The 264,638-nt window shown below is 43.9% G+C and overlaps 2 protein-coding genes, 1 non-coding gene and 1 pseudogene across 5 annotated transcripts; 1 reads left to right on the forward strand and 3 right to left on the reverse strand.

The window, feature by feature from the left end:
• Nucleotides 1–23,927: 23,927 nt before the first annotated feature.
• On the reverse strand, nt 23,928–60,291 carry LOC142440588 (uncharacterized; annotated as a pseudogene).
• RIOX2 (ribosomal oxygenase 2) lies at nt 59,484–94,442 on the forward strand. 3 transcript variants are annotated; one of them, XM_075542435.1, is made up of 10 exons: nt 59,484–59,598; nt 66,505–66,978; nt 71,993–72,112; nt 73,203–73,331; nt 79,218–79,321; nt 82,568–82,670; nt 83,553–83,721; nt 88,886–88,974; nt 90,592–90,678; nt 91,111–94,442. In XM_075542435.1, the coding sequence occupies exons 2-10, from the start codon at nt 66,547–66,549 to the stop codon at nt 91,267–91,269; spliced, it is 1,392 nt and encodes a 463-aa protein (XP_075398550.1). In that variant the 5' UTR covers nt 59,484–59,598; nt 66,505–66,546; the 3' UTR covers nt 91,270–94,442. The 3 variants fall into 3 exon arrangements, with proteins under 3 accessions (XP_075398550.1, XP_075398549.1, XP_075398548.1); XM_075542434.1 differs by having other exon boundaries at nt 59,529–59,598; nt 66,508–66,978; XM_075542433.1 differs by lacking the exon at nt 59,484–59,598 and adding an exon at nt 59,622–59,981 and having other exon boundaries at nt 66,508–66,978.
• Nucleotides 91,515–240,951, reverse strand: CRYBG3 (crystallin beta-gamma domain containing 3). The gene is made up of 23 exons (XM_075542432.1): nt 240,637–240,951; nt 217,065–217,131; nt 191,012–191,436; nt 167,735–172,844; nt 166,768–167,634; nt 165,283–165,327; nt 164,945–165,060; nt 163,670–163,817; nt 151,978–152,114; nt 150,613–150,727; nt 147,130–147,165; nt 144,476–144,612; nt 139,290–139,416; nt 132,684–132,826; nt 132,444–132,570; nt 131,242–131,274; nt 120,663–120,772; nt 118,436–118,562; nt 106,072–106,211; nt 99,204–99,327; nt 95,249–95,407; nt 94,014–94,173; nt 91,515–93,272 (listed from the first exon to the last, which is right to left on the reverse strand). Exons 1-23 carry the CDS (start codon nt 240,783–240,785, stop codon nt 93,184–93,186), a joined length of 8,691 nt encoding a protein of 2,896 aa, XP_075398547.1. The 5' UTR covers nt 240,786–240,951; the 3' UTR covers nt 91,515–93,183.
• Nucleotides 220,791–220,954, reverse strand: LOC142441876 (U1 spliceosomal RNA). The gene has a single exon (XR_012783170.1). It is a non-coding gene; the product is annotated as a U1 spliceosomal RNA (small nuclear RNA).
• Nucleotides 240,952–264,638: the final 23,687 nt, after the last annotated feature.

Raw genomic sequence — 264,638 nt, forward strand, 5'->3', positions numbered from 1 at the left:
TTCCAATAGGACAGAGAGAGGAGCATTTGAAAACATAACGATGGCAATCTCTCTTGCTTAAAACACTGGTTCTTCCACTACACGGAGAAAAAACACAATCCTGCCCAATGCGCTGGGCTCCCCCCTGCGCGTACCACATTCTGACTCCCATGCTGGTGTCCTTCCTTGTCTTCAAACACACCCCCCTTGGCTCTGCCTCAGGACCACTATTTTGCTTCTGGTTTTGTCTTTTGCCTGGAATGCTTGCCCCCAGATTTTATCCAAGTTATTTCCCTCCCTTCATTTAGGGCTTTGTTCAGCGATCTCCCTAAGAAGGCTTGTTAATACCCATAACTGCCATAGGGCTTCTCCCTTGTCATTTCCTATCTTGTTTGCCATCAGACTACTTAACAGGACCTGATATCGCATTGCTTTGATTATTTTATTGTCTGAGTGCCTCTCTAGAATGGGGACAGGTAATCTGTGTGTGTTTTCCACCACTTCTCCAGAACCTAGAGCATGCTTGTTACTTGAAAGTTGCCGTAATAAATATCACCGAATGAATCAGTCTATAAAAGGTATTATTGATCTCGGGCTTTACAATGGGACAGAACTGACTGTAAAAAATCAAATTTTCACTGAAGGGAAACCAAAATAAGACAAGGGAGAAAAAAATGTTTGTGAACTTGAACAGAAATTGGAAACTTGTTCGTTTTTTTTCCATGATGTTTTTGTTTTCCACTGACTACTTTCAGTTCAAAGATAATTTTTAAGTTGTACAGAGCTTTGTGCAATTTACGTTGATATTGACTTACATCTGTCTGTATTACGAATGCCTCTCTGGATCCGGACAGGTGAGGGCACAGTTCATTGGCTCAGTGAGTAACACAGTGCAGCTAGGTGACGGCTACTGCTAGGTGAGGTGGTTCGCATGCCAGTCAGAGTTTGCTGTTTCCATCTGTGCGCAACCTCTCTCTCAAAGCTATGCCTACCAAACATGTAATAAATATTCAGCACCCGAGAACCTAAATACTCAGAAATCTGAAAGAGCTGGTTCTTAACAGACTTTCATATGAACAGTGTGAACTTGATAAATAGAATGTAGGGGTGGAGTCTTACCTTTCAATCAGGTCACAAGATAACACCCACCAGGAGGACTCTGGGAACTTCCTCATTTTCTCCTGGGAGGAGGACCACAGGCACACTCTGCCTCACATGCCTGTTGGCAAGGCACACGGAGCCACACTGATGGCAACCAGAGCCCTGGAGATGCTTCCCCCGCCACTGGACCTACAGGACTTTCCACCCACTGGCTTATGAGTTTCCTGCATTTGGCATCATTGCATGTGCTGCGTGAGTCTGAAGAGGAATTCATGGACTCATATTGGACTTATGGGCTAATATCAAACTTAAGGACTTGTCCTGGACAGGGCTAGGTTTTCTTAATATATAATTACTCTTTGATATAAGGCTCTATCCTATGCATATGCCCGTCTCCCAGGATTTGTTTCTCTAGTCTCCAGTCTATGCAGACTAACACAAACAGAAGCTTGTCAAGTGAGTTCAAATATTTTATAAGTGCATTATTCACATTTTATATACACTTAAATGCAAGAAATAGAAAGGAGTCTATAAAATGTTTAATGAAGAATATCATTACTGATATCAGATTGGTCTTGATTGAAAACAGAGAATTCCAGTAAAATGTTTCCCTGTGCTTTACTGGCTATGTAAATATAGTTATCTGTGGGTAATAGCAAATTATAGGACTTCCAGGGAAACATGGCAGCCAGATAACAAGCACAGGAAGAGCACCTCAAAAATTTCCCCCCAAAATCCCAACAAGAAGTACATTCTGCCTTCCCTGGAAGCCAAAAGACAACTTACAAGCTAATAGGACAAGGTTTCTCAAAGCTGGAATTTTGAAAAAAAAAAAGGCAGAGCAAAGGGAAGAGGCTGCACAGCCACCACAAGCAGTCAGGCAATTCCGACTGGCTTCTAGGGGCAACCTTGTGGCTTCCCCACCAGGAAACACTCCATCCCCAGCACAGACAGGCACATGCCAGTAGCCATAGCAACAGACTTTAACATCTCTTTCCAAACTACACCCCACCTTTTTTTTCTTTTCCTTTGTCTTTCCTCTTTCTTAATGCATTTGTCTTTCTTTTCTTCTTTCTTGTTTTCTTCTTCTTCTCCCTTTTCTGTTTCTTTAATTTAATTCTTCTGAATCTGTATACACGCATATATACATACATGTATATACATATATATAGACATAGATCCTTCTTTTCTTACTTGATCATAAGCTTATATTTCTCTCTCACCATTCATTATCTCTTTGGTTCTCTCTTCCCTCCTGGGTCCTTTCATATGACAGCCATTTTTTTTATGTCTCTTCTTCCCTCCCCTTTTGTCCTCCTGCTACGTCGCAACTCCTACTGGCTAGAACTGGCAGCGTGTGTGGCTTTCGCACTGGGAGGTGACACCACTGACAGGCTTTCCTTCTGCTGGTAATCAGCAGGGAGCCATATTGGAACACTCTTCAACCCCTCCCCTATTGACCCTCTCAGAGCAACCCTTCCCTGCCCCTCTTGCCTCCCCCTTCCAAGCTTCACCTCCTACCTCTACAGCCTACAGGGACCATTCATGGATACTGGACCTTGGAAGCACTAGGCTCAAAGACACCCACCACCTACTCTCTGCAGAGACATCCCTATTGACTCACTGCTGCCACAAGCCCAAAAACTAGGCCACCCGCTGTGGCTGCCATCAAAAGGCAAGTCTCTTTTATTGTTCTTCCTCCCTACACCTGCCCCCCCCCCCCACACACACACACACACGTGCCCAGTCTAGCCCAATCCCACCCAGGCCGAGCTTCCTCTCTCTGTCTTTGTTATTTCTCTTTTTTGCTTTCCTGTAAATCCTCCTATATGCAACTTGCCTCCACAGACTTATCTGCCCCCAAAGAGTGCCTTCTCTTTATTAAATTTTTATTTTCTCTTTCCACCTCCTCTCTTTTCTCTTCCAATTTCTTGTTTTCTTCTTTTACTTTAATTCTACTTCTTTTTCTAAGCAGATATATGTATGTATGTGTGTATGTACATATCTTTATTTTCATGTTTAGTTGTTCACTTATACTATTGTCTTTTCTTACAAACCATTCCATTCTGTTCTTTCTCGCCTTTCCCTTGTGAGACATACTTTCATAATATCTATTCATTTTAATAGTATTTTTATAATATATTTTCATAATTTTTACAAACCTCTTGGTAGTTCATATAGCTTCTTCTTTTCTTTTTGTCCCCCTCTGTCTTTTGGTTTTTTTTCTTCTTTTCCCTTATCTCTCTCCCATTTTCACCATCTCTGTTATGTGTTATCTAATGTCTATTAATCCTCTCCTATGAAGCTTGCCAGAGCCATCTAGCCACACACAACCCAGCAGGCCACATACCACTAATAACTAAACCAGAACGGTCCATCAGCAGCAGACAATCGCAATGAACAAATAAAAAAAAAATCAAGAGAACCAAGCACAAACAAGTAAAACCACCCAACCCAAGGAATCACTCTGAAAAAAGAGGCAATGGAATTGCCATAAACATATTCAGAAAGATGGTGTCTAGGCACCCTCAGTGATGGAGAAATATTCATGAGAAGAATGAAAGAGGTTGAAAAATTAGGAATGCTACACTAAATAAAATTCTAAAAGATAAACAAGATAACAGAATTAAACAATACAACAAAAAAGTAGTAATAGAAAGGAAGAAAAGGAAAAATTGAGTTTTTGAACTTAATGACAATTTTTCCTACTACTTCTGACAAGAGAAAGCAAACAAACAAAAAAAAAGCAAAGGAATTTGAAGAAAAATATATGGGATATGATTAAGAAAAACAATTTATGTCTTGTCGGTATTCCAGAGCTAGAGGTTACAAAAAAATCCCTACAGAGAAAATCTACAAGAACTCAGAAGAGAAATTCATCAACACCATGAAGAGTAGAAAATAACTATTCAAGAAGTTGAGAGAACCTTAGAAAAATATCTCAGCATATCTTAGTTCAACTTTCCCATTCACAGGAAAATGAGAGAATCCTGATTGCAGGTAGGGAAAAATAGAATAGTTACCAATTTTATATGACTTGTAGTGAGAAACTAGAAAAAAGTGTGCTATCGTACCTAATACATCAATAGATAAAAGCAAATACAATAAAATAATTAATAATTTATTATTCATCCCAGTTTTAACAGTAGTCTTGTTTTCACAAATTCCATTAGTTTTTCTTTGTCTGGAAATACTTTTATTTCTTCCTTATAGTTGAGGAATACTTTTGCTGGATATGGGATTCTTAGTTGATGATTTTTTTAATCTCAGAACTTTGTATGTGTGACTTCACTGTTATCTTACCTCTTAACGTGGTTTCAGCTAAGATCTCTGAGATAATTCTTATTGGTTATCCTTTGGGTTGCTATAAGTCAGCACTGACTCGATGGCAGTAAGTTTGGGTTTGTTTTTTTTTTTTTGTTTTATGTTAGTGCACACGCAGTGAATTAGTTAATGTGGCTCTTCTTGTCAAAGTCTCTAACTCCCATCAAATGACCTTTTCTTGTATGGGGCTGGTAAGATGACGGGGGGAAGATACTGATAGAATTCACCTGTGAGTAATTGTGACTGGGATTCCCCGGAATGCCATTCTGGTGTGTATAAAATGAGCCCTCTGAGAAGCAGGAAGAGGGCTCTCAGTACCAGTAAGAGCTGGAGTGAGGTGCATCCTCTGGACGTGAGATCCCTGCCCAGTGAATTTCCTAAAGCCAGAAGATAGCTGTAACATCAGAACAGGGGCCAGAATAGGGAACGGCGGTGGGTTTTACAGACCTACGAGCAAGTAAAGCAGAGCGCTTTAGGTAAGAGGCTGTCTTGTGCAATAGGAAGCCTATGGGCTCTTCATTCAGGGCACTAGGCTTGCTGAACCAGAAACGTTGAGCTCCAGTGCCTTTGCATTGAGCCTTCCCTGGAATGGGACGCCCCGCTGAGCATGTATTAGCAGACCTGAAAGAACTTTGCAACACGCCCTGATAAACAACTTCCCTGGACAGTTCTCCCTGGAATTACCACCTTTTAATGCCCTTATACACTCTTTAGTCATGGAATTTTGTCCGTGGGTTCTGTGAATTTAGAGAAATAGAAAACTAAGCCTTTCTTCTTGTGTGTCTGGGTAAACTCAAACTTTGAACCTTTTGGTTAATACCCAAGTACATAACCAGTTTTCACCACTCATGGACTCTGTTTACAATAAGAAATAATGTATTTGGGGGGTTTGACATAAGTTTTCTCAAGCACTTTCTGAAGTAATCTCTGTAAACTGAAGTTAGGAACAGCCCCCTTCTTGTCCCTCCACCACCCCTCACACCCTACCATCCTTCTCCTGCTATGTATTAAAACTACAAGTGATGTCAGATAGACCCCATACTGCTTCCGCAGCAGTGAAACCATGGCCGGGCCTGGAGGTGTTCCACCCATTACTTCTGAGCCTCAGAACTGCCCTATCTAGAGTCTCTTTAAGCACTCGGGTTGATGGTGCTTTCTATTTTGCCCTCCTCCCAGGTGTCCTACTCTTAGAGTTTGAAGGGAAATTACCAAGCTGCTCTGTAAAAGCCTCCCTCTTTAAGAGGGAGATAGAAATTGACATCGCAGAGAAGCTAAAAGATTTTCTGGATTAAAAGTTATTTCGCTATTTCTATCCAGATGGATTTGTTCCCTTTCTTCCCACTGTTAATCTCTATTGTTTGAGGCTCCAAAGAAAAGTGCTCTTAATTTTAATAATGTTTATTACCTTTTCTTATTAAATAAGTTTCATGCATTTGTTTTGTTCATGGATATCTCCTCAGTGTATAATAGATACTCAGTATCTAATTGCTGACTGAGTCAATGTTAGATCATTTGTAATGAATTCAGAAAAGTTTAAAAGAAAAAGACTGTGTAATGCTACCTCAAAGAGGGAAACACAAATATTATTTTGATATATTTTTCTATTTCTTTTCTTTTTCTCACCCTAGGTAAAAAAATATAACTATATCATGATTTTTTAAATCCCTAGACCTACTGAGTATAATTAACATTTAAGCGAAGGAATGTAAGCAATGAACAATGATAGTTATTGAAGTATAATTATAGATGTGGGTTTGTCATCTGATAAATTGTGAATAAAGCTTTGAAATGTTTAATGCTATTAGAATGTTGCAAAAATAATGTATTTCAGAAGATTAGTATGTGGTTGGTCTCAGTGATGTATGGAAGTTAAAAATGTCCTAAATGTCTAACTTTTCTAAAATAATGTACTATTTTATTCTTCCTAATAACAACTGCCATTCCTCCTCCTAAGTTGTCTCCCTCATGTCTCCAACTCACAGCCATGGAGTCAATTCTGACTCATAGCAACCCTTTAGGACAGGGTAGAACTGCCCCTTTGGGTTTCTGAGACAGTAACTCTTTATGAGAATAGAAAGCCTCATCTTTCTCCCATGGAGTATCTACTGGTTTTGAACTGCTCAGCTCGGGATTAGAAACCCTTTCATAACCACTAGCCTACCAGGGCTTCTCCCCGCACATCCCAGGGTTTCACATTTAGCTGCAATGTGCTAGAGAAATAACCAACTGTAAAGAAAATGGTTGACCTGATTGTAGAGGCAGGCAAGTCCCAAATCCTAGATCAAATACCCACCTGGAGGATTCTTCTTGTGTTAGGTTGTGTTCTCTAGAGAAGCAAAGCCAGCCTCACATACACACACACACGAATGTTTATCCAGAGAGCGTCTCATATAGCCACAGTGTGTGCGAGCCTGCTCTGGCTCATGTCTGTGAGTGTGAGTTAGAGGCTAAGCTTGAGATCTTTCCTAACTCATGCAGCTGCCACAGGCAATGAACCAGGAATCAAGAAGACAAACCAGAAAGCAGGAAGACCAAATGCCCATGGAGACAGAGTCCAGTGAATCCAAGGTCTGCAGGCAATATCGAAAACCATTGGCCACAACCCTTAAGAAAGCATGTAGGATCCAAGCCAGCAAGAAGGAGAGGGGAGCATTCTGCAAAACATCTATTTATATGTATAATATAGTCCACAGCCCCATGGACTCATCGTTAAGCTATGACTTGAGTAAAGTTTTGCACTCTACACTAGTCTTCCCACAGCTACTTGACTACTCACAGAAATCCCATCATGGCACATCATGATAGAAATCTCAACTGTCAAACCTCTGAGAATCCTGGCCCAGCCAAGTCGACACACAACCTATATATCACAATTTTCATTCTCATCAAATTGGACTGTTGACTCACAAGGTTACAGAAACTGATGACTAAAGTAGGGTGATATGCTATCTTAATCTGAATATCAGGTGGAGGCAAACTAGATGCAGGATCAAGAACAAAAGAGTAAACATTTTCAAAGTTGGTCAGCACAGGTCAAGACGACTACCTGAGGTAGTAAATTTATTGTGCTAACCTGGCCGATAAACATAGGTGGGGTTAATTGAAAGATAGAGAGATAAATGACTCAGTGAGCCTTGCCTTTCTAGTTCTCAGGTCTCTTACTTTGTGATGGTTGGACCAGGGTGCAGCTGCCTTAGCCAGTTCCCTGCTTCAATTGGCAAGGCTCACTTCCTGCAAGACATCCCAGAGAAGAAGCCACATGGACCTACCCTGGTGTAGCCCTGGGTGCTGGAGCAGCCGTGTGGAGTCCCCTGCCAGCTCTGAGATGATCACACATTCACTGACTGGGCTTTCCTCCTGCAGTCAGCATCATAGTGTGTGTTTTGTGAGCTGGAGGAGGACTTTGTGGATTGGTGTCTGACATATGGGTTCATGTTGGACTTGTGGGCTTGGGCAGCACTGGGTTGGGATGTTTTTGTGATGTGCACTTAACCTGTATATAAAAGTCTCTCTCTTATACATGAGTTTCTGTGGACGTGTTTCTCTAAAGTACCCAGACTAACACACTACCTAACTCCTGAGCCAGTAGTATTCTTAGAGCACTAAGTGTTGTCTGACTGATGTTTATCATCAGTTGACTCAGCATCAGTCTTCTGAATATACTCAATCAGGAAGTGGCAGGGACTGAGAAGTGAGAGCTTCTTACTTTTTCTTTCTTGGAATTGCCTTCACCACTGCTGTTATAGAAACCCATTCAGTCCAAAATATGAATTTAAAAGAATTTTTTCAGAAGAAGAAAATTTATTACATCCAGATATATGAAGGTACCAGCCAACACAGGTAAGAACTAATGACTTCAGCTAATTTTTTTTCATACAGATAGATATAGTTCATGAAACAAATAAATTATAATTATTTGGTTAATTTGTGGTCTAAATTACAAGTAATATGAATCAGCAGTTGGAAAGGTTTTCAGAGGCACTATAATATTTACTACTATGTGATCAGAATTTTTACAATGTATACTTTTCCTAAGATATAAAAGTTTCAAAGTTTATGAAAGACATTCTTTGAGGCTGGAGCTAGTAATAATAATTATCATCATGGCTCTCATGCTAGAAATTTGCTTAAAGTCAAGACTCCTTGGTTGCCTAGTAAATTTTAAATAGTTGTTAGGGTTAGGGCTAGGGTTAGGGTTAGGGTTAGGGTTGGGAAAAGAAAAAAAATTTTAAATAGTCAAATAATCAAGAATTTTTCTTGAAATTTTGTTTTATATGACTATCCTAAAGGAATATTTCTTAAGGCCATTTTTCAAGAACATATTCATTTTAGAACCCCCTTTTCTTGAACTGATCTCCTTCCACAAGCTGGCTTGACTATAGAAAATATATACATATATGCCTTTAGATATTTATAGCAAGATAAAGGGATTTTTTCAGGGAAGTAAACATGAGTTTTCAGACAGGCAGTTGGATAAACAGAAAAGTCAGATTCAGCAAGAACTGAGTTAAATTTAATCATTCGGCTTTGATCAGAAAGACTTTAGAATTTTTCCTTAATACTATTATTTCCATTAAAAAACAAGCAAGCAAGCAAATAAACAAAAACACTACCTGACTATATTAATCAGCAAATGAGGTCTCCTTGCCTCTCATTCTTTTTGATTTCCATTAAAATTATACACTGCTGATTTACCAAAGGGGTGGGGGGTTGACTCTTACTCTGTCATCGAAGATGTGTCAAGCTGGATTCTCTAGAGAAACAAAACCAGTGACAATTATATGTGTTTGTACCGACAAAGAGATTTATATCAAGAAATAATGCACATAGTTGTGGAAGCTGTGTAGTTCAAGTCCAGACCAGTTTAAATCCGTAGGTCAAATGGCAAACTGTAGGCCTCTCCTGACCCATGTAGCGGAGGGGCCTATGAACCACGAAGCAGGAAGATCACAGGCTCATGGATGCAGAGTTGAATGGGTCCAGTGTTGGCTTACGGAATCCAAGGTCGGCAGTCTGTTGATGGCTCCTGGGGTTGACAAACAATATGACAGGAGGTTGACAAACCAGATGTAGGACACTGATAAAATGGGAGAACGTGTGGCACATGATCTCAAAGTCCCAAATAAATATATACCTACTGGACTAGTTGAGACTGGAGGACCCCATGAGCCGATTGCCCTGAGATACTCTTCAAAGCGTGAACCAAATTAATCCCAGAGGTCACCTTGTAACTAAACTGGGTGGGTCAAATAACATCACCCTTAAGTACAGTGCTCCTTTTAAAGATCACCTGTACGAGACGATGCTGACCAAAATTGCTTTAAAACAAGATGACTATGTCAGGGGGCAGAGAAAGTAGATTAATAGAAAGAGAAAAAGGCAGAGAGAGATCATGAGAACGTTCACACATTGTGAAGAACATAACCAATGTCACTGAATAAATTGTGTGGAAATGATTGCATGGGAACCTAGACTTCTGTATAACCTTTCACCACAGAAAAAAAGATACATTTTAATTGTATATTTTGACCTAGGAATGCATTATGTGGTGCATCTAAGTGCTTGTTATGCCTAGAGCACATATCAGCTGGCTGATGCTCTAGGAGGGAGACCCTCAGAACAACGTAGGGAAAAGATGGATAACACAGTCCTACCAAAAAGGCTTTTCTTGATATCTTGGTCTTTAGCCTGTTCCTGGGGTTACTTGAGGCACCGATTCAGAAAACTGTATTGGATAGACCACATCAACTCTGCTTTCTTAGATATAGTGCTGTACTATATAGTCAGCTATGAAGTTATACCAATTAGTTAATCACCCTAGTTTTAAATATGAGACTAAAGGCATCTATCTAGGCTTGTAATATTTATTCATTTCATACAATTCATTATACATTTGGTGAAATACTACATGTTGATGCCCTTACGTTTGTTAACTCGATAAACAAAACATGCAAGGTAAAGAGGAAAGGTGCCAAACAGCCAGAGGAGACACACCGTCATTCGTTTCAGCTCTGTATTATGTCCCAAATTCCCACGAGCTGTTATGAGTGAATCATGCAAGTCTTGAAAGTGTTAAAAGAGCTAAAAAATGTTGTCAGAGCAATTGCTGTGAGTCTAACAAAACCAGAAAGGGGGTTTTCAAAGATGATCATAATCTGTTCAGAGAAGAGAAGTCCCTCTTTCTAATATATTAAGCACATGGCTATTGTCTAATTGGCCTATCTCTAAAACAGCACTTCTCAACCTGTGGTTCTTGACCCCTTAGTGGATCAAACGACCCTTTCACAGGGGTCACCCAATTCATAACAATAGCAAAATTACAGTTATGAAGTAGCAATGAAAATAATTTTATGGTTGGGGGTCACCACAATATGAGGAACGCTATGAAAGGGTCGCTGCTTTAGGAAGGTTGAGAACCACTGCTCTAGAGGTATGGGATGCTACTTCTACAGTGACAAGATGAGTAAGAATCTATCACACAGCTGATGATACTTGGATAAAAGCGAGGAACAAGGGCTCAGGTAGAAGGCAAACGTTCTGAGAATGATGAGGGCAACAACCTACAAATGTGCTTGACACGATGGATGGATGGATGGATGGATTGTGATAAGAGTTGTGTGAGCCCCCAATAAAATGATTTTGAAAATAAATTAATTTAAATATAATAATAAAATTTTTTAAGTGAGGAATATTGCAAGTGAGAACATCAATCAGAAGCAATATGGAAATATCATAAATAGCTCTTTTAATTTTTTTTGCTAAGGATAATATACTACTTTTCGTTAACATTTAAAGATTCGTATCTAGTTTTGAGTACCTCTTTCATTGTTCTTTTTTGTATTTTTTATTAAACTATTTATTTATTTTAAAACCATTTTATTGGGGGCTGTACAACTCTTATTATAATCCATACATATATTCATTGTGTCAATCATTTTTTAACATTTGTTGCCCTCATCATTCTCAAAACATTTGCTTTCTATTTGAGCCCTTGGTATCAGTTCCTCATTCTTCCCCTCCCACCCCCTCTGATTTTGTCTTATTTCTATCCACACCAATGTCATGGAAGCAGCAGTCAAGAGATCAGAAGATGTATTACATTAGGTAAATCTGCAGCCCAAGACCTCTTTAGAGTACTGAAGAGCAAGGATGTTACTTTGAGGACTCAGGTGCACCTGACCCAAGCCATGGTGTTCTCCATTGCATCGTATGCATGTGAAAGTTGGACACTGAACAGGGAAGAACTTAGAAGAATCGATGAAAGATGGTGCTGGAGCAGAATATTGAAAGTCCCATGGACTGCTAAAAGGACAAACAGATTTGTATTGGCAGAAGCAAGGCCAGAGTGCTCCTTAGAGGCAAGGATGGCAAGACTTCATCTTACATATAGTAGCTATATTGTTCGGAGAGATCAATTTCTGGGAAAGGAATCATGTTTGGTGAAGTGGAAGGGTAGAGAAAAAGAGGAAGGCCCTCAATGAGATGTATCGGCCCAGTGGCTGCATTGATGGGCTCAGATAGAGCAGCGGTTTGGAGGATGGCACAGGACTGTGCAGTGTTTTGTTTTGTTGTGCATAGGGGCACAATGTGTCACAGCCAACATTGTTCTTAATTATTATCTCTATGAAATAAGAAATACCTTGTGGATATACATTTTTATATATGTATATTTATATACTTACCATGGTCTTTAGGGCAGCAAACTGGTTGTTGCATTATTTGAATCCCCCCCCCCCCCCCGTTCCCAGCACAAGAAAAGTCAGAAGTAGGGCAGAGAATGCTCCCAAGACTGCTTCAGTCATCCGTGATCATTCAAACTGTCTGACCACTAACAATATGCACTGAAATAGAAATTAAAATCATAGTGTCCTTCTTAAAGTGCTTTAAGAAAAAAAGTGGGGTCTTGGGGTTTGAGAGTACTTTTGATTCTAGTGGAATTTGGTTGGGTCATGGAGAGCGTGTGTCCTCTGCAGTTGGTACTGCTAAAATGCGAGGACAGTACTCCACTCACAGGTGATCATGTTTAGATCTGAGATGGACAGAGAGCATGAATAGGTCATGGTGCGCTTTTTGTTGTTGTTGTTGAGCTGCTCCTCTTGGCTGTCTCGCCATCCTTTTGAGGAATTCTGTTGGCGTAACGGGATGTGCATTGGGCTGGTACCCACAGGGTCAGTGGTTTGACCAGTTGCTCCGTGGGAGGGGAATGAGGCTGTCTATTCCTGTAAATATTTACAGTCTCAGAAACTTAAAGGGGCCGTTTTACTCTCTCCTATAGGGTTGCTATGAGTCAGAGTTGACTCAAGGGCAGTGAGTTTGATATTTGAGTGAGTCACCCTCCTTGGTCTTCTGCCTTTTGACGTCGACATCACCTTCATCATCTTCTGCTGCTCGTCTGAACATGGTGCCTTTAGTAATCTCCTCTTCCTCATCATCACCTTCTTCTTCTGCATCTTCTTCCTGAGTAAGAGCACCTCAAATTAATCTAGGACTCCTGGCATAAGATACAGTCTTTGCTAAGATCTGAGTCTAAATCTATTTTGCGTCAAAACTAACCACCGTATCAGGAATACAGCCTATCCTCTGTGTAAGTTGCCAGTGTAGCCTTAGAAAGTTGACTAGTTATTAGATGTCAAAGAACAAAAAATCATGCATACCTCCATGATACAATCACTGAGGACAAATGGGTGCATAAGCAAATGTGGTGAAGAAAGCTGATGGTGCCTGGCTATCAAAAGGTAAAGCATCTGGGGCCTTAAAGGCTTGAAGGTAAGCAAGCAGCCATCTAGCTCAGAAGCAACAAAGCCCACATGGAGGAAGCACACCAGCCTGTGCGTTTACGAGGTATTGAAGGGGTCAGGTATAAGGCATCATCAGAACAAAAAAATCTTACCAGAGTGAATGAATTGGGGAGTGCAGAGTGAATACCCAAAGCCCATTTGTCGGCCACTGGAGATCCCCTTGCAGAGGGGTCTAGGGGAGGAGATGAGCCAGTCAAGATGTGATGTAGCACCAATGAAAAACACAACTTTCCTCTAGTTCCTAAATGCTTCTTCCACTCACCCTCTCTACCCACCCACCCCCACCCCTGGCCATCATGATCTGAATTCTACCTTGCAAGTCTGGCTAGACCAGAGGATGTACACTGGTACAGATAGGAACTGGAAACACAGGGAATCCAGGGCGGATGATACCTTCAGGACCAGGAGTATGAGTGGCAATGCTGGGAGGGTAGAGGGAGAGTGGGTTGGAAAGAGGGAGCCGATTATAAGGATCTACATGTGACCTCCTCCCTGGGGAACGGACAACAGAAAAGTGGGGGAAGGGAGATGTTGGAGAGGTCAAGATATGACAAAATAATAATTTATAAATTATCAAGGGCTCATGAGGGAGGGGAGAGTGGGGGAGGAGGGAAAAATGAGGACCTGATGCCAAGGACTTAAGTGGAGAGCAAGTATTTTGAGAATGATGAGGGCAATGAATATACAGATGTGCTTTACACAATTGATGTATGTATGGATTGTGATAAGAGTTGTATGAGCCCCTAATAAAATGATTTTTTTAAAGAAAGTTGACTAGTACCGTGTTTCCTGAAAATAAGACACTGTCTTACATTTATTTTTCCTCAAGAAGACACACTATGGCTTATCTTCAGGGGATGTCTTATTTTTATTAGGCATGGTACAGCCTCCTGCATTTATTTAAATATAGTTAGGTCGTCTTCTTCTGGAACTCCGACCTACGATGCTGAGTCAAACGGCAGCCACAGCTTTCCTTCTTCCCCTGACGACACACAACACCTAGAGCAGAACGTCCTGCTCCGCGCTTCACGGAGGAGACTGACTCTCACTGTCTCTGTCTCCCGCTAGGCCTCAGCTTGCAGCAGGCACGGAAGTCCCGGACCTGACTGGGGAGCCGATCTTGTGGATGGGGCTGCCGCACCTGTCAGGTCCCTTCAGAGACAGCAGCTGCCACAATGGGGCAAGTGAGAAATTTGACCGCTCAGCGCCGGTACGCTGCAGTCACGTCTATCACTAGGTCATATTTTCAGGGGATGGCTTATATTGCAAAAATGCTTACAAATCCTGCTACGGCCTATTTTATGTGTGTGTCTTATTTTCAGGGAAGCAAGGTAAACAACTTCAGAGAACAATGTAATTTTGCTTTGCTTATGGCTTTTGTTTGTTTCTTAAGATGCCAGACTATATGTTTACTCGTTGTAAACTTTAGGATTATGAATGTTCTCGTAAACTCATTGATTGTTTCAAGGTCAAACCAAACCCATTGTCATCATTTGCATGAAAACTCATAGCCTGCTGTAGGCCGAGTAGAACTGCTCCTAGGGATTGCTGAGAATGTGAATCTTCAGGGGACCAGATAGCTTCGTCTTTCTCTAGTGGAGTCGCTGCTAGGTTTGAACCACTAACCTGATTGTTCACAGCCCAATGCCACACCACCAGAGATTCTTGTACCCAGTTTAATGATTAATTTGTAACTTGAGCGTAAAAAACACCCACAAATTTAGAAGCATACGTAATCTCCCACCATTGATGTGCACCCTTACGTAATTCTATAACTATTTACTTAAATGTTACTCACTCACTCACTCAATTTTTACTAAAATTCCTGATACTTTCTTATAAGAATTTCCTGAACTGTCTCTTCCTTTGAACTTAGTTCAGAATCCTCTGGACTCTGTTATCCCTATTTTCAAATTGCTTTGGTTTGAGAGAAATAAAATAAATGAAAGCTCTTTCCTTTCCATTTCAACAAAAAGCCACGATTTTGCTCTCCATTCCAACTCACCTCTTCCTTCTTTGCCTTTATCCTTCTTAGCCTCCCATGCCCCACTGGAACCCAAGGTTCCCTTTAGTAGGTATGTCTTTCCATTTCCCAACCCTTCACAGCCTCTGGCTTTGTACGTCCTTACTGGTGATTCAGGAACTGCTGTTCACACTGTTAGATAGGGTGGGACACACAGGTGATCGGATGCAATGGTTTACCCAGAAAATACGTACTTCCCCCAAACCCATTGCCAACCAGTGGATTCTAATTCATAGTGACCCTAGAGGACAGTGGAGGACTGTCGCAGAGGCTTTCCAAGGCGGAAATCTTTATGGAAGTAGACTGCCTCTCTCTTCCCCGTTCAGGAAATCTTCCTTTGCACTGCATGACTAGTACTGAAATCCAAGTTATCTAAGTTAAGGTCGTTAGAAAAGTTCCCCTCACAAAATGCTGCTAGCTCAAGTACTTTCCTTGATGCAGTCTCGAGGAAATTTTTTCAACTTGCTCTTTCTTAGAAGAAAGAACCTCTGACCTACTTAAGCAGATAGTGTGGGTACCATAATAATTTACTCTGTGCAGGGAGACTTGTGTTTGGAAACAAGAGTGCTGATAGAAATTAGGGGCTCACAGAGGCCCAAGTCAGAATCAGCCACAGCAAAATCTTAGCTCCTGTGGCTTTGAGCTGGTGAGAGGTTTCACATGGAAAGCTATAGCCAGTCCTCATTAAATCACCACACCTGGGTGATTATCCACTTCGTCTAGCATGTTATCTGCCACTGTCACACACGCCAATTTATGGGAACCATTACTGACTCCTTAAGAAGTAGAAGGTGCCAAGCTAAGCACTTATGTAACACGTTACTTTAATGAGAACCCAAGGGTCAATCACATGCCTTCTCGACTGCTTCTCTCTGCTCTGGTTTCGTTTTTCAGCTATAATGTGCAATCTAGAGAGAAGGTTGTTGACCAGGGTTCACCATCATTGTAATGATCACAATTCATTCCAAAAATGGATGCGTCTTTGGTAATGTTCACAAATTAGAATGCGTACTTCAAAGAGTGTTTGAGAGAGAAATTTTTCATATTAACAATTTGTTCCCTTCCTTCCCACCTCCCCCCAATTAAAAACTTACCTCTATAAGCATTTGAACCTGAAATACCTTCAAGGAAAAGCTACCATTGTGAGGGGATGATTAAATTATTTTGACAATATCTTTATATCGAAACATTAGTGCCAGGGCCTCGGGACTTCTGTGGAGACAAGGCAAGCCAGATGGGAGACTAAAGTCTTGTTTCCAGCCCCCCAGATGAGCTGAGAAAGACAGTCGTTAAAGGTTTACGAACATGATTTTTAATCAGGCTCCTTAAACTGATTGCCCAGTATTGTGCACTTTGAAAATGACAGCAATGAAACTGGTTTCTTAGCAAGTTAAGGGCAAATGAAGAACACCAAACTGCTTTCAGTCACCACTGAAAGTTTGTGCTTCTTGCCTTGACATCAGCTCCCTTAGGGTTAAGAAATTGCTATGTAGATTTATGTAAATAATATGCCTATCAGGAGCACTTTTTTTTTTAAATAGACAAGGCTTCAGTATTCTTAAAACACTGCTATCCACCCAGGCTTCTGCTTCCTACAACTTTTCAGGTATCTGAAAGATACTTTGCCTCCTCCATTCTCTTTTCTACAGCTTGAATCTCTGTAACATACTGTCAATCTACTAGAATTAGCCTACTCCGTGCGGTTTTCTCTATCACCTACCTCAGTCTCTTTGGAATTGTATAACTTTTGGTATTGTTTGGAAGCAAATACGTTGGATGTGGATGTCCAAATAACTCGGAGAATTCTCTTATTTACCTGAAAACCAAAAAATTAAGCCAAACCCACTACATCACCTTGATTATGAGTCAGAAAAACCCTGTTTAATGTTTTCAAGACTGTAAATCAGTGGTTCTCAACCTTCCTCACGCCGTGACCCTTTCATCCAGCTCCTCCTGTTGTAGTGACCCCCCCCAACCATAAAATTATCTTCGTGGCTACTTCATAACTGCAATTTTGCTACTGTTATGAATCAGCTGACCCCTGTGAAAGAGCCGTTCAACCTCCAAAGGGGTCACGACCCACAGGTTGAGAACCACTGCTGTAAATCTTTAGAGGCGTAGATACCTCTTCTTTCTCCTGTGGAGTGGGTGATGTTTGAACTGCTGTCTTTGTCTGGGTGGACCAGAGAAACAACTTCATAGACATGCTCATATGTGTATAAGAATGAGCTTTTTATATAAGAGCAATTGAATATTGAGAAAACATCCCAGCCCAGTCCAGATCAAGTCCATAAGTCTGGTATTAGCTCAGATGTCTTATACCAATCTATAAATTGCTCTTCAGACTCAGGAAACACATACAATGACTCTGAGTGCAGGAAGATCACAGGTCAGTGGGTGGGAAGTCTTGTGGATCCAGTGGCATTGTAAGCATCTCAGTGCTGGCAGCGTTCTCCATGTGGCTTCTCCAGGTCCAGGGCTCTCCCTGCAATCAGCATAGATCCATGTGTCTTGTCAGTAGAGAGTCTCTCAGGGAGTGAACTGAGAGAGAGAGAGTCTCTCCCACCTCCAAGGAGGAAATACCAGAGTTCCCAGAACCCTCAGGAGAAGACTATGCCCACACAGAGGCCTCATTGGCTATACAATGATCGACAGACTTGACTCCACCCCTACACTCTTAATCCTCAAATTGGCAAAAGATTATATAACTACCACAGCTGCCAACCCTGAGATAGCAGTCTAATTCTTGCTGGACATCACCAAAAAAATCCTTTTATTTGCCGCACTTGATTAGTAGTAGCCAAAAACTATCTAGTTAGCCAACAGAGGCATCTTGATATTGTCCCATGACTTGAGGAAAACTATAGTTCTGTCTACTTGTTAATAGTCAACAATTGCTTCCTGTGATTATCCTGAAACCAAATTGTTGAATATTGACTAGTTCTTTTTGATACAGTGACTCTGTGTAGTCTTTCCGTTTTCTTTTGGTGCTGCCTGCATCATTCAATATTTTTCCCATAGAATCTTTCAAGATTGCAACTTGAGGCTTGAGTTTTTCTTTCAGACTTTTAGTTTCATATATGATGAGCATGACCTTCACTTTTGGTTTTCTAATTCTAGGTCTTTGCACATTTCATTGTAATATTTGGCTTTGCCTTCTCAAGCTGTCCTTTGAAATTTTCTATTAAGCTCTTTGACTTCATCCTTTCTTCCATTTGCCTTAGCTACTCACTGATGAAGGTCAAGTTTCAGAGACTTTTCTGACATGAAACTTAATCTTTTCTTTCTTTCCTGTGTTTCTAATGAAACTTTTGCTCCCTTCGTGAATGATGTTCTTGTCCTCTCATGGCTCATCAGGTCTTCTGCTACAGTATACAGTGCATCAGATCTGCTCTTGAAATGTTCTAGAAATTCGGGTGGGATAGACTTTAGCGTGCAGTTGGGCTCTTGTGGACTTGTTTTAACTTTCTTCAACTTTAATCTGAACTTAAAGATAAGCAATTTATGGTCTGTTGTACAGTCACCCCCTGGACTGGTTTTAGCTGCTGATATTGAGCTTCTCTATCATCTCTTTCCATAGATGTAGTCAATTAGATTTCTATGTATTGCATCTAGAGTAGTCTGTGCATATTGCCACATTTTGTGTTGTTGAACAATTACTTGGTCTTGGGAGATTCTATCATGCAATTACCAGCTTCATTGAGATCACCAAGAACATATTTCTTGGTTCTTCCTCTTTGTTCCAGCTTTTACATTCCAATGTCCACTAATCACCAATGCATCTTGATTGCATGTTTGAACAATTTCAGACTCAAGACATTGGCAAAATTCTTCAATGTCTTCATCACTAGCTTTTGTGGTTAGTGCATAAACTTGAATAATAGTTATACTGATTGGATTTCCTTGAAGGTGAGTGGACATCATCCCATCACAAACAGCATTGTACTTGATGATTTGTTTTGCAACGTCCTCTTTTGACAATGAATTCATTGCCAATCCTCTTGATTGTGTCATTTCCAACATAATACACCATACAATTTTCTGATTCAAAATGGTCAGTACCTGTCCATTTAAGCTCACTAGGGCATGGGATATCGATCCATTTCATTTTTGACCACTTCCAATTTATCTAGGTAGATTCATAGTCTGCACATTCCAATTTCCTATCATTAGCAGATTTTCGCAGTTGTTTCTCTTTACGCTGAGTCATGCTCCGTCAGCAAATAGAGGTCCTGAGCGTTCCACACCAAAAGGCTTCACCCCCATCATGTCATCATGTTTTACTCCCTGCAAGAGAGCAGTATCTCCTCAATAACACCAGAAGTCCCCTGTAACTCCAGCACTATCTACAACAAAGTTTTACTTTCATTTATTAGACCTTCAGTGTATAATATTTATTATAAACTATGCCTCGATGCTGAGCTTCTCGCCAAGTGATCTATCTTATTCTGATACTGGTTTATTAAAGTCACCTAGTAGGATTGTTGAGTCAGTGATTTATTTTTTGATCTTTTGAATAGTTAGTCTGGTGAATTTCACAGGTCTCTCAGGCATGTATCTATTTGTTATGATTATTTGTCAGGGGAGCCAGCTCCTAACAAATCATCACAGGTCCAGTAGGCTCAATTGTACGGTGATAATAAATAAAGATTATAGTAAAGTCATAGAGAATAAAAGAAATAGAAGAGAGATTAAAATAATGGAGTGAGACACATTTCACGGTCGCATGCTCACCTCAACCCCTCTTGGTGGTCTACGGGGAGATGGGAGACATGAGGGGCAGAAGAGGGAGGGGAAGGAGGACAAGGGAAGAGGGGACAGGGAAGGGAGGACCAGGGAAGAGAGCACCGGGGAATAGAGCCACTGGGGGACAGCGAGCTCTTTATTTCTAACCAAGGTTTATATAACTTTGGGGGGGCGTGCAAGTCCCCTAATTATAGGTAAAGACATACATCACAGGAAGAGGTTGTACTATAGGTAATACAGTAACGAGAGGGGAATAATCTAGGGGTATACATGCAATAGGAAGGGGAGGGATTGGGCCTACACATGTGACAAGATGGGCGGATCCTAGATTCAGGATGGCAGCCTAACTTTGGATGTCACTGAGAAGGTTTGACCTGTTCTCTGAATCTCCATGGAAACAATTACTATCCTTATGAGTAGGGTGTGAGCCCTACCTACAGTGGACCAGACTGATGTCTGACTGCCTTCAGGGAGAATATCTCTAAGCATCTGACCTCCCACCATGTGCTGGCAAACAGCCTCTAATGTTTGGCATGTCTTTGGGGGAGACAAAGCTGTGGCAAAGTCTTTTTATATCCCACACTCACTGGATCCCAGTCTACTGATCCTTTGAGCATTATATAGTGCCCATCCTTGTCTCTTGTTAAGGTTTGCACCTTGAGGTCAATTTTGTCTGAGATTAGGATTGCAACCCTTACTTTTTTCAAAGTTGCCGTTGCCTGGTATATTTTCCACCAGTCTTTTATGTGTATTCTATTTTTGTCTCCGAGCTTAAGATGTGTCCCTTGCAGGCAACAAATTAATGGATTATGCTTTGTGAGTCAATCTGCTAACCTCTGTCTTTTAATGGGTGAGTTCAGACTATTGGTATTCAGAGTTATTACCACCATCTGTTGACTCATTGCTGTCATCTCATACCTTTTTGTGTTGGGTGCTTTCCTATCGCCTTTCAGAAGTGTGTTGTGTTTATGTGGGGGGCTTCACTCTTGCCTTCTTTTCCCACTGAGGCAATATAATCTTGGTCATTGGTTTTAATGCGATGACTTCTGGGTGGAGTTGTACTCTATGGTGGGTTCCTGCTTATGCTTGGTGGATGTTGGTCTTCTGACCAGAGTGATTCGGCAAGGATTTTCCTCAGGGTTGGCTGTCTTATGGCATATTCTTTGAGTTTTATCTTATCCAGAAATACTTTTACCTCACTGTCTATCTTAATTGATAGTTTGGTAGGGTGGAGGATTCTTGGATTGGCACTTTTTTTCTTTAAGCTTCCGGAAGATGTTACTCCACTCTCTCCTCCTCTACATGGTATCTGCTGATAGGTCTGAGCGTATTCTTACCTGAGCACCTCTGTATGTGACCATCTTTTTTTTCTCTTGCTGACCTTAAAATTTGCTCTTTTTCCTAGAAGTTAAATCATTTAACAATTATTTGCTTTGGTGAGTTATTTCTGGGATTTTGTCTAATTAGTGTCCTCTCTGCTACCTGGATGAATGTCTGATTCTCATTCATTAAGGTGGGGAAGTTTGCTTCTAACAGTTCCCTCACTAATTTAGCTGTTGACATCTTCTTTTTTTAAATCATTTTATTGGAGGCTCATACAATGCTTATCACAATACATACATACATACATTGTGTCAAGCAAATTTTACATTTGTTGCCATCCTCATTCTCAAAACATTTTCTTTCTACTTGAGCACTTGGTATCAGCTCCAATTTTTCCCCTCCCTCCCTACCCCCACCCTCTCATGAACCCTTGATAATTTATAAATTATTATTTTTTCATGCCTTACACTGTCCAATGTCTCCCTTTACCCACTTTTCTGTTGTCCTTCCCCCGGGAAGGGGTTATAAGTAGATCCTTGTGATCGGTTCCCTCTTCCTACCCCACCTTCCCTCCTCCCTCCTGGTATCACCACTCTCACCATGGTCCTGAGAGGTTCATCTGTCCTGGATTCCCTGTATTTCCAGTTCCTATCTGTGGTAGTGAACATCCTTTGGTCCAGCCGGATTTGTAAGGTAGAATTAGGATCACAATAGTGGTGTGGAGGAAGCATTAAAGAAGTAGAGGAAAATTACATATTTCATTGGTGCTACAATGCACCCTGACTGGCTCTTCTCTTCCCCATGACCCTTCTGTAAGGGGATGTCCAGTTGCCTACAGATGAGCTTTGGATCCCCACTCCACTTTCCCCCTCATTCACAGTGATATGATTTTTTGTTCTTTGATGCTTGATACCTGATCCTGTTGACACTTCCTGATCATACAGGCTAGCATGCTTCTTCCATGTTGGCTTTGTTCTTACTTGTGTCTTGTTCTGGTAGACCATTTATTTGAATATTGTTCCTCTTAATAGTACCTGTCATTGTTCTGAGGTTTCCTTCTGCCTCTTTGATTATGTTGTTTGACTGTCTTCCCATTTGTTGAAGTCTGTCTGGTTGTCCTTGAGAGCACTGGTATGATTCCCCACCTCTTCTAATCTGTTGGTGAGGACCATGATCTTGTGTTTTGCTTCTGTGACCTCATCCATTAGTTTTTGAATTTCCCTTTGGTGCATGTACTTCATCTCCTCTATCATTGTGTCCTTATTCTGTGTTGCTTCCCTCATAGCCTGTATTACTCCAAGCAACCTTCTGAACATTTGTTTTTGTGGTAGATCTATATCTGATTCTTCTATGAGTGTCATTAGGTTTACGACTTCTTCTGCTGTTGCTTTCTTTTTTTAGTCTTGTTGAGGATGTTGAGGTATGTTGCTCTTTGTGTGTCATTTGGGAAGAATTGGGTGCCTTGTTCCTGGGAGAACAAGGGACCCTGAGTTCTTTCTCTAGGTGACTGGTAACAGTGTTTTCCAGGACTACCTATGGACCTACTATGGTGGTGGTTTGGACTGCTCTGTAGGCAGGGTACTGAGACAACTCAGTGGCTGGTGGCAGTGGGGGCCTCAGAGGCTGAGGCAGGTGACTGTAGGTATGCCACTGGCCCGAGTTTGGGTGAGCCAGCAGTGAGGCCATGGGCCTGGTCTGGATGGTCTGGCCACAATTTGCAGTCTTTTAAAAACTTTCTGTGGAGTCCAAAACTGGTAAAGCCAGTTTTGGGTTTGGGTTGTGGTTATCAGAACCTGTTGGCTTTTCCTGTTTTGTTATGTTAAAATCCCAGGCTGTGCTCTGGAGACTTGAGTTCTGGTGATCTTGTTATGTTAATGTTACGCTAATAGATAGAATTCTGGCACCCCCAGGGATGGGGGACAAGATTAGAAGAGTGGGATTGGAGCCAATTGGATCAGAATTCTCCTCCAGCTGCACTCCTGTGTCACTCCTAGCTCTGTGTGGGGAACTGGGTTCTGACACAGGTAAATATCTTAGCAGCTCTTCAATTGCTGCAAATTAGTGTCTAATTATCTAATATTACCCACACGGGCAGGCGTGGAGCTGGGGAGAGGAGGCAAAGGGGTGGCCAATTTAGTCACTCTGTTTGGGGGGAGGGAGTTGGAGAGTGGAGCTGCAAGCCCTTGACTAAAGGAGCAAGGTGGATAACAGAGAGAACTCTGGTGTGAGGTCTTGTAACTAGTTCTTGGTGGCTCTCCCAGAGCCTGGGATTATGACCCCTTATAGACAGCAGTCTGGGGAAATGATTATATAACTCTTATTAATATGATTGAATTATTGAATTGTATGATATGTGAATTATATGCCAATAAAATATTTTCATTTAGCAAGAGGAGTAGAAAATGTTACATTTTCGCAAATCTCTTCAATGTTTGGTTTAAAGAGCCCTTGTGGTATAGTGAACAGGCATTGGGCTGCTAACTCAGGGTTAGCAGTTCAAGCTTATCAGCAGCTCTTGTAAAGATTTACAGCCCCATAATGTGTGTGTGTGTGTGTGTGTGTGTAGTTGTTTCTTTATTGAGAGGGTTGGGGCGCACCAGCGAAGGTCCATTTTAATCTTCCTGGGCTGGTTTTTAAATTTTTTTCTTTTTCTTAGTGCTGTTGCTCTTGCTAGCAGCCGCCTCCTCGGGTTCACTGCTGGCGGGCTCCCCCTTCGCGGGGAGCTTCTTCTTTTTCTTTGGGATGCTCCCGCCATTTGCTGCCTCCTGAGGGTCACATGCAGGCTCCTCTCTGGGGAGAGGTTTCAGTTTCTTCCTCTTGGGGAGAGGCGTCCCTTCTGGATCACTGCTGACCCACTCCTCCTTCGATCTCTTCTTCTTGGGTTTGGGGACAGCAGAGAGAGCTGGGTCTTCAAATCCATTTTCCTGAGGAGAGTCCTGGGCCCTCTGCGTTTTCTTCTATTTGGGCCTTTCCCCGTTGGTCTCCTGCTCAGGGCCCTCACACTCCTCAGGAGCACTGCTGTTTTCCTGAGACGCAAGGGCAAGGGCAGCCAATCGCTTCTTTTCCCTTTTCAAGCGTTTCTTCTCCCGCTTCTCCAGCTTGCTAGTCATCTCCTCAGCGGCCTCCTCTGCCCGCACCATTGCCTCCTTGATCACGTCCAGATTCTTCCAAGGGACCGCCCCACACCAAGTCTCGTAGAAGGAGAGTCGCTCCTCGACCTGCTCGCAAAGCTTTTCCCCAAGTATACTTGTGGGCACCTCAGAGAAACAATCGATCCGAGAGGCAATGCTGTGTTTGTTTGCCAGGTATCGGGAGATGCGGCCTGTGTTCTTGGCAGCTGCTCGGCCAACGGCAGCTGCTTGGAAGGTGGGGTGGAACATGAGTTCGTACTTAGGCGTGTTTCCCCTAGTCTTCAGGGCTCTGGAAGCTTGGTCCCTTTTGCTGGGCCCTGGAAATCACTCAGACACCAGGGCTGGCCCCATACATTTTAAGCAGTGTTCTTACTTAGTGTTCTTACAGTTACTGGGAGTCAGAATTGACCCAAAGGTAGTCAGTAGGTTTGGTTTGGTTTGGTTTATAAAAGTCAGATGAATTCTCCTACCTCTTGTTCATTTGGTTTAGCACATTAGTTGGAAAATAGGAAGAAATGTGGTCTTACAGACAAATAACTAGAAAGGAGTAATCTTTTAACAGTCTTTTCAGATTATCATGACTAGCTTATTTGGCATTACAGTAAAACATTTTCTTAATGATTGCTTGCAATGTGGAATTCAAAACACATTCATAAACATATTAAACTCTACTATATTAAACCCTGTATTGGGCAGGGTTCTCTAGAGAGACAAACCAGATTGCTAGTAATTATATATAAATATATTTATAAAGATAGATATATAATTCAAGAAATGAACCGTTAAATTATATACAGATAGATAATACAAGAAATTAACAGTTAAATCATAAAGCAATGAGACACTAGCAGTCCTCTAAGGCTTGAGAGCTGCCAGTTGCCAGTCCCCTTCTGTAGAGAGAGCTGGACTATATATATCCAGGCAGCAAACAGCAAGGCAGGTCCCCAACTGTCATCAACTGTCAGTCCCCAGCTCCAGAGACGAACATTCCAATCGTGTGGGCTTAAAGGGACCTCACCTTACAGCGACACAGTCCACAGGCTAGGCATCCCACAGGTAGTGTACCCCTTTAAACTGAGGCACAGAACAAGCAAGGAGAGGTTCGCCGAGCCATTTATCCCTCTGCCCTTCAGTTAATCCTACTTGTGTTTATCGGCCAGTCTGGCACAATAAACTATAGCAAACCCATTGGTCTATTTCGCACTTTAAGGACACTGGTGGTGCTGTAGAATAAGCACTGGGCTACTGAACACACCGTCAGAAGTCCAACCCTCGCTGTTCCCTAGAAGAAAGATGAAGCTGGCTGTTACAACAAGATCTGAAGTCTTAGGAAACCCATGAACGATCACTATGAATCAGAGTAGCCGGCGATGGCAGTGGGTTCAATTATTTGGGGTTTTATTTTGCAGTCTGAACAGATCCTTTCCCCGCACATTGTCCCATTGGAAAATAATTGGTTTGATATGTGATACAGATATTCTAAGTGTTTGTATAACCCATAGAATATTTTTAAAATCATAATTGTTACTATCACCACTAATCTCATCAAAAAGTCTGGAAGCAGTGGGATGCTATCAAGCTCACAGTGATGGACACAAGTTTGACAAAATTCAACGTTGGGTCTTAAAGCTCAAATCTTGTCATTGGCAGCTAATTTCATCATTTGTTTTCCTTGAAGTAACAGGCTGACCTCACTCAATTTTGAGAAAATGCCTACAAAGTACACAAGTGTGAGCAGCCATGGTTTGTCTACCATTTACCCTTTCAAGTGAAAATTGTTTTTTAAAGTGGCTGGTTTCATTCACAACTCAATTTCCTAAATGTTTTTCCTTAAGCTTGTCACTGTAATTCAGCAGTTCTTTAGAGGTCTCTGTATATACTCCTAATTTAATCCCCGAAAATATTAAAAATGCATGTACGCAGGGGGCCACAAATTATTCAAATGAATAATTTTACTGCTTATTTTTTCTTTAATTGTGAGTGCCCAGAGATTAAAAAAATACAGCGACTACCAGGTCTGATTGATGCTAAAACACCATTAGTTTTACCCACCTTTGCTTTTGCACCAGCAATACAAATGTCAGCACAGTGCAAACCATTAACAAAGTCTTTGTATAATATAATTATAAATGAAAGATATATATTTATGAAGATGATATAGGGCTGGCCAATGTTTTTTGTTCTATAGACATAAGGTCACATTCTGAGCACACTGGATGACAACCAGCAATCAACACCAAAATCATTATCAAACTCATTTTCACCATTGCTGTTGACAAGATTCTGACTCAAAGAGATGACTCCAACAGACAGAGTCAAATTGTACCTTAGACTTTCCTAGGCTGAAATATGTACAGAAGCAGATTGCCACATCTTTTCTGATGGGTTCAAACCACTAGCCTTCCAGTTAGCAGCCAAGTTCATAATCACTTCTACCACCAGCACTCTTTGCACCATACAGAATCTCTGAAATGTCTTGAATTCCCGAAGGGGGTTCAAAGACCAAACGAGGGGTCTCGCTTTTCAGAGCCAGTCTTCATTAACCCTCAGATCTTGTTCCATGGCAGCCAGTTTAAGAATGAAGGGGAGCAGAAATCCATCTCCTACTCCAGGAGATCTGATTGAGGGTGGTGTCCTTTAAGGCACCTTGTACGAATTTACACAAAGCTGGAGTATGGGCTTGTGGAGGGCTTGTTTCTGCTAACAGCAATACTTCCCAAATGCAATAATGATCAAAGTGCTCCCCATGTTGAGGCCTCCCAGAATGCCTTTGAAGCAAATCATCTCAGTTTGGACTTGCCTGTGCACCCCTGCTGGGATGCCAAGTGACATAGAGGACATGCAGGTACATTTGAATTTTAGATAGACAACTTCATACTCTAGCGCTGCAATAACACAAAAGCTATAAGTGGAGGTTTTTCAAAAATAGACATCTATTTTCTCACAGTGTCGGAAGATAGAAGTGCACATTTAGGGTGTCAAGTCTAAGAGGAAACGTACTTCCGTTGTCAGCTCAAGAAAAGGTTCTTGGCTCTTCCGCTTCATGCTCCTGGCTCCTTGGAGACCTCCATGTGGCTCGGCATCGATCTTCCCTCAGCTCGGCTCACGGGGCAATTGCTTTTATATCTCCAAAGAGACTGACTCAAAATACAACCCACACTAATATTGTACTATTAGCTTAAGGAAGACATCCTAATCCCTAGTGAGATTTTAACCACAGGCTTAGAGTTCAGGATTTACAGTACATATTGCTGGGGGTGGTGTGGTGGGGGTGAGGGGGGGTGTAATAATGGATTCATCACAATGGCTAATAATATTTCTGTGTTAATATGTCCCAGAATTACACAAGACATACATACACTAAAAACAATCGTATGTTGTTTATCAAAAATCCCAATTTCCCTGGATATCCTAGATTTTTACTTATTAAATCTGCAGTCCTACCTCTGCCTATAGACTTGCTCTAAGCATAGCGGTTAGACCATTCAGTGGTCTAACCATTCAGTGGTTAGACCATTCAGTCCCCTGCCCCTACTGCTTATGTTCCTCTCTGGGCATTCGCTATGACTCTCATGCTGCATGCAGTGCCCCACCTACCTACCTCTGTGGAAGTCGTGACATCTCTCTGTGTCCTGAAGTTTTTACTAGCTGTTCTCCACCTGTGAACCACCACGGTGCTTTGTATTGTTCCTAAGGAGACAAGGGTGGCTTGTCTCCTCTGTTAGTACACGAGCTTCTAATGAATAAAGTTAGCAGTTGCCACCCTTTCCTTTCCTGCAGTGACGAGCCTCGTGCTCTGAGCAGGTTCCACACTCCTAGCAGAGCTGTTCAATTGAGGAATGTTGAGTCCACTAGGGTTTTTCTTTAGTAGCTGTGCAAAGCTACTCACTGGAAGCCGTAAGGGATGATTCCTTTGCTGGTTAATTCCCTTCCACACCTGCCATGTTTCAGATGACTCCCTTCTGTGATAAAGAGCACGGGAGGCTGGAGAGCATAGGAGTATCCACGATGGTGAAGGCATCCTCATAAGAGCGAACAGCCATCAGAACATGGAAAGTATGACGGGTTAAACATACCACTAAATGCCTCCATTTGACTTTGTGTAGAGAGAGTGCGCGTTTTAGACGCCTATTCAAGAAAGTCTAAACTCTGCTGGAGGGAGAAGGAGGAGGGCTGTGCGTTCACCTCTGCTGCCCGGCGGCACCTCCTTCTCTTCTCTCTCCCACTCTTCCTCATCCCTCTGAATAGGGTATGCCTTCCCCTAGACCAGGTGGGTGGGTTGGGTGGTGACCCCCCAACCATAAAATTATTTTCGTTGCTACTTCATAACTATAATTTTGCTACTGTCACGAATTGGGTGACCCTTGTGAAAGGGTTGTTTGACCCCCAAAGGGGTCACGACTCACAAGTTGAGAAACACTGCCTTAGACAGTGTATTAAGTAGTGAGTTCATTCCCCTGAAAACAGATACAACAGAGAAACAATAAAGTTTTCAAGCCTGTAATCGAATTTCCTTCCTTCCCTTTCCCTCTCATCCCTGGCGATTCTCAGTCTGTCTCTTTTTATATGAAAAAAACAAAAACTTTATCTTGTTTTTTCTTGTCGTTTCTTTTCTAGCAATGGCCTCATATAATATCTACTCAGCATAATGTCCTCCAAATCTATCCATGCCATGACGTTTCATCATCCATGTTCCAGAATTATGCTTTAGCAATGCATTGTATTCTATTAAATGTATGTACCAAAAAAAATTTGTCCATCTTCCACTGATGGGAATTTGGGTTATTTCCATCTTTCCATCTTGCTCTTGCGAATAGTGCTGAGATGAACAAGGACATACATACATCTGTTCATGCTATGGCCTTTCATTCCTTAGGAGATACACGTCACTTAAAAAAGAATTAGTGCCAACACAGCTACTGCAGAGATGAACACACTCAATAGTTTCGTAAGTCAGCCGTGTTTATGGTACCATTGTCATACCAAGGGACTTTTCCATCACGTATGGCTGAAAGCTGCCCATGAAAACACAGTGCTTCTTCCCAGACCCAAGAGTTCTTAACCAGGTGCCATCAAGTCAACTCCATCTCTTGCAACCTCATATATGAGCTGCTTTTTAAATATTATATCTTCCAGTCCTTTCTTCAGGGGCTGGGGGGAGGGGAGGCTTGAACCTCCAACTTTTGGGAAGTATTAAGCACATTAACCCTCGGTAACACACAAGGGACTCCAATAGGTCCTTAGGAACCCATTTGTCTGCAGGAGTTAAATATGATTGGGCAACAAGAATTCAGATGAACTGAGCCAAATGGCCAAACTAAATATTTTCTCTTACCCCTCACCAGATTTTATCCTACCTAGGGGTGGCATTATCTGTAGGTGGGTAGAGCCTTTTTAAATCTCAAAACATGACCTTTCTTTGACTAAAAGATCACTTCATATTATTCAAAACCCCTTTACTAGGATGTTAACTTTAATGGGTTTGAGAGCAATACTATTTGTCAAGATTAATGTATTTCTGCGGGGTGATGCAAGACATAATAAGTGGGTTTAATGTAGCTGTAATACTTCTGAGTTCAAGTTCTATTGCCTTGGGAATTTATATATCCATTTCTTACCACTCACTCCCCCTACCTAGTAATCCCGCCTCTCTATTTTCTACTTCTTTTTCTTTTTTATTGCTCACTTTAAACAAGGAAAACCTTAAATTCTGGTTATAAAATAAATAAAGCTATAGTAAATTAGTTAGGCTAAGCATCCCTTTAAAGAAAATGGCTGATGTCTTATTGCTCCCTGGGAAATACAGATAAAGCAATTCCTTTTTATTAGCCCAATAGTCGACAATTTAAAATACATGACAAAACCTTTCTGGCATGTGAACTCGTGTATTTGCTCTAAAACCGTATTAATTTTTGTGCTTCTAAGCCCCATATTGCTGTCTATATGTAAAATAGCATGTTCCACCTTGCATATCTTAGAACAGAATTAAGAGCTGACAAGGTGAAGTCATAAATTGGGATGTTAACTCAGGGTCCCACCCATTTTGCCAGTGAGAACACAAAGACTTTGGGTCTGTTGAAAAGCACCAAGTCCTGACATGATTCACAATTTGTGTCGCTTTTTGTCTCTGCACCACTTCACCTAGAGGGATTGTGCTATTATGTCAAACATAAAAAGAAATCCACCTTCGCAGCTTGAATAAGAGACAACAGTTGAAATGTAAAAAAGCATCTCTTTTATACTAAGAGAGGCCTGGATCTTGCTGTTGACAAAATTCAGGCTAATAATTTAACTACTCTCAGCTCTTATTTCTTCCCTGTAATGTGTGAATAATAATGTTTACCCAGGATTAGAGTGGGCAAACATTAAAACAAAGGAGATGGGTTTATTTAATCATCTTCAGTCACACACCTGTAATGTTAATAAAAAGACGCACGCCCATGTTTTCTGTAGCAAGTGTTTTTTGAGAGTGAAGTTATGCAAACAGCATCCACGGATGTGCAGATTGTCGGTATTGCCATTGCTCAGGGGAAGCCTGGGACCTGGTGCGAAGGTGGTCTGCGCTTAATAAGCTGGAACAGCATTTAGCGTTCTTATCCTGGAGTTCACATCAGGGTGAGGGTGAGATGCTGGGCCCGCCCACGTGGCTGGCATGTAGCCAAGTGGTGTTGGTATTGATCGGCAAATGGAAAACTTTTCTTCTGGAAATGAAGGCCTCTGTAGAGGCCTCATTGCCTTTGAGATTGGGCTCCCATGCAGGAGACCCTCACAGAATGATCAGTGGAAAGATAAAAATATGTTGGTGAAAGCAGTGTGCATGCTGCGTCTGGACATTTGGGCGTAAATCACAGTGTTCCTCCTGCTGTTTGGAACTCTGTCTGTTGATATTAAAATGTTCTCACACGTTATAAAAATCATTAAGGATTCCATTTGCACCTCCCTGGTGGGAAATAAAAGCACTCCAGGCCAGTGTGCATCGCAAGTATTTACAAGACTACACTTTCCCTCCGGGCAGGACTCCTACGACTTCCCTCAGAAAGTCCTGCAGGCAGGGAACGACCCTCCCATGGCCAGCATTTTATTAAGGACATCTCCGAGTCATTTCTTCCACTTGTGGCCCCCAGAACCCAGACCCCCTCAGCTCTGTTGCCAATGCTCAAGAACAAAGAAAGATAATGGAATAGAAAGGAAGGAGCGAGGAAGAAAAAGCAAGAAGACAGGGAGCGGGGAGGAGACACCAAGGGAAGGTGTGAAGGGAGCAGAAAGGGGAAAGAAGGCGAGCCCCTTTCCCGTGAAGGTGAGCCCTCCCATGGGACCCCAAGTGCATCAAACTAGATCGGCATCCTTGGGGTTTTCAATGACTCTGTTTTTTGAAGAAGTCGACCGCAGGCTTTTCTTTTGTGAAGCTGCTGGGTAGATTTCACTTGCCAATCTTTCATTTAATTAAAAATAAAAACAAAAAACCTCAAGCTCACCACCAATGAGTCAATTCTAACTCGGGGTAGGACGGGGAACCCCCTGTGGGTTTCCGAGACTGTAATTTTTACAGGAACGGAAAGCCCTGTCTTTCTCCTCCAGAACACCAGGGCAGGGCAAAAACAGAGAAGGGGGAATGGAGTGGAAAAGGGACTAGTGTTAGCACTGAATGTCTACACAGCTTTGAGGCCCAGTCAGGATTGCTTACACTCTGAACCTCCGCTGGATCTCAACTGAACTGCAGTTTCAATGACAAAAGGCAAAGACACGGGAATGACGAGGGCATTTTAAATATTCCGTTTGAAATCCTAATACAGAGAATAACAATCTTTTAACGCTGCTAAGGATCACTCAAGAAGAAACGAGGTCACCCTGCCACACGAAGGGTTAAAGGTCGACAGGAAGACACACTCAACAGCATATTGTACAATGACAGACGAGGTCAGGGAAAATTAAAAGTACTTTTTCAGAAGAGCTTTAAAAACCAAATACATTTTTTTAAAACTTTGTTGGCATGAAAGGAGCCTTGTTGGCACCATGGGCTGCTAACCAAAGGTCAGCCATTGGAACCCACTAGCCTGGCACTCTGAGGGGAAAGAAGAGGCTTACTGTTCCCAGAACGGTGTTCATCTTTGGAAATCCACAGGGGCAGCTCTCCTGTCCTATGAGTCAGAATTGACTGGAGGGCAGTGAGCTTGGTTTTCCTTTAGCAAGCAGATCGGAGGGTATCTGAGGGCAGGGCGTGAATAAGTCCTGAAAGCTGCGTCTGACTCTGCGAGTCAGTACTATTGAGTCCTTACCTGGAAAAAAGAAAACAGCATGGACAGCCGGCATGAGCACAAGAAAAACAGATGGCAAAAAAAGTTCAGTGAGAGCTTCTAACGTAGGCTCACGAGGTGCACTAGGTTGATAGGCGAGCATTTCTCCCGGTGTGCTAACTCCCAGATCCAAGGTTCAAACCCAGAAGCTATTCCCAGGGAGAAAGACGAGGCTGTCTACTCCCATAAAATTTTACAGACTTGGACACCTTATGCAGGGTCAGAATTGATTTGATGAGGGATGAGTTCAGAATCAGATCGATGACTGGGGATCTTGGGTTCACCGGATTGCTATTGTGGAAATGTGTCAGTGGGTATAATCCATCCCCAGATCCTGAATCCCAGTGGTTGTGTGAGGGAGCCTGCTGTTCTTCTCCAACAGCAGGACTCTGCACCGTGGGACCATGTCCACACTCGTCACAGGCTTGAATGCCTCCATGGGCCAGGTGTGGACTCAAGGCCAAGGACATACACTTGTGGGTTGGCTCCCTCTTCAGGTTCCTGCCAGTCACCGAGTAGACAGCCGTGCATTATCTCATAGCAATGGGAGAATGGAAACAATCCAATCTCTTTTGTCTCTCGGACCACTTTGGGGTGTGAACATGGTTACCCTCATCTATAACCCTATCGGGACACTATAGCAAGTTCTTGTATGGAGCCTATATGCTTCCACAAGATGCAAGTTAACAGGACGGTGACAGTTTCATTGAGCCTTAATTTGGCTTTATCGTGCATGGCTTCCATGGCAGCTTCCCTCACCTCTGCCAGGAGGGGTTTGCTTTGTTTCGTGCAGTTAGTGGGAAGAGTTTCTCTCATTATTCTCCTGGACCCTGATCCGACCCCTTGAGGAGAAGGGGCTGTTGTTATGGCAACAACAGTAATTTGTTGCTGCTGCTGTCGGGTGTCTTCCAGCTGGTTCTGTTCCCTGGCAGCCCTACGGACCAGGGAAAGACACACTGCTGCCAGGTCCCGCACTACTCAGTACAGCTGGAGAGTCATAAGGTTTCTACGGCTAATCCCGCAGGAGTGGGTGGCCAGCTAACATGTACCAAGCGTTTAGCATGCACTGACATCACCCCAGCCTTCCAACGTAGGCCATTTACTTCTCCCATTGACCTATGAGGACGTGGTACTTGATGCTCTTTGTTTAGCACAGGTGACACTGAGGTGTGAGCGTCAGAGGCCTCGGGATTGCTTCCACGCAGTAAATCACATCGTGTGTCTCTGCGCCACGAACCAGGAGTCCCTTTTCTCTTCTTCCCGCTTGGGAGAGGGACGGAGCCTAAACGAAGGCTCTTCTTCTTCACGTGCGCTGGGAAGCTGCATAATTGTAGATTATGGGTGCGTCATAATTATCACGTTTCTCTGCGACAGAGCTTAAGAAATATGGATAGATGGATCTCTACCTGCTTTATTCCACAAAGGACCTGGGCACCAGATCCCTTGGATGACAAGCGCTGGCATCAGCGATTGTTCTTCAGAACACTAGTCAGATTCTTACACTCAGCTGGCCTGTGCCGGAGAATCTAATTCCGCTTAATGGGATGCATTTGTACTCATTTGAGAATGTCTGATTTGTGTATAAGCCCCGTCCTGCTGAAGAGAGCATTGCGCCCTTTACAGAGTGTTCTTCACGTCGGCTTCTCTCACGGCGGCTTCTGGTCGACTCCCTGATGCAAGCCTTGCGGAAATCATTGTCTTTTCTAAATGGAGAAAAGGAGCTAGCTGCATTCTCCCCTCGTGTCGCTCGCCAGTCGAAGCCCTAATAGGGGCTGCTTTGTTTTATGGCCAGAGCTTCCGTTCCGACGGCAGCCCGGTACCTGACCCACAGGCTCACCGTGACTGCTGCGCAGGTGTGAGGGAGCTGGGGGCATTGAGACCAGCAATCAGTCCGCTGGAATAAAGACCGGTCCTGATTTGGTAGACCTGGGAAGGGGGAGGGGCGCTGGAGGTTCTGCGTTTCTAGCAAGTACTTAGGTGGTGCTAATGCTGCTGCGTGGGGATCGCTTGCCCCACCCCTTGAATAGCGATGCTTTAAATAACGCAGGTGAAGTGAAAGGGGACAGCGTTTTTATAAACATGGGAAAAGGGAGACCTGTTGTTGTTTTGAGAGGAGTGACTAACTCAAGACAGAGGCACCGAAGTAAATCATCTCCCCTGAAGCTCTTCCTTTTGCTCCCACGTATCCATGCCCCCCACCTCGCACCTGCTACACAGCTTTCCCGCCATTTGAACTTGTTTCCCACTCGGTTGTGCTGAGCACCGTCTTCTTGGGTACTCTCCACCCGAGAGTGTCTTTTGCGGTCATGAGCATCCTCTTGTAAAGGTACAAGTATCTCAGGAAACGCCCTGCCTGTCCCTGAGAGATGTTTGGAGCAGAAGGAAACCAGCCTGGGATTTGGAGTCAAAAGTAACCACGGGCCCATCCCCACCACTTCTTGGCTCTGTGTTGCAGGTTCTGTCTGCAGAACCCTCCTGTGCTCTGGCATTTATTGACGAGATGCTGTCGTTTCTGCAACATTTATCTCCCAGGGTGGTGGTGAAGATCCAATATGTTAACAAACCGTAAAAGGCCAAACAAGTGTCAAGTTCGTATTGTGATTAAATACCCAGAGCCAGTGGCTGGGTGCCGTGCTGGCTCCCAGTGATCAGGAGGACAGAGTGTAACTGCCTGGAAGATTCCCCGAGGCTGAGATCTTGATGAGTCGACTGCTAGGCCTTTGCTGTTGCTGACGGTAGCGGTTGGACACTGAACCTTTGTGCCCCCAAGACTCCTTCCTAAAAGCCTCAGAGTTGTAGAAGGGATTGTAGGAACAGGACTGTGAAAACAGGAAAGAGGCTTTGGGAGGAATGACATGCAGCTGGGTGGGGAGGGGAGTAAGTGACACAGTTGGATCTGGGAGAGCAGTGTCCTAGAATCTGGGTTCGGACTCCTTTTCGTCTGAGGCTCACCAGGGCCCAGTCTCATCACATTCCTGTCATCCATTTATTGTGGAAAGTATTTGCATTCTCCTTCCCTGAAAGATGTTCTCCTTGTTCACCAGACGCTCTGCCTTTTTCGCATTTCCCGGGGTCTATAGGTTTACAGGCTACTCAAATAAGCCCTCTCTCCTGTAAACCTGATTTAGAGCCTAGCTTTCGAGAGATGGGAAATCCACTCGATGGCTATAGTAATATTACCCTTGTCACTCATAAGGCAGTTTGGGGAATGTAGCTTAACCCTGTTTGGGAGTCAGAGTCTGTTAAAAACAAACAAACAACAACCCTCTGAAATGATACTGGACTAAACTGGAAGTGAGGCCATCATGTCCCTTGACTTAAAGATTTAAGATTCACATTTAAGAAATAGTTTAAGGATCTCTTACACTACTAGGATTCGAGTCCACTACAGGCATGGATATGATGGAAAAACAATTTTTCTATTGAAAGCCTTTGTCGCGACTTCACTTTCAGATGTCAATAGTCAGGGTTTAGGTAATGGTTAGATCGAGACTGTGGCCCAATTCAAGATTCGAATGCCATTATGGCCTTCTTTTGAGCAAGCCATATAAAATATGACTTAGCAATGGAGAAAAGACAAAAACAATCCCACTGAAAAATGTTACAAGACAAGGATGCTCCCTGTCCCCACTTCTATTCAATATCGTTTTGGAGGTTCTGGCTAACAACATAAGACAGTGGAAGGACATCAAAAGGATCCAAATGGGAGAGGAGGAGGTGAAACTATTGCTATTTGCGGATGACATGATCCTATACATTGAAAACCCCAAAAGTTCCTCAGCTGGAGTACTTACAGGTATAGAGGAATATGGAAGAGTGGCAGGATACAAGATCAATAAACAAAAGTCGGTAGGTTTTCTATATGCATCAGACAGGGCCATGGAAGAGGGGATTAATAAGGAAGTACCTTTCATAGTAGCTAAGAACAAACTGAAATACCTAGGAATATATTTAACAACAACAACCTAAAGACCTATAAGCACCTACTACAGGAAACCAAAAGCGACCTCCACAAATGGAAGAACATCCCCTGCTCATGAATGGAAGGTTCAACATAGTAAAGATGACGGACTTACCTAAAGCACTTTACAAGTTCAATGCTATACCAATTCAAACACCATCACCCTTCTTCAAGGAATTGGAAAAACGGACCACCAATTATATGGAGAGGAAAGAAACCCAGAATTAGCAGAGAACTTCTCAAGAAGAAGGACCCCATTGGAGGACTCGCCCTACCTGATTTTAATGCCTACTACACAGCTACAGTGGTCAAAACAGCATGGTACTGGCACAACAATAGACACTAAGACCAGTAGAAATGAATAGAAAGCCCAGGAGTAAAACCATCAGCATATAGACAACTGATCTTCGACAAGGGTCCCAAAACCATCAAGTGGGAAGTGGATGCCCTTTTTGACAAGTGGTGCTGAAAACAATGGATATCCACATGTAGAAAGATGAAGCAAGACCTTTACCTCACCCCATGCACAAGAATACACTCAAGGTGGATCACAGACCTAGTAGTCAAACCCCAAACCATCAGGACCATCAATGAGGGAATTGGGACTAACCTCAGAGCACGGGCCCAGGGAATTCCTAGGCTCACTGCAATAGGGAAGGGTACACACACAGGTGAACTGGAAATTGACAAATGGGATTTAATAAGAATAAAGCACCTGTACACCTTGAAATACTTCACCAAGAGGGGATAAGACAACCCACAGACTGGGGGAGGAATTTTAGTAATGACACATTGGATAAAGGACTCATTACTAAAATATACAACACCATCATGACCTGCAAAAAGAGGAAAACAGTTAACCCCCTAAGGAAGTGGGCAAAAGAACAGAAAAGAACTTTCACTAGGGAGGAGACCCAAATGGCCAATAAGCATATGAGAAAGTGTTCCAGGTCCTTAATCATAAGAGAAATGCAAATCAAAACAACCATGAGATACCACCTAACACCCCTGAGGCTAGCCCAAATCAGCAAATCAGAGAGTAACAAGTGCTGGAGGGGCTGTGGTGAAGTAGGAACCCTCCTCCACTGCTGGTGGTCGTGTAGATTTGTACAGCCACTGTGGAAAGCAATCTGGAGATATTTAAAGAAAATGGAAATTGATCTACCTTATGACTCAGTCATCCCTTTACTGGGCACAAACCCGGAGGAAGCAGCAAATAAAACACGGCCAGTCATACGTGCTCCAATGTTTATTGCAGCACAATTCACAATCACAAAGACCTGGAAACAGTCTAAGTTTCCATCGATAGTTGAGTGGATTAGTGAACTCTGGCACATACACACAATGGAGTACTATGCAGCACTGAAAAGCACAGACGATCACATGGAACACGTCATTTCGTGGGAAAAGTTGGAAGGAATCATGTTAAGCGAGGTAAGCCAAACTCAAAAGGACAGGTATAACTTGAGTCCCCTGAGGTTAGTACAATCTGCACCCAGGAATATAGAATAAAAACCTATCTTGCAATAAATGGGTAGAAGCATAGATAGTTGGGGGGGAGGGCAGACCACACCTAGGGAGGTACATGAGAGTCCAACATAAAGAAGGGGAAGGGGGGTAGGTGAGGGAGAAGCAGGGTGGGGAGAAACTGAGTTGATGGCACGAGGGGAACAGAAGACTAACTCACCCAGGGGGGAGAGTATTGGTTGTGTCCCCAAAGAACTGGAACATGCATACAGACCCCGCCATGACATGCCAAACCAGGAGAGCAATTCACAAAAAAACTGGACCATACTCCGGCCCTAACCAGAATCAGCCCGACCCCCACCAGGGAAGATGAAAATAGATCGTCTGGTGTGGGAAAGGAACTGAGCTACCACAGCACACCCAGAAGGAAGCTGAAGCAAAGGAAGGAGGAGGAATGGAGCAGAGCACACCTGGGCCCACCAAGCTCAGAGGATGATAGCCCGGCTCAAAGGGCCCAATGTATAGAGAGGACCATATAGCCGGTTCCACGGCGAGATGCGACATCCTGCACTGACCCATGGCCCTACACGGGACAGCACCGGAGACACACTGTGGGATGTGCAACTGAGCTGACCCCATCATACTGAGGCAAAACACTGGGGCGTGCAATGGAGCAGTGGAGGAAGCAGAGCAAAGGGATCCCGAGGGAGTATAAAGGATGGACTTTGGGGCCAGAACATGGCACCACATCAGACTCGTCTGGAAAACACTCCTAAAGGCCAACAAACAGACTTTGAACTATTAACAGGCTGTTTGTTTTCTCTTCTTTTAAATTTTGTATGTCAGTGGCTTTTTTGTTTGTTAGCTTGTTGGTGTTACTGCAGTCATTGCCATGTTCTTATGTGCCACTTTGTTTGGTGCTGTCAAAGCCATCCACAATTTTTTGCACATATTACTATATCTGCAGGTCTATCTAGATAAGATAGGCTGGACAAACAATGTGAGAAGAAAATAACGGGACCAACGGTCCCAGAGGGACATGAGAGTGTGGGAGGCAGGGGAAGGGAGGAGGTGTTGGCCAACACAGGACAAGGGAACAATGAGTGGTTCAAAACCAGTGGAGGGAGGGGATGGGAGGACTGGTAGGGAGTGACCAAGGGCAAGGTAACTGAGAGGAATAACTGAAACCAGAATGAAGGCTGAACATGGTAGTGGGACAGGAGGAAAGTGTAAGGAAATAGAGGAAAGGATTAGGAGGCTAAGGGCACACATAGAAGCCTAAATATAGACATGTACATATGTAAATATATTTATGATTATGCTGGAAATAGACCTATGTGCACATATTTATAGTTTAATAGTAGGGTAGCAAGTAGACATTGGGGCTCCGTGTGCACAGTCCCTTAATACAAAAGCACCTTGGTCAGCTAAATGGTCATTCCATGATACCCACCTTTCCGATATGATCGCTGAAGACAAATGTGTGCATAAGCAAACATCATGAAGAAAGCTGATGGTGCCTGGCTATCAAAAGATATAGCATCTCAGGTCTTAAAGGCTTGAAGGCAAACAAGTGGTCATCTAGCTCAGAAGCAACAAAGCATACAGAGAAGAAGCACACAAGCCTATGTGGTCATGAGGTGTTGAAGGGACCAGGAAGCAGACACCAAAGAACAAAAACCATCATTGTGTAATCACCTTCCCCACAGAAACACTGAAGACATAAGTAAGTGTGGTGAAGAAAGCTAATGGTGCCCGGCTATTGAGAGATATAGCGTCTGGGGTCTAAAAGGCTTGAAAGTAACCAAGCGGCCATCTAGCTCAGAAGCAACAAAACCCACATGGAAGCAGCACACCAGCATGTGTGATTATGAAGGGCCGAGGAGACCAGGTTTCACACACCAAATGTGTGTGTGTGGGGGGGACGGGGGGAGGTGAGGAATTATATCATTGTGAATGAGCGAGCATGTGATGGGGACCCAATGCCCATCTGTAGACAACTGGACACTCCTTGCAGAGGGGTAGTGGGGAGGAGATGAGTCACTCAGGGTTCAGTGTAGCAATAATGAAACTCACAATCTTCCTCTTTCTTAAACGCTTCCTCCCCCCAACTATCATGATTCCAATTATACCTTGCAAACCTGGTTAGACCAGAGGATGCACAGAGGTACAGGTAGGAACTGGAAACATGGAATCCAGGACAGATGAACCCATCAGGACCAGTGGTGAGAGTGGCGATACTGGGAGGGAAGGGGGGATAGGAAGGGGGAACCGATCACAAGGATCTATATATAACCTCCTCCCTGGGGGACGGGAAACAGAAAAGTCGATGAAGGGAGACGCCGGGCAGTCTAAGATAAGATAAAATAATAATTTATAAATTATTAAGGGTTCATGAGGGAGAGGGGAGCAGGAAGGGAGAGGTAGAGGAAAAAGGAAAATGAGGAACTGATTCCAGGAACCCAAGAGGAAAGCAAGTTTTGAGAATGATGAGGGCAATGAATGTATAAGTGTGCTTTACACAATTGATGTATGTGTAGATTGTGAAAAGAGTTGTATGAGCCCTAATAAAATGATTTAATAAAAAACATGACTAACACAAAATTGTGTCTTTCCAGGATAACAAAGCCATAAACTAATTCAGAGACCTGTGGTGTCCTGCGAGCTACTTGGAGGAAAGGACAGCACAAGGCAGGGCAGTGACAACGTTAAACGTATAACACACAAAGCAAAAGAATCCCGGGTTTGTGGTGTGGGGTTTCCGGTAGAGTCAGCTCACAGGCAAAGTTCCTCTTCCTGCTACTCTTGACTCCAGATGGAATGGCGTGGCGCTTGGTGACGCAAGGAGTCAATGTCTCGCCTCAAGTAGCTGCAGTTGGCTCTCCTTTCAGGTAGGTAGTTTGGAAACGAAACCAGCTCTCAGAAGTTTGGAAAGAGTTGTGGTTAACTGGCCTGACTTCATGACTCCAGGGCGGAGCAAACGCAGTTTCTGGTCATGTCTTCTTATACGCAAAGTATGTATTTTATGTGCATCATTGCTTTCAGTTGTCCCAATATCTGGCTAACACATGTTTTGTCTTAACTACAGGTTTTTCTTTAAAATCCATTATTTTTCCAAACAAAACAAGTTTTACTGTAAAATAAAACAAGTTTACCCCCCCAAAGATTCTAATCTAATAACAATGAAGTTTTTGAAAATCAGGTCGCTTATATTTTTTCTATTTGGTATTCATAACAGACCTCATGCTGTCTCCTTGATCCATATGCTCTGTCTTTTTCTTCATCTTACCTTCTCTTATTTAAGACTGAATAAATATTCTCCTTAAGGTACATTTTAGACTTGAGGTCTCTTTTGTGTCCTAAAACAAGATGCAATACTTATTGACCACATACATGTGCAAGCATGATCTACTGTGAATTCAGGAGAAAAATGAGACTGCCTGCCCTCATAGATTTACCACCGCTGAATCCCTCAAGAGGGGCTTCATGAATGGCACGGGGTTGATGGCCCTGGGTTGGTTGGCTGGTTTGTTTGCTGGGGTTATGCCATTCTTGCTGTCACTGAATTCACAGTCTAGCAGGCCCAAGAGAGCGGATACCTGTGAATGTGATGCCTACTAAAAAGACGCAGGTACCTCTTGTGTACGGAGTGGTGAGATGACACGAAGGACATCGTACATAAAGAATGAAAAAGATTTTTAAAAAGTAGCTAAAGGAAATGATGAAGTAAAAGAGCTGTACAGAAGATTTTGAAGGGCAGGTGGGGGAGACAAAGGAAAGTATTACAATGAAATGTGTACAGACCTTGAAATGGAAAGTCTAAAAGGAAGCAAACCCTTGGCATTTCTCTGCTTTCTGTATTTTGAACACGGCTTTCCAATTTCTAATTTTTAAAGGATTATCTCTTTCTAGGACACTGTCCAAAACTGAGCTAATAGAATTTACTTAATGCCTTTCTATATTTAACTATAGATTGATTGTTACTATAGTAGTTTTTAAGCTTGATGTGATAGATATATAATCGTTAGTCAATTTGAGGATTTTGAGTGACGTGGTGAAGTCTAGTCTGTCAATCGGATCATAGCCAATGAGGCTTCTATGTGGGCATGGCCTTCTCCTGAGAATTCTGGGAAATCTGGTATTTCCTCCTTGAAGGCAGGAGACACTTCTCTCTCTGCCACTCACTGGGAGACATTGCAGCTGACAAGACACATGGACCCAACCTGATGTAGCCCTGGAAGCTGGAGAAGCCATGCAGAGACCCCTGCCAGCGCTGAGATATTTCCAGTGACACTGGATCCAAAGACTTTCTACCCACTGGCCTGTGATCTTCTACATTCGGTGTCATTGCATGTGTTTTGTCAGTCTGAAGAGGACTTTACAGATTGGTTTCAGACATATGGGCTAATATGAGACTTATGGACTTGATCTGGACTGGACTGGGATGTTTTCTCAATGTTTTTTCAATTGCTCTCATATATAAATCTCTTTCTTATACAGATATGTGTGTCCATGGATTTTATTCTCTAGTCTACCCAGACTAACACACTTAGTCAATCGTAATCGCATTTTGGCTGGTTTTTATTTTCAGGCTTAAGCACAGGTTCTTATGCTAAGTATCTTTAGAAATTTGTATTTATTATTAAACAGAGTGCCATAATTGGATTAACATTTCTCATTTTGTGTATTCAGTTTCTGATTGATGTTCTAAAAGGTTGAATCTACAATCGACCAGACCAAAATTGCACTACACCTTCTTTCAATTCTGGTTCTTCAGACATTGCTATATTTCATCTCCTTTGATCTACAGCATTCAGACTGTCTAATATTTCCCCTGGGTCTACTCACTTCACAGTTTTAGTATGAGTGCATCACGCAATACCGCTGGCAATCGAGGAGAGGGTAGAAGAATGGGCATCTATGGCACCACATAAACAAGCTGCTTTCTCTTGAAGAGCCTTACTGCACAATTGTTAGCCAATCCAACGTAACCCTTGTTAATGTCCGGAAGCCCAGGCATAGCATTCTTCAGTAAGAAAGGTCTATTGGTGAACATCAAAATGTGTGTGGTGCTCAAGGGAATCATGAGAGCATTCAGCCTGCGCTCTGGAGGGTTTAACCCCTTTTCGTCCTCCTCAATGTGGTGGCTTGTGAATTCTATAAGGGCAAAGCTGCTCCTGCTAATGCTGTTTCTACCAGGGAGCAATAACGTTTCTGATTTTGTTCTTATTTCAGGAAGAAACAAACCATAGTTACCTGAAAAATATATGAGTGGCAGACAGCATGTAACTGTCACTTTGTTTGGATTTTCACTTCATTTACTGATCACAATCCACAACAGACTGCCTGGCATGGTTCAGTGAGGAATAAGCTGGATAAATAAGCTGGTGTTTCAGTTCAAGAAGAAGGCAGCCAGCTCTGTAAATCGCCTGACTATAGAAGTGAGTTCCACATTTATTATAATTACTATAGTTTACTGTAATAAATGATACACAAAAATATTAATTATATGTATGTAAATTAGATATCAAATGATAGTTACCGTACTATACTATTGCTCTGGAAAACCCTATGAAAAAAATAAATTTTAGCTTAAGTTTACGTTGTGTCTTCTGATGACAAAAGTATACAATTTGAATATAAAAATTTAAAATATCAATTGGTAAAGAAAAAAGGAATAATTATCTGCCCAGTGTTAAATATTGTCAACATTTTAATATATGTTCTTGTAGTTTGTCTATGCATAACCCATCTTTTCTTTTTTTTTTTTCATAACCCATCTTTTCTAATGGAATTGTTTGTATATATTTCACCTCCTAGCCTGTAGGGCAGCATATGTAGACTACTGTATGTATTAGGAACACCAAACACTCTGCTTCCTGCTGGTAATATAATCATGAAAGAATGGCATGTTTCCTGCATTTATTAAATTTACCTCCCATTGGAGAATGGAAATAAAAAATGTCATTTTGTGACCAGTGTTCTTTTCTGCATGATGAACAATTTTCTATGTCACTTTTTCCCTATTATATATATGCTATGGAATAAGACAATGAACTGACATATCATATCTCTCCCTATGTGATATTTCAGTTATTTCCTCTTATGTACCATTACAATCAGTTACAATTAGCAGCAGAAAGGATATTTGGAAGCAAATTTATTTTAGGAACAGATTCACCTATAGCCATATTCGAAGTTCAGGACTTAATTCCTTTAAGAGTCTCTGTTTACCACAAGAACTTACTCGTGTGTGTGCGTCCAGGTAAATGAAGAGAAGTTTTTATTTTTAGTTGTTTCTTTTTGGTCCCCAAAAGAAGATTCTTCTTATTTATCTGTTGAAGTTTCCTGTATGCAATGGCAAAGGCTGTGTCAGCTTTGCTGGGTCATGATTCCTGGTGGTCTTGCGGTTTTGTCATGATGTCGTTATCTTCCATTTTGTGATGTATGTAGCCATCTAGACAATGTATCTGATGTGATCAATCAGTTGGAAAGCTAGCTTCCTTGAGGGCATGGTTTGCAGCCAATATATATGGATGTTATGGCAAAACGAATGGCAGGCTAATTCACAAAATGCTGAATCTGGCTTATATCATCTGACCTCAGTTCTTGGAACTTGAGCCTGTAGCCTGCTTTATTGCCTGCCGACTTGGGGATCCATCACCTCCTAGCCTGTAGGTCAGCAGCCTGCCATTTGACCTACCTGCCCATCTTGGGTTCATCAGCCCCATGGATTTGGGACTTGCCAGATTCTACAAGAGCATGAGTCCTTTCACTAAGCTAAATTCTCTCTCTCTCTCTCTCTCTCTCTCTCTTGATATGAAGGTGTAGATATAGTATCACACAGGGAAACTATGCTACAAAAAGACCTCTTCAAAATGATAAAAAACCAAGGTATCACTTTGAGGACTAAGGTTCACCCTACCCAAGCCATAATAGTTTCACCTCATAAGCATGCAAGAGCTACACAATGAATAAGAACAAACAAAGAATTGAAGCTTTTGAATGATGGTCTTCTTAAAGAATACTGATCATAGAATGGACTTTCAGAAGAATGAAGAACTCTCTTTTGGAGGAAGTAATAGTCAGAATGCTCCTTAGAAGGGAGGGTGGCTGAATCCACTTTGGGCATGTTATCAAGGGGGACCAATTCTTAGAGAAGAACATTGTGTGTGCTACAGAAGGTCAGTGCAAACAACAAAAGACCCTCCGTGAGATGGATTTACACCGACACAGGGGCTACAACAATGGCTTCAAACACAGGAACATGTATGAGAACGGCACAGGACTGGGCAATGCTTCACTGTGATGTACATAAGGTTACGATGAGTCAGAACCAACTCACCAGCACCTACTGATACCCACACCTCCCTCAGAAAGTCCCTCTCTGCGAGTAGGGTCGGTGAGTTGTATGTGGCCACTGCAATGACATTGAAGGTGCCATAGGAGGGACAGTTGGTATCAGAATTGGTAGAAAGGTTGAAAGGTCGAAACAAGTCTGATTTCTGCTTCATTTGAATCAGCCTTCTGCACACACAGGCTGCTGATGGTGATTTATTTATTCCCCTCGTGAAGTTAGAGGAAGTCAGCTACCTCCACTGCCATGACATTTCCCAGTACAAATAACTTACATTAAAAGTGATCTTATTTATTGAGAACGTCCCTTCCATGTAATTGCCACCACAAGTTTGTGTTTTCTGTGTGAAGAGAGTAACGAGGACTGAAAATATTTGCAGATGTGCTATCTCAAACTTATAACTATGGCCACGTTGGCTTAATTCTTGAAAATGGTTTAGTTTTCATCAGTAAAGGTTATAATTCTTTATAGTGCCCCTCATAAGTCTGTTCAGATTTTCCAAACATATAAAGCATGAAGATTCATGAGGACTCAAACTATACCCAATTAGTATTTAAGGTCAAATTCAAAAGTAATTAAACAACATTCTCAAGTAAGTGGGAGAAGACAGTAAATAAATCACTTTTCAATGGCAATATTTAGCTGGTGCTGCTGTTATTTCCTGGCAGGACATTAAGCGAAGCAGCTGACTGTGGCCCTCCACCTACTGCATCTATGCAATGAGACCATCCGCTCTTTCTAAACACGCTTTGTATCATTCATACTGCCAACACTGCTTAAATCAAAAGTCATCTCATTTCTGGTTCCATTACAATTTGACTCCCCTAGATGGAACAATGAATTTATGCCTTCTCTCTTTTTTAAAGAACTATAAAGGGTAAGGTATTCGTGAAAATTAAGGAAATGAGTTGGTCTGAGCTACTGTAATAGGGAAAATGTTCATTACTGGGAATGTCTCAAAGAAGAAGAAGAAGGTTCATCTCAAACTTAAATGCACTGCTATTCAGTCTCTTCTGCTCATCCCACTGTTATTGAACTCAGTCCAACTCACAGCAATGCAATAAGACCGAGGACTACCGCTTCTATGGGTTTCCCAGGCTGTAAATCTTTGTGAGAGTAAAATGCTTCATTTAGCTCTTTCAGAGAAGCTGTTGGGTTTGAACTGCAGACCTTGCAGTTGGAAACTCAACGTGTAACCCATTAAGCCACCAAGGCTCCTATATTCTGCTTCAGACATGATAGATCTTTACGGGAATAGACAGCCTCATTTTTCTCCCATGAAGTGGCTGGTGGGATTGAACTACTGACATGTCAGTGTTCATAGAGCAGGTAAATAAGTGTGTCTTATTTAATGAGGAAGGTGGACCTTATTCAGGAATGTAGGTGAGCATGGTGGTCCTTTCCCAGATCATGAAACAGTAAAAGTTTGTCCCAACTTTTGGTGTTTTCTAGGAATACAGAGCTCAGACAAAGTTCATCATTGTCTGCACCCTACTCTGGTTTTCCATTTCAATCACTTGCTCTCTTGACAAATGGTGGAGCCAAGTGTCAAACAAGTATTTCTCAGCGTCTCTGACAAACAAGTACAATGGGGTGTGTATGTATTGGTGTTGTGGTTTTAGTTTGTTGTAGGGAACATTGAGCCATGCTCAATTATCCATTAGGTGATCTGAAGGTTGTGGTCTTAGCTTTAATTCCAGGGTCAGTGCACTTCACAAGAGAAACTTATCATCTACAAGAATGCTTCAAAGACTTCTTACAAAATTGTGCTTCTGGCTGGCTACATTGTGTCTTAGGCAATCAAAAGTAGAGAAGTTGTAATGTCCTCAGTGACAGATTGCCTATTGTGAAATAGAAGACTTTCTGAAGTTTGGTAGACAAGACACATAGGTTTATAGGTAACAGGTACAATCCGTTGCCCTCAAGTTTATTCTGACTCATAGTGACCTTATACGACAGTGCAGAGCCACTCCAAATAGTTTCCCCAACTGTCAGCCTCATGGAAGCCAGCCTCATCTTCCCTGTCCCTAAGAGCAGCTGGGGTTTCGAACTGTCAACCTACCAGTGAATAGCAAGCTCTTTAGCTGTGCACCACCAGGGTTCCTCAGGTGACACATAGGTTCCAATATTCTCTACTCCAAAGATGACTCTAATTCCAAGATAGAAGGAAGTACTTCCACCCACATTCATATCTACTCTTCTTATATTAGAGATCAGTAATGCAAGCGTGTTCAGGCTTTTGCATTTCAAAGAAGTTTCTCTAAGTCCAAACGTACACATCAAATGAATTTAAGGAACAATCACAAACCCCCAAATAACTTAACATTAGGTTCTACCACGGATGAAGTCAAATTTAAATTAAATGGTGAATTAATGCGAAAGGAGTCGGTTTTTAAGCATATAGTCCAGGTCGAAGAGAAAAAAGGTTTCCCCCAAATAAGTTCTCATAATGAATGTAACCTTAAAACGTATTATGAAAAAATAAGGCAAAAGGAAGACAACACGTGGCCTAAATGTACTCTTGAAGCCCTATATCTTGGTAGCGGACGGCGGATTTGGATGTAGGATAAATTGCATTTTGTCATTTTAGATAATGTTCTGGTCTAGCTTAATGCACTCAGATGATTTCTGCTCACTTGTACAAAAGATCTGTCCCTGAGCTATTGAAACATTTAATTACATATTGATCATTAAGTAACCAATATCACAAGCCATCTTAACTGAAATGATCAGTCCATTTCAGATTAAAGTTATATTGTGATCTTATCATTTGTCGCTTTTATGTGGTGAACCATACTGATGAACTTTGAGATTCCTGGTCAACTGTATTTGGTTAGTGTGACCTAATCACATCATATTGCTGAATTGCATTTGATATGAAACTGTTTGAACTTGTTATAGGTGTTGACTGAAAATGCCGCTGGTCAGTGAGTGGTAAACTGAGCCTCACTGCCTACTCCTTTCCTTCCCCTCAATGGCATCTCAAGCAGATGACATATCTTTTTGGATCCTTTGAGTGGTTTTTTTCAATCAATTAGTCAATGTGTTAGGCTGGGTTGCCTAGAGAGACAAATTCATTTGACACTCATATATGTGTAAGAAAGACCTTTATCTTAAAGAAGTAATTAAATATCAAGAAAACATCTCAGCCCAGTGCAATACAAGTGCACAAGCCCTCCTCATATTCACATAGTCACACGCCATCATGCAGAATGGAGGGAGATCACAGGCTAGTGATTGCAAAGTCTTGTGGACCCCAGCTTGGTGGAAACCTGGCAGGGCTCTGGCAGCGCTCAGGGTGGCCAATAAGCAAGAAGGGGAAGGCTGAGAGAGAGAAGCTCCTGGGGTCCTCCTTATGACAAGGCTACGGCCACAAGGTGGCACCATCAGGCAGTGACCTGATGGACAAATTGACAGCACCCTACGCTTTTATAAATCTTCCCATTGACAGAAAAGTCCGCAAACACCAACATGCACACACACACACACACACACACACACACACACTTACCAAAAACCAATTACCCTCAAGTGGATGCTAACTGATGCTGACCCCACACATGTCAGAGCAGAACTGTGCTCAAGGGCAGGTTTTTCTGCAAACATCACCAATCCTTCTTCGGAGGGGCCTCTCTGAACAAAGCACTCACCTTGGTAATAAAGATTTGTTTTCAGTTTTAAAAGCTAATGTGACTCATATCTCTTTTCCCTTCCCCAGCAGAGGGCTAACCTCTGGACGGAGAACCCTGTTTCAGAAATAAGGTTAGAATCTGTTCGTTGATATGACGCTTCCCTCCCAACTCTTTCCCTATCCCCACAGGTTTTCCAGTGGATGGAAGGCAAAGAGTAGGGAAGGGATCAGCAAGTCTTGTTGCTTAAATGATAGAGATGTTAACTCTCTTGGCTTTGTGTCTGCGGAACGGCAGGCAGACGGGGCCTTCTTCATGGGTGGGCAACATGGAAGCGTGTCCACACAGGGCCGCACACTGTGAATGCAATGTTCTGCAGTCCCTGGCTTGAAGTTCTTAGTGCTTTCATCTTTGCATTTGGATTTTCATGTGATGCCAATGGGACAATGGGGGCAGTAAAGGACTTGGCATGTGCATTTCTGCCGCTTGCCACCTTCCCTGCACAAGTCATTTCACCAAAGAATATATATCTGATTTTCTATAATTAACATTAGTGTATTAGCTTCCCAGGGTTATTTTCTTTTTCCATATTCAGGAGCAGTTAATGTAAAAGATATTTTTCTCTTTCTTAAAACAAAACAATTATTGGTAGACACATTAGTTGCTGCAGATCAATGGATTAGTCATTATTAGGTCATTATGAGCAACTTAAAAAAAGGAAAAAATCAACAAACTAATATACCACAGAAATGATGAATCCTTGTACCCATCTACACAATCTTCATTAGTCACTTAGGAAATATTTCCAGTAGGGGGTTGTTTACTTTTTTTAAAAAAAGCAACCCAAAGGCTATGAACATACAGCACTTCTGCTGGGACCGTCATACAGAACTGATTCTTCTCAGAATTCTGCACAGGTGTACTTCAAGATCAAAGGTAAGTAGCAACAGCTCTGTAAGGCAAGGGTGGGGAAACTTGTTCCACCCAGGGCCACTGAGATACTTTATAACATCATTCTTGGGCCATCCAAAATTGTCAGCTCAAAAATTAGCCTGCGATATTTGGTCAAAGATGTCATGAAATAACCAAGCATCTGCATTTGCCTGCTAACTGCAAGGCCAGCAGTTAAAACCCACCTGCTCCTCTGCAGGACAAAGACTGGGATTTCTACTCCTGCTCTTGGAAACCCACGGGGCAGTTCTGCCCTCTCCTTTAGGGTCTCTGAGTCAGAATCAACTTGTTGGCAGTGTTTTGTTGTTTGTGTATCATTTTATTGGGAGCTCTTAAAGATTTTACAGCAATCCATTATTCAGTGGGATCAAGCATGATTTTACAATTGCTACCACCATTAGTTTCAAAATGTTTTCTTTTTCTTGAACTCTTTGATATCAGTTTCCCTTAATCCCCCCCCTCCACAGGTACTCTTCTCATTGTACATTATAATTATTATTTGCTGTATATTATACCATCCAATATATCTGTTCACTTGCAATTCTGTTATTTGTTCCCTTCAAGTGGGGTTATACAGTCATCATTGCTATCAGCTCATGCTTCCCCCGCTTCTCCACACACATCCCTTCCCATAGCCTCAGGGAGCCATTACTCCTGTAACTGTTTCAAAAGGGTTATCGATCTTGGCTTTCAGGCATCAAATGCGCTTAATTATAGAAATGAACATACACAGTTCTAGTAAGATCAATGAGGTAAAAGACCATAATAGTAAGGGAAGAAATACTAAAGAGCTAGAGGATAGTCATGTGTTTCATCAGTGCTATTCTGCTCCCTAGATTTATCATTGCTCCCATCTGGCCATTCTGTGAAGGACGGTCCAATTCTATTACAGCTGGGTTTGGGGTCTTCACTTTGTCCATGCTTCTTCACATCAATTTGCTTGCTTGTTTTTGAACTTCTGATACCTATCCCCCATCAACACCTCATGATCACACAGGCTGGTGTGCTTCTTCCATGTGGGCTTTGTTGAATCCCTGTTAGATGGCTGTTTGTTTGACTTCAAGCCTTTAAGACCCCAGACACTATATCTTCTAATAGGTAGGCACTATCAGCTTTCTCTACCACATTTGCTTAGGCTCCCATTTTGTCTTCAGCAATAGTGTTGGGAAGGTGAATAGCATATAGTACCACATTATTAGAACAAACCATTCCTGTCCTGGTGTGAGATTTAAGTAGAGGCCCAAAGTCCATCTTCTTCCTTGTTGTATTTACATATATATACATACATAGACAAATACACCTATCTTTATATATTTGCATATATACATATCTATATTTATACTTAGATATATATACTTACTTTCTTCTTTCAGCTTTTTCTTTTTCCTTTCCTCCTGTCCCACAATCATGTTTACCCATTGCTCGCTTCTTAGTTATTCCTCTCGGATACATTTCAATTGATCAAACACAAACAGGAGCACTGCACCCTCCTCACCATCAATTGTAGAACACTTGCTATTCCTCTGTCCCCGTCGTTATTGGCAATGAGTCTACATCAATGCAATGGGAGTGCATTTGGTTTGTTTGTAATGTGATGGTAGAACTGCCTCTCTTTGGTGGAGCATGTGACGTTAGCTGATATTGATGATTTCGTGGGTATTATATGACCTGTGTGTCAGAGGTTCTCCACCCCTGCTTTAAGGAAAGAGCCATTTCATCAACCAAATCCTTAGCCATGGGTTCCCCAGTGGGGCCAGGCCATCGGGGAAAGGAAGTCTGCAGTGTTAGTAAAGAGGTCATGCCAAGCACTGACTTTCTTTTTTTGTTTGCTTAATCATTTTATTAGGGGCTTATATAACTCTTATCACAATCCATACATACATCCATGGTGTAAAGCACATTTGTACATTCATTGCCCTCATCATTCTCAAAACATTTGCTCTCCACTTCAGCCCCTGGCATCAGGTCCTCATTTTTCCCCTCCTTCCCTGCTCCCTCATGTGCCCTTGATAATTTATAAATTATTATTTTGTCATATCTTGTCCTGTCCAACCATTCCCTTCACCCACTTTTTTGTTGTCCATCCCCCAGGGAGGAGGTAACATGTAGATCCTTATAATCGGGTCCCCCTTTCGAACCTACCCTCACTCTACGTTCCCAGTATTGCCACTCACACCACTGGTCCTGAAAGGATTATCTGCCCTGGATTCCCTGTACCAGTGTCCATCATCTGGTCTAGCCAGACTTGCAAGGTAGAATTGGGATCATGATAGTGGGGGAGGAGGAAGCATTTAGGAACTAGAGGAAAGTTGTATTCTTACAGACACTGGCTGTAAAAGGAATTACACTGCAAGCAAGCAAATTGGTAATTTTAACCCAATTCAATTTTATAAACTATTCTAATTTAGTTCTCAGAATTGAAAAAACTCCTTTCCTGTCTCTCAGGTGTCTAAAATGTAGGTTCCTACAAATGTAAAATATAATTCAGAACCAAGATGGTAAGCTTTCTTTAATCAATGTATTGAATTCTTCTAGATGGATAATGACTTTAATTTTGAAAGGCTTTTATTTGGATTATTCTTAAACAAATTTGGTTCTTTGGAAGTTACTGAAATTCCCAAGTCATTCCATAACATCCATTGGGAGATCTCTTGCTTATATTTTTTTTGTCAGTGAAGTGAATTGTGCACATGCACACGCCCCGACCAGCGGGACTCAGTTATTCGAGGGGTTTCCGAGGGGGACCCAGCCTGAAAGAGAAACAGGCGAGAGAGAGAGAGAGAGAGAGAGAGAGAGAGAGAGAGAGAGAGAGAGAGAGAGAGAGGAGCGAGACCAAGCAGATTCTTGTCAAGGTCTCAGTTTATTGCTACACAAGCCTCTTTTTAAAGGGTGAGGCAAACAAAGAAATTCCAAGGGAAGGTAAAAAAAGGAAGGGCGGGGGGGTAGAGCACACAGGGTAGGCAGACACAAATCTACGGTTGGAATGTCTGGTGCTGGAGCAGACAAGGGTAGGCCATCTGGTGTGTGTCAGGATAAGATAAGGTTGAGGTGACGTGGCTTTAGCCCTGCCGGGCAGACAGTATGGAGTCGGTTTTGTCAGGCTGATTATGTCCGGTTCCCAACATGCACATACACACTTGAGAATATATATAAGGGGGTACCCAAAAAACCTGCAAAAATCTCAAAGTTATGTATTTAAATTTTTTTTACAAAACAGCATTATTACCTTCAAAGTACTCTCCATTACGTGTACCACATTTGTCAAATCTGTGATTCTGTTCCTTTTTCAAACTCACTTGTTTAGATGGCTGACAGCACCTCCCTCATGGTTTTCTTCGCCTCTTCGACTTCGCTAGCAATTCACTGTCCTTTAGGACCCTCTTCATTCGCAGAAACAAAAAGAAGTTGTATGGAGTGAGGTCAGGTGTGTGGGGCAAGAGAGGCATGCTGCTTTTTGCCAAAAACTGGTGCACTGAGATGGTTGCATGAGCAGGCGCATTGTCATGGTGGCAAAACCAGTCCCCAGTCTGCCACAAATCAGACCTTTTATGGTGGCACATTGTTATGCTATCTTTTCAGCACCTCCAAATAGAAAGCTTGATTAAGATTCTGACCTGGTAGAATGAAGTCCAAATGCACTACCAGTCCACATTTTCATCTGTTCAGGAAGTTAACAGGTGTCCAGAACGAGGTTTGCCATCAATGGACATTTCACCACTTTTGAAATGAGAGAACCATTCGTACACTTCAATTTTTCCCATAGCGCTGTCCATGTAAGCCACATTCAACATCACAATTGTTTTAGCAGCATTTTTCCCAAACAAAAATTCACAGCCACATGCTGTCCCCTTAAATTGGCATATGCGCACACACACACACACACACACACACACACAAATGAGGTTTGAGGGAAATTGCTTTCATGAAAAAAAATCACTGTAACCAGAGAGAATCTTCCCAGGTGACACCACTAGGTGCACTAACTCAGAGAGTTTGTACTACAAAAGCTCCATTCGGGGTTTTTTGGGTACCGTGTGTGTGTGTGTTTATCTAATTGTATTTAATTCATTCAATGAAGTCGTGTTCTAGGTGCTAGAAGGATTTAACAATTATGTCTATCAGGTGAATACCATTTTATAATTTCAAAGTATTCCTTATTCACATTGGCATAGGGGTCAACAGTTCAAATTCACCAGGTGCTCCACAGGAAAAAGATAGGGCTTTCTGCAGCACCTCAAGATTAACAGCCTTGGAAACTGAAAAGGGACAGATCTACTCTGACCAATAGAGTTGCTACAAGACAGAAGAAACTTGATGAGAGTGGGGCTTAGGTTTGAGTTCTCCCCTTAAAGTTCAAAGTAAGTCTTTTAATTACCCACATTCTACAGATGCAGCAGCAGAGGTTCAAAGGGAAGTCTGAAAAGTGCCATAGATTTCTTAAATTCCAATTTTGTTATCCAAAGGCCTGTGTAATTTTGAGCGTTATTTAACTTAGTTTGTTGTTTCTGACAAAGAAGAAAGCCTGGGTAACTTGCTTCTTTAAAGATTAAAGCCTAGCCCAATGAAACACACAACTTTCCCCTAGGACTTTGGTGCTTCCTTCACCCCACTATCATGACCTCAATTCTACCTTACAAATCAGATTAGACCAGAGCATGCACACTGCTACAGATAAGAGACCGAAACGCAGAGACTCCAAGATAGATAAACCCCTCAAGGTCAACAAGGAGAGTAGAGATACCAGGAAGATTAGGGGAGGGTGTGGGGAGAAAGGAGGAATCGATCACAATTAGAACCCCCTAGGGGGACAAATAACAGAAAAGTGAGTGAGAGGTGATGGAAGACAATGTAAGATATGGAAAAAATAATTTATAACTCATCAGGAGTTTGTGAGGGAAAGGAGGGAAGGAGGTTGAAGAAATGGGGAACTGATATCAGGGGCTCAAATGGGAAGAGAATGCTTTGAAAATGATGATGGAGGTATATGTGCAAATGTGCTCGACACATTGGAGGAATGTATGGATTATGATAAGAGATGTAAGAGCCCCCAATAAAAGTATTAAAAAAAAAAGATTACAGCCAAGAAAGCCCTGTGGAGTCATTCTGTAGCACGTGGAGTCACCAGGAGTCAAAATCAACCCAATGACACACAACAACACCATGCGTATTAATTGAAGCATATGCAAGAAAGAAATTACTTACGTTGTTTTTCTTAACCAAGAGACCACACACACGTGAGCGCCATTTACGTAGAGAGCAGAATGTGTGCTCCCTGCAGTTGAGTAACGCATGTTGTGGTGGTCAAGGTGCTCGGCTGGTCACCAAAACGTCAGTGGTTGTGGAACCCACTAGCCTCTTCCAGAAGAAAGATGTGACAACATGGTTCCGTGAAGATGCCAACCTGGGAAACCCTATGGGCAGTTCTACTCTGTCCTAAAGGGTTCGTGTGAGCTGGAATTGCGCCTGCAATGACTTTCTATTGAAAAATAATTACTTAAAATAAAAAGTCCCTGCAACTTTAGTCTCTTGCCAGGGTTCTCAGTGTTTGTAGAATGAATGAAGGATTCCAACCAGACTGATTTTTATCTGAATACAGTGTGGAAATTAGTACACAGATCCTCAGGCTGACAGAAGTTTGCAAGCAATGGGACATCACAGAACATCTGGCCCAGCCTCATTTTATGAAGAAACTGAGCAAGTACAGAGAGGGAGGAGTCACCCAAGCTCATCCACTCCTGTTAGTGTAAACCAGCCTCTAACAATGGAATGGTGATAATATACAGAGATCATAGCAGAGTCATAGAGCATGAGAGATAGGAGAGAAGATAAAGTCAAGGCGTCAGACACATTTTATGGTAGCATGCTCACCTCTGGGACAGCCATACTCTCAGCAGCCAGGTCTGCGCAGAGAGAGAGAGGAGGGAAGAAAGAGAGAGCATATTTCTAACCAAAGCTTATATATACTTAGGGGGCATGCACGCCCCCCTGATCACAGGTAACTATTTGTCCAGGTCCGGGCCAAGGCACCCCCTTGTACCAGAAGACAACTGACCTGGCTGAGCTTCAAAGCACCTGAACTTCAAAGAACGTGCCTTCCGCAATTCACAGAGCTTGCCTTCCCGGACAGAACATGGACCCCCTCTCCCTAGCATTGATTCCTAGGAACAACATGACTTACTAACAGGACGTCACCTGGCCCGAATCTTGCAACCGCAGCACAAAGAACCTCCTTGTCCCTTCCCGGCTCACGTGCTTTTTAAGCTCACACCCTCTATCAGTCCCATTGCCTCATTGCCAGGTGCGGCTTCCCTGCCCTCCCGGGAGTTCTTTCTCTGCCTCAATAAAATCTTTCTCAACTTCACATTCCTGGCTAAATTCTATCTCTTTTCCGCCCCTCTGTCTCCAACCTTTCAGTATCCACATACGTAACAGGAAGGGGCTGTCCAATAGGCATCTGTGTGACAGGAATGGGGATGAGCTAGGGGTGTACATGCAATAGGAATGGGGGGATTAGGGGTACACATGTGACAAGATGGGCGGACCCTAGATTCAAGATGGCAGCCTAATGTCTCTTGTCCCTAAGTTAGCTCGATTTTGTCTCTGGGCTCTCCTTCAGGGAAACAATCCACTATCCTTATCAGCAGAGTGCGGCCCCACCTAGGGTGGGACAGACAATCACTCTGGATGGCTAGTGCCCTCGGGGAGATATTTCTGAGCAGTTCACCTTACAATGTGCTAGCAAGCAGTGTGACAACCTAGCGATAAACCTTTCTGTATCCCACACACTCAGTCATTTCCGTTATAGGATTAGATCCAATGACCCTAAACACGAAACCACACACTGTGCTTCTGACATCCTTTGCACCAAGCATCCTTATGACCGAAAGTGGGTAGGGCAGGGATGCCTTTTTGCTGCCTCACTCCCATGCTAAACAGGCACGGCAGGAAGCCACAAGGAGTTGCTTACATCCTGGGGCTGCAGGGGAAAGGGCCCAGGAGATAGCAGGAAACATAGACAAAGTTGGCTCTTCTCAAAAACGTCCTGGGAAATGAATGGAGAAAATGCTCTCCTGTCTTTTGGAGATCTTGTGTTCAGACCCCTCCGAGGGTCACGGCCCCGTCAGAAATGGGGGGCCTCTTGGTAAGCTCTTCTGCAGACAGGTGTGGAGAGCTGAGCCTTCTCTGACGCTGTTTTCCTGAGAATGCCATGGAATCTCTCCCGAATCATAACGATCCTGTAGACTAGAGTGGGGTTGCTCCACAGGATGGAAGCCGACCGCCTCTCTGCCTCTCCCCAAATGTCTGGTAAGCCTGAACCTATAACCTTCCGGTTAGCAGTGCAATGCTTAATGCATGGTGACACCAGGGATCCTTTAGCAGAAACAAAATCACTGATTTTTTTTTTTAACAAATGTTCAGAATAAGCAAATTGAATATTCGCCATTAGTCCGCTTCATGTCTTCTGGAAGAACTTGAAAACTCACGGACTAAGAATGAAAGACAAAAACAAAGCAAAAGTACCCAGAGGCAGCATATTCAGAATACTGTAGATTCTTATCATGGGCTTTCCCTGCCCCTCGGGCCTTCCTCAAATTTCCTCTCCTCTTTTCTATACAGATATGCCAGGCACTGTATTAAGGACTTTTTTTTTTGCTTGTTACACTGCAAAGCGAACTCTGCATCACAAAGGAAGTATGAGAGAGAACATATTGAAAGATAAATTAATTTTTCATCAGGCAAACTTTTCTGCAGATAGTACTTTCCGTAGTAGAGGTGACTTCAATATGCTCTTTTGTTCTGCTGGACATCCTAGGGACTATTCTATTTGCGAGAAAGGGGTCTTTTATGCTGCCTTTGACTTTGGAATTTGTCTTTATGGCACACACAAAGCACTGATTTTGCATTTAATGGCCATGGGTGAGAAATGGCCATTTTCTGAATCCCTGTAACATCAATGCAGCTTTTATTCGTTTGGTCCTATATTACCTTGAATAGATGTTTTGAAGTGATAGAATAGCAACATCAAATCAACGAAATTAGCGGGGGTTTGTTTGTTGTAGTAATCTTTACCGAAGGAGTGAAATTTGATGGGAACCCGTGTTTTTCTTGGGGAATTGCGACGGAAAGCTCAAAGGTTCTAAAGGAAGGCGGATGACGCAGTGAAGGACTGACAGGACCTAGTGGACGGACTGCTATTGAGACTTGTTTCTGCCATTTCCATGCTGGGTAACTGGAGCTGCTATGACCTCTTCTATTCAGCTCAAGGTCACACACCTCAGAACTGGCAGAAACAGGATTGCTATTGGGGGTGGGGGTAATTATATGGTGGTGGAGGAAGCACGCAAACAGTATTGTGTCTGGCAGACAGTAAGAACTCAATTCAAGAGTCACTGTTACTGTCCACATCTGCTCATACCTCTCCAGACCAACGGAAACAGCTGCTGGTGTCAATTATTTTGGCAAAATGAAACAAGGGCTCCCTCTGGGTCCTCTTCGCCTGCCTACTTAGCAGCGAAGTGGAGGGGTGCCATCAAGTCCCTGCCTGCTTAGCCACCCACCGAAATGACGCAGATCTTAGAGTAAAAAGGAGATGTTAGGCCAACATTATTCTGAATACTTACTTTGTCCTTTGCATCTCTAGCCATAGTCATAAAGACTATCCAGTATCATTTAAATTGGATTGAGCAGCTGTTCTGGAGCAAGTGGATCTATATTCCAGTAGAGTTCGTGGGAAGCAGCACTGCACAGCCACGTCTGCTGCTCGGTGCCACGGAGTTGATTTTATACTCACAGTGACCCTACGTGAACACTCGACCTGCCTCCCAGGGGTTAACTGGGGTGCCATCTGAACATGGACCCAATGGGGGGATTGAATCATCAATCTTGCAGTTAGCAACCTACTACTTAGCGTAGTGCCTTAACCAGTGCGTCCTAGACAACCCCTAACGCAACCCACAAGTTCTCCCCACTTGAACCGCTCATGATCCATCTCCGGCCTTAGTTTCTCCATTCATAAAAAGATCCACGGATAAGGTGACCAGACGTCCCGCTTTGGAACAATTTTTCGCGACCCGCGGCGTTTTAAAAAAAGTCCCGAATTTTGGAAAGAATGCACGACTAGCCTAGGGTACACGGGTTTTCGGCTGTCGTGTGGCTATTGCGCCAGGATATGAGTTTTCTACCAAGGGTGCCCCGCTTTACCAGTGTTAAAATCGAACGCACTCTCCCAAGCCAAGAGCCTTGGACTGCCCCCAACGGGAAGCCCAAACGTTGGCGTTTCCTCCGGCGGGAAGAACGGTTGTCCCGGGAGCTGTAGGCGCAGCCCACCCGGACTAGGCGTGAGCCTCGGCCGCCAGCGGGCGGGGGCGGGGGCGGGGGCGGGCCGGGCGGGGGCGGGAGGGGGGGTGGGCCGAGCGCGCCGCCGCCGCCGCCGCCGCCCGGGAGCGTGCTCACGCCGGGCCCGCCCCCAGCCTCCGCCCCGACGCCGCGCGGCCGCGCGCAACAGGCCTAGCCGGTAAGTGGGGGCGAGCCCGGCAGCGCTCCGCGTCGCCGCCGCCGGGCCCGGTGGGGCGGCGGGCACGCGCGCGTCCGCGTGGACGGGGCGTCCGGGAGAGGCCGGGGCCCCGGCGGGGCAGGGGCTGCGGGCTGTGTCCCCACCCGAGCGACGTTCCCGCGGGGCCAGGGCAGCGAGGACCTAGGGGTCGGGAATGGCCCGAGTCTCAGTGTCATCTCAGTCCCCAGCGTGGCCCACGTGCTCCGTCGTGCTCAACCAGCGGGGACTTTACTGGACGCCCGGAAAGTTGGGAGGCTTAGCCGGGAGGTGACCCTGCATTCGCCCGGCGGCGCGGGGTCCCTTCCGGGAACTGGCGCCACGTGTGCCCGCCTGTCGCGGGTCAGGTCGGGCCTAATTGCTGTGTCCTGCTGCTGCTGCTGCTGCTGCTGCTGCTGCTGCTGCTGCTGCTGCTGCTGCTGCTGCTGCTGCTGGGAAAACGAATCCAAGGGCGGAGGGAGGGAGCGGCATCTAGACTTTAAAATGACATCCTGTCCACCCCGTTTATTGCTGTGTCCGTCGCCTGTCCGACCCACACTTGGGCTGTCCAACAGGTGAATAAAATCAGGTTGTTTATTGTGCTTTGAAGACGCAAAGGCCCGGCTGGGAGTCAAGTGATTTGATTGTGTCACCAATTAGCTGTACTTCCGCGTGCATGGTATTTGATTTCCCCGGGCTTGTTTCTAGGTGCAGAACTTAATTTACACCCCTCCTGCCAAGGACACTGGATGGGGTTTGCCTCCCTTGAGGTCAGCCTTTGCAGCTGCGAGGTTCCAAAGAAATGCACTCGTTTTCATTCCAAAATTAGGATCCATTTTCTCTTTAAAATGAAACCGTCGCTTCAGGTGAACAGTACTACCCCATTCTCTGAATAGCCAGGCGTTTCCGTGGTGGCAAGTATTTTAGGTCAGCCTGGGCAAACTTGTTGCAGGCAATAGATCATTTCTGTCAGTGTGTGTAGTTTTAATCGAGCATCATGCTCTAGGTCAGTGGGTATAAAATCCATCTGGAGAATTTACTCTGTTAATGCAAATTTCTGGGGCCCTGCTGCCGAAAGTGCTCATCCTTCCTGTTGGACTTGGGGCCCAAGAATTTGCATGTTAACCAGCATTCATGGTGACTTTATGAACTGCAGCTCAGTTAAACAATTTACTCCGGGGATATGAAGACAGTCACACTTCCATCTCCTGGTTGATAATAACCACTGATGCTCCAGGTGGCTTTTAGCCCCAGGGTTACTTTTAAATACCTAAGTTAATAACTGGTATTGGAAGAAGAATTCCCAGTAAATGAAGCATTTGTTCCAACCCTCACCCCAAAACTATCTTTTATGAGTGGCCTTTGAGACGCTTCTATAAAACTGTGTAGATTCTCCTCTAAAATTGTACACAAAAGGTGAGAAAAGATATAAAACTAACAGTTCATTCAGCCTATCTCGATGCTTGTTCCAGGCCCTTTCCCTCAAGAAGCTGATGAGTCCTTGTTATTGACTTGTTGAAAATTGCTGGAGAAAGGGGCTTGCAGACCTGCTGCCATGGGGTTATTTTGACTGACAGTAACCCTGTAGGACCAAGTAGAATGGCTTCTTGGGATTTCAGAGGCTCTGCTGGAGCAGATAGGCTTATCTTCTCATGGAGATTTGAACTCATTTGGCGGCTGTAGTTTGGGAATCAATATTGACTCTCATGTCGATATATTTTTAAATATTTCAGAAGTTGTTTAGACTTTAGTGTTTAGTTTTATCTGTGGGGTAATTTGGAAATTATGGGCCAGGACTTTTTGTTTGCACTTTGGTATTTATAGTTGGCTCGCACTGGAAACAATGCTTTTAAAAAACATCTTGTGTCCCTCTTCCTCCTCCGCCTAGTGGTGTAAAAATATTTACTCTAATTTCTATTTGGGTGGTCTGTGACATTTATAGTTGGCTGTACAATTTTAGACAAAGCGCTTTTAATTACTCTATTTCTGATTCTCACACACACAACTTCTTTTTCATTCCGCAAAATGAAACATTCTAACAAATTTTGTATGTTTATAGTGGTAATACCAGGGGGCTTCAAAAAGTTTGTGGGAAAATGAAACTAAAAGATCCTGACCACTTCCCACCCACTTTTGGAAGTTCCATTGTATGTCATCTGTTCTCCCCTCTTCCCTCCAGAAGCTGTTAAAATATGCCCACACTGAGGATCTGAGATTCAGAGACAGTACATTTTGCCCAGTAAACTACGAGTTAGATTCCTATTTGCCGGCAGCCTCAACTGATTTCATTATGAACATAGAGCAACATTAAATGGTGTAATTTTGGGTACTGTAAGTAATGGACTTGTATTCCAACGAAAGCGCTGTGCCGTATTGAGGCTTCTTGTGTCACACTGAGACTTATTTCATTTGTGGTTGTAGGTAGTGAAAATCCGGTTTTGGCGTGAGAGTTTTGTGGCCCTTGGTTTAAACACATGTTCTGTATGTTGGTGTCTTGCTTAAAGAAAACAAACCCTTCACTTGCTCACGTCCCTTAAACTTTAAACTGACCCCTTGTGGAGGGTAAGAGGTATGTGGTACAACATACAATTATTTTTTCTTTGCAGGACACCTTCAGTGATTGGATTTCTAATCTAAGTTTAGAAAAAGTAGACATGAGTAAGTCGAGGCTTCCCAAGATCAGCCCTACTTTCTCTGGTTTGCTTGAAGGACCCACCGGACTCAACGTATTAGACTCTGAGTGGATCTGTTACAGGGAAACAATACCAAGCAAATCAGAGGGGAAAAGTGCCTGGGATTATGTGAGAAACCAGGCACGGGCTTCTCAGCATAGTTACACAAAATCATAACATCCCTTTGTCATCCAGTCCATTCTAATCCCTGGTGATCCTGCAGGCCAGAGTCGAACGTCACAGGGTTTCAAAGCGGTAAAACTTTGATAGAAGACAACCCCATTTGACTCCCTCGCAGTTGCTGGTGGGTTCAAACTGCCACCCTTTAGTTAGCAGCTGCGAGTGTTTAACCACTACCCCACCAGAACGCCTCAGAGTTACACATGGTGCACTTCCCTCCAGAGCTATCGCTGTGGGGTAAACTTCGGACCAATAACCACCAGATGCTCCTCAGGAGAACGAGGAGGCTATTGTGTTCCCATAAAGATTCACAACCTCAGAGACGGGGTGGCTGTGAGTTAGAATCGACTTGATGGCAGTGGCTTCAGTTGTGAGGTTTTTGTTTGTTTGTTTGTTTGTTTTAGCTTATGACAGCACTTGTGAAATGTTGTCAGTTAGAGAAGCTTATGAGAAATTCACTACCCAGGAGTTTTAGCGGCTGATCACATAGGCAATCTCTGCCTGGCACGGACCAAACATTCTAGCCTTACAGATGGAAAGCAGATGCTCAACGTAAAGGATCGTGATTGTGTAACTAATCTGGGCGTGATGAGCCTACCTTGATAAGCAGGCCTTTAATCTGATTTTCAAATATGAATGGGCTTCAAAGAGTTCATGGAAAAATGGAATCGAAAGATAGTGTAACTTTCCCATAGCAAAGCTTTCTAAACTTAAAAGGAAGAGGAAACATTTTCTGAAAACGTGTCTCGTTTTTACCGATATATATCCTAAAACACAAGTTTTGTGTTTTTTTCCTTACTCCTCCATTGCAGCTTTTGGTATCAATCTGTGTTGGTTTCCCCTGGGGCCCTCTGTTGCCCGGCAAAAGCCCTTGATCATTTTGAAAGAATTGAGCTGCTTGTGGATACAAAATTAAGAAGCTAAAATGCAACCATTAGTTTTTATATTTGGACATCGACACTTTCTAATTGTTCAGTTTACATTTGGGTTATAAATGTTGGTTTATAAATTGGTTGTTGCAATGTAAGACAATGTTCTAGGGCAGGGGTCCTCAAACTTTTTAAACAGGGGGCCAGTTCACTGTCCCTCAAACCGTTGGAGGGCCGGACTCTAGTTTAAAAAAAAAAACTATGAACAAATTCCTATGCACACTGGATGAGTCGGCTGCTAAACAGGACAGGCAGCAGCAGCAAAAACACCCGGCGGGCCGGATAAATGTCCTCCGTGGGCCGCATGTGGCCCGTGGGCCATAGTTTGAGGATCCTTGTTCTAGGGAAACAGGTGCTTATGTCCTAGGCCAGACTGTGACTGTTAATTCTACTGTCCCCAGTGTAGTTGAAACAGTGCTCAGTTATAGTGACTGAGCAGTAGAAAACAGGACTCTTGTCATTCCAATAGTTAAACAAAACAGGAAGCCGTACCACTTATAAACAACTTAGTGGTATGTGAGAAAGTTTGCTTTTAAAAGTACCTTGATTCTTAGTCTACTGGGGGCAGGACCTTCTTTAAGAATCTGGTGAACGCGATGGCCCTCCCGTTCTAGAAAACAAGTATGTGATTTAAAATAGAGCTTGCCAGGTTCCAGAGTCATGAAATTTTAATTGGAATCTTTGAACTCCAGGTGAAGTGCCCTGGCATAGTAAGGGAATAGGTTGTTTAGGGGGCAGTTTTGCAAGAGGCTGGCAAGGTGTGGGAGTGGAGATTTTTGCAACTCAAAATTGGTCTTGGACCCACATCACTTGGGAGCTGGTGAGAAATGCAGACTCACTTTAGGAAGGGGTCTCGGTGGTGGGAGTGCACATTGAAGTTGGGGAAACACTGTGGGAGGACTTAATGATGTTAACATTTTATGGTACCTTATTTTAGGAGTCCTGGTGGCATAGTGGGTTACCTATTGGGCTGCTAACTGCAAGGTCAGCAGTTCAACACCACCAGCCCTTCAGAAGGAGGAAGATGAAGCTTCCTCCACCGTGAATAGTCTCCGAAACCCACAGGAGCAGTTCTCTTCCATCCTATGGGGTCGCTGTGAGTTGAAATCGGCTCGATGGCAGTGAGCTTTGTTTTGGTTTTGGTGGTGTGGTTGGGTAAGTGTTGGACTGCTAGCCACCGGGTTGGTGTTTCAAGCCCACCAGTGGCTTTGAGGGAGAAGCATGAGGCTTGTTTGTTCCTTTAAGGATGTTTAAAGCCTCAGAAACCCCATAAAGCAGTGGTTCTCAACCTGTGGGAGTCAAACGACCTTTTCACAGGGGTCGCCGGTTCATAACAGTAGCAAAATTACAGTGATGAAGTAGCAATGAAAATAATTTTATGGTTGTGAGGATCACCACAACATGAGGTATTAAAGGGTCGCGGCATTAGGAAGGCTGAGAACCACTGCTATAAAGGGTCACTTTGGGAATTGCAGTGAGGTCTTCGTGGTTTTATAGGTTAGGGGCCCTACTGACTCAGTGGTTAAGCATGAACTGCTAACCAAAAGGGGTGGGGGCTGGGGCGGGGGGCGGGGGGGGCTATACCTCCGTCCTTGGCTCCGTGCGAGAAAGAATTCATGCTGAAGCTTGGTTTGTGATCCAAGTGGGTTTATAGAGAATAGTAGCAGTTTCAGGCCCTACAGTAAAAGGAACACAGCCAGAGTCCATGGCACAGTTGCGTGACTGCGGCCTGGCCGCTCCGGACCGCAGCCCGGCTGTGCTGCATGGTGTAGCAGCCGCTGGGAAGGAGAGAGAGCCCAGAGCAAAACTTCTGCCTTCTCAGGGTTCTCCTTGAGAGGTCTGGTCGACAACACTGGTTGACCCCATTGACGGAATCAAATTCACCTGGCTTAGATGGGCCAATCCAGGTGTACCACCCCTTCCTGGCCAGAAGCTCGAACCTCTGAGCATGTGTATGGATGCCCCAGTCCCTATCTAGCTACCTAGCAGTTTGCACCCACCAGCCTCTCACTTTATGGGAGAGACACACAGTAGTGTGCTGCTATGGAGACTGTAGCCCTGGGAACGCCCTGGGAACCGTATGGGCAGTTCTCTCTGCCCTGCGATGCCTGGATATGTCAGACTCGATAGCAGTTGGCCTTTTGAGTTAGTTTAGCTGAAAGTTAGAGCTTTTAAAATCATTGGCATGTTATCTTTAACCTTTACTTTTTAGTCCCTTGTTGGGGTGGGTGTGGTTGTTTTGTTATGGGGGTCTGTTCAAGTGATGCTTTGAGAAGAAGCATGCGGCGTAAGGAGGTTCAGGTGGTCCCATCACCAGGTCACACTAACCCAGGACGTGTGAGTTGCTTCTCTGAACACTTGTTGAAGCTCAGGGACCCTTGGCAGTGGGGAGGCGTTTGTCGTGTTCAGGCCACGTGCTTAGACTTGGGACCCAGGCCGATTGCAGCCCTAGCCATGGACCTAGACTAAACCTGCTTGGGAACTCCAGAGAAAGGGCCTCAGAAGCAAATCACGAGTCCTCTGTTTGGTGCTTGAGTGCCGTCTGTTTTCCTGTAGATGATTATGCAATCGGAGAGGTGTTGGAGGTTGAATTGTGTCTTGGGAGAAATGACACTGGTAGGCTGTTGGTTGCTGTCACCTTGGCTCTGACTCACGGCAACTAACCATGTGCAACACAGCAAGCGTTTTCTGGCCTTAACGCCACTGCCACGGTCTCGGATACGTGTGAGCCAATTGCGGCCAATGTATCGTGGTTTCCACTGTTGTATTTGACACCATTTTGTTGTGAGCCATAGGATTTTCCACGGCTAATGTTCGCAATCAGACCGCCAGCGCTTGCCTTCCCGTCTGTCTTAGTGTGGAACCTCTGCCAGAAGCTGTCTAGCAGGGCTGACCCTGCAGAGGTGGGGGACCGGCAGAGCGTTCTGCGTCGTAGCAGCCCGCATGTCACCGCAGCAAGGTGACAGACAGCTAGTGACTGTCGGAACTGAACTGACCGCGAAAGAGTTTTCATGGCGAACATGCAGTTATCACGCAGCGTGCGCTCACACGCTCCACTGACATGTTCAGACCCGGGAGACCCTAACCTCGTGTGTGTTTTATTTTGCAAGTAGGTTTGCACGTCCTCACGGCTTCGTCTGGAAGACGGAAGGATGCCGAAGAAAGGGAAGCCTGCGGGAGACGGGCAGGAAAGGGGACCCATCTCCTGGAAGCAGGTCAGAGTGGAGGCAGCCGGGATGCCGTCCACCTTGAACTTTGACAGTCCCAGTGGGCTCTTCGAAAGTCTCATCTCTCCCATCAAGACGGAGACTTTTTTCAAGGAGTTCTGGGAGCGCAAGCCCCTTCTCATTCAGAGAGATGACCCCGCACTGGCCACGTATTACCGATCCCTGTTCAGGCTGACGGATCTGAAGAGCCTCTGCTGCCAGGGAATGTACTACGGAAGAGATGTAAATGTCTGCCGATGCGTCAACGGGAAGAAGAAGGTTTTAAATAAAGACGGCAAGGCCCACTTTCTTCAGCTGAGAAAAGATTTCGATCTGAAAAGAGCCACGATTCAGTTTCACCAGCCGCAGAGGTTCAAGGTAATAGATCCCCCACAGATGGCGCCTCATGGAAGCCTGACAGTGCTGGGCTGCGGCTCAGCCTGGGGAGGGATGGGCGAGGATCGTTAGCCACCTGCCGGTTTGAGAAGAGGGAACCCCGGTTTGGTCTGTAGACTGCACTCTAGATTATGCGACTTCGTGGCATCTTTTTGGCTAAAGGGTTAGAGGTGCCTCCTGAGAGTGGGCATGGTTGGCTGCCAACGTTGTTACGCTGCAAGCTTATACGGCCTAGGAAAGTAACTATCTTAGGGGGTAGCTCAGAGACTGTATGTCTTGGAGGTCACCCATTGAAATTGCGTTACATGTTTTCCTGTGTTTCGTTATATGAAACCCAGGATTGATGAACCTATAGGGACAGCAAGTGGAATAAGGGTTTTTTTGTTTGGGGTACAGTGGTGGTGGTAGGAGTCCAGGAAGAAAAAGAATGTCTGGAAACTGACTATGGTAGCAATCATACAATTTTGCATGATGTGATTGAACTATGGAATGATATATGTATTCTCTCGATTAGTAATACATTAAAAAATAAATAAACCAAAGTCACCTTGTACCTTCAGTGGAAATCCTATGGCGGGTTTATATTGGGATGTAGACATTGCTGTGTGGTTTGCCTGTCACAGTAATGTAAGGCGTGGTAACATAGTGCCTCAAAAACCAAACCCACCTCCTTGCCATTGAGCTGGTGCTAACTCGTAGTGACCCCCTAGGGAAAGGTACCTGTGGGTTTTCGAGACTGTAGCACTTTATGGGAGTAGAAAGCCTGAGTTTTTCTCCTGTGGAGCAGCTGGTGTCTTCAAACTGCTTACCTTGTGGGTAGCAGCATAACATTTACCCCACTAGGGCCACCTTGAAGAAGCCTACATCTACCGAAGAGTATAGGCTTCAGTGGTTGGATTGTACACCAAATGAAGCTCCAGCAAGACTGCCCCTCTCTAATAGCAGCATGGGCAACACTGACAAGTGGGATTTGGCACTGCACCTGGGGAGACAGGCAGGGGTGGAGGTTAGCTTCGATGCGAGACTCGGAGGACTGGCTAGTTTCTTCTTCATTAAGAATCTGTGACTGACATTTGGGAAATAATGTGGTACCTTCTCGGTGCTCACGTTCCACATTTAAAAAATGGAAACTTAGGATTTGCTGGGAGGTTTGAGACCTTTAGATGGCAGGTGGCCCCACCGAGTTAATGGCCTCTTCTCAGTTTTAGGTCAATCCTGCCCCATTCAGAACCCCTCTGTGTGAGTCAGCCGTAAAGCAGGACAGCAAAGGGCAGGGAGGGGGTTGGGGACGTCCCATTTGAGGGACATGGATTCAGACGGCGCTGGTGGCCTCTGAGGTTTTGTTGTCAGTTACAGCGAGTGTTTCTGTGGCTGGAACTCAAGGGTTTGGACACTGGATCCCATTAGGCCTCATCTGGTGACGCTCCTCTTTCTTGTCTAACGATGACTCCATCGGTACCCTGGCTACGGTGTAAGTATTCTTTGCGCAGGACAAATCCCAATTTCAGATGTTCTCTCTTAAGCAATCACAAGAAGTTGAAATGTCTGTGGAATTCAAACCCTGTATCCCTAGCACCAGAAAGGAAATTGTATGTCAGACCAAAGCCATGGTTCAGAAAACAGACGCTGGGGGTGTAGTGGGTGGATTACTAGCTGGGCTGCTAACCACTTGGTCAGCAGTTCAAAACACCCACCTACCCCAGGGGGAATGAGGAGATTTCGACTCCCATAGAGAATCGCAGCCTTGGAAACCCAAACGGGCAGCCCTTCAGGGTCACAGTGGGTAGGAATTGGCTTAATGACAGTGTTTGGCGTTTTGTTTCTTTTTATGGGTAAATGCTTGTCAGCTAGTTATGGCTCTCTCCCTGGCTAGAAGTGGCACCTTTAGAAGAAGAGTTCTTAGGAACTTCAGAACTAGGAACACCCATGACTTCAGTGGGTTATGTCATGTCATTTGCATACGGGTGGTGGTCCCTGCGGTCTTACCATTTCAGTGCCTGACGTTGTCTTCCTCACGGCCTTTCTCTGCTCCTCTCCTTCCCTCCTGCCTGCCCCTCCTGCCAGGAACTCAGGTTGTCTCGATCAACTGGATTATGATGTTTAGCGCTGTGGGTGCTTGTGAATGGGCATATTAATCAACATCAGGATAGACACAGATCTGGGCCATGTTGAGAGATGGTTAGAGGGACTAGTTAGCCCTTGGTTTGTTGGATCTCAGGTCGTGCATGGGTTGCTGTTCTCGTTAGTCTGGAAACGAGTAAGGAAGTAACCCGTGTCTTAGAAATCGCTCCCACTTCGATAAATCCAGTGGAACCCTGGTGGCATAGTGGTTACACATTGGTCTTCTAACTGCAAGGTCAGCAGTTAGAAGCCACCAGCCACGCCGTGTGAGAGACAGGCTTTATGCACCCATAAAGAGATACAGTGTCCAGAAACCCAGAGGGGGCAGTTCGACCCTGCCCTACAGCGTTGTCCTGAGTCAGAACTGCCTGGTGGTGGGGAGTTTGGTGGTGGTAATTTTTATCCACTGAGCCATCTAGAGGAAATGTCTGGTTGTTTGCACTTCACATAGCATGCTGGAATTTGCCAAGGACTTTCATCCATGTCAACCCTTGACCCTCCTAAACACATTTGGAATAGGGAGGGCAGCCTCCCTAGACAGGGAAGCAACTGGACAGGAAGCAACTGGAGTTGAAAGACATTGGGACTTTCCCAGGGCTGTTCTCCGACAAAGAGTTTCTGACACCAAATCTAAGGTGTTTTCCTACCACTCGTTTACAATTGGTAGCTGAAACGTGGTTTCGACATGGTTTCCTTTTGGGGGGACTCCCTTGAATTTTTACGTTTGGATACATGGTTCCCCGGTCTTAGCCACTGCGTTCAGGTTTGGGGCTGTGGGGAGGGCAAGACGAGGTTGCACAGAGCCAGGAGGGCGCCTCCCGGTGCAGGGCACTGCTTGAAGCTGGCAGCCCAGGAGGATACATTGTAGCTGACTCGTCCTTTCTTTAGGCTATCTTTCCGGACACAACTGCAGAGTAGTGTTTAAGGGAATGGACTCTGGAGCCGGCCTGTCTGGGTTTGAATCCCGGCTTCTTCATTTACTGGCACTGTGGTTTTGTGCCTCAGCTCCCTCATTGTAAAGCAGAGGTAATGAGAGTGCCCACCTTTGAGACGGCTGCTGTGATAGTTTTATAATTGATAGGGCCCGCAGCCTGGCGCAGAGGGAGTGCTAGTATCTACATGGCCTAATTGTTACTGCCCGTCTTCTCATCGGTCTTGGGAAATGAAAGTTCCTGCCCTCTCCCAGGCTTAGGCAGCAATCGCTAGACTTCTGCTGACTTGTGTACTGAAGAACCGACTGACCGATGGCTGGAAGATAGAGCATTACCTTACCCGTGTCCCCTTTCCTTCCTCTGCCCTTTCTAAGGCAGCCCTCCTGCTCCCATGGCTTTAAATATGTCAATCGTGTGCACACATTACCCCCAATTTTAATCTCTAGCCCTTCGTTTTTGAAAATCACTTTATTGGGGGCTCTTACAATTCTTATCACAGTCCTTACATACACCCATTGTGTCAAGCACATTTGTCCATTTGTTGCCATCATCATTCTCAAAACATTTGCTTTCTACTTGAGCCCTTGATATCATCTCATTCCCCCCCCTCTCTCCCCTCTTCCTCACGAACCTTTGATAATTTAAAAATTATTATTATTGTCATATCTTACACCATCTGACGTCTTCCTTCACCCACTTCTCCACAGTCCGCCCCCCAGGGAGGAGGCTATATGTAGATCCTTGTAATCGGTTCCCCCTCTGCAACCCACCTTCCCGCTATCACCAGTCTCACCACTGGTCCTGAAGGAATCATCTCTCCTGGATTCCCTGTGTTTCCAGTTCCTATCTGTACCAATGTACATCCTCTGATCTAGCTGGATTTGTAAGGTAGAATTGGGATCATGATGGGGGTGGGGGGGTGGAGAAGCATTTACGAGCTAGAGGAAAGTTGTATGTTTCATCGTTACTACATTGCACCCTGACTGGCTCTCTTCTCCCGGAGACCCTTCTGTAAGGGATGTCCAGTGGCCTACAAATGGGCTTTGCATCTCCACTCCACACACCCCTTCTCATTCACAATGATATGATTTTTTTTTTTTTGATGAGGCCTTATACCTGATCCCTTCGACACCTCGTGATCGCCCAGGTTGGTGTGCTTCTTCCATGTGGGCTTTGTTGCTTCTGAGCTAGATGGCCGCTTGTTTACCTTCAAGCCTTTAAGACCCCAGATGATAAATCTTTTGATAGCCGGGCACCATCAGCTTTCTTCACCACATTTGTCTTCAGTGATCATGCCGGGAAGGTGTGGCCCTTCCTTCTTGCCAGACCTTCAGATTCAGAAAGTCAACTGGATCCTTAGAACATGTCTTCTTGGGGATCTCAGCAGCTCAAATTTAACACATCTCAGGGAGAGCACTCTTTCTGTCCTCCTGAAAATGTCTTCTTTCGTAAGTCTTTCCTCCGTAGCTGACTAACTGCCCAAGCCCAAACCTAGAGCTCTCTGTATTTTCACTGTTGCCCTTGCCTCTTTCCCTGGAGTCCATCAGCAGGTTCAGTCAGCACTCCCAGAGTGCAGGGTGACTTCTCTATCCCCACCACCCTAGGCACTCTCAGCAGGGTCAAGGGGTCTCCGGCATCTGAAGACTCATCTCTCTTGCTGGTGTTCTTCTTCTCTCTTCTGAAGTCCAATTTCCCACACAGTAGCCTAGGTAAGCATTTAAAAGTGTGAATGGGACCGTGTCAGTCTCCTGTTTAAAATCCTCCAGTCACTCCTGCTTGCTTTGTCTAACTTATCACTTACCTGCTCACTTTTTTTCTGGGTTGGCACTCGACTGTCAGTTTCTTTAGGACAGAGGTGTTGGTTTATTCACTGGCTTAGTCTCAGTAACCAGAATATAATAATATAATTAATATGCATATTCCCCCCCCCTTTTTTTTTTAAGGATGAGCTTTGGAAGATCCAGGAGAAACTGGAATGTTACTTTGGCTCCTTGGTTGGCTCAAATGTGTACATCACCCCTGCAGGATCGCAGGGCCTACCCCCCCATTATGATGATGTCGAGGTAAGAGAGGAAAATGCACAGCGAGGGAAGAGGGAATGCCACTTGCCAGGGCTCGGCTCCCATGATTCTCTGAGGCTCGTTGGCAGGTCACTGCCCACAGTTTCTGCATGGGCTCTTGCGATCTTGCCCTCACTTAAATGCTGGGCCAAGGTCAATTCCACCAAGCTGGTTTCCTCTTCCTTTTACAGGGAGAGATTGTTTCCAACCTGATTCATACAAAGAGCCTCACATGCCTATAAATCAAGTAATTACTGGACTGACCAACGGAAACGCCTCTGGCTTTTTCTTTACATTCAAGTGTAAGATGAAGTCACAAAGACTTCTCATAGCTGCTGTCATCTTGTCGTTTTTGTTATCAAAGCACATCTGTATGTACACATGGGAATATATTTACGTATGTAGATATTCCCGTTTGCAAAAACCTTTGGGACAGCGTGAATGGGTGACATGATTTCACCTCAGCTCTGGTTTCCAAGGAAAAAAAAGGACTTTTTGTCATAGATATTTATTTCATAATTTTATTTTTGTACTAACAGAAATTGTGAATGAACACAGAATCAAAAGCCCTTCTTTTTAGCCCATCCTTTTTCCTTTCTGGGTAAGTTAGTATCGTATGGTTTCTAAAAACAATTAAAATATATATGTATAAAGCATCAAAACACCTTTTAGAGGATGATGACTGCAGAAGCTGTAGTTTATTTCAATCTGCGCATGCTCTTTCAGTATTCGGAATTTTGACATTCGATACTGGCTGAAGGTTGACTTTTCCATCAGGGATTATGGGCTTTCCACTATCTGATAGAAGAACTACAGACATGAGATAGTGGGGTATAAACACCCCCACCCCAAAGGAAATAATGAAAACCCGTTCAGCATTTGGGTTCATGAATACGCCCCAGTCCTTTTAACTTTCCTTTCAAGGTGGAGGGAAATGGAGATGTGATCCTTTATGTGGAGAGAAATGTAGGTACGATCCTTTATTGTTGTCTTTAATCTGGAATGGGTACTTTGCCTCGGCCCTTTAAGAGCTCCATAGGAGTGTTTTGTCACCTGAGCTGTAGGCTTCTCTCTGATGTCTCCGGCTCTGCAGGTGTTCATCTTGCAGCTGGAGGGCAGGAAGCACTGGCGCCTCTACCGGCCCACTGTGCCCCTGGCTCGAGGGTACAGCGTGGAGGCCGAGGACAGGATTGGGAAGCCGACGCACGAGTTCACACTGAAGGTACAGATCACCTCTCTCTCTTTCTAACCTTATCATACGTGTATTAAAATATCATTTCCTATATGATATACAGCCTTTATAATAACACACTTCCATGTACCCACTCCTAGCCTTTGTTTCATTAAAAAAAATCATTTTATTGGGGGCTCATACAACTCTTATCTCAATCCACCCATCCATCCATCCATCCATCGTGTCAAGCACATGTGTCCATTGGTTGCCCTCGTCATAGAATGCATCTTAAGTATGTAGTGCTGCTGTGAAAGGAATGTCACTAGGGTGAGGGGCTTTCGTGAACAAAGGTTTATTTTTCTCACAGTTTAGGAAACTAACCACTGACTCAATGGCTGGCTTTGGTGGATGGTCCTTGTCTCTTACAGGTCTGTTCCTGGGTTTCTTGGCCAAACTTCATGTGGCAGGACATCTTATCTCCCCCGACCTGTGCCTCCTGTATGTGTGCATAATCTATGAATCTCAAAAGTGATTAATTTAAAACATGCCCAGCGCTGATAGGGCCTCATCAGCATAGCAAAGCAAACCTGGTTCCCACGTGGATTGTATTTGCAAGAAATGAGTTCGGTCAGCAGTCAAACCTACCCTTGTCTCCTCAGGGAAAAGATGGACTATCTCCTCCTGTGAAGATCTATAGCCTCAGAAGCCCCGGCTAGGGGCAGCTTTCTGTTGGAATGCACTCCATGGTGTGGGGGGGGTGGTTCAGTTGAATTACTGGGTACGGCTCTTCTCTCTATAGTCTTTGTAACGCCACCAAATGACTGGGTGGAGTATGCAAATAGGGTGTGCGGGACTAACGTGAGGGGCTGGCCAGTTTTGCCCTTCTGCTGGGTATAAAGTGAGACGTTTCAGAATTCAGGAGAGAGAAGCAGACCTCTTTGTGGAAAAGTGGTGGCAGGGGCAACACCAACAGCACAGACAGCGGCTGCCCGGGAATGAGTGAAGCTGAGCGCCTTTGAGCAGGAGGTTGGCTGGCAGAGTGGGCGCTCCTTGGGCATATAGCAGTTCCAAAGGCGCTTTTTTAATGCTTGCCTGAGCAGGACAGAGGCCGAGGGACTGGGTGGCTGGGGACCCAAAGATCCAAGAGAGACATGACTGTGGGTACCACAGACAAGAGAACTGTATCCTTCATATTTCTGATCCTAGCTTGTAACCATTTAACTTCCCTAAGAAGCCTCATAATCTTGAGTATTGTCTTTGAGTTCTTTGGGGCCACTGCAAGAGATTATCAAATCAAGCAGAGGAGTAGAGTACCACAAGAGATATAGTTGGTATCAGAACAGGGTCAGAGGGCAGAGGCATGCCTGGCCTCTCTTCATAGGAATCATCCTGAGGCAGATGTGGAATTAGATTCTCCTTCCCCCAGAGGAAGGCAGGTGCTGCTTCCACGCGATTTCCTCAGGGACCAAATGCAACTACCATTTGGGTATTTCTCTTTTCCTAAGACAAGTTCAGGGGTAAGCTTTTGTGTCTGCAAAACATAAGCATCCCAGGGGTAGGATATCTAAGAGTCTTGATGCAAGGGGTCTTTCATTCCAGTTACCCAGTTTCTCTTCTTTTTAATTAAAAAAATCATTTTATTATGGGCTCATACAACTCTTACCACAATCCGTACATACATCAATTGTGTAACACACATTTGTACATTTGTTTCCCTCATCATTCTCAAATCATTTGCTCTCCACCCAAGCCCCTGGCATCAGGTCCTCATTTTTTTCCCTCCCTCACTCGCTCCTCCCTCAAGAACTCTTGCTAATTTATAAATTATTATTTTGTCATTTCTTGCTGTGTCCCACGTCTCCCTTCACCCATCTTTTCTGTTGTCTGTCCCCCAGGGAGGAGGTCACATGTAGATCCTTGAAATCAGTTCCCCCTTCCACCCCCCCCTCCCTCTGCCCTCCCAGTATCGCCCCTCTCACACTGGTCCTGAGGGGAGTTTCTAAAGGTGATTTGGCGGTTGGTACTTGTAGAGTGAGCTCAAACATTTCAATAGATATTCTGTCAGAGCCTTGTTTTTGGCTACTGCATTCAGTGCAGTTTGAACTTCGTCCTTCAGCACCATTGGTTCTCGCTCATGTGCTACCTCCTGAAATGGTGGTCCACTCGTTCTTTTTGGTCCAGTGGCTCTGTGTATTCTTTCCCGCGTCTCTTGGTGTTTAGTGCATCTTTCAATATTTGCTTATAGACTCTTTCAAAATTGCCATGCAAGGCCTTAATATTTTCTTGAATTGTTTCCGTTCCAGATATGATGAGCGTGTTCTTCCTTCTTGGTTTTTAATTCTAGGTCCTTGCGCATTCTGTTGTAGTATTTGGCTTTGTCTTCTTGAATTGCCCTTTGGAATTTTCTAGGCAGCTCTTGGACTTCATCCTGCCTTCCTTTTGCTGTAGCTGCTCTACAATAAGGAGCCAGTTTCAGAGTCTCTTCGGACATCCACTCGGATCTTTTTTCCTGTCTTTTTAACGACCTTTTGGTTTCTTCATGAATGATGGTCCTGATGTCCTTCCCTGGCTCAGCAGATCACCTGTCTTTAGTGTTCCATGTGTCAAATCTGTCCTTGAGATAGTCTCGAGTTTCAGGTGGTGGTAGACTCAGGGTCGTATATTGACTCCTATGGGTGTTTTAATTCTCATCTGCTTTATCTTGAGCTTACATATGAACAATTGATGCTCTGTTCCGCAGTTGGCCCCCGCTCTGGTTTTAGCTGCTGATATTGAGCTTCCCCATTGTGTCTTCCAACAGAGGTAGTGAAGTTGATTTCTGTGTATCTACCTGGGGATGTCCTGAACAAAGGTATTTGCTGTGAACAAGTGGTTGGTTTTGCAAAATGCTATCATGTGATCTCCAGCTTCATTTCTATCACCAAGTCCATATTTCCAATACTGTTCCTTCCTCGTTGTTTCCAGCTTTTACAGTCCGGTCTCCAATAACTATCTCTGCTTCTTGATTGCAATGTTTGATCAATTTCTGACTGAAGTTGATAGAATTCTTCATCCCTAGCTTTTGTGGTTGCTGCATAAATTTGAGTAATAATATAACAGCCATATTGATTGGATTTCCTTGAAGGTGGAGAGATAAAGTCTGACCACAGGTAGCAGTTTACTTCATGATGGATTTAGCAAGATCCAGCAGCACAGTAAGCTCTTATTTCCTACACTTGATCTTAGCCAAAAGGCCGAGAAGCGATTAAGCTCTTACTTCCTAATAAACCCTAGAATTAGGAGTATTCGTGGAATTAGGAGTACTGCCTGTGAGTGGTGTGCAGCCACTGAATGGATTAAACTTTGATCATTAAATCCTTAAAGAATCCAACAGAGCAGTGGAGTGTGCTACAGGAGAGACAGCTGACATCAGAATTGGTCGAAAGTTTGGAGGGTGGAGGCATGTCTGTCCTCGGCCTCATAGGAATCAGCTGGAGAACCCCCCTGCTTGTGAAGTTTGAGGAGATCAGATGCCATCCTCAAGCCATTCCTACTGTCCCAGTAATCTCGGTTTACAAAAACAGGATTTGACCCACTGGCCGTAGTTTCCAGACGGTGGTTCAAGATTATAAAAAACAAAGCAACACAGTTTCCTGTTATTGATAGCAGGCAGAGATTTTAAAACTAAGAAGCACTGAGAATTAGACACTAATGACAACTTGGACGCAAGATGGAAGAACTATAAAAACCCTGAGTATATGCAACTATGCCAAGCCTTAGAAAGTATGAAATGCCCAAAGGGGCTTTGTTTCTCCCTTCGTGGGAAAGGAAGCCCACCGGCAGTTTCTTGTGGGCCTCCTGGTTCTGCTGCCAGTGTCCCTGCTAATGCTTCTTGCCCCCTCTCGCTATCTCGCAAGGTGCTCACTATTCTGCATGTCCCCCGGATGAGGGTTCCTGGACACAAACGACACACTCCATTCTTGGCTCTTCTTTCTCGGTGATTGTGAGAACTCCCTTTTTCTCTCTGCGATGATTCATTGTAAGCCTTGCAGGGTGACCAAGCTCCTCATTCGGTTCCATACACATTATTTACAAGATCCCAACCCCACAAGGGTGCCATGCATCTTATTAACATATTCCCATCCAACCTTTATGTAGTCTGGCTGGTGCTGTGGGCTAAGTAATGGGCTAATAATGGGAAGGTTGGTGGTTCAAACCCACCAGCTGCTCTGGGGGAGGACAAGGCTGTCTGCTCCTGTAAAGATTTACCGTCTCAGAAACCCTGTATAGAGTTGCTAAGAGTCAAAATCAACTTGATGGCAGTGGATGAGTTTACCCAACCTTTTGGTGAGAGTTATGAGACCATGCCTTTAGACAAAATTATCAGGAGGAGCCAGGCCCTGGATAAAGGCACACGCTTGGTTAGGTAGAGTCAGTGAAAAGGAGGAAGACCCGCAAGAAGGTGGGTTGACAGAGTGGCTGCAACATGGACTCCAGCAGAACAATTGTGAGCCCGGCGGGTTTCGCCCTGTTGCACATAGGCCTGCTGTGAGTCGGAGCTGACTCAACAGCCGCTAACAACCACAACCAGCACCTAGGATGAGGCAAGAGACCATCAGCCTCTAGAGCAGTGGTTCTCCACCTGCGGGTCGCAACCCCTTTGAGGCTCAAATGACCCTTTCACAGGGTTTGTTTACGATCATCGGAAAACACATGTCCAATGGTCTCAGGAACCGAGACACCGCTCCTCCATCCGTCTCCAGGCGGGTCTGCCCACATGTGGATACATCCACAGACTAGACTGTTACCCATGCTATGCCATGCTTCAAGACAAAATTTCATTTATTTGTCATTAGAAGTAAATATTTCACAATATATAATTATTGTTTTTGTGATGAATCACTATGCTTTAATTATGTCCAATTGGTAACAATGAAAATACATCCTGCATATCAGATATTTAAATGACGATTCATAACAGTAGCAAAATGACTGATGAAGTAGCAATGAAAATAATGTTATGGTTGGGGGTCACCACCGCAGGAGGAACTGCATTCAAGGGTCTCAGCATGAGGAAGGTGAGGACCACTGCCAGAGCCTTCGCAGACAGCATGGCCCTGGCTGACTTGATTTCAGCCTCTGAACTCCCAGAACCAGGATGCATGCTACGTTTCTGAGATTTGATGTCACCTTGATGTCCTTTCTTACGGCAGTGCTGGTAAAGATACCCGATCAGAAGAAGGTTTCCCTGGCTGTGCTGGATAAAAATCACACTCCAAGCACATGCCTGCCCCCCTCCCCGCCCCACTTCCCCGTTTGTCCTTCCGCTTTGTTTGCAGCGCATTCACTGCCCACTACCATAGACTGATTGTTTCATGCCTTGGTTGTAACTCTTTTTCTTTCTTCCCTTTCTGGGACTATTGTCTTTCTCAATTGGAATGTTCTACCTGAGGCCTGGTGTTTTTTGTGCTCCATGTTCTACCCCGGAGCCTCGAGGGGTGCTGGGGTGAATCTGCGTGGAAGGCCTCGCTTGGGCACCAGTGCAGCCACACTTAGGGACAGGTAGCGCCAGTACCAGTAGAGCACACCTTTCTGAACCCAAAGGCTGACGTTTCGTCGCAGTCCGGTGTTAGCAGGCAGAAGAAGCCACCTGTCTAGCTCTTAGGAACATGCAAGAGGGCTTCAAAAAGTTCATGGGAAAATTCCGTTTTCTTTCCATTCCATGTTTCCACGAACTTTTTGAAGCCCTTTTGTTTATGTATTGCCATTTGATTTACAAAATACCTTAAGAAAAAAAAGTTAAACCAATTTCTTGAGCTCTTGAATCACTAGGTGTGGCTTTTGTCATGGAGAACTGAAACTCAAAGCCTATATTTATCTCTGTAAAAACAAACAGGACTAAGAGGGCACATTCCTTATTAACACTCCACCCCTCCTTGGTCACCTCTCTTTCAGCCCGGTGACTTGCTCTACTTTCCCAGAGGGACCATCCATCAAGCAGAGACCCCTCCAGGACTGGCCCACTCTACTCACGTGACCATCAGCACCTACCAGAACAGGTGAGCACTCCTAGCCTCGGGCCCCGGGACAGCACTGAGCTGTGGCCTACAGCGGCCACTTGTAGAGCGATGTGAATGACTGGCCACTGTCTGTCCCCATGCCTCCAGAGCTCTGGCTTGAGGCTCCCCGGCCGACTTCAGGATCCCTGGAGTCTCCCGTCTGTGAGGCTGGCCCTCAGTGCTCTTGAGAGCACGGGGAGTTACCCAGAGAAAGAAGTGCAGCTGCAGGTTTGCCCTCCTTTTGCTGATGCGAAGCCTGCTTTTCGTGTGATGTGCGGTTTCCAGGGATCACGGCCCACGAAGGCAGAGTCGGCCAGGCAGTCTGGAATCACGGAACGACAATCGCATGCACCACGCCGTTCCAGCGAAAGCACATTCCTTTTTAGCAGAGTTCCTCCTCCCCTGTCAGGGACAGGCAGGCCGTGGCACTTGAGTTCTTTCCAAGCTACAGGGAAAGCCCCCGCCGTTAATGAATTCACTCAGCAAGCAGGTACCCACCCGGCCCGGTGCAAGTTGATGGGAAAGCATGCACGGTATTACAGAGGCCAAGGAAGAGTTTCTGTTGGGGAAGTGATGGCTGGAGAAGAGCAGGCGTGCAAACAGTTGCCAGGTACCACGCTACATCCTATGGTAGATTTCCAGAGGAGCCACGTGGGACCCAGGAAGGCATTTAACCAAGTGAGGCATCAGGAAGTTTCCGGAATGCCTTGCCTTCGGAGCTGAGGGAGTCTTAGAAGATGAGTAAGCAGGGTGGGTCAGCAGGCCCGAGGAGGAAAGAGAGGGACTTCCAGGCCCAAGGGACAGCAAGTCCCCTCCTACCTTCAAAACCTTCACTTGCAAAACATGTGGGCTCGCATCTCTCTGCTTTCCCCTCTGCCGCCCCAGCGCTGAAGACCCTGTGTTGAAAGTCCTACTGGGAGAACCGTGGTAAGCCTGGCCTACTTCCCTCTGCCCAGAGAGAGGGCCTACGAGTCTGCTAGACTTTCATGATGAGGAAAGTTCTTGTCAGTGTGCCATCGCGGAACAGAAACTCACCCAGGCTGGCCCCAGGGCAGGGGCCACCGGGAGCCTGAGTCAGACCAACTGTAGAAAGGCTGGAACCGGAGTTCGTTTGGAATCGTCTGCAGCCACTGAGGTGTCCTGGGAACCTCCGTTCTGATGGCCTTCTGATGGTAGTGTTCCCATGTTAGTGTGGGCTCAGCTGCTCCCGCTTGGCCCTGTTTTTTTATTTTTTGCCACCAACCGGGTGTTCTACGACTAGGTTTTCTTCCTTTTCTGTTCCCTCATGTCATTGGCTCCTCGCAAGGCTCCATCAGTTACTTCCCTGGCCTCCGTCTCAGTGACCCCACAGCTCGGCTTCTGCTGGCCCTGGCTGACTTGCCGTTTCCCCAATCCCGCTCCTTTCTTGGCTGAGGTTGGAGGTGGGTGGAGAGCATGGCGCCAGCGCCAGAGCCCTGGCTCGTCAGCCACACTCGCTGCCCTCTGCGTCCGGTGCTCCTTCAGCTTCGGCAGCAGGACGGGCGCCTCTTCGGAGCCTCTTGTGTGGGAGTGCGGCTGTCGAGGGGACCATCGTATCCACATGGGCCCTGCAAAGCGCTGCTGCTCCTCGCTGTGTGAACAAGCAGCGATGGAATGTGACGCGCGGAGCCCTGCGGACCTGCTCTTGAACTCCTCCTGGCGCTGTCAGCGCCTGACTTCCGCCCGCCGCCCCGAGGGAGGCAGGTGCTTTTTCCTGCCGAAAGGGCTGCGCGTAGCAGGCACACCCAGGTGAAAAGGACGGCGCCCAGGTGGTGGGTGTCTTGGGGACGGGCGCTCAGGTGGCTCTCGCCCTCCTCGGCCGTTTCTCCAGGAGGGAGGCGCCCCCACGTTAGCTGGGCGCACTTTGCGGGAAGCAGCGCGCCACACTGGGGCCTTCCACTTGGGGCAGAGCTGGCAACTTGAGAGCAGCTAGGGGGTGCTTAGAGCGAGCACCCCTCCAGGGCCTGGGTCTTGCATGGGCCCACATCGAGGAACGAGCCCCTTCTAAGCGCCCCCACAACGCAGAGGGGATTGAGCACCAGGCTGATCCGACATGTTATTGTTGGCCGCAGCTTGCTTTCTGCTTTTCGCCACGGGGAACCATCGTTGGAGCTTAGCAAGCTGCAGCCCATTGCTCTGCAATTGTTCTTGCTGGTGAGCGTTTGACTGAGAAAAATGCCTTTAGAAAAATCAGGATAAATTGTAATAAAACGTCAGGTTTAAAGTCCGGGGGTAGGGCTGGTGTCCCAAATTTGTTTCTTTTGGATTTACTAGTGATTTTATCTAAATTCTGGATTGTTAAAATCTCCTATGAAGTTCTTATCACAGTCACTTGCGTTGTTGTAAGCAAACAACAACAAAAACTGGATCCCTTGTGCTTTTCAGTGTGATGGCAATGTGGGAGTCCTTCTCTGGTCCCGGAAGGGATGTCACAGATCAAGCCCAGCTGTTTACTTAGTGGGTATCTGGCAGCGGAGCGCAGGGAGAGAGCTGTGCTTCCTGCGGCCTGCGGCTCTTACCCGAGTACTGACAAATTCAACTCCACACGCACCGAGCAGCGGCGGCTTAGCGTGTGTGCCCCGTGCCGCTCGCGCCAATCCTCCGACGGCGCCTTTAAAGAGCATGCTGGAGTCTGAAAGCCCAAATGCGGGGTTCTGCCGTGTGGACTCCTGAGCCTGGGGCCTCGCTTGGTTCCGGGGGCCCTTCCTTGGCACAGAGCCGATTCCCAAATGGGAGTCCGTCCACAAGCATAATCCAGCCCAAACCCACTGCCCTCTCCCCACCCCCAGGGCATTCCAAGTCATCGCCAGCCTCTAGGACGAAGGAGGCCTGCTCCTCTGGTGTCGGGGGTGAGTTCCATATTGGACGGCTAATTGCCAGGTCATCAGTTTGAAACCACCAGCTGCTCGGTGGGGGAAAGAGGCGGCTTTCTACTCCCGTAGAGTGACAGCCTCGGACACTCATAGGGCAGCTCGAGGCCACATCACATGAGGGCTGTGTGTTTGGAGTTGGGATCTTTACGGGAGCAGGCTGGCTTGTCTTTCTCCTGAGGAGCAGCTTGTGGGTTAGGCTTCGCACACATTTGGAGTGGACACCATTCAGTCCGTTATAGGCAAGTACATTGAAACCCAATTTGTAGCATTTGGCTTTAGAGTTTAATATTTTAGGTGTATTTTGCATGTGTTTATGGGTAATTGTGCTTTTCTTGTTGCCTCTTGCCTCTTCTAGTTCCTGGGGAGACTGTCTTTTAGATACCATTCCTGGGCTTGTGTTTGATATCGCAAAGGAAGACGTGGCGTTACGGGCTGGCTTACCCCGGCAGCTGCTCCTGGTAAGGAGTAGAGACAGGTGGGGGAGGAAGGAGGCAGGTACCTGCAGGTGAGCCGAAACCTCGGCCTGCCTTCTTCCTCAGATAAACCAAGCCCGTCTCCTCCTGTGCTGACCGCTGGGGTGTATGGGGTAGAGAGCGTGCAGCGCCCTGTTTCACGGTCATCCCGAGAAGGGGGGTGTTGTGGAAATGTCAATCTTGGTATTTCACAGTGGCCGTAGCAGGCAGGGCCCTGGTGGCATAGGGGTCAGCAGTTCAAAACCACCAGCGACTACACAGGAAAAAGATGAAGCTTTCTACTCTCATAAAGATCGACGCCCACAGCGGGCATTTGTACCACATGCTATGGGGTCGCTATGAGTCAGCATCCACTCGAGGGCAGGGGAAGCTTGAGTGTGGGGCGGTTAGACTGCTGGCTGAAGAGAGCATGGATAAAGAACTTCGGCCACGCCCCCCGTCCGGAGCAGCTCCACCTATCCTCAGGTTATCCTGAGAAGAGCTTCCCCAGTGACCCGTGCTTCCCTTTCCTCTCCTTGTTTTCCGAAGCAAGCAGGAGCGCTGCTGCCTGGTTTTGAGGAGTGAATTAGTCTGAGGGGAGCCAAGCTGCTTGCTGTCAGAAACGGTCCCCAAAGAGAGGGACTCAACTTTCCCAAAGGCAGACCTGGGGGTGCTGTGCACTTACAGGGATCCCCTCTGTCCGGGCAAATCTATCTTTTGAGTTTTTTCTTTTTATCACAAATAGGCACCTTAGGATGAGTGGTGGCCCCAGGGCAGGGAGGGTCCCAGCCTGCTCCCCACCCGTCAGCGGGTGGCGGCCCTGGGTGCGTGCTCAGCACCGTTCTGCCAGGGTGGATGGTGGATGCCAGCGCTCCTTTCTGTTTCCAGCAGGTGGAAAGCGCAGCTCTCCGAACGAGATTAAGTGGCTTTCTGCGGATGCTGGCCGACCGGCTGGAGAGCACCCAAGAACTGCTGCCGTCGGACATGAAGAAGGATTTCATTACCAACAGACTCCCGCCTTACCACGTGGGCGACGGCACGGAGCTCTCAACACCAGGTGGGCTTGGCTGTTTTCTTCCAGGGAGCGAAGGCGAACCAAGGTGGGCTCCTCTTTGAGCCGAGGAAAGTAGGAAGCATTTCGTGTCTCGGGGACCCCAATCCGTTTGCAATGCACTGTGGTTGGGCCAGACATGCTACATGAAACCTTTAGCATTCAACCTGCTTTTCACCACATGTGTGCGGAAGAGCTGCTTCCCAGCACAATGGGGAACCAACACTGGTATGCTGACTGAGAACCAGCTGAGAGGGGGGTTCACGGAGTTGGTGGGCCAAATCCAGTAGAGTGTATTTCCGCTTCCCACTGAGCTCTGTGAAGCCTCTTCAGATGTGTACGAGCACCCTGGTATTTCTTAATCATCTTTGGTTTCAAAGATGTCAACTTTGAGATAATCTTGTGGGATTAGCCCGGGGGTGAGTAAACCAAGGAAAGCACGAGAGCCCCAGGCTAGCACTGCCACCCCCACACCACAGGTGACCGGATTCTGGCAGATTTGGCATGTGAATGGTGTGACACGACCTATGACCTGACCGATGGATGTTTCCATCCTATAGCAAGGACCGCACTCTTGTGCTGAGGCAAAGTTTGAATTACTGGCTTACGGCCAAGAGGAAAGGCAGTTATCATTCCAGACTTGGGTGGGATGGGGTGGGGCGGGGCGGGCCCATCTCAGGAGGAAGGTGTTGGAGATCCTTCAGGTGAGAGAGGCGATACTGGGAGGATGCACAGAGGGTGGGGTAGAAAGGGAAGCCAATTACAGGGATCTACATATAACCTCCTCCCTGGGGGACAGACAACAGAAAAGTGGGTGAAGGGAGATGTCTGACAGGGTAGGATATGACAAAATAATAATTTATGAATTATCAAGGGTTCATGAGGGAGGGGAAAATGAGGAGCTGATGCCAGCGACTTAAGTGGAGAGCAAATGTTTTGAGGATGATGGGGGCAACAAATGTACAAATGTGCTGTACACAATGGATTATGTGTGGATTGTGATAAGAGTTGTATGAGCCCCCAATCAAATGATTTAAAAAAAATATAGGCGCTGGAAAGGGCCTCCTGGATCTGGGTCTGTGTTGGGAGGTTTTCGGAAGCAGGGCTTGTCCCTGGACTGGCTGCTGTCAGAAAGGAGGGATGACTGGCTACCTCTTCTGGAGGTTGCTTGGTGTCATTAGTTGACTGAGACGTCTCACCACCCTGTGTGATGGAGTCCCACTGCCCCTTGGGGGTTCTTAGGTTCTTCGGGGGAACCGAGCGTCAGGTCCTCGAGAGCCAGAGTGGGCTCACAGCATCGGCTGTGTCGCCAGAGCTTCTATCTACAAGGCAGGAGGGAGGAAATGCAGCCGAAGCCAGAGTTGGCGAAGAAACCGCTCATTAGCCAGGTGTATCAGTCGGTGCTGCTGTAACAGCCATGCCACAAGTGGGTGGTGTTAACCAACAAACTGATTCTCTCCAAGTTTAGGAAGCTTGAAGTCCAAATTCAAAGGAAGCCGTTCTCTGTCTGCTCCGGGGAAGATCCTGGTCTCCTTTCAGCATTTGGGGGCCTTGTGTCCCTTGTAGCTCTCCCTGTGTCTTTCCGTCAGCCTCCCCAGGGGCCCAGGGGTTGTCGGCACTTGGAGGCTTGGGTCTCAGGGGTGCAGTCCATTCGCAGGTTTTCTTGCTTGGTTGTAGTCAGTCCCTCTGCTCAGTCGCCTCTGCCCTTTCATCTCTGTAACATCAGGGCTGTGCATTGAGTCAGGGTGCGGCATCTCCCCCTTATCCCCGTACGACCGATTGGCAGATCACCTCATTTACCCAACTGCCCAAGTACATGTGTGCCAGTCCCCTGAGAATCAGAGTCCAGTGGACACAAAGCAGGGAGGACGCGTTTCAGTGCTAACACGGGGATAAGGATGATGTCGGGTTATTTGCTATCGATTAGTGGTAGTCTTGGTTTTTTCCAGAGTGCAGACCAGAGTGTGGCTGGACCTCGTTCTTGTCTTGATTCATTGCATCCCATAGAGGCCTTGTCTGATGTCGGTGCTGAGAGGTGACTGAGCTCAGCAAGGGGACACTCCAGCCTGGCTGTGAGCACCAGGCCACCTGCCAGACTGTTTTTCTCTTTCTCCCAGGGGCTAAATGAGAGGATTATTTTTTACTAACATTTTAAAACCTTTATCATCAGTGGAGAACCAATGAAATAGGCAACTTCTACGTTTCGGCTATCATTTCTACGAACTTTATTAGATGTGTTTTGAAAAATGATATTTTGTTGTTGCAAAACATACACCAATTCAGCAGCTCCTGTGTGCACCAGTCAGTCACATGAATTACGTTTTATGTAATCATTCTCACCTTTTCCTGAGCTTTTTCTCCCCAACCCAGCATGAATTCACCGCATCTAAGATTCCCAGCTCTTCCTTTGAATGGCTGTTGTCAATTTAAGAACACCACCTGTGAAGCTCTTAAAGGAGCCTAATGCTCCAGGCTGTTTATACTAATTAAGCTAAAGTATTGTTCAGCTTTAAGATGATTTCAAGGAATATTTTTTGGTTTAAGTGTAAAGATTATCTTGGGCAATAATTCTAAGGGTTCATCCAACTCTCAAGGCTCTAGGAAGTCTAGAGTCCATGAGGATTTGAAATTCTGTTGTGCAGTTACCCTTACATCTGGACTCTGATCACAGACCATCTAGCTCTGTGGGTCTCACGGCAGAGGAGGCAGTTAATCACCGAGGTGCTTAGCCACACATTGCATATCTTCCACCAATTCCTGTGTCTCTCCCTCTGGTCTAGGAAAACAAAACAACTGTGGTGCTTTGAATAGCCGCTTGCAAATTTTCTGTAAACCCTCGCTCTACACACCCAAGTAGGTGATAGAGAGGACACTAAACAGGTCACTAGGCCCATTAGCTGCTTTGCTCCCTGAGACCATGCCCCAAGCTTCCAACCCATTGAGGGTTTGGGTTGCACATAAACTCCGCCGCCACTCTTCATTGGGATTGTTTCAAATACATCACACAACATATGCCCATTTAGCTTTTTAGAGGTTTCTAAGTTATTGATGGAAATTTCAGTAACTGGCTGGGCCAACCTGGTACTCCCTTCCACCCTTGGTAGCCATTAATAAAGTGTATACTCGATGCGTTTCACTCTTCTTTTTATACATGCGCTCATACAATCATGTGATGAAGACTTTCAGTCAGCATCATGTCTTCTTGCTCCATCTGTATTGCTGCCTGGATCAAGACACCTCCCTTCTCTTGCTGGCTCAGTAGGAGTCCTCCTGGGAAGGGATTTTACCCCATTTTGTTTATCCGCTCGTCTGTTGTGGGCACTGAGGTCGTTTCCACTCTGGGCTGCAGGGAGCCCGAGGCTGCACTCTGGCTCGGAGTGGGGGAGCTGGGCAGAGGGGCTCGGTTTTCAGGAGCTGCCGCAGCGTTCTCTACCTGTGGTACATTGGGCATTCTCCGCAGCAGTGGGTGCACGGGTTCCGATTTCCCCACGTCCTCGCCAACGTTTGTCATCTTGTAGTTTGTATTCATCTATTTCTCATCTTAGCCATCATAAAAGGCATACATAGATCTTGTGTTTTTGATTCGCATGTCTCTACTGGCAAGCGGCACCAAGCTCCTCTGGTGGGTGCATTGTGTGGTGATTCTTTTGTCAAAAAGAAGCCCCTTAGTTTCTTATGTGCAGGCGCGTCGCACTCAGCGGCACATGCTATGCAGGCGTCCCGTGCTGCAGCTGTACACTAGGTTTTCAAGTCCAAGTGTGACCCCTCCGCCGACATGCCTGTTGCTCTTGGGGGCCATCTGCCATTGACGGTTGGCGTATCCATTTGGAGGCTCTCACGGGTTTTGATTGGGATTGGGTTGGATCTACACATCACTTTGGGTATAATATAAAGGAGCTTCAAAAAGTATGTGGAAAAACAATGAAAAGATAATGGAATTTTTCTATGTTTTTCGAAGCTCTCCAATACTGACATCTTAATATGCAGGCTCCGGATCCACAGACATGAACCATGTTTTCATTTACTCGTCTGCTTTCATCTCTTTCGGCCGTGTTTTAGTCATTTTCAATGTGTGAGTCTTTCATGTCTCTATCAGTCTTGGATGCAACTATAAGTGGATTGTTTCCCCACTTTCCCTTTGATTTCTCATAGCTGGTGTAAAAATTCCCATTTGTTGACCTTGTACCCCGCAGATACCTTTTTCTTCTTATCGTAATGCTGGCAGGTGGCCTTTAATATGACACGGCACTTGACCGGGGAACTAGTAATTGGTAGCGTGGGCTCAGACAGTCTTCCCCAGTGTCTGTGGGGAGAGAGAGTAGTAGTTCGAGGGGCGAGGCTGGAGCCGCACTGAAGGCACTGTGGCCCTGTTCCGTGACCTCGCTCTTTGCTTCCAGGGCCTCTATGTAGTGAACTTGCCAACTTGAGAAGTGGGCTTTATAATGTTTGTGGAACATTGTCTTTTTTTAAAATATCTTACTGGGGGCTCGTACAATTCTTATCACAATCCATATATAACATCCATGTGTCAAGCACATATGTACATTTGTTCCCCTCATCATTCTCAAAACATTTGCCTTCTACTTGAGCCCTTAATATCGGCTCATTTCCCCCTCCCTCCCCACTCCTCCCTCCTTCATGAACCCTTCATCATTCATAAATTATTTTTGTCATGTTACACTGCCCAATGTCCCCCCACCCCCGCCCTCTTCTCTGCTGTCCATCCCCCTGGGAGGAGGCTATACGTAGATTCTTGTCATTGGTTTCCCCTTTCCACCCCACATTCCCTCCACCCTCCAGGCATCGCCACTCTCACCACTGGTCCTGAAGGGGTCATCTGCCCTGGGTTCCCTGTGTTTCCAGTTGCAATCGGTACCAGTGTCCATCCTCTGATCTAGCCAGTTTTGGAACATTATCTTTTAATTCCATTTTCCCCACCCGCTTTGGGAGGCCCTCTCTTACCTTGTTACTCATCTAATGGTGGCTCTATCTGCACTGCAAGAACGAGAGTTTAAGAATGTAAATAGCACTTTTGGGTATCACTGTAGAGGAATACTTACTTTGGAGAGGGCAGTCCATGTTTGGATTCAGCTGAAAACCGTTAGGATACTTAAAATCAATTGCACCTGGAAATGGGTTGGAACCTTTGCCTCTCTGCTTCTCTTTCTAGGTGGAAAGTGGCCACAGCTGGACAGCAGAGTGAGCCTGCGGTTTAAAGAGCACATGGTCCTCACTGTAGGGCCCGATCTGGAGCAATCTGTAAGTATCTGAAAGGCAGATACAGCCCGCCTTAAGTGATCACAATTTCCCTATCTTCCTGAAGGAACCCCGGTGGCCCCGTGGGTTCAGCGTCAGGCTGCTAAGCTAACCCCAAGATCTTCTGTTCAAACCCACCGGCCATTCCAAAGGAGAAAGAGGCTGTCAGATTTAGTCTAGAAAACCCCATGGAATTCCACCCTGCCGATGGAGCTGCTGTGAGTGGAATCAGCTCCCGGCAGTGGGCGTGGCTCATCCCTAGGGTCATGGGGTCATGCCATCCCGTCTGTTCAGATGAGGACTTGCTTGGTTCTCTGGTTCTAAATTTTGCCTCTTGGGCATTTGGGGGCTTTCTCATCTCCACAACTTCCCCTGACTCCTGTTATCTGGTGATGAATGTCTTCTCACCCAAGTCCCACTGCCTCTTGCTGGGGCAACTCCACCCGGCCGCAAATGTATCACGTAGGATGTCTTCTTAGCCTCTCCCGCAGCCGGGAAACGAACTCTACATCCTGTGGCTGTGCCACCCAACCAAGGGGGCCTCAAACCTAGCTGACGGATTACAGACCAACTTGACGTCTTTGAAAAAATCATCCATTCCTGGGTTGAAGCTCCTCCCCTGCGGATCTTCTAAAGCTCCCTGTACCTTCCTAAGGGCCTTGGAAGCGATGCCTCTCCCCATGGCTTTTTATGCCATGATCAATCAGTGGGCGAGACCGAGGAGGGCTGATTACACTCGGACACATATGTCTGTATATGCACAGAGGACTTAAAAAAGGTGTGGACAGAATCATTTCAATGAAGATTTTCAGTGTCGTTTTTGCAGCTGCCTCATATATAGTCATGTACACAGACACACCTATACACAGAAACCTTCAAAGGCATGTATTTTCACCCCTCCACTTTTTAGAAAAACTTCGAGTTCTTAAAATCATTCAGTGGCAATATCAGTGTCAGGCCGAGGTGACAGGAAATGACAAATTAGAAGAAATGACACTGTATCGTATAGGACAGAGTGTGGAAGGAAGTAGACCATTTGGGCCTCCTATAACTAATGGGAGATTTCATAGATCACACAGATGGGAGTCACAGGTAATATTCACTCCCTGGTGTTTGTGAATTGTCAACATATGTACATGCTGTTAGGTGCCATTAAGTCTTAGCTGTGACTCAACAGCAAGTCCTCGTGCGGGGCACAGCCTTCCGTAGATAGGAAGGCCAAAAATATGCAAGTAAGACAAAAAAAGAAAGTGTTTCACCGAGAAGTTGATATTTAATGGCTGCCCTTTTTGGTTTTCCTTTATTTCCTACAGGTCGGTATTCCACAGGTACAATTCTAGCTGCCCTTTCTTCCGACCTAAAGAGTACCCGTTATATGTTACCTCTAAATGGCAGTTTGTGATGACTGTAAGAAAGTTATGAAACTATGCATTACCTGCGGAAGTGCGTATGTACACACACGCACACTAACTGCCCAAAAGATTCTTTACACCTGTCAAAGCCATTTCTTTTAAGCGTCAAGCCTTGAATTTTTTTTAACTGTTGACCTATTGAAAAACCCTACTGGTACTGAGGGCCTCAATGTTTTTGTTATTGATAAAGTGACATTTCTCTTCACAGGATGAAACTCCAGAGAAGATGGTGTACATCTATCATTCCTTAAGGAACAGGAGGGACACACACATGATGGGGAACAAAGAAACCAAGGTGTGTTCCAGCCTACAGCCGTGTCTCCCCTGTGTGCTGGCTGGGAGGCTGGCCTTCCGAGGGCGGGCTCCATTTTCACCTAGTTGCCCAAGCACTTGCATGGGGTGGGTAAGTCGGATATGCACACCCATGAGCAAGTGTCCAGCGCTCCCAGCTGGACCTGTCGCCTTGTGGGGAAGGTAGTGACAAGGAATAGAAAGCATTTCACATGGCTAACAGTACTTACTACATAAATTGGCCTACTTTCTGCGGGGAGTTGGCAATGCTTTATAAGTTGTCTCTGCTCATATGCATAGTTTAACTTGACACAGGTTTTATACTTAAGAAGGGTAGTAAAAAACGATACATCAAGCAGTGCAGACGTTTACATAAGAAAGCGCCACTTCACTGACGCGTAATGTTTTATCTAAGTGGTCTACCCTCCTTCTGCAGTCTCACGGACTTCGGTTTCCTCTGTCACATCTGGACGCCCTGAAGCAAATGTGGAGCCATTCGGCAATTCCTGTCCAGGACCTGGACCTTCCTACAAATGAGGAAAAGGAGAGCCTGGTGCTATCCCTGTGGACAGAATGTTTGCTCCAAGTAGTCTAAAGCTCCGGGAGAATCAATGGTCTACTGTTTTTACAATACTTACTTTTAAAACATAAAAGGTGTAGGCGGTGTGCTAGGCAGACTGCTGTCTTGAGTCAGCAGGCTGGGTAGGAAGAATGGTCCTACACATAAGCCAAGGAGAAGGTGTGCTGACCCAGGGCTCTACCTCTGACCTACCTCTGTCTCCACTCCCTTCCTGAGAGGTGGGGTCAGATGGACTGTGTGTCCTATCACAGAAGCAAGGACACTTTTGATAAGTTTATTGAATCCAGTGTGATAGAGAAGGCACAACTCCAATAAAACGCATCATTTAAAGTTAAAACATAGTGACCTGACCCTGTCTTAGTTCTTTAGAAAAAAACAACTTCTTTAAAGAGTCCAAATGACTCTAGAAAAATTATTCAACAATTAACACAAATCAACTTTTTTACAACAAAAATATACATGGCTTTGTGTACACACAAATGTACCCCCAAATTAAAATTTATTCCTGTAACCAAAGCTTTATTAAATAATACTGCCACACCAAAGAGAGAGACTCAGATCTATGGGGCACAGGGAGTTTACAGATGCTGCTTGGAAAGGTGACAAATTAAGCACAGCCTGAGATTGAAGGGCAAAATCCCCACGTATATTTACATCGCAAGACGAGGTCTGCATAAAAAAAAACACTCAATGGGTCTGCGTTGAAACTATTTACTGTTATTTTACATTCTAAAGTGCATCGAGGTTGATAGTTTAAAAATATCACTAGAGAATATCTTTCTGTATAAAAACACAGCAGACATTTTTCTGCTTCTTGGCCAAAGTTGGGGGTGAAGGGAACAGCTGTCTCAACGTTGTTTCAATCCAGCTCAGGAGAATAGACACTTGCAAATCTTGGTGGGGGTGATTCCTCCAGACTAAGTCAAAGACTATTTCCTGCTGACTTTTACAATACAGACTTTAAAATGGGAGTGAAAACCCAGAATGTCCTGACTTAGTAGAGAAGTAAACTTGACCTGAAAAGGGTTAAGGTCAGGGCTGGAATATTATTTTGCTTTTATATGAACATTTCAAACTTGGGCTGTTCTGCTTAGGTGGCACAGCCTCTATAGACGCCTCTCTGGGCAGGCGGGCGGGTGGATAAGGCATGACTGGGGTGGGTCTCAGCACCGTGTTGGGAAGCCATCCGGTAGTCATCTCACCTAGAGGGCCATGCTGACACCCGGGAGGGCAAGGTGGGCCACTTGTGCTTTTTTCAAGAAGGCAGGGGAAAGGAGAGCCAGAGGGGAGACTCCCAGGTTGTGCCTCTTTCCTAACAAAACTGAGGTTCCTCCCTGGGATCAAGGACAAGTGTGGAAATACTTATTTATGGGGCTTCCGTGATGAAAGCTTTTGCTAAAGGACCGTCTATGGTCTATCGCATCCAGTAGCTTAGCGGGAATACCTGTTACCTGCATTTTCAATTAGTCCTTCCTCTCTTTCCAACAGGTATGGTAGGGCCCTGGGGGGGGAGGGGGTGTGTTTACTTGGGCCGTAGGCACACAATGTAACTAATGCAGGGTTGACAGTGTCACTAGTTTGCTCTAGTGGTTTCCAGGACCACAAGTCACGTTTCGGGGAACAGGAGAGAAAACACAAGCTTTACCAGACATCCTTACCAGACGTGGAGAATAATCAGGAATAAAACCCTCACGAGAAATTCAATCAATGTGTGTCTTTACAGAGCATCGTCAGACACTGGCAAGAGTGTTTTGGGCTTTTCCACGGGTCAGAGCAAGACACACAGCCTTGAGGCTGGAGGGACAAGTTCATCTGCTCAGGAAGCTAGCAGTCTAAGGACGGCGGTTTCTTTCCTTGTGCAGATGCTGGACTGCGGGACATGTAGCTCCTTGTCCTTGCTCTTTCTTTCTAGGGATGTTGCGGAGGCTCTCATAATATCTCAATGTCCCATTTCTGGGTCTCTTCTCCCTCCAGGGGCTGATTGACAATCACGTGAGTCTTGTCGTAGTAATTCCCCCCTAAAGTAGAAGTGCCGGAAGAAAGCATTATTGTTCGTGCAGGTGCTTTAGCGAGTGCACAAGCAGCTTTTGTTCAGCGTGCTGCTTGGGGACATGAATGGTTGTTCACAAAGTGGTCTGACATAGGAAACCAAGTCTAAACAGGCTGAGCTCTTATTCTCACCCCAAACCGAATCTCACTACGACTCAAAATGGACAAACTCAAAGGCACACTGTGACTGCATAAGCCGTGCGCCCACCATCGGGATGCTTACGGACAGAGTGCAGTGTAGGTGGACGTCGGGGGCTGCGCTTTCATTTCAACCCCAATGGGGGGAGGGGCACCCAATGAAAGCCAGGAGTGATGCTGGGCCTGGCCTTGCGGGATTAAAAAACAAGATTAAATGATACCGATCAGACAGTTTCACTGAGGACCACGACAATTCACAGCAAAGAGAGACGTCTTCTCTAAGAAAGCACCTTCATTTTGGATTGATGAGGCCTCTGATCTAAACTAAAGTCCTTTGCCAAACTCAAATAACAGATAATCTTCCAAATGTACGAGTGAATGAGAACTTTTTTAATTTTTGCTAGATATTTGTTTCATGTCTTAAGATGACCTACCTGCCTTTTCAAGCTTAATTTGAAAAGACAATGTTTTCCTCCTACCAAAGGATCTCCTTTACCCAGCAGAAGGAAGCATAGGGCCTAAAAAAAATGATCACCCGAAACACAAAACACGGGGTCTCATCACAGGCTCACCTTTCACATCCAGGACAAGGTGGTCACTGAGGTAAGAGCTGATGGTCCCGTTTCTGTTCAGTCGCCACTTCTGCCTGAATTGCCCATGTTCTATCCATAGGGCTACTTTAGCTCCAGGGGTGTCCCGGCCGCCAATCACATCAAGACATGTATCGCTGGCCTAAAAAGGTCCAAAGGAAGAAAACCCGGCTGTACTATTTTTGCGACAATGAATTGAATTGGGTTTCTTTAAGGTTTAATGCAGACCTCGTGTATGGAATAGTGTATAACGCCTTTTAAAAATGATTGCAAAGCATAACAGTAATTTCAGAAACTTCATGGGTTTTTAGAAATGCATCTTTATGACTGGGGGAAGACATGGTATGGGAGTAAACAACTTGAAAGATGTTATTTGCTTTTAAAAGGATTGCAATAGATGTGAATAAAAGTCTGGTCAATGAAAAATTGAATGCAAAGTGTCTGATTTTCTCGTAAAAATACTGGGCAAAGGGCTGAACATAACCAGATGATAATTTTAAAAGCTTCTTATCTGTGTTGAAAACAAGATTAAACAAACAAACAAACAAACATAATCCATTGGTGTTCATAAAAAATAAGGTAGTTAATTATTTTAAGCTACTATTTACCCCCTGTAACGTCACACACAGTGGCATCTCAAGAAATGAAGAAATCTACATTTCGTTTTCTAAGCACTCTGCAGTGACGTCATTGTCTATGCTGGAAAGAGAGGGTTGAAACACTTTGAGAATCTCAAGGCCATTGACTGTCCGGGCCATTGAAGGAATGTCTCACTGTCCAGCAGAGACTGGCATCCTGATTTTTCTGACACCATTTAGGCATACGTTTGTTTAACTTAAATATCAAACCTGGATTTGGGTCAAAAACCTTCTCTCCAGCCATACTTTCATAGCATTCGCATACTGTGGAAGAAATTATTCCTAAGGAACTGGCATTGTTTTATCTGCCCATTTGGTTTGTTAGATTTTTTGTTCCCAGGAGAACAGATCAAAGACGGAAAAGGCCAGGGACACTCTTACTTAGGGAGTCTCCTCACTTGGCTGCTCACCACAAAACCAGTGTTTAGAGTCCACCTTCCCGAAGACCCTGGGAAGAAAGGCCTGGCGATGAACTAGACAACCGGCCCTCGACCACTCCGCCCAGCACAGTTCGACTGGGACAGACGCGGGGCAGGCATGCGTCGGCAATGACTCGTGGCACCTGGTGGGGTAGGTTACCTTGGATTTGAAGAGTCCTCGGCAGTAGTGCCAGAGCTGCGTGTTTTTCCCACTGTAGGGAGAAACGCACACGGATGTCGCCCTCATGTCGGCGAGGTTTCCAGTGACGGTCAGATACTCATTCTGGGCTCGGTTCCTTATCCTGATGTACACTGCAGGCTAGGACAAGGGGAGAACAGCCGCTTAACCACTACCTTCTGACTCTGGACTCAGTAACGTTACAAAGGGGAAGCACGGGGTGGGTGCGTGGAGGGTATAAAGTGACACTCTGACCCCCTTTGGCAAATATAGGGAAACGTATGTGAATTAACATTTCCCGTGGACAAAACTTCAGACTACTGAGTATGAAGTTTATATTGTACAGTCTGTTTTGGGGACATTCTTGATGGCGAGAGGAAGTAGATTCATTCATAAGAACTCCATGTCGCAAGGGCTGGGAAAGAGTTAGACAGTTGGGTTTCATCAGCAACTAATGCGCCCAGTTCTGCTGAGGGAGATACAAGAGCATGCAAAACCCCAGGGAAGCTAGTCCAATGAAGAGAAGCCAAGGGGCTGCCACGGGAGACCCTCTGCCAGGTTTTTGTAGCCGAGGACCCTCACAGTTAAGGTTCTTTCGTTTTTCACACACTCGCCTCAGTGAACGCCTCAGTCACTACTTATCCACTGCTGCGGCGGCAATTCCAACTCAGCGACCCTCTGGACCAAGTAAGACCCTTCCTAGCGGTTCTGAGACTACAGGAGCAGCGGGCCCCATCTTCCTCTTTCAGAGCAGCTAGTGGGTTTGAACACCCAACCTACCTTGTGGCTAGCAGTCCACAGCTGACCGACTGTACACTGTCCCTCCACTGCCATCGAGTCAATTCTGACTCACAGCCACCCAAATACAGGGCTTTCTGAGGCTGACAATCTCAACCAGAAGTGGGAGCCGTAACTTTTTCCCTTTGAGAAGCGGGCTGGTTTGAACGGCCAGCATTGTGGCAGTGCTAATGGAGCTTGCTACTGCATCCCTCAGAACTCCAACCAAACTCGTGGTCAGAGTCACTTTTGACATCGGGACCCTCTTGGACGGAGCAGAAGTGCTGCCTCCAGTCATCATGTGAGGCACAGGGCACCCACCGGCCTTGCTGCCTTGGGTCAGAAGCTGGCATCTCAGAACCTTGGCTACATACATACACGTGAACTGCTATTTAGTCAGGCAGCTCGTTTACTCTTAGAAGCAAATACTAGGTAAATGCAATATGAGAAGTCTGGTAATAAATTATTATCCCACTGTTTTGACGTTTACAAAAGACTGACACAAGGTCAACTGAATTATGTAAACCGTGTGTAGCATTCCTAAGGAGCGAGACATGCAAGCACTTACACACACAACACAGAGAGGTAAACACATTATGATCTGGCCAATGGAAGCAGGTAAGTAAAACCTCCTTGGCTAAATATTTTAAATGACAACTTTCATATTTCTAATGCGGCAGTAAGGTGCTTCAGTTTCTGTAATTCAACCTGGTTTTCCAATGAAATCATTGTACATTCTTGAGGCTCAGGATATCTTTAGTACAGATTTATTACCTGGTACAGATTGGAACACAGGCATGACCTTCACAGATGAGAGAGCTCCAATTATTTTAGGACCAAACATCACAGTTTTAATTAATTAACTCAAGGCAGGTACTAATTACCCTTGTTACAAATTTATAGTCTGCCTCCTCTGCCATTTTACTTAAAAACACCAATACACTTTGTAAGTACATTAGTGACTTCCTAAATCCCAGCCTCAAAGAAGATCACATTTCAGTTACTCTTGTTATTTCTAAATAAGAGCACGGAATAAACCCAGTACCGGTAGCCTTCCCAGAGAGTTAAGTGATCCAAAACACTGTCTCAGAAACTAAGGATCTTTTTGCTAGGATTCAGGACTGTGGCTTCAATAAGCAGCAGGGGAAAATAACCTGTCTATGTAATAAACCAGGGGATGCAATTCTAGCTATACTCTTCCCCAGGCTCCTGGAAAATGGGCAGGGACCTGCTTTCCTGCATTCCAAAATAAGAAATTCCTTGCTCCTCAAGATTCTATCAGCAGATAGTTGGAGAGAATGGCGTGGGGGCCACATCGGACCTTTCCTGGGTACAAAAGGGAGGACAAGCCCACTCCACATCTGCTCAAGAACAATTTCCATGAGGTAACGGTCAGGCAGGCCTCTACCCTCTTCTCATTTCCTTTACCCTTTTGAGGCACGAACCCCCCCCCCCCCCATCCCCCCAGAGGAACGCTAACTTTTGTGCTGGGTTCGATCATTTGTTGCAATGGCCAACGAGAACTCACATTACGATGGTGTTTATCAGGGGCGCTGACAGGTTGTCAGCGCCGCATCTCAGCCATGCCGGCAGGATGCCCCTCTTGAGTGCGCAGCCTCTGAGCCCATGGTCCCATGGACTAGGAAGCCCACCTGCCTCTCTGTCTCACGGTCTCAGCGCTGCCCTCTCCAGTGCCCCGACACTTCTGGCAGGGATCTTACAAGTACTCAGCTGATGGCTCCTCTTCCTCGGTGGTTGTGGGATTCTTCTCTCCCTGTTTCTGCGTGGCTGCTGTTAGGTGCCCCCGAGTCGGCACCGCCCCATGGCGACCCTACGCACATCAGGAATGAAATCCTGTCCAGTCCGCAGCCAGCCCCACAGTGGATCTCATGCCTGAGTCCACTGAGGCAGCTGCTGTGTCAATCCTTTCTGGGGGGCTTCCTCTTCTTTGCTGGACCTCCACTTTACCAAGCATGACGTCCTTCTCTGGGCATTGGTCTCTCTTGACAGTACGTCCAAAGTACGTAAGATAAAAGCGTGCCATCCTTGCCTCTAAGGAGCACTCTGGCTGTACTTCTTCCGAGACAGGCCAGTTTGCACTTTTAGCTGTCCCTGGTACTTTTCAATATCCACTGCCAGCAGCACCATTCAATGCACTAATTCTCCTTTGGTTCCTGGTTCAGTTCAGATGGCTCCCTTATATACTCATTAGAAAGAGCCCGATCTAGCCTGTCACAAAAGGGAAACCACCTTGAAGGAACATAAGACCCTCTGCATTGCCAAGTCCATTTGGACTCTCAGTGACCCTACAGGACAGAGGGGAACTGCCCCCACAGGGTTTCCGAGACTGCCTCATCTTTCTCCAGCTGATCAGGTGGTGGGTTCAAACCACTGACCTTCTGATTAGCAGCTGAGTGCTTCGTTAATGAGCCACCAGGGGGCCTTCTTGGAAAAACAAAACAGAACCAGGTGTCTGGGGGATCCAACTTCTATTGGGAGAAAGAGTTGATGAAGGCATCTTTGAGGCCCAATGCAAAAAGCTGAATGTGTACTAATGCACAGGCAAAGAACGAGGGGAGATGGAGGGCACAGCGGATTGAGGACCTGACTTACTGAGCAGGCTGTAGGCTGGCCCATGTGAGGCCCCAGCCAAAAGAAGAGTAGGGAAGCTGGAGATGGAGACGCAGGGGGAGTCAGATCAGGAGGGCCCTGTGGGGGGGGGGGTCAGATTGTATGCAAAGTGCAGTGGGAAGCATTCAGACATAAAAGTGACAAGCAGTAGGTGTGCACTAAATCGTATTCCAATTAAACTGCCAGGAGCTATCCTGAGTGTTATGCAAGTTGGGAAAAGAACTCCAAGTACTTGCGAAGTAAAACCACACAAGCTCAAAGCTCATCCTTCTTTTCCTGGCTTGCCACCGAGCTCCCGATGCCTCATTTCTCCATTAAAAGGTGCACATCATCAGTATGATTTCAAACTCAAAAATAAAATCCAATGTTGGACACAGATATAATTTCATGCACTGCTCAACGTTTCCCCCTTTTCCTCCCCCCATACCTGCCGCCTATATGACACACAAAAGCACGTGACCAAGCTGTCACAGGTACGAGTGACAACATTACTACCGGAGGAGGGAAAGTGAGCTACTTTGCTGCTTACCTGCTTCATAGGACGGAGAGATCCAATCGTTTTCCACCCACTGAATGCCGTCCAATTTGGAATCTCAATGGGCTCCAGTAGGATTTGTCTTCCTAAGAAATTGGATCCTTCGTAAGCTATCCATCTGTAGGCGAACAGGAAAGGAAACGGCGTGGTACTTCCAAACCAAAGCACAACACCTTGATCAAAAACGCCTAGCCATTATACCACAGAGGGGTCGGTCTTAAAAAAAAACAACATAAGTTTGTAGATTTTTAAAGAAACAGAATTACACAATTTCGTCTACCAGGTGAAGCAAGGAGATTAAGAAGTCTATTGGACGGGGAGTCAGAAGATCTGCGGCCTTCCACTGGGGCGTCTCATCTCCAAAACAGCAAGCGGAGCTAAAGCTCCCTCCAGCTCTGAAAGCGAGTGTTGCTTGGATAATGCTGGGTCTTTTCATAGCAACTTAACACCCGAAGACAGATCACCCCCACCACCCAGTCAACCTTAACCTTATTTCCTTCGGGGCCTCGTGCGGTGACTCCGCTATCTCTCCTGTCACTGCTCCACACCCACCACCCTGGGCTGTAAATCCTTTGACAACCCTTGCTTCCAACTCGGGCAGAGTTAAGTTGCGAGGATGCACAGGGCCTTAAGGTGACTGTCTGAAGTCTCAAGACCCTCAGAGCCATCTGGGCGCTCTGTCTGCAAGGCTAGCGCGGCCCTTCGCACACTGCGCTACGGCTGCTGGAGGCATGCCCTGTTCTCCTGCCAGGACCTGAGCTCGGGGAAGCCAAGACTGTTGGCCGGCACCTTGCTCAACCGGAGAGATTTGCAGTCCTGGCACTAGACGCTTGCTAAATCAAGCCCTCTGCTATAATCAGCTGTAAAATCTCTGTGTACTCAATACTACCAGAAATGGCTATTTATAAGTCTGAGCGTGAAACGGAACACAAAGAGTTTATAGGTAAAAATTATGAATTCTGGTCTACATCGGCTGTCTTTTGAAAAAACGCCTTTGTATCTTAAGTGGCTTAGAAATAAGGCCTAACGTAGAGCGTGTCACTAGCCAGAAACTTTAGCATTTACAAGGAGGGCCAGGCCCCCAGGCCCCCTGGAGCTTTCGGTGAGCAGAGTGATCCGGCCGTGACAGGAAGTTTTTGATTCCCGCCTTCGTGGCGCTGTAGAGAGGGTCTTTGCCATGGAGACACCACGCTAAACACCTTCTGTTGTCCTCATCTCAAACCAGAACCCATCATCAATCTGGCAGGAGGGCTTTATCTAGCAAAAGGCAGCACAAAGTTTCCCTAGGGAGAGGAAGGCTCATAAACGGAAACTATCCACTGCCTGGCCCTGTACAGAAAACATTTTGCAGTTATCTCTGCTTTAGATACACAGCAAGCCAAACCACTAAAGAAGGACAATAGTCTGGGGCACCTAAGGGGACACGGACTCAAGGTCACCTCAAAAATAGTGCTTTAAGAAGTGTGTGTGGAGGGCCAGGTGGCTTCCTCCCAGACTCCAGGCAAAGCCCTTAAAATAGTAGGCTGCTGGTTGCCCTGCCTTGAACCAACATGTCCCTTGGCGGGCCAAATGACTACTGTTTTCAACTCTTACTCGAAAGGTCTGAGGTAAGCATCCACCCACAGATGCCTTAGAAGAAAAGGCCTGACAATCGTCTTCTCAAAAATCAATGCTGCGCAGTTTTACTCTGAGCAGGGGAGTCAAAGTTGTCATGGTGGGAACTAGCAACTGACCTTGGATCAAGTGGGTCATGTGTTGGGCTGCTAAGCACAGTCAGCAGTTCAAATCCACCAGCCACTCCAAAGGAGAAAGATGAGGCTTTCTACACTCCTAAACAGTTAACAGTCTGGGAAACTCACGGAGGTGGTTCTGCTCCGTCCCCTAAGGTGGCTATGAGTTGGCATCAACTTGGTGGCAGCGAGCAGTGAGAGGGGAGGCAGAGCACCAGCAGCAGGAAAGGCAGCTGGAGGGTCTCAGGACCAGGTTCATCCCTAGTGCGATTAAACGAATTACTTACGGTGGTCCTTGTAGTCAAAATTTCCTAAGTATGTATTTTAAATTCTGGTCTTCAAGCTGGTGCCTATAACCTCACTCTGAAAGGTGTTCTTCGCTACACTCATAGATAGAATTAAGGCGGAGTTAAGTCTCCAACTGAGGAGGAGGTGGGAACCAAGTCAACATCCTTTGACTCCATAGGAGTATGATCGGCCGAAGACCAAAAACCCCAAAACACCTCCATCAAAGCCATTCCTTTGTGTAGAAGCGCTGCCTCTGACACACACACAGGAGTCGATTTGCAGGCCCACTGGGCGAAGATCCATCAGTGGGGCACACTGGAGATCTTTGTCTAAAGTGGAAGAAGCCGGCACCAGAGGCTGCGGCACAGAGACCATCAGACAGAGCAGAGGCCAGCATGGAGACAATGAGACTGTGAGGCAGGATCAACCAGCTGGCTTCCTGGTCCCCGGAGGCAGAAACCAAGGGATCACACGGCTGATCATCAGAGAGACACTTGGGTGCTGAGGTGTTGCAGTGGACCAACAACTCTGTCCTTAAGGTTTACTGATCATGACTTGTGGTAACGTGGTAACGGCCTTGATAACCCTTCTAATTATTACTGTCTGTGAGTTCTGTGTGGCCATTAAAACAGATGGTCTGTTGTTGTTTTGCTGTATACTGTTGCTTGGTTTTGCTCTGTCTTGTTTTTGTGCATGTTATTATCTCCGCAGGTCTGTCTAAATAAGATAGGCTGGATGACCAATCTGGAGGAGAAAACAACGGGACCGACAGTTCTGGGGGACATGGGAGAGGGGGAGATGGGCGGGGGGGAGGGTGGGGTGGGAAGGAAGTGATGTCAACAAACCCAGGGACAAGGGAACAACAAATGATCCAAATTGGTGAGGAGGGTATGGGAGGCCTGGTAGGGCTTGATCAAGGGTAATGTAACAAAGAGGAATTTTGTTAAGTATGATAGTGGGACAGGAGGAAAGTCAAGGGAAATAGAGGAAAGAGTTGGGAGGCAAAGGGAATTTATAGAGGTCTAGATAAAGACATGTATATATGCAAATATATTTATATATGAGGATGGGGAAATAGATCTATGTGCATGTATTATAGGTTTAGTATTAAGGTAGCAGAAGGACATTGGGCCTCCAAGTCAAGTACTCGCTCAATGCAAGAATACTTTCTTCCATTAAATTGGCATTCTATGATGTTCACCTTCCCAACACAACCGCTGAAGACAAAGTGAGTGAATAAGTAAATGCGGTGAAGAAAGTTAAAGTGGCCATCTAGCTTGGAAGCAACAAAGCCCATATGGAAGAAGCACACCAGCCTGTGTGATCACGAGGTGCAGAAGGGATCAGTTATCAAAGAACAAAAAATCGTATCATTGTGTGCTCACCTCCATGATATGATCGCTGAAAACAAATGGGTGCATAAGCAAATGTGGCGAAGAAAGCGGATGGTGCCCGGCTATCAAAAGATATAACATCTGGGGTCTTAAAGGCAAACAAGTGGCCATCTAGCTCAGAAGCAACAAAGCCCACATGGAAGAAGCACACCAGGCTGCATGATCACGAGGTGTGGAAGGGATCAGGTATCAAGCATCATCAGAACAAAAAAAATCTTACCAGAGTGAATGAGGGGGGTAGTGTGGAGTGGAGGCCCAGAGCCCATTTGTAGGTCATTGGAGAGCCCCTTGCAGAAGGGTCTCGGGGAGGAGACGAGCCAGTCAAGGTGCAATGTAGTAACGATGAAAAATACAACTTTCCTCTAGTTCCTAAATGCTTCCTCCCCACCACCCCCCACTAGCATGATCCCAATTCTACCATGCAAGTCTGGCTAGACCAGAGGATGTACACTGAAAACACAGGGAATCCAGGGCGGATGATCCCTTCAGGATCAGTGGTGAGAGTGGCGATACTGGGACGGTAGAGGGAGAGTGGGTTAGAAAGGGGGAACCAATTACAAGGATCTACACATGACCTCCTCCCGGGGGACGGACAACAGAAAAGGGGGTGAAGGGAGACGTCAGACAGGGCAAGACATGACATAATAATAATTTATAAATTATCAAGGGTTCATGAGGCAGGGGGGAGCAGGGAGGTAGGGGAAAATGAGGACCTGATACCCGGTGCTTAAGTGGAGAGCAAATGTTTTGAAACTGATGAGGGCAATGAATGTACAAATGTGCTTTACACAATTGATGTATGTATGAGTTGTGATAAGAGTTGTATGAGCCCCTAATAAAATGATAAAAAACAACAACAGATGGTCAAACCCAGAATGGAAGCAGAGTGCCTCGGAAGGAAGAACTGGTGTCAGAATAGGGCAAAGAAGAGTAGGGGGGTGGCATGCCTAACCTCTGCCTTGTGGCAATAGGGAAGCCAGAGAAGGTTAGGTGTGGCCTCTGTGCTGTGTACACACAGAGTGACAACACAAGCTAGAGGGGCTTTGCTCTCGTTGCCAGTGACTTCCGCCCTTCACCTTTCTGGAAAAAACAAAACCCCTAAAAAACATATCTTTTCTGATAAAAACATCTGAAACTTACAAAGGGCAATGCCCTTGAGGGACCTACACCTCTCAGTTAATGTAGGGAAAGACTTCAACTTGTGCTAAAAATTGTGGCATAAAGGGACAACCTAAGGGGAGGGGGAGGGCTTTTTATAAAAGTTCAAGGAGAGACTGATCTCAATGAACCACCAGCAGAAAGTGCTCTGGTCCCAGGGTAGACGGGTAGAGAAGGCAAAAATGAGCCTCACAGAGACTAGGCTTGGCCTCCTGGATGGTGGGATGAATAGGATGTACCCCTCCCTACACTGCCTGTGGGAAACAGACTTCTCCAAAGTTGTCTCCCCCAATACATGCCAAACCTAGCTGCTTGCTACACACGGTGAATGATTGTACTTGGAGGTCAACGAAAAGTAGCTCAGAGGTTATTCTCCCGAAAGGTTATCAGCCATCCAGAGCAAGCAGACACCACAATAGGTAGGACACACTCCCTTCTGATACGGATAGTAGTTGACTGTTTCCTTGTAGGAGACCCCTGAGAGGTCAAACCCACCCAAGGGTGACCAAGGTTAGGCTGCCATATTGGGGTCCGCCCTTGTCACATGCATACCCTTAGTCCCTTCCTTTCCTATCATGTGTACACCCTTAGCTCATCCCCTTCCTGTTACGCTTATGCCCATTGTCTATCCCCCTCCTATTGCACAACCCCTTCCTGTGATGTCTGCGGTTAGCTGTAATCACGACCCCCCCCCCCACAAAGATGAATAAGCCTTGGTTAGCAATAAAGAGGCTCGCTCCCACTCTCTCGCCGACCCTCTCAGCCTGTGCTGTGTGAGGACCTGGCTGCTGAGATCATGGCCATCCAGGAGGTGAGCATGCTACCATGAAATGTGTCTGACTCCTTTAGTTTACTCTCTCTCCTACCCTATGCCTTTATTATAATCTTTATAGATCTCAACCGTACAACTGCGCTTAATGAACCTATGATTAGCTGGGGGGAGGGCTGGCTTCCCCCATACCTGCAGGCTGGCAAAAGTTCAGAGAGTTGACTATCACATAATTTAGAAGTCATAAAAAGTAAAATCCATATTTACATTAAAAGAGGAGAGATCCAGGCATCCTCACCGAGTTGGCCTGTGGTAGGAGCAGGCAGGGCCAGTTTCCCCACCTCCATCTGCAGAACTGACCCCAGAGGCAGGGGTTCCCACAAGCAAATCAGCCTCACCTGCAGGCCCACTTGCAGGCTGCTGCCTTTCTTATTCTACAGAGATATGCATGTTTAAGCAGAATTTAGGTACCCAAAACCAGTTTGGCCTCAACCACCCTAAAGGTTGGCAGTTCGAACCTACCTGGCGGAGCAGTAGGAAAGACGCACGGGTCATTTTCCCTGTAAAATGATAGCCCATTGGACAGTTCTATTGTGGAACACACCAGTGGCCAGGAACTGGAATCCATTCAACAGCCTGGATTTTGTTTTGTTTGACTTTAAAGAGGGCTCTCCAAATGGCAAAAATGATGACCCTACAGTCTGACATCTTGCCCTTTGACCTTCACCCCTGCCAATTGGCCCCCTGAGACAGAGTCTAACCGTACCATTTTAAAGACCTTTTAAGACGAATGGCCCCTAAGACAGAGTCGAACCGTACCGCAGGATAAGCCTACAATCTTGACAGAAACAGATTGCCTCTTCGTTCTCCGGTGGAGAACCAGGGACTTTTAGGTGAGCCGCTGAGTGCTCCACAACTACACGGGCAGCCTCCCCTCCACTGACAGCTATCCCGATGAAACGGCAAGAGTGCTAAGGCAGCAGAGGTCAAGCTTGCAGTGTGCATGAAGTGAGTGCCCGGGAACAAACAGCTCTTCAATATTCATGTCCAATCAATACAACAAAACGCTCTTAGGCCTGCAGTCGATTTGCCTTGAGCATGTAATGGCATTAACCTTAAAAGTTACTGATTTTAATAGGCAGCTCCTTAAAAAAAAAAAAAAAGGTGGATTTCCCCAGGTAAGGTCATCGGGTCTACCTACTCTCTACGACCAGGTACTGTGATTATCGGGATTTTCTCAGAGGGATCTGCCGCTAACTCCCCTCTAGCCCAAGACCACTACATCCCAGGGAGTGCCAGAGTCTGAGCGAGGATGGAATGAAAAGAGCATGGAACTACTCTTATTTAGGGGCCCACGGCTTTCTGCTATTCAAATTGTAACCCGGTACTACCCTGAGAGAGGAAACGAGTAAGAGCAACAAGCCCAAACCCCACAGCAGTCAGAACATCAAGAAATCAATGGGCCACTCTGTCCTAAGCCAGCAGCCTAAGGAGGCCGGCGGGCTGCTGTCTCTGATACGTACTGTCCACTCTTCACCCACACCGACTGGGTGTAGAAGTGCAGGTCCTTATTTAGAACGGAGGTCACAGCCTCTTCTAGATGCAGCTCTCTTCCCTCACAGTGTTCCAGTGCAAAAAGGCTGATGGAAGGCTCTTCAAACACCTGAAACGGGAAGAGAGAGAAAGAGAACCACGTTACCATCTGGGGAGGCCACGAAGTTCCCCATCGGAGGGCAGGGCTGCTTGCTCGAAGCCGCTGCGTTCTCACGGTGCAGAGTGACGGCTCTCCCTCGCATGAGGCGAGACTGGCTTCAGTTCACCATTTTCATTCATCTTTTCTCTTGGAAAGGATCATCCATACTATCGGAAGAGCGCTCTTCCTCCTGGTAAACACCCCGGCTCTTGCATGCAGGTGACAGCCTGGTCGTGCCGTGAGACTGACCGCACACCCGTTCTGCCGATGTGTTTCTCTCGCTGGCAACAGAAATCACAGAACTGAGCGGTGCCTTCATTTCTTAAGAGGCCCCAGGAGCAGTCACGGGAAATATAAAAATTCATGGCTCTAGGCACTTAATAACAGGCACTTAATAACTTTCTTCTAAGAAGAAGAAAGGTATTTCTAATGTAAAATATTAAAAATTACATTAAACTCACACACAGCTAGCATAAACAGGGAGATGCGTTGATTCCTACATGGCTTCAGTGAGGACTCCTCTGATCCTCATGTCAATCAAACACAGACTCAACGCTGCTTCTGTTGGTAAATACAGGCAAGACACTACGCTGGGAGATGTGACTGAAACCAAACCTACCTCAGTGCTATCCAGCTGATGCTGAATCATGGTGACCCTACAGGGCGGGACAACTGCCCCTGTGGGCTTGCGAGACTTTTAAGTTTTAAGGGAGTAGAAAACCTCTCTTTTTCCCAAGGAGCAGCTGGTGGATTTGAACTACCAACCTTGCAGTTAGTAGACCAATGCATAACAACGATGCCATCAGGGCTCCAGAGCGACGTGAGGAGGAATGAGAGATCAAAACACAGCACCATACAAGGGGCATTACTCGCAGTGCCGATACTGTAATGTCGTCAAGGCGGAAAGAGGTGTGTGATGTGAGAGTACAAAGTGGAAGATGACATCATTTTTAGCACAGAGGAGCAAGAGTTGCGGAGGTTTGAGGCTCCAGTGGCCTGGGAGCTCAGTCTTGAAGTATGCAGTGGATTTAGACGGGCAGAGGTAGCATCGAGGGAGACTCTCTGTACAGAGGAAGGGAGACAGGACATCTTACGGGAGCGGCAAGTGGAGTCATTTGACTAAAATCCACAGCCCAATAGCAAATGTTGTGTTCACCCTGCTACTGTGTGTTGAGTTGCCTGTTTCTCTTTTACATGAACAGAGATCAAATGCTGTTAAATGGAGAGGCCTTTAAGACTCACATTAGAAGGCCTTGGATTGGGGGGCAGCAGGGGAGGATTAAAAAAAAACTAAAAAATCATTTAAAAGTCCATGTGCATTGGTCAGATAGTGATTGGTAAAGTTCCCAAGACTATGGTCCTGAGCCTCCCTTCAGCACTGGAGCTGAACTCACCCCTGTGGATCAGAGTGATAAATAAGGGTGATAGAATAAATGAATAACATGACTAAGGGATGAGATACGTGTAAAAATGTGGTGAAGAGCAGAGTGGTCTAATTAAATGTGTTCTGGGTGAAGCAATTGAGAGAAGAAATATGTCCAGATGCTAAAAACACATTATTTTAAGCCAAAAGCATTAGCCAAATAATAAATGGAATTAATAAATTAACATGGGGAAATATTTCATTTCCCCATTAACAACAACAAAAAGATATCATGATATGTGCCAGTCTATAAACTGGAAACACTTGGGAACACCGAATGTATTAAAGTCATCCCCCATCTAGCTGTATGATATATACTTCACTTTGTTTTTCTATTTTCAAATCATTTTAGTTGATATCACCTATTACTTGTACATATAAGTTTATAAAGCTGTATAGATATACTTAACCTCCCTGGCGGACTAATTATGTCAGTAATTTTGTACCCAAAGCGGTACACTGTTTTGCATAAAATTTGTTGTTTTATATTGTAGACCTATAATTCTTAAGAAATTACTCATTTTAATGTCTCTAGTAGACATTCAGGTATGATAAACTTTAATACACTGGTAACGTTTCCCTGAGCCACACGCGGGCTTACTGCCAGGGAGGCAAGCTCAGGAGAATAAACAGTGTTACTTCGGGTAGGAGGAGGGAGAAGTGGGCATTGCTAATCACTCAGAAATCTACAATTCTGAAGAATTATTATCCTGAAATTCGATTTTCTGACACATGAAAGCAGGAAGAGATAGAGACTACTAACGGTCTTCGAAACCAAACATGACACAGCACTCTGAACTTTCCCAAGACAATAGAGACGGCCAGAGTTTAGCTGCAAGTTGAGCTCGACAAATGTCCATGCGACTTGAGAAGGCAGCCGACCATTTGAGGCCAAAGGCTCCTCTTGGGTATTATCAGAAAGAGGACACGCCTGCGAGGTCCAGGTGAGGTCATGCAAAGGGGATACAGCTTCTCAGAGCAGGACAAGGTTACGTGAGAAAAGAATAGCCACACAAAGTACGTACATGAAATTATCATTTAGAACAAAACATGTCCCTGAAAAGAATCCATTGTTGTCCCTCCTAGGATCAACTCAGAGCACCTTTTAAATGGTAACAGTACCATACATGGCACTCCGCAGGAGGCAGGCCTTGTCAAAGGGCTTCAAGCACTCACTCTTCAACGTTCCCTGACGCAAGCTCTCAACTCCCTAAAGCTCTGAAAAACCACCATCTCTCCACCTGCTCTGCTGCCGCCCTTTCCATGCGGTCATTAACCCGACCTAGACAACTGAAAAGGTACTGATTACTGCTTAGAATCTGAGAAACCTCAAATCCCAAAATACATAAAATCTGAGAAACCTCCAATCCCAAAATATATGCGGACTAGGGGTGATTGTGGAAGTGAATTTTATTGGTTGAGAACTGCGACACAGGTCGCCCAGGCAGTGTGGTTCCAGAAGTGGGGCTCTTAATCCCTATACTTGGGGGCTCCACAATGGCCCCACTACCGGTGAGGTGACTTTACGCATGCATGCTTATTTCTGCCAGTCAGATGCAAAAGTAAATTTTTTGTACTTCAGTGTGCTCAGCTGGGCAAACACCTACCATCACTATTCCAATCCACTCCACTGGCTTACCAAATGTCTTCCACCTGAACTAGAATCCTAAGACCCCGTTACAGGTACTTATATCAACACACTGACACTATAACCGGGACCCGATTTTAAAAGCTCAGTAAGACGTTCACGCTTTGTCCCTCAAACTAACCAGACTGACATTCGGGCAGTGCGGAGTGCTTCGGGTTTGCAGGGGAAGGTGGTGACGGTGCCTCAGGATCGCATCGACGGGCTGGGCCTACAGAGCATTTCACTTTAACACTGGCCAGGCACTGGCTGCTGAGAACAGCCCCAGCTTCAGGGTCCGGCCACATCATTTCGCCTCGTGTGCCTCAAGATGCAGAAATGGAGTGTGACTAGACGGAATTCAACGTTTAAATACTGCTCCGTTTCGGAGAGAAAAAAAAAAAGTGTACTAAGAAGAAAGTTATTGAAGCCCATTAAAACTTCAGCTCTTTATTGTCAGCCACAGAAGCACGATGACAAAGGGACTGCCATCGTTTGGAAAGTGTCACAGTCAGACACACACACTAGCTTCCTTAGCACCCGGTGTGTAACTTGTCCAGAAGGTCTCGTGGTCGGAGCTACCTGAAAACTCAAGTACCACAAAAGGAGGCGTGCATTTCTTGGAAGGGACGCCTCACCCACGAGAGCAGCAATTGCCGCGACTTCATCCGCAGAATTTCAAGTTAGCTCGCCAATAGATTCTTTGCTGTTAAAAAACTTTTTTTAAATAAAGCAAACCAGTAAACTTTAGTAGAAAACAGGTCCATAAATCATTAGTTAAGATGCCAGCTGGGAATCTTAGTTTGTTCTATCTGAAACAAAAGGATATAATACCTTCAGTCTATCAAGTGCTGATGTTACACGACACATTAAGTTAACCGATCATGCATGGGTGCTGCAGTGAGTCTGAGTCGGGAGCGACTTGCTGGCAGTAACGGCAGTTTTCGCGTGAGCACACGGACTGCTTCACACACGCGAGCGGGTTGGTTTACTGCTCACGATTTACCAGCTGAGGAAGGTGGGGCTGATCACATGAGAACCACATGCCCAGGATTACTCAGCCCACCGAGCAAAAGAAAAAAACCTGAAAACAACAATACGAGCCTCTCATTCTGTAACTGGTTCTCACTCATTGATGAACTCGGGGTTGTATTGGCTGTCATCTTTACAGTTGCAGATTGACAGGCGTGAACCAAACAGCTGAGGAGAGTTGTTGTTAGGGCCCATCAAGTCGGTCCGACACAGAGCGGCTCTATCCACAACAGAATGAAACACTGCCCGGCTTGCACCACCCGCCAATGGCTTCCATGCCCGAGCCCCTGGCTGCAGCCACTGTGTCAACCCTTCTCTTTGAGGCCCTTCCACTTTCTCGCTGCCCTTCCACTTTACCAAGCATGACGAGTCTCTCCTGATGGGACGGCCAACGTAAGGCAAAGTCTTGCGAACCTTGTATCTAGAGCACTCTTCCAAGACAGATCAGTCGGCCCTTCTAGCAGTCCATGTGCTTTCAATATTCTGTGGTACAATCCAAATGCTTTGCTTCCTTTTTAGTCGCCCTCAGAAAATGTCCAACTTTCACAAGCGTATGAGGCAGTGGCAATGGTAAACTCCGCAACTTGGGTCAAGTGCACCTTAGTCCTCAAAGTTACATCTTTGCTTTTCAATACTCTAAAGAGGCCTTGTGCAGCAGGGTTAGCTAAAGCAACACGTCTTACGATCTCAATGCTGCTGCTTCCGTGAGCACTGACTGTGGATCCAAGCAAGACAAAATCCTTGACAACTTCACTTTCCTCCTTTTATTTTTTTCTTTTAAAAATAATTTTATTGGGGGCTCGTACAACACTTATTGCAATCCATACATACATCCATCGTGTCAAGCACATTTGTATATTTGTTACTATCATCATTCTCAAAATATTTTCTATTTGAGCCCTTGGTATCAGCTCCTCATTTTCCCCCCAGCCTCATGAATGCTTCATAATTTATAAATGATTATTATTTTGTCATGTCTTACACTCTGGCGTCTCCCTTCAACCACTTTTCTGTTGTCCGTCCCCCAGGGAAGGGGTTGTATGTATATCCTTGTAATCAGTTCCCCCTTTATACCCCACTTTCTCTCCACCCTCCCGGTATCACCACTCTCACCACTGTTCCTGAAGGGAACATCTGTCCTGGATTCCCTGTGTTTCCAGTTCTTATACGTACCAGCTCAGGGAGAGGGGCATGCCTGATCACAGCACCCAGGAGCAAATGAAAGGGGAGGAAGAGAGAGTGGAGCATATCCTGGCCCACCAAGCCCTGAGGACAATATCTCTGCTCAGAGCAGCCAATGCACAGAGAGGACCATATGGCCGGCCCCACTATGAGACACAAGATTCCTCACTGACCCATAGCCCTAGGGGGACAACACTGGAGACACAGTATGGGAATTGTGCCCTATCTAAACCCACCACACCAAGGCGAAACACTAATGGTGTAAATCTTTTCTCCATTTATTATGATGTCACCCTTTGGTCTAGTTGTGAAGACCTTGATCTTCTTTCCATTGAGTTGTCATCTATATTGAAGACTATGGTTCTTGATATTCATCAGGAAGTGCTTCAAGCCCTCTTCACTTTCAGCAAGAATGGTTGTGTCACCTGCATACTGCAGGTTGATAGTAAGCCTCCCTCTAATCCTGATGCCACATTTTTCTTTATATGATCTAGCTTCTCTGATGATCAGCTTAGCATATAGATTGACCAAGTATGGTGAAAGGCTACCACCCGAATACGCATCTTCCCTGATTTTGAGCCCTGCAGTAGTGCCTTGTTCTGTGTGCACAGCAGAGCGAGGTTGTGTTCAGTAGTCAAACACCAACCACACCACCACCACGGACCTTCAGTTTTGGCTCAGTGTCTTGAATTGTGTTCTCCCAGATATCATGTTGGTAAAGTAGAGGGTGGCAAAACAAACAAACAAACAAACAAACAAGCAAACAAACAAAAAAGACCCTCAATAAGACAGACTGGCACTGTGACCGCAACAACGGGCTCAAACAGAAGACTCGTCGTGGGGACCAGGCAGTGTTTCGTTCTGTTGTACTTAAGGCCCCTCTGAGCAGGAACCAACTGGAAGGCACCCAACAACAAGGTAGGTGTCCACTCGGCTGGGCCATGAGTCTCAGTAACTGAGCCAGTGACGCAAACACACAATTTGGCGATTATGTCATGATCACCCATGATGTGGTCTAATGTCATAAGCCAATCAGTTGTAAAAGGATTAAGGGTGGAACGCAGCAACCTTATTTCCATCACATCTTAATCCAATGTTAGGGGTGGGGAGGAGGGGTGTAGCCTGAAATATCTTGTATTTCTTGTCAGGTAACGAGAGAGCAGTGAGGAGAAAGAGAGGCACCTAACACCGGGGACAACCAGGAGCCCAGTGTGCTTTGAAACCAGGTCCCTGCACTGGAACCTCTTAGGTGCAGGGGAGGATGGATGCCAAGATCACTAAGGCAGCTAAAAGTAGGCAGCGAGCTTCACCCTAACCTGCGAGCCAGCAGAGAGAGTACGCCTTCCCCTAAAGAGGGCGCCATGAACTCTGACTTCTAAATGGTGCGAATAAATTCTGCTGCATCCAGTTGTGCTATTCCCATCATAACAGCACGAGGTGACGAAGACATCTAGCGATCCTGGGGTACAGGAGCCTGGTAGCGCGATGGGCTAAGCGTTACGCTGATCATCTCAGCACCACGGTTCAAATCCCCTGAAGGTCTACAATCTCAAAAACTGTGTAAACTCATCAGGGGTCGAAACTGGCCCAATAGCAGTGGGTTTGGTGTTTGGTAAGCGTGTGGCAATTTGATTCAGTAGCACGAGGAAACTAATAAGTGAACCCGTCACCCTTTTCAGGCTAGTTTTGTGCTGTCTGGGTTTTAGGAATCCTTCCTTCTTCCAGTCACGGCAGGGCTGCTTCTGATGTTTTCTTCTAAAAGTTTGCTTTTCGCCTTGGGGTCAGTAACCCATCTGGAACTTACTTTGGCGCTGAGAGTGGCACAGAGGTTTCTAAATAAACCTTTTTCTATGTAACATGCCAATTGGCTCCACACCATTCCTCATTGCCTTGCCGTGACGTGAGCTGCGTCGTCCACCGAATGCTTGCACGTGTTCAGGCCAGTTCCCCGCAGTGCTCTTCTAAAGCCCCCTGGCCCCTTGGACCCCCACTGTCATTGTGGTTTCTGCTGTGACATGCTGTCTGCACTTGGAGGAATAAGAAATCTTGTCTGGATGCTGGGAGAGTGGAGGGTGAGTGTGTTGGAAAGGGGGAACTGATTACAAGGATCCACATGTGACCTCTTCCCTGGGACAGGGACAGCAGAGAAGGGGGGAAGGGAGACTCCGGATAGGGCAAGATATGACAAAATAACGAGGTATAAATTACCAAGGGCACATGAGGGAGGGGGGAAAGGGGAGGGAGGGGAAAAAAAAAAGAGGACCTGATGCAAGGGGCTTAAGTGGAGAGCAAATGCCTTGAGAATGATTGGGGCAGGGAATGTATGGATGTGCTTTATACAATTGATGTATGTATATGTATGGATGGTGATAAGAGTTGTATGAGTCCCTAATAAAATGTAAAAAAAGAAAAGAGGAGAAAAAAAATGATTAGGGCAAAGACTGTACAGATGTGCTTTATACAATTGATGTATGTATATGTATGAACTGTGATAAGAATTGTATGAGCCCCTAATAAATTGTTAAAATTAAAAAAAAAAAAGAAATCTTGTCTGCTGTTCTTCAACACCACCTTGGCTATTCTGGGCCCACACCATTTCCCAAATAACCTCAAGATCCGCGTCTCTTATTTTATATACCTTCTCCCCAACCCCAAAGACAAATATCTGGCAAGCATTTTGCTAGGAATTGTGTTAATTTGGGGGAGATTACATCTTTACCGGCAGGTCACCCTCGGTTTGTGGCAGCACTGCTGACTCAGCACCCTCACTGAATGCATCCATCTCTCCCATTCTTGCTCTGCTTCTGAACACCCCACAGTCACAGGCATAGTTCATTTGAAGCTTGTCGCCGGTGTTCCGGGTTGGAATGTTTCTTTTGCTTTGCCTGCTTACAGCTGCCAGGGTTGGATTGTTACTTCAGAGGGGACGGTGGCAGTTACATGATTTCATGTCGACTGGATTAACAGGTCTCGGGGTGGCGTCTAGCCTGTCCATCAGGTCACAGCCTGATGATGCCTCCCGAGCCCGTGCTGGGGTGCCTGCGGGAGCAGTCTGAACCTGACAGTCTCCACTTCGTCGGTCCGTCAACTGCTGCTCACATGTCCTGCCACTGAAAACACTCTGCTTAGTAAGATTCATGGTGTCCCAGCATTGACTTGACCGTGGCAACTGCTATGTGCTTGAAAACCCAAACCAACTCACAGCCCAGAGTCACGAACGAGCACGTGAGGTACAGTTGTTGAAAGCAAATACACCATGGGGTTCCTTCAGACCCCATGAGCCCTGGGGCTGGAGGTGCCTTTTCCAATGTCCTATTAGCAATATTTGCAACAGCAGATTTGCAACTACCTGCTCTGTCTCTTTAGAAGACCAGCAAGACCCTCAACAAGATGGGCTGACACAGTGGTGGGAACAATGGGCTCAGACACAAGGACTGTGAGGATGGCACAGACCCGCCTGGGCGGTGGTCCCTTCTGCTGCACCTATTGTCCCTGTGAGTGGGGCCTGCCTGGACGGAGCCGAACCACCTTTTCTTCGCAGGTGCGCTGACGGTGGTTTGGGTTCCCAAGGACACGTTGGTGAGCAGCAGAGGTCTAGCCTATCAATTCAGTCTCTCCGTTTCTTCCCCTGTAAAATGAGAACAACACCACACGCTATGCAGCGACAAACCTCGACAAGGCACAACCGAACGTGAGGCAACACAAATGCAAATCAGCCTGCAGCAAAACTGTCATTTGCAGAGCATCTGATTCGGCCACAAGATCAGTCTTAAAGGCTCCTTAACATTATACCATTAGGGCAATAGCACCTACACGGAATGTGAGCACTTCGGAACATGCCAACCTCAGGCAGCACTCAGAATCCTGTCGTCTTAACCAATGAAAGCGAGAACAAAGGATTAGCCCGCATATGTGTAAAGTCAACTTAATCAGACAGAATTAGTTCTGGGAAAATCCATGCAGGATCGTGGCCGAGGCAGGGGTATCAAGAAATTCACAGTAAAAGGTGCCCCGACCGCTAAATAAGGACACAACGAGGAGAGAAGGATCATGGACCGAATCGAGCTGCAGAAGCGATCATGTGTCTGGCATTGTCCAGGGAAAGACACGAGCCTGGAGGACGTACGCAAGGTGGGCCTTGGAGGGTGGGGACGCCTTTGACATCGACTCTAATTTTATACTCAGAAATGTACCGTCTGGTGACTAGTTCCACTCCCCATGTTCTTCCTGAGAGGGAGGGTAGAGTTTTCAAGAATTCCAGTCACATCTCCACCTACTGCAAATCACTAGGTAGACTTTCTGGGTGAAAATCAATCTCCCTCGGTCTTATTAACTCAAGGTTATGGCGCTTCCAGGGTAAGAAATGTCTGATTTTGCCAAGTTCAGGCCTCCTCAAGGTCAATCTGTGAGTCAGGCCTCCTCAAGGTCAATCTGTGAGTTGTTAAGAGGCCCAACCTCACTTCACATTTCTTCCATTTCAAAAGCTCCTCAAGATCAGGTATAACAAAGACTTTTCAAAGAGTTAAGCATCCCTTGCAAAGCAGGCGGAGAACTAGTGCTGCCCTCACATAAAGTGCTGGATAAAGGTAGTCTTTAACTCATTCTTGCGGTGAAAGGGCTGTAGAGAGAACCTTTCTGCCTGGAGGCAGCCATCAGATAAGCTGAGATGAACGCCCACAAGTATCCCCAGGAGCGATGGAGAAAGAAGGAGTCCACTGTGAAGGCTTGCCTCTGCAGGCCCAGCAGTGCCACCAGCTCATCATGCTGCACTGGGTGCTCCACTCCACCCAGGCCAACAAGGCAAGCAGACTGGGCTCACGGCGAAGCAACATTATGTCATCGATCGTCTTGATGACCAAAAATGCCCAGTGCCCAAGGGTATGACCTATGGCAAACCTATCCACCATGCTCTTATCCAGCTAAAGTTTCCTCAGCGTCTTCAGTGTGTTGCTGAAGAGCAAGCTGAATGCCATTCTGGGGCCCTAAGAGTCCTGAATTCTTACTGGGTTGGTGAAGATTCCATGCACAAATTTCTCGAAGTTAACCTCATTGATCCATGCCATAAAGCTATCAGAAGAACCCCCGAGACCCAGTGGGTCCCTCAGGCACTCCACAAGCACAGAGCGAGATGGGGGGTGGGGAGAGTGAAGAGTGAACTATAGAGTCAAGTTCTTCTCAAGAGGCATCTCACCCACTGGATTCTACAGGATCAAAGCCGTCACACTTAACTACACATTACCATTTACACAAAATCAATCTTTTTACCTCTCTCTGTATATTTTCACTCTCACTTCATGAACATAAAAGAATCATAACTTTTCAAAGTAAAATAGTAAAGCTCTTTGATTTTGAACCTGGAGGTTTCTCCCTAGAATTTCAGCTCATGGATTAGGAGTCCTGCAAAATCCTTTCAAGATTTTGAGATCTTTAACATTCAGAACGGCATGTTTTCCTCTTAGAGATAATATCAAGTAACTGCCTGGCTTGACCATTAAAAGTGCTTAGAAAATTCCTTTCAGATGGAGTAGGACTGCCAGCTCACATGGGTGGACGGGGCGGGGTGGGGTGGGGCTGGGGTAGGGGGTGTTGGTGCTTCCAAGACAGGAGTCCTAAAGAAAGGGAACTAAATCAGAAGCTTCTGACATGGAAATGTGCCCAAAGTGTTGAGAATCACGCTAAACGCCAAAGTCCTCTTTGTGGTAAAAAGCAAAGTCCAGCCTGATCGATGCAGTCTACTTTTCCAATGATCTCTTCAGCCTTGACGATGGCTGCCGTGACGGGCCAAGACCCCAGTCTTTCTCTTACCAGTTTCCCTATGACAGATAAGGCAACAGCAGCCACGTACTCTCTCCAAGTTGGTGACTAATGGGCCACTGAGGGACACCAAGAATTTTACTTCTACTCTTGTTCCTCGGCCAAGATTCTATTCTTAGCCAGATACCAGGAATGCGCTTTCCAAGAATGCCTTGTGAAATAAGACCGCATTGCTTAGCTTGCGAGATAAAAGACCCCTCCCTGTATGGCCATTCTCCCTGCTCTGGCTGACAGGGCTTCTTATCTGCTCTGCGTAAAGCTCGGCTCCGACGACACATGTCCCCAGGAAACATCACAATGATGCATCTTCCATACACCCCAGGTACCCACTACCTCCCATGCGCACGCGCCCTGCTGACCAGGAGCCGAGAGCTGATGTCCCACAGCAACGCTCTCCTTATGCTCATACTGAAAAATCTTAAGATCTATTGCCTGTTTTTCTGAAAAGAAACCAAGTATAAGTGTGGGCCCCAACATGACTTAAGAGTCCTAGCAGGTAGGAAAGCCCTTGATTCCACAAACCGAGGCTTACAATCACTCATAAAGTGATTTTGAAATGGCATTGTAAAACCGAGCAGCAGGCGGATAGATGGTCCTACAACTTTTTATCTATTAGAAGAACAAGACAAATTATTATTTTTCTTAATATACCTATAATCGTAAAAACGGTGATGGAAATAGCTAGTGTGTATTGACAGTTCATCGATTGTTGGGCATTTCACAAGAATCATCTTGCTTAATATCCCAGCAGTCTTGTAAAGGTTATTCCTTTTTAAAGGTAAGAAAACTGTGTAACCTTGCCTGTGACCCCCAAACTGGCTTTAGGGTGAAAATGAGATTCAGGTGCAGGTCCATACTACTCTAGTTTGGGTTTTGCACTCATGCTAAATAAAGTATACAAATTAATGGAAAAGATTACTGTGGGGGAGGGGGGGCAAAAACAAACTTCTGGCTTTGTTAGGAAACCTCAATGTTATTGGTGTACAATCTCAACAAGCAAATTACTCAAACTCTGATGTTCTCTCTGCCTCCTTTCTTCCAGTTCCACATTATCATCAGTCAGAACCAACTGGACCAGAAAAGAGCCTTAAGCCACCATGCACTCAGCGACGTACTTACATAGCCGATGGGCTTGAGGGATTTGACTTCGGACGCTGGGCAGCCACAGGAAGTAAGGTCCGCATAGAGGCCTTCTTCTAGCACACACTGATGGACAGAGCTGTCCCCTTGGTAATACAGGAGCCAACTGAAAAGGCAAGCAGGAAGACGCTCAGGGAAAACGCATTCAGACTCAGCATCCTGCAAGGAGTCATAAAGTACCAAAGACGTGTCAACACAACACAGACTGCTATCACTTTCTGAATGCCCACCATGGCTAAGCTAAGCACCACAGGGCACTTGACATCTATTGTTTTGCTGAATTCTCCATAACTGTAGGACACAGAAACAAAAGCTCGATTCTGTACATAGTAAAACTAAGGCACATAGCAGTTAGGTAGTTTGCCCAAGGCCTGCCAACTATTAGACAACAGAGCTCAAGTTGAAAAGACAACATGCTGTAAGCTAAAGGCATCCCTTCACTCAAGTGACTTAAAGGTACAGAGTCTGAGATTCAAAAACCTGGGGATTAAGTATGTGAAGAAATGAAAAGTTTTTTAGTGGGGGAGACACATAAATTCTATCCCAGGCTATCGTCTAGTTGAAAAAGGAGCCAGGTAAATGAAATTAGCTATAGCAAAGCCAGAAACAAGAGGAGCTGGAATTGGATCTGATTAGACTTAGAGAATGACCATGGTATTTAAAGCAGAGCAGTAAAAAGTACTGACTCGGGTTTCAGGACAAATAATGGGGCTGCAATTGGCCTGTGATAAATACAGACTGAAGGTTTGCAAAGCAAATCATCAGTTTTATATTCAACAATTTATCCACACTTTCTTTCAAGTCATTCATGTCAGTCCTCTCAATTTCCAGTCACTCATCTCGCGTCCTAGTGCTTCCTGTGTCCATTTCTCCTTTCCTAACCCCTGGCTTTGGGGAAATTCTAGCCTTTGGGTCCGAAATGGCTGATGATTCTAACATGGGGGTGAATTCACTTCCACACCTGAAGATCAATAGTCCCGGGGATCCAATCCATCTTTCATTCATTCACTGCTACTGAAACAATCAATACTGACTCATAACGATCCTAGAGCTCAGACAGCACTGCACTTGTGGGTTCATAGTTCTGTCTGATCTCTAGTATCGTTATGAGTCAGTATTGATTCCAAGATGGTAACTCTTCACAGGAGCTCTCCCTCTCTCTCTGCTAGTGGTTTCGACCTGCTGACCTTGCAGTCAGCAGCCCAACCTGACCAACAACCGCATCCTCTTTCGTAATTCCGAGGTCTGGTCTACACTTTTCTCCCCTTCTTTCAGATGGGGAGAGACAAACAGTCTTGTAAAACCCCAGGCCCCACTCCCAAAGGAGGATGTAGAATGTTGTCTTTGTAAACGATGCTACACCAACTGACCTCGATGCCAGGCAAGACCATGGTCTTGAACCCCTGGGGCCAGCAACTCATTCCTTCAAGTTGTCTCGCTATTATACTACCTCAACTCTCCTCAAATTAAAAAAAATCCTCAGTAAAAATTTCCTCAAATAAAAAAAAAGAGAAAAAGGGATAAACCCAAGATATCTTGAAGGAAAACCTGGAAGGCTTTGATTAGTTATAAGAAAGGCATTAGAAACACAGCACACCTGTCGGCCCTGAAAATCCTGCATAGGTTCAGATACGTGAGAGAGGTTCGGTATTCTTTTGTAGTTGGAAGAACACAAAAACGTTTTTTTGTTTTGTTTAATGAAAGAAAAGAAATCACGGTTCTGACATTCAGGTTATGGTACTGGGAAGTCCCAACACTGAACGTAGTATCCTCAATGTGTGAAATGGGAAAGAGTAAATATTTTTAAAAATTAAAAGAAAAAAATCTCAGAAGTAATTTGTGTGTTTGGATAAAGCAGTAGATATGCTTTAGTGCAGTCTACTAGACTCTAACGAAGCTACAATATGAACATTCAAAATACTTAGGAGAAATAATCTAAGAGGAGCAATGAGAATAAAAGCATCAAAATGCCTCCTAACGTTACTGAGTCAGCATCCTGGTGTTTTTCTAGCACACGATGGCCTACACTACACATTCAGAAGTTGCTATCACATAGTTTGCAGTTGCATGGTAAATAAAATAATAGTAATATTAATGAAAAATTTTAAAATGCACCGTGTGTGCGAACACACAACCAGAGCATCTCATCTCTCTCTGAATTACAACAGCTATTAAACAAAAGCTGAACAAAGTCCAGCGCACTTACCAGCCCCTAAGGACTTTAAAAGACGACGGCATGAGTGAAGTCAAATCCGAAACTTCTTTCGTGATGTCTACGCATTCCCCTTGGAACCGTGGTCTCTGAAAAGCTTTGAGCTACGAGGACAACAGCAATACATCAACAATGAAACAAAAGGGTTGTTTGATTTTAGCATGAAAACCTTTAGTTTCACATACTTATAAAATGTACAGAGGATATTCCACTAGTGCTTCACCTAATATCAAAGGAAAGAACAGTAAGGATGACTGACTCCTTAGCTACCATTTTCATTCAACTCCTAAGTCAGATTCGGGGTACCAAATCCACCGTCATCAAGCCAATTCTGCTTCCTAGTGACCCCTTGGGACACAGTAGAACGGCCCTCCCAAGGTTTCTAAAGGTGTACATCTTTACGGCAGCGACTGCGATTCCTGTCTGGGCTGGTGGGTTCGCACCAGGGGTCACTCAGCTATCAGCCCAGGGCGCCATTGCCACGGCCCAGGGCTCCCGGACTCAGGCCTGGGGAGGAGCTCTACCTGTAAAAGACTGTCCGAATTCTCCTTCCCCGGAGTGTCACTGTGTTGACACTCCAACTCAGACAGGGGAAGGACACTGCGCTTGGTCAAGTCGAGGGGTCGCGAGAAAGAGGAAGAGCCTGCACACGGACTGACACCATGGCCTCCAACACAAGAACTCGTGTGAATGGCCAGGACCCGGCTGTGCTGTTTGACACAGGGCCGCTGTGAGCCGGAACCACCTCTGTAGCCCCTGACGACAACAACAACAACAACAACAACAACACATGCTGAGACCTTGGCGGCACACTAGCAAAACACTGGGCTGCTTCCTGCAAGGTTGGTGGCGCACATCCATCCAGCATATCAGCAGGACAAAGCCGAGTAGCCTGTCCCTGTAAGATATTGGCACAGACACCCTACGAGGCAGCTCTACGTTTTGCCACAGGGTCAGTTTGAGGTCAAAGTCGACTTGGGGATACCCCACAGCACCAACCAGGTGACCGAGGAGTTGTGACGTGGTGTGCCAGGTGTCCGCAGTGGACTACGAACCGAGAAAGTGGCAGATCTCAAGTGCACCCTGTGCTGCTTTGACATAAATAAAGCCCTGGTGATCTGTTTCCAAAAATTCACACCCTTCAAAACCCGATGGAGCAGTTGTACGCTGCGCACACACGGTCACCCTGGGTCGGAACTGACGGGACAGCAACGAGACCGCATGTATAAGGGAAGAGGCGACTAGCCGAGCACCGCACGCAAAGGAGCTATGAACTAGTATGGAGATTGGTCAGCACACCTTTCTCCTCCCTGCGCCTTCCTGCTGCACAGTTAATGCGAGGCAGAAAGAAAAACCATGAAACGGGGCCCTCGTGTGTGCCTGCGAGAGCGAGCGGGAGCAGATGGTGGGAAAGATAATGATGGGCTTAGAGCGAGGTATGCGGTGAAAAGGGACAGCTGTGTCAGGAAGGTTAGCAGGCAGGCTTCGGGGTAAGGACAGGAGTATCTCAAATGTAGAGACTCCAGGGAGCTACAACTCCATTTCTACTTCTGTTCCTTTCCCCCAGGAAATTCATGAAATCTCAAACCTAATTCCCTTCGGACCAGATATATATCAGCCCACAATTGCAATGGCCTAGGTCTTTAATAGGCAAGATAAAAATTAATGAGCCTTATAAATATTTCCTAACACAAAGAGGCTTGGATGTAACTTGGCCCACAGTGTTTGCTGTGCTAAGGACGCACACCGTTTCTCATCACCAGGAACAAGGCTTCTTTGAGAATGTTAAGTGTGCCTCATGCCAAGAGTCCTCTGACAGTTCTGGGGAACTCTTCACGGTCTCCTCATCTAAACTTGCTCCACCTGCTAGTTAGGAGCGACTGAAGCCAGGGAGGTGAGAGCACCACGTCTCCTTGACCAGCTGTGAGGTGCATGGCGAGGCTGCCCGTTGTGAAACCATGCACTGCATGAACCGGCCAAATTGATATCACAGTCCTTCAGTCGGCCAGCGAAAGAAGCCTGAAAGGAGACTGACCTGTGGAACAGTCCCCAAGCAGGAAACAATTCTACATATCCAGGGAAAACTCACGCCCAATGCGCTCCAGTTGACTCCTGCTCAGGGCGGTGACCCCAGAGGGCAGAGCAGAGCTGCCTCAAGGAGCCTCCGAGGCTGTACGCATGTACAGAAGCACACTGCTCCGTCATCCTCCCGAGTAGCAGCTAGTGGGTGTCAACTCACAGCCCCACCTGGGCTCCTGACAGCCAGAGAAAACTGCCTCCAAATTCCGCAGTCAGGACATAAATTTGGATTAGCAGTTTGTCAGATTTTAAGTTTAAAGGTTTATGAAATGTCAAGGATAAAAAGGCAAGTCAGTTTTAACCTCCAAACGCAGAGGCATTTCTCCCACATACAAGTCTTTCACATTAAAACAAGAAGAAAATCCACACGAAGCAGAGGCCACACTGCCTCGATCGCTACCGGTATCCCGTTTGTTAGCTTTCTGTTGCTGAGCTTGAGATTTATACATCAATATCTAAGCCAGAAGCTACGAAATGTTAAATCCTGAACTGACAGTGTACACGAAGTATATTTCAGATAGCACACATGGTGGGGTCGCCGCCTGTAGTTTTCAGTCTGTATTCATGCTCAGAGTAATTAGTTTGCATAACTAGATACACATACACATGCAATATGCACACACACATATGTGTGAGGTAAGTATTGCTACAAAATCACAGAAACCTTTTTTAAACAAAAATATCGGAGTGCTTATCTATTGCTTCCCAACATATCCTCTTCCACCTGGGTTTATCTATTCCTTAAGGCGTGTTTGTATCTCTCAAACCCTTTCCTTATGAATTCTGCACTCTTCGATTCATACCACACCAAAATGTGTCTTAAATCATGTTCCATGTCAATGTTCTTTGAGTTTGGGGGATAAGAAAGTCTGAAGAGGCACGATCGAAGCTGTAGAGTGAACCTGGTAAGATTTCCCAGGAAAAAATTCCATCAGATAAGCCTGGGAAAAAAATCCCATCAGATATGCTCCCGAAAAAAATGAGCAGGCTCACTGTGGTGATGGAAACAACAACATTTCTCAGCACATCTCTCCTGGAATTAACCAATACGTTTTTCAATGTTCTTAAATGTTCTTCATAAGCTCCTGTTATCATCCTGCCCCTTGGGAATCCAAAGAAAAAAGTTACCATGACCTTCTGAGCTCAATTCCTTACCTTCGAGTCAACTGGCCCAGCTTAGCCCCTCGAAATCACTGAGCGCACTCAATGACTGGGCAGACTGGCCTGGGTATGCCGTTTTTAGAAAGCACCAGGGTTACACTCAATCAATATAGCTCTTCCAGCTATAATCCTTTATGCAATATATTATAATTCCAGATTTCATATACCTGTGGCATTCATCCCATTTTGGAAGTCATTATCTGCTAAGGAACAGGACCGGGTTAAGATTAAGACATGCCACCTTAGTCGGTGGTGTGGAAAGGGACAGAATGTTCACCGGCGATCTTAGTTACTGTTACTTGTAATGGAGGTAAGGACTGATAGGCTACAGCTGAGGGGAGAAAAGCTGCTTCTGGAGCGGCCTGGAAAAAAGCCCGCTGATTAAGATGAGTAGGAAGGCAATTCCTGGAAATGGAAACCTCCTGCTAGACCCCAGGTCTTACAAATAAGATACCGTCCGGAGTTGGAGAACAGATGATTTTATCTTTGAGTGAAGGATCATATGTTAATTTGATCGCACCACTGAGACTCGATGAACTCCCACGGAATGGCCTTTTCCTGCACGGGTCTGGTAAGAAGGTGGGAAGATACTGATAAGATTCACCTGTGAACCAGTCCCTGCTATGTATACAATGAGCTCTTTGCCAGGCAAGGGGAGGGATCTCATTGCCAGCAAGAGCCAGGAGCGGATGCATCCTCTGGGCTCGAGATCCCTGTGCAGTGAGCCTCCTGGATCCAGATGGCAGCTATAAGTAAAATCAAAGGAGCAGCTCAGCACCAGGAGCCGGAGCGTGGACAGAGTGATGGGCTTCCCAAACCACGGAGCATTTAACGCCGGGTGCTTTTGCGCATGTGGCAGGCTTGTGGAACGGAGGGGCCTCTGGGCACTTAATTCAGGAAGCTGGGTTTGCTGACACGCTGACCTTGAGCTGAATGCCTCAGGTTGAAGCTCACCGCAGAGTGGTATGCCCTTTGGGCAGGTGACCCCATCGAACTCTGTGACATGTCCTGACAAACAACTCACCCCTGAGCATTTCTCCCTGGCATCCCAGCTCGTTGGCTTCCTTACAAACCCTTTCATCATGAATTTTGCCTGGGAGTTCTGTGTCACCATTGAAATGGTTATTAAAACCCAGAGATAAAATTCAGAACACGAACACAGCACCCTAAGACGACTAAGACAACCGTACGACTGTGAGAACTTGTCTGCAGCCTTCCACTGAACACAGAGGCAAGCTTACATAGTTTGCTTGGGATAAACCCGTTCAGGATGAGCTGGGAAAAACGCTTTTTCAACTTACCCTTGTACATACGTACATATATGGACACAAAATGTATCTTTGAGCCAATGGATTACCATGTTTGCCCAGATTTTCTGTTGACCTGAATTTAGTTTTACCTCATAAGTGAGAAATATGTTGTTGTTAGGTGCCGTCCAGTCCGTTCTGACTCATAGCGGCCAGTGGACGACAGCACCAAGCCCCGCTCTGTCCTGTGCAAACTTGAGTCCGTCATTGCAGAACCATTGTGTCAATCAACCTCATCAAGTGACTTCCTCTTTTTCTTTTTTTGACTTCCTCTTTTTCAATAACTTTTTACTTTACCAAGTAGGATGTCCTTTTGCTGGGACCAGCTTCTCCCAATAATATGTCCAGAGTACCTGAGGTAAGTATCACCATCGTAGTGTCTAAGTTGCATTCTGGCAGGGCTTTTTCCAAAAGAGATTTGCTGTATTCCTCAGGCAGTCCATGGTATTTTCAACATTCTTAGCCAGCACCAAAATTCAAGTGCATTGGTTATTCTTTGGTCTCCTTATTCCTTAACCAACTTTCACAGGCATATGAGGTGACTGACAATACTGGGTTTGGGTCAAGTGCACCACAATGACATCCGTGATCTTCATCACTTGTGTCGCAGATTAGGCTAATGCAGTGTGTTTGGGTTTCTTGAGTGCTGTTTTCATGAGCACTGAGTTTGGATCCAAGCCACATGAAATTCTTGACCCTTTCCATCTTTTCTCCTTTTATCATGATATTATACACTGTCCCATTGTGAGGATGTGGGTATGCTTTACACTGAAGTATAACCCTTTCTCAAGGCTGCAATCTTCATGAGCAAGTGTCCTTGCTTTCAGCAAGCAAGGTGTGTGTCACCTGCATATCATAGGTTGTTTATCCGCCTTTCTCCAAATTTGATGCCTCATTCTGCATACAGCCCAATTCCACTAGGGTTCCAAAAGACAATATGAAATTAAACGTCGTCAAAAAGTGCTCGATACATCTCAATTAATGTTCTTTATTTTACTCCTCTAAGTTCTAATATCCATTTCAATGGTTACACAGAGCTCACCACAATCAAGTAAGTATACTGAAAGGATACAATCCTGACACACACCTTTCCTAACTTTAAACCATGCAGTATTCCCTTGTTCTGTCAGAACGACTGCCTCTGGACTCGTGTCCAGGCTTCGCATGAGCACAATGGAATGTCCTGGACTTCTCCGTCTTTTATGTAGGTCACCTCAAATTAGACCAGCTCCACAGAAGTGACACCTCATTCTAATCACCTTGTAAGTGCTCCTGGAGAAAGTCTATTTTTACAATTCTGCTCTGCGGCTGTGCATAAGGAAGTTAGCTCTGTTTCTTCTTGTTAGGCGCCGACTCATCACGCTGTGCTTACTAATTGTAATTTGAGATTATCTCAGGGCATTTCTTTGTCTTGGTAAAATTAAGTTGTGGGAAAAGCTATCTAAGCGGATTTCCGTTCTAGAATTATGCATAGTAAACACACAAAACAACTCTGAATAGGTGTCTTAGAACCTAGGCAAGTAGCCAAAAGTAAGACAGTTTTCAAACGAAGTTCATTGCTCCGATCCCTTACTGCCATGGCTCCGGTCCCACACAGAGGGAGCCAGGTGAAAACGGGGGAAAGACTCCACCACTGGTTACCAGGTGGCTTTTCACACGCCGTATTTCTTCTTTCTAACTGTGCTTTGAAGCAGAAATGATCACGTTGTGATTAAGTAAGACAAAACCCCAAGACGAAACAACGACTGATCCATCCCAAAAGTTGTGCTCCCTTTTATCCCACAAGTGAAAATCAGAATGCAATTTTTGGACTCATTATGTAGTTCTCAAATCAATGACATGCTCTCTAATGATTTTACATCCCTGATTGTACGTGAACAACTTTCTTTGATTTGTGAAAGAAATTTTCAGGTTCCTCCACTCAAGTATTCCCTCAATGCAAGAATACTTTCTTCTATTAAATTGGCATTCTATGATGCTCACCTTCCCAACACAACTGCTGAAGACAAAGAGGGTAAAAAAGCAAATGTGGTGAAGAAAGCTGATGGTGCCCAGCTATCAAAAGAGATCGTGTCTGGGGTCTTAAAGGCTTGAAGGTAAACAAGTGGCCATCTAGCTGAGAAGCAACAAAGCCCACATGGAAGTACACACCAGCCTGTGTGATCACGAGGTGCCGAAGGGATCAGTTATCAGGCATCAAAGAACAAAAAATCATATCACTGTGTGCTCACCTACATGATATGATTGCTGAAGACAAATGGGTGCGGTGCATAAGCAAATGTGGTGAAGAAAGCAGATAGTGCCCGGCTATCAAAATATTTAGCATCTGGGATCTTAAGGGCTTGAAGGTAAACAAGTGGACATCTAGCTCAGAAGCAACAAAGCCCACATAGAAGAAGCACACCAGCCTGTGTGATCACGAGGTGTTGAAGGGATCAGGTATCAGGCATCATCAGAACAAAAAATCTTACCATAGTGAATGACTATGTGCAGAGTGCAGAGTGGTGACCCAAAGCCCATTTGTAGGCCACTGGAGATCCCCTTGCAGAGGGGTTTCGGGGAGGAACCAGTCAGGGTGCAATGTAGTAATGATGAAAAATACAACTTTCCTCTAGTTCCTAAATGCTTCCTCCCCACCCCCACCCCACTATCATGATCCGAATTCTCCCTTGCAAGTCTGGCTAGACCAGAGGATGTACACTGGTACAGATAGGAACTGGAAACACAGGGAATCCAGGGCGGATGATCCCTTCAGGGCCAGTGGTGTGAGTGGTGATACTGGGAGTGTAGAGGGTGAGTGGGTTGAAAAGGGGGAACCGATTACAAAGATCTACATTTGACATCCTCTCAGGGGCACGGACAACAGAAAAGTGGGTGAAGGAAGATGTTGGACAGGGCTAGATATGGCAAAATAACAATTTATAAATTATCAAGGGTTCATGAGGGAGGGGAGAGTAGAGAGGGAGGGGGGAAAATGAGGACCCGATGCCAGGGGCTTAAGTGGAGAGCAAATGTTTTGAGAATGATGAGGGCAACGAACGTACAAATGTGCTTGACATACAATGGATGTATGTATGGATTGTGATAAGAGTTGTATGAGCCCCTAATAAAATGATTAAAAATGAATAAATAAAAATTGGCTGCGAGGCTTCACATAAGTAACAGAGTGATGCGAGGGAAAAAAAAGAAATTTTCAGGTTCTTTCTGATCTTTGGATACTAATACAATGATCTGATTGTAGTTTAAAAAAAAAAGTTTTCCTTGAAGGCTCTTGAGTCTCACTGCGACTTGCCTTAAAGTTGTTCTTCCTCTGTACCTCAGGATATTAAAGAATAATGATCACTATAATCTCTTATGATCACATATGAGATTCCATGATCACTTTCAAAATCAACAGGGGACAGATGATCTATCACAAGACAAGATCTGGTTGCTATTTATTTTTTTAAAATAGAATGAGATATGAAAAGGATTATGAACTCAATATTTAAAGACATCCAACCTTTTAATTACAGCTGTGAATGGACTTGAAAGAGATCCCAGGAAAGAAAGCTGGTTGTGTCAAAGGGGGGAATTGTTTATATAGAACAGGATACCTAGAGAATATTCCTGACCGCCACCTCCATTTTAAACTAAACAGTTCTTTAGGCAATTTAATCTGGTGGAATCTTTGAAATACAGTACTTTCTTAGGAGAGAAAGAGAATGACACATAAACACAACCCTACTTTCTGTGCGATTCTTGGTTTGGGAATTATGAAGAACTGTCTTTACGAACATATATATTTTAAGCTGGTAATTAGATTTAGTGATTGATTTTCTGCCATAGGGTAGAACAATCTCTTCCATTAAAAAGGCAGTATCACTGTGCGCCAATAAAGACGTATTTTATGATAACATGTCCTAACGATATTCTTATTTTCATACATGCCTTGATGTACATCAGTAGATACATATACACATACTAGCTCTGGCTTTTCCACAACCGAGTATGGGTAGGTAACTAGAGGTTCTCTAAAACCAGCTTAAAAACTAAAATGGAAAATTCCCTCTCAGACTTGAACTCTTGACGGAGCGTCTCTTCCTTCCTTATTCTGTAAACAGGGAATGCCCCCTCCTCTGGGCACCATGAGTCAAGTGCCAGTCTTGCTGTCATGGCTATCTTTGAAGGAGAAAACGCTTTCTTGGTAGAGTGGACTGAGTGCCATCCAAAATCCATTTGTTTATATTGGGGTTATTATAAACAAGGGGGGAGGGAAAGTTCTAAAACTGGGGTCCAGTGGAAATAACATGAGCTTTGATACCGCGCAGACTAAGGAGGCTTTGTTTGCACATGTCACCAAATCTCCAGCTATCAGACACTCATCAGAAACTTTTATTTCACAAGGCAGTCGCTGAGCCATAGCCAGAAAAAAAAATGAATTGCGGCTATTCACTGGGCGAGTCGGCTTCTTCCTCTCTCTTAGAGTAGGATTGGAAATACTACAAAGAAAATCCTCCCAGCAAGCTGTCCTATACAAGGAAGCTCACAAAAAGTAGGAAGGAGGTGGTAGGGGGAAGGAACAGAGCTTAAAAGAATGTGACTTTTTATCTGTACCGAAAACTCACAGGGATAAAAATGCAGTTTGGGGTCATCTCTGTTAATTCTTACTCTGTTCACATCATTCTGATTCATATGAAAAAGTGCGTTCAAACCCCACAGTTGAAGCTTTGGAAAATTTGAAATACACAGGCAGGAAGTGACTCAAAGTACAACTCAATTACATTTAGACAGGAAATGCTCGACACAGGACTCAGCTAATCAGAAACTAAGGAAACCTCAAAGTACCAGGAACAAAAACACGGCTCATCTGAGCGGACTTCAAACACGTACAGGCCGACCCGACTCTGAAAACCAGACACATTTGAGAGAAAACAAATGTCGCGTGGTGGAAAGGTGGCAAATGTCAAACGTTATAATCAATCAGTCTTTTCAGCTTTTGACACACATTTTTGGACCTGTTCTTAAAATTAGCCAGAAGAGCCGCAGTCTCTTGCCCTCCTCCCCTTTCTCCCACCGCTGACCTGTGCACACCACACAGCGACGGTCACAAAGACCCCGAAACGTGGTTCCATCAAGTTCATTAACATATTACACGTCATCTCCCTCATTACCTCTGGTAGCGTGACTCCATAGTTCAATTTCGAATCCCTGCTTTCCCTACCTACACGTGGGGTTAACACTGACATCACAGAGTGATCAGAAGTACTAAATAGGTACAATTTCTAGTCCACAAAGGGTAGGAAATTAATGTTGGGCCTAGAGTATTACCCAATCCTCGAAACCACCAACCCGCCAGAGGTGAAGAGGTAGGATGATAATTTTACCAGCCTTTCAAAGAAGCATGAGGAAACTTCAAAACCGTGTGGGAAAATGGAATAAAAAGACAATGGACTTGTGCACTATTAACCATGTGTATGCGAAGAAGAACATGTTCTGGGGTTGACTGTGGTGAGGAGTGTACAGCCCTTGTTGATAGAACTGTTGAATTCTATGGTTTGTGAATTGTATGCCCATAAAACGGTCTTAAAGGGAAAAAAAAGTCGATGAAATTTTCCCACAAACCTTTTGAAGCCCCTTATATTTCTTCGAGCTAGGTTATTAGAAATGCATCTCCACGGTGAGTATGCCAGAATCATGATTTCTCCACACTGTTTATTGCTCCGGGAAGAGCATGTGGTGAAAAAGAATGACATTGACAATGGGCCGGCCAGGGAGAGGGCAGAGTGCAGAGGGCTCAGGTCAGTCTCACCCGAAGGGCTCCAAAGGGGTACGGGGCACATGCTCAGGAGGGAAGGGCAAAGGAACCGTGACCAAGGCAGGCAAAGCAATCACTAACAGACCGGCACTCCTCTGCTCACAGGTCCCCACGACAGCAGAAGCCTCCCTGCCGCGAGCTACGTGAGTTCCCGGAGGGAGCGAATGCGTGCACAGATGTTCTGGGTAAGTCACTTAACAACTACAAGTAAGAATATTATTACACATACCAAGTGCGGAGGCTCATTTATTCCAAGTGGTTCCTGAAAAATATGTTAATAACATTTTAAAACTTTAGTCATAGCATCTTAATAATTTAAAAAATCATGAACATACATATTGAAAAATGAAAGGGGAGGAAAAAAGGAAAAAGGGCCTGGCCAACTTATTGAATAACCTTGATGTTTTGAGAATGATGAGGGCAATGAATGTACAAATGTGCTTTATACAATTGATGTATGTATGGATTGTGATAAGAGGTGTATGACCCCCTAATAAAACGATTAAAAAATGATGTCATGAAAAAAAAAAACAAAGAACCTTGAAGTGGCCATGATCCTCAAATAACTTACCAAATTGCCCTAAATTAACCTTGCTGTCAATTAGTTTTGAATGATACTGTAGCTGGAATAAACTCATGGCTCACGTGCACTAGGACAGTCAGCCCCCACTTCCCACCACTTATTTCAGTCACCCTATCACTCTACCTGGTTTGCCATTATCCAACCCAGTACCTCTTTTCACCACTTAGGTGACTCTGCACCCAAGATCCTTCCTTCTTTGTTCAATCAATGCCCTTTCTGTCCCCCTGCCCTGTCTAGAGAAGCTGCCTCCATCTCCTAAAGACATCACTCGTGAATCCCCATCTGTGGCACGGAGCACTGTGTACTCAGTAATCACAGTGTGATGAATTGTCCATAGACCACGCGCCGCTAAGAGACCCAGGTTGGTCAAGGGCAGTTGCCATTGCTTTTTGTCTTAAGTAGCCCAGTGCCTGACCTATCAGAGGCATTCCCTAAATACTTCTTCAATGAATTTACTGATCACATTAAAGAGCCATTTCATTCATGTGCTAGTAATACTTATTAGCTCTCCAGGGCCTGAAAAATCCCCCTGCCAAACCGATTCCAACTGCCACCACCCTCGAAGCTAGAGGGGCACTACTCCCAAGGGTGCCCCAGGAGCAGACGGCCTCATCTCTCCGCGGCAAAGCAGCTGGGGGGTTTGGAATGCTGGCTCAGTGCTTAGCAGTCCAACGCGTGAGACCCCATGACACAGGGCTCCTCCAGTTCTTTGAGAGTCTATGGAAATCCACACGAAGCTTCAGTTCTACACGCGCAGGCAGCCTCCCTCACAATCCCACTGGCAGCCTTGTTCCTGACACCAGTCACCTGGCACTGGGTAACCGACGTTCCGTTCACCCTGTACTCACCAGTTGGACAGGTCGTATCGACATGATTATGTTACTTGATCCTCCCCAATCAAAAAAGCACTTATATTTTCCTTTTTCTAAAATGTATTGTTCTCCACAAAAGAATTTCTGCTGGTACGCAACCCATCTAAAACAACAAGACAGAAAGAAAGAAAACAGTGATGACGCAGAACTGAGCAACAACCAACAATTTAAAAACCCCAAGAACCTCCGGACGTCGGCAGAGAGGCAGCAACTTACACTCCGCTTTTCACATGAATGGATCTTGTTTCACTGCCAAAGCCAATTGCTTCTAAATCAGAAATTTCCTGATTCATAATGTCAACAAACTTCCCGCTTTCCAGGTCCGATTCGAACAGCGTGATAGAAGATTCTATAAAATTCTGAAGACAGAAGAAAATTTAGGAAAGCATACGTGCTTCGTTGCTGCAGACTGCTCCGTCAGCACCATTCCTACTTATCGGTACCAAAAAGAATTCTACAGTCACCATTTCTCTAAACAGCAACGAGCCAGCAACAGCCGGATGAGTTGGTAATTCCTAAGTCATTGAAATAACAAAAATCAGCTTGAAGTTACTTTCAATCAAGACGATGTAATATTGGCACATCAATGCTAAACTGACTATATAAATGATAAAATTGAAGGTGGTAGCCCTCTGGGATGACGTGGCTCTCATACTTAACATTAGTTCTCAGTAGACTCAAGTCTTACTTCTTGGGCAAATGCCACCTCGGCGCTAGTTTATAAGCCTTCCTTCCTAAGTGCTGGTGGCTGTCAAACAAACAACAACAAAAAGCCACGGGATTCAATGTGTTTCACAGATAACATTCCAAACACATGTAATCAATGATTTGCAAACAACGTGGTAACTCCTAAGGGAAAAATTGGATCCCTGTATCTCACCATAGTCCAAAATTAAACCTATAAAATATAAGTTCGCATTAAGTACATCATGAGACAAAAAGTACACATACACTCAGCAAGGCAAGAGAGGATATTACTAGCCTAAATGTGTAACAGGAAAAATTAGTAAGAGTTGCTAGACCAAAAAAATATGTGTTAAAAAATTTAAATGATACGGAATTGCAAAATATCTAAAAATTGATCAATAGTTTTAAAACAAAGCTACATAAACTCTAAATAAATAAATAGGCACAGGATACTGACAAGTACTAAAACAGAAAAGAGTACCATTAAAACAAGTCTCATTTCACTAATAAATGCATTAAGTTCAAATGAAAGCATTTAAGTTATCACTTTCACTGGTCTAAAATTACCATATATCTAAAAATCCACTTTTGTCAGGAAACACTGCTGCTGGGAATATAAACTATCCGCACTTGATCAGAATACTGAAAAAAAAAAAACAAACAAACCCTCCATACTCACTGCCACCAAATTTCTTCCAACTGCCAAGTGGTTACCAGTTCGACTGCTTCCCGAATGGTCAGCAGTTCGAAACAACCCTCTGCTCCGTGGGAGCCGGAGGAGACGCTGCACTTCCTTGAAGAGCTCCAGTCTCAGAAAGCGACAGGGACAGTGTGGCCCTGTCCTATGGGGTCATTATGAGTATGATCAGATTGGTAATGGGCAAATGATTTAAAAAGATATTGTAGCAATAAATTCTAAAAGAGCCCCTCCCCCCAAAAAGCCCATTTTTGACCCTAAAATTCCCCTTGTGAGAATTAAGTTTCTCCAAGACACTACAAACCCCAAACCACACTCACTGCCATCAAGTCGATGCCAATTCCCAGAGGCCCTTCTGCGGGTTTATGAGACAGTAACTGCTGATGGGAGTAAAGAGCCCCGTCTTTCTGCCTCAGAGGTGTAGGTGGTTTTGAACTGCCAACCACGTAACAGTGAAAACTTGAAATGAATGTAAACTTCCAGAAATGGCTAATGGATTTTAGAAATCCATTGCTTGATGGAATATGAAGTCGAATTTTAAAGTTTGTTAACAACCGGACTGTAGACAGTCTACAGCTCCGACTGTCCAGGAGTGTTTGCTCATGAAAGTACACTATCCTCGCTCCAGTTTGACCACTAAGGAAACCACGTAACTTGCTGGAGGTCACCCAGCTAGTGAGGCCGAGTTTGAACTCGAGTCCTAAGGGTTTCCATCTGTCTGTCTGCTGGTCCTAATTCTTCATTAGTGCGCCAGTGCAAATGTTAAGGGTGGAAAGGCCAGTACAAACACACAAACTTTTAAACGCTGGTTAGATTACAAGTTAGTAAAAAGAAAACAAAATATTTCCTAAATGAAAGACTTGGAGAAATAAAAATGTAAGAAATTTCTAAATACATGGAATCTGGACTGTCTTTAGCCTTTATGTTTTCCCTCAAATGAATGTAAATGTGTATACGTCTCTGATGAGAAAATAGAGAACACATTTTAAAAATTCTGCCCCCACCCCACACAATTCCTTAGACCTCTGGAAGATGTTAACCCCTCAATTCTCAAAATAAAAAAAAATGAAGTACGGTATCCTCTTTTAAATAGATTCTGGATATAATCTAAGAGTAGACTCCCACCCACCCATCCCTCACACCGTCATTTCAGATAAACAAGTAAAGCAGTGTCCAGAAGATGGGCAAAAAGAACACCGTTTTCAATAAGGCATCTACAAGGAAAAGAAGAAAATTAATGTTTTACAGGTCCTCTGAGATTTCCTTTACAAGGAAGCTTTCACAAATGGAATTTGAGGATGATGGGATGTTTTACATGAGAAATTTGAAACTTCTTTATACTTGTCAATTTTCTAGATTATTAATACTGCTGATGCAGCTGACACAAAATTACATTTGAGATGTTAAGATAAACAAAAAGGCGTTTTACCTATTTAAAAGAATTGCTAACTCGTTACTGTGTGCCTTCACAACTGCTTCTCAAAGAGTCTATCTTTAGAACCTGAGAGATTCTGACAGCTTCACTACTTTTACATGGCTCTCCAAAAAAACAAGAACAAATAAAAAACTGAGCTGGGAAAATTTATTGTTCTTGGTTACTGTTGCCTACTCTCCCGTTCACTAACACTAACACCTCATTCAAAAACACTTTTGCATATGAGCTATTTTGAGACTCTCTAATCCCGGAGATGCAGACAGGTATTACTTTCCAGATGCAGAATTTAAGGGTATAACTGGGTTGCTTTCTAGTTCATTGAACAAAGCTGAGTCAAGGGCACACAAGCCTCCCCAGGGGAGTACGGTTACAATCTGGATGCGCATCAAAAGATCTGATGATACTGAATAGGGATCTCCATCACCTGAGCAGCCAGGACATGCTTAAAGTGCCTGCCAAGCTCAAGGCAGCTTGAGTATCCATGGCTGTGAGGATGTACGTGGCGGGGGGGGGGGGGGGGGGGGGAGGGCCTGTTCAAGTCCTAGCAAAAAACCCATGTGAAGTCAGGCTTCCAAGTTCTACAGCCGTTTGCAATTTCCCCTCTCCCCAGGGTGGTGGCTCTGAACTCACGATCTCTGTGTCTACTGCTGCCCTGGGAACAACCTCCTCTTGGCCGTTAGGGTGGTAGGAAGAGGTGAGCAGGAGAAATGGGTGACACGTGGGACCAGGGCACAGAACAGCTGCATGTGTACGTGCCAGGTGGTGCTTGTGCACTGTCCTTGTCAAACAGCCTGTGTGCTGCTGTGATGGACGTGAGAGGGGAGGGCAAGAACCATATGGGAGTGGGTGGGGCTGGGGGAAAAGACTGGGGGACTTCCTGGTGACATAGGTCCCCTGATAAGGAAAGAGCCTGAAGTTGAGCAGAGAAAGAGGGACTCACAGTCACAGGGCCCAGTGCCAGACACAAGTGCGGACAGCATCCGCTATCACAAACGCATGCACTCCCGCAGCTGGAATCTGGGCCCTTTGCCTGCACTGACATTTCCAGAGACCTGGCTTGAACTGTAGGACTTTTCCTAAGTGGGATCATCCACCTCATTCCATCTTCTGCTTTTGTTTATTCACTGAGTCTTTCCGGCCCCATCATTTCTTCTCTTCAGCTTTTTTTTTTTTTTTATCAGAAGTACTTCTTTCCTTTGAAGCCACTCGCCTGGATTCATCTTCTCTCAGATCCACCAAAATTTACACCCTCCAACATGGCTGATGAGTCCTCCCCAACAAGGTGACCCTGCTGGACAGACCGTAGCGCCGTCACCAGGAGGAGCTCTGCGGGGTGAACTGGTTACCAGCTTCCTCCACTCTTCTGGGCGCAGTAACAGGCAGCGTCACACCGACTGTAGACAGAGCGGGGTTGCTTGAGAAGGCACAGCGACAGAGGAAGAATGACCTGATTGCTGTATTCCATTTCACTTTTTTTTTAAAGCACTTGAGTCAACTGAAAAAAATTATAGTTTAATGCAGTTCCAGGGATAATACTCCCCACTGTTAGGGAAATTGAACAAGTACTTTCTTCAAGCCCAAAGACAGTCTTAAGGATCAGTAATCTTGATTATTTTTAAAGTCCACAAAAGCCTCAGCTGAGGAAGCCTTGGAGCTCTTGAGCTATGTTCCCCAGCGGAGGGTGTGATACGAGACCCACTGAGGACCATTAATGTGGGTCTCAGATTCCACCTGGGCTCGAGGTCTGAAAAGAGAACTAACGTCTAACCATAATAAATGGAACTCCAAAGTTAAACGATGCACGCTAGACCTGAGCTGGTCTCCAGAATCTTATGTACTGGGGGTTGTACTGGTTTGTTAGGGTTTTGTTTGTACATATTAGGGGCTATCTCGGAAGAGTTATGTCGTTGGGAGTCACCCTCTTGAAGTTGCGGTGCATGTCTATTTTTTCATTTTCGGGGGTCTGAAAGTCAGGACCAATGAACCTATAGAGTCAGCAAGTGGAATAGGGTTTTGGGGGCAGGGGGAAAGGCGTGATGACATCAGGGGTCTGTACAGAACAGGAATGTTTGGAAACTGATTGTGGTAGCAAATGTACAATTCTGCTGGATGTGACTGAAGTATGGGATAATTTTATATATGTATTAATCCAAAATTAAAATCATAAGGAGATCCAAAAACACACTGACCTCTTCAAAGTGTTGAAAAGGAAGGCTGTTACTCTGAAGACTAAGGTTTGCCTGACCCAAACCATGGTATTTTCAATTGCTTCAGATGCATGTGAAAGTTGGACATGAAATAGAGAAGAAAACACACACACACAAGCTAAACGAGTACAAAGCTGAGGGAAAACAAGAATTCTCCAGCAAGCCTTATAATCTAAGGACGGAAAATTCCTTCGTTTCTACAGTCTAAGTACGGTTGTATTCCTTTTGGTCATGATGTCTGTCAAATTATTATGATTATTAATTTCTCCTCTCCCCAGGGTGGTGATAATAATAATAATAATAATAATAATAAATAAGACTCCACGTCCATATAGATGCTTGTCTCATCTGGAATTAGGAACACATTTCTGGTGTCTGCTCCCAAACACTCTATGACACAGACCACACTATCCCTAAGGAGCGTGTCCGGTATTTGACCTGAGTACACCCAGAATGTTCCACATAGGGAGGCCAAGACACGGGAAACTGCACTGCAGTGTGCAGCACTTCCATCTGGCCTCTTGTTTCGTTCATGCTACTTCCACTTAGATCTTGTACGTAGTGCTCGCTTCCGTTGTGGGTTAGAGACAGCTGAGAAATCCACTCTACCGATTAACCCACATAGGACTGTCAATGAGACGGGCTGGCACAGCAGGTTCAAGCCTAACACTTGTGAGGAGAGTGCAGGACTGAGCAGTGTCTCTTCTGCTGCAGACAGAGTAGCTATGAGTCCCAGCACCTCAACCAACAACAACAGGGCTGTCACAGTCACAAGGGATTTCTCGAAGCATCTGCTCCCATGTCTATGCTATGTGTGGGGACTGTATATTTTTTCTAAGTATAATTTGGTAGGGAAGTCTTTAAAATAAGTTCATAAGCTAGATAGAAAACTTCAACTTGGATAAATATGTTTGCATTTTTATTTAATCTCATCCGAGAATGTTTCAATGAACCTAACTTTTAATAATAAACGACATATCTGAGAAGCGTGCAAATACTTAATAAATATATACATATTCAAATTAAACCGTTGGTTAGATAAAAAAATCCCCTTTTCCAGTCTTAAGGTGCTCTTTTAAGTCTACATATTCTGGAACAAAGAAAAGTAAGTATTATCAGGGTCACAAAACATGGATCCTGAGGGACTGAGAGGAAAACATGGTACAGAACCTCAGATTACAAAAGAAAACAAACAAAGGCAGGCCTGCTACACCATTTGAGACTGGAAGACTGTGACTCTCTTCCCTAACAGAGCACTAGCCGTGTGATGGGAGGGACTCCATCTCTGGTTACCGTATGTCCAATACCCAGCACAGTCCCTCTAACCTAGCAGGGGTTCAGAAAGCAACTATGGCATTAACAGCTGACATGTAAACATGCACAGTCACTAATCATCTTGACCAAGGGTCCTCAAACTACAGCCCTCGGGCCACATGCGGCCCGCCGAGGACACTGATCTGGCCCGCCAGGTGTTTTTGCCCCATTTGTTTTTTTACTTCAAAATAAGATATGTGTTGTGTGCATAGGAATTTGTTCATAGTTTTTTTTTTAACTATAGTCCAGCCCTCCAACGGGTCTGAGGGACAGTGAATTGGCCCCCTGTTTAAAAAGTTTGAGGACCCCTGCTTTTGACCGTTAAGAAAAAGAATGCCAAATAAGCAGTACACTATGTCGCTCTCACGGGGTGGAGTCATCTGATCATTTCATGTTCTGCCAAAGGCCATCACAACTGTTCACTGGCGGGGTGAGGGGTGGGAGGAGCATAAGTAAAATGAAAAATAAAGACGCTAACTCACAGCTTGTAAGTACCGGAAAGACATGATGGGGCCACTCAGTGCCATGCAGGCATAGCCGTCTTCAAAGTCTCCTTCTTCAAGCAGGAATTGATGGCCCTTAAAATGCTCCTTTTCGTAGGCGACCCACCTAGAGAGAGAGAGGCCAGCCAACTGAGCCAAGACTACAATTGCAGTCGCGAAAGTCCGCAGGAGAAAATCGTGATAAAGCGCTTAGCTGCTCACCACCGTATGCGAAAAAGCAAAACTGCTTTGCTTGTGCTTCCATTTACCAAGCCAGACAGCGTAAGCTCTGCGGAGCACCTTTATAGTTGGAAGTCTTGCCCAGCGGAAGGCGATTCTTAAAAGTGCAGGAGCACAGTGCTCGTTGAATGTGGGAGGTTTTCCATTGCACCGTGGCCACAGTATAGCTTGCCAAGGAGAAATAATGGGAAGCCCAAAGGGCCAAGCAGGAACGTGCCACACGCACAACATTAAGATCCACACTTAACTGCTTCTTTTTTACCGATCCAGTCCTTCGGGAGTCACAGAATGGCTTCTACTCTAAACATACACTCTGAGTTCAAATCAGAGGATCAGCTCATCAGATCTACGGCACACTGACAAATGTGTTTACAAAGAGAGACTGGAGAAGGCTACAGCTGGTATTTATCCTGATGCCAGTCCTACATGTACACAAAGGCAGCCGTAAATATTTACTGGTGGGACATTCTGGTCCGACCATTTTATCAGGGACGCTCACGCATACAGGAAACGTACAGAGAGAGTCCATTTTAGGGACAATTTCTTGACTGCTGGTCTAAATCTAACAGCACAGAAGACTGGGAAACACCGTTAGTTATCGAGATGCTTTTATGCGCAGTAAGCCCACAGTAGGCATAGATGGCTATTGAAATACCTTCCGCTCTTTACTCTGAAGAGCTGGGGTGGGAACTCCTCCAATTGGGTCGGTTCCAAGGACTGTCCTGAGCCCTGGGCTGGGACTTCTGATTTCATGAGCTCAAAAAGATGAAATCTGGTCGCTAGCTAGCTACTACCCATTTTCCCCTCTTCACCTGCTGCTGCAGCTGGGAGGGTGTAACCCAGATTCCACAGACTTGGTTATTTTTTTAAGTTTTTACCAGTCACCAAACATCAGGAGTGGTGGAGTGTGCAAGGCAGGAGAAGACGAGATTTACTTGAGTTGAAATAAACAAACTTTATATGCGGGGGCTTTAAAAAAATTCACAGAGAAATTCCATTATCATTGAATTCCACTCACCCACACACTTTCTGGAGCCTCCCTGTACATCTATCTCAGTATTTTTGTTATCTCTGCGAAGAGACTGACATTTCACTCAGAAACCACTGCTTACGTAAGAATAAATGACACAAGAACGCTTGCAAATTCCAAGTGTATTTTAAGTCAGAGCGGCCACTCAAAACATGCTTTTGCGATACCTACACGAGGAGAATACAAAGCGCACATATCCCGAGGCTCACAGAAGAAGTGTTACCAGTCACCAAAGAATAAATTCCAACTCCCGGTGCCTCAGCTGTGTCAGAACACAACTGTGCTCGGGAGGAGATTCCAAAGCTGACTCCTCAACAGGTAGATTGCTCAGCCTTCTCCCTGTGTCATCGCGGAGTGGACTGAACCCCGGGCCTTTGTTAGGGGACGAGTGTGTCGCCTGGGAGGCCTCCCAGGGCTCTTAAAAAGGACAGATGGGAGACCGTGATAGGATGAAGGGTCCCATCTGTGGGGCATAACCAACATGATCTGCTCAGGTTTAGTGCTCGAACAGTTTTGATTAAAGCTGTGTGTGTGTGTGTGTGTGTGTGTGTGTGTGCATGTGACATACGAGGATTCAGAAAGTTCACGGGAAAACTCCATTATTTTCCCATTCACTTTTTAAGGCAGTGGTTCTCAACCTTCCTAATGCCTCGAGCCTTTCACACAGTTCCTCATGTTGTGAAGACCTCCCAACTATAACATTATTTTCGTTGCTACTGTTTTGAATTGGGTGACCCTTGTGAACCCACAGCTTGAGAACCGCTGTTTTAAAGCGCCTGTGAAGGAGCTACCTAAAAGTTATTTTTAAGATTCATTTTCTGCAGACTCCTCACAATTGGACAGGGATGCAGATGAGCCTGCACGATTTACAGATGACCAACAAAAGTGAGAAAAGACGCCCCCCACAAAAAATCATGAAGCCAGTTGTATATTTCTAAATGGACAATATATGGGGCATTAGATTCTTCTATAATTGCCATCTAAAATGAGAAGTGTTCACACTGTATTACAAGTCCTAATACTTGTATCAGATGTTTATAAAATAGTTGCCAAAAAGATTCTGGATGTTAGCAAGGAATTTTCTATGTAGCAGACACTGGTTTTAAACCGATCCAGTTAAAATGAAAAACACCCAGATTTCAACAGAGGGAAAAGACGAAAGTATTTTAATAGGATTAACAAGAAGCATGTGTGCTGAGAAAACTAGAGGGCAGCAAACACTAAACATGCATTTGTCCAAGTCAGATATGTTCTACAAGTACAAAAATAAATTTCGCATACTCAAGGAAGGATTTTTACTAATATGCCAGATCAAATCTGTGGTATATGACGTACACATCCAGAATATTGATCATTCTCAACATTTCCTCTTTGGATGGTACAGCCATCCTTTGTTTTACTGTTATAAATTTTAACATACCTAACTCCTCACTAATTGACAATTATAACATTTCCCATTTATGACTGTGGTAGTTACACGATCTGGTGTCAATCTGAGGATTCAGAGTGAAGGAGTAGAGTCTAGCCTGTCAAATCAGGCCGCAGCTTGATGACCTCGTTTGGAGGCGCTAAGGAGATAAATGGCTCACTGGAGACAGGACACACAGAGAGATATCCCTGTTGACAAACCACACAGAGCTACGCTGAGAGAGCAAGAGCCCCGGAGTTGGAGGAGCCATGTGGAGACCCACATCAGTGCTGAGATGCCTCTACCACTACTGGATCCACAAGACTTTCCACCCACCGGCTTATGATCTTTCTCTATTTGGCATTATTGTATGTGTTTCATAAGTCTGAAGAAGAATTTATAGATTGGTATCGGCCATATGGGCTAATTTCAGACTTATGTACTTGATCTGGACTGGGCTGGGATGTTTTCTCAATATTCAACTGCTATTGTATATAAAGCTCTTTCTTTTTTAAATTTAAACATTTATTTTATTTAATGTATTTATAAAATGAAAATTCTTGTTTTGAGAATCATTTTATGGGGGCTCATACAACTCTTATCACAATCCATACATACATCAATTGTATAAAGCGCATCTGTACGTTCGTTGCTCTCATCATTCGCAAAGCATTTGCTCTCCCCTTAAGTCCTTGATATCAGCTCCTCATTCTTCCCCTCCCTTCCTGACTCCCCCTCCCTCATGAACCCTTGATAGTTTATAAATTATTATTTTTTGTCATATCTTACACGGTCCAACATCTCCCTTCACCCACTTTTCTGTTGTCCATCCCCCAGGGAGGAGGTCACATGTAGATCCTTGTAATCAGTTCCCCCTTTTTACTCCACCCTCCCTCCATCCTCCTGGTATCACCACTCTCAGTACTGGTCCTGAAGGGGTCCTCTGTCCTGGATTCCCTGTGCTTCCAGGTCCTATATATACCAGTTACATCCTCTGGTCTAGCCAGATTTGTAAGGTAGAATTGGGATCATGATAGTAGTGGGGTGGGGGGAGAAGCATTTAGGAACTAGAGGAAAGTTGTATGTTGCACTGTTGCTACACTGCACCCTGACTGGCTCATCTCCTCCCTGCGACCCTTCTGTAAAGGGATGTCCAGTTACCTACAGGTGGGTTTTGGGTTTCCACTCCACACTCCCATCGTTCACAATGATATGATTTTATTATGCCTGTTCTTTGATGCCTGAAACCTGATCCCATCGACACCTCATGGTCATACAGGCTGGTGTGCTTGTTCCAAGTGGGTTTTATTGCTTCTAAGCTAGATGGTCGCTTGTTTACCTTCAAGCCTTTAAGACCCCAGATGCTGTATCTTTTGATAGCTAGTCACCATCAAAAGCTCTTTCTTATACACATGAGTATTCATAGATTTGTTTCTCTAGTTTACTCAGACTGACACAGTGACCATAGTAAATCTACTTACTGGAAAACAATGTTAGAGCCAGGTAAGCAGCTTCAAGCAGTGACTACAGGAGTGGGAGCAACCCCCATAGGTGCCTCTTGGCGCCTGAACAGCATTTGGCCATCAAGGTTTAACCTAAAATAGCCAGTTTGGTCTTTGGAGCCTTACTGTTTCACACGAGTGGGTGTGTATACCATTAGTTTACCTTAGGCAAATCATCTACACTATATGCATAATTTAGTAGCATTTTTTGCTACACCAGAATGAATAAATTAGCAGGTGTTAGAATAACATCAAGAGGTAATGATGCTTATATTGAGAAAAACGAACATTCCAAAGAAAACCAACATATCAAGACAAAGAACAAAATGTTTCTGGAAACCAACACTGGCTTGAGAAGGGCAAAAAAACACACAAACAAAAAAAAGCTATGAAGAACACTCCTTCTCCATGTTTCTACCTTCCTTGATAAGAATCCAAAAACACCCCACAGATTTGCTGGGATTCCTGCCTTGCTAAGTAAATGCTGATAGAGACTAGGATGGCTTATTATGATGCTTTTATCGTAGGAGGATGTACACAAACGGGAATGTTTGGGGGCTTTCTCATGAGGAGTTCAGAGCAAGGGTCCAATCACTGGTTCTTGACTTTGGAAACATACAACTCAGGCTACTTTCTAACTAGGGAGATCCTTCAGCACAAAGGGGTGACCAAGAGCCAAAGAACAGAAGAAGAGGCGGTGCAGGAGAGGAAAAGATGGAAAACTAGGGGCTCTCATTCATTCCCACTCTGTGAAAATATCATCCCCTCACAATTCTTTGGCTTTTATATTGTGTTTTGAACTCTTACGTGGAGGTTTTATGAACATTTTCTACACTAAAAGCCATCACAGAAAGTCATGAGTAAAAAAATCATTTTATCTCCCAGGGTAAAAATAAGATGGCTATTTTCGGATTAAGAGAGACTGAATTTTGCTCTGCCGTCCACATTTTTTGTGTGTTGGTCTTTAAAACTAGACTACTGAAACCATTTAAATGATGACACTCACACGCCACCGATGACACGGATTGATCCAATTCCATGAAAATTTTCCCCATCGTGTTTTAAAAACTTAGGAACAGAATCTATATGTTCACTAAAATCTTTGGCCTGTCCACAAAAGTGAGGTTTCTCATAAATAATAACCTGAAAAACAGTAAAGAGAAAGCTTGCAGTTTATAACAGTTACATACTGACTTTCCTAAGTTCTATTAAAGAGAACAGGGACCACTGCCCTTTCATCAATATCTACCTTAAAAAGTAACACAGTATCAACAAAGGATGAACACTATGTTAATTAACACGTTTCTCTCAAATTAGTACACTCACATAATATTATTGTTCTGGATGCCCAAATTGCCCAAATCCTAACACCACTTCTTAGGGGAAACTGCCTTATAATTTGTGCTTGAACTATCTTGATATGTTCATCCCTGAATTTGAAATTTAATACATATTGAGTTTCCTACCATAAGATATAAGAATTCTGTGGAGATATAAGGCCTATCAATATATGATCCATTCACCTGAGAAAACTTATGTGGTCTTAACACTAACTGTTTCTAGGGTTGCTATTATTCACTGAGAAGAAACAAGACATCCACAGCTTTGAGTTTAAAGCGATAACTCAATGAAAACAACAGCTGAGAAAGTTTTTGTTTTATACACTAGATATTGAGTTGAATTGGGTGATTAGGGGGAGAGAGGAAAGGTAACTGCAGTCTTAAAATTTATTTCCATTTGGATTGGGACAAGTGTTTCTCTTTTATGATTTTGATGGTCTTCGGTTCCCAAGTACAGATTCCTAGTGTGTGAAGTGGTAACAGTGACAACAGTGCTATCCTGCATTCATTTTTCACTTGGTCCTACTTATAGATATGGGCACAAGTGGACAACAACTGTCAATGCATGACCTCGGCCGGCATTTCCCTAGGTGGGAGATACTGCCCCTGGGGAAAGGGTGCTGAATCATCCAGGGACTGCAAAAGCAGATACCTGCACTTTAACCTAGGTTACAAGTTCTAGTGCAAAAGGTGTAAATTGCCCAGGGGAACACTGAGTTCTGTTTTGTGAAAAGAAGGTGCTCGGCCAAGTAAGTTTGGGAACCTGTGACCTAGACAAGACCCCAGGCTTAAACACACTGGCCAAGCCAGAGATAGTCTCTTTATAAAAACTGACTATCAGATAATACAGATGGAAAGAAATAGATAAGATTAAGTAAAAAGTATTGCTACCAGGTTTCCAGACATACATGCAGGGGTTTACTGAAAACAAAATGTGCTTAAACATGTCTCTGTGATCAGAGGGCCAGCTGCAGACAAGATCGCTCAGTAACCTACTGGTCTTATTCTGGTTCTTTGGTGCTATCAGGCTCTTCCAACAGTGACCCTGTGCACACTGCCCAGTCCTGGGTCATCCTCACAGCTGCCTTTACGTTTGGACCCAAGGATGTAGCCACCGTGTAAACCCATCTCAACGGGCACAGCCTTCTTTTTGTCTCCTTGATCAAACAGTCCTTTGCTGACAACTGCTCTCTCTTGATAATATGCCTGAAGCATGTGAGACCACCCTTACTTCTGTCCTTCTTCCAAGACAGATTTGCTTGTTCTTCTGGAAATTCATGGCACTTTCCATAGCTTTTGCCAAGTCCATAATTAAATTCCAAAGAGCTGGTTTGTTTGGGAGGACAAGACAAGGAAGAGTCCCAGGGCCTCCATGCTTGCCTCTGGTGGTGTTCTGATGCGATTCCACACAAGCTTGCTTTCACCTTTGATCCTCTCTCTTTTTATACTCATGTACTAGCTCGTGGTCCTCCTTTCTTTATTAAAATATGCTTAATCAGAGTTCCACCTCCACCTACTTGCCTCAGTTCCTCTCCTTTTCAGATTTGTCTGGGACATCACTCCCAAAAGGCTCCTAGATAACTCCAAAGGATTTCTGCCACCTCACGCCAAACACAGTACAAACCAACTCTATCATCATTTCTTCCTTAGGGGATTGGGTTTGTCAGGGTTGTCCATAGAGATGTCCATCTTTCCATCCTGACTCCACTTCCCATGTATAGCCATAGGTGGGCCTTAAGCAACCAGTACTCCAATGCCCATTAGCTAGGTACTATTTTTAAAAAATCATTTTATTGGAGGCTCGTACAGTTCTTATCAAAATCCATCCATCCATTCATTGTGTCAAGCACATTTGCACATTCTTTGCCACTATCTTTCTCAAAACATCCTCCTTCCATTTGAGCCCTTGGTATCAGCTCCTCGTTTCCCCCCTTTCCTCTCCCACCCCCCGTCCTCATGAACCCTTGATAATTTACAAAAGGCACTATTTTCATGTAGGTAGGAACACTTATTTTTAATTTAGTGACTCCAAACCAACCTCAAGTTCACTGCCATTGAGTGGATTCCAACTCATAGCTACTCTACAGGACAGGGTAGAACTGCCCCTGTGAGTTCCCGGGATGGAAACTCTTCAGGGGATAAAAAGTCTCATTTTGCTCCTGAGGAGCAACTGGAGGTTTTGAACTGCTGACCTTGAAGTTAGCAGCTCAATGCGTAAGGACTATACTATGCCACCAGGGCTCCTACTTTAGTGATTTAATTTGCCTATAAATTAGTAGTACAAATATTAGGTTGTCACAAAAGCCTGTTTAAGACTTACCTTCAGGTTCATAGGCATTTCCACTTTCAGTCCACCCTGGAAATGAAAAGAAATTTAAATATTAGACATAAATATTTTAAATCTCTGACAGTCAATCAATTAGGTGTGTAGGTAATAAGAACATGACAACAACTAACAGTCAAAGTAAAGCTTTTAAGAACAGGCCTCTAGAGTAGGGAGTCACAATCAATTCAAACCGATCTACATGAATGTGGGTGTCGAAAGGCAAGAAATCCTAGTAGACCTTTCCCAGCCTACACCTGCTGCGAGGAAGGAGCTCACTGTCGTGTGTTCAAAACAGAATGGATTTGCCAGCCCATTTGGAAACCTCACGGGGTAGGGCAGATTTCTACGTTATTTTGTAGCATTTTTTCTTCTTTCTTCTCTACATTGAGGACACGCAGGAAGCTAACCACCCTTCCTGTTCCACCTTGTACTTTTTACTACACACAAATGCCCTTTGGGACCTCAAAACTGTGGGGAGACAAAGTTCATGCTAGAGGGGGAGGAACAATCTGAAGAGCAAGAACAAGAATGACTGCACCACAGCAGGAGTGTCAGCGACAGCACCGAATCACACGTACAGAAGTCGCTGGGTTGGTGACTCTTTGTTTATATTTTTGCCAAAATGGGAGGAAAAAATTACATGACTAACAATGATTATGGAGAAAAAGACAGTGTTCTAAAATTGACTGTGGCAAAGATTGTTCTACTCTTCTTGATATGGTTGAACTACCGAATTGTATATGTGGACAAAGTGCCAATAGAACTGTTTAAAAAAGAAATGCAACCCATCCTCATAAAACCCTAATTCTGGAGTTGTCTTGTTAAAGTGGCATTCCACACTGTGCCATTTCTTAACATTTCCCCCTTTTCCTGGTTTATACTTTAAAAAAAAAAAAAAGAGGCACAAATGACCAAAATTGGTGTATTCGGTGTGATGGTTCCTTAACCTTAGGTGTCAAATTATCTAGGCCATGATTCAAAAGAGCTTTCAGTTCTACATTCAACTGGTCATTTTCTTTTTCTTTTTGTTACTCTGTTTTATTAGCATTTCATCCACATGTCATACAATTTAGTAATTCAATTGTATCAATAAGAGTTGTACAATTGTCATCATCTTCAATTCTAGAACATTCTCCTCTTCCTGGTAGTCATTGTTATTCATGTCGGTCCAAATGCTGCCATCTGACCTACAGACTATGGAATCTGCAGGTTTTCACAAGCCTAGGAGCCAGCATCCTCCTGCTTCACCTGCTTACGCTAAGTTTATCAGCACCTGCAACCTCATGAGTCATGACCTATCATAACTGACCCATCCATGGATTTAGGCCATGCCAGTTTCTACAGCTCCATGAGTCATTTCCTTGAAAGTGCTGTGTGCGTATGTGTATTATGTGTGTGGACATACATGTATATACATACTTTTATATGTATTTCATTGGGTTTGCTCTTCAAGAGACTGCTCTGTTTGACCAACACTTACAATGCTAAAAAGGTTTTGGAAATGCCTAAAGAGGCGATGCTGAAGATTTAAAGTGCCTAATAGTAAATATTCAGATGTTTTAAGGGACTGTTGGTAGCATTATGGTTCCTAAAAGCAATTCTGGTGAAGGCTCAAAAGAAAGTAGGATGAATTATAAAGCCTTTATTGTCTTAGAGACCACATGTGGCACCAGCCACAGGTTGAGGAATGATATTGAATAAGCTAAGGACACCTGTCCTAACAAGTTCACGAGGGACATGGTTACACAAACTGTTGTGAGAGATATTAAGTCTGTGACCAATAGATCTACCCAATGACACAGCAGAACCCATCCCCTTACACCGAAGGAGAAGGAGCAACAACAAACAGAAAGAACATGGTGTGCCTCCAGGACTCGTGCAGGTGAAGGAAGTGCGTTTGCTGCCCTCCACATATGGGAAAGAGGAGCATCAACAGAACGTGTGGAAGGAGCACCAGGAAGGGAAACCAGGGCTGTCTTGTTTCCAAAGGTGAGGCCATGACCTCTGGAGTCTCCAAGGATGAGGCTACCGCATCCTAGCTTTCAAAGAGTCAGCTCTTCATCAACTCAGTTCTGGGACACAGGGCTGTCATTCGATTGGACCACGAGGAGGAAACTATGGCCCAAAGTCGGAGGGCAGGGCTGCCGTGCCAAATTGGGCAGAAGAATGGAGTCTTCTGGTTTGAGGTTGCCACTGAGAGGGACTAGGAGAACGAGGTCCTCCAAAGCCCAGGGAGTAGAGTTGTCCTCCCAGAAGTGGAAAGGTGGGTTAAGGACAAGGGATCTAGGACTTCCACCTGAGTGCTGATGGTCGGGCCACTGCCCGGTTGTTCTCAGAAAACGAGTTATTTTCAAGCCTTGGGAGCTAGCATGAATTGTTCTGCTATGTTTTGGGCTTGCTTCACTCCCTTTGTCCTTTCTTTTCCTCCAGAGTCTCCCACTTGAAATGGAAACAGCTGCCTTGTGCTTATTCCACCATCGGACTTCAAAAACAGTTAACTAGTAACCAAGATGTCGGTGGTTCACAGATGGATGAAGAACCATGCCCTGCAGAGAGATGAAATGTGCCTAATGTCGTATTCAGACTGGATTTAGATGATTCAGAGGTGATGTCTGGACCTAAAGCATTTGAGATGAAGTGACTGGAGGAAGGTATTTTACATGTAAAGGGACGTGAGTTTCAGGAGGCCAACGCGTGGCATGTTACAGATTGAAATGCATCCCTCCCCAAAGTTATGCTGTTAATCCTAAACTCTAGGACTGTAGTTATAATATTATTGGGGATTGAGTTTTCTGTTAGGACAGGATGCATTTTAAATCAATACAAAAGATATTGAACAAACATTCAAAAAACCAAGCAAACAAAAACACAGAGATGGGCGAAGAGAGATGTCAAGCCACACAAAAATGGCCCAGGAGAACTGCAGAAGCAGCTAGCTAGGCAGTGCTAGAGAGAGAGAGAGAGAGAGAGAGAGAGAGAGAGAGAGAGAGAGAGAGAGAGAGAGAGAGAGAGAGAGCCAGAGCCTTTCTCTAGAGCTGGCACCCTGAATTTGCACTTCTAGCTCCCTAAACTGTGAGGAAGCGTGTGTGGTCTTTCAGTTATAGCAATCCCATGCAGACTAAGATGTCACATTAGCAAGCATTTAATAAATTTCCCCTGTGGTTGCCACAACACAGCCCCAAACACTGCAAGCGCACACTATATCTTTAAAATTAAGTACTGGCAGAACTAGCCACTCAGGAATGCCAAACTGATCATCAGTAACCAAAATAGAAGAACGTGATTTACTACAAATAATCTCGGAATAGAAATCATAAGACAAATTCGGCACACACTCTAAATCTGCACAGAACAGTATTAATAAGCAAACAATGCAAGTATTGTTAAGTAAACAAGTAAGCTTGGGCCTTTGTAGTCTAGACATTCCAATATAGAAGTCGTTTTGGTGATGAATCCGTTGTATTTACATGTGCTTACCATCTGAAGTGGGTGCAATGATTTCATTTCAGTTGCTGAGATCTCAAAGAGCCCATGGTCTTCCTCTAAAACTGTAGCCTGTCCCTTAAAATTGATGTCGGGGTAGGCAAGCCACCTAACAAGAAATAAATGGTTAGTATAACAATAGGACTGTGCGACTTTAATCGAGTTTCCTAAGAGTAAAAAAGGGTTCCCACAGAAAAATAAAAATAAATCCCAGTCATCGAATTTCACTAGTAAAATACAATCCAAAGTGACAGCCAGCCTGCATATCCAAACAAGCATTAACATGCTACTAAGTATTTACATCCAAACACTATCTATCTTACAAGTTGAATATGTTTCCCAAGTTCTTAGAATTTCCAATGACTCAAAGATGTGAAACCTTAAATTCAAATAGATTATTGGGGGGGGGGGGACAAAAAAACACTTTTACTCTATTCTCTTCTTTGTTCAAATGGGGCAATCAGGGGCAGGGGGTCCACCAGGCATTTGCCATCTCTGACTCTCATTGTTAGAGCTGATTATAAGTTCTAGTGGCTGCCTTGGGGACAGTGTTTGAAATAAGATTCTCAGAAGACCGTTCTAGCTCTCAGCTAATGACAAACATTTCTCAAGGACAGAGCAATTACTATGTCTCCCCAAAAGTTCTATTCAATGGTTGGGCATGAAAAGAATGACATTTGACAGTGACCCCAAAAGTCAACATTCACCATCAAAGCAGATAAAACTCTGCAAAATGGAAGAAAGGCCTCTATATTGAACCCGGCCTGCCACAGGCTTTGGTGACTCAAGACAATCACTAGGAACTATGCTGAGTTAGTAGTTAGACCCATGTCTAAAGGTATCTTGGGAATCACAGATGTCTGGGATCAAATCTATACTTGCCAACGGGGAACCTGAGGCACACTGCTGAATTCCCTCTTCTATAACGTGGGAGGAAAACTACCTGCCTGGCAGGAACTGAGGCGTATGCAACACAAAGCCCCTGGATTTTAGTAAGCACCCCATAACTGGTAGCACTGAGAAGCCCTGGCAAGAAGTTAGCCTAGAGACTTCTACGCCAAGGACCTGGCTTTGTTTCCTTGTCATGAGATGCAATGAGCAGAGGCTGGATGCATCTATCAAGAACTCGGTCCCCCGAATTTTATGCCTGTCTCTGTGAGTCATCCATCAAAGCCCTAATTGGATCCAAAGAAAGAGAGAAGCTATTTTAATCCCTGAAACAAGCCTTTCCCTGGCTTCCAGGCTTAGAAGTATAATTAACTAATGAGAATTTCAGAAAAATGCACGTCGCCTATTAAACTATGAAAAAAAACCTTTGGAAGTCATCAGTCACTGCTAAACGGACAGACTGATACGTACACTCCTGACTTCACAGTGAAGGACACAGACTTGGGGAGATTCAGTTCTTCCAAGTTGGGGACTGCGCGCTGGATGTAGATCGGGCAGCATGCTGGGTCGGACTGGGGACAAAGCTCTATCTCTGGAATGCTACAATCCTGGAGGGAAGAGAGAAGGGCTTTGAAATGATCCAGAAGCACACAGCCCCTGCATTCTCCACACTCTGGCACACAGTTACAATTATTCTCATTGTTTCAATGCCTTCACAACATAAAGGAAATATTGTTTCTACTTAACCAGTTTTTTTAAAGACATAATTTTTCTAAGGCACTACGTTGCTAACACGCAATATTATTGATTGAAAAGGAACTGCCACCGTGCACGGTTTTGTTTGTTACAGACGATTCCATTAGGCCATGTTCAGAGCTCCAGTCCTATGTGAGGGCAAGTGCTGGTAAGCCTTCCTTCTCAGAAGCAAAACAAAGCCATAAAGGAGGAAGGGAGTTAAACACAAGCTGATCTCATGGGGGACATAAAAAACAAATCATAGCGAAGCACAGCGCCCCCCGAGAGCTGACCTAATATACACTGACAAAAGGAAATTTGAGGCGAGGGAAATCTGTTTTCCTGCTTACGGGGGTGCTCTTTTTGCTTTTGGTACAAGTTTGTCCAGAGTTGAAATTAAGAGTTGACATTTGCTCCTTCACGCACCTATTCTTACACATTCAGTATCCACTGTCACTATTCAGGATCCTGTCTCGTGTCCTGACAGAATTTCATGGGTGGGCGTCCCTGGGCAGTACGCACAGCTGACCCACTCGGTTATTCACCGAGAGGCTGGAGGGTTGAGGCCATCCAGAGGTCCCTAAGAAGATCAGCCTGGCAATTTGCTTTAAAACAACAAACAAACGAAAACCCAGCCATGGAAAATACTATGACACACATAGGGTCGCCATGAGTTAGATGTCAACTTGGATGATTAATCGGTACATCGCTTGTGGCTTATTCCCGCTGACATCGACCTGGTTAGGCCCAGACTACAACGGTGAGTATCGGCACGAGCTGGTGAATGAAGCACTAGCTACTGTTCATACCATTCCACAAAAACAGCCCCCAAACAAACCAACAAACCCAAACCAAACTCACTGCCATTGAGTTGACTCCGACTCATAGCAACGCTGTAGGGCAGCCTGGCACTGCCGTTTTGGGTTTCTGCTTCTGAACTCTTTATGACAGAAGAAAACCTCATCTTTCTCCTGCAGCAAGCCTGGTGGTTTCAAACTGCTGACCTTCTGACTGCAGCCCAGTGTGTAACCGCTACGCTACTGGGCTCCCTTTTACACCACTGTAATTGTGAAAATACCATCTTTCTTAAGACACTACACTTGGCTCAAGGCCCTAGAGCCTATGAGCCTCTATGCTGCGACCCTTGAATACAGTTCCTCATGTGGTGGTGATCCCCTTCCCCCCACAAACCATAAAATTATTTTCGCTGTTACTTCATCACTGTCAGTTTGCTACTGTTATGAATCGGGCGACCCCTGTGAAAGAGGTCCACAGGTTTGAGAACCACTGTCCTAGAGCAATAAATTCACTGGGTTTTTGTCTCCTAACAGTTTCACTGGCATATAATTCACATAGCATATGATTTAATAGTTCAATCACATCACGAGCTATACAGTCATCACCACAATCCGTTTTTGAACATTTTCTTCATTCCTGTACTCATCGGGATGAGCTCTTGGTTATCCTTGTACCACAGGGCTTCTACACCAACTTCTCATACCCTTCGGTAACACCAGTCTCTGTGCTATCCCCACTCCTCCTCTGGTCTGTGTACCTCTGCCATGATCTGTTTGCCTTCTCTCAACTACAGAGATGCTACCCTGTATGCCCATTAGGAAATCCTACTTAATATTCATATTCTAGTGAAAAAATACCTGGTGGTAGTTATATAATTTGTTAACTCGAAGATATATAAAAGTGCTGGGGTGGTGTTCAACCTGTCAATCAGGTCGCAGGCTGATGGTGCCTCCTTGTGGGTGTGGCCTTCTCATTAGGAGGGTCCTGGGAACCTCCTCTCCTCTCTCTGCCTTCACCTTCCTGCTGGCTGACCCTGGTTGATGCCAGAGCCCTGCAATGTTACCACCGCCCTTGGATTCACACAACTTTGCACCCACCAGCCGGTGCTCTTCCGGCATTCCGCATCACTGCACGTGGCTGTGTGCATTTGAAAGAGGACTTACAGACTAGTACTGGACGTAGGGACTTGAGTTGCACTGGGCTGGAATGTTTTCTTGCTATATAATTACTTCTTGATACAAAGCTCTTTCTTACACAAAAATGAGTGTCACTGGATTTGTTTCTCTAGTCAACCTGACCTAACACATGCCTTATCCTTTCGCAGGCCCTCCAAACCACAATTATTTTTTCCTCGTCTGAAACTAAGGTTGTATTTCTGCCTAGACACAGTCTATCACCATACTCTTTAAGTGTATAATTAAAGAACTCAAGTTTCAATAACATCATTCTCACCAGTCACATTCTGAAATCAAATGATTACGCTTTAAATAAAGAGGTAAAATGCATTAATAATTAGAGTGGCATTTATTATAACCTGAATATTTCTTATAACAGTTCATACTTTTAAAACTGTAATTTTCTGATTTCTATTAACCTTTCTCCAGACAAATTCCCAACATCCTTATTAGAATGCAAACAGAAAGCAAATCTGTATGTCTTATTTTCAGAAAATTCATTCTAAAATGCGATATATATTGAAGAGCATAGCCTAAAATATCCTTTATAAAGTAAAAGTGTATTTCCTTCTAAGGCTTCCTCTCGAAGACAGGCAGAAATAACACCTGGTCTGAGTGCAAAGCTCTTTTGTTGGCCATTCATAATGGAGTTCTAGTAACATGACGGAAAGCACTGTTATAGTTATGTCCCCGGGGGATGGGAGGTTCAGCACCAGAACACTTAATGCAGTGTCTAACACAAACAAGTTTCCTTTGCATTGTTGTACAAACAATGTTTGGGTGGTGTACTTTTCAAAGGAAAAATGCTAGGAGGCATTTCACTCCACAAGCCAGATGGAAACAGCACAACAGCCAAAGCATAATAATGGCTATAACATTTAACAGAAGAATAAGAATGCCCCGTTCTCAGGTATCTTTCTAGAATCCTAACTTCTGCTCCAGTAGTCTGCAAACGGTTTGCGGATACAGTCTACTTTGTTCGTGTTGAATCGTCCAGCAAGGAGACTTGTTTTCATAGTCTTGCAGTCAAAGCACCACAGCAAGCTACGGGTATTTTATAAGAGCTGAATGACAACAGCAAGTTTGCTGCTGGCTAAGTTTCCCTGGCTTCCTCCTCCCAGCCTTTCCTAGCCCTGCTGTTCTTCACAAATACACCCTAACGAAACCTTCAAACACCGACTCTTTAATATAATTGGTTGGAATGCAGATAAAGGTAGCTTTTGGTCTTAGAGGTGGGGACACTTCAGAAAGTTCATGGTAAAGATACTATTATCTTTTAATTCCATTTTCCCACAAGTTTTTGAAGTCTCCTAGTGCTATAGTATCGTCCAGTCTGAGTTCCCCTGTGCCTTAATTTTTTAATACATAAAAACATAAATGAAAACACTAATTTTTCTCTGGGTCAATATATTAGTTATAAAATAAGCTAAAATAAAAACAAACTATGCAGCCCAAAATAACTAACAAAGGAATAGGCAAAAGACATCAATGGGCATTTCAGAGAACAAAAGCAAGCACAGACAATAAATGTTTAATGTCACTAATAATAAAGTCGGTGTAAATGGAAATCTCAATATAAGACAGATGCCATTCTAAAACCACCAGATCGGCAAAATTGAAGAAGTAGGTCAAATTAGGCAGAAAAGGAACTCAATGGTAGAGAGGGAAGGTGGGGGGACGCCTCACAACCACCCCATAAGACCCGGCAATTCTACTTCAACAACTCCAAACCAAACTCACCTCCATGGAGTCAACTCTGACTCACAGAACTGCCCCTGTGGGTTTACAAGACAAGAGAGCCTTATCCTTCTTCCACTGAGTGGCTGATGGTTTTGAACTACTGACCTTGAAGTTGGCAGCCTAATGCATAACCCTCTACACCACCGCCTTAAACCCCCACCCCTTGCATCAAGTCCATTCTGACTCATAGCGGCCCAGCCAGACAGGAACTGCTCTGTAGGGGTTCTGAGACCATCAATCCTTCTGGGAGTAGAGTCTTTTCTTTGTCCGGCAGAGCAGCTATGGAACCCACTGCACCAACAGGGCTCCTTCTGAGAGACAACAACGGTTCTCCAAATGGAATCCTCTGACCAGCAGCGGCAGACTCCCCCTGGAACTTGTTAGAAATGCCTATTCTCAGGCCTCACTGCAGGCCCCCTAAATCAGAAACCCCGTACTTGGGGGTCCAGCGACCTGTGTGATTCTGACACATGTTCAAGGCTGGGGTCACTGAGCTTGGGGACCTTAGGCACTGTGCAGAGGGGCATGAGCAGAAGGTCCACAGCAACATTTTCTGTGAAGATAGCACACGGCACCCCGTATGTCAAGAAAAGAGGAAGACGATGGGATTCTGCTTGAATCAAATACTAGACAGCAGTGAACGCGAATGGATTTCAGACACGGAGCAACAATGTGGCCGAATCTCAGAAACAAAAGCTGGGCCAAGCAACTCCCAGCAGACAAACCGAGTGCCCTTTCTAAACAGTTCCCCAACAGGAAAATCCAAGCAGTAAACATCCATCCCACACAATGGCAAAAGCTAGGGAACAGCAAAAACAACGGTGGCCTCTGGGGGGAAAGAGGATAGACATACTGGCAATGGTCTTTTTATTCTTGAGTATGGATGCATGTATGCTCACCTTATCGTCTTTTATGACAGGCATAGCCTAAATATTTGTATTCATATTGACATGTACATGTGAAAGACTGAATGACACGGGCTGAGGCGGCCACGGCACAATGAGCTGGAGGGAGGCGGCTGGACAAAGGGAGAGCGGGTGAGCATGGGTACAAGTTAACTGCTCTGCCGGGCAGGAAAGGAACAACTACCAATAGGGAAGAGCAAATTCTCAGAGGAAGGGGTGGTGTCTGTGAACACCGCTTGCATATCCTGTTGTTAGTTTTTACATATGCCTCCCTTACTGGACCGCGCACTCCTTAGGGCAAGGACTTTCCTTTGTTCCTTTATTTCTGTAGTCCCGAGTGTAGAAGGAACACAAATATCTGAGGCATAAATGAATGCCGTGAATAGCTCTCGCCTAGACAGCATCTACTTCATCCCAGGAGTGTTCTCATTAACCGTTGGGAACAGCGCGAGGGTCCCCTTCTAAGCTGTTAGCTGGAGCTTTCGTCAAAGCCTCCAACGCTTTCCTATGTTTTGCACATCAAATCTGAAGAGCGGAAGTCCCTGATTTGCCTGTGAGGGCGACAAAGCCCCGGCCTTGATCATCTTGGAACATACTTTCTCCCTTGCTCACTCAGCTCCAACCCCGCCAGCTTCTCCTGGCTGCTCTGCGAACGAACAAGGCATAATTCTAACTCGGAGTTTTGTGCCCACTTTGACTGGTGATCCTTCAGCGTAGCAAGCGACTTGGTCTCTCAAATATCAAGCCAGAGAAAGTCTTTCCTGGATTTAGTTCTTCACTCTTCTCGACTTTCCCTCATTATGCACACCACTATTTGCCATTGTACCTACACTGCCATAGGGTCCCTTCTGACTCACAGCCTCCCGATATCTACAAATCTGTATGGGAACAGAGAGCCTCGTCATTCTCCAGCAGCTGGGGATTTGAACCTGCAACCTAGCAGAGCCCAATGCTTACTTGATAGCACCATCAGGACTCTTCTTGACATGATAGTACATACAACTTTGTTAACTCTGTCCTCCCCACTGCGAGATAAAATTCAATGACAACAGAAGGACTGCATCGGTTTCATTCACGGCTGGAGTCTCAGCATTTGGAATACTATCTGGCCCAGAGTAGTTGTTCAAATAAACTTTTGAATGTAAAAATAAATGGACCAGTCAAGGAAAACTGGCTATCTCCTGGTAGCTCACAAGGCATGAGCAGCACACTGCAGTAGGAAACACTCGATGTTTCCTACCCATTCATTCATTCAGCACACACTTGCGGGACGGAATCCGCTCCAAGCGTGGGGATACAACAGTGAACAAGACGGACGGCATCTCTGCCTTTAGGACCCAAGTCTAAACTCTGCTCGCCATCCTTAGGAAGGCACCCCGCAGCATTACAAAATTAGACTTGTCAGTGTTTTTTAAGACAGATAGAAAAGTATGCTGCCACACTCAAAATAAAACAGCTGCATTCTGTGAGATGACCATGATGAAACAAAAATACCCACAATTGGAGATATAAAGCACCACTACCTCAAAAAACTTAAATACTGATGCATTACTGTAACAGTGCTGCAGGTGCTATGGGATAAAGGACAAGCCAAAGATGTCTTATATCAACTAGTAATTAGAGCCAATAAATCTTTAAAGCGAAATTCATCCTATAAAAAGATGGTTCAAGGGAAGATGAGAAAATGTTTTGTCTTTAATGAGACATAGTAAGTGGCTTTGTCAGCTAGCTATCCAAAATTATTGGGAGGTGGGAGTAAAAAGCGATATATAAATGTATGTAAGATCTTGATGAAAGAGCAACAATACTATTAACTTGAAGGTAAACAAGCGGCCATCTAGCTGAGAAGCAACAAAGCCCACATGGAAGAAGCACACCAGCCTGTGTAATCACGAGGTGTCGAAGGGATCAGGTATCAGGCATCAAAGAACAAAAAATCGTATCATTGTGAATGAGGGGGAGTGCAGAGTGGGGACCCAAAACCCATCTGTAGGCAACTGGACACCCCCTTATGCTTGCGGAAGGGGTGCGGGAGGAGACAAGCCAGTCAGGGCGCAGTGGAACTATGAAACATACAACTTTCCTCTAGTTCCTAAATGCTTCCTGGCCCCCTATCCCCACTATCACGATCCCAATTCTACCTTACAAATCTGGCTAGACCAGAGAATGCACACTGGTACAGATAGGATCTGGAAACACAGGGAATCCAGGACAGACAACCCCCTCAGGACCAGTGGTGAGAATGGTGATGCCGGGAGGGTGCTGGGAAGGTGGGGTAGAATGGGGGGACTGATTGCAGGGATCTACATATGGCCTTCTCCCTGGGGGCAGATGGTGGAGAAGTGAGTGAGGGGAGACGATGGACAGGGCAAGATATGACAAAATAATAATTGATAAATTATCGAGGGTTATGGGGGTGGGGGGATTGGGGAATGAGGGGGGGGAAAGAGAAGCGGACACCAGGGGCTCAAGTAGAAAGCAAATGTTTTGAGAATGATGATGGCAACAAATGAACAAATATGATTGACACAATAGATGTATGTATGGATTGTGATAAGAATTGTATGAGCCCCTAATAAAATGATTTAATTAGAATAAATAAATAAATCCCATGCTCATAAGTTAAAAAAAAAAGGAACTTTCCCCGGGGCAAGAATAAGGAAAGCCGGGCAGGATTCTATCTGTGATAATGTAAGTGCATCACAAAAAGAAGACAGAGCACTAGGTGGAGATGTGAAAAACAAAGGTGTGCAAGTACTAGTGAGTTTGTTTCCCAAATGAGACATGCAAATGCTGTTTATACAAAAGATTCATGAGTATGAAAGGAGAAATATAAGAACTCTACGAAAACGTAAGGGCCCAGAAGAGATAGGGAATCTATTGTTCAAGCAAGTTTCTAAATCCACGTCTCATGTTTTACTCAAACCAAACTACAACAACCGCAGTCAATGTCAGGACTCACAACATTTAATCTTAAAATATTTCACATACAAAGTGGATTTTCAATTAAATAGTTTAGCTCTATTCTTATTTTCCCCCCGTGTTCCTTTAGCTATATTCTTAAAAGGAAAAAAAAATTTGCTTGCTATTCTAAAACCAAACACAATTATAATTTTTACATGAACCTTCTTAAGAAAAATGATTCCCTGACTCTTAAGTGTCATATTAATATGAATACTAATCTGGAAACAAGATTACTGAAGACTTAACTTGGTGCTTGGTTTAGTGGTAGGTGCTTTACAAACATTCCACTTATTTTTCAAATTTTTAGTTGCAAATCATCAATGGGTTTTTTAAACCAATTTAGTGAGTGTAACTGCAAATGGAAAATAGCACAGCATAACATAATAATCTGAGAGATACTGTTTCACAAAAATCACCATTTCAATCCCAGATACATAAATATCGACATGTGTACCTGGAAGGGATGTGAACCAGAGCTATGGTGGACCAAGCCCCTGCATACACTTTGCTTGCCTACAAGTCGACAGGCTCGGGTTACTGAGTCCTTTGTTACGGAAAGCAGCTAGATGTTGAAGAGTACTCTGTTCTTAGCAACTAACTTGGAGTTGGCGCCTCAACTCATGTGCAATGGAGTGCAACACTGGAACAATACAGTCTTCATCCCCATGGCTGGTTGTGGATAGCACCTTTGATTCGGGGAATTTTCAGTGGCTGATTGTCAGCAGCAAGCCCCAGGCTTTTCTTTCTGGGCTGCCTTAGCCTGCAAACTATCAAAAGCCATTAAGCATCACAGCAACATGACACACCTCCACTAGCAAGTGAGTGGCATCCGTGCACCAGCCTGCAACTGACCCGAGTCTCCTGAGTGGACCACAAAAAATTCCACTTACGGATCCACAGTTACTCTATCCAATGGTGGGTCTACATTCGCTCTCCACAGGAGAATCAGTAGGACAGGAGAGAAGCTGGCAAGGAAGGAATTAGTAACAAGAAGGAACAAAAACATGAATAGCTATTTATTTGAACCCGTGGCACAGTGGTTATGCATTGGGCTGTGATCCTCAAGGTCAGCAGTTCAAAACAACCAGACCTCCCTGGGAGAAGACGGGACTCTCGACTCCCAGAGAGAGTTAGAATCTTGGAGCATCACCGAGGTCTACTCTGTCCTATAGGGTCGCCGTGAGCTGGCAGTGAGTTTGGTTTACTTAATGCAGCAAACGCTTGTACAGTCATTGACCTAACAACTGAACTCCCCGCCACTTACTAAAAAAGGCACACTCTACAATGATAAGGCCAGAAGCTGGCTCAGGCCTAGGTAAATTCCGAATGTCAGCCACTGCTATGAGAACGGAGCTGCCCACAGGTACGAGATCTTACAAGGTTGGAGAAAGGGTACCGCTTGATATCTTATTATTGCCTTTTGTAATGTTGAGAACAAATACTAATGTCTTTCCATTCAATACTCAATAGTTTTGTTTTCCTTCCTCAATCTAAGTTGCTAGCCTATTCAAGGCATATGGGCACCACAATACACGCTCCAAGAACACAGGAAGGACCCGGGGGAGTGGGGGCGGGGAGAAGGGGGCCATGCGCAAACATTGCTTATTCATTCTTACAATCAATATCACTAAAAGGCCCATGTGCAAGTATCCATTCAAAAGGTTCATGTTTTGCTTGCCAGACTGAGTTCTGTTTGGTTTTATTGTCGTGAGGTTTTAGGAGGGCGATCGTTTGTCACATCTTTCTTTTTTTTCTTCTACTAGGCCAGGTATGATGCTGGACATTCCCAAGGAAGACACGAAACCCGAAATTATAGAAACCTTAAGACGATTCCACCTACAAACTATCCATTTCTACTGAGTTAGTTGATTGCATGGGTACAAAAATGTTCTTTGCTGACCTGAACGGCTAGCAGTCAATTCTGTCCAAGCAAACCAACAATGCCCACTACGCCCCAGCCACCCACACAAGCCCAAGTGCACACCTATTACATCACACCGTCACTCTCCAGAGGCTCCCTTGCATCCCCCCTATGGCCCACCTACATCCTGTTTATTCTTGCGAATCTCATCAGGTGGCACCGTCCTCGTCCTCGAGGGAGGTGCCTTCTTTGTGCATGCAGGGTCCTGAATAACCTTTCTCATAGCGCATAGCAAAGGGAGTCACCTAGCTCGCTCTTGGACTTGTATCGATTTCATACGAACTCCCTCTAAATCACTGAAGCATTTATGCCTCTAAATCGCTGAAGCATTTCTTTTAACTTTTATGCTGGAAGGTCTTCTGCATTTTAGTATTAAGTAATATTTTCTAAGCAGGAGTTCTGATGACATAGTGGGTAAGTTGTTGAGCTGTTATTTCCCATGTTGGCAGTTCAAATCCACCAACTACTCCAGAAGTGAAAAATGGGGCTTTCTGCTCATTCTATGCCCATAAAATAAAATGAAATAAAATAAAAGACTTACAATCTCAGAAACCCTACGGATCTCAACAAGCTACTAATGCTACCTCAAAAGTGGCCCAGGGATATATATAAACTTTGGACATACAAATGGATTTTGAGTTCACATTTAATTGTACGCCTAGTCTAAGAACAATTCGACCTTGGGATGTGGCCCTGTACAATAGTTAGCTTCATGAAGGTATCACTGAATATATGGGTGGTGAGTATAGCAGATTGTATCTGACTATCAGAAAAAAATGGTGTCTGGGCTCTTAAAAGCTTGTCTTAAAACAAACAGCCTTCTAGTTAGATGTCAGTTAAGTCCACACAGAAAGAGCACACCAGCCCATGTGATACAAAGATTGTAAGTAATAAAACCAGGGGAGGGAATTGTATTAGAACTTAAATTCTGAGCACTTGGTTTGCAGAAGGCTAGGGATGGCAGTGAAAGACCAGAATTAATTTGTGGAAACCACACTCGGACCCAGGACCCATGAATTCCCTCGGACCATTAGAGCGGATGGGAATGGTCTTGTCTTCAGAGAGAGTGCACTGGAAAGTGGAATATCACAGATATATAGTTGGGTTAAATTTTGTCATGTAATCATTTGTTTTCCTTTTTGACCAATTTTTAATTTGTTCTAGTTTCTGTTATCTTCTGCTTTCTTTTGGACTGAAGCTTTTCTTGAATTTTATTTCGTTGTCCTTGTTGGGTATTTTGCATGGTTTTCTTTATAAGAAATCCAGGATAGGTAAGCCACAGAGACCATAACTAGAGCAATAGTTCCTCAGGGTGATGATGGCTGGGGTGGCGGCTGGGGGGTGTGTGTCAAGGGGGAACTAATAATAATGGGTACAATAGTGAAGAATATGTTCTAAAACTGATGGTGGTGATGATTATACAACTCTATTTAAGGGACTGAATTGTTAAAAAAAATTTTTTCTAAAAAAAAATTTCTAAAGAGCAGTTTCACCCTACCCCACAGGCTTATTTTTAACTGAAAGTGACTTGATAGCAACGAGTTTGAAGAAGGAAAATCAGATATATAACCAAACTTAATGAAAGCATAAAAATAACGCTTCCTCTTCTTTGCCATCTACACCTAGTCACAATATATTCAGGAATTTCCGCTTTTCCCTAAGGATTCCTGGATACAACGCACCTATACTGCTGGAATTTATGTCTATAAGCACTTCATCTACTATGTCACTATAGAAACTTATTGGGCAAGTGTTTCAAGCTTTCATGGCATCTAATACACATTTCACATGTATTAATTCAAAATATTACCAGCAACTTGATTATAAACATTAATGGAAATCAATGCACGTCAAGACTATGTGAGACTTGACACATCAAACAAAACAAAACCAACGACAAAAGACAAAGACAATAGTTCTGGTACCTTTAAGACCCGTTTGATAGAACCCAGTACAAAGTTCCTTTCTGGATGTTTGCGGCTCTGAGGAATCCAGTCGCGGTTTAACACTTTTTCCCCTTCTTCTAACACACATTTCTGACCTTGGAAATGGGGCTTTTCATACAAAATCCAACTGGACAGACATAAAAGCAGCAATCGTTTTAATCATTTTTCTAAGAAATGAATCATTTGTCATACAATAAAGGACACTTAATAGTTCATAGAACATCTTATTGACCTAAATGTGTAGCACTGGGCCGCTCCCCATTGTGAACATATACACTATTTTTAAAACAAGGCTACATGCTAATTTATGCTCAGGCAAAAATCTTAAGAATAGAAGTGTACAGAACTTGGGAGATAAAAAGAGTTCCTAAAAATAGCACAGGGCAGGATACATATATGAAATGTATATGCACTTTATATATGTCCTAAACATGATCATTATATATTAAAAACCACAGATTAACATTCACAGATTATACTTCAACCCTGATTTCCCTATTTCTGGACAAAAGAATCACACGATGACTGTCCCACTCTGCTTACAACATGAATACTTACCAGCAGTTAACATAAAATTGGACAAAGAAATTCTAGCTCCAGCATATGCACGAGGCCTGGTCCATCAGAATACATGAAGCTTGCCTCATTTTCAGACCACACAAAGCACCCTGCAGTCCTTGAGCATGTCAGTCATACAAATGGCTACTACTACGCGGCCTTCACATTCCTCAGCATCCCACCAATTTGGAACTTGATTTCAATGCTACGCCTGCCTCACTCGACTGGAGCCTTCAACTCCATTTTACACTGGGTTAACAAATGAGACCAGGGAAGAAAATTTCCGTTGTCACATCCATCCTACTAATAATGAAGTTCCAGAATGGTATTGACCATATATAATATGTCTTGCTACTCACTGCTGGCTCCAAGCACTACAAACAGCTTATATTTTCGGCCATGAAAATAAAGAAAACAATTCAGTTCAGTTACAAAATTCCACGGATGCTTCAAAATACTCTGTCAAAAACTAAAGGAAGAAAAATATCCCTTTAATAAAGATACAAAGTATGGATTGTGATGAGTTGTATGAGCCCCTAATAAACCGGTTTTTAAAAAAGAGCTGTAAGAGCCCCTAATAAAGTTATTTTAAAAACCAGAAAAAAATTTAAAAGACACAAAACAAAAGAGCAAAAAACTTGAAACATACTTAATTATCAGAAAATAAGCTAAAAAACAACGTAACAGATTGCTTACCAGCCCCTCACAACTTTTATCAGTACGCCATTTGGAAAGGACCATGATGTAGCATCGGGAACATTACCGTAGATTTCTTGTTTATATTTACATCCATGGAGATCATAGATGACCATCTGCAATACATAGTGATAGGCACAATAGCACATTTTAAGAATGCATTTATAATTTCAAAATATTCTGGAACAGAGAAAATAACTGAAATACACAAAAGCATAGATTTAACTTCAGATGCTAAATCCTGAGTAAAATAATCATTTTCTGAGTCAGTTAAGATGATTTATTTTACAACTGTTTTACACATTTTACCTTTGCCTACCTGGGAAACTGAAGCTTACCTTCCCAGGTCTTGGGATACACCTCAGAGTATGCTTGTCAACATTCTGAAATTATAAAAGTGGAAGACGTAAACCATAGGATTCACCAGTGGGAAATGCACATAGTTCACTTTGTTAGCAACCTCAAATCCATTTTACTACCTTATTACTTAGGGGCTATTACGTACAGACCGCTTCTCTCGGCACGGCCTGTGATACGAACGGAAACCGTGTTTACTAGTAATCGCAGGGAGCTTACAGCGTAGAAAGCGGAAACCCATGAGACACACTCATGTGAGACTCTCCTAAGTAGATAACGAAGATACACACACCAACAACCACCCAAGAAAATAGCAGGTTATAAAGAGTCAAAGGGAAGGGTGCCCATGTCTAGATGAAATAACACAGGGAACTTCAGAAGAGATTTCCCTAAGGAAGTGGTTTGGAGAGGGTCTTGAAAAAATAGGAACTCGAGAATTTAAAACTCTGTGGCAGGGTGAGGTGGGGGCAGAAGAGAAAATCTAGAAAGAGAACCATATTCGGGGAAAGGATGCGGGTAGGGAGCACATTGCGTTTAACCCAAAGGCATGTAGACAAAGTGGGATAAGCAGACCTCAAGAGAGTCAGCTGTACCTGCTTGGTTTGCTAAGGGGAACCCTGAAGACTTTGGGACGCATGGTTACTGCACTTGACTGCTAGTCACATGCTCCCAGTGCAAACCAGGCCGCCCGCACACAGAAGGTCAACGTGGCAGCCTGCTCCCACGACTACCACCTGAGGAGCCCGACGGGGCATTTCTGCTCTGTCCTATGAGGGTCACTGTCAGGTGGAACCGACTCCATAGAAGTCAGAGCTTTTCATTTGTTTGCTTGTATGTTTGTCTGTTTAGGAGAAATATTCATCTATTTCCACATCCCATTATTTCTACTAGAATGACTTTGCAAAAGTTTGGTTATGAAGTTATTATTTGCTATCTAGGCTTTCTAAAATAAAGGCAGAACTCTAAAGAATCCCAGGGGAAAAATTTCTGGAATGCCAGAAAGGGAAAACTTATAGGCATTTTCGATATTTAAGTATTTCTAAATCAAGGAAACATTGCAACGGAGTTTCCTCTTGCACGATGGCATTCTCCTGCCACGCATCATGTCTCAGGCTCCTCTATTGTGTGTTCAGCTTTTCACTGCCCTCCTATCTACTGAGCGACAACAGGGTCTCCCCGAAGCAGACAAGCACCGTTTCTCATATAGAGGCTTTAAGACGCGCAGACTGTCACTTAAATCTCTGAGAACAAAACACAGCAGAGGACTAATGCCTCCGAAATCCTCATCTAGTTTCCCCCGGTTATAGTCCCGCTAAAATACACGAGTTTTGATACACTTCATCTAAAGCAGGCTGACTTTTCTTGAAAAACAACATTTACACAACCCTAAAACACTGGTTTTCCTAATCTTTTAGACCATTTCAGGTTCCAAAGTTCTACCTCACAAGTAAATCAAAATTCCTTACCTCTGTGAATAATCGGGATGGGTTGTCTTGAACAGAAGCCTTTGGTGTGGGGTCCTGAAAAATCCCACTAAATCTGGCTCCTTTTTCCGAGGAGTGGGTTTTGGAAGTCTGCAAATACTGATGATAGGCGCTCTTGAGAGAAGAATGCAGTTTAGACGTAAGGTTGGATTTCTGTAGAAACGAAGCTTTTTCTGGCCAGAGACCAATTTGCATATTGGAGGTAGTAGGTTCGTTTGACGCTGTGTATGAGTTCTTGGAAAGTTCGGCCCTTTCCTGGTCATCTTCGGGGGAAAAGGAAGCCGGGTAGTCTGGCAACTGGAAGGTAGCATGGTCTCGCCTTTGAGGCCTCAGATGTCCTTTAGGCACAAGTTCTTCCCCCGCTTCCTCCTCTTCCCCGTCCCTCTCGGTCCCCTGTCCTTCTTCATCCAAGTCCATCTTTAAACGCTCGGACACGGACTGGAGAAGGGACAGAACAGAAGAGGGCTGGTTTGTGCTCTCCCTCGATTTTGTGGCGCCGTGGTGACCAGGTGAGACCTCGCTGGACAGCATGTCCTCCTGAGAGCTGTCATCCTCATAGATGGGGGACAGAGCTAAGGGATAAATCTTGTACCGCTTGGCCTCCACTGACAGGAACATTTCTGAATTGTCACTGTCGAATGTCTCACTCAACTTAGTCTCCTTTTCAAAATGATGCACGAGGTCAGTTCTGCTCTCAGATCTTTCACATGTCAGAACAGGCATACTGTCGGCAGACACGTCAGGAAACACGAGCGTGGGTGTTCGTCTCACATCTGCAGACGCATACTTGTGGTCCTCCTGCAGGGGCGCTTCATACAATATAGTAAAGGATGGATTCTCCGGTGTGTCCTGAGAAACAAAGGCAAGGTTAGAATGCTCCTTTTCACTGCGACCGGCGAGATCGGCCTTTCTGAGTAATGAAAAGTTACCTTCTTTTGTCTACACTTACCATGGTATCCTCTCGTTGAAAATCAGGCACTCCTAAGGCTGGGTAGCCTTCATAATCCTTACTTAAGGTCGGTGATTCATAGCCCCTGAGATGCGACGTAAACCGTTTGTCACCAGCTATCAAGCTTCCCTTTCCTGCGGGGCGCTCTTCCTCCATTGCTCCAACCATCGCTTCCGCATAAGCCTGCGGCACCTCTTGCGCTTCAAAATCCGGAGGCAGCATGGCCTCTGAGGGTGTCAGTGTCAATGCCAGACCTGTTCCAGGTGTTTCCCCAGTGTTTGACATGGAAGATGACGCTTCATGCTTCCCACTATGCCCAGCCCCATCTTCTGGGGATGTTCTTTCCAGTTCTCTTACAGGGAGCTTCTTACATGCTGAAGAGGCAGGGGCAGGTACTGCCTCTCTAGGCGCATCCTTCACGTCTCCCATAAAAGATACCACTTGGAGGGTCCCAGCAGCCCCCACTGCAGCATCCTCGGGGAAGCTCCTTCCCATTTCGGACCCGACCTCCGGAGCCACCTCCGCTTGGCCACGATCTTCTCCCGCCTCTGACATAGCAGGCATCCCCTCCGCCACTGCGGGGCCTCCTTGCACATCCTGTGGGCAAACCTTCCCCACTTCGACGGGGACAGGTGGAACTGCCATGGTTTCCGTCATCCTCTCGGCATCTTTCTGGCAGAGACTGCCCACTTCGGACATGTTGTCGACATGCCCTCCGGCAGCCTTGTGGCAGGGAGTTCCCATGTCCAAAGGAACAGGCAGCGCTGCTGTGTTTTCAGAAATCCTCTCTGTCTCCTTTTGGTAGGTAGGTCCCACTTCCTGCCTAAGGGGTGCTCTTTCATTCTTACCAATATCCCCCTCGGCATGCTTCTGGTAGATCCTTTCCATTTCTAAAGAAGCAGGCACCACCTCAGCCTTGGCAATAGTCCCTTCAGCATCCTTTTGGCAAGTGCCTTCCATCTCTACTGGAACAGGCACCACCTCAGCTTCCCCTGACATCGCCTCACACACAATGGGTATCCCCTGAGTGTTGCCGGCAGCCCCTACAGGACTTGCTTTGTAAGCAGGTACCCCTTCATTTCTCGGAACGTGGCTCGCAGCGTCCACTGGGCATGTTTCCCCCATGTTAAAAATGTCAGCGCTTGGCTCCGTTTTTGTGCTAGCAAGTTCGGCATCCCTTTTAGGCGGCTTTCCCGTTCCTAACACAGCGGGGGCTGCGTCGAGTTTCATGATATTCAAACCGGCATCCTTTTTGTTTGCTTTCCCCATTTCTAACATGGGAGGTACAAGTTCCATCTTCCCTATACTGACTTCCGGATCCTTCTTGTGTGCTTTCCCCAAGTCTGCCAGTGCTGCGTGTGTGCTCTTACTACTGTGTCCTGGCGCATGCCTTTCAGCCACGCACACTCGGCTGTCAGAGGAGCTGCTCTTGGACGTGCCGGGGGCAGCGTGCAGCTCAGCATTCACAAGCGGAGGCCATTTGAAGTTCAGCACAAGCGTTCTTGGGTCTGTCCCTGTTTTGTGATTCTCCACACTCTCCAGTCCACCTTTCTCTTTGACAAGCAGGTGTGCTTTCACGCCATCGTCTACCTCTTCGCGGGGCACGTCTCCAGTGAGGAAAGCCGCCCCAGCCCCGTGCACATTGGGGCGATCAGGAGACACCATTTCCTTTCCAGCGTATGGAGGGGTTTGGTAAGGAACAATTTCTCTCCCTTTAATACATTCTGCGTCACTAACAAAGTCACTTACAGCCAAGAATCTACTCAATACTTTATTTTCTTTACTTTCAGGGGTGCTTTGGCTTTCTGCCTGCTCTGCTACTAGGAACTCCCTAACTCTGTTATCTGGCTGAATGCTATCACTGTTCAGAATTTTTGAAGTATTAGCCTGAAGTTCAGAATCCCAGGTATCCTCAAAAGCGTCATCGGTCAAATTTTCTTGGGCTGAATAAAGAATCTCATCAACTAATTCCCTAGCTTGATCTTCTAACAGACAAGGCACCTCCATGGCACCAGAATGAAAAAGAAGACTCTTCTCACCGCCTGCAGGGGTGACCCGGGCCTTCTCTTCCCCTTTGCCTTCTGACATGTCGTCCAGGCCCTGCTCTCCCAAACGCTCCTTCTGTTGAACACCCGTTGGAGTCCCTTCGTCCGACGGGCGTCCCTCAAGGCTGCCTCTGAGGTTATCTGGATTCACTATGTCCTCTGTGGCTCTGTGTCCCTGGTGAATGCCAACAGTGGGTGTGGACTCCAGTTCCTCTCGAACCGAGGTAAAAAGCTCATTAATGAACTTATCGGCCTTTGTAAGGACAGCACCTCTGGGATCCAAACGTTGGTCATGTGCCCTTCCCCTTGCGTCTGTGGGCTCAGTAGAGGCCTCAGAACACGGCTGGTGTGGGCTGTTAACTGACGCTGCAGCTCCAGCAACTGCTCCAGCGGCGCCTGCTTCCACGAGCTTGTCACCCAGGACAGCAGTTGGGGTGTCGAGAGACAGCGTCTCAGGATGAATCCCCAAATGTTCCTGAACTGGGCTCCCTTCTTTCCCGGTTGGCACAGGTGTTTCACATTCCAAATAAGAGCTATCAGGGGCTGGCAGGTCTGTTAAGGGGGCATCTTCAGGTAGGAGGCCTATGGGAACTTTGTGAGAGTCCGTATTGTTTAGATCGTGTGCACGTGTAACCATGCTAGTATATTCAGGGTTACTAGAGGAAGAAGACACACTATCAGCACACCTGCAGAGAAAGCCAGAATGCTCTCTCTCTGTGCAAGGTGAGGCTTTCGGTTTCGATCTCGGCCCCGAAGGCACATTAGGAACGCCCAAATCCTCAGATGCAATGGCATTTCCCCTGAAACCGGCATCTGAGCCCAGGCAAGAAGCATCTGTATTTGTCCTGGCGGTCTCTTGGGAATTGGGGGAAATACTGATTAAGTTCAGTTCGGCCATTTCTGAGAGGCCAGAAGTCTGTTTGGTCCCATGCATATCGGAAGCCTCACAAACAACACAAGTGTTAGTTTCATAATTCGGGGCCACTTGCCTGGTCCCCTTTTCATCATGAACAGGAAGAAAGACAGCAGCCGGAGAAACTCCTAAAGCATCTACCTTTGTCTCCTGTCTACCCTGAGAGCTGGGCCCAGTTGGTCCAACTTCTTGATTCTCTTGAGGGCCCAAATCTTTACATTTCTCTTTCATCTCCTGATCCAAGGAATGAAAACGTTTGTCCGAAGAAGCGAATTCGGACAAAATAGACTTTGCTGGCACACCTGCACTTTCAGATATAGAAGCAGCAGCTTTATCCTGAGAAAGGCCTCTGGCCTTGGTTTGAGAAACACAATTCTCTGGTAGGCCTATAGTTTTTCTTTCTCCAGAACATGACTCAACAGGAACACCCTCCTGCACATCAACCTCAGCTTTTGCTAACATTTTGGCAAGCTTTGCTTTATTAGGTCTGTGAGGTGAAACTGAAGTGGGGTCCTTAGAGAGGCTTTCAGACTCACAGCTCAATGGGTCCACTCCAGTTAAGTGGACATCACTGCTCTCAGGACCTGGTGGAACCTGGCGGCCTTCACTATCAGTTAAACCTTCTTCAGAGTCAAACATGATAGGTGCATGCTGATGGTGGCGAGATGGGTTTCTCCCGTGTGCAAGTTCAACATGATCTGCCTTATGTTCTCTTTGACACTGACAAGAGATACCAGAGGTGCTGGTCTCCCCCGTTTCGACGGGCACAGAAGAACCCTTGTTCTTTAAAACAGTCGTCTCTGACTCGCTCAGCACGCCAACTCCAGAAACAAAGGTATGAAGCGAAGTGTCAAAATGCACTTTTTTACAGTCCCAGGTAAGAGAGAGTTCAGCGTCTGGTGGCACGTTGGCTTGTTGAGGACTGTCAGAGTCCAGAGAAGATTCTGAAATGTAATTTCGATGAGCTTCCAGAGTGCAGCCAGGTGCTATCTTATTTTCTAAGCACGCGACAACTGTTGCGTCACCGACACGTTTTAGGGAGACAGGGCCCTTCTGATTTGCTGTGTCATGTGCCCTGAAATCAAGCTGTTTCGTTTCTTCTGCAAACACCTGGCCAGTGTCTTTGGGTAACGACTCATTTGTACTTTGGGGTGCTTTCACGTTACTTGAAACAGCTGGGGGCTCACCAGCTGAGGTGCTTTCTGTTTCTTGCCTGACTTCTGTAACAGCTAGATTTATTTGCGAGTCTTGGGGAGTAGACTGGTTTCCTTCCTTTACACGTTCTGTGTCTGTCACAACATGTCCCTGGAGAACAACGGTGCTGATGTGACTGGCAGCCAGCTGTGACAAGCTATCCACGGGTTGGGTGTTAGAACACTTACTCTCTGGCAACTGCAGATCTGTGTGCCTATTGGATTTCTTTGGACTTGGCACGTTTGTACTTGCCTGGTTGGCAGTGTCAGTCCCATCAGCTTGAACACAAGAGAAGGCAGAAGCCGCAGGGTCCTGAGGTGCCGCATGCTCGCCTCTGGGTACCAATGCCCCATCACTCATCGCAGAACTGGTTGCTTTTAGCGTATGTTCTGCTGAAGCTGTCCTCAGAACATCTGGACGGCAAGGCATGCTGCTGCTGTTACTTCCTGCAAGCAAAGGGGAACCTACCAAACATCTGTCAGCCTGAGAACCTGGTACATAGCTGATCCGCTGCTCTGACTCATATTCTCCAGCAGTGGAGTTGGATTTAGTCAGAGGAGAAGGAGGTGACCTACTTCTCTCGGGTCTCCCGGAATCACTGTTATTTAAAACATCCTGGGAAGCGGCAGGAGTCTGTAGTTCTGGGTCGTTGGTCAGATGGCTTTCTGTGCTGAGATGTATTTGGCGGCAGTCAGAGTCTTCTAAGAGGCTTCCACGCAAATGTCCTTTCATCGACGGGTCTGTGCGAGTCGATGACAATGATGGAGCTATCCCAAGTCCAATCTCACTTCCAGGGCCAGGGTGTCTGCTTGGACTGGGGTCAGGGCTTTCATTTTCTCCACCCGGGGGATTCACAGTATCCAGAGCAGTCTGTTTTTTAAAATATTTTCTAATTTGCCTGGGGCCCCGATACGTTGCATACGTTACTGAAGGCCTCTCCGGTTTATCATCACGCTGTCTGTAAAAAGGAATCAGCATGAGATAGCATTAATGACACTTAACAATAATCCCCACAACTGTGATAGAGTATATCTTCCAAATACTACGTCATTTAACATTCACTAATTTCTCTAAGGAATCTTAGAATGTGCGAGTCATCCCATCTTTATTTTGGGGGAAAAAAAAGATCTGACAGGCAGGAGCTCATCACTGTCAAGAACACAGAGAGAATGCCTGAGGTCTGTAGAACTCTTACCAGATTCGATAGGTCGCTCACTGCATTTAATGAAGTGAATGGAGGCCGAGGGGTCCAAGGTACAGGTTCTACTTCTATCTCAAAGCAGCATCTATCTGACTCAGAGAAACCAGAGCCTTTTGCCCTCCTTCTGGTACCCCAAGATTATGGCTATCCACTACAGTGATTTCTCCGCCATATTACAGCATCAAAGTGAGTTTTGACTCTTAGATGTGACTGTGAACAGCCACTTTTAACAAATGGAAACGGTTTAAAGGAAAACAGCTGGCCAAATGATTAGCCCAGTGGAAGGGCTCTGTAAATATTTGTTAACACAATATATGGCAGAACTGCCTTAAGTTTCTCTCGTGCTAATTTTTTCAAATAGTTTGGGTAATGCGTATTTGGCTGTTTGGGAAATTCAGAAATCAGAAAGGATTTCTAGAAAGAGCAGAGCGTCGACGCCAGCATGAAGAAGCCGACTTTCTTACACCACGTCCCTTTAACATGCGGCAGTCATTTTCCTTCCATGCCAGCTTTGGAAACTCTTCTGTCCTCCAAGATGCGACTCACAGATTATGTTGCAAACCCATCCCGGGACCCTTCTGTTACTACAGAGGCGCCTGGGGCTCTGATCCGGGGAGGCAAAAGGGCTTACCTACAGCACTGGCCACGTGACAAAGACCTATGCACTTGTTCTCTTCTCCCAACAGTGTGGGAGCTATGTGAGGGAAGGCATTACATTATGCTTTAATCATCTTTGTATCTAGTAAGTGCTCAACACAAGATGTGGCAAATATTATATTTTTTATAACTTTCATGAATTAATGACTGACTAAAGCAATGCTACTGAATGGTAAATAGCTTCAACTAGCATTTTAGCTCTAACTACGCCATGAAAGTGTTTTAGATTTGGAACTTTCTTGTATTTTAGTGTCCTGATTATAAACATGTATGGTGAGAGAATTAGATGTGTGTTCTTGTTTTAATTAAACGTGCCTTAAACCAAAACATTACTACATAATCACATGGACAGAGAAATCCTGTTATTAATATTCCAATATCTAAAAACTACCCATTCTTTCCAAACAGAAGACAGTAACATCAAGAACGCTGCTTGCCTACATAAGAAAACAGAAAGAATTCCTTTGATAAAAAATCTGAATCAAATGTGGCACTTATGTACTTCTTAAACATTCACTGAAATAATCAATTTCAACCTAGATAACTATTGGTGTTTGAACTCTTAGCACGCCACAATTTTAGAAAATCCTATTAGTTATCTTCATTTATTTTTACTATCTATTATAAAGCGGGTACTAGAGATGTAAAGAAAAGCTGTGCTTTCCAAATGTAGTTTTAGCTGCTATGACGTTTCAGATTAGATCAAAGATTGTCATAAAATAACATCAGAAGTTAGGTAAGGCATAATCTACAGATATAAGTAAGCAAAGAAAAGGACATATGGCTAAATTAATGTTGCTAGTAAAATCTATTGAAATACAGAAGGTAATCAGAAAATACAAGATCCTTTTTAGCAATAAATACAGGTCCAAAAGTCTAAGTAAATGATGGGAGGATTTGTAGGATTTTTTTTTCTTACAGGGCTTTTAATCTTATATCTCCAACACCAGTCAACAGGCTGTCATGTTTTTATCCATCCCCTCCCTACCCTACCAGATCAGCAAAACACTTTTGATAACACAAGTGGTGTCCACAATGTCATCAGAAATAGGAAATGACAACTAAGATATGGATCGGAATTTTACAACTTGATGGCAATGGAACTGGTTTGGGGTTTATTGTAAATGTCGTTTCTTACCAACAATTCCCTCTTCTCTGGACTTCATGCATTATCTTTTATTATTTTCAGAATGCAACTTTTCATTAACAACAATTGTAATAAAATGCAAGCCACAGAGAAAAGTCCCCTAGAACTCCACTCATAAGAATGATGCCTTTGATAGCGCTGGAATATTTGTGTGTGTGTGATTGTTTTATATGGAATTTAAAAGACCCGTCATGGAAGTGCAACTTTTCAGCAAGTGGCTACTACGGAGAAGCTGGTGGTTAAACACACACCAGGCAATCTGCTTCCCTACAGAAGACCCTGGTGGACAGTTCTGTCCTGTCCCCTGGGCCACTCTGAGCAGGGGCTGACTTGATGGAACTCAGCAACACTAAGAAATTGCAAGAGAGTGACTCTTCCCAACATAGTGAATCCTAGGACTACCTACTCGGCACCACATTTTAAACTAGATCATCACCCACCACTTCCTGGGCGGAAATGTTTTATGCCTGTAAAGTATGCATCCTTTATACTACATTGTCATGTTGAAAATATGCAACACCAAAAGATGCAACCTCAGTTTGATGTATTATAATTAGTCCCTTCAGGTACTACAGAGCCACACTCCCACTTTTAAGAGTTAGTCATTCTAATATAGTTATTTTCTATATCAGTTGTAGGAAGCATCCGGCTGATCTAGGTGTTTACTAATGGGTGACTAGTCCCCTGTGCCTCTGTATCTCTGCAGACAAGAGCATTCCAAAATGACTGCTGTTTGTGACTTTGCTGCTAAAAGCATTGAGGGATAACTCAGCTATTTACGATCTCTTTGAGGCTCTCTTGAATCTTGCATATCAGTGTGATTGTCCTTGAACCTAGTGCTTTTATTATTACTTGTTAAGTAACATTTGCATAGATAAGAGTTTAGGAATGTTTAAGTTCTTTGATGTTTGTTTTGTAACCAATTCCCTTGTGTAAGAAGAGTATATAAACCAAGCTTCAAATACACTCCGGACTTCAGTCCATCACATTGGAGTCCTCCCGATCCCATGCTTTGTACATAGCTCTTTCTTTTCCTTTCATCCGCACGCCTCAGTTCGAACCCAGCTTGATGCGGGATAGCTGGTCTAATTCCCCCGCAATCAATTTTTCAGATTGCGGAGACTCCATAATTGGGTAGTACTAACAATATAAAATTGATTTATAATGTTATGCTCTTCTCTACTAGAAAGTACAGAAAAGCTGAACGATACAAGGAGTCTTCAAAAAAGTAAATAAAAAATCCTTATAATAAAAAACCTCAAGAATTTCAAATGTTTTTGTACCAAAAGAAAATTATACTAACATGCGCAAACAGGATCTAGTCTGAGACACTCCGAAGGAGAAGACATCAGCTTCCAAACAGCCCCATCGGAGCAACATGAATTAATACTAAAATTGAATCTTGCACAAAAATTTAATTTATGGTGAAGCTAGGTAGAAGAATGGTGAAATCCTTATACATTACAAAAAGTTTACAGGGACAGTACCCCAAAGAAATGAGCAGCTTACAAAAGGGTAGGTAACTCATTTGAAGAACGGACACGAGGATGTTGGAGATGAAGCCTCCAGAGGCCGACTATCCACATCAATCAGTTTTGCTGATGCCCTAATTTAAAAGATTAAAAGCAGGGGGAAAAATAGCCCATACCACAGATCTCTCAACCGGTTCAGCTTCCACAAACTGACTGAAAAAGCTGAGAAAACTTTCCACTGACGGGTGCTCAAACAGTTCCACGCGAATCGGTTGCAAGCAGCTGATCTTTCCATGGAAATAATCAAATGGGATGAAATTCCTCAAGTGTTTCTCGGAAGAACTCTTAACAGGAATTTAACATGGCTTCACAAAGCACACAGCAATGGCTTCCAGGAGGTGAAAGTGGTCTAGTCAAAGCAAAAGCAGAGCTATCAGGAAAAAGGGTCATGCTAACAGTTTGCAGGGATGCACGAGAGTGCTGCTTGTTGACTTTCCAGGAGGCCCAAGAATGAGAACATTTACTTATTATGCGGGTACTTTGACAAAGTTAGCCCCAGCTTTCGCAGAAAAATGCCCAGGAAAGTTTCACCAGAGTCCTTCCCCGTGGCAGTGTCCCTCCACATTCCTCTCCTCTACCACGGGTGCTTCTGTGTGACTTCCTGTGGGCATCCATCTGACAAGAATCATTTGTCGCCTTCTGGCTTGGTTTTGCTTCCTGGTCTTCAAAAAACTTTCAAGGGTACCCATTGCAGTTAACAACATTAAAAAGACAACATTAACACAGCTCAATTCCCAGGACACTCCTTTCTTTAGGGATGAACTAAATGGCTGGTGGTTTCATTTCTTTCAAAAGTGCCTTCTCCTTGACGGAGCTTATAATGAGAAATAAAATTCGGATTTTAATATTTTTTACCTTTTAATTCCATTTTTCCATAAACTTTTAAAAAGTCCTCACCTATAACTTTAAAAATAGGTGCCATCGGGGAGATTCTGATTCATAGTGACCCGATATCCAACTAAACACACTACAGTCTGTTCTTGTGTTATTCTCTCACAATCATGCCTATGTTTTAGCCAATTGTGGCAGCCACTGTGTCCATCCATCCCGTCGAGGGGCTGTTTCTTTCGTTTTTGCTCTCTTATTTTACTAAGCATGATGTCCTTTTCTAAGAACTGAACTATCATAATGACATGTTCAAAATAGGCGAGATGCACTCACAGCATGCTTGCTTCTAACGTGCATTCTGGCTGTACTTCCCCCGACATAGATTCGCTTGTTCTTTCTGGAAGACCATGGTGCTTTCAGCATGCTTTACAACGCCGTAAGGCCATCAGTTTTTCTTCATGTTCCTTATTCATTGTCAGGATTTCACATGCATATGACGTGACTGAAAATGCCATGACTTAGGTCAAGGGAACATTTGTTCTTCAAGTGACATCACTCTTCGTTACCACGTTAGAGAGTTCTTTTGCAGCAACTATGTCAAAGGCAGAAAGTACTGTGCATATTCGAGTATAAGCTGAGTTTCTCAGCACATTTTTCACACAGTTTCTGTGGTAAAATTAGGTGCCTCAGCGGATATTCGGGTCAACTTATACTTGAGTGTATACGGTGGGTCTTTAGATTTCTTGACTGCTATTTCATTGTGCATTGACTGTGGAAATCCAAGTAAACTAACAACCCTTGGCAATTTCAGTCTTTCCTCGTTTATCATGGTGTTGTTTCCTGGTATGTTGTCGTTAGGTGTCATTCAGTCGGTTACAACCCATTGCAACGAAACTCTGTAGGGGCCTGCACACGCCTCGCAATGGTTCTTCTGTGTGAGCCCACTGGGGCAGCCACGGTGTGAATCCAGCTCCTAGAAGGAATTCCTCCTTTTTGCTGCCCCTCACCCTCACCTATACCGAGCATGATGTCCTTCTCCAGGGACTGGTCTCTCCTGACAAGATGTCCAAAGTATGAAGACAAAGTCTTGCTCTCTTTCCTTCTAAGGAGCACTCTGGCTGTATTTCTGAGCTATGTCAATGTGTTCTTTCAGCAGTCCATGGTCCTTTCAACATTCCTCCCCAGTTCCACAATGTGAATGCATCCATTCTTCTTCGGTCTCCTTGATAGAGGGATGAATCTGGTTCTTTATCTTGAGTTGTAATTCATGTTGAAGGCTGCAGTCTTTGATCACCACCAGTAAGTACTTCAAGTACACGTTCAGTGAGCAAAGTTGTATCACCTTGACAATGACCCTTCCTTCAGTCTTGCTGCTGAGTTCTTCTTCTTCAAGTCCAGCTTCTCTAAGTACTTGCTGGGCATGAAGATTGAGGAAGCATAGTGAAATGATCTAACCCTGAAAGGCTATAACACTAATGCACATTTTTCTCAATTTTAAACCAGAATATCTTCTTGCTCTGTCTGAACAGCTTCTTTTTAATCTATTTGCAAATTACAGATGAACACAATTTGGTGTTCTGTCATTCCTATAATTTGCAATGTTATCCATACTGTTATGTTACACACAGTAAAATGGCTTTACACAGTCAATTAAACACACCAAAATATCTTTCTGACATTCTCTGATTTCAGTTAAAAGCCATCTCAGGTCAGCAATATCCTTCATCTTTTTTGAATCTGACTTAATTTCTAGCACCTCCCAGTCAATGTACTACTCCGTTTTAATTATCTCCAGAAAAATGTTACTTGGATATGATATTAATGATATTGTTCAATTTCTTCCACAATCTATTGGGTCACCTTTCTTTGGAATGGGCACAAACACGGATCTCTTCCAGTAGGTGAGCCAGGTAGCTGTCGTCCAAATTTCTTGGCATAGCCGAGTGAGCACTCTCAGTGCTGCATCAATTTGTTGAGACATTTAAATTGGCATCCTGCCAATTCCAGGAGTCTTGCTTTTCACTAATGCCTCAGCACTACTTGGAATTCTTCCTCCAATATCATTCGTTCTTGATCATCTGGTCGCTCTTGAAATGAGTGAATGTCGGCCAATTCCGCTGGTACAGTGAATCTGTGTATTCCTTCTGTCTTTTGTTTTTTTGTTGTGCTTCTTGCACCATTCAATCTTTTGCCCATAAAAACTTTCAATATTGTATACTTTAAGAATATTTCCTGACAATAGGGACATTTTTAAATTTTATCTTTCCTATGCAAAGAAAAACCATATAATCAGCAACTGAGGGGAAAAATATCACGAGGATTTCGAAAGGACAATTTTTATTCTGATGAATATGAACAAGCAAAAAAGTGTGTATTATAACACTGAACTTTTTAAACCTATCAATGTTTATATACACAAGACTAAGGAATTAATATATGGAAAATAATCCTTAAAATATTACAAAATGCTTTTTTTAGAGATTCTAAGGATATTAAAAAGGAAATTTGCATAGGAAGCGATACATGTGATCAATTACACAGCTGCCTCCTTTTAATTAAAGAAAAAAAATTCCCTGGTACTGAGTGTTTTCTGACTTATAAGGTCTCCCAGGAGTTTTCTGTGACTTTGTAAATCTTTACCGGAGCAGACAACCTCATCTTTCTGCACAGAACATCCAGTGGGTTTGAACCACCAACCTTGCAGTCCCCCACCAGGGCTCCTATTTTAATTAAGAGAAGGCAAAATTCTCGGCAAAGCATTTTGGTGACAATTTTTAAACATTCACTTAAAATAATAACTAATATAAACTTGAAATGTGCTATTAACAGTCATCACAAGAAATGTATTTGGTATTGCAGTAATAGTGTTATGCAACAAGTTATCCAAGTAACCTAAGTTTTCATCCATTTACCCCTTTAAGACATCTTAATTATCAAAAGAAGGATCCCTGTTAACAAAGTGTGTTAAGCATAGGTTGCTTGCTGCAAGGTAAGCAGTTCAAACCTACCAAGAGGTCCACAGGAGAAAGAAGGGGGTTGTCTGTCCCATAAAGATTTACAGTCTTAGTGTTACTGAAAGTTCTGCCTATCACCCACTCCCACTGTTTGCATAAATAGTGTCTAGTCACTTAAAAGTTTAATCTGTACAAGTCAACAATTCAACATTGTGGTCTGAAGTGGGCCGATACTTGTATACTTTCCTTCTCTCAACAGTGTTTTAAATTCTATATGATTGGTTACATTAATGGCACTAGCAAAAGAATTCCTATATGCCCGGGAGGGCGATCTATAATGTTCTCTATCATGGAGTGATAATACTGTCCCTGAAGGAGCCAGACGCATATATAAACCATTGATGTGTACATGGAAGTGGGGTCTGCACTTGATTCTAGCCCCAATCTAAGAATAATTAGCTCTATGGCCTGGCCCTATTCTATGCTCAGCCTCATTCAGAGATCAGTGAAGGTACAGGTGCTATAGCAAAATATGGTAAAGAGACCAGATGGTTGTCGCTATCAGAAAGAATAGTGTCTGGGGCTCTTAAAAGGTTTGTCTTAAAACAAGCAGGCATCTAAGAGAGGTGTCAACCACGTCTACATGGATGAAGCACACAAGCACGTGTGATTCAAGAATTGTTAAATAATAAAATCCAAATATAAAGGAAGGAATGGTATCAGCGTAAATTGTCAACACTGGTTTGCGCAGGCTATGGCTGACAGTGGAAGCCCAAAATCCATGTGCAGGGTGCCCACAGGGACCAAGCCCTCTGACCATCGTCCAGGGATGTGAAGAGCCTTGCTGTCAGACAGAGAGTACTTATTGTACGGTCGATCATGGCAGATGTAATCAGGTTAAAATGTAGTACCTTTTCTATCAGGTATCATCAGAACAAAAATCATATCATAGTGAATGAGGTGGGAAGCAGAGTGGAGACCCAAAGCCCATTTGTCGGCCACTGGAGATCCCTTGACAGAAGGGTCTCGGGGAGGAGATGAACCAGACAGGGTGTGATGTAGCATCGATGAAAAATACAACTTTACTCTAGCTCCCAAATGCTTCCGCCTCCCCCAGTATCATGATCCCAATTCTACCTTACAAATCTGGCTGGACTAGAGGATGTACACTGGTACATATAAGAACTGGAAACACAAGGAATCCAGAGCAGATGATCCCTTCAGAACCAGTTGTGTGAGTGGCGATACTGGGAGGGTAGAGGGTGGGTTGAAAAGGAGGAACCAATTACAAGGATCTACATGTGACCTCCTCCCTAGGGCACGGACAGCAGAAAAGTGGGTGAAGACAGACGTCGGACAGGGAGAGATATGACAAAATAATTGATAAATTAACAAGGGTTCATGAGGGACGGGGAAGCAGGGAGGGAGAGGAAAAAATGAGGATCTGATGCCAGGAGCTTAATTGGAGAGCAAGTGATTTGAGAATGATGAGGGCAATGAATGCACAAATGTGCTTTACACAACTGATGAATGTATGGATTGTGATGAGTTGTATGAGCCCCTAATAAAACGATTTTTTAAAAGAGTAATAATAACTTTTCATTTTATCTCCCTTTTGACCCACTTTAAAGTTGTGTTCAATATTTTCTGCTTCCTTTTTGATGTTTTGTATGATTTGTTACATGTGACATCAAACATAGGTCGCTCTATGGAGACAGTAACTGCATTGATAGTTGCCTAGGGGTATGGCAGGGGCGCATGGGGTGGTACTGGGGAGCTGACAAGCATGAATTAGAGAAGTCCATTCTGGAACGGATTGTGGTGAAGACTGCACAAATATTAATGTGATTGAATGATTAAATTTTAAGATATTTGAAATAGAGGGCAATGAAACTATTTTTTAAAAAGGAAGAAGAGCCACTAGCGGGGACAGTGTGCGATTCCTGTCTGAAGTGGCAGGGCCAGCATCACCCACAGGGCTGAGGCCCAGAGAGCAAGCAGAAGAGCAGTGCGGAGGCTCAGGCAGCGTGGAGGGATTCCCGGACCACAAAACAGAGCCCAGCACGCTGGAGAGGTGGAGGCCAGAGAGGACTTGGCTGCGGGCTGAGGAGAGGCCTTGCTTTGAACAAAAGCCTATATCTTTCCTACTCTCTGCTCCAGCGTTGTGGTAAACTATTAACTTCCCTAACAAATGCCTATATTCGTGGGGTTGAGGAAGGAGGAGGGAGATTTACAATCTTGGAAACTCTAGACCAGCGGTTCTCAACCTTTCTAAGGCCACTACCTTTTAATACCGTTCCTCATGTTGTGGCAACACCCCCCCCCCCAACCATACAATTATTTTGGTTGCTACTTCATCACTGTAATTTTGCTACTGGTAGGAGTTGGGTGACACCCGTGAGAGGGTCGTTCGACACCCAGGTCTATACAGTAATTCTACTCTGTGCTCCCAGGGTCACTGGAAGCCAGGTCAACTCGATAGCAACAGGCTTGTGATTTGCTTTGTAATTATCAAAACCTACAAAGAGGTAAAAACTGAGAAGAATTTTTTTACATGAGAAAGAAATGCAAAATCTTCGGCTAACTTCTCTATATACAAAAATGTAATCTATGTGAGATTTAAATCTAATAATTTCAAAAGTATGAAGCTAAGTCAAACAGTATAGCTATGAAGTCAGAGAAAACGTTATTAATTAAAAAAAAATAGCAAACCAAAGATAAAGCTATTATTCCTAGACACCTCTTCTAGTTAGGTGCATACACTTGTAAAGTGGTGTTTCATTTCCATCTTTCTAACTCTTCCCCCAAATAACTGTACCATCTGCACCCAACAAAATGGCAGCTTGGGCATATTCAAGAATCTCAAATTGTGTTCTTTTTAAATGGTCTTTGAGTTTGGGAAGAAAAAAAATGTCTGAAGGGACAAGAGCTCTAAGAGGTTAAGGCTTCCCAGTGAAATTCCCCCAGGGCGGCAACAAAGAATGTGCAGGTGTATTTTCATGTGGCAAAAAACTCCTAGGTGCAATTTTCCTGGTCTTTTTTTTTTCACCAATGCAGTTTTCAATTCTCTTAAAATTTGTTCCTAATAATCCCTGTAATCGTCCTGTGTCAGATAAAAATTTATCAAGATTCCCTTTTTCAAAGTCCCCCAAACAATAGCCACAGCCTTCTAAACTGCCTTCCTTCCTTGCCTTGAGGTTAACTAGCCCAGTGGGTCCCCACAAAAGCCATGCCACTGTTCTGATCGGACCTCGTGTTTGTTTGTTTTATCCGCACGCTAACAAGCGTGGGTATGGTGGAGAGCACGTGTCTGTAGGTGATACCGGGTAGCAGACATGTTTAAACACATGTTGTTTGAATAAATTAATGCATACATGAACTAGAGCCCTGATACACTTTTTAAGCTTACCTTCTTATATGATCTTAATTTTAAATGTGTTATGCCTGAAAACATCTCATGATCGGAATTTTTTAAATTAGCTATATATTTACTCTTAGTAAATTCCTATCACAGAACAAAAAGGACTTTAATCTACAAAACAAATGCTCAAAGTTATTATTACCTTTTCCAGCCATAGTTTACACAATACTGAAAGTCAGTTGTGAGCTGTCCATAAGTGCACTGTCAAACTGTTAACCAGATTGGCACTCAATTCCAAAATAAATTATAATCCTTAAACTGACCATTGTCAACAGTGAATTATTAAAACTAGGTACTGGAATTGCAAGCATGATAAATGAAGATTTCCAAAGTCAGGTCTACAAGAAGCCTATTACCTCACGGGTGGGAGTCCTGTATGGGTGCGTGTGTTTTTCTTTCCCCACTAACTGAAATTACTTTAGGACACGGATCTCAAGTGTAAGCAGCTTGCATGTGCATGGGTGGATGCGTGCATGCACACACATGCGTGCACACCTAGAAAGGTCATGAGGAGTCTGCTGGCTCCACTCCCAGCGATTCTGATTCATTGGGTCTGGGGTGCAGGCCAATAATTTGCAGTTCTAACACATTCCCAGGTGATGCTGAAGGATGCTAATCCAAGGGCTAATAAACAGCTCTGCTTTAGGCTAAGGTATATTATAGATGTACTGGAATTTAACCAGTTTTCTGCTGGTGGATGTTTGTTTTCAAATCTATTGTTCTTAAAATGTTTTAAAAATCGTCATTGTACTTAATCAGATATAACCCAATTTTTAAGGTCCTTCAGTAACTATTGACAGTTGAATTCCTGAAACAGGCTACCATGTTGGAGCCCAGTCCCTGTATTGCAGTGTCCGTGAGCTCTAGTCTACCAACTAGTATCATTTCTTATAATTTTATCATCAACTTTAAAGGGGAAAAAATCTCTATCAAATTTTAGTTTGCATTTCTTTGATTTCTAGTGAGTATGCGTTTTTTGTTTCCTCAGTAATTCATATTTCTTTTATGGCTTGTTCTATTACCTGCCCACTCCCCTTTCCCCATCTGCTGCATAGCGTCACGAACTACGTTTTGGTTCAAGCATTTCCTGTCACATTCTTGCACACAGTTTTCCCATTTGCCAATTTAAATTCGTTTATATCATTTGATATAAGGGAGTTTGAAAAGTTGAAGAAATTAAATCTACTGACATCTTTTCTTGATGTCTACTATTATTACTAATTTTTGGAAATCATTCTCACTAAAACAATATAGTACCAATTCACACATAGCTCCTTTTAGCTTTGTAAGTTTTTAATACATATCTGTTATGGCATCTTATTTCAATACATGGGAACTTTCAAGAGGCTTGTGGGAAATTTTCATAATCTTTTAATTCCATTTTCTATGATCTTTTAGAAGCCTCCTCATATAAGCATATGTATCTAGATTTTACTTTTTTGCTTCTAAATTATTAACAAATTCCTCCAACAAAATCTTCTTTCCATACAAAAACTTAATTCCATCACATTCAAATAAGAAATAAAAAAATATAATAAAGACTACTTATTCTTATATTTTTTAATGTCCAGCAAATATTATGTGCTATGACATTGTTTTCAATTACAGTAGCTTTAGCAGTACACTTTAACATGTGTAGAGCAAGAAGCCCTAGTGATTCAGTGGTTAAATTGCTTAGCTCCTGACCCAAACGTTGGCTGTTTGAATCCACAAGCTGGTTCTCCAAAGAAAGATGTGCCAGTATGCTTTTGTAAAAATTTACAATCTCAGAAACCCTATGGAGAAGTTCTACTTGGTCTATTCAGTAGTATATACTCTCCATGAGTTAGAATCTACTTGGTGTCAATGGGTTTGGATCTTGGGTCTTGGATCAAGCCCCCACTACATCATCCTTCAGACAAAGCTCTAACCTACTTGAGCCCAGCTATCAGGGGCCTACGATGATTCATAAGCTTGCCATGAGGAAACAACTGAGAGCAAACAAATCGAAGATGCTCTTTAAAAACCATACAGCTCTTTCCTCCATCTCCCTTGACTTTCCTCCTGCCCTACTACAATGCTCTGTCCCCACCTGGGTTACAGCTACACCTCTTCTTTACGTAACCTTACCCTTGATCATTCCCCACCAGGCCTGCCACTCCCCTCTCACTACCATTTTCGGTCCCATGTTGTTCCCTTGTCCCTGTGTTTGTTAACACCACTTCATTTATAGAGGTCTAACAAAGACATGTACATGCAAATATATATATGAGGATGGGGAAATAGATCTATGTGTCTATATTTATAGGTTTAGTATTAAGGTGGAGGAAGGACCTTGGGCCTCCCTCAATGCATGAATATTTTCTTTTATTAAATTGGCAATCTACGATGCTCACCCTCCCAACACAACTGCTGAAGCCAAAGTGGGCGAACAAGTAAATGTGGTGAAGAAAGCTGATGGTGCCCGGCTATCAAAAGAGAGTGTCTGGGGTCTTAAAGGCTTGAAGATAAACAAGCGGCCATCTAGCTCAGAAGCAACAAAGCCCACATGGAAGAACACATCAGCCTATGTGATCACGTGGTCCCGAAGGGATCAGTTATCAGGCATCAAAGAACAAAAAATCATATCATTGGCTGCATACCTCTATGATACGATCCCCAAAGACAAACGGGTGCATAAGCAAATGTGGCGAAGAAAGCTGCTGGGGCCTGGCTATCAAAAGAGATGGTGTCTGCGTCTTAAAGGCTTAAAGGTGAACAAGCAGCCATCTAGCTAAGAAGCAATAAAGCTCACATGGAAGAAGCACAGCAGCCGGTGCAATCACGAGGTGCCGAAGGGACCGGGTGTAAGGCATCATGCAATATATATATATATATATATATATATATATATATATATATATATATATATATATATATATATATACCATAGTGAACAAAGGGGGAAGTGCAGAGTGGAGACCCAAAGCCCATTTGTCGGCCACTGGAAATCCCCTCATAGAGGGGTTTAGGAGAGGAGATGGGTCAGTCAGGGTGTGATGTAGTACTGATGAAGAACACAGCTTTCCCCCAGATCCTAAATGCTTCCTCCCCACAACTACCATGATCCAAATTCTACCTTGCAGGACTGGATAGGGCAGAGATTGTACACTGGTGCATATGGGAGCTGGAGGCACAGGGAATCCAGGGTGGATGATACCTTCAGGACCAAGGGTGTGAGGGACGATGCTGGGAGAGTAGAGGGTGAGTGGGTTGGAAAGGGGGAACTGATTACAAGGATCCACATGTGAACTCCTCCCTGGGAGACGGATGGCAGAGAAGGGGGGGAAGAGAGACTCCGGATAGGGCAAGATATGACAAAATAACACTCTGGATTATCAAGGGCTCATGAGGGAGGGGTGAGCGGGGAGAGAGGGGAAAAAAAGGAGAGGACCTGATGCAAAGGGCTTAAGTGGAGAGCAAATGCTTTGAAAATGATTAGGGAAAAGAATGTACAGATGTGCTTTATACAATTGATGTATGTATATGTATGGATTGTGATAAGAGTAGTATGAGCCCCTAATAAAATGTAAAAAAACCCCAAAACAACGGAGGTGCTGTCAGCCATCCAAAAAAAAAAAAAACCCATACAGAACTATATGACTGGAACTCACCTACAGGATTACTCCAAATAGTGGAACAAATTTTCAGGTAGAAGTAAAATGAACATCAATAAAACAATATTTTTACTTTACATGCTTCTTGGGCTCAATACTGCATCATTAAATATTTGTCAGGTAGAAGATGCTCCTTTTAGCTCATTTGAGGAAAGGGAAAAACATGCTAGCGCTAGTTTGTTAATTGGAGAAAGAGGTAGAGGAGAATGCCTACTTAATGCACTTAAGAGTTCCTTTCCCTTTGAGCCTCGACTCAAGTACTCCCTCAACACAAGAACACTTTGTCCTAATAATACGACATTCTGTGATGCTCACCTTCCCTACACGATCACTGAAGACAAAGTGGGTGCATAAGCAAATGGGGTAAAGAAACTGATGGCGCCCGGCTATCAAAAGAGAGCATCTGGAGTTTTAAAGGATTGAAGATAAACAAGCGGCCAGCTGGCTCAGAAGCAACAAAGCCCCCATGGAAGAAGCCTGTGTGATCAAGAGGTGTCGATAGGATCAGGTATCAGACATCTAAGACCCAGAACAAAATCATACCCAAGGTGAATTGGGCGGTGGGGGGTGGGGTGGTGGTTGGGTGTGGAATAGAGACCTAAAGCCCATCTGTAGACTATTGGACATCCCCTCACATAAGGGTCACAAGAAAGAGATGAGCCAGTAAGGGTGCAGTATAGCACCAATGAAACACACATCTTTCCTCCAATTCCTTAATGCCTCCTTCCCCCAACTATCATGACCCCAATTCTACCTTATGAATAAGGTTAGACCAGAACACGCACACTGCTACAGAGAAGAGCCCGCAACACAGGGAATCCAGGATATATACACCCCTCAGGGCCAACAAGGAGAATAGAGATACCAGGAGGATAAGGGGAAGGTTGGGAGAGGGGGAATTGATCACAAGGATCAACATAACTGCCTCTCAGGGGGACGAAAAACAGCAAAGGGGTCAAGGGTGATGGAGAATGATTTCAGATATAAAAATAATCTATAACATCAGTGGTTCATGAGGGAGGGGGGAAATGAGCTGATATAAAGGGCTCAAGTAGAAAGAAAATGCTTTGAAAATGATGATGGCAACAAATGTACAAATGTGCTTGACACAATGGACGAATGTATGGATTGTGATGAGATGTACGAGCCCCCAATAAAAGTATTTAATTAAAAAAATGTTTCATTTCTTAGAGCCGTGTTCATAAATCTAGTCTCATTGATATAATCAATTTAGTTTCTTAATCACTCCAATTTCATTCCACAAATAATGAGAATATGAAACTCAGGACTATTCTTTTGTCATTTTATTGGGGACTTGTACAACTCTTATCACAATGCATACATACATGCATACATCATGTGAAGCACATTTGTATATTTGTTGCCCTCCTCATTCCCAAAACATTTTGCTTTCTACTTGAGCCCTTGGTATCAGCTCATTTTTCCCCTCCCTCCCTGCAATGCCCCCTCCACGAACCCTTGAATTTATAAATTATTATTATTTTGTCATATCTTACACTGTCTGATGTCTCCCTTCATCCACTTTTCTGATGTCCATCCCCCAGGGAGGGGATTATATGTAGATCCTTGTAATTGGTTCCCCCCTTCTACCCCACCTTCCCTCCACCCTCCCAGTATCCACACTGTCACCACTGGTCCTGAAGGGATCATCTGTCCTGGATACCCTGTGTTTCCAGTTCCTATCGGTACCAGTGTACATCCTCTAGAGTGGTGAGGAGGAAACACTTAAGAACTAGATGAAAGTTGTATGTTTCAATGTTGCTACACTGCATCCTGACTGGCTCATCTCCTCCCTGTGACCCTTTTAGGACTATTCTTGTACCCAAAATGTACACAGTGAACACAACAACTGTCCTAATCCAGGAGAAATTCAGACTATCGACATCCAAAGAAGTTCTAAGTCATGTATTTGTACTACCACAAATTTAACCGTATTAAGTACTATTCCCTAAAACAATCAAAAGGTGCTACAATGCCTATATGGTAAAGTGACTTTTTTTTTAGGTAGTAGTAGGGACATCACAGAGTCCTTGTGTAGTGCAAATGATAAATGTGCTCAGCTGTTAACTGACACACTGTAAATTCAAGTCGCTCCAGAAATGCCTTGTAAGAAAGGCTTAGCAACCTACTTCTGAGAAATCTTCGGGACCATCTCATCTAAAATCGTCGACTCTTTCCCCTTCAATAAGACATCATGATGGATTAATGCCTAATCGGTCCACACTCACACATAACTGTGGTTTCATACATTTGGTATTTTTTAATTTTTAAGGATGCTGTGATCCAACTAGGCCGTCTGAGGCCTTAACTCAGTCAAGTAACTTGTAGCTGGACTTATATTGAACATTCCTTAATCCACATAAATCTAATGTTTGTTATTTAATTAATGCTTGAAAGACATAAAAAATTAACCCTAATTTTTCAGTGCATACGCACACACAAGTAAAAGTACAAGATTTTTAATCACAAGCCTCCTTACCCCCTATTACTTAATATGTAAATATATCTTGCCAAACCCCAAAAACAAGACTTTCAATAAATACATTGCATTAAGTAAAAGTTATGTATCTTTTCAGTATTTTTATTTAAATAAATCTAATTTCTCTCTAAGAGCGAGGTCCTTAGATTTGAATTTAATGTAGCTTAATAAAAGCAAGGCACCGAAAATGCCTCGATGAGTCTTGACTCCATAACCATAAAGGTTTGGTCCCAGCCTTTTCATTAGTTTGTAGTAAACTTATACATGCAAGTATCTGCGTCCCAGTGAAAATGCCCTTAAATTCCAGTAGATTAAAAGGAGTTGGTATCAAGCACGCTCGTGTAGCTCATAACACCTTGCTTGGCCACACCCTCGCGATACAGCAGTAACAGAAATTAAGCAATAAACGTAAGTTTGACTTAGTTGTATTACATAGTTGGTCGACTTCGTGCCAGCCACCGCGGTCATATGAATGACTCAAACTAATAAATATCGGCATAAAGCGTGATTAGGATTACTTAGAAATAAAATAAAAGCTATTCTATGCTGCTAAAGTGATTTTATCATCTCAATTCACGATAGCTAAGAAACAAGGGATTAGATACCCCACTATGCTTATCCATAAACCTAGATAATCAGTAACAAGACAATCCGCCAGAGAACTACTGCAAACACTATGGAGCGCAATGCTATCCTGACTGCAGATGGTCTCCATGAGTTGGAATCGCAGCTGGTTTTTGTAGGAATATCATAGAATGCGCTTTCCAACTCCCAGTTAAAAGGATTGGAAGTTAGCTCAATAAACACTACCGTATATGCTCGAAAATAAGCCGACCCGAGTATAAGTCGAGGTACCTAATTATTACCTGGGAAACCAGAAAAACTGACTCAAGTATAATCCTAGGTTGGGAAATGTAGGACGTGAATTAACACAGAGACCAGAGGGGAGAGATGGAGCGCAGCCACAGACACATCCTTACCAGTTCAGCTGCCACCATAAGTGAATCACTATGGGTGCTTCTGTGAATTGGCGCCGTCCACGTCATAGGATGGCTCTGATTGGTTAGATGTGAGTAAACAGACATTCAAAGCCCTGCACTGTTAGCAGGACTTTGAAAGAACAGTGGAGAAACGGCGATCACCCGTGAGATGTTACACCTCGCTGGGGTACCACTGACCCGTTTATAAGCCGAACCCTATACACAAGTATATACGGTAAGTCTTAGAGCTCGATGAAATTTTACACTTACTTTACCAAATCGTTGGTTTCTTGTTCACTGTCTTGTGTTGTTTCCAGGGAAAAGCTATCTGAGAGCTCAGTGGAATTGGAATCTTGTCCTTCAGTTGGAGGCATCTGAACGTCAATGGAGCCACTGAAAATCTCCTCCCCTTTGATCCCTTCCTCAGGCCGGTCACTGAGAGTTGGTAAGTCTTTCTCAGTTTTGTCACGGTCATCTTTTAAAGAAGACTGTTTGGTTTCACCAAGAGATGGTTTTCCTGAGATATTGAATAAGTTACCAAGAAACTGGAAAAAGCTTTCTTTGGGCTGTCTGTCGCCTTCTGCTATTTTGGCATCGGAAGCGGTGCTGGAAAGATCGCTTGGCTTTTTGGAATCTTCCTGCCTTGGAGGCGTGAATGGCTTCTCAGCATGGCTCTTTCTGTCTTCACTCTGGATCTGTGAAAACAAATGAGAGCATAGTAAGCATCAGCATTCCAAACATGAAAGACAAAGTTATCGGAACTACTGGACGCCAACTGGATTACAGATTCTGAGTCAAGAAAACATGTTGCATTTATATAATGGTTTAAGTTTTGTTTAAAAATCACTAACCTTAGAATGAGCTTTGGTATATAATCGCAAGGGGGAAAAACTACAACCCAAATTTTATTAACTCAAAAAAAAATGGGTGTAAGGAAAATCTATAAAATAGCTCATTGTGAAGCTACACCAAAGATGTCAAAGAACCGTGGAACTGCAGATCTCTAGCCACAACCGTGGTTCTCGGCCCCCAGTACCCAGACTGGCACCTTGGTGGCATAGTGGCTATGTGTTGGGCCGCTAACTGCAAGGTCAGAAGTTTGAAATCCCTAGTCGCTCTGTGGAAGAAATACAGGCTTTCTACGCCTGTAAAGAGTAGCAGTCTCAGAAACTCACAGAGGCAATTCTGCCCTGTTTATACAGTTACAAAGCCACCATCCCCTCCATGGCAGAGAATTTGGTTTGGCTTTTGAAAGTGGTGCTGGCAGCAATGGTGGTTCAGTGGTAGAATCCTTCCAGAGAAGAGGTCCAGATTCCATTCCTGGCCAATGTGTTACATGCACAACATCCATCCATGTCACGGGAAGCTTGTATATTGCTGAGACTGACAGGACTGAGCAGGGCTTCTAGGCAAAGAGGTACTATGGAAGAAATGCCTGCTGGACTACTTCTGAAATCAGTGAATAAAACTGTAGGCAGCATTTCATTCAGTTATGCATGAGGTCACCAGCCTTGGGGATCCCGTCACAGATAAAACGCAGACCTGTGTATGTACTGTGCCCCTTTGGGAATGCCACAATCTTTCTAAATGGTAAGAATTTTCACTCCCCCTGTATAAATGAATCAGCCCCCTCTAAAGAATGCATACTTGACAGGTTAGAAACTTTTGGAATCTTCTAGATATCAAAATGTTATATCACTTAATGTACTGAATACACTGTTTAGTTGCCACCAAACTGGCCTATACTCACAGCAAACTTTAATGGCAACCAAAGGAACCACTGCTTGCTCAATCCTATGCCATCTCTGCGATGCTTGATATGGTTGAGGCCATTGTTGAGTCGTTGAATCACTTCATCTCAGTCCCTCCACCACCTGTGGTGTCCTTTAAGAAATACATCCTTCCTGAGCACACAGTCAAAGGAGGCAAGAGGACGTACTCGCCAGCCTCCGTTCTAAGGAGCATTGTGGTTCTATTTTTCCAAAGCTGACTTGTTCATTGTTCTGGACTTCGATATATAGTTAGTATTTAAATTGTTCTACTGGAGAAAAGAACACCCTCCTTTTTTTTCGGAAGTAGGAAATAATATTAAAGTAAATTTTAACTACTTTATGTATAATATCTGCCCTAGTGTGCTCTGGCAATTCACATTTAACAAGATCCATGGGATGAGTTTTCTATCCAACAATTACATTACGTTAAGATGCCACACAATGGAGAATCCTAAGTTGAATCTCCTCGGTGTCTGTCTCTTAAAGAGCTTACAGTTTACTAAGGACTTCTTAAATGCTTATATACTTGATGTAGGTTAAAGCAAGTGCTTTTGATTCTTTTAAAGTCATTAGCTGGCCTGCCTCAATTACAGGATGCTACTAATGGATGGAGTTTCCTCTGATGAAGAAAGCTTTATTAGAAAGTTCAGCTTTATCATTTTACTAGGAAATATCCAACTTCCAGCCCACATGAAATAAAGATGAATTTAATCAGCCTTCTAAACCAAGTGGGCAAGATGATTCAAATTCAGTTCAACTCTGTAAACACTGACTGATAGCCTATGACAAGCTCTACACTGTACACCAGAGATACTTTACGAATAAGACTGATGGCTTCTATTCCCTTGAGTCATGTACAATCTACCGAATCGCACCATCAGCAAAACTTTAACAAAGCAATATAGTACATGTGGCCAAGGGAGCAGCACAGCACAGGGGAGAACCTAGGGCAAGCGTGACCAGCCCAGACTGGGTAGAGACGGCGGCAGAGGAGATAACTCAAGGGACGCCTCCTAAAGAAACCACACTTGGAACTGAGACCTAAAAAGCGACCTTGAGTTTCCCAGGCACACATCTGCGCTGTGTGTGTGTGTGTGTGTGTGTGTGTGTGTGTGTGTAATATGACTATCCTGTTAAGGTACAATAAGAAAAACAAAGAGGTAAGTTTGGAGAGGTAAGTCAAGGGACAGATTATAGCAAGCCGTGGTGTTTATGTATATGTAAATTCATTTCTTATGATTAGAAAGCTCGCAGCATTTCCAAACACGGTAGCTTTATGCGAAAGCACCTACATATAGCTCTGCATTTCAGCAGGAAGCCACCCCTCTAGGCACGGGCACCCTGAAGAGAATGAGGGAAGACAGTAACGAGGTGCTTCCAAATCTAGGGGTAAAGCCCATTGAGAGGCCTTCTAGAAAAACACAAAGACCTAATGCCCTTGTTCATGCAAACCCAGAGTGGCACCAGGTAGCCTTGCAAATGTTAAATGCTTCCTGAGATGCGTTTCACGGACTCATAGATGAGCAATTATGCTGCAGTGGAACACTTCGTATGGCCCTTTCAGCCACAGTCCTGGTAACTTCCAACAAACTACCAGGTGGGGCAAAAAAGAAAGACAAACCTGAACCCACTGCTATCGAGTACATTCCAACCCATAGCGACTCTAAGAAAGACTAGACTTGCCCCTCTGAGTTTCCAAGACATTTAATCTTTATGTGAGCAGCGAGCCTCATTCTTCCCATGTGGGAGGTTCAAACACACTACTGGCCTTGCAATTGGCAGCTTACTGCATAACTCAGTACTTTGCAAATGTGAGGTGTCTGTGGTCATCAAAGTGGCTGGAGAGTCTGCTAGTTCTGTGAATAAGGGCATGGCCCCCTTGTGGAGGTGGGACCATGCAAATCAGTACCGGTATATGGAACTCTCTCATGGGGATTGATCTGTTTTGCCATCCCTCTAAGCTTAAAATGAACCATACCAGGAAGCAGGAAGGGGAAATTTCACTACCATCAAAGAAGAAGAGCCAAGAGCGGGACATGGCTTTTGGACCCAAGATTCCTGCTCAGAATCTCTTCAATACAGGAGACAGGAAGCCGCGACTCACAGACAGCAAGAGACGATGACAAACAGCAAAGATGTAGAGGCAGCAAATCCAAAAGAGCAGCAGGAGACAGAGCAGTAGGCTGCCTGGTCTACGAGGAGAGAAAACTATCTGCCTTTGAGCAGGAAGGAGACCTGCTGGCCTAGTGAGTCATCTCCAAGTACTAGGTAGAGCTGGGTTTGCCAACCCATTGGGCTACAGCTGAGTGACTGTGGGCCAAGTCTCATTGGTGGGGTGGGGTGCCTCTGGGCACTTAACCCGCACTGCTAAAGAAGATTTATAACATTTTCCCCAGTAAGGCAGAAGCCAAGGGGCCATGGAGGGTGAGAGAAAAGGCCACTTGCAGGCTCAGTGGAGAAGAGGTTGTCCTGATCACACAACTAACTCCTGAAAACTTTCAGATTCTGAGCCGTACGCTGTTACTTCTCCAGTGAGTAATAGAATTGTAAACATTATCTGTGAGGTCAGCATGACTATTGCTATGAATTGGTGAGCCCAGCAGAAGAAGCCGAGCATGCCATGAGAGGCAAGGTTGGGGTCAGAAATGATGAGCAGGAGGAGGTCACATCTGAACAGGTGTGGGTGGCTGATGCTAGTGTCTTCATTCTCCCCTCTTGTGAAGTTCGGGCAGATGCTGCCCCCGCGCCATTTGTACACCAGTAATGCAAACGGGTGTGCTCTCAGTGGAGACCAACTTGAGTTTCTGTATTAAACAGCAAGCTGGCATTCCACCTCACGCTTCCTGTACTCTGTAAAGCTTGAGGCAAATGTACCAACTTGCCCTGCCTTTTGAACAGGCTTGTTCACATACTTGTCAAAGGAATGTACATCCAAGAGTATCTGGCAGTATCTGTCAGATGTCATGCTCACTAGGCCTTAACGGAGGAGAGCTGACGTGTGAGTCAGAAAAAGATCAGGCACAACCACCTTAGGGCACTGAAGGTTCCTGTGATAAAGTTGTAAAGAAGGCAAGAGCTTTATAATGAGAAGGCCAACTGTTCACTTCGTTCCACATTTTAGTCCAAGTTCAAAATGGTTCACAGGAGCATTCCACTATGACTAAAGGGAGTTAGCATGCGAAAAGATGTGTAGACCCCATTAACCCAGCACATTAATTTCAGGTCAATAATCACAGCTTGTTTCCCACCTTTGGCTTTAAGCGCAACATAGTGTTTTTAGACTCATGTGTTAACACTTTTCTATAGAACGTGTCTGTCTCTGCATTAGGAACACTATCCGCTGCCAGGAGTTGCTGTCTCCGCCTTCACTGCCTTCAACTGCAACCCAGCCACACTCGTTTCGACCGCCTCAGTGCAACCTCCAGCTCACTCTCGGAGCCCGTGCTAAGTCAGCTGCGCCCTTTCCTCACATACACAGCATAATGACTTCTGAGCAGGCCAGCGGACAATATGCCAGTTGGGATGTTTAAAATGTTCATGGACAGGAAAGATATTTGCACATCTCTTCTCCTTTACCCACACCATTTATTTTTGTTGTAATTATCAGCTGCATTTCTCCCCAGGTCAAAATGACCTACAAAACGACATCAATTTCTTATTCCTACTCTGCTCATCCTGGGTTGCTAGTTACAGAAGACAAACGAGCAAATGAATAAACATAAGCTATTTATTAAGATATCACAGAAATATTCTTAGCATGCTTTTGTAATTATGAGTTGCCACTGGCTTGTCCCTGCTCATGGAGATGAGTGTTACGGTAGAACAAGACTTCTGTCACCCACAGGAATTTTACACTAACTTCTGAGAGTAGATCGTCAAGCTCTCCTTCCTAGTCCATGTTGGTCTGGAAGCGTCACTGAAATCTGGTTAAACATCAAGGCAGCACACGAGTCTCTACTGACAAACGGTGCTGGCTGTACATGAGGTACATCTTTGGGGACTTGGAACTGGGTGTCCCAGGTGGACAAGGCTTCTACTGCTGACTGATGAATGTTTCCTAACTGCTTTAGCAACTTAGGGAGATGACCATTTTATAAAAAATGGAAAAGTCGGTGATCAAAGACATTCATTTTTTAACAGCATCATTAAGGATCTAAATAATTTTTATCAAAAGTAGTAATTATTTCAGTGTCTCAAACATTATTCTATTACTTGACTTTTAGTTTCAAAGCATAACAGATGGATTTCCAAAGGAAGGTATAGCGTGCTAAATTAATAAAAAGCATCATATATTCTTAAAGGCTTGAAGATAAACAAGCGGCCATCTAGCTGAGACGCATCAGAGCCCACATGGAAGAAGCACACCAGCCTGTCTGACCACAAGGTATCGAAGGGACCAGTTATCAGACATCAAAGAACTAAAAATCATGTCAGTGGTGCCCACCTTGATGATACGATCAATGAAGACAAACGTGTGCATAGGCAAATGTGGTGAAGAAAACTGATGGTGCCTGGCTACCAAAAGATATAGTATCTGGGGTCTTGGAGGCTCGAAGATAAACAAGTGGCCATCTAGTTCAGAAGCAACAAAGCTCACATGGAAGAAACACACCAGCCTGTGTGACCACGAGCTGTCAAAGGAACCAGATATCAAGCATCAAGGAACAAAAAATCGTATCATTGTAAATATGTGAGTGCAGAGTGGAGACTCAAAACCCATCGGCAGCCAACTGGACACCCCCGTACTGAAGGGTTGTGGGGAAAGATGAGCCAGTCAGGGTGCAGGGTAGCAACAATGAAACATATCTAACTTTCCTCTAGTTCTTAAATGCTTCCTCCCTCCACTATCATGATCCCAATTCTACCTTACAAATCTGGCTAAACCAGAGGATATACATTGGTACAGATAGCAAGTGGAAACACAGGGAATCCAGGGCAGATGACTCTTCCAGGACCAGTGGTGAGAGTGGGGATGCCTGGAGGGTAGAGGGAATGTGGGGTAGAAAGGGGGAACTGACTGCAAAATCTACATATAGCTGCCTCCCTGTGGGGTAGAAAGCAGAGAAGAGGGTAGAGGGAGATGTCAGGCAGTGTAACATATGACAAAATAATAATAATTTATGAATGATGAAGGGTTCATGAGGTAGGGGGAGTGGGGAGGGAGGGGGGAAATGAGCAGCAGATATTAAGGGTTCAAGTGGAAGGCAAATGTTTTGAGAATGATGATGGCAACAAATATACATATGTACTTGACACAATGGATAGTGATAAGAATTGTACGAGCCCCCAACAAAATGATTTTTAAATAAACAAATAGATAAATAAATAAATGAAGTATATATTTTAAGAATTTTCTATCATCCTTTTAAAGTACCACTTGATCTCAATTTTCAGCTTTTTAATTCCTCCACAATTTTTATATCTTAAACTTACCAAAGACTTTTTCAATTTCCTTAAATGTTTCAGTTGCTTATTTATTAATGTTGCCTACATAATTCAATGAGAAATGTGTATAAGTAATTAAACTGCCCTCAAAAAATAAGTTAAATTTATGAAACAAAAATAAGCAAAGTTTAAAAAGATAGAAGTCAAAAAAGTGAAATATTTGATTGCAAATATAAGCAACAACATAAAAGTATACACATATTAGCAATTTCATTTTATTACAAAAATTTTTAATGATCATTTTATTAGGGGCTCTTACAACTCTTATAACAATCCATACATCAATTGTATCAAGCATAGTTATACATATGTTGCCATCATTCTTTTCTAAACAGTTACTTTCTATTGAGCCCTTGGTATCAGCTCCTCTTTTTTCCCCTCCTCCCCCCTCCAACCTCGTGACTCCTTGATAGGTTATAAATTATTACTATTGTTTTTATATACCACACCACCCATTGTCTCCCATCCCCCATGGTTTCTATTGTTCTCCCTGGAGGGAGTGTGTGTGGTTGTATGTCGACTCTTATAATTGGATCCCCCTTCCCCCTCTCCTTCCCATCCACCTCCAATCTTCTGGTATCGTTATTCCTATTCCTGCTCCTGGATCTTATCTCTTATCTATACCGGTGTGCATGCTCTGGTCTAATCCGAAGTAAGAGGCATCACTGGGATCATGATAGTGGGGGTGAGGAAGCCTCAAGGAACCAGAGGAATATTGTGTGTTTCATTGATGCTTTCCTGCGCCCTGGTTGACTCATCCCTTCCCTGTGACCCCCTCGGAGGGTCACATTGATGCTCCATCGTCTACAGATGGGCTTTGGGTATCTGCTCTTACCCCCCTGTTCTCAACCGTCTGTTTTTGTTTGTTTGTTAAGGGTCTTCTGAGGCCTGTTCCCTGGTCCCAATGACATCTCATGATGGTGTACAGGCTGGTGTGCTTCTTCCATGTGGGCTTGTTGTTTCTCTGCTGAATGGCTGCTTGTTTCACTTCAAGCTTTTAAGACCCCAGATGCTATATCTTTTAATAGCCGGGCACCATATACCTTCTTCACCGCATTTGCTTATGCATCCATTTTGTCTTCAGTGGTTGTACCGGGAGGGTAGGTATCACAGAATGACAGCTTGTTAGAAGAAAGTGTTCTTGTATTGAAGGAGGACAGCAATTTCATTTTAATCAAAGCACCTACATTTGCCCTCAGCTGAGACAACAATGAAGTTCTGCCTGCCCCAGACAATTACACCTTATCCTAGAGGGTCACTATAAGTCAGAATTGACTCAGTAAGAGTCTCATCAGCCAGCTAACAGAATTATCTATCATTGTTCAAACAATGAGTAGAAAGGAAGCACTAACGAAACATTTCCAGCTGCTCTAAAAAATGTTGATGGGCAATAAATGATGGCTAGTGGTGTGGGCACATGTAACTCATAATTTTTCCATCATAATAAATATGCTGTATAATACAGTCCCCTGAGGCAAATTCACCCATGTCTATGTACTCTGTTTGGTATGTGCTCAACATTGTGCTAGGTCCACAGTGTGTAAGCCTCACCTGTTGTCTTCCAGGAGCTTACGGCCTAGCAACACTAATGATTGTATCTCTTTGCCAGCAGGATAGTGGCACATACACAATGGACCACGTGACTAACTTGACTGAGGAGGGTGAGAAATCACTACAGTGAGAAGCTAGCATCTGAGTCCCATCCTGAAGGATGACTGGAAGTGTCACATTCTCCAGACAAGGGAGAGACATGCACAATGTCTGAACTATGTTCCCTAGAGCAGAGCTGCGGCTAAAGAACCAATATTGGGACACAGACCATCACGAATGAGGCTGATAACATGAACAACTCCACAGGAAAATGAGGGAATCACCGAGTTACAAATGACCAAGCTTCTAAATTACACAGCTATTTTATTAGCTAAGGCAAAATTGAAGATGAGAAGTAGGAGAGGAAATGAACGTTAGGACCTGGAGCCTAATCTGTGAGGTGAAGGATTGGTGGAGGATGAGCCTGGAAGGTAGAGAAGAGCCACATCCAACTCCGCGCCCCTCCCTTTGCATGAAGAACTCTTAGTAGGGCACGCGCTAGTGTTTCCGCTTCCTCCTCTTGCATACTGCACCGTCTACCTGGTGTTAACAGCCCTCCTATGGACCAAAACTGTTCTTTCTAGAGTCACCAGTGAGATGGCCTCGAGCCATCTGATTACAAACGTTTTGCCATTTGAGAAAAATAGAGCAATATATTTGTAAATGGCAACATACATGGGAGTGATGAAAGAATGTGTAAAGAACTGTTTTCTTCATAAATTCCTATCACTGGCGTAGATTTTGGTGGTTTGAATAGTGGGCCCAATTTTTCCCGTCATTTATAAGTAGTAAGCAATAATTAAATGTTCACATGTAAAAGCACCCCCATATAAATGGGATTTCCATTGGATCTACAGGTTCCTTCCCATTAGGTGTGTTCATAGAAGAAAATTTGAAAAACAAAACAAAACCAACCCACCAAATCCCCATGTATGTGAGTTTAATTGTGTTACCACATAATTTTCTGCTTTGTAGATGAAGACATTTCCCCTTCATTGATCATGACACAATTTCTGAACTTCGTATGTATTTCTTTCAGATGTTTGTATTAACCAAGCAATCCAAGAAAAAAAGGTTTATAAACACATGAACATTTAGAATTCACACTGTCCATTTAAATATTATCTCATTTGGCAACACTAAACTACAATGAAGACTGAGAAAATATTACTACGGTCATGTTCAGAGAGGTTCCATTGCATGACAAGAGTTAAATTTCTAGTATAGCCACAAGAACCAAACCTCAGTCCACCCCCAAGGCTTACCCAGGGCTCTTTCTATTACAAGAAACTTCCATTATACTTGATCGTTAAAGAATAGAAATATTAAAAGATGGCAGTGTCCGAAGCATCCCATTCCCATCTAACTCTTCTATTCCTTTTAATGTTTCATTTTCATATTTGTAAGTCAGATGAAAAATGCAACCTACTTCCCATATTTCCCAATTGGTTTATTTTCCATCTCAAAAATAGAAATGTATCTAGAAAAAAGAAGGGGCAGGAAAATCGAATTGAACATGGATAAGTCAAAAATATTGCTACTAGGGTTACAGTTCATTTATCAGTGTATTCCAAATAAACATGATTTAAAAACATGTCTCTCCAATCAAAGGATGGCTATGGACAAGTTTTCTCTGTATTACATCTGTCTTAGTCTTATAAGAGTGTGAGGAGAGGTGAATTACTTGAGATGATTTTTTTAGTCAGAGTCTTTGACCAGCCAGGACTACATGGGCTTGGGCAAGCATGAGGTGCTATGGCCCACCAGGGGATGGGACAGCTTGATGTAAATAAGGCCAAAGGTGCCCATGTGGAGTGAGATCAGGAAAATAGTATAAGGAACTCTAAGGGGGGAATTGGCCAGACTAGTCTTCCTGCTAGATTTAAAATAAGCCATTTCAGAAGCTAAAGCGCGAGTTGGAATGGTAAGAGCCAGGAGCTGAGTATCTCCTTTGGATCCCAAGATCACTGTGTGTGCTGAGTCTCTTGATCCAAAAGACTGAGAGTTGTGACACCAGAGCAAAAGTAGCAACGTAACAGAGAAGCCGTGGCTACAGAGGCAACAGAACCAAGAGCACCAAGACAAGAGTGGAGGCTTTCCCAGTCCACAGACTGAGAGGGGTACTTTCTTCTCCAGGCAAGACGGGCTTGCAAAGCGGGATGCCTACCTAGCATTTGTCTGGGAAGCTGGAAGCATAAGCAGATGGCAGGGAAGCGGTGGCAAATGAAGCACAGACTAGTGCAAAAAGACAAAGTGGTAGGCTTCCGGACTCCAGAGTGGGAAAGCTGGCTCCTCTGGACAGGACAGTTCTTGGGAAGTACAGTACCTCGAAGGGATTTGTCTTCTCGAATTAACAGTGCTATAGCTGAGCACCCTTGGTCTGAGGTATACTGGTAGAGTGTCATTTTGGGATTCCACTGGCAGAGTTAAAGAGTTTTAGAACACTAAATAAATAGAGCACAGGCCAAGCAGCTATGTGGCTGAGAGGGCAGACACAGAGAAGCATGCTTGGCATCATAGCTGACAGACTGTTCTGATTGAGGAACTGTATCCTGAGCGTTTCTGAACCTGAATTGTAATCTTCTAACTTTCCCAATAACCTCCACAATCTCAATAGTGTCCATGAATTCTGAGCAGCCATTGCAACAGATTATCAACCCCCAAAGAGAAGGAGAAATTGCTCTGGGAGAAAGAGGTCAGAATTAGGAAGATTGGAGGGTAGAAGTATGTCTGACCATTGTCTTAAAGAATTGGTCTGGTGCTAATATTGTGTTTGCTTCTCCTTTCCCTGTGAAGGCAGAGGCGATTAGAGGGTTTTAAAAGGTAATGAAAAGGTCCAATCAAAACAATGGTTTCCGAGGGGTTCTGTGGGCCAGTTCAATTCAAGACAGAGAGGTTAGCTCAGAGGTATGATGACTCTGTTGGGGACTCCTTAGGAGTCATCTTGTAGATTTCTCCAAGGAAACAGAATGATTGTAAGCCTTATTATTGAGAAGTTGGGTTTTAAAAAAATCATTTTATTGGGGGCTCATACAGCTCTTATCACAACCCATACTTTCATACATTTTGTCCAGCACATTTGCAGTCATCATCATTCTCAAAATATTTGCTTTCTACTTGAGCCCTTGGAGAAGATTTTTAAAAACTGAATTGGTGGGGAAAAACCAGGAAAAGTTGTTCTAAGAGATTTTTTCCTTTCATCAGGTAAATCACGTTTTAACTCATTCTTTGAGGATAAAAAGAATTTTCCCTATAAGAATTTCACTGAGACCTTACCCTGTCCATCCTATAGCCCACCCTGCTGCTTCCCCTTTCACACTTGTTTTTGTTCCCCAAGCTCAAAGACCAATAAAAGAAAGACAATTCTAGGCCTTCAAAAATGCCCAAACTGCTGTTTTGACATGGTATAAGCTGAAGAGTGCAGGAAATGGAAACACCACCATCACAAGTATATAGATCTAGATGGAAGCTATGTAAAAAACAATAGCTTTATATTTTGGTGTTTGTTTGGCAAAGAGTTCTATGAAAGCCTCATCGTTCTCCCACAGAGTGGCTGGCGGGTCCGATTGTACACTATGGTGGCATGCATGTTGCTGAGATGCTGAAAGCTAAGCAACCGGTACTTTAAATAGCATCAGGGTCACCCACAGTGAACAGGTTTCAGCCGGAATTGAAGAAACAGCAGCAAACATCCAGTACTACTTGGAACATGAATGAAGTATGAATCTAGGAAAACTGCAAGTCATCAAAAATGAAAGGGAGTGCATAAAGATTGATATTCTATACCTTTAATAGAAAAAATACATTAATTAAACAAAACTCGCTCATATAGATTCCAAATCATGGCAACCATACAAGGCAGGGTAGAACAGCCCCCTGTAGATTTCTGAGATGGTAACTCTTCATGGACATAGAAAGCCTCCTCATTCTCCCACAGAGTGACTGGTCGGTTCTAACTGCCGACCTTATAGTTAGCAGTCCAATGTGTGACCCAGTATGCCACCAAGGCTGCTGTCTGACATAATAGTGAACTCTTGGGTATTAGCCATTTTGAGTGAGAAAATAATATGGCTTACCTAAACTGAAAAACTCAAAAGGAAGGGTGTCCATTTGAGTTAGTTTATTGTGCCAACCTGGCCGATAAACACATGTGGGGTTAATTGAAGGGAGTAGGGATTAATGGCTCAGTGAGCCTTGCCTTTCTAGTTCTCGAGTCTCTTGCTTTCTGATGGTCAGACTAGGGTAAGGCTGCCTTGGCTAGTTCCTTGCTTTAGCTGGTGGGACTCATTTCCTGCAGGAACTCCCTGAGAAGCCACATGGACCTGCCCCGATGCAGCCCTGGGTGCTGGAGCAGCCATGTGGAGAACTCTGCCAGCACTGAGATGCTTACACATTCACTGATTCAGCTTTCCTCCTGCAGTTGGCTTCATAGTGTGTGTTTTGTGAGATGGAGGAGGACTTCATGGATTGGTGTTGGACATATGGGTTAATGTTGAACTTGGGTTGGGCAGCACTGGGTTGGGATGTTTTCTTGATGTTCACTTAAGCTTTATATAAAACTCTGTCTTACACATGAGTTTCTGTGGATTTGTTTCTCTAAAGTACCCAGACTAACAAACCATTCATTGCCAGAAAAAAAATTATCAGAGTTCAAGAAATAAGAAAATGTTTTGAAATGGATTGTAGTAGCAATTGTACAATACTGCTTGACGTGCCTAAACTACAGAATAGTATGACATCTGTAAGAGATCCCAATAACATGGTTTTAGAAGTGGGGGGGGGGGAGTACAAGAAATAGCTGGGATGGCCAAATAAAGGATTTTCTAAGATACTAAAAATAAAAATCAAGATCTGTCTTAAAGTACAAAGCTACTGTGGAAGTTACATAATATCCTGTCAACTTGAGTGAAGGGGTGGAATCTAGCCTGTCAATCAGCTCATAGCCAAAGATGCCTCTATGTGGGCATGGCCTTCTCCTGAGGATTTTGGGAACTCCTGTCTTCCTTCCCTGGAGGCAGGACACATACTCTCTGCTTCACCATTCTGTGGGCAAGCCAGATAGAGCTATGCTAATAACAGCCAGAGCCTTGGAGTTGAAGGAGCCTCATGGAGACTCACACCAGTGCTGAAATGCATCCACCACCACTGGATCCACAAGACTTTTCACCCACTGGCCTATGATCTTCCTGCATCATTGCATGTGTTTCCCGAGTCTGAGGAGGAAATTTATAGACTGGTATCGGACACACGATCTGACTATGGACTGGGCTGGGATGTTTTCTTAATATACAATTACTCTTTGATATAAAATTCTCTCTTACACATATGAGTGTCTCTGGATTTGTTTCTCTAGTCAGCCTGAACTAAACACAGCTATCTATTAAAGGATAATACTTGTATGCCTAGGAAGTCCAGTTATTCAAATTTATACACCAACCATTAAACTAATGATGAAATTGAAGAAATCTACCAAATCGCTCCATCAGAAATTTATCGAATATGTACTTAAGATGCACTGATATTTATTTGTGACTGGAATGAGAAAGTTGGACACAGAGAGAGGGACAGAAGTTAGAAAACATAGCCTTGGTGACAAAGCTGGAAGTCACATGACAGGATTTTGCAAGCCCAAAGGCTTCTTCATTACAAATACCTCTTTACAACAACGGATCTTGCCAGATGGAATACATAGCAATCAAATTGACTCCATCTTTAGGAAGAGAGGGGGAGTCCTGGTGGCTTAATAGCTACCCTTTGGGCTGCTAGCCAAAAGGTGAGCAGTTCAAAACCTCCCACTGCTCTGAGAGAGACAGAAAAAGCTTTCTACTCCCATATAAAGCCCATTGGGCCAGCTCTACCCTGTTCTATAAGGTCTCTATGGGTCAGAACTGACTCAATGGCAAGGAGTTTTTGTTTTTTCAAGAATATATGAAGGAGAAAGTCAATACTGTCAGTCAAATTAAGGCCCAAGGGTTGGCTGTGAAACAACTCATCAAATGCTCACACATTAATTCAGGAAGAAGTTGAAGGGAATTAAAATAGTCCAAGAGAGTCCAAATATGACTTTGAGTATATCTACCTGGATTTTGCGACGACCTCAAAAATAGATTTAGCTCACTAAACCCTACTGACAAGAGACCTACCAAGTTCAAAATGCCCTACATGAAGAAAGCAAAAGGTCATTAAGAGTCAGGAAAGAAAAAAATATCAAAGTGATGTCAGAAAAGACTCTAAAGTTGCTTCTGATGCAGAGAATACCTAAAGCAAATGGAAGAAATGATGAAGTAAAAGAACGGATAGAAAATTCTAAGGGAAGCCCATGAAAACAAAGTAAAATGTTATAATGAAATGTGTAAAAACCTAAAGTTAAAAATCCAAAAAGGGAAGAACATCCTGAGCTGATCATGAGCTGAAAGAACTGGAGAAATAAAAATTCAAGCCTTGATTGAAATATTGATGGATGATAAGAGGAGAAATACCGAATGACGCAGGAAGGAAGCAGCAAAAGAAGATGCAAAAATGCACAGCCACTGTAGCAAGAACCAGTTGGCATTGGACCATTTCAAGACTTAGCACATGATCAGGACCCGATGGTACTGAAGGAAGAAGCCCAAGTTGCACCAAAGGAGTAGTTAAAAACTACTCATCAGGAACACATCAGGATTGGAGAAAGGCTTATGAACACCTTGCAATATGCAAATGACACAACTGTGCTTGCTGAAAGCAAAAGCCAGGAGGATCTGAACACATTTGTTGATGAAGATCAAGGGTTGCAGTCTTCAGTATGGTTTGCAACTCAGTGTAAAGAAAACTAAAATCCTCAAAACCAGACCAACAGACAACATCACGACTAGCTGAGAAAAGACTGAAGCTGTCAAGGATTTCAAGTTGCTTGGATCCAGTCAATGCTCCCAGAAGTAACAGTCAAGAAATCAAAGGCCATAGTGCAGTGGATCAATCGCTGCACAAGAGCCCTTTGAAGAGTTGAAGTGCAAGGACGTCACTTTGAAGACTCGAGTGTGCCTGACCAAGGAAGAATTGATTCATTTAGATAATGATGTTGGTGTTGGTGCCATGAATTGCCAGAAGAACAAACAAATCTATCTTAGAGAAAGTGCAGCCAGAAGACTACTTAGAAGCAAGGATGGTGAGACTTCATCTCAGGTATCTGGACATGTTTCCATGTGACCCGTCCCTCGAAAAAGATATAATGCTTGGTAAAGGGTCAGGGTCCATCAAGGCAATGAACTGGCACAGTGGCTGCAACACTCAGCTCAAACATAACAATTGGGAGGATGGTTCGACACCAAGCAGCGCATAGTATTAATAGGATTCATGGCCAAGTCTTTGAGCATTTTAAAACAATATGATTTTGTGGTAATTTTTTCCTTACCCCTTTAAACTTACCATGGAGTGGCAATTCTACCTACAAACAAGACCTGAAAGGCCAGCTGAAAGACCAGCGGACAGTTTCCCAATTCTAAGCAACCTAAATCTGCATATTAAATCCACCCACAAAAACTCATGGAAATGGCAACAGATATACAAATGTGCTTGACACATGGATGGATGTATGGATTGTGATAAGAGTTGTATGAGCCCCAATAAAATGATTTTTAAAAATTAAGATAAAAAGAAAGCAGAAAAAAACATGAAAATGCAGATAATATGGCCCTCCTCCTCAGGTTCTGAGTCATAGGAACCCAGTGCTGCCGCTATTGAATTAATTTTGAGTCCCAGTGAGTCTATCAGTGATAGAGTAGAGGCGCTTCTTAGGGTTTCCGGTGGCATAATGCATTGGAACTGTGGTGCTGGAGAAGAATATTGAAAGTACCATGGACTACTCGAAGGGCAAACCAATCTGTGTTGGAAGACCTAAGAGCAGGATGCTCCTTAGAGGGCAAGGATGGCAAGACTTCGCCTTACAGATGTAGGACATAGTGCTAGGAAAAGCAGTCCTGGGAAAAGGACGTATTTGGAAAGGAAGTGAAGAAAAGAAAGGTCCTCAACAAGATGGACTGACTCCGTGGCTGCATCAACGGGCTCGGGCAAAGGGCCAAGGTGAGCATGCCACAGGACACGACAGGGTTTCATTCTGTTGTGCAAAGAGTTGCTATGAATGAGCCGACTCCACGACACCTGACAGCCACAATGGCACAAATCTCCACAGGAGCAGACAGTTCACATTTCTCTCAAGGATTCAATTACTGGTCTTGCGCATAGCGGCCCAGCATGTTACTCACAGTGCCACCTGAGCTCCTGGGTTGGGAACCAATGGTGTGGATTTTAGCAAATATCTTGGGCAACGCCTCCTGATATTTCAAGAATCACACTTGAGAAAACACTAAGTTCGACTACACTGGGCTCCTCAGTGGCCTCTTGGTTAGCAGCACAATTGAAGGTAACTTAACATTTCACATGATCCTTAGCCACTCACTGGCATGTGAGTCTAGTGCCGAGAAAGCTAACACCAGGTCAGTTCATCCTTCAGGATGTTTGCTTCCAGAGAGTACTTACAAAAGAGCAGAGGGAGTAAAGAATGCCAAAGGCTACCGTGAGAGCAACAAAGACCAGGCGCGGACTGCTCAGCGATTTGCAAACGTGCCAGGAACACGCCTACGTCAGGAATTTTGCATTTACTCTTCTCTCTGCTCAGAATGTTCTTCCCCCAGACAGACATATGACTCACTATCTTTCACCTCCTTCAGACCTTTCCTGAAATGTCAACTCTTCATTGAAACTTTTCCCAGCCACTATTTTAATAGTTACCCCCTCCACTCAGAAGCCGCCTCGCTCACTGGTTTTGTCGTTAGGTGCTGTCGAGATGATTCCAACTCAAAGCCACCAGATGCAGAAAAGATGCAAACACTACCCAGTCCTGTGGCATCCTTAAAATCCTTCCTGGATTTCAGGCTTTGGTGGCAGACACCATCATCTTCCTCTTTTACACTGACCTTATACTTCGCCAGGCGGATATCATCCCCTGGGAAATAGTTTTCCCCATATTTCCAAAACATGTGAGAGGAGGGCTTGCTCGCCTCCCTTCTAAGGAGCATTCTGGCCGTACTTATTCCAAGATAAATGTGCTCGCTTTTCTGACAGGCCATGCTACTTGTGATCGGGCTCACCAACACATACTTTACATACACCCATTCTTCTTCACTCTTCCTTATCCACTGGCTAACTTTCACATGTGTATGAGGTGATTGACAAGATCATGGCTGGGGTCAGGTGCCCCGAAGCTCTGAAATGACATCTTTGCTTTGAGTAGTTTAAAGAAACCTTTCCAAGACTGGCCGTGGCAATCCATCTTTTGACTTCTTGATTGCTGCTTTCACGGTTGTGACTGTGGATCTAATAACATGAAATCCTTGACAACTTCTCTATTTTCTCTATCAACATGTTGCGGATTGATCCAGTTGTGAGAATTTTTGTTTTATGTTGAGGTACAATGTAGACTTAGGCTCTTCCTCACTAAGTGCATTACGTTTTCTTTGATTCTCTCTCCTCTCTCTCTCTCTCTCTCTCTCTCTCTCTCTCTCTCTCTCTCTCTCTCTCACACACACACACACACACACACACACACACACACCTTCCTTACAAAATAAATTAGACAAGGTCAGTATGGTTTATTCATGACATATCTTGACAAGATTTACGGTACATCTTGAAATATGCCAGGCCAACAGTACATAAGCCAGTATTGGTTAGATTAATAAAGAAAGAAATGAAGACTAGGGAAAAAGTCTGGAATTGTGGAATAAATAGTTGTGAACAGTTCAGACATCTGAGAGGAGAGCCTAGCATTCAAGGTGCCAGAGGTAGTTCGCTGATCAGGAATTAAGCACACGCTATAAACAGAAGGGGACCCTTTCAAGTAGAAAGTAGAAACAAGCAAAGACTTAATACAACAGTTTACGTTCCAACAGAGAAGTGGCTTGTTGTTATGTTGTGCACCAGCTGTCCACCTGATAGAGCAGCGGTTCTCAACCTGTGGGTCGCGACCCCTTTGGGGGCCGAATGACCCCTCCACAGGGGCCGCCTGATTCACAACCGTAGCAAAATTACAGTGATGAAGTAGCATTGAAAATAATGTTATGGTTGGGGGGGTCACCACAACATGAGGACTATATTCAAGGGTCGCGGCATGAGGAAGGTTGGGAAGCACTGTGCTAGCGAATGGGGAGAAAGGAAGCATCTGCTATATAAAGGAGAAGGAAAGGCAGAGGTGAAAACACAGCCCAGGGGAAAGCGCTATCCTCAGAGAGAAAGCAGGCAGGCAGGCAGGCAGGCAGGCAGTTATATCCCGAGAGTCTTTCAATAGGGAAGATGATGCGTAAGGTAGCGCTGACCACCGTGAAGGGGAACGATGACCACGGGAAGGAGGGAGGCACAAGTAAAGCTAGGATTCAGGACCCCAAATGGAGAAGCCTTGGAAGAGTATTTCTGGGGAATGCAACCCCAAATCAACAATAGGCTGAAACTAGGCACCCCATGTAGCAGCAAGAGATCATGTAAACTTTAAAGGATGCGTTCCCTCAAAGACTAAGTAGGCACGATTCTAGCTGCTTGGGTGCCCAAAGCCCTGCCTTCAGAGTCCACGTTCTGTTGATGACAAAACCCTTTGGCCGTTCTAATGCACTTTCTGCTACCATCTCTCCAAATAGCCTGGAGCGAGTGGCAGGTGCTGTGGCCACACGGTGGCCGGTACCAGGAGCAGAGCAAGCTCTGAGTGATAGGTGACTGGGCGACTTTTCCTCAGCGTCCCTAGTTCTTGACTTGGCCATTCTTTCCTCACAGGCACTTTCTTCATTGTGTGTGGTTTAAAACTAACCCTGTAAAACACTCTTGATCCCCTACAGCAGGCGTCCTCAAACTACGGCCCGTGGGCCACATGCAGCCCCGAGGACATTTATCCGGCCAGCAGAGTGTTTTTGTCCGGTTTTATTTACTTCAAAATAAGATATGTGCAGTGTGCATAGAAATTTGTTGATAGTTTGTTGTTGTTGTTTTTAAACTATAGCCCAGCCCTCCAACTGATCTGAGGAACAGTAAACTGGCCCCTGTTTAAAAAGTTTGAGGACCCCTGCCCTAGTGCCTCAATACCATCAACTCAAATGACCTCCATTCCCACTCCACTTGCTCCTTTGGCTAACCCTTGTCATCAGACATAAGCACCTCCTATTTCAATCCTAATCTCAGACATTCCCTAGTGTGCACACCCTCTTGTCTTTCCAGCTCTTACCTCACTGCCCCAGATGGACCCAACACACCTGCTCCCCGGCCCCATCACACCATCTGTCCTCTGACTCCTGCACTCTATCCCTTTCAATCACCACCAATTTCCACATTTTCCTTCAAGCTGCCAGCTGTGGCCAACAACGCTTCCCCTCTCCCAGCAAAACTCCTATTTTATCTTTGCCACAAAAGCAAATGAGTCTTTCTTTACATATCCACAATTCAGAGATGCAGGCTGCCAACAATTCACATTTACAAGTTCGATAAAAGTCATTCTAGCCTCCTCCCATTTTCCACAACAGCTATTTCAAACCTTTTTCATATCCCCTAAGAAACCTCCTCTGATCCCATTCCCCCCCTCAGCAGAAAGCCTTACCTTCCATTTAAGAGACACCTCCCAAGTCCTGACTCCATCGATCCCCTACTCACCCTGAAGTATCAGCAACCTTCCCCATGCACCATTACAAAGACAGGAGGAAGGACTTCTCCTCCCAGGGCCAATTTCCCCACCAGAATCCCTGGTATCCCCTGGGGTCTTTCTTTCTTAGTTTTCTGTGTCTCCAGGATGTCACCTGAAATCACTTCCTGAAAACAATTCTTCTTTGGCTTCTGTAACATCATCCTTGGGTTCCTTTGTTTCTCTCTGAATATTCTCCCCAACTTGTAAAAGCTCAGCTTCTTGTGATCATTGCTTGTAGATCCTGTTTCTCCGGCTTTCAATCTCAAACTTCTTTACCTTCATTCGAGTACCCCCGCACCCCCACCAAAAATGCCCAAACAGAAAAAAGCTCCACTGGGCGGAGCTTACATAGTATGCATTTTTCTTGCTAGGCAACTTGCTCTGAGTTAATGTACCCAGCGGTTCTCTCTGGTCCCAGTGAAATTTTTCGTAAAAGCAATTTCACTGTAACCTAATTTTTTTGTGATGGTCAATTTAAGAGAACAGCATGTGGCTATGAAATTTGGTTTCCTGCTTGGGAAAAAGTGACACAGAAACCCTTGTGATGTTGAACACAGCTTACAAGGACAGCGCTATGGGAAAAAACTCAAGTGTACAAATGATATTTTGGATTCAAAAAAGGTGCAATGTCGAATGATGACAAATCTCGTGAATTTCTGTCAACTTCCAAATGTCGATTTGTAATGCCTCTGGAGTTCGTTCCACCGGGTCAACGTGTTCATCAAGCTATTTAGAGGTTCTGAAAAGATTGCATAACTGTGAGACAAAAAAAGCCTGATTTGTGACAGATTGGGGACTGGTTTGCCACCATGACAATGCACCTGCTCACACAGCCATATCAGTGCAATAGTTTTTGGCAAAAAGACACGTCTCTCTTGCCCCACACAACACCTTACTCACCTCACCTTGCTCCACGCAACTATTTTTTGTTGCCAAGAATGCAAGGGCATGAATTTGATGACATAGAAGAGGTAAAGGGGAAAAAAGGGAGGGGCTGTCAGCCATACAGATGAGTTTGAAAAATATTTCCAAGAATAGAATCGTAGATATGACTAATGTATTCAGTGTAATGGAAAGGACACTGAAGGTCATAAGGTTTTGTAAAAAAATAAAAATAAAAAATTTAAATACATACCTTTTGAAAAAAGATTCCAGGCTGTCTGGGGTACCCCCTCATATTCTTCTTGTAAGAACTCACTTCCAAGAGATGCATTAACCTTGATGATTCCCCCGATCTGTATTACTGGCCCAGACACCTAAGCTATGGTCCTGTCCACCCACCCACTTACTACTACCCAGAAAATCATCGACATCTAGATGCTTTACTTGGTTTATCCAAAACAACTTGATTATTGTGTGCCTCGTTTCTTCCTTTTCAGTAAGCTTTAAATTTCCCATCTGTTGTTAAAAGGCCCAGCAAAACATCAAGACACCATGACCTCTGTAATACTGCTCTGTAAGGTTGCCAACAGTGACCTAGCCGGTTTTCTTGTTTCCACTCCTCTTGTTTTCCAGTCTGCTGTGCAAACAAAACGCAGAGCCATCCTCTCAGAGTTCAAATCTGGTCACCTTGCGAGTCCCCTAATGGCTGTGGATTGCTCTCAGGATAACATCCCAACTGTTTGGCATAGCATTCAGGATCTTGGTGGGTCCACCTTTGTGCCCTCCACCAACCTCAGCTCTTTCCAATGGCATTCACGTTGTATACATGAATATTTTAAATGCATATACATCACCATATGCATTGCCATCCATTTATTGTCCCCTCTCCCGGACTCTCTCAATACTATGGGTATTTACACAGTGCTGTTCCCACTGCTGAGAAAATTATTACTCCCCTACTTTGCCTGGAAAATTCCCACTGCACCTCGAGCTTTTCAGAAGGGATATTGAGCATGTGTTCCTCCATTGTACCTCTCCCATCCCATACTTCCTCACCTCGGGGTTGAAAGACAAAACATTGCCACAGTTTTCATAGTGAATAAGCAGCACTATTACCCAAATTATTAACAGCAGCTTAAGGCTGGCATGCACACAAAAACCAGTTTCTTAATGGAGAAGTCGACTTAGTATTACATGATGATAGCTGGTTGTCAAATATTATTGAGCAAATTTCCAATTGTGGAAATTCCCTCAAATGTAACAGCTTGTTCTGTTTATTCTTACTGCTCGAGTTGTCTATAGTTTAAGTGATGCCAAAGTACGAATCAAAATCAACTCTTCATTTGCCTTGCTCATAATGAAATCTAGTTTATAGTGAGTTGTCTGGATTAATTCCACAGTGGCTACTAAGATCTATTTGCATCATCAATAGTTTTCAATAAATACGATTCTACAGCTAATAGGAACTATCTAAGCTTACTGCTGAAGACATTTGCTTGAAAGTTGACAGCAGCTTTTTAGTCACAGAATGATTTTCCCATCATTAAATGAGAACAGGAAGGAGAGGTGAGCCCTGCCTAAACCGACTGTGGCTTAACACACAACAAAGTGATTCACAACTTTGGTGTCCCGGGACCCTGCAGTGTTGTGATCAGTTGGTTATTGATTTAGTAATTTCCAAACCTCACAGGGAGAGTGGCTGACTGTCAAGTTCCAGGCAACTGATCCCCCACCACCAACAACGGGAGGGCTTTATGTTAAGCCTGTTTATATGAGTATGATAGTAATTGTAAAAACCCTTCCTGAGTTTGGGAAAATATCTTGAAAACCTCACAATGCCATATAACTGGTACGGTCTGCATTGCCGAGAAAAAAAACAACATAGAAAGCATTTTTATTAAAGCAATAATATCCTTATAAAATTAGCTCACTAAAAAAAACAGTTATAAAATAAAATTAGCTCAGTAATGAATTGTTCCCCTAACCAAGAAAAAAAGTCAATGCATTTAAACTTGACTATCATTTCACCTCTGGCTGAGAATGAGGGGAGCCGAGTCAATACGGGAAGAAGATCTACACAAAATCAAAAATATTAGCACACACATACATTCAATACATTCTTCTTGCTAACCGTACCGCCGCTCTCAATATAGGAATCCCATAAAACAAACCCATTATCGTTGGTTCTGACTCAGAACGTTCCTATGAGATTGAATAGAACGTCTCATTGGGTTTGCAAGACGGCTACAAACTGGGCTGCTGCTGGGTTTGAACTGTCCAACTTTCCATTAGCAGCCAAGTGTTTAACCACTGTGCCACCAGGGCTCCTCGATACAGGCATAAGGACGAATTTTCTTCAGTGACATTAGAGTGTTAAAGACTCTTTGATTTTCTTTAACATGTGAACTACTGAACAATGGCAGAAAGGAAAAGAAGTTTCTGTTCAGAAATCAATTTATTTACGTTAAGATTAACAATAAGATCTAGGAATCCTAAATAAGCGATACGAATATGCACTCATCAATATTCTGCGATTTCCCAGATGCCTACAAACATCGCAAGTATTCATCAAGCACTGCTATGGCGATGGTGTCAGAAACGTTATGAAGGCGTCTCATGAGTCATGGGCGCCTCTTCTAAAATGAAGGCAGGCCTCATGACTTTCTTTAGGACTGGGATGGTGCAGAGAAATCAAAGTTCATTTTAGTTCCTGACGCATTTCTGAAAACAGACTTAATAGCTACAGCTATTTAAAAATTTTAACAGAACGGTTTTTAGTAAATGCAGTGTGTGAATACGGCTTATCAAGTGCCCAAATGGCAGCTGATGGTACAGAGCTGCACCTGAAGGCTCTTGTCTGTCTGCTCTCACTCGGCTGTGTGGGTTTAGTCAAGTGCCTTAATCTCTCTGGGATTCCCTTTCTTCATTTATCAAGAAAGATGCTGATTGCCAGTGAAAGAGACACACACAGCACAAGTACAGACAGAAACCTGTGTCTATAGGTTCATCAATCCTGGGTTTCATATACCGAAAAATGAAAATACATATCACACATCTTCAAGAGGGTGGCCCCCAATGGCCTAACACCTCTGAGATACACCCGAGTACGTACACACAGAACCAAACAGAACAATACAAACCAAAAATACAGGAATGTTTGGAAACCAGATCAGGACCAGCCTGCATCATAGGGGGGATCTGCTGACGCAGTTTTAACTGTTCAAGTCAGATGAATGCCTTTGATCGTCTATACTCAACTCTCCAATGCACTCTGTTTAGTAACCACTTGCCTCCTGTCCCTCAACTATGGATCGAGGAAGTTCACCGAAGGCTTATTTCCTATGTTGTTCCACAAATGTATCTTAGGTTCTCACAGTCATCCATAGCCTTCTGAAAATCAGGTTCTCACAATTTAGGCTCTGATACTAATCGCTGATTAGTATCATCAACTCTGATTAGTATCATCAACTCTGATGATATGTTTCACAATCCTTCGGAGACCAAGGATGGTGGGCTTCTTCCATGTGCACTTAGTTGACATCTCACTTAGATGGCTGCTTGTTAGGAGACAAGCTTTAAGTCCACAGAGGCTATCTTACCGAATATCCAGGCACCATCTAATTTCTTCACCACACTTTGCTACAGCACTTGTTTTCTCTGTGTTCCCTTCCCGAGGGTGAGTGTTGAGCAGGGACATGATGTAAGAACTAATTGTTCTTAAGTTGGAGCCAACACCCATTCCTGGATCTAGGTTTGGGGTTTTTTGATTGTTCTTTAAATTTACTTTTTTGATTGTTCTTTAAAATTACTTGGGCATTAACACAAACATGTCATTGCATCGTTCAATCTCATCAAGCAGAATGGTACCATCTCTTGCCTATTCAGTTTCGAAACATGCTAAGTCTTCCTGCGTTCCAAGGCATCTTCTCCCTTTTAGCACCCCCTCCTCCTCCACAGAACATACCCTCCGCCTTTGAAATCCTTGTTCTACTTGCTATCCCTATAGGTTCTTAATTCCTGGGTTTCACTGAAAAACATTTACCACAACTTCAAGAGGTTAGCCCCCAATAACACAGCACCTCTGAGATGTACCCTAATATGAACAAAGACCTACAATGGTTTAAAAGTACCCATATCAGTCATAAAGAATTCAGATAACATTTTGTCCTTCCAGTGACCAAGCTAAATTTACTCTGAAATCCCTGGAAGTTTTTTCCTTGGCACATTGTTACAAAACATGTAAAAAGGAAATCATTGGATCCAAACCTTGTGAATGCAGGACAACTGCCAAAATGTGACCACATACCTGGCCTCATGTCACCAAAACACTCAAAAGCCTAATTTCTAGACAACCTTTAATTATACAAATAAACGATACAACAAACAGTTTAAGATCGTCTAGGAGTTTGAACCACTCTTATCCATAATTGTCTTGGTAGGTGTGGCTCATAAAATTTTCCTACTTATCCTATCAAAGCAAAGGAAGCCAGTTTTCCTCTGTGCGCTGATCCAACCTTCCATGACCTAGCAGGGACATCAAAGAAGAGGTAACTTCCACCCCCAGAAGCTCACTACTTAGTTGCCAGCAGTATTTCGGAAAACACATCACAAATCAAGGAACTTTCCGGCGAGAGAAAGCTACTGGAGTCACCTAAACCAACTTACAGACTAAGACACCAAGGTAAATGTCATGGCAGAAGGCCACGCAGCTGATTTGTGGCAGAGCTGGGACAAGAACACCATTCTCTAAACTTCCTCGCCAGTGCCCAACCCTTTTCATCAGCTCCATGATGTGAAAGTAATGCTCAACAGATTTGGGGTCATTTTCTACATAAAGGAATCCTATAGTGCTCTTTCTGAAATGCAAGTGAGATGACAGAATCTGTATGATGAAGATTGAGCTTGATAGAAAATAAATATTTATTAGAGACTATACCTTGACCGCTTCTGGTGAAGGCACACTTTCCTTTTTCTGACTTGTGCTCATGGGCTCATTTTCAACACTGAAAAACAAAAACCACAGTTTATTTTGAAATGACAAGATAATGACTAAAATGATGTCGCTTCTCTACTGAGAACCAAATGACTGAAAAGCACTTCCTCGGCAAAGCTCAAAGACTAGTATACAAAATGTTTTACCGAGGATATGTTGGCGGAACCTCTCAACTGGAACGTGACATTCACAGACACTCATGCAGGCTTCGGCGGTGCCTGGGCCTGTTCTGGTCTTGTGCTCTTATGTTGACCATCAGCATCAGAGGTGTGACGCGCTCCACAGAGGAGCACCTGTGGTCCACAGCACGACCTCAAGAAGCGCGAGCACTCTTACAATTTTATTTAAATGGCTTCTCCACAGCCTGATCTTCTTTTAATGCCTACGCTGGGTGACTTGGAAAGAAATATGTGTCTAATAAGCAAATTATAAACAACACAGAAGCCCACTAATGAATTCTGGGACCACGCAAAATAGATTTGGGCTTAGCAAGCCACAAATGGGTCCCAGATGGTACAATTTTAAAATTCAATTCTCCAGATAGTCCCTTCTAATTATCTTTTGTTTGAGATGCCCTTCACAGATGTCTTATATGTCATAATAAATCACTATGCCTATTAGGCACACATAGACTTTACATCAAAATATTTCTATTTGTTTACATTTCATCTTTTGTTTTTAAACTTTCATTAGCCTAAACAAATTGAGTAGCTCTAAAATTTACCATCACTGTTTCCATGTGCATGGGATTATTCTTGGCTTTAAGAATATAAAAACAAATAGGTCAGCCTCATCGCAAAACTCAGCCTAGTAGCAGGGGACTGACATGCAAGTGATCTTTAGCACTATAGCTTGGTGGAAGCTACCATGGCTGAGAGACCAAAATGCTATGGGGCACACAGGAAATAAGCCTGGGGAGAATCTGCCTAATCAGTAAGGTACGCAGAGAGGGGGTACGAAGATGAGTGTAATAGACAGCACGGCACTTCAGGAGGCATTTCTGTCTGTTTTTAATATATGACCAGAGCACAGGAACTTGCAAACGCAGAGGTAGTCCTGTTAGAAATGAGAACGGGATCAGAGGTTCACAGATGCCAGACTATGACGAGCTGCCCAACATGCTGCACGCACTGATCTCTGCCCTACACACCGCGTCCTTAGAGCCTTTACGCAGGGGACTGAGAGTGGGCCAACCCAATGGAATGACGGAAAACCATGGTGGAGGATCCAGAAGCACCCCTCTCAGATGAGATGGAGACCTCAATGCAGACAGGATGGAAAGAGAGGACAGATGTCTGTTACTGAGCCACTGCATCTGTGAAATCCAGTGCTTTAATGAAGCAGCCAGGGAACAAATGGCCAAAAGATAGGAACAGGTAAGGAAGCCCATCAACACCTAGAAAATACAATGGGTGACCATTCATTATTCTGTAGAGGAATACCGGGACCAAGATGACACATCCCTTACCTCGGGTTTTACATGTCAATAGGAAAAGAACGTAAACTAAAAAGTACACTTGTAAGCTTAATGGGAACACGCAGACATTTGTAAAGGGAAAACCAGTGCATGAAAATAGAAAATAGATTTCTTCAGACTTGTAACACATATATATTTACATAACTTAACAATAAAGTCTAAAGCAGTTGCTGTTTTTAAAAACTTATTATTTTCCTCCCTCTATTGCAGGGGTCCTCAAACTTTTTAAACTGGGGGTCAGTTCACTGTCCCTCAGACCCGTTGGAGGGCCGGACTATAGTTTTACAAAAAACTATGAACAAATTCCTATGCACACTGCACATATCTTATTTTGAAGTAAAAAAACAAACAGGGCAAAAACACGCAGCGGGCCGGATAAATGTCTTCGGTGGGCCGCATGTGGCCCGCGAGACATAGTTTGAAGATGCCTGCTCTGTTGTGTTAGCCTTATCTTCACCTACAGAGAAGCCCAGGTGGCACGGTGGTTAGGCGCTGGGCAGTGATCACCAGTTCCGGAGCCCCTCAGGAGAAAGAACAGGCTTTCTATTCCTGTGAACAGTTACAGTCTGGAAAACGCACACGGGCAGTTCTACCCTCTCCTACAGGGTTGCTCTGGCTGGCATCGACTAGAGGGCAGTGAGTTCTACCTACAATACAAGGCTGTTCACTGTCACATGTAAATTGAAAGAATTATATTTAAGTTCAAAGTAAATATCAAGCAAATTAGATTGTTAAAATTAGATCCAAACCCACCCCCACCCACCTCTCTCTCTCTCTCTCTCTCTCTCTCTCTCTCTCTCTCTAGTGTTCAACAGGAACAAATTCCACCTGTAACCCAAACTCTTAATACTGAACCCACGTGGTGTGTGAAGGAGCAGACGACAGGTAGACCAAGAGGAATGAACTGTCGGTAGGTGGACTAACATTTACTTACAACTTCAATACCCCCTACTTGTTGTTTCAAGATATGGATTAGTCTAGAATTGCCAGTGACATTGTCGGTGAATATTATTGTAAGTTTTGCCAGACCACCAACTCCCATTCTTTTGGTAAATAGTGTCCTGTCCCGTAAGGATTTATGCTGTACAAGTGAATAATCCAGGTAGTGAGATTTGTAGTTAGCCTACACGTATTCAGTCTCCCTTTCTCAATAGTGTTTTAAATAATTATCATGGACTAATCAATGACACTATTATTCTCTAGGGAAATGATCAATAAGATTGTCTACCATAAATTAACAAGGAGGTCTCCAAGGTGAACCAGAGTCAGATAAAAACAAAGATTCAGGAATGGACTTTGGGTTCTCACTTAATTCCAGCTCCTATTTCAGAACAATTAGTTCTTACAACGTGGCCCTGTTGATACTACCATGAAGAAAATACAGAGGACATGGATGCTGCAGCAAAGTGTGCTGAAGAAACTGGATGGTGCCCAGCTTTCAAAAAGACTCCTGTCTGAGTTCTTAATGGCAATTGCTGTTACTACAGGATGTGCACATATAAGTGGGCTTCTTAAAGTTTGTGGGAAAGGGAAGTAAGAGATAATGAAATAGGAAGATAAAAGATCATTTGAAGCCCTCTTGTAGTTATCTCTGTGGCCTTTACCATTCATATTTCTCCCAGTCCTTTCGTTCACCTTGATGTGTAATTTTTCTCATCCCCTAAATTAATGTTTCTGATTCACCCACCTTTTCCTTGTAATCCCTGGTAAAAAGCAAGGTTTCCTTTTGATTACCCTGGTAGTTTCAGACTGCTAAAAGTAAGAGGAAAGTATGATACATTTAGAAATTGAAATGGCATATGTTTTTGTTACATGTATTGTCATCACAGTAAGTTTTTTGCGATTTCTTTAAAGATGGGCACGGCATGTTTAAATTCCCATGCTCTCAAGTCTTACAGAGTCCAACAATTGGTTTCTATTGTTCTCTAACAATTTCTCCTCTTTTGGAACCCTGGAATCTGTACGCAGCATTATTTACAGAAAGCACACATTCTGCATATGGCAGCGTGTGTGTGTGTGTGTGTGTGTGCATGCGTAGTCATCATCAGATTAGCCAAATGACACTACTCTGCATTTCTAAATAGCCTGATATCACTTAGTTAACAGAATTTTCTGATTTAATCTCTCAAAGTAACCCAGATAAATAATGAAAGTACATGTATCACAGACATTTCTCAATTTTTATTTTTCATCAGGGGATAGCGCGAACGCAGTCCCCCACTACCACAAATTATGCAGTCGAGTTTCCCACATTTGGGGAAATCGCAGGGGTCAGCACACCCAGAGTGCAATGGGTGAGCCTCGCCCTGGGAAAACCACCTTCGTGATCACGGTATCTCCCCTGCCAGGTAAGTATTTCTCAATTTTTAAGCCGCCTTAAAAAATTTTTTAATTTATTTTTATTGGGGGCTCTTACATCTCTTATCACAATCCATACATTTTCCCAGTGTGTCAAGCACATTTATATATATGCTGTCATCATCATTTTCAAAGCATTCTCTTCCCACTTAAGCCCCTGATATCAGCTCCCGATTTCTTCCACCTCCCTCCCTCGCCGGCCTTCCCTCCCGACCCCTTGATAATTTATAGACTATTTTCATATCTTACATCATCCTCCATCACCCCTCACCCACTTTCTGTTGTTCGTCCCCCTGTGAGGGGTTTATATATTGATCCTTGTGATTGATTCCCTTCTCTCCCTCCCCTCCCCTAATCCTCCTGGTTATCTCTACTCTCATTGTTGACCCTGAGGGGTTTATCTATCCTGGATTTCCTGTGTTGTGGGCTCTTATATGTAGCAGTGTGAATGTTCTGGTCTAATCTGATTTGTAAGGTAGAATTGAGGTCATGATAGTGGGGTGAAGGAAGCACCAAAGAACTAGAGGAAAGTTGTGTGTTTCATCAGTGCTATACTGCACCCTGACTGGCTCATCTCTTCCATGTGACCCCTCTCTAAGGGGATGTCCAATTGTCTAAAGATGGTCATTGGGTCTCCACTCCATACCCCCACCATTCACATTGGGTATGCTTTTGTTCTGTGTCTTAGATGCTTGATATTTGATCCCATCGACACCTCACGATCACACAGGCTGGTGTGTTTCTTCCATGTGGGCTTGTTGCTTCTGAGCTAGATGGCTGCTTGTTTATCTTTAAACCTTTAAGACCCCAGATGCTTTATCTTTGGATAGCTAGGCACCATCAGCTTTCTTCACCACATTTGCTTATGTACCCATTTTGTCTTCAGCGACTGTGTCGGGAAGGTGAGCATCAAAGAATGCCGGATTGTTAGAACAAAGTGTTCTTGTGTTGAGGGAGTACTTGAGTCAAGGCCCAAAGTTCATCTGCAACCTTCTTAACATACAGCTATGAGTACATAGTTCTATTCCCCTCATTGTATATATATTTACATATAAACATGTCTGTATTTAGCCCTCTATAAATGTCCTTTGCCTCCTGGTTCTTTACTCGATTTCCTTTTACTTTCCTCTTGTCCCATCATTATGCTCAGCCTTCATTCGGGTTTAGTGATTTCTCACTGCTACATTGCCCTTGATTAAGCCCCATTAGGCATCCTTTGATTTTCCTTCCACTGATGTTAGTTTCCTTGTTCCTGGGTTGGTACCCCCACCACCCTCCACTTCCTTTCTCCCACCTCTCCTTTTCTCGTATCCCCCGGAAACAGTGGTCCTGTTCCTTTCATCTCTGAATTATTTATCCCACCCATCTTATCTAGAAAGACATGCAGATACATTAATAAGTGCAAAAACCAGGCAAAGCCAAATAAAACAACAAAGGAAGTCAAGACCAACAAAACAATAAAACAACAAAAAGAAAGCCACAGATACAAATGGAAAAGCCTATAGATAATTCAAGGTCTGTTTGTTGGCCTTTATGAGAGCTTTCCAGTCGAGTCTGATGCGGGACCACTCTGTCTACAAAGTCTAGTTTTGGTATTCCCCAGGGATTTCGTCACTTTGCTCCCCTTGCTGCCCTTAGTGTTTCGCCCCAGCGTGATGGGGTCAGATTGTGCATAATTCCCGCACTGGGTCTCCAGTGCTGTCCCACGCAGTGCTGTGGTTTAGTGAGGGATGTCGTGTCTCGTGGTGGGGCTGGCCCTATGGTCTTCTCTGTGCGTTGTCTGCTCCGAGCAGGAAGATCGTCCTTGGGACTGGGTGTAAGCTGCCTTTTTTAGACCCAAACTGAGACCGGTGAACACAGCCTGTCTGCTGTGTGAGGTTATCTTCCCTGCGTGTGAGTTTCACATCCATGCACACCGTGTGGCCTACAGAAGCGGAAACGGCTCAGGGCTGAGGATGAGAAGAGAACATCACGCCAGTTTCCCACTTCCTCACTGACAGTCTCTGCTGCTGCCCACAGCCGGGTCCACAGAGCAGGGACTGCAGCCTCCTCAGCCCTTCCCTTCCTACGTAAGGGGCACGCTGCTCCCCATCCCACAGCCCAGCCGGCCCCCCTCCTGGGATGAAACAGAAAGGAATTAGAATCTAGACATCCTGAAATTTAATACAGTTCATGGGAGTCTCCCGCTTTCCCACGGAAGGTCAAATTTAAAAATGAGACGGGGGAAAGCAATCTTTTATCTATCAACTCCCTCTCCCGCTGTCACTAGCAAACTGCTTTACAAAAATGAGCACCGGCACATGCCTGCTTCAGGGCGAGCACCTGCGGGAAAAACACACCTGTGTCAAAACGCACACTTCTAGATGTGGTTGTAGACATGCGCGCGTTGAAAGGGCCAGACCGGCTGAAATCAGGGTCTCTCGCTGATTTAAAAGGGCCCACTTTGCTATGGGCCCCCTAGAGTAGCCTTAGTAGGTTAAAGCTACAGGTCAATTGATCTCAAGGCTTTGGTAGTCAATGAGGAGAAAGGCTATGATATGAAATTTAGAATCTCTTGTCAGGGCATTGTACCAAAGGCAGGCACTTCCATTATCCTTTATTTTCTCAAGTTTCCCAAGCCACCACCAAGACTGCTTCCATAGCCTCGAATCCCATAGAATCCACTCCCTCAGCCCTCAGTGAGATCTTAAATACAGTGTAGACTGTATCCCCACAGTTCACAAAGGGTCCCGCTTGACTTGTCAGCTATCCGTACTGGATAGGGAGATGTGTTCTTAGAAACACTGATGCACCTGACAAGTCCTGTCTTTGTTCGATACTATAATGCAGGTGCTTTGGGGGTAAAACAGACTCCTATGCACTGAGTGCTATCCAGTCTGCCCAACCCTACTTCCATGAGGAAAAGACGGAGCTCCACACCAACAATTTACAACCATCTGGCAAACTGTCCACCCACAGATGGTGGCTGCCAGGAGTTGAGTGGCACTTGTTGGTTTTTTTAAATGACCGTTAACAGAATATGAAACAGGTGGTTACGGCACTATTTCTGGGCTTCAGATTAAAAGGTAAGTAAAAGCTGCAATTTTAAAGCAGTCAAACAGCATGTCTGTTAGCTCAAACATCTGGCATTTGAATGACTTCAGAATTCTTTGGAGGAAAATCGAGAGAAGGGAGGAAAGGTAATAGGCATGATTATGAGGCTCAGCTGCTTGGAAATGTCCGATTCTTCAGATACTGGCTTTTCCACAATGTCATTGCCATCCTATAATTTATGTATCTGCCCTGCAGCTTCTTTACTTCTGTTCCTCACCTCACGCCCCTAAAGCAAGACTCATAATTACAGTTCAATCATCGGTTACAGAGCGAGAATCTCAATGCATCTGAAGCGTACCTGAGTATCCACCTTATGTGGCTCCAAATCCCGCATCCCATACCCTGCAGATTCAGAATGTCTGTCCCAACTCGCTAGAATCAACACCTAAATCTTTTTCTGTGACTTAAAACTCAGAATGGTGTTCAGCAGCCTTCTAAAATGTGACAGCCATTTGTGTTTCTTTCAGCAAATTTAACCCAACAGATTTACCCTAAGAGAAGAGCTCTGGCTATCCAAGGACAGCCAAGACTGTCCTTCCCACGGGGCTGACCTCACTTCCAGCCTCCCACACAAATCCTTCCTCCGCTGTAAAGCTTTCCAGATAAACACATTCATACACACACGCTCCCACGATCCTTTCACAAAGTACATCTCACCATCTCAAATCCTTACTACAGTTCACTATGTCCTGGATCCCCTTACCCATAACCTTGGTACCCAATCACTTTCCTTTCCACCCGCAACGGTATCTGAGCCAACACAATCCTGCTCCAAACCACAAACTCATTGCTGTCCACTTCAAAAGACTGTATAGGGCAGAATGGAGCTGTTCTACAGGGTTTTCAAGGCTGTGGATCTCCAGGCACAAACTTCTGTATCTTTCTTTTGTGGAGCAGATAGATGGTGAATTTAAACAGCCGATCTCTTGGGTAACAGTGGACACTTAACCACTGCACCAAGGTTCTTGGGAGCCTGCCCCGCCCATTACCACTGAGTTAGCAACCCAACACTTAACTCATGGAGGCCCCCAGGACCTTAAAATTAGCTGGTTGCTCCATCTGGTAAGTTCTTTGTCAACATTTTTCATGTCTCATTCTCAAATATAATTCAAATCTTGGCTCGAATGCTACCCACCAAAGAGACCTTTTAAGACCTCCTTACCATCATGTTCCTATGCCCTGTCCATGTTTTACTTTTACTTCAGGGAACTTCATATGAGTGCCCTCCCCATTAGAACACACCCTCCTGTAAGTCAAACACATCGAGACACCCAAACCAGATTCTGAAAAGTGGAAACACAACTCAGATTTCTATAGGGATTGCATTTTAAGTGAATTTTAACTCAAACAATTATGATTATAACAGCTTTAAAAATATCATTGCTAAGTGAACATTTTCAAGTTAAGCAGCCCTGAGAAGATTTTTTTTTAATTGCAGAAACATTTACACATGTGGGTGGTGCACCTTGGAAATGATCTGCACGATGGGCGCCCTGGACTCTGGTAGGATGCTGAGAGTATGAGTGTGTGTGTTTCCTTTCTAAACTTTTTCTAATTTCATACTTTTTCTGCAAGGGTAGATGCCACTTTTAAAAGGACCAAAACAAATAATGAAGAAGTAATGCAGTTGATCAAACTGCTAATAAAAATAAGTCGGTGGGAAAATCACAAGCAGCAAATTTAGAATAGGCGAATGACTAAATATAAATGCTGCAAGCACTATATAATGGTCCTTTCTTTGTATCATAATGTGCAATGTGTACATTGACAAACAAGATCCTTATCTTCCCATGGAGAACATGAAACAATCAAAATTATTCCAGTTCCTCTCTTTGTCTTTGCCTATTATGGCACAAGGGCACCTTCCAGCCAAGTGATGGCCTGGGTGTGTGGACAAGACTGCTGTTGTGACTGTCAGAGGCCGTGGAGTCGGTTCTCACTCAGAGCGACCCTGTACACAGAGAATGAAACGCCGCCCAGTCCTGCCCCGTCGTCACAATTGTTCTCTGGTGTTTGAGCCCGTTGTTGCAGCCACTGTGTCCATTCATCTTGCTAACTGCCCTCGTCTATTTTGATATCCCTGGCCAGAGACTTGTCTTGTCTGATAGCATGTTCAAAGCACGTGAACGAAGTCTCGCCGTCCTATCTTTAAGACAGCGTTCTGGCTGCACTTCCCCCAGGGCAGACTTGTTAGTGCCTGTGGCAGTCCATGCTACGTTCAATATTCTTCACCAGCACCATCATGCAAATGCATCCAGGCTTCTTCGGTCTTCTTCACGCAATGTCCAACTTTCACGTGTGTACCAGGTGAATAAAAACACCATGGTTTGGGTCAGGTCCACCTTAGTCCTCAAAGTGGCAGCCTTGCTCTTCTATGCTTACGCAGTTACCCAACGCAACGCATCCTTGGATCTCTTGACCACTGCTTCCACGAGCATGGACTGTGGACGCAAGCAACACGCATTCCTTGGCAACTCTGATCTTTTCTCTGCTCGTCCTCATGCTCAATTGTGAGGATCTGGGTTTCCTTTACACTGAGTTGCGTGCGATCCAGAAGACAGTAAAGACAAGACATCAAGATGTAGACAGTTTTTTCCTACTTATTTTTGAACCTTCCCCCAGTTATTAGTACATAAAATTGAAAAGAGTTGCTCTCGTGTCATAGAATCATGTAATTAAGGTGATGAGGTGGTTAGTAGCCAAAAATATTGATCTGCCCCTGGGGATGGAGCCACTACAGGCAAAATGATCACATAAAACTTCTAGCACATTTTTGCCAGAAATGACATGAAACGAGTATCTGCACGAGCATTCCGGGCCATTGTCGTGTAACTTCTGGCACTGCTATGTGCACTGTTAGTCATAAACAACACAGGCTACATACGCTCTTTTAAAGGTCTACGTCGAAATAAGGAAACCAAAAAAGCATTTTATAAATACGGACAGGGGTGTTATTTAAATCTTCCGATCACAGTTATGTATTTGTTCCAACAGAAAGCAGATGTTTTGAGAACGATGAGGGCAACAAATGTACAAATGTGCTTGACACATGGATGTACGGATGGACTGAGACAAGAGTTGTACGAGCCCCCAATAAAATGATATTTTAAAAAAACAACAACCCAGCACTTCAAGCATATTTCATATGACATGTTGGAAACGGCTAATCTGTGATGCTGTAGCAATTATTTCCCAGCAGCCACTATTGAGAAGTTCGGTTTGTAGTCAAATAATAACAAGTTTAGCAACAGTGATAATGCAAAAATTTTCTAGCTAATTTTGGCAAACCAGGAAACTGGGATATATGACACATCAAACTCTGATCCAGCAAAGTAGTCTCCGCCCCTTCAAAAAAAGACAGTAAAGCAATAAATAAAAGGAAATAAGCTACTTAAGTAACAAGAGACAGGGTAACAGTTACTCAAGAGACGTCAACACACGTTTGAAGGAGAAAAACAGACTCAGGACAGGTAAGGATGCAATGTAAAGTAGAAAAGGAGGAAACACTTCTGTCCTTTCCATTTTCTTGTCGCAGCACAACTCCAGAAACATCTCAGAACTTGGAGGCTCGTGGTAATGGATGAAGGTACAAGGCTGAAAATGGGGACCAGATGAAAGTCTGTTCACCCTGACCCAGAATCACATCCCCAGTCCAGACATGTTTAGCAGAATAATGGGAATTTTAAACCAGAGGGGCTCCAGGCTGGCGAATATCAAAACGGTGGAGTCATAAAAGCCACAGACAAAATCAGGGAGCTTGAGCAAAATCCTCAACCCTATATAATGAGACATAAATCTTTTCAAAGAAAAGCCCACCAAGTGCTCAGCAAAATGAATGTAAGGGTGGGGACACTACGTAAGGTCTTTACCATGAATTTGTAGAACCTATATGAAAAAGAGGAGCAGGACATTACAAATTCACAAAGCCTCCTAAGAAGGACCAGAAAATAAACTGACCTCAGGGTTCTCAGCACAAAATTGGAAAGAGGAACATAATGGAGTCTTCAGAATTCTGCAAGTAAATCATTTCCATCTAATAATTTTATACCCAGACAACTTATCATTCAAAAGGGTAGAAAAGGTGTTTTAAGAAATGCAAAGACTAAAATAAATTCACCTCATATGAACTACTGGAGGATACACTCCAACAAGAGGAGGAGTCAGCCAAGAAGAGGAATAAAAGAGATCCCAAAATAGGAGCCCTAATGCAGGGCTGAGCAGAAGAGACCAGCACAGCAAGCTAGGAACTATTAGGCCAAATTAGAGGAGAATCCAGGTGCCAAAAGAATGGCATTGGAGGACTGAGGTGTGACTTAAGAGATGTTTTATTGGTGTGGCAAAAGCACATTGAAAGGGGCTTGATAAAATGTGTTTGAACATATTTATAAAGTGCAATAAAAACAAGACAAACCCAGAAAAAATAAAAGACTACACAAAGAAAGATATGCAACTATAGTACAGGATTTGGCGGAGCAGAAAAAAGTATTTACATTCTGATAAAAATATTTAAATTGATAGTGTATTTCATCTAAAAAATATTATCATTATTTTGTGTGAGTGAAGGAAAGTTACAAAATAGTTAAACTTTCATCTACCATACCCCCAAAGTCAACATGTGATCTAAAGTTTATGAATCCAGAAAAAACAACAAAGTACACAGAGACAGAGTGGGATTTCAGAAAGTTCATGGAAATGGAATTCAAAGATAATGGAATTTCCTACAAACTTTTGAACGTCCTTAGACCAAAGAAATGGCTTAAAGAAGTTTTAAATGAGTTTCCTCTAAAGTGGAAGTATTAAGGGTGTGCCCACATCTGTTACATGCATCTAGATCACCCTGCATGTCAGTCCAATACTCGCTTTAAGATGGGAAGAAAAAGTGTGCCGATCGCGCCTGTATTCCCCCAAACTTGCTGAACTGTCTTGTAGCAGAAACAGTGCTGCATCTTGTTTACTACTGGATTCCCAGTGTCAAACACGATGCCTAGCAATAGTCAGTGAATTCTTGTTAAATAGAGGTGAAGCCTGAAAATCAAATCACCAATGGGTGTTAAGGTAACATGAAGGCATTTGTGAATGCATTTTCATGTGTGATGTTTCCAGTAAAATACATAGCTTCCTAATCTATAAGGTGCCCCTGAACCAACCCAAACCATGGTATTTTCAATCATCTCACATTCATGTCAAAGTTGGACACTGATAGGAAGACATAGGAAGAACTGCTGCTTTTGAATTATGGATCTGGTGGAAATACTAAAAATGACCATGGCTACAGAGGATCAAACCTATCTCATATCTGCCCTGGAAAAAGTACAGCCAGATGCTCAAAAACTTCATCTCACGTTTTGGACATGTCGTCAGCAGAAACCAGTCCCTGGAAAAGGACCTCGTGTCTGGTAAAGTGTGCAGGACAGCCACAAAGAGGAAGACCACCAAGGAGATGGACCAACACAGTAGTTCTAGCAATGTGCTAAAGCAGCAGGACCAGGCAGTGTATTGATCGCTCTTGTGCATGTGGGGTCAGTATGAGTCAAAACTCAGGCTCAGAGGAGGCTGAGGACTTGCCCTGGATCACACAGGTGGTTAAAGTGTTACTCAAGATAGATGATATGTGTCCCCAAATTACCGTACATACTCGAATATAAGCCGACCCGAGTATAAGCCGAGGTACCTAATTATTACCTGGGAAACCAGAAAAACTGATTGACTCGAGCATAAGCCTAGGGCAGAAAATGCAGAAGCTATTGGTGAGTTTCAGTAATCAAAACAAATGAAAATAAAATTACTAAAAATTGAGACATCAGTGGAGTAATGTATTTAAATATTTATTTTAAATAAAAACATAAATAAAAGGACAAGTCATTTAACATTAGTAAACCAGCACAGTAAGTGGAAAATAGGTTCAACAAAAACAATAAGGTATCTAAGTGGAGAGCAAATGCCTTGAGAATGATTGGGGCAGGGAATGTATGGATGTGCTTTATACAATTGATGTATGTATATGTATGGATTGTGGTAAGAGTTGTTTGAGTCCCTAATAAAATGTAAAAGAAGAAAAGAGAAAAAAATGATTAGGGCAAAGACTGTACAGATGTGCTTTACACAATTGATGTATGTATATGTATGAACTGTGAAAAGAATTGTATCAGCCCCAATAAATTGTTAAAAGAAAAAAAAACAATAAGGTATCAACAATGAAACCTTAAGAGTACTATTCCCTGAGCTTACCAGCCACCAAGCTAAAATGTAGAGTTAAAATCCTTCAAAACTGGATTCCTCATCATCATCCGTATCCCAATGCAGAGCTTCAACTGGTGTGAGGTCATCACAGACGCTGTCCTCACTGAGATCGCCATCATCACCATCACTGCTGTCATTTTCATACAAAGCGCAGTCTTCACTGCCATCCATAGCATTACTAATACTACATTTCTGGAAGGCACGTCACACCATGTCTTCTGGAATGTCTTCCCATGCATCTCGAACCCACTTTGCTCTTAAGTCTATGTCAGGCTTCATGAAATTTCCTCCTTTTGTTAGTCAGGCTTGACCAGATGACATCCATTCATGCCACATCCTTCGCACACGGTCTTTAAAAGGCTTATTCAAAGATACACGTCATAGGACGGCTCTGATTGGTTAGATGTGAGTAAACAAACATTCAAAGCCCTGCAGTGTCAGTGGGGCTTTGAATGAACAGCAGAGAAACGGCAATCACCTGCGAGATAACGGGCACTCATCCCGTTACCTGGTGGGGGCAGGGGCAGGCAGCGAGATGTTACACCTCGCTGGGGTACCACTGACCTGTGTATAAGCCAGTAGTTGAGTCAAAATTTTTGTAGCCTTAAATGTGAATTTTAGCCAGTTTCACATTATAAATAATATATAAGATATAAATTCATTGCCATCTAATTTATTATGTTTCATAGTTATCCTATGTAACAGAACTGTCCCTGTGGGTTCCCAAGAGTGTACCTTTTCCCGAGACTAGAAAGCCTCATTTTTCCCCTTTGGAAGAGGTGGGTTCAAACTGTGGACTCTGCAGTTAGCACTAACGTGTACGTCATTACGCCACCAGACTACTCCGCATCATAAATACTCCTGTTACAGTCCTCTCACTTCAGTGTGCAAACAGAATCCATGCTCTCGTTCATTTTATGTTTTTATTTTGGGGGAGGAAGTTTTGCTAACTTAGAACCATCTTTTTTTTCTTTTCATTTTTTGCCTAAATTTCTGAAATAAGATAGAGATTGTTAATTAATTATGAGTGGGCTTCAAAAAGGTCCTAGAAAAATTGTGTTTGCATTCAATTCTTCCAGGAATTTTTAATCCCATTTACACACACACACACACACGCACGCACACACACACACAGTTTTTTTTGTCTGTTTCCTTAAGTACCAAAAGACATAAAACTGAAAAGTTTCCGTCCCATTCCTGGCCCCCTTCACCAAGTCCCCAGCACTCCCCAAGAGGAAACCCAACTTTGTTATTGCTAGGGAACTTCAAGCTGGTTCTGACTCATAGTGAGTGACCCCATGTACACCAGAGTGAAACCATGCCCAGTCCTGCGCCAGCCACCCAACCGTGGTTACACTGGTGCAGCTTCTGCATTGACCGATCTCCTGGAGAATTTCCCTTCTGCTTTACTAAGTGTGGTGTCCTTTTCCAGGGACTGGTCGCTCCTGATGACAAGACCAAAGTGCATGTGATGAAGTTTCACCATCCTCATTTCTAAGGCTGATTCTGGCTGTACTTCGTCCAAGACAAAATTGTTGGCTCTCCTGGCAGTCCACAGAACTTCCAATATTCTTCCAAAGCACCATAATTCAAATGCATTGATTCTTCTTTAGTCCTCTTTATCCTATGTCTAACTATGAAGTGACTGAAAAGATAAGGTGCACCTTAATCTTCAAGGTCTTCTTGGAGGGCAGGTTGACCTAACACAATGAATTGTCTATTTTTAAAATGTGGCTCCCATGAACATTGATTGTGGATCTAAGCAAGACAAAATCTGCAACAACTTCAACCTTTTCTCTGTTTATCATGATGTCACCTATTGGTCCGTTGGTGGAGATTCTGTTTTCTTTACACTGAATTTTAATTTCTATTGAAGGCTCTAATCTGTGATCTTTATCAGCAAGTATTTCAAATCCTCCTTCCAGATGTCTGGTCAGAGGTCAGGAAGAGTTTCCGTGCTCCCAGCACGTCGATTCCTACCATAAAGGACAGAGAACTCTGTGGGTTTCCAAGGTTGTAAATCTTTACGAAAACAGAAAGCCTCTCTTTCCCCCGAGAAGCAGCTAGTGGTTTCAAACTTATGACCTTGTGGTTAGTAGCCTAATGTGTATCCCACAACACCAAGTAATCAATCCACTATGCCACTAGGGCTCCTTAGCACACCCTTCAACACCATGGTGTCAATGTGACTCAGAGTTATCCCCTGTGGGTTTACGAGAATGTTTAACTGTTTGCAGGAATAGAAAGCCCAGTCTTTCTCCTAAGTAGCTGCTGGTGGTTTTGAACTGCCAACCAGACAGATTACAGCCCAATGTGTAACCACTACACTGCCGGGGCTCCTCACACTACCTTAGTTTCAGCTTTACTTCATGTCCTCACCCTTTTATACACACCTGTATGACATAAATGTTTGCTTTTTTAAAGCTGAATGAAGGGGGTAGGTCCTTATCAGGACACAAAGATATCTATATTCCATTACATAGATAGATAAGGTCTTGTCAATTAAGCTGCACTATTTCTCACTATTTTCTATTAAACTATACTGCAATGATAAAACACATAAGCATCTGTTGCCTGGTTTAAATTGTGTCTGATCAATTCCTAGAAGGGACCTAATGATCAGGCTATGTAAGTTTATAGAGCTTCTCACAGGGCTTGTCAACTCTCTCTACAAAGTGTCATACCAGTTTACATTCATACTAGGGATGTACAAGAGTTCCAGTTTCCCACATCAGACTGGAGTTTGGCTTATCAAAAGGAATATGTATCTTGCTATATTTCAATTTGTGCGTCTCTCCTTTGAAGGCGATTGGTTATTCTTATTAAATATATACTTATAATTTGCATAAATGAACCAATTTATTTTCATCTTAATTGTCAAGGGAATAATTTGGTTATATAAATTATTTTGGGGGGGGTTCTTACAGTTCTTATAACAATCCATACATCAAGTGCATGAAGCCCGTTTGTACATCTGTTGTCATAATTTTCAAAACATTTTCTTTCTACTTGAGCCCCTGGTACAGCTCCTCCATTTTGCCTTCCCTCGCATCCTTGTGAACCCTTGATAAATTATGATTATCACTTTCATATCTTATACCATCTGCTGTGTCCCTTCACCCGTTTCTATTGTTTGTCCCCTGGTGAGGGTAGGGGTGTTATACAATTCCCCCTTACTTCCTCTTCTTCCCCCTCTTTTCTCCTATCTTCTTGATATAGCTACTCCCATTACTGTTCCTTAGGGCTTTATCTGTCCTGGATTCCGTGTGCCCAGAGTTCTTAACTGTACCAGTGTACATGCTCTAGTCTAGTCAAATTGGTAAGGAAGAACTGGGGTCATGAGAGTGGGAAGGGGGGGAAGCATTAAAGAAACTAGAGGAATGTTGCGTGTTTCATTGGTGCTACACTGCCTTCTGGCTGAATGATTCCTTCCTTGTGAACCTTCTGTGAAGGGATGTCCAATTGTCTACAGATGGACTATGGGTCTCCACTCCAAACCCCCTCGTTCGCATCAATATGATTGCTTGTTTTGGGTCTTCTGATGCCTGCTACCTGATCCCGTCAACACCTTGTGATCACACAGCCTGGTGCGCTTCTTCCATGTAAGCTTTGTTGCTTCCCTGCTAGATGGCTGCCTGTTTGTTTAACTTCAAGCCTTTAAGACCCCAGGTGCTCTATCTTGTAATAGCTGGGAACCATCAGCTTTCGTCACCACATTTGCTTATGCACCCATTTTGTCTTCAGCGATCTTGTCAGGGAAGGTGAACATCACACAATTCCAGGTTATTAGAACAAAGTGTTCTTGCGTTGATGGAGGTTCCTAAGCACACATAACTCTGGCCCAGACCATCTGGGCATAGAACATAGGGACGCAACATGCCCTTGTGGTTCATTTCCATTGAAACTCATTTTCTGAGGCCACTTTCTCTGATGGGTCTCACCCAGTTGAGTTGAGAAAGCTGTCATATAATGCTGTGGGGTTTGAAATGAGGGAGTAGAATCTGACTTCTGACTCCACCACAAATGCCGTAAGGGTTTGAATTACAAACTTCTCCAAGCTTTACATTATGTATCTGCAAAGTATAAAATAGATTCTCTATCTGATGTCTCATTTACTTTGGACAGGTTATCAGGAAGGATCTTTGGACTGGAAAATAACTTCAAGCTTGGTACAGAGACACCAAAAAGCAGGAAGTCCCTCAAGGAGGCAAATGGACATGGTGGTTGCAACCATGGGATCAAACATAGCAACTGTGAGGAAGACGCAGGCTTGGGAAGCGTTTCGCTGTTGTACTTAAAGTCAATCAGCCAAAGCCGACTCAACGGTCTTGCCAGGGCTTGAATACTGAGAGACAACTCAGCTGGAGTTGTACCACTAAGTGGCCAAGCGTGAGCACCAAGTAAACATTAAAACTGTGTTATTACTGGTCCCAAAACTTCAAGTGGCTGCTCTAGCAACATCAAGCCCTTTTGTGGAAGGAATTCTCTCTTGGAATGTCACTTCCAAAAAGCACACCCCAACCCACCTCCACCCCCACTTCCCTCAATCTAGGACTTGCGGAGCCTTCCATGTCAAGGAGAAGGAAGCGGGTTGAAGGGGAAGCACTTCCAGCCACCTCATTGGCTTGGTTACTAACACATCTCTTTCACTATTCTGAAGAAAGACTGCCAACCAAGGCAGGCTCAGAAAGACGCTAATATGAAGAGTTATTTTTGAAAGCCAAATTAAAATTTCCATACAACAAAAATTAAGTGTATTCTGAACCAAAAAAATACACACCAGAAATGTAGTTGGCTTATAAGGAGCTTATCTTACTACTAAGAATATACATATCTAACTCTCTCATTAATTTAGGAAACTTTTGAAGGCATAAATTTTCTGAACTCTTTGAAGGTGGTTTGTGCATTCATCTTCATATCCCCACGGCTCAGTCCATACTTGACAGACAGAAGTCCCTCACATGTATGGGATAGGAAAAATCCATATGAATTCTTTAAACTTCATTTCACAGTGGGCCTCTCTTACACATAACCAGGCTTATCTTTCTTAATTCAAACTTGCAATATTTTCTTGCTACCATAGTTTTCTTTGGCCTTTCTGGTACATCTGGACTTCAGAGTACTTCATCAGCTCTCTGAGCAAAAAATGAAATGTTTTGTCTTGAGGGAATATTGTTCTTCTCATAGTTTACAAAATTGGCAGTTCTTCTTTTATATATTTTCCACTGGAATGAAAAAACAGCCTAAGTATGTTACAACTGTTTCAGTAAAGTTGGACGTTTGATTGTATTTATGAATGCAGGCCAATTTGTGGCCACTTGCAACTAACTCTACCACAGTCAAGGTGTAATTGAGTTAGTGTTCGCAGAATGCCTCTTCATGAAATAGAATCTCAAAATTGGCCATCTGGCAGACACTCTGTTAAGCCCTAGAAGTAGAAATCTCTCTTGAAAAAGAAATAGAACAGTAACGCCCTACGCCAGTTTTTATTTCTATTCATCTCCCAAGTGTGACCCTGGGATCCTGAAATATTCACAAAATAACTTTGCAGACATAAGGAATTCTCTAGTAAACTTTACTACTGCAGGCACGAATTGCTGACCAGGCCCTTCAATATCACACAGGAATCTCTGATTCAACTACATTGGTTATCAATTATTCTCTATATTGCTTCTGAATCAATGGAAAGGCAATCACCATAAAAATTCAGAGAACCAAGTTTCACTTCCTCACATAATTGATGTTGCGGCCGACAGTGGTGCTTTAACGGGGAAGGCTGCCAGCTCTCACGCTGGTCCTAAGAGACACTGACATTTGGGGTGAGAATATGCCCTGGACTCTAGCCCATCAGTATCCTGTCCACACCCATTTAACATCCTCGGTCACAGGGACAAGCAATCACATACTTTTAAGTTACAATTTCGCTTTTGGGAGAGAACTGTTCTAGTCAAAAACAATACGTCGATGCTTTAAAGCAGTGGTTCTCAACCTCCCTAATGCAGTGACCCTTTCATACCGTTCCTCATGCTGTGGTGACACCCCAACCATAACATTATTCTCATTGCTACTTCATAGCTGTCATTTTGCTACTGTTATGAATCGGGTGACCCCCTGTTAAAGGGTCGTTTGGCCCCCCACGGAGTCACGACCCGCAGGTTGAGAACCGCTGCTTTAAACCATTAATGCTGTAATTACAAACACCGGTTAACTGTCCACCTGAGGTAGAGTAAATGGCATAGGCCCAGCTCTTGGATAGAAAGATCGTGGCTTACAAGTCTACTGAAGACACCATGCCAGGTCACCCAAAGCAACAGCCGAGCGCAGTCTATGAGCAATGGAGTACATTGTCACCCATGCTGGAGGAAAGGTCCAAGTGACTTAACATTTCCCACTGTGTCTGGAAGGAGCCCAGCTCATAAAGGTAATGGGCTGGATGGTGTGGGGGAAAGAACCAAGCTTTCAAGTCAGAGGGATGAGGTTCAAAGCCCAAAGGTGAAGCCTACTCCTCACGAGACTTAGGGTCAATTACTCTTCAGTAGGCATGGCACCAGCCAGTCAGTCTAGATTCAGCTCTGCATCTCCCGCCCTAATTGCTCTGCCTATGAAAACATCATCTACAAGGACTCCTTAGAGATCATTAAAAAATTATATCCACTTCGAAGACCTACTCGTTCTCCCAGTTTCATCTTTCTAATGATTCTGGAAGCTCCTTGCCCACTCATCAACAGGCACTGTGGCCGTGATCGCAAGCCGGGATCCACGAATCTCCTGGAGTTCCTTGACTTTCCTATGAAAATGCCTAAGTGGCCTTCAATTCGTATGCAATCTAAAATAAATTAATGTAAACTCTTCCTGGATCTGACCATCCACTCAAGCTCTAAGTTGTTGTTGTTAGTTGCCAGTGAGTCCATTCTGACTGTGCGTGGCCCCACGTGTGCAGGGCAGGACTGCTCCGTGAGGTTTCGCTGTTTTAAGCAGAGCCTCTCTGGAGAATTGACCTGCCAACATTTTGGATAGTCTAGTCCAGGGGTCCTCAAACTTTTAAAACAGGGGCCAGTTCACTGTTCCTCAGACCCATTGGAGGGCCGGACTATAGTTTTTAAAATTAAATTATGAACAAATTCCTATGCACACTGCACATAGCTTATTTTGAAGTATAAAAACAAATGAGGCAAAAACACCTGGCGGGCCGGATAAATGTCCTCAGTGGGCCACATGTGGCCCTCGGGCCATAGTTTGAGGACCCTTGGATCTCGTCCTTAACCATTTGAAGCCCCAACTGAGTCCTTAAGCTATAAGTACTCCTGAACTATCCCAGTGTCCACTCCTGCGTTTGTGCACGGTGTTGATGCAAACAGACCTTCTTCATAGAGCGAAGGTTCATGAGGCCTGGTTCATGAGCAAAGGTTCCTGAGGCTGCTGCAACCTCAGTACATAAATGATGTGTTACAACTATGTCGAGTCCAGAAAACTCAAAGCATACCACAGAAACAAATGCATCCCTAGTGTTCAAAGAAATGCCAGGGAACACAAATCACAGCACAGTGCAGAGTAAGACAATCCTGGCAATCCCATTGATCCTGTATTTGTCCTGGTCGATAACATATATTTCGTGAACATTTTGCCAAACCAGGACAATGTTGCAAATTCAATTTATTGGCCAGGGGTTTTATGTGGGCTTAATTATCCCATTCTGTTATTAAGAATTCACATGCAGATATGCATTTGTTCATAATAACAGGAGCTGGGTGTCCTAGTGGGCTAGACACTGGGCAAGCAGTTAGCAGTTAGTTTGAAACCACCAGCCACATCGTGGGAGAAAGATGAGGCTTTTCACTCCTATAAAAAGTTACTCTCAGAAGCCCACAGTGGCCGTTCTACCTTGTCCAGTAGGGTTGCTGAGTCAGAATCAACTCAGTGGCAGTGAGCTGGTTTTTATTTTCCTTCTGGGGATGTAGCAACAAGTTTACATGATAAAATTCACAGAAGGAAGTACTAGGAGTGAAGAGGGCTGTACAGGCAAGATTGTGAAGCAGTGCTTTTCGATTCGTTTTCAATGCACTAAAAAATCAGAATACACACTAACAACTCTTATTGAATGCTAAGGGGCCTGGCGACTCAATCAGATGCAAGAGTACTTGACTGGAAAATAACTATGTGACTTTGAACACATTTCTTTAAACCTGTCTGTTTGGCAGTCAGATGGGGCTATGACAATACAGGTAGGTCACGAAGCAAATGTAATATTATTAATAAAAAGCACTTTGTAAACTGCCAAGTGCTAGGCGCCTGGTGGGTGTTGGTGCTATTTTCAAGTAGTGCCTGCTTCCCATGGCTCCTTGAGGAGATGGACCTTTCTTTCACCCTTCTTTACCTCCTGGCCGGCAAGCACCATGGCACACCAACAGTGCTGCCTCTAAAGCCACCAGTACAAGCTGCAAAGAGGAGCAGTTAAACTGCCCTTAACTCTGAAATAAGAGCCCAGTGACGAATCGCAATTCTGTTTCCAATCTTGCTAACACCGGGGTGTTGTGTTACTGGGACATTCATACTACATTAAGCATTTCCATTTGTTTCATTAAAGTTTCAATACAGGCTTTGTTTGCTGTATCCTTGAAAAGCAAGATCTGAGCGCATTTAAAACAACACACCCACACATAGGATTATCAGAGATCCTTTTAACATCTGGCAAATTATTAAAAGGACGAGAACAAAATTAAGCATTCATATAGGCACCATACAAATTTTCATTGTCAAAAAGCCACAAAGTTTGTCACTCTCTGGACGAGATGAGCACAGGGAAGTGGTACACAGACAGCGGATTAGTTACTAGGGTGGTTAGCTCCAGCCAGAAGAGATCAGATTTGAGCAGTGCCAGAAAAAGCCAAAAGAGGGGCAGGGTAAGGGGCAGGCCTGCTCTCCGAGCAATGTTGAAATCAATCCGAAATTTGCCCGCCTAGTCCTTTCTAATACTGGCTCTCAAATTCCCAAAGTTTGCTTCCAAGTTGCTTGAGACAACTTGGAATTTCTTTTAAATACTGCTTTCATGTAATCCAAGATTGTTAGTGTTGTTAGCTTCCCTGAGAGCAGGTGCCCTGGGCTGTCTGTCCACCCCTGCAGACACAGTGACTGGGACCAGTGAGACTTCAAAATTATTTTTAAGTACTATTAGCTTTGCATCTCGAGACCTCCTTTAAAAATCAGATATAACTGAAACCTCCCAGCAAAACTTGGAAAGATGTGATATTTTATTAGCAGCCAGGCACACTGAAACTTTTCACAAGTAGAGAAGGTGAGGCACATCTAAACCACGCAAATCACAAAGCCTGGACGGTCATGGGCCCCAGGTCAGAAACCGTTTCCGTTCATGTTATTTCGAAGGCGACCACCAACGCTTGAAAATCTTAAGTACTATAGGGTGGCTCATCCCTTCCAGGGAGCATCCTTCCATCCCCATGTGATACAAGTCTTCCAGTGCCAACTGGGCGTGGGGAGGGGAGGGGGTCTCTTTATTATGAAACACTGAAACCAGCAAGCTGCGTGTTCCTAGAACCTTCTTCCCCTTTCTGAGCGTAGGGACAGGCTTGGGAAAGACTTTAAAGGAGACACACCATCAAAAATCTTCAACTTTACAGCAGGTGGAGGAATAAAAAAGATTGCAGAAGAAGGGTGCGTTTTCTGTCACTGAAACCACGACAGCTTCATTCCTGGTTTGGGGCTTCTGCTTGGGAACTTGAGGTGGTGTTTCCGAAACCTGAAGGGCAGCCTTACTTAAATGACCGCGACTGGTAACTGAAACGCGCGATGGTTTAATATGTTGATAAAGTCCTGACAACTTCGTTTCATGTTTTTTAATCATTCTTGGAACAACTCAGTAAAATGGCAAGACGCCAAATTAAAGGGCAAAGCTCCTAAGCCTTTCCTTTGCTCCCCACAGACCCTACCCAAGTGGTTTTCTGAGCGTGCCCTCCCCTTTGCTGATTGGCACGCGCGGCTCACAACTGTTTCCCATTAGGGCCGGCAGTGCGCCGGGGAAATGGCTTTTGCCCGAACTTCGGGAGCAAACGCGCGTGAACGGGAACAGAAGGGGGAGGGGGCGGGCGGCGAGCAGCGAGGTGCGCGGCTGAGCCGGTCGGAAAGCACACGTCCACGGTCAGGAACTTGATTTACGGAAGGATGGCGCGGCACGCGGGAACTAGGCAAGGAGGAAGAAAGTTTGGGAATGGGGGAAAGAGACCCCGGAGTGGGAAGTAAGCTGCACCCCGGCTCTGGAGCGACCTGCGGGAGATGGGTCAGGCCAGAAGCAAGAGTCGGCGCGGACCAGCCCCTCAACCCTGCGGCTCCCACCTGGCAGCACCCCGGCCCGGAGCCGGAGTCTGGCTCGTCCCCAGCCTCTCCTCCTCTTCCTCTTCCTTGTCCCGCGAAGGGCTTCGGGGAGCGAAGAACCGGGAGAAGCTGTGCCAGGGGGCGCCGCCCCTCCTCCTGCTGCCGGACATCTCTCTGGGGCGGCCGGCGACTCCGAGTCGTCGGCGGGGAGCTGGCGAGGCGGAGCCGAGCGTCGGCAGCCCGGCGCTGCGGGACCCGGTGAGCGCACGAGCGACGGGCGCGGGCCGCCGCGCGGCTCAGTCCATCCCAGGCTGGAGACGCGGGAGACGCGCTCCCCGCGCGGCGGCTCCCAGCGCTGCGCCGCCGCTCCTCCCCCCGCCCACTCCGGCCGCAGGCTACGCCCCCGGGAGGAGCCAGAGCATCGAGACCCGCCCCCGGGAGGAGCCAGCGCCCTGGACACGCCCCTGGGAGGAGCCAGAGCTCCGAGCCCAGCGCGCCCGCCCTCCGCCTTGGACGCCGCGCTTCCCGCCCAAACGGGTGCTGCAACCTGTTTACTTTCTTTTAAGTTTTTGGAGGGTGGGGAGTAGTGGAGGGAGTTCTGCTACTGATGACTTTTCTGTCCCACCGACCGTGGACGTAAACAGTTGTCCAACTTTGGAGATAGAGTTTATGAGAACACTTAGCCCACCGCAGCGCCAGCGGGCCTTGCCCTGCCTGCGCGCCCTCCCACCCACAGCGGCCCTCAGCACTGGGTCACCCAGTTCTGCAGAAGGCGCGCTCTCCCCGGGGCCTAATCTCCAAAGGCGGAGCGGGGGCGGTCCCGGTCACGCGCCGCCACGTTCTCCTGGCAGGCCGGCTGGCTGACGTGGGAGTAACTTCGCAAGCCAGCGAGCTTGGAAGGTCGTAAAGCTCCGTGTTTCCTCCTACTGCGCGAACCCTCTACCCCAAAGGACACTGAACAAAGCAAGCACGGTTGAACCAGTTACTATTTGGAAAGGCTAAAAACAAGTGTATTTTGTAGTTACTAACTGATGTTCCTGAAATCGGGAAAGGTTTTAAGACTTTACAAGAAATGTCAAAATTTAGATGTCCTTCCACATTTTAAAAAATGTCTTATCGCTTGGTATGTAAAAGTGTGTGTGTGTGTGTGTGTAATCTAAAGGTCCCAGCCACTCCCAAGTGCTACCACGCGTAATCATTGAACCTTGTGCACAAGTGAGACGAACGCACATGCAATTGGTGGCGTAGTCTTGACTCGGGGAAGGAGAGACCCTAAGGGTCATTGCCTTCTGACTTAGGCACACCAAGAAGAGCAATGGCTGGATTGCGCGTTTCTAAGCAGAAGTCCTTTCAGAACCAGTTGGTGGCATTTCGCTCCCTGCTAAGCTACAACTGCTTTCAGAAACCCTTATAAGCAGCGCAAGGCACTGGTCTGAATTTCTTCTAGATGGATTTAACCCATTAATTTAAGTTAGCCCTGTTTTCTTCAACTAAATCCCATGCTGTCCCTCAAGATTCACCCGTGCTTTCTCTTTTGTAAATCCTTCTTTTTTCTCTGTGAATATATGAGAATAGGAGAAAAGCTAGGCGAACTGTTAAGGCCAAGTGCATTTCCCAATTCTAGCACTACTGTTTTATGGGAGAATTTCCATCAAAGGTACACTCATCACAAAACTCAAAGAGAGTGTGATAGCAAAGAAAGAATGGAGCAAACTGTTCCCTCCAGCTCAAAGGCCTTGGGAATAATTTATCTCCTCAAAGGAATGTGAAATGACTGCCAGATGTGTCCCTCTCTTGTACTGTGACCCAGCTCCTAGATCTTAGAGTCTGCTGAGAGAAGGGCTTATTCGGGAAGTTTTTCTGGGGATAAGCCTGCATGGGATCAGCAACATTTCTTATGAATTGTGGTTTTAAATAATAATTCCTTCAAGAAAAACACCAACAGGCTTCATATTTCTTCAATGGCTTTCTTCTTGCTTTATGGAAGGACACTGGGATCATGATAAGTAAAGTCCTCAATAGTGAAACTTTCTACAGTGTTGCTGATGATGCTACTATGCATAGTAGAGATGAACTATTGTTAATCCAGCTACAATCCCTTTCTTCAATTGGGAAAGATTGTTCTATAGCCTTCTAGCACCAAAACTATTAGTGTAAAGAAATTTTTAAACATTGCCATAGAGTAGTACTTCTGGTTCACAGTGGCCTCATACAACAGAGTGGGACTGCCCCCATAGGATTTCTGAGGTTGTATTCTACAGAAATATTGTGAGAGGCTCTTAGAAGGATTAAGGTCCCAAGAAGTAGCACCAGGAGTCTTACTAAGATCTGAATGCATCCTATGGTTATTCACACAGAAAATACACACTGGACGCATGGACCGACACAGTGGCTGCAACAGTGGACTCAAACCTAAGAACAACTGTGGGATGGCTCGGGACTGGGCAGTATTTTGTTCTGTTCAACGTAGGGTCACTGGGAATTGAACCAACAGCCGCAATAATGGTGAAAAAAACTATGAAATTACAGCAGCAGAAGGTAGCCTATGAAATTTTTTCTAGAAATCACAGCAGCAGAAGGTAGCCTGTGAAAATTTTTCTAGCCACCAACAAATGAAATTTCAAGAGGAAAAACTGCTTCAAATTAATATAATTTCTCTCATAACAAGAATATGCTCAATAATAGAGAATAAACCATTTTTACTACAATGCACCAAATGTTTTTATGATAACCATGTAAAATAAGAATGATCAGAATTCCTAATTATAGGGCACTTATCTGAAACACTACTACAAAGAGTGTGTGTTTAGGTGTCAATATAGGGTGACATGTTTATATAGCCCTAAAGAATTAGTCTTGGGAACCCAAAGAGACAGTTCTACTCTGTCCTGTAGGGTCGAGATGAGTCATAATTGGCTTGATGGTAGTGTTTGATTTTGATTCTCTTAAAAAAAAATATTAGCAATAAAGAGCTGGGGGAAAGACCGGACATCTTTCTATTAGACTAGTATGCATAGAAATGATATTACAAAATCATTATTATATGAAAATCTATCAAAGAGCATATTCCCCAAAAGTATTATAGAAGCAGTTAAGCAGTTAGCAGGAAACTAGATTGGTTTTCATCTATCTCTGAGGATATTAGTGATATTGACTTAGATTCACTGCCCTGGAGCTGATTCTGACTCATAGAGATCCTGTAAAACAGAGTAGAACTGCCCCTTTCGATTTCTGAGTCTACGCATCTTTTCTGGAGTAGAAAGCCTCGTCTTTCACCTTTGTGGGGGCTGGTGAGTTCAAACTTCTGACTGTGGTTAGCAGCCCAATTTGTAGCCCACGAAGCCCCCAAAGCGGTAACTTGTTTAACTCATTTTTCCATTCTGTGTCAATACTCATATTTATATCTAGAAGTTTACACTTAAACTTGAATTCTTTCTCTTCAAAAAGAGCCTCACAGATTATAAAACCTTCAGAGCCACAAAACTCAGGTTCTGTCCCTGATTACCTACTTACTGGGTGTCAAATTACCTGCTCATTCCTACTAACGCCAGGATGAATGATATGTGCTATCCCAGGTCTGACACGGGAGACAGGTGCCGTACACTGGAATTTTTCCTATGGCATAGATTGAAGATGGATTTCCAGCTCAGTGGAAAAGGTTTGGGGAGAGCTCTCTAAACGAGTGACCGCTGACTTGTTCTTCCTGTGACCTGGTGACCTGCAGCTCAAATGCTCATTTGATACAAGAAAGTCTAACTTCCTGACTTTCCCCTAAATTAATATCTTAGTAAGTCACAGTGCCACTAGGCCCCACGTCTCGGGACTTCCCTGTGCATAGTACACCATGCTGTAACCGAATCACCATTCTCGAAGCACACGCACTACACTCAGAACTAAGCGAACAGGCCCTCTGCGCTGGTCTCCACAGCATTTAAACAATATCCACTTTCGGGCCGAACTTCTGTACTTCTCATAACCAGAAACAAACAGAACCAAGGCGGTGAGTGGATGCCAACAGCTAGTGACCCGCTAGGTTTCCAAGGCTGCGATCTTCACAGAGCAGGCTGCCCCACCTTCCTCGACCGCACGGCTCCTGGGCTCGAACCGCGCTGTGCTTCCTGCGTGGCAGGTGGCCGAAGGCTAGTAAGACAGCTGTCAGCATCGAGAAGAGCATCGGCCCATGAAAGGCAAGCAGATGGATGGGGCACTTCGCAAGCTCCCTCCTAGAAGAATGGCTGCGCATAGCCAGAGGAGGCAAGGCCATGCTGCCAGGGCAGCCAAAAGCTAATAGGGTCCTGAACAGAAGCGCTCAATTAGGAGATGGGAGGAGGGGAGGTACACCCTCCCCTTTGTCTTTGTTTATTTAGCTCACGTTTTTATTATGAACTGCCACAGAAAATAAGGATGGAGGGGAGCGGTTTTTGTTTTGCATTCTGTGCCGGTTTGTTCCACAGCAAAAGGGCTCAGTATTGCCGCTTCAGTGAAAGCAGATGGTGGGACTTTTAGGTAATTGGTTTTTCAGACCTCTACGTAGTTGTATTGTTTAACAGTTTATTGTTCTCGGAACATGTGGGGGTGGAGAGCTTTCAAACATGCACCTTTTAATGCGTAAATGAAGATCTGTTCATGAGATACCTCTCAGTCCTGGAACTCATATTAGTGAGTTCGATTCTCAGCCAAACGTAGGCCTATGCAGGGAACAGTAACACTGGGGAAGGAAGGGCTCATCAGAACAATCGGCCGTGAAATAAAAAGAGCGACATCCACCCAGGGTAAAGCTCAAAAGGCAGAAAGGGATAGAGAAGGAGGCACAGAAACGTGAAACAGAGGCGCTGTGAGGAGTGTGCATCATGGGGATTGTAATCAATATCACAAAACAAAATGTAACTGAATGGTTGAATGGAAACCAAATTGTACTGTAAATTTTCACTCAAATCCCAGTGAAAGTTGAGAGAGTGAGAGAGATGAGAGAGTCTAATCCAAATATACATATTCACTACCATCAAGCCATTCTAACTCATGGCAACCCTATAGAACAGGCCAGAAATGCCCTTGTGGGTTTCTGAGACGGTAGCTCTTTATGGAGGAGTACTGGTGGTTTCGAACGACTGAGACATTGCCATTAAGGGAGATGTAATAATACCTAAAAGGAAGAGGTGTTCTCCCCATACTGGAAAATTTGCTAGCATAAAATGCTGTACTATAAAAAATATGTAAGTCGAAGAAATATTACTTAGGCCAAAATGATTATAAACTATATTCCAAAATAGTGTTTACACCAAGTCAGTTCGATGTGTCTTTAGCCTGAGTCTAATGCTGTCTGCAATGGAAAGCTATATGCAGAAAAGTAACTTTTACTAATTCATCTTCACAAGCATGGGATAGATGATGGCTCAGAGTAATACACTCTTATATACATTAGCTCCTATAGTCTATTTCCCCAAAATATTTCATCTGTGCACCCAAGCTAGGAGCTGTGTTATTCACTTCTAATATGTAATTTTAATGGCTCTATTTTCTAGTGAGCAATTCTTTTTAAATTTCTGAACTAACAGTATTAGTCTGCAGCACAGTTTTTATTTGTCACAGCTTCATGAAACCACACTTAGAGTAAATGATAATGGGTTTATGAATTGAGTTTCTTCTTTTCTCTATTTGAAGTGTTCTAAAAGGCAGTGTGCCAGGGGCCGGAGTTTCTTTCCATGGGCACTTTGTTTCCAGTTTGATTGGGTGTAATCATTTAAGCACAGGGCATAAAAGCAGCTGTGAATGCGAGCAAATGTCCTGACTCCAGAGAGAAAGCAGCTGGAAATGCGAGAGCCTGTCATAGAAGGCGAGCCAGCAGTCATTTGCGCTCACTGAGGACTGACCTAATTCTAAAATTAAAAAGTTTGGAGTTTTTGGTTTGGTTTGGTTTGGTTTGTTTATTTACATCGAATGGAATTCACCCACGTGGGTTATAAGCTGGAGTGGTGAAGTACTAAATATAGAGTTGAATGCTAACTTGATGTATTTCTCTATGGAAATTCCCATGTTGTGCTCCATTGTACAATAATGAAGTTTAAAGAAATTTTCAGAAAATCTCATAAAATATTTCATAAAATAGTAAAGAAAATCCACATGGTGTTGGCAAGCCCGCCGAGTGGACTCTGACGCGGCGGCCCTCAGAGAGGGTTTCTGAGGCTCTTGAAGCGCTAGGCGAGCACACGGCTGCACCTTTCACTCGAGCGTCACTATGCAGGACAGAATAATGCCATTCAGTGGTCACACTTTCATTTGGAAAGATTTATAAAAATGCATCAAACCACAACCTGACTGGCTTGGTAAGTGATGAGCAAAGCACAATTCATGAAACATTTTTATCCAGTCAATACAGCCACCTGAATTTTTCTTCACATTTTCCAGTCAAGTTTTTATCGGTAACAACAAAATAAAAAGGGGAATCACTGAGCCTACAAACAGAAGACAAAACGTTAGCTCTTGTTCTTATATTTGCCCCTTCTTACACATTCTGGGAAATGTACAAAGACTAGGAGTTAGAAAGCCAAACTGGATTTATCAGCGTATCCTAAACTGAAAGAGCTAAAGAAAAAATTCAAGCCTCCAGTTGCAATATGGAAAGATTCTATGGGGAAGATATCGAATGATGCAGGAAGCATCAAACAAAGATGTAAAGAATGCATAGAGTCATTATGCATCAACGAATTAGTCAACATTTAACGATATCAAGAGGTTGCAGATGACCAAGAATCAGTGGTCCTGAAGGGAGAAATTCAAGCTGCATTAAAGGCATTGGTGAAAAAACAAGGCTCCAGAAATTGGTAAAATGCCAATTGAACTATTTCAACCAGCTGGTGAAAAACTGGAAGCCCTCTAAGTGAAATTTGGAAGAGCACCAATTGCCTGGAAATCCATATTTGTACCCATTCCAAAGAAATGTGATCCAACAGAATATGCAAATTAAAGAACAATATCACTGATATCATATGCAAGTAAAATTTTGCTGAAACCATCTTATAGCGGTTGCAACAGTCCATTGATAGGGAGTTGCCAGAAATTCAAGCTCGATTTAATAGAGAACGTTGCTGATGTCAAAAAGATCTTGGTTGAAAGCAGAGATTACCAGAAAAATGTTTACTTGTGTTTTAGTGACTGTGAAAATGCATTGGGCTTTGAGGACCATAAGCAACTACAGATACCCTTGATATTCATGGAAATTCCAGAACACCTACCTGTGCACATGCTTAGCCTATACTTGGATCAAGAAGTGTGCAAACAGAGCAAGGGAATAATGTGCTTCAGAGTTGTGTCCTCTCACCGTATTTATTCAATCTCTATGCCGAGCAAATAATCAGGGAAGCTGGAATAAGTGTAGAATGAGGCATCAGGTTTGGAGGGAGGCTTATGCACTGATAACTGGAAATCTGCAGATGACACGACGTTGCTTGCTCAAAATGAGGACTTCAAGGACTTGCTGATGAAGATCAGTCTTCAGTAGGGATTACATACATATGACCCAAATCCTCACAAGTGGACCATCCCCCGGCACTATCTCCAACAATGTTCTGCTTTCATTCATTAGCCCATCAGTATTTGACAAGATTTGCATTCTATGCATACGATTTTCTGTGTTAAATTCTTCAGAAGTGGACAGCCTATTGCTTCTGCTTCTTCTCAATCTGGAAGCTCTGTTGAAATCGGTCCACTTTGGGTGACCATTCTGACATTTTAAAAACAGTGAGATTGCTTTCAGCATCCCGGCAACACAAAAAAACTAACAAAGTACAACAAAGTGCCAGACAAGCGGTGGTGGCGCTCATATCAAATACTATTATATTTGTTCACCCCATAGGGGATTCCTGGGTCTTAACTGCCAAACCACTGGGAATCTTGGCCCAACTACACAGACACAATACCTACCTATCAGAGTCAAGAACACCGCAAATAGGAGCCAAGAGAAGAAAGACCATCAGCCTGGATTGTGGCTGAGGGCCACAAACAGTTGAAGAAGAACATACAATTATCATTACCGTGACAGTACTGACGTCGGCGCTCTCCATTTTAAATGAACAGCAAGCAGTGCCCAAACACTGCTCAAAGAACATTGCTCCAAGAGCTGCTTTTCCCATGTTGTCAGCATGATGAAAGCTACAGAAGAAGCTTTTAAGAAACAAAGAGTCACCGGAGATGAGGCCGGTATTTACCAGAATATCCAGAGAGAAAGGTTCAACTTAAAACGTGGCTTCTGAGAGTGTCCGCTACCTGCTGCTGTTGTTCCGACCCATGGCGGCCTTGAGGCTTAAGCACAACAGAAAGAAACCCCGGCCCGTCACAAACCATCCTCACCATGGTTCCTACCCTTGAGCCCATTCTCGCAGCCATGGTGTCACTCCATCTCCTTGAGGGCCTTCCGGAAGCTTCTCCGCTGCCCCTTCACTTTCCCAAACACGATGTCCTTTTCCGGGAGCCAGTGTCTCCTGACAACCTGTCAAAAGTACGTAAGACCAAGTCTCACCCTCCTGACCTCTAAGGAGCACTCTGGCCATACTTCTTCCAAGACACATCGGTTTGTCCTTTTGGCAGTTTGTGGAACTTTCGATATTGTCCTCCAGCACCACAATTCAAATGCATCAATTCTTCTTTGGTTCTCTTTATTCAATGTCCTACATAAAACTGAAAGTAGCATGGCTTAGGTTAGGTGAACCTCAGTCCTCAAAGTACAATATCCTTGTTTTGCAGTACTCTGAAGTGCTCTTATGCGGCAGATAAATCAAATGCAGCCTGTCATTTGATCTCTTGACTTTGGTTTCCATGAGCATTGATTGTGAATTCAGGCATGACAAAATCTTTGGCGATTTCCACCTTTTCTCTATTTATCATGTTACCTATTGATTGTTCCAGTTGTAAGAGATTTTGGTCTTCACCACATTGAATTGAGTCCTAATCCATATTGAAGCCTGCAATCCTTGATCTCCATCAGCAAGTGCTTCAGGTTCTCCTGAATTTCAGCAGTAGTGTCATCAGCATATGGCAGATGGTTGATTAATAAGCCTTCTTCCAATCCTGATGCCAAATTCTCCTTCATATAATCCAACGTCTCTGATGATTTGCTCAGCATACAGATTGGAAAAATACGGTGAGAGGATACAACCCTTTGCACACCTTTCCTGATTTTAAACCCTGCAGTATTCCCTCGTTCGATTTGCACAACTGCCTTTGTTCCTCACCTCATGAATACAATGACGTGTTCCAGAATGTCCATTCTTTCCAAGGTTATCTATAGTTTGTTATAATCCAGACAGTTGAATACCTTGGCAAAGTCAAGAAAGCACAAATGAACACCTGTCAGGTATTCTCTGCTTTCAGCCAAGATCCATCTGACATCAGCAATGATATCCCTTATTCCATGTACTCTTCTGAATCCAGCCTGAACCTCTGGCAGCTCCCTGCCAATGTACTGCTACCTCTGTTGCTGGATAATCTTCAGGAAAAAAAATACTGGCACGTGATATCAGTGATATTGTTCTATAATCTGAGCATTCTGTTGGGTCACCTTTCTATGGAATGAGCACAAAGATAGATCTCCTCCAGTCAGTTGGCCAGGTAACGATCTTCCAAATTTCCTGGCAGAGCTGACAGAGTGCTTCTAGTGGTGGAATGACCACTAACTAGTTCCTTTTGATCCAGTGAGTCTGTGTATTAGTTTCATCTCTCTCTTTTTTTTTGCTTCCTGCTTCATTCAGTATTTTTCCCATAGCATCTCTCTATCTCTCAACATTGAGTTTTTTTTTCTTTAGCTCTTTCAGATAAAGCTATGCTGTGCATGTTCTTCACTTTGGGTTTTCTAATTAGAGGTCTTTGCACATTTTATTGTAATATTAGACTTTGACTTCTCAAGCTACCCTTTAAACTTTTTTATTCAGCTCTTTGACTTCGTCATTCTGCCATTTGCTTTAGTTACTCTACAATTAAGAGCGCGTTTGAGTCTCTTCTGATATCCACCTTCATCTTTTATTTCTTTCCTGCCTTCTTCATGACCTTTCGCTTTCTCGTAAATGATGTTCTGATGTCCTCATTAGGTCTTCTGTCATTAGCTTCAATGCAGCAAAGCTGTTTTGAAGATGTTCTTGAAATCCAGGTGGCATAGACACAAGGGCATATGTTGGCTTTCATGAACTTAATCTTCAGCTATATCTGGACCTTACATAGGGGCTATTGGTGGACTGGTCCACAGTCACCCCCTGGTCTGGTTTCATCTGATATTGAGCTGATATCGAGCTTCTCCACAGTGTTTTACCACAGATGCAGTCCATTTGATGTCTATGTATTTCATCTGGAGAAATCCATGTGTATATAATCGCCATTTGTATTTATGAAAAAAAGGTATTTTCTATGAACAAGTACTGTATATACTCATGTATAAGCCAAGTTTTCAACACAAAAAATGTGCTGAAAAACTGGGGTTTGGCTTATACACGGATCGGTGGTAGTATTAGTAATGCTATGGATGGCGGTGAAGACTGCGCTTTGTATGAAAATGACAGCAGTGATGGTGATGACAGCGATCTCAGTGAGGACAGTGTCTATGATGACCTCACACCAGCTGAAGCTCTGCATTGGGATACGAATGATGAGGAGGAATCCAGTTTTGAAGGATTTTAACTCTTTACATTTTAGCTTGGTTGCTGATTGAGTTCAGGGAATAGTACTCTTAAGGTATCATTGTTGAGACCTTATTGTTTTTGTTGAACCTATTTTCCACTTCCTGTGCTCGTTTACTAATGTTAAATGACTTGCTGTCCTTTTATTTATGGTTTTTATTTAAAATAAATATTTAAATACATTACCCCACTATGTCTCAATTTTTAGTAATTTTATTTTCATTTGTTTTGATTATTGAACCTTACTAATAGCTTCTGCATTTTCCACCCTAGGCTTATACTTGAGTCAATCAGTCTTTCAGGTTTCCCAGGTAATAATTAGGTACCTCCGCTTATACTCGGGTCAGCTTATATTTGAGTATATACGGTAGTTGGTTTTACAAAATTCTATTATGTGATTTTCTAACTATTGTTCCTTCTTAGACCAGCTCCTCCTGGGTCATTTAAATTCAACCCAAAGCTGTAAGCTCAGAAAATTAACATGACTACTTTTGGGGAACCTCAAAAGGTAAATCTTGATAGATTTTCTCTAAGAACACAAAAGGATCACCAGGATTTACAATGAAGAATTTTTTAAAAATTCAAAACTGCATTGGTAAGTGTGTTAGTCTGGGTACTTTAGAGAAACAAATCCACATAAACTCATGTATAAGAGAGAGTTTTATATAAAGGTTAAGTGTGCATCAAGAAAACATCCCAACCCAGTGTTGCCCAAGTCCACAAGTCCAACCGTAAGCCATATGTTTGAGACCAATCCACAAAGTCCTCCTCTATCTCACAAAACAGGCGCAATGATGCCAACTACAGGAGGAAAACCGAGTCAGTGAACATGTAAGCATCTCAGGGATGGCAGGGGTCTCCACACAGCTGCTCCAGCACCCAGGGCTGCATCGGGGTAGGTTCATGTTGCTTCTCCTTGGGAATGTCTTGCAGGAAGTTAGCCTTGCCAGCTGAAGCAGGGAACTGGCTAAGGCAGCTGTACCCTGGTCTGATCATCACAAAGCAAGAGACCCAAGAACTCGAAAGTCGAGGCTAACAGAGCCATTTATCCCTCCACCCTTCAATTAACCCCACATGTGTTTATCAGCCAGGTTGGCACAATAAACTAACTACCTCAGTGAGAAAAGGGACATGAGAGTTACACCAACAATTCACCTACCAGGGTAGCAAGGGCTTTCCTTCCTAAGAGAAAGGGAAAAGACCCTGAAAAATAGTTTTTTTCTGGGAAAAAATTTAAAAATGGAAACACTGCCTCCAGAAGTGTACAGGCATAGATGAAGGAAATGCTAAGGAACCGTGTTGTTGTTGTTAAGTGCCATGAAGTCTGTGCAGACTCACAGAGACCCTATGCACGACAGAATGAACCCCAACCCCCACCGCACCCTCCTCCCAATCGTTCGTATGTTTGAGCCCATTGTTGCAACCACGGTGTCAATCCATCTTCCCAAAGCCCTTCCTTCTTTTCTGCTGCCCCTCTATTCACCAAGCATGATGTCCTTTTCCAGAGACTGGTATCTCCTGACAACATGTACAAAGGACCCGGTCAGTTTCATCATCCTTGCCTTATATCCAGCATTCTGGCTGGACTTATTCCATGATAGATTTGTTTGTTCTTTTGGCAGTCTGTGGTACTTTCAAGATTCTTCTCCAGCACCATAATTTAAAGGCATCTACTCTTCTGTGGTCTTCCTCATTCAGTGTTCAACTTTCACATTGGAAAGACCAAGGTTTGAGACAAGCACACCTTAATTCTCAAAACAACATCCTTGATTTTCAACCCTTCAAAGAGATTTATCCAATATACAGCACATCTTCCCAATGTAATACATCATTTGGTCTCCTGACTGCTGCGTTCATGAATATTGATTGTGGATTGAAGCAAGGTGGAAACCTTGGCAACTTCCATCTTTTCTCCATTGATCATGGTATTACCTCTGGGTCCAGTTGTGAGAATTTTTGTTTGCTTTACATCCATGTTTAAGGTTGCAATCCATGATCTTCATCAGCAATTGCTTCAGGTTCTCCGTGTTTGAGCAAGCAATAGCTTTATATTTTCATATACATAGTTTTAATACAGGCTTCTATGATTTTATAATATACTTTTGACATTCCCTTGAATAGAAAAAGACAGTAATAAAAGGGAATGACTTTAAAAAAACATTTTATAGGGAAATGTTGACTAAAATCAAAGTAGAAATAAATGATCATTCTTATAATTGATTTCACATTAATATTTACCTATGGATATAAGTTGTTTCCAATGTCCACCTTCCATCTTTCATTTTACTTATGTTTCATTTCTAACTTATGTTAGCACTTCTAAGTAATTAGCTTTCATTATCCTGCATTTGGCTTACTAGCAAATACATTTACATAATGTTTGGAATTATGAACTCATCATTGTTTTTTCTGACTCATAACAAGGACCAAGTAGAACTGTCACTTTGTGTTTATGATGCTGTGAAGTTTTATTTGGTTGTTTTTCACCTTTTTTTTTTTTTGGTGATTTAGAAGGGGGAGTTACATTTCAGAGCATTGTTTTTATATTAAACAATTTAAAAAACTGATCAAATCTCCTAATACGCAGGCTCCCAAACGTTATGAGATCAGAAAGCCTCATCTCTCTCCTGTGGAGCAGTCTGTGGTTCGAATTGCAGCCTTATGTGTAACTCACTACACCAGGGCTCCTTGTCTAAAAGACAATTTTAAAAATCCAATCATTTTTATTAATCTCACAGCTGGTATTAATTTTAAATCACTCAAAGTGAGAGAATGCTAATTCCACTTCCATCTGTTTCGACAGGAGCTCCACTATAAATGGTCAATCATGCACATCAGGAATGAAGTATCAACTACACCACCATATAGGATCTATTTCTATACCAGCTTCAATGCCTCAACCACACACAGCCTGGCAGGAAGCCTGCCATTTCCATTATGCCTTCGCCCACTGTTTCAGGACATTCTGTAGGCACACTGATTTCTGCAACTAAAGTGAAGCACCACCTAATTTGGATGAAAATATGCCTTTAAATAAAATTCAACAACTAATTGCCACCCAAACACTTTCTTAGCAGGTCCAGAAGATAAAGAACAAAAGCTTTTTGTTGTTGTTGGCACATTCACTGAAAATCCTCTTAATCATCTACACCTCTCCCCAAACCAGTCAGTCCTGACTGGAGGCGACAGCATGTAGGTTGTAGTAAACCTGTGCAGGGTTTGAAAGGCTGACTTGTCAGAAGTAGGTCATCAGGCCTTTTCGCTAAGTTGCCTCTCGGTGGACTTGAACCTTCAACATTTAGGCTAGTAGTTGAACATATGAACCATTGGACCATGAATCACTATATAGTCACAAAAACAAATAAAGAATAGGGAAAATTCTGAAATAGTGACCTAGATAAAATCCAAAGACTATTGGCCTAGAATTAGTTAATGATAGCTGCTTCAAATTTGATTAGAGACGTTAGTGAGAGAAATAAAACAAAACCAAATCTATTACCTGCGAGTTCATCTCAACTCAGTAACAGTGTACAACAGAGTAGAACTGCCTCATAGGGTTTCCCAGGCTGTAATCTTTGCACAAAAGTCTTCACAACTGGCCACCAGGTAACATCATGATAAATGGAGAAAAGTTTTAAGTTGTGGAAGGACTTAATCATGCTTTGAGTCTCAATCAATGCTCATGGCAGCAGCAGTCAAGAGACTGCTGCACAAGACTTGTTTAGAGTGTTGAAAAGCAAGGATATTACTCTGAAGACTGAGGTGAGCCGGACCCAGGCTATGAGATTTTCAGTAGCGTCTTAAGCATGTGAAACTTGGATATCGAATAAGGAAGCTCAGAGAAGAATCAATGCATTTGAACTATGGTCCTGGCAAAGGATCATGTGAGTACCATGTCTGCCAAAGGGCAAGTAGATCTGTCTTGGAAGAAGTGCAACCAGAATGCTCTGTAGAGGCGAGGAAAATGAGCTCGTGACTCACTTTGGCGATGCTCTCCTGAGATACCAGGCCCATGGTTGACGGGGAAAACAAGAAAGGCCCTGGTTGGCGAGATGGATTGACAGTGGGTGCAGTGGTGGGCTCAAACATAAGAACAATTTCAGGATGGTGCAGGACCGGGAGGCGCTTCGTTCTATTGTAATATAGGGTTGCTAAGAGTCAGAACCAACTCGACAGCATCTACCAATAACCACCTGTGCACAAGCACACTGCCACATCTTTCTCCCACAGAGCTTCCCCCTGACCTTTTGGTTAGAGGCGAGTACTTTAACCACGGTTCCAAATAAGCCAAACGCACTGCCATCGAGTCAATGCCAACTCATAGTGGTCCTATGGGCCAGGGTAGGACTGCCCCTGTGAGTTTCTGAGACTATAACTCTTTCAGGCTTTCTCCTACAGAGCAGCTGGTGATTTTGCTCAGCTACTACGTAACCAAGGTTCCTTACTGTTCTATCAGGGGTACTATTATGTATCAACAACAAATAAAATCCAATATCCTTTGTTGTTTTACAGCCATCCACCCACCCACTGAATGCGCGTCATTGAATTTTTGCAGGTGATGATCAAAGTTCCCACTGTGGTCTACCTACACGGAACCCAGACTCAGAGCAGGAAATATACAACTAAGCAACAGCTATTAAATAACAAAACAGAAATAAATATGGACAGTAATAAAGGTACTGGGATGTCTGACTATGTTGCTTGGAGATTCTAAAATTGCAGCTCCGGAAAATGAATCAAAACTCCTAGAATCAGACTGTAGTGAGAAACTCCCGTGAGAGCAGATTTATATAAGGAAAATTGCACAAGCCAAAGAGCAGTGTCAAAGACCGACATGAGTGCACACACAGTGGGCAAACAATAGACCTATAATTAATACCGGCTTGCTGTCCATTTGGTGAGGAAATAATGCCATCAACAGGTTTCCCTGCATTGTGAAAGGCAAGCCACTCCTGTGAAGTTGATGCCGACTCACAACCATCCGAGAGGGCAGAGTGGAACTGCTCCGTGGGGGTTCCGACACAGACACTGCAAACCTCCCAGAGCAGAGGGCCTCCTGTTCCTCCCGCAGAGCGCACGGGGCGTGGGACCCCTTGCACTTGAGGCGCCTCACTAGATTTAGAAAGGCCATGGTGCCAGGGATATCACTGAGGCCAAATGGACCTTGGCTGAAAGCAAACGACATAAGGACAATATTGCTTGAGTTTTATAGATTATGCAAAGGCAATCAACTGTGTGTGTCACTAACAAACGGTGGATAACATTGAGAAGAGCGAGAATTCGAGAACACTGAAGTGTACTCGTGTGGAACCTGTGCATAAATCAAGAGGCAGTTGGTCAAACAGAACAAGGGGATACTATGTGGCTTTAATCAGGAAAGTTGTGCCTAAGGGTTGTATCCTTTCACCTCCTTATTTAATCTGCATATTGAAGAAAGAATCCTAGACTGGATTCTAATTTGATGCACAGATGATATAACCTTGCTTGCTGAAAGCAAGGAGCGCTGGAACAACTTACTGGTGAAGATAAAGAAAATACAGATTTTGGTACGGATTACAATTCAATATAAAGAAAATAAAAACCAACAAAAAATACTCAAGGAAGCAACGTTTAAGAAATCAAATGACGTATTTCATTGGGCAAATCTGCTGCACAAATGCTTTTTGACCTGTTGAAGAGCAAAGATTGGCCTTTGGGGATTAATGTGTGTCTGACCCAAACCATGATATTTTAAATAACATAATATGTATGTTAAAGTTGGGCAATAAGGACGATCACAGAAGAATCGATGCTGTTCAATTACAGCGTCAGCAAAGAATATTGAATATCTTTGGACTGCGAGAAGAACAAAAAAATCTGACTTGGACTAAGTACAACCAGAAACTTCCTTAGAAGAGAGGGTGCTGAGTCTTGGCCTCAGGTACCTTGGACACATTATCTGGAGAGACCATTTCCGAGGAAAGGATATCATGCTTGGTAAAGTAGAGGGGCAGCAAGGAAGAGGAAGGCTGTCAAGATGAAGTGACCGAGTGGCTGCAACAATAGGCTCCAGCATAACCACCCTGTGAGGATGGCATGCCATCAGGCAAGGTTTGTTCTGGTGTCGGGAGGGTCAGTATGAGTTGACACTGACTGAAGGACACCTAACAACAACAATTCCATTGTGAATCATGGAATACTAAGTGCTATAAAAGGACATAAAAGGGCTTTGGTATAATAATATGAAACGTACCTTTAAGTGAACTCTTAGCTAGTCTTTTGACCTTCTTGAAAATAATTGCATAATTAAAAAGTAAATGACAATTACAAGTAAGGAGAAATGGAGGTGGAGAAATGCTGCACTGATCCTAACTCAACCTACACAAACAGAGTTTACATCTGCCAATGCCTAGCTGAGACAGGTAAGACCAGTAGACCAGGCTGAAGAAGTCTTAAAATTAATCATCTATCTAATTTAGGACTAAATTGAACTGTGGAGAATCATATAGTTTGGCAGTTGCACCATCTTGATTTAAATCGTCATTTTCATAGCTATTACCTTGAATTCACTGTAAAGGTTGTCAGTTTGACAGTATTATTCTTGTGGAATCCAGAAAGTCACCTGGGGCCTCATTATGATTAGAGATGATATTTTCTACTACAAGTGTGTTAGGCTGCTTTGAGTAGAAACAAGTCCAGGAACACAATTATATGACAGGCTAAACTCTACCCCTTCACTCTTAATAACCTCGAGTTGACACGAGATTATGTATCTACCACAGTGTGTATAAATCATTTTTTATTGTTTAGTACCCTCCCATTAGATGCTAGGCAATTCATTTACTCATTTTCCCTATTGAACATAGAGCTCTGCATTCTTTTATGATTCTGCGTAAAGATATATTTCTCTGAATTTCTCTTGGATAAATACCTAAAGTGAAATGACTGGTTTGTATGGTAGTGGCATATTTAAATATTGAAAGAGCAGCAAAATATTTTCTTACTGTATACCTTTCATCCCCATTAGCACTAAGAATTAAAATAAGGTTTACCTATGCATAAAATTTTAACATTGCAGTGACTTTAGTGTCTTGTGTCATATCTCATTGAGGTTTTATCTTATGTTTCCAGATGACTACTGGGGTTGAGTAACTTTTTCTCTATATTGATTGGCTGTTTGGTCATATTGTTTTATGAAGTGTCTCTAAGCGTTTTTCTCATTTTTATGAGAAAGTAAGATTTTTCATATTTTCTATACAAGTTTTTTCAGATTTATGTATTGTGGATGTTTACTGCCTTGTCAACAGGAAGAAGAAAGCAGAGAGAGAGGAAGTTCCCAGAATTCTCATGAGAAGGCCATGCCACAAGGAGGCAGCATCAGGCTGTGATATGATTGACAGGTTAGACTCTACTCCTACACCCTATTAATCAAGTTGACATGAAATTATGTAGCTACCACAGGGTTGGTGAAGTGTATTGAAAGTACCATTTTGGCCAGAAAAATAAGGAAATCTATAGAAGCAAGGATTGCATGGCTTTATCTCATCTATTTTGGTCATGTTATCAGGATGTATCAGTCCCTGGAAAAGGGCATTGTGCTAGTTAGAGTAGACTAGAGAAACAAATTCATTGATACTGTGTATGTGTAAGGCAGAACTTTATATCAAAGAGCAATTGTATATCATGAAACATCCCAGCCCAGTCCAGATCAAGTCCATAAGTCTGATATTTGTCCATGTGTTGGTTACTAGTCCATAAATTCCTTTCTGGACTCATGCAACAAATGCAATGATGTGGAATGCAGGAAGATCACAGGCCAGTGGGTGGAAAATTTTATAGATCCAGTGGCAGTGGAAGCATCTCAGTGCTGGCATAGACCTCCAAGTGGCTCCTCCAGCTCCAGGGCTCTGGCTCCATCAGTGGGTCTCCATGTGGCTTGTCAACATTCATATGAAGCAGAGGTGTACTCCCCTTCCAGGGAGGATGACAGGAGTTCCCAGAATCCTCAGGAGATGGCCATGCCCACACAGAGACCTCATTGGCTCTGACCTGATTGACGGGCTAGACTTCACTTCTTCACTCAAGTTGACAGGAGATTATGTAACTGCCACAGGCATCTTGGATCAGCGAAAAAAGAACAAGTTTCTCAGTCTGATGGATTGGTAGAGTGGCTGCAACTTTGGGCCCAAACAGAGTATCAGTTTTGACAATGGCACAGGGTAGGCACTGTGATGTTCTGTTGTACAGAGGGTCACTTTCCGTTGGATTCAACTTGACAGCACCTAACAACACATTTAGGAGTGTTCTATCTTTTTGGTGAATTAACATTAATGACATTAATCTTGGTGACCTGACAATAATTACATTCATCAATTTACAATATTGCTCTTTATCCCCAGTAATCTTCTTTGCTCTGAAATCTACTTTGGTATCCATGTAGCAACTACAAACTTTTTAATTGGTGTTGCATGATAATTTTTTAATCTTGCTTACCTATAATATTTGAAATGGCCCAGGTGGCAGAGTAGGTTAAGCATTGAGTTTGACTCCAGTAGCAACCCCAGGGGAGAAGTATGAAATCCCTTCCTTCTGTAAAGATTTACAGCCTTGAAAACTTGGGAGCAGTTCTGCTCTGTCCTATAGGGTGGCTGTGAGTTGGAATCTACTGGACTGCAGTTAATTATACTGTTTGAAACAAGTTACTTGTAGATGGCATATAGTTGAGTTATGCAACACTTTAAAAAAATAAATCCTTTTATTGGAGGCTCTTACATATAACAATCCATACATCCATTATATCAAGTGGACATGTACAATTGTTGGCATCAACAATTTCTAAACATTATCTTTCTTCTTGAGCCCTTTGATATCAGTTCTTCTTCCCCCCACCCTTCCCAACCATGCCACCCCACGAACCCTTAATATATATGTATCATTATTATTTATACATATCTTACACCTCCCATTCTATCCCTTCACCTATTATCCTGGTGTTCAGCCCCCTTGAGGGGTTTATTCTGTTGTCATTGCTATCAATTCCCCCTTCCCTTCCTTCCTCCCCCTTTCCTTCCGTTCCCTTCCTGGAATCATTACTCCTTTTACTGATTCTGTGGGGGTTTGTCTTTTCTGAATTCCGTATATTGAAAGTTCTCATCTGTGCCACTGTGTGTACACTGGTCTAGTGGGAATTTCAAAGTAGGACTGAGATTACTACAGTTGAGGGGTGGGGGTGGGGAATGAAAGAACCAGAGGAGTGTTGTGTGCTTTGTCAGTGCTAAACTTTTCCCTGAATGTTTCTTCTGCTCTGTGCATCCCTTCTGTGCAGGAATGTCCAATTATCCACGGATGGGCTCTGGGTCTCCACCTTGACCTCTCTCCATCACTTCAATGAGGATGTAAAATCTGAACTTCTGATAAATGTTCCCATGGGTACCTTGTGATCACACAGGCTGGTGTGCTTCTTCTATGTGGGCTTTGTTGCTTCCCTGTTAGACGGCTACTTGTTTGCTTCAAGCTTTTAAGACCTCAGACACTATATCTTTTACTAGTCAGGCACCATCAAATCCAACACTTCTTTGCCATCTAATCTTTTCATTGTTGTGTTTAGATTGACATTTAATGTAACATATATTTAGAGGAGGCCTGGTGGCACAGTGGCTAAAAGTTTGGCTGTTGACTTGAAGGTCACTCTAGTTTGAACCTGCCAGTGACTACAGAGGAAAGACGTGGCAGTCTGCTTCTATAAGGATTACAACCACTCTGCAGGGGGTCAGAATCAACACACCGTGATGAGTCATTGGAGTCTCTGTGTTGATGGCTGGCTTTAAGTGGATACTTTTACTGCTATTTGCTTCCTCTACTTTTGTTTTTCTTCCTTCTTTTGTAATACCTGAATATAATTTAGTATTCTACTTTATTGTTTTCAATGATATTTGTAAAAAGTGTTTTTTTAATTTAGAGATTATAAGACACATATTTAATTTTTACTGTCTATTTAGAATAAATATTTTACCAGTTTAAGAGTTTATGTGGAAACCACTATAGGGGTCTCTTTACGTTCCTTCATTTAGTTTATAATTGTTTTATGGATTATTATACAGACATTGAAAATTTCAAGACAATGTTTAAACTGTCAAACGTGTTTAAAGAATACAAGATATATTGATGTTATCAATGCAAGCGCCTTATACCCAAGGGGATAATTGACAATGCTTTTCTGTTTATTTTTTTTTAAGTTTTTGTTGCTATTGATCTTGTTGGTTCTGGTTTTGTTTATTGTTTCTGTCATAATATGATTGCCAAAGTAATCCCAAGTCATTTTTAACTCAGGGACAAGCAGAGGGACTCTGGTTTCACATGTAATTCTAGCCCTAATCCAAGAACAATTAGTTCTTATAACATGGCCCTGCTTGATCCTAGCTTTCATGAAGAGATCACTGAATGTAAGGGTGCTACAGCAGGTGTGGTGAAGAAACCAGATGATGCCTGGCTATCATTTGGGAGTAGTGTCTGACGTCTAAAAGTCTTGTATCCAAACAGCCATCTATATGCGGTATCAACTAAATCCACATGGGAAACGCACACCAGCCTCTGTGATCCAAAGATGACAATAACAAAACCCAAATATGATGAAAAAAATAAGTATCAGAACTTAAATTGTGAACACCGAATTTTTAGAAGATTTGGAACCCCAAATCTATCTGTAGAGTGTTTGGCTGGATTGAGCCTCCAGCAGATTCCCTCTAATCACAGGTGAGGGATTCGAACAGCTTTACTTTCAGACAGAGATTATTGTAAAAGATTATGGTGAATCAAACCATGTTATGATACTTGGCCGGTTGACTTCTCTCTTAATCCAAACTGAATGTGTTCTACACTCAAATATTTCTTGATTGTTCCAAAAAGAAATTTCTTCTCCGGCTTTTAAAATATTGTTGTTGTTTTTCTTACTCTTTATTTTTATCTTTATACTATTATTATTTTATTCTTTGTTTCATTTTTTAATTGTTTCTGTTAAGCCTCCGGGTTTAGGAAGCACAGGAGTAAATGCAGAGAGATAGTAACTGATGTAATGGTTTATAGGGAAAGGTGGAGGGTAGTGGGGGGGGGAGAATTGGAGAGTGATCAGTGAATGTGGGAGGGAGGAGAGAGCATTAGAGTTGATTGTGATGATATATATACAACTCTTTTTAGAAGTGGTTTAACTATGGAGTGTATGATATGTGAATATTATATCAAGAAAGCTACTAAAAAAAGAAACTGAACTTAACCTATGGTTATCATGGGTGAAGGAGAAAGAGGGTTTTTTAAGGGGCATTGAGTTCATTTTAATGATGGCCTAACATGTTGGAGAGGGACAATAATGGCTGTACAACATGAAAGAGTAGCATCAATGGCACTCAATTATACATATGAAGTTGTTGAATTGGTGAATATTTTGTTGTGTATATTTTTTGCCAAAATTGAAAAAAAACCTACATGAATAACAATGAGTATGGGGAAAAAGAAAATGTACTAAAATTGATGTGGCAAAGATCGTATAACTCGTGATATGATTGAATTATTGAATTGTGATATGTGGATGAAGTGCGAATACATTTTTTTAAGTATGCAAGATGTTAATTATCCTTCTGTAATGTTTCCCTTTAGTTTGAAGAACTTCTGTTTGGAGTTATTTTTAAAATATCTGGTGGCAATAAATACAGTTGATTTTTGTATTCTGAAAATGTCTTCATTATTTATTTTTCAAGGTTATTTTTGCTGGATGTAGTCATCGGTGTTGACAGTGTTTTGTTTCTTTGTTTAAAACCATTTTTTAAAGTGTGCCATTGTTTTTCTTGCCACCATGATTTCTGATGTGAATTCTATTAATGTGTTTCTTCTCTGGGTAATGTGGTATTTTCTTAAGCTGTTTTCCTGGTGAATTTCTGAGATCTGAAAGCTTATGTCCTTTACAAAATTGCAGGATTTATTAGCCATTATTTCATTAACTACTTTTTACACATTGTATTCTTCTTTTTCTTCTCCTTTGGGGAATCTGAGTACAAAAATATTAGACATTTTTATGTTCTGGGGCTTCCATTCATTAAAAAAATTCCAATCTCACTTCTGTTATTTGGGTTGAGTAATTTCTATTAATTTACCTTGAAGTTCATGGAATCTTTATTCTGTCATTTCCATTCTGCCCCCAAATCCAAACCCATTCACAAAGGTTTTATTGCAGTTATTCTATTTTTCAGTTCTAGACTTTTTATTCACATCTTTATTAAATCTTCCAATTTTATTGCATGACTTTCTATTTTTCCAGTTATTTAAAGTGTCTACACTTACACTAAGCATTTTAATAATAGTTGCTTTAAAATCCTTTCAGATAACTCAGATAACTGTTACTTTGGGGGTTGGCAACGGTTGCTTTCCTTTCCCACAAGTTGAGGTTTTCCTGGTTTCCATATACTTAGTAATTTTGGATTATGTCCTGGATATTTTGAATATCACATTTGATATTCTGTATGTTGCTTAAATTCAACGGCAAATGGTGATAATTCCATTTTGGAAGGCAATAAAGTTGAATTCAGATTTTAAAAAATCCAAACAACTTTCTGGGATTCCTAATTATGAATTATGTTCAATTATGAATTGACACCTATTTTCAACACCTTTTCAGTGTTATTCATACCTATCCCATGTGTGCTGAACCCAGTCTTTGACTTGGGTTATAGCTCACCTGTATTTGTTCTCAGTCTGCCGCTCAGACTCAGATTCATGCATTTGGCACTTGATGAGTTTACAATTAATAAACAACTTTTGGAGATTGTTTCAGCAACCTGCTCCCTTTCCAATGCCTCCACTGTCCCCGGGGCTTCCCTTGTGGTGATTTAGACAGAAGGCTGGGACTGTGTGCCTTGCGCCCAGACTCTCTCTTATGTTCACATCTCAGACCAAGTGGTGGGAAGGCCTAGAAAACAAAAGGGATTCACCACACCCTCATGGGAGCACAGTCCCTCTGATTATACAGACGTTTTCCTCTCATCAATACACTAGCACGTATAGTTCACCTATGGCCACTGCTATTCCGCTGCTGACACCCTTCAATCACTTAGGGACTGGTGTAGAAAATAGAGAGAAAAAAACCCTGAGAATTTTGTTCCTGTTTTCAGATCCTTAAGTGACCCCTTTCCCACTCTTTGAGCCAGTTAGAGAACTGCTCCAGAAACTGGGACTATTGTGATACCCAAGTCTAAGTTTTCAGTGGTCTTGGCAGGCCAAGGTGATAATTGACCAAAAAAACCAAAAATCTTATAAACTGCTGTTTGGTGGTACTTTCTTTTCCTCTTCAACTGACTTTTCAGAAGCTTCACACTCCCTTGTAAATGCACCACAGTT

This window comes from Tenrec ecaudatus, chromosome 2 (genome assembly GCF_050624435.1).
Source record: "Tenrec ecaudatus isolate mTenEca1 chromosome 2, mTenEca1.hap1, whole genome shotgun sequence".
Taxonomy (NCBI): domain Eukaryota; kingdom Metazoa; phylum Chordata; class Mammalia; order Afrosoricida; family Tenrecidae; genus Tenrec; species Tenrec ecaudatus.

Coding starts and splice junctions, on each gene's coding strand:
- CRYBG3 (XM_075542432.1), bottom strand. CDS start 240,785: ATGTCCGGCAGCAGGAGGAGGGGCGGCGCCCCCTGGCACAGCTTCTCC. Junction 217,132..240,636: donor CCGGGCCGGGGTGCTGCCAG/GTGGGAGCCGCA, acceptor TTTGTTTTTCAG/TGTTGAAAATGAGCCCATGA. Junction 147,166..150,612: donor CATTGCACCCACTTCAGATG/GTAAGCACATGT, acceptor TTTCATTTCCAG/GGTGGACTGAAAGTGGAAAT.
- RIOX2 (XM_075542435.1), top strand. CDS start 66,547: ATGCCGAAGAAAGGGAAGCCTGCGGGAGACGGGCAGGAAAGGGGACCC. Junction 66,979..71,992: donor ACCAGCCGCAGAGGTTCAAG/GTAATAGATCCC, acceptor TTTTTTTTTAAG/GATGAGCTTTGGAAGATCCA. Junction 83,722..88,885: donor CACGGAGCTCTCAACACCAG/GTGGGCTTGGCT, acceptor TTCTCTTTCTAG/GTGGAAAGTGGCCACAGCTG.